This window comes from Augochlora pura, chromosome 3 (assembly GCF_028453695.1).
Source record: "Augochlora pura isolate Apur16 chromosome 3, APUR_v2.2.1, whole genome shotgun sequence".
NCBI classification, from domain to species: domain Eukaryota; kingdom Metazoa; phylum Arthropoda; class Insecta; order Hymenoptera; family Halictidae; genus Augochlora; species Augochlora pura.
Genome location: NC_135774.1, coordinates 11,958,786 through 12,236,509, shown reverse-complemented (window position 1 = coordinate 12,236,509; position 277,724 = coordinate 11,958,786). Strand labels below are relative to the sequence as shown.

General features: G+C 43.3%; 4 protein-coding genes across 4 annotated transcripts in view; all 4 read left to right on the top strand.

Moving 5' to 3' along the window:
- The window catches only part of LOC144467944 (uncharacterized), a 33,963-nt gene extending 10,336 nt beyond the window's left edge, over window positions 1–23,627 (top strand). Inside the window, exons 3-5 of the mRNA XM_078176971.1 lie at window positions 1,816–2,471; window positions 3,419–3,695; window positions 22,043–23,627. Coding sequence (XP_078033097.1) covers window positions 1,816–2,471; window positions 3,419–3,695; window positions 22,043–22,299 — 1,190 coding nt within the window. The 3' untranslated portion in view covers window positions 22,300–23,627. The remainder of the gene's footprint in view (window positions 1–1,815; window positions 2,472–3,418; window positions 3,696–22,042) is intronic.
- A 10,598-nt stretch (window positions 23,628–34,225) lies between these two features.
- Window positions 34,226–36,613, top strand: LOC144478780 (ATPase WRNIP1). Its single transcript, XM_078197027.1, has 4 exons — window positions 34,226–34,694; window positions 34,752–35,565; window positions 35,654–35,881; window positions 36,080–36,613. The coding sequence occupies exons 1-4, from the start codon at window positions 34,314–34,316 to the stop codon at window positions 36,175–36,177; spliced, it is 1,521 nt and encodes a 506-aa protein (XP_078053153.1). The 5' UTR covers window positions 34,226–34,313; the 3' UTR covers window positions 36,178–36,613.
- A 342-nt stretch (window positions 36,614–36,955) lies between these two features.
- Window positions 36,956–59,294, top strand: Slmo (PRELI domain containing slowmo). Its single transcript, XM_078197028.1, has 5 exons — window positions 36,956–37,140; window positions 37,287–37,452; window positions 42,006–42,092; window positions 56,849–57,022; window positions 57,955–59,294. Exons 1-5 carry the CDS (start codon window positions 37,109–37,111, stop codon window positions 58,189–58,191), a joined length of 696 nt encoding a protein of 231 aa, XP_078053154.1. The 5' UTR covers window positions 36,956–37,108; the 3' UTR covers window positions 58,192–59,294.
- Window positions 59,295–80,982: 21,688 nt separating this feature from the next.
- Mdy (diacylglycerol O-acyltransferase) lies at window positions 80,983–275,798 on the top strand. Its single transcript, XM_078197577.1, has 12 exons — window positions 80,983–81,751; window positions 106,008–106,136; window positions 120,185–120,279; window positions 147,568–147,620; window positions 160,271–160,379; window positions 203,526–203,681; window positions 221,097–221,277; window positions 225,489–225,597; window positions 246,109–246,153; window positions 264,328–264,506; window positions 272,732–272,882; window positions 273,897–275,798. The coding sequence occupies exons 1-12, from the start codon at window positions 81,633–81,635 to the stop codon at window positions 274,071–274,073; spliced, it is 1,503 nt and encodes a 500-aa protein (XP_078053703.1). The 5' UTR covers window positions 80,983–81,632; the 3' UTR covers window positions 274,074–275,798.
- Window positions 275,799–277,724: the final 1,926 nt, after the last annotated feature.

The following is a 277,724-nucleotide window of genomic DNA, read 5'->3' as shown; positions in this document are numbered from 1 at the left end:
CCGGAAAACTATCTTCGTGGAGGCTCGTCCGAAATTCGGGCGTCGTAAATCACGGCCGGAGAGATCGTGCGCGATTATTAGAAATACCGTTCGCCGATTCGTCGATACTAAACCGTCGGGCCTGCTCGATTACGCGTTCGTCAATAAAACGCCCCGACGACCGATTATCGGGACCGTTGATCGATGAGTATCGAGACCGCGACTATTGTTCTGATTTAAATTGTTCGCTCGGTTTATCTGCGCTCTTCGAGTGGAGTGGCGGCGCGCTTATTTATGGTTGCGTGAGTTAACACTTCTTCTTGTCCGTCGCGCGATGATCGATCTCGCTTCCGTCTCGAAATCTTCGAGAGCTCTTCCCCGTTCGATTCTGCCGGCTCCTTTTTTTTTTCTTCGCGCGGCGCTCCGAACGGGGGCAAATTGAAGGTAGTGTCTCGGAAAAAAAAAAAAACGAACCTACAGGCTTCGATTTTTCATCGCGATGGCTCGTTAACCCCGTACACCCTTCCGTCAGATCAGTCAGAAAAAAGGAAGCGAGTACGTGACTCAAATCTCATTCGGCCTGGCTCTTCCGCCGGTGGAAACCTAATTTACCTTATCCTGCATCCTTCCTACGGTGTCTCCGGGCTTCACGTGTCCTCTATACGTGACTTGTCAACCTTCCTCCTCCTCGCCTCCCGCACTCTTTCTTTATCCGCTCGAAAAATCGTCGCATCAATCTTCGTTCCGGCTTTGCTCTTTAATCCCCGCGCAACTCAGATTTTGATAATTCACTTCCAAAAACACTGCAGCAATCAAATAATCCTTGGTACTGCGCATGAGAAAAACAAGAGAACTGCGTTTGCAACGGTGAACCGATATGTTGACGCATCTCTCGCGAGTTCACACTGTATTGTTCTGTGTTATTTTATACATTTGAAGCCGCGGCTAAAATTTGTGTCAGAAAAACACTTAATAAGTTCTCGAGAAAACTTTTAACATATCTAGCAAACAATAATTCCAAAAAAAGATAAATGCAAAGTTAAAGATACTGAAAAGTTAAAATTGATCTTATTTCTTCGATTTCTTTTAAGTGGATTTTGCAACTCGAATATTTTACAACGCCACTCGGTTTCTAAATCTGATTTAACATAATCTAATATTTAATCTAATCTTATGAGATCCAATACGTTAATGATTTTTGCTGTTGTTAAATATCATATCTTAACAATAAATTTCACAAACCTAGAACTTGCTGTATCTTCCTAAAAATTATTTAATATAACATTTATTATCGGTGCTGTCGAGAACATAGAATATTTTTCTGCATTGTTCTTTAAAACATCGACAGAGATTTGCGCTAACTAAAAATATAACACGTCTCCCAGAGAAGTATTTTAAGGAGAAGTTCATTTGTCAAATACCGTATTAAATGAGAAGATAAAAATATTTCTAGTCTACTTACTATTTCAGAAATCTATTTTCCTCAGCCCTGCCTACGTGTTTCGAAAAATTGCATCAACTTGCAACAAAAACTTGCATCAACTTAAAATTTAATATATTTCTCTGAGAAGTGTTTATAGAGTTGTTTCATTGCAACCACATGCTGCTATTAAGAACATAGAGTCCCATATGTCCAAAGCATTTCTAATCAATTCATACCAGCCTAGAACTTACTGTGGTTCACTAGGGACTATTTAAGAACCCCATTAATCTCGTTGCAATCAAGAACATAAAACATCTCCCCATATCATTTCAAACCTCGACAAAATTCTGCATCATCCTAGATCGTAATATCCATCACAGATATATTTAAGAAAACCATTTGTCTGATTGCAGAGCGACTGTCGTTCGGAGTGGGTCGCCTGGTGGGTTCCCCGGCAACCAGGAGTCCGTCACCGTCGCACTCGCCTTGTCCGGACTCGCCACCGTCGGACCGACGGGACGGCGAGGTGGACGTTGACGTCGAGGATGAGGAGGTCGACGTGGACGTCGAGGAGGTCGGCGACGAGGAGGACCGCGACCTAGCATCCAGCCCTCCGCGTTCGTCGACGACGCCGTCGCCGACGAGCGTGGCGACTTCGCCGGCCTCGAACCCGCCGAAGAAGTCCGGCGACACGTTCAGCGTTTCGGCTCTCCTGAGGCCGGACCCGCCGTCTGCCCACCTGCAGAACGCCTCTCCCCATCGTGACACCGCGTCGATCGGCGCACACCCACCCCCGCCCGGCTCCTCGATCCTTTACCCGCCCCTTCATCTCCAAGGCGGCCTCCTGCCGCCCCATCCTCATCATCCCCTAACGTACCTGCATCCTCAGCTGCTGCCTCATCATCTGTTACCTCCGCACTTGCACCCTCTGCTACGCGGCGTTCATCCGGGTCACCCTGGCCTTCACTCGACCCACACCGGCCACGGGCTGCATCATACCCATCCGCTCGGCGATGTCTACAGCTGCGTCAAGTGCGACAAGATGTTCAGCACGCCCCATGGCCTCGAGGTACCCGTTTGTCACGGTTATTCCTACAAAGTGGTTCTTTAACCCTCGTTCTTTCCCCGTTTTCTCGACTTAACCCTTTGAGGATCGGCGACGATCTATTGACGACATCGGAGCCACGTATCAGGTTTCAGTCGCTGCAAGCACATGATTTGGTCACGTGTCTGATGACAGATCAGGTTCGTTGGCTAGTTCCGAGAGGAAAATCGTCTTGACTCTTCAAGAGATCCTTGTCTGGAAAGAGATAATTTGTTCTTTAGCGTCGAATTGACGCAACGACGAATAATCGGTGTTATTAACGGCTGAAAAGATACGTGTCTTTCGAAACAGTACTGTGATTTTTAAGCTTATTATCTGTAATAGTATAATACATATGAAAATACGGAAGAAGTTGACAATTCACTTACGGAATTCAGTGAATGTGATTTCGATAAGAAGGTGATTAATCATCGTAGAAAGGTTATGTCTAAATAGGATTATTAGCGTTATTGCTAACTAATTAAATGACGGTCATACCTATATCTAAACCTAGATAATACCTATATCTATATCTAAATCATCCTGGAATTTGAACTATACAAAATCAATCACACACCTAGTGTACCATGCCACCTCTAAGCTAAGAAATGAAGAACGCATCCTCTTATGATCACGAATAAAAAAGAAATAGATTAAGAAATAATAATAATAAATTTATTTGATCAACAAGAAATTCCCTGCGCTACAAATAGTATATAGAAAAATAAAGAAAAGAGGAAAAAAAAAGATACAATAGAAAATCAGGTAGGGATGATCAAGATATTTTAATAACATAAAAACGAAGAAAATGAAAGAGCTAACAAAGTTGGGTTAACAAAATAGATGTTAGAATTAAGAATATATCTGATATTCCCTGATTCTGAACAGATTAGACTGAATAAAAATTAATTGTTTTCCACGTCTCGTTCCAGGTGCACGCAAGGAGATCCCACAACGGCAAGAGACCGTTCGCCTGCGAGCTCTGCAATAAAACCTTCGGCCACGAAATCAGCCTTACGCAACACAGAGCCGTGCATTCCGCGGAGAAGGTATTCGAGTGCAAGCAATGCGGCAAGGGGTTCAAGCGGTCCAGCACGCTGACCACTCATCTGCTGATACACTCGGACACCAGACCGTACCCGTGTCAGTTCTGCGGGAAGAGATTCCATCAGAAGAGCGACATGAAGAAGCACACGTACATCCACACCGGTGAGTAACGTTCAACAAAGAAACACGTCGGAAAACAAGAAATACTATGCACCTTTGATTAAAACAAAGTCGGCAAGATATAAATAAGAGTAGAAATATTTCTCTGATGCCAAGAGCAAGGATTATTATAAAGGAAATGTTATTTTTCTAAATTTAACTCTTTGCGGTCGAGTGGCGACTCTAAGGGGCTGCTAAAAATGATAATGCTACGTTTAGAAATAATTTTTATGAAATTTACTTATATTTAGAAAATTGTTAAGAACTGTTAATTGTTGCACGAGTCACAAAATTTAATTTTGTAATGTATAAAATGCTCTAGAGTATATAAAATGGAAACTCTAAGTCTGAACAAATATTTTTGATTTACGGTTAAAATGGCTTCGACTGCAAAGGGTTAATATCCTAGAATCGTTACTTTTTGTCCAATAAGAATATTTGGCAAATTGAATTATCAAAATGTCTGTTCTTTTTATGACATTAGAATAAAAGTTATTTCAATGCGTGTAGCATTTATCTATAATACTGAAATCACTGAGATATTTTCTCTTAGATACAAATCTTTGCCTATTTTGTTGCATCGTCTGTAACAATTACTCAGTCGCATTAGTTCTTCTATACAAGAAATTATTTAATTGGAGCTGAAGTGGTCAAGCGTTTAAAGAGAGTTGTTGATTTCTTGGACGACAATGAGGACCGGAATAATGCGTAAATCGATACGTGGAAATATGAACAAACGTAAAACTCGGCGAACTTCGTCAGCAATTCGAGATCCTTCCCATTTATCCGCGGGGATGCCGTGGATCAATTAGCAGAGCAACTTCCTACGATAAATAATGCAGTTAACCGTCTGGACGGAGTCTTGCCGTTGATCCAGTCGGATCCAGTGGCACATGTGGCCAGTGCATTTTAGGGGTGGCGAGCCCCTCATTGCGAGCTTCACTCGGTAATAATCGTAATGTCTTTCGGGGTGGTCAAACGCTTCGTCCTCTTCTTTCGCTCGACTATCTCGTTCTCGCTTCGAACGAAATGACAGAGTGGAGGCCCAATCTTCGAATGGAATTTATCTATGACGAAAATTGTTCGTGGGAAACGTGGTCAGGTCCCCTCCGCCCCCCCCCCCCCCCAAAATAAATATCTCGCTTATGGATTTCTATGTTCTGCTGGAGTACAGTGTCTCGAGTTACCTCAACTGCTTTCATGGGAATTATTCGTACGATCGTGGGAAGCTTTGTCAGTGGATTGTGAATGTTACACATTTATCAATCATTTTCTTAGAAATAATAATCTCGGAAGAAGTCACGCGATATTAGTGAAAATAATTGATTGAACTATGAACGAAATTGCAGTCGCTTTCGTGGCGCCTTTGTAAGGAACTCTCATTTATTGATCTTCGATCTTAAAAGATTATTATAATATGGAGAATTTTTTTTACCCTAATCATGGGGTAACTTTCGATAATACATGTTCACGACAGAATAGATTAGACGCGATTTAAAACAATTGGAGTATTATGAGAAATGAAATTGAAATTATTGAAGAAAAAAGAATTTGTCTGATTTCGATTTTGAAATTGTAATTTTGCATAAAGATTGGTAACAACGAAATTCGCAGCCAAGTATCAGCGATCGAAGAGTTTAATAAGAGAGAACCGAGAGGTTTGCGTAAACGTTCCCCTGTTTGCGTTGGACGTTTACGGGAGCTGTCCGAGGCAGCATCCCTTAGGTGGCCGTGGCTGAATGGGCGACGCTGTTGGGACGCTTGACACTTAGGTGTCTCCAAGCTGATGGAGCAGGTTCCTTCTCCCGTGGAAACGAGAGGAACACCCGAAGGAGGTTGCCGCGTACCGTTCCTAGTCAGGGGTCTGGGTTTTGTATCGTCTCCATGGCAACCCTCCCAATGTCTTATCAAATTATCACCTTGTCCTCCCCCATGCTCCTCCTCGTCCTGCTCCTCTCTACGACTGCCATTCGCCACCCCTTCGGTTTCACCCTCCTTTCTCCTTTCGGCGAAACAACCGAAGAAGCAGCCGGCGAAAGAGGATACAAAGCGATGGTCACTTCCGTAGGCTTCTAACAACCTATGGGACCCCCCCTGGCTCGCAGCCGTCCTCGATCCTCTGTCCACCTTCACGCACCCACCCGCCCGAGGGTCGCCACGGAACATTTAATTCATTATTCAGGGGGATGAAAAATTCAGGAAGTCCCGGCGGCCGATGCCGTACGCCGTACGATGCTGCCTGGGAACGAGGACGGCTATACCTTCCTCCGACTACCTTTATCTTTTTGATTTCCCTGGGAGGTCTCTCGGAACCTGCGCGAAAAGCTCAGTTTCCCCTGTCAATTAATTTCCTCGGATCAATTGATTCGGCATCGAGGCAAACGCGAACTTCAGTGTTCGATATTAGTTGGAACATCGAACTCGGCAGTGGTCTCGGTACTTTGCATCGATCCCAAAGGGTCGGAAATTATTTTCGTCGCAGCGACGAGCGATAGCTACCCCAGAGACGAATTCCCAACCGATTGGCAACCGGCAAGAGAAACTCGGAATCGTCACGTCCATTTGTCGGAGCACTCGGCGAACTGGGAAGAGTAATATTTTCTCGGGTCGGCGGTCGGATCAGAAACAGATAAGTCGAATGTTTTCTCATCGGGCGACAGCGGGTCGGGGCTTGGGGGGTGGTGGTGGCCTGGAGAGGACCACTTGTCGGACCGTCGACAAAAGTTCATCCGGAACGTCACCGCGGCTCGTCAACCCCTTGCAACGAGCCGAAAGCGTGCACTTGACTCGTCGCACCCCCGAAAGGCGCACCTAACTGCGAAGGTAACGCGAAGTAACGCCTCGTCCCCTCGCAGCTATTCCGGCTGCCGGCTCGCGCACGAACAATATTTGCAGAGCTCTTATTCCCGCACTTCCCAACCCCGTAAGCGCCGCTTCAACCCCCCTTCGCCGCCCCCCTTTCGCGACCCCTGACCGCGCCGCCCCTCGTGTGCACCAGCAACCACCTAGCTACCTACCTAATAATGATTTTACGTTACGCCATGCCGGTCCCCGGGGAATCCGACGGTGCCGCACCCTTATTGCACATGGCCCGTCCTCACGACGAAGGGAACAACGGACGGGGGAGGGGGGGGGGGGGGACTGAAAAGAGAGGACTGATTATCATTAGCAGCCCAGTCCCAGAACACCCTCGTTTTACTGCTTGGCGCACGTACGCACGCCAACTCCGTGCTCGGGGATTTACTCTCGTCGGAGAGGCAGGGGGTGCGCCCGATCGGCCACGATTTTAATTGAACTAGTTGACTGTGAGACAGGTTTCGGGGGGGTTCCGCGACCTGCTGGGAACGTAGGACTTTTTAGTTTCGAGGGGGAAGCAGGTTATCGATACCCTGAAATTGTTACGAAGCTTGCTGACTTGGTTCCAGCATTTTTCTGTGCTTTAATTGAGAATTAATTTTGTTAGTGTCTGACGACGCGAATTAAAGCTTATGGTATTAAAGTTGCTGCTATAATATAATTTTTCCATTCTATGACTTTAAAGTTCATACAATTATAAAAGTGGTAGATAATATCATCTGCATGCTAAATTATTACAAGATTCGTAACATAATTTACACACAGTCAACTGTATATTTAATCCATTGAGACACGAATTAAGTGAGATTAGATGTGACCACAAAAACTATGCTATTTTCGTCTTACTACTTCTGCAACATAATGAAAAATTCTTCTACAAAATGAACCTAATAGCATCCCATTGTATTCGGTGGTATGAAAATACAATATCCTCGACATCTTCGTCGAACGATTGGAATAGGCTACAGTAAATATTCCGTAAGGAAGGGCAGATGTTGGCCAAAGTTTGGCGAACACCGTCCGAATCGTGGCGGCGTCAGGATTTGTGATTAAAGGGAAATGTTATCGATCAAAACCCGACGTCTTTCTGTGCCTCGTGTATCAGCGGGCTGCAAGCTGCACACGCCCTTAAACACACACGCGTCCTCCAACGCGAGCGGACGCACAACATCGGCCACCGTGTTTTCACGATAAACACAACCTGTCCACTGTCGGTGGCGAAGTAACCATCGATGGGGTAGAAGACCGTGAGGGGGGGTTCTCGTCTGTATACTTTCCGATCTCATCACGTAGAGACGAGCCCATATAGGCTGGATGTTTACGTAGCCGTAGATGCTGCGCGGTGGTTCGCTCTGCAACGAGATGGCTCGCCTTTTTAGTGGTTCAATCACGCTCGTCGTAAATCGTCATCGATTTGCCCGTACGCGATTTCTTGGGGCGTTCGTACCACGTTCCGGGGTTTTATTCCGATCGAACGGACGAACCTGCGCGATTCGACGCCGGGTAAACGCTAGAGAACATCCGCCATCCTATTTCGGAATTCTTGCGCACAACCAGGTGATCGCCGTGTCATAGTTTCTAGTTCTATATATGGTCTTTTATAAAATAGATCTTTATTCACGAATATGATCAAAATCCTGGTGACCACTTGCGACTGTATCTATCTTTATGCAAGTATATATTGTTATAAATTATATTAGAGTCGTAAACATATTCTAAAGATTAAGTTATTGCTGAATTCTTTCCACAAATTTTTGTGTACTCGTATCTAGGAGATCAAAAATACTTTAGATACATACAATCTGTAGTTTAGTTTTATCTTGTAGACTCTAGCAGAGTGTATGTAAGACAAACATGGATAGAAGCTGTTGTGTATTGAGGGAAAGTCATTCTTTTTAAACATTATGATATGCTGAGTATTTTAAGGTCAGAAATACTATAAATGCATACAACCCACGCTTTATTGAATTCGATAGGGAGTATGAAACAATTTTTGAACTGAAGTGAACGCACTTTAATAATTCTTTCATACCGATTATTAGAAGGTCATACATGTTATAAATGCATAAAATTCACAATTTAATTATATCTGATTTTTCAATAATTTTTCCAAGCTGAGATATAGAAGATCAAAGATGCAACATGTGTGTTATAGGTAAATAGAATATAAATAAAAAAAAATCATAAATAGCACTTTAATCTTTGACAATCGATTATCTGTATAAAATCAGAATTTGAGACACGCGCGCCATTATTTGTAATGTACTCTGAAAAATCGGTGTACAAATTACAAAGCGACCGATAGACGGACATCGGTGTAAAATAATCAAAATCAAGATCTCACGTTCGATCTCGGGGGATCATGGATGTTTGACAACTGTTCCCCGAGAAGATAGACCGTTCGCCAGTTTGCGGTTCGAGAGGGACAACGCGGGACAGCTCTATAAACACGAAAGAGATACGGTACGCGCACCGGCGGCGTATTATGAATTTAGCGGTGGCTCTAATGCAGGGATACCTGGCCGAACGTCTCCCTCAAACTCACCTCGAGGGTGCGGTTATCGTATACCCGGCGAGATACAACCGTGCAACCTATACAGCCACCTTTGTGGCCGCGTTCGCTGCCTGTGGACTCTATCTGCGTCTGTGGCCTACCACCCCTCCCCCCCCCCCCCGTGCCTCTCCCCGAGCGGTTCACTCCCTCCTTTTGTATGTAGACGAGACAGGGCTATTAGAGGTTTCCGGCTGACTTGGCGCCCCGAGCATCGGGGGCGCCGCAACATCCCTCTAAGCTGTTTAAACTTCGCGACATGCTCGCAGGACCAACCCCCCCACCTCGGCTTTCCCTCCGTTGCGTCCCATCTTTCGTCCCGCTCGCGTCTTCACGGCTCGTTAGCGACGCCCACGCAGACCTCCCGATGGCGAAATAATAGTTCACGGGCAGACACTCGTGGCCTAGAGCTTCTTCCGTGGCGGATCTGTTTTGGACCGAGATGTCCATGGGTATTTCAATGTGTCGTTATCTGGGAGCTATGCTGTCGAGCAATTTTTGTGATAGAGATGTTTTTATTATTCAAAGAAGGCGGATGATTCGAATTTATTAGTAGATTTCTTATTTTACGTGTTTATGGGGAAATGAGTTGGGCAAGTACGAATCAGCAGAAGCATTTAATGAATTTAAAAATACTGGCTCTTTTTAAATTATTGGAACGATTAAAATATATTTAAGATAAGTCTACGTTACTGTGTCTTGCATTATAATTAGTGCAGAGGATTTTTTATTTGGAGATTGATTTGAATAGTCTATTTGTTGGACAGAGTTACATATAGCAGTTAGGTACGATATAGATTCATGGGCTGTAGAGATATGATAAGTACTTTCAAAATAGATAATTTCCAATATCATAAAATCTGTATCAATCTTTCGTCAGTATTTAAATAGTCCAATTATTTCTAACGTTGTAGCATCTTTTCCATAAAATGTTATTTAGATGATACTTTAGCGGTACTATAATCTATCAAGTATGAATATTATATTATTCTTAAACTCTCATCAAAATTCAATAATCCAAAATTTCGACTTAAAAGCCAGAATAAAATTTTCTTCTCTTGCCTCCAATATTTAGCTGGTAAATAATACAAATAAATATAAACTTTCCCTTTTTTTTATAAGAAATTATTACAAAGGACTTCTAATTATTTTAAGTGTGAAAATGACACTGCAAAGAGTTCAATACAGTCGTGAAAAATAAAACAAAGTTAAAATCACTATCAGATTGTAATAACATATATAACATCGTACTTCCTAATTTTTATTAAAAAAATATTATATATATTTTGCTCGAATCTCCCCAATTTTTATTAAAATAGATCTTGCTCGAATCTCCCCAATTTCGGTAAAAGAAATATGTAGATCCTGATCCGCAGAATCAGTAGTGGATCCAGTGGTACAGGAAAAATTGCAGCTACCACGTCTCCGGCATTTTTCTGCTTCGCCTCCAATTTCCATTGCTCTTTAAATTCCATGGCGGTAAAGAAAAATGATTATTCAGGCAAATTTGATACTCGGGGCACCGCGGCGAAGAAAGAAAATAGTCAAATTGAATTGACAAGAGCAGAGAGAGAGCGAGAGCGAGAGCAAGAGAGAAAGAGAGAGAGAGAGAGAGAGAGAGAGAGAGAGAGAGAGAGAGAGAGTTCGACGAGGCGATCCATCAGCGTGGGCTGGGATCCCGTAGTCGGATGCAAACGCGAACCGCCCCCGGAGATGTAAATAGGGTGGATATCCTCCTTGTTCGTTAGACTATGCGGCGTTATATTTAATGTCACGCCGGTGTGCGGCATAAGCAACCGATACGGCATTAAACATGCAAATTCGCCGGTATAACGTTTCGCCGGTAGCACAAGGCATCATATCCATATAGCGGCGAGCGGCGCATAGTGTTCATAGTGAAGCGGCATGATTAAATTTCCAGGGATATCGACATGCCAGAAGCACGTCAACCCCTTCCATTCGTCCGCCGCCACCCCCCTTCCGCCCCCCCCTTCTACACCGCCATATCTCGCCACTCATCCCCCTATATATCCTCCTTTTTCGCTTCTCCACCTATCCGCGTAACCACCATGCCTCCAGCCCACGCCTCGCCGCGGGTCGGGGGATGAAATTAACTGCAGCCAGAACGCGAGAGCTCCGGTTGCATCGGCACATTCGTTGTTCACCGTTGCAAACCCGCCGACAAAAAGAACCCTCGTCGCCGCGCGAAATCTTTTTGCTCGGTTTTAATTAGCAAGCTTTATTAGAAATGTTCCGCGAGACTATCCGAAAAAGATTTCGGCGTGGAAGACGGCTGGTCTTCTCTCGGATCCGTGAAGCAATTCTTGGGAGCAAACCTCGTTTTACGAATGCGACTCGACGGTGATTAACGTCTTGCTGCTCTCCAGAGACGAGCAGAGTGCGTTTTAAATTGCAGCAATTGAATCAATATATTTGGTATTCGTTTCTCTGAATTGGTAAACGAAGGTCAGTTCTCGGGTATTGGAGAGAATTTTATAATTAAATTAGTACGGGTTTGTGTGAGTGTTAATTATCGCTGAAGAGATAATTACAGACAAGGACGTTTTTATATCATTTTGATTCAACAAGTTCGGCATTCGTTTTCAGTCAATTAGTAAATTAGGAAAGCATACGTATTAAATAATCACCAGAATAAATCTGTAAAGGATTATAGAAAGTGATAATATTCTCCTTGAACATAATAAATTCTTTAAAACAGAAACTGGAGTTAATTTCTGATCATTCGTTTAAATAATCAGCAGCATTTAATCGAACTTCGATGCAAATGATTTCTGCCACGAATACGTTTTAATGTTCGATTCTAGCAATTAAAACATCAATTGTAATTATTCGCTATACCGTGTGACTTCTTTATGTTACGCTTAATCCGGTTGTTTTTCTAACAATCATCGAATGGAAATGTACGAATTGAATATTAGCTTAAAGTCTTAGGTGTCTTGATTTCCGTTATCTCGACCGTTTGGCGATTTCTCGCCGTGGGCCGGGACCGTAGTCGTATCTATTTTATCTGATGTTAGACGTCGATCCGATTTAACCGAGCGCAATTTCAGAGCCGGTCTTCGTAATTCGTATCGATAAGGGGCTCGTTATTAATGGCTTCTATCGGGGCAATCTCAATAGGCGGATAAGACAAAGTCTCGTCTGAGTCACAATTGTCAATTAAGGTGCGCGCACACGGACGCGCGGGACAACCGTGGCCCGGAGGGCCCTTCGCGCGGACAGAGAAGATCGGATTTGTCACGATTCCTAATGTTGATCGACGCCGTAATAATTTAATAGCCATACATCCGCCGTGATCGTCCGGGAGAGGATTATTGCTGCGGATCCCTGCGGTATACCGAGAGCACTAAGGAGCTAACAGACTTAGCTCGAGTATCGTGTTTCTTCCCATATCCTCGTGTTCTCCAGATATCGCCCTTCTTGCCTCAACTTTCTCTCTATCTCCTATTTCTCTCTCTTCATATTTCTTTCTCTCTCTCTCTCTCTCTCTCTTTCTCTCCTCTCTCGACTATACGAAGTTATAAATGCATCCGCGTCGTTGCATCATTTCCACGATCACAGACCGTGTGTCCTGCAACGTGGATCGAGAACTCTTCAGATACTCGCAGCTTAGATTGGATTTTCTACTCGGATTAAGCGAAAGATTACTCGATTTTCACTACTTAGATAGAGTCGATATTGCTCCGGGGAAATCATAAACCATGACTACGCGCTATCTTCATTTTTCTTTCTTAAAGACCGTAAGTGACCACGGATTTTTCTCTGGCTCGTTTAATCGATATTGCTCCCATTTAGTCATGTTATCTCGCCGCACTAAATCCTACTATGACGATTCAATTGATTGCTATTTTATCGATCTAGCGTAATAATTGTTGAAGCACTTCGGATTGAAACAGGTGCCGTTTCGTGGCGACAGACTTCAGCATCAGCCTCTTCTAACGATTCAAAGACGTGTGAATTATCAGCTACCGGCATCTATTCTTCTCGCGATGCGATCTCTCAAAAATAGCACCGAACGCGTGCTTAATTGCTAACCTCTGCAAGTGCAGCTTTATCGATCAACCTAGAATTGCTCATTGTAGCAGAATCACCGAAGTAGACGCGATCGTTTGCGTCTGTTCCAAGTGCATGCTGGTAGTTACACAGCTCGGTATTGTGCTATCACCCTAACGCAAACCATGTACGAATTTTCAGTTGTCAATAGAAATTTCGCTCGCGTTGTGGTCTTTACAAAATTACATCAAAACCTGCGCTGATTCAATCTAGCTCAAAAGATATAATTTGATTCACTAATTCTTATTAAAATTCATTATGTCTGTCATAGATGCGTTTAGTTAAGTTGTTAGAAATTATATAAGCATCTTCAATCACCGAAACAAATTTTTCCTTCACTGCGATTTTAAAAAATAATCAAAGTCGATATTAAAAGATGATCAAACTCGATCTTACAAAATGATTAAACTCGATCTAAAGAAATGATCAAAGTCGATATTAAAAAATGATCAAACTCAATCTTAGAAAATGATCAAACTCGATCTTAAAAAAACGATGAAACTCGATCTAAAAAAAGACCAAAACAATTCTGCGTAAATTATCGATAAAAAATTCGTCAATTCGCGCGAGCGTTCGGTATCCGTCAGAAACAATTTCCGAATATTTTCGACGGAATATTTTTTATCCCCGGAAACAGCGCCCCCGATTTTTCCGTGTTTACCAGGCGTTCCGTCGTCAGGCCGGAATATCAGTACCGAGCAAAACATTTCCAGTTGCCAGCGTCGACCGCCGCAAATTCCCAGGGCTGTGCTCTCGTCGTCGCCGGCCCCGGGATATCCGGCCAAGCCATCGTCGGTCCACCCTTCCTAACGGTATCGGCGTGGAAACGATGTAACCGTGTCGTTACGCGGCTGCATGTAAAACGCTTACACGGCACGGTTGTAGTTGTGTGTCGACAACGCGTCCCCCGTGTTGGCCTTTTAGCCGTCACCAGGACCACTTCACGCCCGATGGAGGCCGGGTACGCAAGCGAACCGTACTCGTGTACCCGTGAAATAGTAAATACAACCGCGTTGTTGGACCGGACGGACCCGCGGGACCGGTAACAGCAGTTCACTGGCAACGCTTCTGCTCGTCGGTACCGGGGAAACGACAAGGAATCGAAAGTGTTTTTCCGACGGTGAGGCTTTTGATCGACCTGTCACCGCGAAGTCCGTCCAGATTTTTCTGGCTCTAAAGAAACATCTTGCAAGAATTATCGCGCGATCGTTTCATCTTTTGGTAATCGACGATAAACTATTTTAATTAATTTCAAAACTACCGGTCAAGCTAAATTATTCTACATATTTCTGGCTTCAAAGAAACTCCTCGAAAAAATTATCGCGCAATCGTTTCATCTTTTGGTAATCGACGATAAATTATTTTGATTGATAATGGAATTACCGTTCGAGCTAAATTATTTTACACTTTTCTGACTCCAAAAAAACCCCTCGAAAGAATTATCGTGCAATCGTTTCATCTTTTGATCAACGATAAATTACTACAATTGATAGTAGAACTACTGATCGAGCTAATTTATTCTATATTTTCTAGTGTAAAAATATAAGTGAAATAGATTTTTTAAAAACACCCTAAATACACGTCTAATTACACCAAGAATTCACATGGCATTATAAAAACTACATCATTCAAACGTAGATTTTTCGACGGTCTTAAATCAAATGTAAAACGATAGCACATTAAAGATAATTGGATCCTTTAAATAACGTTCGATGGCAGATCGCATTCGTTATCTCCTAGGAGTAAACATCATCATAAAAGTGTCAAACTCGTTGAATCTGTAACGATTTAATCGCAGGAATTAACCGATTAAATTTCTGAATTTAGATATACGCTTTTCAAATAATTCAAAATTAATACAGCCTAGTCATTCTCGTAACGCAGATTTAACGAGAAGATACTAATTTAATTCGATATAAAATGGTGGAAGATGTCATCGATTACGACGAAGATGGTTTGTGCCCAAGATTTATATTTTCGTTATTCCCAAATGGGGCACATTTTGATTAAATCGATAGCTTTTATTTACTCACTTAAAAATCCGATATTTCATATGCACCAACCTAATAATTTGCAATGTTTCTAAGCGTGTAAGCTTCTTGGTCTAAGCTGCTTGGTTAAGCAGCCGGGGAAAATGGTGACGGTTCGGTGGCCCGGGATCGATCACGATTTTCAGGGACGGGAGCCGCGCGGAATTTGGAGGAAAAGAACGGCGGAAGGGATTTCGACTGAAAGTGCCTGGATTCCTGTTTCTGTTTCATGTGACAGAACCGGGGGGCTCGCCGGGAAAGATCCGCTTGACATCGGCGCGGCGGCCGGGTTACGCTTACGCGAAGCTTTGCAGACGCGCAAGAAAATCCATGCCGTCCCCCTACCCCTCCCCACCCACCCGATATGAAATACGAGACACGGTTCTCTCCTTCGATTTCCTCTTTTCTCCGGGTCTCTCGCGAGGATTTCAGTTAGAGGATAGGGACGCCCCCAGAGGGTCGGAACGTGGTCGATGAAGACGAGAGGAAATCAATGCCTCGGCCAGAGTCCGGCTCCTCACCTTCCCCTCCCTCCTCTCTCTCTCTCTCTCTCTCTCTCTCTTTCTCTCGGCCACTCCTCCGCAAATATCAGAACGCTGCATGGTAATTCCTTTTTACGGAAATATCTTGTAGAATATATTGCACCCTTAACCCTTTGCGAAATAGTTCATTTCTTCGACGGCTGCGTCGATTAGCATTTATTTGCCTCGAATTAATAGAAGGAAAGAGAATTTATATTTATTGTATGCTAAAATTTAATTAAACGTTTAAATATTGTTAATAGAGAATTTGATTTTGATTTGAAAGATGCGAATAGTATAGGCATTAACTGGATCATGTTTGAAATTAGAATGAGTCGGATATGACATTATAGGGGTTTATAGGAGGTTATAGGGGGTGCGTGATTTTCATGCATACTAAAATATATAAATATTAACTTCCTATGTTAATAATTTTAACTGCTTTGAAATAATCTGTCTATTAATTGTCTACAACTAATTCTTTGGAAAATTCAATCATGATAATCCAGTAATATTTTAATCGCAATAACTGCTTTTTCTCTGACATTGTAAAACTCTGTCACTCTTAACAAATTTTCTATAAAAATTTGAGAAATTAGAACCAGTAATTTCAGATTTTTGTTAGGAAATTAAATGAAGATGCTTTCGTTAGAAATCAATAAATCAAACTTGATTGGCAACGATCCGCTATACATGGTAATCCTTTAACAAACATCCTAGAAAAATTAGGGAAGTCAATGCTCGTCAATGCTAACTATTCCCAGGTGTTATTTTGTGATTATTAAATGCGAGTATTGCCGTAATAAATTGCGAAGTCAAAGATGAAAATGACGAGACAGTGCCATTTTTCACAATGAAATAGACGCTCCATTGTTTTCCACTTGCGATTCGTCTCCCGGCCCCTCGCGCTGGTTAATCATGGAGGAGCCTCCTTTCAACCCCCCAATAACATTCCCATAACCATCGACGAGCCGGGAGAGAAGAAAAGTGGCGTTCCAGCTCGATCGACATGGAGACGGCGGCGGGTCCATCCCGACGGCGGAAGTGATCAAACTACCGTCTTGGTTTTCCGCTCTCGAGACTCGTCGTCTTCCAACCGGAGGAGGGTTGAAGGATCACGGGGGATGATGTTTGCAGTGGGCAAGGGGCGAGGCACGCGAAGAAGGGAGGGAATTAGCGGAGAGAGAGAGAGAGAGAGAGGGAGGGAAAAAGAGAGATAGAGAGAGACAGGAGGCCCTCGCAAGATTTCCGGGAGTTTAATATAGTTTTAGGGGCGTCGGCCGACAGCGCAGGGGTGTAATGGCGCCTTAAACCTCAGGGGCGCTCATCCGGGGGCTCCGTGGCTCGTTCGTTTGTTCGTTTGCGTTCGGCGGTGGCCCGTTGAAAAATTGAGAGCACGGAATCTGTACTGCAGCCGGTTAAATCTTTGACCAGATCTCCTCTCGCTTTGGAACCACGTAGTTGCACGAACGACGCCGGTCGTCTTCGTGTTACGTGCAACCCCCCTTCGCGGACCCGACGCGCCCGCGCGCGCCCTCCGTGGAATGCGCCGGTGTGCATCTCGCAGACGAGCGATGCTCGGGGAGCCACGGTGGCTGGGTTCCGCCGGGGAGATAAAGACGGAAAGGGCAACCTCGGTGCGAGAGCTCCAACGGTTCTTGATTTTTATGAGAACGTAAATTCCCGGAGACGTCCCGACCATCCCCCGCGCGCGCCGCTCCCTTTTTCCATCGCGGGTACTCGCGATACGAAATTTCTTCCGTTCGATGTCCTTACACGAACCGAAATTCGCTTCGCTGATTATTTAAAGGATCCCGACCGGGTCCTGCAGCCTTTAAAATGGCGCGCGCTGGATTCGACGAGGGATCGAAGTTTAGGCTACGAGAACGGTTGTGCGATCCTAGGGCTAATACTTTGATACGGTGTGCGAGGTACGGAAACGATAACGTTGATTCATCGAGATATGCTGAAGGTAGAGATTTCAAGCTTTAAAATGAGCTGGGAGATGTTGGTTTACGATTTTTTTAAAGGAAGTTATAGTATTTTTAATTTGCGCGAGTTTAGGGTTGATCGGAATATTCTACTGCCGAGGGCGTACTTTTGATTCAATGTGTTGTGTAGCGGTGAAAAAAAATCGTAGCTCGACTTTTTTGATATCGTTGGAAAGTGTAAAATTTGTACTTTTAAACAAGTGGAATATCATTGGTAAAAAAAAAGTCGGACTCTTGAGATTTTTTTGAATATGGAAAATAATAAATGAACGATCACTTTCACTCAACACGTCGTCACAATCGATACAAAAATTCTGATACTAATTCACTTAGACGATTAAAAAGTAGAATCTTCCCCCCTTAAAAAGAGCTAAGATACATTGCTCTACGATTTTTTCCGACGAAGTTACAATACTTTGAATTGCTTCAATATTCGCACAGTGCAAAAGTCCGCCATTAGTCAGATATTCCACAGCTGGAGACAGACGTGCATTAAAACTGCCATAACTTGGAAACAAAAAATCGTAGGACATCGTTTTTGGACTCGTTAGAAAGAGGAGACTATTCTCTTGAAAGCTGCGTTATTTTTGTTTCTGGCAAAAATGTTTCGACTGTCTGAGAAGCATTTGAATTTTGTAATGTATCGCCAAGTAATATTGAACGTTTAATCATCGTTCCTGCAATTTCCAAATAAATTGTTGAGCACCGCTCATTCGAAGATCATGCTCGCATCCCCGATTTCGCATTCATAAAATCGTCTGGCATAAACGTAGAGATTTTTTGAGGAGAACCGATCCCGATCGAAAGCAACCTCGGTCGTGGAAGTTTTTGATTTTACGGCCGCGTAAATTTCAAACAGCTCCCGCCCGCGCGTTCTCGGAGCACCTCACCCCTCCCCCCTCCCCCGGTCTCATTTCTCCGCGGATTTTCCAGGTTCTCGCTTAAGCGCCGCGAAAATTCTATTCATTCTGCCGTTTCATCCGGGGCACAGAGAACTCCGGTGGAATTTCATCGAGCGGCGGCCCCGGCGAATTCCAGCCGTGCGCGCCCTTGGCGACTCACCCTTAACCCTGAATCCTCCCTTGAATCTCGATTTGAAATGTTCCGAAATCGTTGCGGTTGTTCGCCGTCCGAAATTCAAATTGCTCGATGCCGTTTCCCGGCTCCGCCGGTTGGTTTCCGGCCGGGATGGAATTCGGCTTCTTTCACCGACCCTCTTGTCCTCCTTTTGCTCCCCCCCCCCCCTCCCTCTCCCCCGTAACTTCCGGCGAAATTTCACCCTTGGAAAAATATCGGTATCCCTGTGAGCCCAATTCGTTGGAAAATGTACTCGCGCTCGCGGAAATAATTCAAGCTTGTATCAGGATGAATTTTCGTTGTTAATAATCTTTTGTGTTGTGCTGTATGTGCTTTGGAATATCTTCGTTTATTATAAAATATTATGAGAATGGAGGTGTAAGTTTATTGAGGTCGTTTGGGGTTTTTAAAGTAATTAGTTAAGTACTAGTAATGGAATTACTTTAATATAAATGTTTGAATTAATACTGAGGTTAAATGGATGAAATGATTGAGAGTAATAGTGCTCGTTTATATATTGAATTGTTGCTAAATAAGTGAGAAGTATTTCTCTTATCGATATAATACCTGATTTCTGACAATTGTTGTATTGTGTGAATTGTTCTACTCGAAACTTATCATTTCTGTACCAGTTGATCTTTCAGCCATGTGTCCTCATATATTTTGATTTTTCCTAAAATTATAAGGAATAGACTATTGACTTAACACAAAACCTACAATGCTAATCAAAACGATCAGTTTCACATATTTTCTCCTAAAATTTTTTAAACAGTAAAGTCTCTCCAATAAGTAATGAATTACAAAAGAAATTCAGTCTTACCTTTCACACAAAGCAACGCACATTAATCACATTTATGTGTCCGTAGCTTTAACACGAAGAATCGCGTACGAGCATGAGTCGTGTATAACAGCACCGGTAACGGATCGGAAAAAAATCAAAACGGCGAGCAGTTTATCCGAAAAGAAATCAAGATAACGATCGGGTATAATCGCAAAGGCGATCGCCGGGTAGTATCGGCGGGCGAGATTGAAGGCTCGGCTAACGAGTTGTTTATGGATCCACCCACCGCCTCGCGGTGATCTCGTGCCGGTGAGGTCTGGCACCGGGGGCATGTGTATAGGTTTGCCGGTGTCTGGGTGAAACTCTCGGACAAACGTAGCGAGCGGCCAGGGGAGTCCATTAACGGGCCTCCGTAGCCTTCCGCTAACATAGTTCGCATTGCTCGAGCTCCGGCGCGGCGCGCGGCTCGTCGGCCCCCGTCGTTCCACCCTAATCGGGGGCTCCATCTCGCTCGTTCACGAAATTCTTCCTCGGGCTGCCTTTTTTGTCTCGCTTTTTCCCGTCGGCTATCCGATTGACTGTCTCGGCCGCTCCACCCCTGGAAAATCATTTCTCTCCGGCGTCCCCCCCGCCCGCGGCACCGTCGTTCACCATTGGAGCGATCCTCCCACCCCCGCGGAGAACAGTCTTTCTCTTTCTTTCACGGTCGACCGCCGGGTTATCCCACCGGTAGCCATGGCAACACGGGGGTTGGAGCCGCCCCCGTCCGCCAATCAGAACCCGCGGCCACCGCCGGAGAAACGAACGGCTGCACCCCACCGTTCCCCAGCCGCCTCTCTGTCCGCCTCACACCATTGCCCGACCACCCCATCCGGCTGCACACTCGCCACCCTCGCCACCCTCGCCACCCCCCCTCCTCCCGCGCGATCTCTTCTCTCTGCCTCGCCGCCGGGGAGGCTGAGATTCTCGCTTGGGAGGAAATCTTGACCGGGCGTGCCCCGCATCCCTGATACCACCCCCCGCTCTAGCAAACCCTCTCTGCACCAACACCGCGCCCTGAGAACGGCATCTCCGAGGATCGAGTGCTCTGTAACATTCGCGCGACCTTCCATCGCCGGATAGCGCACCGGCGGATGCGCCCGAATTAACGCTCCTGACCGCTAGAATGCCGAGCCTGAGGCGAGAGAATGGCTCGCCTGTCGGTGGAGAGATTTCGATCGGGCCCCGTACGCCGGCCTCGCGGAAACTTTATTTATGGGTTGGCGGATGCCTCTACCGGCGATCGGGTTCAATGATTTTTATTGCGATTCGAGGGGGCAGCGAGATCATTTGCTGCTACGTAAGGGATGTCTTCGGCTGTTGTGTTCTTTTTATTGTTCCTTGGGCCGGTTAATTGTTAATCGGTTACGTGGTGGATTGTTGAGGTGTGTAATTGTGGAGATGGAAGGATTGTAGAGAGGAGGTTTTAATTTTTAAAGCTTTTGTTACTGGATTGTTTAGAAATATTTTTTGGCACATTTTAAAATTTGTGAAGTTGAAGAATTTTTGTGGACGACTATTTTCATTTAGCGGAGGGATGCGAACGATAAACAAATTTTATAGGAATATAATTTTAATGAGGTTTGAAATCGCAGTTTTCGCTCTTTAAAATCAGCTACAAAACATTATTCTACGATTTTTTTTACATTATTACAGTATTTTGAGTTTCGATAATGTCTTAAAGTGTGGCCGCCCGGTATTGGATATTCTACTGTCGATGGCACAATTTTAATTCGAAGTGCTGTAAAATGAGTAAAAAAATCGTAATACGAACTTTTTGGGCTCGTTGGAAAGATAATATTTTTAGTTAAAAGAGGAGATTTTACCCTTTAAAATATATTGCTCTACGATTTTTTTCAACAAAGTTATAGTATTTTGAATTTCGTCAAATATTTAAAGGTGAACTGGTCCTACCGAAATCTGATGTGCTATTGACGATGATACACCTTTGACTGAAAGTGCTATAGAATGGTCGAAAAAAATCGTAGTACTAATTTTTTAGGCTCGTTAGAAAGAGGAGACATTACCCTTCAAGACCACTATAATTTCATTCCTGAACAAAATTTTTTGGACCGCTCCAGGTATATGTGAATTTTCACAGTGCGCGTAACCCTTAAAAGCGTTTAGAATTCGAATAGTTTAATTCTATAATTAATCGCTAATAAAGTGAATGAAGCTTCTTTTAACATCATCAATATGTCAATGTCAACTTATTAAGTCACTCATAAATATCCACAGTTTATCAATCAACATTTCAATCCCGACAAATTATATTGCACGCAAGCCCTTTTCAACCTCAACAAAACTTCTAAATTGTTTGTTTAAAGATTGCTTCATCCGCATGGCTTCCAATTACCTAGGAGGAATCACAAAATTATCGCAATTTTATCTGTAACAAATCTGACGATCCCTTCAAAATTTCTGTTTCAGGTGAAAAGCCGCACAAGTGCCAGGTCTGCGGAAAAGCGTTCTCCCAGAGCAGTAACCTGATCACGCACTCGAGAAAGCACACCGGCTTCAAACCGTTCGCCTGCGAGCTCTGCGGCCGTGCATTCCAGCGCAAGGTGGACCTTAGAAGGCATCGCGAGACCCAGCACGCGGATTTGAACGCGTCTCAGCGGCCGCCGATCGGCACGATCCCGGCGCAGAACTCGTTGCCGAACGGCACTCCGACGATGATGCAGTGAACGATCCGCTAGCGATCCTTCCCGACAAACTGTGAACGTCTCCACCGAGAGAGAACCTCGTAACAAGATCGTCGTAACGCCGGCGACCTCTCGGACTAGTGCACGAACTTCTGTATTTATTATTTAACGACTCTCGTTTCGAGCGCAACTGAACATTCCGACTCGTCTCCTTTCCAGAATGGTTCACCGGTAAGAAACGGTTGTGCGCGATTGTTATAGGAACTGTACATTCCACGGGGAAGTTTTTTGTGGGGAGCGCGATGTGTCGACGAGCCACTCGCGCGGATCCTGCTCGTCGACGATCGTTCCCGCGTTTACGCGTAAATTTTGATTGACAGGTTTCAACCCCATCGAGTTTCCTTTGCGTCGGCGCCTCGTTCTTTTTCGCGTGGCCGTTCGCGAACGAGCGGAGAACGATCGAGGTGCAATTCTCCGCGCGTATACTGATTTGAATACTCAAGCAGGCGGAATCGTTGGTTAGGCGACGAAGCAAGGACGGTTAACGGAACGTTCACGATCGAAGTGACTCCTTTATTTCGTGGCGCTGCTCTCCGTGTCGGATCGTTGATTAAATATCGATAATCACTGTACTTCTCTTATTAAGTAGACGATTTACGCAGGAACACGTCGGCGACGATCGACCGCGCGCGCCCCCGTCTCCAAATTGTACTTAATCGATCCGCTAATCGGCGCGTTTGGTTTTTATCGCGGTGGTCTCGGGAGGAAATTTCGTTCGGTGTGAATACATTTCGCGCGGTGGCGCCCGTTCGATCGTCGCCGGGGCACGTGTTCACGCGCAAGGAAGTACGAGGAACCGTACTGTATTTTGCATATCTCGCGCACCTATCGTTCAGGAAAGGGCATCCACTCTCACCCCAAAGTTGCAACTGTGACCAAAAAATGAAACCTTGTAAATAAATAGCACATAGACTGTATCTCGCCTAGCCCTAAGCGTATAAATATATACATAAAATATAAATACGAGTATAAATAATTCAACTGGAAATAAAAGTCAAGTCGAGGCTATAAATATTATAAATAGAGACGATTACACGCGTTAGAGGATCGATTTGTTCTAACGAGGGTGCCGAAGAGAAATATCCACCCCCGTAAGTCTCGCCAAGTAATTGTATTCTTCCTCTCTTTCTCGCTATTTCGAATGTTTTTATTGTTGTACCATTTACCTATCATTATTGTAATTATTGTAATTAGAGACTCGCTATTAATATTATTGTCATTATTATTATTAATTATTATTATTAATAAATGCTGTTACCATTTGTAACTCCCTCTCTCTCTCTCTTTCTCTCTCTCTCTCTCTCTCTCTCTCTCTCACTCTTATTCTCTATCTGTCTCAATGATGCACGATCGAAGAATAACCCTTTCTTTCGAGCAGCCGGATCAATTCGACGGAGATTATATATAATCGTTATTTGAATAAAACAGAATTTATTTCAATCCTCTAACCCCGAGTCTTCAATCACGACGCCTCCGAATTTCCTCGCGACGTCCTCTTTCAATATTCGAACCATTTTTTCTTTACTTAAAGTCTTAAAATCATGTCAATTGTTTTTCATCGTTGGTATACGATATGTTATTTTTCAGGCGGTACTAACATCCTAATTTTCTTCTTCAGAATTTTTCATTTAACGTCTTAAAATATTATAACCTTCAATTCTTCATCAGCGTGTAGTATTTTGTTTTTCAGCGAGTGCAACATCCCCAATATTTCTCATGTCTTCTTTGTGGAATATCTACATCGTTAAACCTAACCTAAACCGTACAAACCTAACGTCTTTGCCAGCTATCAATTGAAAGCCTAATCTTCGATTCTAAATTCCACAAAATTCGTTAAATAATAATAATTATTAATAAGTAATTCGGTGTGCGAAGACATCGCTTTCGACTTTGGACGCTTCTCCACTCCGCCGTCTTCAAAGGTAAATTATACATATTATTAAAGGTAAAAATTACTAGTCTGTGAATATTTATGCAAAATAAGAACTATCATGATTTTTCTTGTCAAATAGAAATCGAATGAACATATATTCCTCCTTTTAACTCTATAAATACAGTGCAACTAATGCTGCAATATTTTTAAATTCTTCCGTCTTTATCATTCTATTTTCCTCTATTTTTGCTATAAATCCATAAAATCGGCAGCCTAATTGTCATTATCAATCGCGTCAGTGTCCTCTCAATTATCGCCGGCAACGAATCACCGGTCATCTCCGGTACACGCGATTAATCATCGACGAGGAATCTGGTAGCATCGGATCACGGCCATCCCGGACCGGTCCGGGTCCTATCGTTGTAATTCAGGGTTAAACTGCCGTGCCAATTAAGCGGACTACCCTTAACGGCGAACCCCTTAACGGTCCAATATGTTTTCCGGCGAGTTTCGTTCGTCTGCGCCCGCCCCTCCGGCCACCTCCGCGCGCGCCCACCCTCTCGGTTAGTCCGTGCAGTTCTCATTATTTCGGCGAGAGCCGGGTATGGCAGGGTCTCGACGTGAGATTTCCCGGCGTGCCTCGCTCCAAGGACCTCGCGAGAACGTCCTCGACGGAGGACAACCGTGGCGGGGGGTAGGGGGGGGGGGGGGGGGGGTGACGGCGACGGAGGAAAAACGACGGAGAGACGAGAGAAAGACGAACGGCCGCGTGGTTGGACGAGGACGCAGGAACAGAGAGAGCGTTACGGCACTGACTGCACGACACCATGACGCAGCCACGGGGGCAGATTGGACAGTTATTGCATTCTGGGTAAGATTAATTGATATGGGGAGTCGCGGGGGTGGCGGGCACGCTGCCGCTTAAATCGTGTCTCAGGAATGGGGATGAGAGAGCGGTGATTAACCGATTGCACCCGTGAACCGAGTGGAACCGAATCCCGTTCTCTCTCTCCCCCCCCCCCCCCCTTCCCCCTTGGCCGATCCACTGCCGGATGCCACCCTCTCTAACAGCCATTGAGTAATAGAGAGCGTCTCATTATTAAATAGCGACGAGCCTGCGCCGTTCGGCGCGGCCCCGTTTATTTGTTCGGATAATGACGTGATTATCGCTCGGCGCGTATCAACGCCAGATTTATCGGGGCCTGTTCGTTTTACGCGGACAGGTACGCCCGGAATCTTCGCCGAGACGTCGTTCGCTCTGTTTACGACACGCGGAGACCTGTACATGTACGTTTATTAACGGTGCAACGAAGTCTGATGAATTTTTTGGCTCGGTGGTTGGTTACTTTTTGGAAGTGGTTCGTATGTCAACTCCTTTGAATTACAAGATTGTATGCTGACCAGTGAAGGAACGAAAAATTCAAATTGAAAAATGTGTTCTTGTAGGTCGAGGATGTATGTATATGACTGTGTATATGAATAAACCTAGTCCCTCATTTTAATAAAATCATTCGAATGTAAATTAAATAATTTCTGTCAAAAAGGACGTAGAAATTAATTGATTTAGCTGCTGCGCGAGGGATAGCCTTTCGAATATAATTATCCAGCAAATAGAGGAACAAATGCGACTTTCAAAATTTTTTTTTGTAGCGCAAAGTTATATGTAGATTTTACAACAAAGATAATTTTTATATGTGCGATAGTTTCTTGGAAAAAAATTCGTAAAGTATGGTTTCTTACTAGTTCACGAAAACTACCCCTTCGAAGTATCCTATAAGACTGTACACTGTTGATTAATTAAAGCAGCAAGAGCGATTTAAAAAAATATTTTCTAATAGCTCAAAAATGTATCTGAAATTTCCAAGATAGATCATTTTCATATAGTCCACAGTTTTCAAGAAAAAAATTCGGAAAGGTCGCTTCATTTAATAACTGTTGCTTAGGTATTAGCCTGTCGAATTATCGCACAAGACTGTACTCTGTCTAGTAATTCCACCGACAATAGCAACATTAAAAAATATAATCTTGTAGCTCAAAGTTGTGCCTGTATACCCCAAAATAGTTCATTCTCAAATAGTCGATGGTTCTCCAGGAAAAAATTCACAAATTCCTCTCATTTTCGTACCTACAACCTGGCGTTGACTTTCGTGTCTTATATTAACTGTATATACTCTCCGATAATAAAGTCAGCAAATGCAATTTTAAAAAATCAATTCTTGTAGCTCAAGAACGTATCTTTGCATCCGGGTAAAGTTATTTTTTTATATATAATCAACAGTCACCTAGAAAAAATTCCTAAAGACGAATTACTTCAGCCGCTGCAAGAAATTCCATCTCGTCGAACAGAATTTGATGAAATGCGTGGCAAGAAATCGCGGGATCGTCGCAGCGAAAGAAGACGAGAAGAATTTCGGTGGCGAAACGGCGACTCGCTCCGCCGGCGACCGAAATTCGGGTTCGAGCCGGGCCGTCGGTTCGGCGGCGGGTCGACAATAAAAATATCGTCACCCGCGGTCACGCGTATCGATTCCCCGTCCCGCGTTCGCGAGCGGGGGGGGGGGGGGGGGGGCGGCGGATCCGTCGCAGCCGTCGGTTCCGCGCGATAGTACATCACTCAGGGATGTCAGGCGCGAGGCGGGTTACGACGTTCTCGGTTTCCACCAATTTGGTGACACTGAGCCGCGGCGTAGGCAACCGGTCTCCTCAATTTATTGCGAAATAACACGGGGGACGAGGCTGTAAATAATATGGAGAACCGGTGGCATGGGGGCGCGGGGTGTGTGCGCGCTCGCGCGGTCCTCGGACCGAGATACGCGGGAATAAAAGGATCGAGATGCGAAGGATACACGGGGGTGGCTGGTCGGTTCGGGGCAAGCAAAGGAGGGAAGAGGCTGATTCCCGGCATGCAGAGGATGACTGGAGGTGCCATATTTCAAAGTGGGGCGTCCTCCGAGGAGCCGTGAATACCTTAATAGTCATAAGGTGTATCCGCATACGGTTTGCCGCACACACTCCACTCGTCCTCTCGCTCTGCCTCGCGCGTCCCCCCTCCCCTACCCCCCGGCCCGCGACTCTCGACCCTCCGGTTTCACCGTATCCGAACGTTCCACGGTCGTCTCCGCCGCGGAACGACACGGCCCTGGACAGCCGTTTTCCGGTTGGGATATGACGAGGACCACGAACCTCGCCCGGAGACCCGGAGACGCGTTATGCCCCCGGAAATTGTGACGCTGGGAACGCTCGAAATTGGCACCGCTACCGGAGAGAGAAAGAGAGAGAGAGATGCAACGGGAATTGCTCGCCGGGTTACTTCCTCGGAATTGCACGCGGCTGTGCGGCCCCGCGACCGTTCGATGCAGATCGTCGGAGACCGGAGTCGCAGACACCCTCCCCCCCCCCCCCCTCCCCACCCTGCTCGCGTACCCGCGTCCCGTCCCGCCCCCTCCCCGTCGAAATTGAGGGACCTCGGAATCCTTCCTCCGAGGATTACAGCTTCCGCTTCCTGAGCTTCCGGCGTCCGACCTCGTTGCGGATTACGAGCCGCGGGGGGCGGGGAAGACGGTCGGTCGGTTCTAATCAATGTACCCGAATACCTTTGGAATTAGACGACACGGTGAGATTACGGATTTTATTGCCGCTCGAATCCGCGTTCTTATAATCGACTTGTTTCGTTCATAACATTGCTCTCTACGAAAATTTGCTCGATTTTTGTTACACAAGGGCTAATCTGTGATCTTGATGGTATTTTTATACGCTACATTTAAATATGCAATAGTGTTTTTTCTGTGAGGTAAGGTGATTGAGTTACTCATAGTTTAGTGTTCAGTGATTATTATAGTTCTATGTAGAGTTGGTAAGGAAAATATTCGGACACCTTTTAAAATGTAATAACTTTTTAGAACTCGACTGAACGACCTGAATTTCTTCTTTTATGATTGAGGTACCAGTCTACTACACTATAAACTCGAATACCGTTTTTAAATATAACTTACAGAGATAAGAGGCTCTCGTACCGAGGCTCGGATGAAATAGTTAAAAAACGAGAGTATAGCAAAATTTTAAGAAAGTATTATAGTTATGGTGTAAGAGATTGGTCCTTCTGTTAATGAAAAAAGATTCGAATTGTTTGGTGTCCAGTTCTTAAATGTAAAAGTGTCCCAATATTTTCATTACTGACTGTGCTCACGAGGTGTGAAACATTTTACCTAAACTGATTTTACTTCTTGATTTTATGGAATATACCATTTGAGTGTCCAACAGTAATCAGCCAATACTTTTCTATTAATTCCAGAGATGATTATATTGACAGTATTTTTCTATCAACAGCTATAATAAAAGAAAGGTCATATCTTTGGTTCGCCATCCCCTGTAGCCAGTAAAATTAGTTTAAATGCAATTTTACCGCAAAAGCAAAGGTATGAAAGTTTAAATTGCGGCGAAATTTACCATAGAATGATTTATTTTTCACAAAATTACAAGGGTTCGAATACCGGAGATATTTCGAAAATTGTGTAAAAATACTTTTCGAAGCCAGCGCGTTCGCCAGGTGACTTAGAACGGTGAAATTGTTTCGCGAGCTACACAGGGGCGTTTTGCAAGATTACTATCGAATCGATCCCCATTTTTGGGGACGCGCGCGTAAACAGAGCGGGATGAATAAACCGACACCGTTGGGGCTCCGCGAAATCCCATTTTTCGCGAGAGCGTATAATCCCGTTTGCTCGCGCGTGGATTTTCCCGTCAGCCAGGTGGTTACACCCGCGGCGCGGGGATTAAAAAACGTCAATTCGCAATTATCGTCGACGTAACGTAGCCGACGTGGCCCCGGGCCCGGTTAATGGAATTTTTTAGAAGGAGATTACACGCGCCCGCTTTACTCAATTCCGCCGCGTTGTCGCGCGCGCGCGCGGCTCGCGTGTTAATTCCGCGCGCTCGCCGCCACGGACCCACCGGGCATCGCGGTCTCTTCCTTCGGACGGCGCTGCCCCGCCGAATTACCCTTCACCTTGATTGACACTATCAGAAAGCTTTCGAAATTCTACGAGCATCGGCACGTTTCCGCGGCGAAACTTCTGCATAAAAGTTTCAAGTCCGGATCGCGCGAGTTCGCCCGGTGTTTTACGAGTCTCGAACGTCGGTCTCCTTTTTCCCGGGGACACCGCGGGGAGCATCGAGGCTCCGCGACAGACTGTCAAGTGCAGCGCCATTTGTCAGTAGGCTTTTCTAATAACGACGGGAGTTCGAACAAATAGCTCGGGCGCGAGCCCGAGGAGAATAAAACAAATGGCGCGGCCGCTCACGGAAGAAGAAAGTGGCGTGTCGCACGTTCCGGCGCGATCAATCAGGCGTCTTCGGCTTGACTGACTCAATAGAGTGCGGGATCGATTGAATTCTTAGCAGGCCTGGCGCGAATTTAAACATCGCATGCGACGACTTTATAGCGCGATCAAATTGCGACGATAAATAAAATTCGACCGATCGCGCAGTCATCCGACGCGAAACTGTTTCGTTTCCCGTTTTCCTTTCGCAGTGGTGGCACATAACGTTTGACTTGGTTAAAAATTACTCGTTAATTTATGCCACTAATATTTAGTCTGCGAGTTTTATTCGTGACAAAATTTGGTAGCTACAAATTCAAAGAGAAGAAAGAGAAATAGAATAGAACAGTATGGATACATTTCATTATAAAAAAATTTAGTGACAGCTGTATCTTGCAACCGATGTATATGACTTTTATTTTGCATAAAATACCGCAGTTGAAAATTAACAGTGCACGTATTTTACTTCTTTAGAATATATTTATAGAGTTAAAGTATACCCATAGTACAACAAGTATTATAGGTCAACTTTATTGTTGCAGAAAATGCAATTGCAAATGCTACAGCGACGTTATTTACTAAAAAAAAACTAATGACTATAGAAACTGTACACTCTACTCTCCAAAACGAGTCAAACATCATAGCGATACGATCATTTCCAACAAAGTTACAGCCTTTCAAAGTTCGTCAAATTTCCTTTAATTTTTCACCCCCAAATGGCGGACGCTAGATTCGATCATAAAATGGTGCAAAAAAATCGTAGTGCAACCTATCTAAGCCCTTCAGAAAGAAGAAACTTCGCTTTTTAAGATCGCGTTGGCTTGGTTCGCTAAAAAATTTCACTACGCTTCCTACAAGACTGCAAAGTCGAATTGTTTGTGAGCAACGCGAGCCCTGTCACAGTTCGAAGACGTCGCGTAATTCAGCCGGCGGAAATTTCATCGGACGTGGAATTGTTCCGCAATTAGCGGCGATGGCGTCCGGTCACGAGACGGTTAATTGCGTTCGCGGGAATCCTTCGACGACACAGGGAACGTCCGGCGAAAAGTCGTAAATTCGGGGGAGGGCAACGGAGTCGCGTGTGCGCGCGGATTAATCACGCGCCGGCCCGGCTAAACCGTATTGACGTGGAACAGCGGCGAGAGCATCGGAACAGCAGAAGGACTCGCCTATCCGGATCATCAATGATGCAGCTGAAGGAGATACACGGGCGCCACCGGGCAGGCCGCCGTGCGCGTCCTCGTGGGGTCGATTTCGTCCTGGCGGACGGGACATCGTCGATCGAATAATCACTTTTCAAAAAGGCAACCTCCTCCGGCCGGAGCCGTTCGTTGCCAATCGTCGACGGCGCCGCCGCGATCATTTATTCAAGATCGGTAATGAATCGAGCTCCCGCGGGGACGTCGTCATCGCCCACGTATCCCGGCTACGTTAGACCTGTTTCTCGGTTGTTTCAGCGGGAATTTAACCGCCCTGCGCTGTGCCAATGGCCGGCCCTACGCTTCCTCGAACTCCTTTGTACCTGCGCGAAATACTTCTCCTCGAACTTTTCAATGCGATTTTGCTCGAGGAGGCTCAAACATGGATCGAAAACGTAACCTGTATCAGATTCCGTCCTTTATAATCTCGAGGCAATTATAGAGAACCGAAGACCTATAATTGGTATTTATTTATTTATTAATATTTTAAACCTTTAATGGTTTGTTCATCAAATAAAGATTTGTTACATTATATACGTTTGATATTTCTTACTGCTGGTTTTTATATTTTTATGGAATATACTTTGAGTAAATTATACATATATCGTAAATAAATGAGACACAAAAGAGTTTAACTATAGTATTATTATATAATAATAATAATTTAATAATTATTATATATTATGTAACTATAGTATATTATTGTAACTGAGACACAAAAGAGTGACGCTATTATAGGAAGTTAATAATTTCATTATATTATATAGAAGTTATTAACCTCCACTGTGGCACTGAAAAATGACCTACATTTTCTTCGATAAAGTGAAATTAACAATTTATTCATTATATTGCAAGTGACATATCGAGTTCTAGTAAAGAAAAAGGTATTTTAGAGTTTCCAAACTATATTCTCAACTTTTCGGGATCCAGTTCTATTGCTAGTTTTTGAGTGACAGTTTATCGAAAATTGTGTGACATACGTGCTCCACACAGGAAGTGTGACAGCGGAAGATTAAAATAATTCTAAACAAAAATCGAAGCACAACATTTTTATTTTCACCAACTCTATTAAAAGTAAAATATCTAAAGAAACTATTATTTTTCGATTAATTGTCTACTGATCTTGTTTTGTTACACCCCAGTTAGAGGAAGGAGTTAGATTCTCAAATCTGAATATTTTACTTCGAAAGCTGCAATCATGTAATCGACCATAAGAAACAAGGATACAGTATTGCTCATTTTTCCAATTTTCTAATATTTGATGCATAACCTATCTTCTTCAAGAAAATATTCTTAATACTTCGAAAATCCTTGTTAAGGGTTGGCTACCTTCCCCTCGCGGTTGAAAAGGGTTACAACAACGTTCCTCGGTTAACCGAGTTCGGATTATGGTTAGGATCGCCGCATTTTGGAACGCATCTCGTCGGCGGTCGTTCCATCGAAAATCAATATCTATTTTTTCCACGACTGTACGGAAGGCGGCCGTTTTGAGGTTGTTCGAGGACCGTTCAGCGAATCAGCCATCGGGTGCATAATTTCGCGGACGTATCGACGCCTACCTGGACCACGTAGCAGCCGTAACTCAGTTTCGGAATGGATCGCCTCCCAGGAATACTTTATGCGTGCTACACGTCATTCCAGGCAATGGAAGTGACTGGATCTTGGCTGGTTGGCCGGGCGGAGGCAGGAGGACAAGGATCTTAGGTATTCTACGCGCGGTGCGGGACGACTGCATCGGGTTTAACACGACGTCGAACCTCGAACGGCAAGGGGGGGGTAGGTGGATCGGTTGGGGAGCGAAGCAACACCCCTTCCTCGGCACGGAACTGCAAGCACCGGGTCTGCGGGTAATCATATAAGGATGCCAAGGGCCGTGGAAGGCGGCCGGGTATCAACTTTTGATCCTTCGATATCGCGGGCAACGGGCTCCGATCCCTGGAACGACGTCGCGTCGGTATTCAAACGGCTCTAACTCGATATAAGCGACGCTCCCCAAGGCATCCTTCCACGACGACGAGGAGGACGACCCGGAGGACACCTATACACCCCCGGCATCCACGTCCCGCCAGCTACTCTCACCCCCGAAATAAGAGTATCCTCTTGCTCGACTAGCGAATTCAATTTGCATCCTGGCTTCTATTTACCGCCCTGCCCGCCGCCCCTTACAAAGTGATCTCTGGATCTTCCGCGATGGCGGCGGTCGATCCTGATGCGACTGCTGATGGGACTTGTTGAGCGGCCACTGAAAACGACGCTCTGAATTATTATGCACCGCCACCAGGAGCCGATGCGCTGCGGCTGCTTCTAATGGATTGCGATGGCGAATCGCGGAGAGGGCTCGTTTCTTAGTGCACCGGTGGCGATTTTTAAATTCTTATTAATCGGGGGCGTGGACTGGTTGATACTGATCATTAGGATGCAGGGTAATACTCGGTTAGATTGATGCTATTTAATTGGTAAGCATTATATAGCTCTATGGTATCGTGAGAGAGCGATTATTGTGCTTGGACTGTGATAGGGATCTAAAATTGAAGTATTGAAAGATTCTCGTAAATAAATATTTTATATTTTTCTTTACAAATTTTATCTTAATCTCATGTCTTTTACAAATTGTTAAAAATTAATGTAATATCATTGTCATAGAATCTGTGCAATATATAAAATAGTCTGTTCATTTATTAAAATGACTATTTTTAGTTTTAATATACATTCCGCACATTTATACTTAACATTCTGTTAATTAAACGGAAGACTGATTATCCACAATTCATCATGATAAAACTGGTCGAAGCAAACATAATCAAATAACTCAGCATGATTAATTAAGTGGACATTGAATGCTATAAAGCAAAGTACTGATAAAATTGAAGCATAGGAAGTTATTTTTTCGTAACTTTTTAATTTGTATACTTATTGTTGTGGAATCGTTAAAATAATAGTTGTAATATGTTGCTCCAATTATAGTTACTACTTAGAAAGAATTTATTTTTAAATAAATTTATTTTTCAATCTGATTATATCTACCTATGGTAAAATCAGAATTACTCTTTCTGATTTATGGCTATATTGTCCAATTTTCATGAAAGTTATGTTAAATCGAGCTTAAATAACTATACCCGAGTTGAAAAACGAATTTACTTTAGGATTAGAAAACTGCCATCTTTTTCTATTAGAAAAATATGAAGCACTAGACCGCGTTGGATATGTAACTATAATAAATTGATTGCAATATTCATTTCATAAATATGAATAATATAAGAATTTTTATAATATAAGAATCCTTACTATTAGCAGAAATAAAGTGTACAATGCATTTTACGCAATCGAGTATAGTTGTGGAGGTTGATTCGGAATAACTCTTTGACAGCCGCTGGTGCCATCTGTGGCAGAATGCTGAAAGTTGTTGAATGAGTACAAGTTTTAGGATTCTTACCAAGGATGACGCTACCTATCTTGATTGGTGGCGCCCTTCGTAGCACATTTTTGAACTAGTTTCACTTGGCTACTAGGGTGGGGGTGTGAATTTCGGCGCATAAAAGTGAGACGTCTGTTTGATTACACGTGTGATATTATTTAAAATTACTAGTTTGTTAGAGATAATAGAAAATGCTGTGTCCAGTATGCAGGAAAGAGTTCCCTACTGAAGAAATGGGAAGTCATATTGATTTATGTTTGTCTGCAATCGATGTACCACCGGAAAAATCATTTCAAAGTCCAAAGAGGCCTTTGTCTTTCGACGAAACGGTAGATACAAATTTATCAAAAAAATATAAAAAAGAACCCGTAACAAAGACACTAAATAAGAACCAACAAAGAGCAACTACAAGCAACGATCATGTCCCACTTGCCGAAAAGATGAGACCCAAATGTTTGGATGATTATATTGGTCAAGAACAAGTTATTGGTCCTGACACGATTCTACAGAAATTGGTGACAAACGGACACATTCCAAGTATGATATTTTGGGGTCCACCGGGTTGTGGAAAGGTAACATACGCATTGATAATTAATTTGTCATGATATTTACCTTTTCCAACTTTTTAGTCGTCCTTGGCCAATGTTATAACACATTTGAGCAAAGAAATATGCGGTGATAAGCTGAACATTGTAAAGCTTTGTGCCACATCTTGTGGAATTAATAGCGTTAAAGAAGCTGTTAATAAAGCTAAGTATGCATCAAAATTGAGCAAACAAACTGTTATATTTATGGATGAAATACACCGTTTCAATAAACTCCAGCAAGATGTATTTTTGCCTCATGTAGAGGCAGGAACATTTACATTGGTTGGCACTACTATTGAAAATCCATCTTATAGTTTAAATTCTGCCTTGTTAAGTAGATGTCGTGTATTTCCTTTGAATAAATTAACAGTTTCCAACATCGTGGAAATCCTTAATAAAGCAGTTTCATTCATAAATGGAGAAATAAATGATCCTCAAAATAAGAATCAAAGTAATTCAAGAAATAAATACTCTCATTCGAGCTCAGATTTTGTTATTAACAAAACAGTGATTGAGTGGCTAGCAGAAGTATGCGATGGAGATGCACGTGTTGCATTAAATGGCCTGGACTTGGCAGTTAAAACTAAAGTATCACATTCTTCTCAAGGTTCATCGATAACTTTAGATGACATTAAAGAAAGTCTCAAGCAAGTACATACGCTATCAGAAAGACAAAATAATAATGTTCATCATTTGTATTCTGCACTGCATAAATCAATAACAAATGGCAAAGAGAGTGCAGCTTTATATTGGCTAGCAAGAATTATGGCGATCAAAGAAGATCCTGTAGATATGGCCAGGAGGCTGGTCAGGATATCAAGCGAAGACATTGGTTTAGCAGATCCTGATGCTTTAGGTATGTGTGACATATTATGTGCATTTAGTCTTTTACCAAATCTGTAATGGAATTCTATTAATTGCGAAAAAAAATTCTTTTTTTACAGGAATAGCAGTCCATACTATGTATGGGTGTGAAATGATTGGGATGCCTGAATGTGATCTACTTCTAGGACAATGTGTAGTTTATTTAGCAAGAGCAGAAAAATCGAAACTTATTTACAATGCATTAAACCATGCCAAAGATGTTATTATGAACCATAAAGGTCCACAGCCTGCTGTACCATTATTCATCAGAGATAGATCAGGGCAAAGAAAACTCCAAGCTATCTTTGGTAAGTTAATCTATACAATCCGATTTTTTTACTAATTTACTTTTTATTTTTTTATAATAATTTTTCCGACTTTTTAAAAATATTTTTCTTATGAGGTATAAGAAGTGCAAATATTTATTAATATTTCAATCCATTGTTTGGTATATTTCTAGAATGACATTTATTAATCAAATAAATCGTCATCCATCTTTCTTTCAGGACGCCGAGAGTCAAATTTAATTAGAAAAGAGGAAAATGTTAAGACACATTTGCCATTTGGTCTTCAGAATGTAAATTTTTTTCTAAACGACTTCTAAACATAGGTATATGTTTTAGGTACACCTAAAATAATTATAACATCGAATTTGTAGATTAATTATGATTAAGAATACTAATTAATAGTATTAATAATGTTAAGAATACTAATTAATAGTATTAATAATGTTAAGAATACTAATAATAATTAACCTTTATAGACTATAAGGATAATTGCATGGCAAGAGAGTTCGTTATGTAAATGTATCATTTTCACATTTTTCAAACTCCATAGTGATTTACGATATACATTTCCCTACGTTATTTAGTTATAAACATTAATTTTTGTAATCTGTAAGGGTAGTACTGCCGGTAGTACTATGAAAAGTATTTATATTTTGAAACCAAAAAAGAAAATCATAGATTTGTAGTGATATTTTTGATAAAATATTATACTATATTTAATGAAAGTACAAATAAAGTTTCCATAAAATTTAATGTTTTTTAAGCTTTTAATTTAACTGCAGATTAAGTCTTTAATATAGGATATACATAATTCTTTCTTAACATTAAGAGAACTTCAGTTGCATTGAACCATGCAACACTTTAGAAATATATTACCCGACACAATAATCAAATTGTTGAAGAACTATAATGTAGCACGCATTATTTAGAAACAAATTAATTACGTTCACACAGTAAACTAAATTCGAACAGCAAGTGTGCTGACATTTCCGACCAATTCGTGGCGCTGTGGTCGGACATTTTCGTAAACCAATCGCGTCATCCTACAGGCGTACCAACTTTCATTCATTGAATATTTGTTGAAAGGATAAAGTTCATTGGATCTCTCTTCTACGGTTCTTTAAAACTTAGGTTCCGTAGGCAGTAGACGGACTTTGCTGTGCTGGAGTTGTGTGATTCTTTCATGTCCTACATTTGTAAATTTTTAGTGGTGTCTTTGTGTCAAACAAAAAGAGAAATCCTACAAATATGAAGATTTGGACGTCGTATCACACTTTTGAGTGAGTGCAATGTGAAGAGGTTTATTCGTACTAATCATTCAAGGCTAAGATTTGCAAATATTTTGCAATATTTCGTTTATTGTGAAATTGTTGCAAATGTAGTTTCACAGTGTTTCCGGAGTAATAAATTATATTTAAATTTCCAGGCATCCTTGGGAAACGGTGGTGAAAGCTGCCTGTAGAAAGTATCCAAATCCAGTAAATCCGTGTGTTTTGGGCACGGATGTTATTGACAGACATGTCAAAGGGGGTGTCCTGTACTCGCACAGGCTCGTTACCAGCGAATGGCGATTTCCAGCTTGGATTTCACCGGTAAGTTCCCGAAAATCACCCTCAATTATTTACTCCACACAGTATCAAACATAACCTCTCTAAACGAAGTTCATAACTAAGAATACCATTTAACACTCATTCAGCATAATTCATTTAGTAAAATCAGATCGAAACCATACGATTACGCAAAACTACACATTCCGCAATAACTGTCATTCATTTATAAAAATATTTTCTTTCAGAGCAGTATAAGGCACTGGTCATGTGTTAGTATAATTACAAATTTAACCCAGTTATTTATAATACATATTGCTCTGGCTAGATAATGCCATGTGCATTGTTCTTGAGCATATTTTGTCTATATATAACTGTTTAAATTGGATTATCGAGATATCTGATTATCTATGACATTCTTGCATGTAGTCAGTATTTTCCCAATACTCTTGCATTGTAATGTTATCTATTATAAGTATTTTCTCATAATTAACAAAGGATCTGTTTAGAGAGTACTAATACAAAGTACCCACTACAGTGTTCAACTCGCAGTGGCTCCAAAAGGAAAACTCAGCATTATCTACCCATGAATCAGTCGCTCTTTGCCCAGAAGTGGGGGAACTTACGCAAAATTGAGGAACGATTGCGTGGGAAAAATTTAATTATTTCAGTCTCCCAAATTTTCCAGCAAATTCGCCGTAGTGCAAAAAACTACCGCACGAGCGCTGCTGTGAATATAAGGTCGCTAACACACTCGATTCCAATGGTCGATCATAGCGGAGCCTGATATTATTAACCTTGCGAAGGCTGTAGCCATGGCTTATCGATTGCAGCACGCGCTCTCGTGGATAGGTCACAAAGTTGTTCATTCACAATCTACCTTATCGAGGTGACCTTTTCGACCCCGTCCGAACCGTGACCTTGGGAAAACTTTTTCCACACGTTTATCGATCGTAATTTCCATAGATATACTTTTTCTATTTTTGTGCTGGCATCTAGAGCAATCTTATTTTTATTTTTAATTCAATTATCTTCATTTACGTGGAAGTTCGAATAAGGTTTAGAAAAAGATTCCTCAATATTCAGTCGAGATATCACGTGCAGTTACGTGCGGTGGGCACGTGGAAGAATATTGGCGATCTGCCTTTATTTGCAACTCAGGAAGTCGTGTTCAAACTTACGCAATACGTGTTTCACTTTTGGGCACTTGCACGTCATACATCGCCGCTGATTTATTGCGTTTGCATATGATCACAAAGTATGATTCTGTGTAATTTTAAACTCGTGCATTCATTCGATTTTTTCAAACGTGATCCTTTCTTTTCGTTAGAATTTAGCTTAGCATTTTGCTGCCAGTTTTTGCTAACTGGAAATATCATTTATATTTTAGTCCCACCTGTGGTAGAAATACTTCTGTCGTCGCCAGTATTTTTTCATTAACTATAGATACGACACGTGTCGTTAATGAAAACGATTTATAATATATTGATAGATCTATGATCGATCGAGTGGTTTTACCAGAAACATACATCGGTTACCCAGAGATAATACCATGTTTCTCGTGGTGAAGGTTTCCCTCGTACCGCGCTCGTAATCCCGGAGTAGTATATACCTGTCTATGACCAGACCATATGTTAGTTAATCTTTAATCCCCGTCCAGTGGGATAACTTACGTAACTCGCACGGCCGGCTCATTCGACCTCGAAGGAATGGTTTCACTTACCTTAATACCTGTACTTAATTTATGAAACCGCAAACTATGAGCACCCGGGGAATAATTTATTCGGATCCATTAGGGGATGTAAAGAATCCCGTGCTGATGAAACGATCGCCCGTTACAAGACTGAACAACGCTATATAAAAAAAAAAAACACTGTCCGCGCTAAATAAAAAAATCGGCGCGGCGCGGTGACGTCATCGAACATCCCCCTAAGCCCCGAATAAAATAAACACGAGGGGTATTAACTCCGGCCGGCTAATACCTGTCGACCTAGTTGTCCAACCCCCGTACGGATACAATTTTAACGAGCGCAGTTGAAAAAGCTGCGAGACCGCAAAAAGACAAAGTTCCATAGAACTGCAGAATGGCCGAAGGTGGTTTTATATCGAGCCCCGAAACAGCGCCTCCCCTGTATTTTCCCCGGAATCGTGCAGTTAAAACGAGCGTTGCGTTGCGGTGGTCGGACGCAATCCGAGTCCCAAACGCGAGCTCGCTTGTTTCATAACTCTCGCGTAGGGTCGAAGTTCGCTATCAAAGGGTGGACGGGGGATAGCATCGGGTGGCCGTTGTAATCAATCAGGCGGGACAATGGGCGAACAACTTTCGTTTTAAGCGAGCGACGCCGACCGAACCCTCCCTCGGTCGGTATATTTACCCGAAAGTTGGACCCATCGTAAGAAATCAATCCACATATACACACGGGCTTTGCATCCCTTTCTTTGCCGGGGCGCCGTTCCGCGCCGCGCCGCGCCGGTTCACAGACAAAACAGTTCCCTGCCCGTTTGACCGAGCAATCTATACAAACACCGGCACTGGCGCACCAGGAAATTCGAAACTTTCGACATCGACGAGCAAGAAGAAGACGGGGGAGGGGTTGGGTCGAGGCGTTCTCGAGGCTGGGAATTACAAAACAACGACACCGACAGTATCAACTTTCATAATGAGCGAGACCCCCCCGCTACCCTCGGTGTTACGCTCTTTGGCAATCATCCAGCTAGACGGCTGCGTTTTGGAATACACACCGGGGCTCTCTTAGAGCCTCCACAACCCACCCCTCGCCACCCCCCTTCCCCCACTACGGCTCCTTCCGAATCCAATGCCAGTGGGCGGAGGATACCCCGGCTTCGAATCCTTTTTGGCTCGGCGAATTGCTTCCTTTCGCAGGATTTTCTATAAGCTCGGCCATTTCGCAAAGCCGTTCCCGTTGTGCCGGCTCGCTCGCTCGAATGCCTCGAATCACAGTCCCGTATATAACGAATGCACAGCAAACTGGAACGCCGGGGCGGGGGTGAGATCGGCTCCGCGTTTAGGCACTCTTGAAATTACTTGACGGGAAGGGAAAGTGCGGAGGCTCGTCTCGATTTGAGTTAGTTCCTCCGTTCTCCCTTTTTTTCTCTCTCCCTCGCCGAACCACCCTTTCCACCGGCTGCTAACTGCTTTCTCGCAGCTGCTGCTGCTGCTGCTACGACCAACATTTCGGAGCAATTGCCGGGCTCGCTGGCATTTGGGAATCCCGGTCTCGCACTTTGACGAGCTTCCGACGAAAGTGACCGCGCGTTTGTCGCACTTCTGTTAATCGCCTGTTTTGTTAGCGATTTCGTCGTGGATGGGTGTCTTCGGGCGACGACCTCCCGTTTTTAGTAGAATTGTTAATTTCGACCAAGTTGAGTGTGTAGGATTTGTCTGATAAATGTACGGAAATTATTTTTTATATACATTCTTTGAGTTATGAAACAATGTAGCTTTGTAACTTTTGGTTAGGTAATTACTGTCGACCTTTTTTATTTATAGACGCATAATGGGGTTTGTTATAACTAGCCGCCAGTATAATCATTGTTCGTCACTACGGATTTTCTTGTCATACAGTAAACACGTGTCTTATTCGTTCTTCATAATGAAGTCTTCTATTGAAAAGTATTTCACAGTGTTTTTTAATAACTCAATTTCCAGTAGATCACTTTGGTTGCAATTCGATTATTAAAAACGCGAATCTTCTTATGAAAACAGTGTTCCAGATTTCAGATAAACGTAACGCGATATTCAACCCGATACGAAAGGTTCACTACCCTTCGCAGCACAATCAAAATTACAATGTCCGCTGCTGTGCTATTGTCGTTGCAGCTTCAATCATTATTTACTGCTTTCAGTAATTATTCAGTCACTGCAAACGCAATTCCGTGGAAGCCTATTTGTTTAACGTAATTTACAGGGCCGTTCGTGCACGCGAATATACCACGCTGTTGCGAAGATTGTATCGAGTTGAAAGCAAATTAAAAACTTGATTTGATACGCCGGCAGTTCTCTTAAACTTCCCGGAGGAAACTTTTCCCGGGCGGTTTCTTAAAAGGCAGGAGATAGTTTTTAAGAAATCCAGCGTAGCACGGGGTTCGCGGCACCGTCGAGGCACGCTCGAAACGTTAATAAAAACGGACCGATGTTTACTTTAAATTTGCTGTACAATCCATTTCGTCACGTTCCGTAAATGTTTATTTTTTCGTTGCCGGCGTCGGAAAAATTAATGGCTGGATCGGCGGCGCGAGGTGTTTAATTCATTACTTGCGAAACACATGTGCGTCGTCCGGTTATTGTGGCGATTCGCGCGGCCCCCCCCCCCACCCGCTAATTGAGGCATTATTAATCACAGGAATATCAATTATTGGGAAACGCAGATGCGGCGACACTTCGGCCGGGGTTAATTATTCCCGTCGATTCATTAATTCTTAAAAAACGAAAGGCCGCGTGCCCGCGACCTTGTTAATTGCGTTGTCGCGTTTTGTCGTTTCACACGGAGCGTGTACGGCAGGAGAACAGTTTAGTTTTTAAGAACGGTTTACTTGTAATTTATAACTCGCTCTTAAAAGATTCTTCGTTGTTTCAGTTGTTCGGGCATCGAGGACCGTGCTACGCCAGCGAATGGAGCGAGGTGAACCCGCAGGCCAGAGAGATGGTGGTCAGAACAGTAAACGTGAGTACGGCCGACGATTTAAGAAGCGCAACGGCGGTGTTTGATGGCCCGTAAACATTTTATACACTCCCGTTATTATTAAAACGTTGGGAACGGTTAATTATTCTCTAGGCGATTTTTCAGCGGGCCCGTCCCATTTGCTCGCCGATATTTTTTAATCGATCGGCACCGATAAATTCAATTATCCCTTCGTTTGTTCGGCCACGGTAACAAGTTGACCAGAAGTAGTCCCGGGTATCGATTCACACTTAATTCGCAGCCTCGGACCAAATATTACGTATGACGTTTAATCAGCCGAATGCGCCGCGCGCCATCGAGCGCCGCGCTTATTTCATTACATTCGCACTTTATTGCACACATATTACCGGACAAAGTACTTCGACCGCACTCGCAATTTATCTTCCTGCTACGTGATAAATTGAAGACCGATACTCGCCGTGCAAATGCTGCTTTGCGCCGGATCGTTGAATCGCCCGCTGAACCGTTCGCACGGTGCAAACGAAAGAAGATAATTTCCCTGCGATCCATAGGGTGTCCCTCTTTTCAACGAACCTTTTCGATCGCCTCCAAAATTCGTCGCGCGGATATCGAAGTTTGCAGGAGACTATTTCGATCGAGGGAATATTTATCGAGTTTGTTAAATCAAAGACTACCGTTTCATTCGCAGCGACCTAATGCAAGCGAGCAATTTAAATAACCGCTTCAAGCGTAGCTCGGTTTCAAATTTAAACGTGGAGCTTCAGCCGGACCGCGACAGGCTTAAAAAATCCCGCATATGAAACGAAAACAGAGGAGCGTGTTGACGCATGTCTCGCGCACCTGTGCAATGAAACGCGGCGACGGAAGGATTTCGCCTTCCCACGTTTGCATTAGCAATTCATTTGCCGGGTGAAAATAAATTTGATGAGCGAAGGTTGGCACGCACGGCACACGTGTACACGTGTAATCGAACAATCAATATACACCGTATCCCAATCGAATCGAGATCAGCAAGGGTAATTGGAAAACCGGCCGATGCAATTTCACCTGTGGAATTACTCGCGACCCTTTCGACCGATGTTTGTACTTTCCGCGACTGACGATAGTATGGACAAGTAGCTATCCATAGGGCGCATTTTATATTCCTTCTGTCAGAAAGTTACAGCCGGTAGGGCGTTTTAGCTTTTCGAGCAGATACATTTGCTCGCGTTTAAAAAATCCGATGACTTCCATTGTGTTTAGTATGAAGACATGAAAGAAATTGAGATTTTTGGTTTAAGTTGAAAGCAATTTCGGTATAGCATTACTATAAATATAGTTATATGGATTTAATATAGATTTTCAATAGATTAATATTTAGATAAGTTTCTTGAAAACTGAAATTTTGTTTGAAACTCTTAAAACATTTATCTCTTCGAAGCACATATATTTCTACTAAAAGTTATATGCTGTACATATTATAAAGTAATTTCGAAGATCACAACTTATTGCGAGCTAAACATATATAACGTTAAAATACGGTTTAAAAATCCTAGGTCATTGGGGGATGTTTTTTGAAAACTTTATCTACAGAATAAAACAAAGTTCAATTTCAAGTCGGTTATTATGCTACGTACAAGTATTATAATATTTCTGAAACTTCGCTAGAACCAGACATATTTTGACCATCAATTTCCATAAATCATGTCATTTAAATTTCCAAATTCGACTAAAGTAAAAAGGCTGGTAACAGAGCACAGTAATTGGCTCTTCTACCCTGGTGCAAACGCATTTCCGAATCAATACGAATCAGTGGCTTTTTCGATTTTCACCCCCGGTTCGTTGCACCGTGCGCCGTCGCGGGGTTGCGGGGGTAGTAACATCCATCGCATCGAACCGCATCTGGAAAGTTGGATATGATAGGTTATTGATGCGCGCATTACCGAGGGTTGCATAGCTTCGTGGTCTCCTCGGAGGGATGCGCCCGGAGGCTCTCGGGAAGACAGGTCGGAGAACGGCCGCAGGAAAGGGAGAAGAGCGCCGGCCGTGGCTCCTTGTAAGCGTCAAAGATCGTTCTCTCGCTATCGGGCCCGATCCTCGGCCAAAGGGGAACCGAGATGCTCGATGCATTACCGGTATGATGAACGATCCGCAAGTGGCTGCCTGGAAAAAACCTTGGCCCCTCCGCCCCGAGCCTCCTACGCTTCGTCGATCGTTTTTACTTATCGAGTCGAGACGTGCCGAATGCCCGCGCTATCCGGCGCGTCGATTCTGCTTTTACCCGCGGTGAGTCGCCAGAAACAGGACGCCGAAATCTCTGCTTCAATCTTTGCTTTCCCAAGGTCATTTATACGATCAACCCTCGCATCGGTCGCTCGGGGGCTCGATATTTTAGCACTGCCACGTATTCTGCTTTTCTTTGATTGATGAATAACTCGAAGTTAGGAATGTAATAAACATTTAATATTGTTGAAAATTAAGGGTTGAACGAGAATGTTATAATTTTCAATTAATATTGATCTAATAGTTATTTTTAACCTTAAACTTTCTTGTTCTAACACGGCAAAAATGAATTAAATGCAAACATATTAAAATGCTTTTAGGATCTCAAATAATTCTTAAATCATTTTACTGATGAATAGTATAAATTGTAATGTTTATAAAAGTTTGCAGTTAAATTTAAGCCATGTAAAAAATTACTCAGAGAATTCACAGAATTTAGAAGATTAACTACAGAAAAACTAACTCAACGTTTTCACGATGTCTTCTTCATACGCATACGAAATTTAGCGCCTCTAGCAGATGCTCCGTTTCCTCTGTTCACCGTGCAGCTGCGATGGAGTCATTCGAAATATTCGCGAGCGCCGGGTTAATTTTTTGGAAACGCTCGCTGCGTGATTATTTACGAAGAGCGCGCGGGACTTCGGGAAACGTAAAATTCCGCGGGCAGCGTTGTCGCGAACATTTTTATTTTCGCCAGGTAAACAGTCGCAGTTCCCAGTCCCTGAGAACACCGGTTGCCCATTTATCAGCTGTTTTATGTGTAAGTTCGCTGTTTGCCTCCATGCATCAAGCAGCGAGCGTTTACGCCGGCTGCACGGTGTGGGTGCAGCCGAACGAGATACAGCACGAATTCCGAAATACGTGCTCATTCCTGGAATAGCGTGTTTGATTGCATCGCATTGTATGCTATTTTTCCGGGCGTTCCCGCGCCCATCTCTAATGCCGGGGTGTCCCTTTGAACGGTATTATTGTTCGTCGATTACGAAAAGTCGTGAGCGCGGATCGCAATAATTCGCGGTGCTGCGCGACCTAATTAGCGGTGTGAAGCTACTGCGAAGACATTAATCCTCTTAGCGCGAACCAAAGGAGACGCGTGTACCGAAGCAAAGTGTATCAAACCTGTTTCAAGCTGTTTGGGCAACTTGTGGAAAGATATTGCAACAATCATGTGAAACTCGATAATTAGAAAATTCAGAAAAGGAGAAGTAATAAAGCTGCAATTATTGAAGAAATTTTTCAAAGATTAGCCAGCAGTGGTACATGTCGTTTGACGCTGGAAGAGTTAATACTGTTGTAAAAAACAACAGTAACCATGGGGACTCGCGTATGCTAGCGTGACGTACGCGTATAAAACCTAAAACTGTAGGCAAATACAGTGCTACCTCGTTTTTTATGTGTTTGTAATCCGTTCCAGCCGTATTACACACAAAACTCGTACACCAGACAACATTTTCCGCGCCCAAGCAGCACGTATACCAAGTTGGACATACTCCAAAGCAGACGTATTACGATGCAACCCGGTATAATATGAGACGAACAGTTTTAATAGAAACCAAGTTGCGTTCTTCTGGTTAATCCTCGTAGCCTAGGGATGCGATGGAGTGCAGTGGGGAAGGCCAACGAGTTCCGACAAAGACACCTCGGGCGAGAAACGCGACGAACTGCCAGAGGAGACACCTAATTGATAGATCGGTTAGAGAAAATAAAAATCGGGGGTAGGAAAGAGCAGACCGGCAGAGGGATTCTTATTAGACCGGCAGCTCGTTCATCGTTGGTCGGTGACGGAAGCCGCCGTCGTCGCTGAACATCCTCGACGGCCTCTTTCCTGTTGTCGTCTTTCCAATTAAGGTCAGACGGCGGCGGGAAACGCCGCGCGATATTTCCCCGCTGATCGCGCCACGGTTGCGTAATCTACGGGGACGCGTTTCCGCGTTTCCAGCACGCCGTGGGCTGGAGATGAGCTTCAACTAAAATTGAACAATTCCCGGTGGGACCTAGACGCTTTCTCCTGCCTATAGCTGTCTGTTTGGCGAGGACGCTGGAGGGGCGCGCGCGCGGAGAGGATGCCGATGCGGCGCGTTCCTCTGCCGCCTCTCCTACGCCTCCATTTCGAATGTATGTACGCACGCCGCGCGAGGCCACGCACGCGGACAAACGAATACAGGGGAACAACGTAGCAGAGAACCGTGCCCGTGGCCAATGTATTCTGCATAAGCCCGACGGAGTCGGGACCAGGTTATAACCCATCCCCGTTGAATCCCAAGAGGGAGATATCTTTTAGCAATTTACCTCCCCCCCGACTACCCCGGAACAACCCTCGTATACCAGGCCGTGTTGCATACGTTACGCGGGATGCATACGTATCGTGCCGCTGTTGGAACGTAATGCGGTATCGTATCGTTGAACCTAAACGCATCCGGCGTGTATGCATCGGCTGCAAGTTGAACGTAATGGGGTTGCAGTCCTGCCGGCCGGACCTACCTGTCCATTAGCCACTCGAAGCTTTGTAAAAATCCTTCCCTTTGTCTCGCACGGAAATGCTTTCACGTTGCTTCGACTCGGATATGTTTGATAGAAGTCCAAAAAATAAGAGATACGTGTTCTTTTATATTTAGAAGAACAACCTCTAGATGCTTATTGTCGTTCTTGCTTTCATTCACTCTTATCACGTGGTAAACTACCCTTATCGTTTAAAGGATCTGATCTTTAATAAACCTCAGATTTAATGCTAACAAATAATTGCGCGATAAAAATTAGCGAACCGTGTCTCGAAAGACTATATAAATCCAGTACTCATTTAAAGTATTGGAATACCGAGAGCGGAACAGATGTTCCTAAAAAATAAGCCGTCTGGAGTTTGGCATCGTTGCCCAGGACTTTTGCGAAAATCACGTTGGAGAATCGTGATCGGTTAATCTAAAACAATGCCGGCGCCAGCTCGCGGGGAATCGAGTTTCAGCGGATACACGTGCTGCCAGAAAAACGATGAAACGTTCTCCCTGCGCGGCGATACGTCCATGCCGGGGGATGGATATTATCGGATTATCAAACGGACATATTGCAACGTTGCCACACACGTGACGCCCGATCGCGTTAAGTTAATCGCGTTATTATTTAAAACTTGCTGTAACCCGCGCCTGCCACCCCCCTCAATTCGATGATTTGTAGTCGAGTGTTCCGCGATCGATACACCGGTCGGTCCATTAGGATTTATGCCGCGCTGATGTCGCCGGAAAAAAAATCGCGCCTACGGATTCGAGGATAGATGGTTTTAGGAAGCGGCGGGGATTTTAGTTATCCTCGCGGTGAGCTATGCGTTCACCCTTCTGTCTGCGAATCGGGTGTTTCAATTGACCAGTTAGTCGGCTCTGACCAGTACACTTGCCGTGAAAAAATGACGCTATTTTGTGCTTAAGAATTTTCTGTTTAGATTGCAATTTTAGTGAAAACTGATTTGTCCTCAATTAATAGTTTCGAAATGAAATTAAAACAATTTTATGTTTCATATATATTGGATTGACTGTCAATAAGTAACTATCCTCACCGACAAGTTACAGGGTTCAAATTTTGATCAACAATCAAACAGAACAAAAGTCATTGAAAAATATCTAAGTCTAGACGTTTTTTACATTTGTTACTTCCAAGTGCTCCGTTTCTTTATGGGTTATTATTCGCTTTAGTATTGAACTTGCCCAATAAAAGTTTGATGGAATTACGAGCCGTTAAGTTCCGATTCACGGTACACGCAATTACGACTCGGAAATTAACTACGTCGCCGAGTAGGTTAAGGGACAGATCGGGCCATATTGCCACGGTAAAACCGAAAGTTCCACACTTCATCAGCCTCGGAACTTTTTTATTTCCTTTCTAATTTTATTCTCTCCGCTGCTGTTTCGATAGTTTCCTCGGAGACCGGGGACCCATAGGATCGAAAGTCAACGAGCTCGTTCCCCACACGGGTAGAATAAACATTTCCGACGGAAACAAAAGGACGTTCAATTTCCCAGCTCCCTGCAGACCATCGTGATTTTTTTCTTCGTCCTACTATTCTTGGCTCTTGAAAGCAACTGCATGGAGAACACTTACGCAATTACAGCAACACCTACGATTGTCAGAACCGAAGTTCTTCGTTGTCTGAACACCGAGGGTGGTAAGTGGTTTCAATCTACCAGCGAATTCTAACTCTTTAACTTCGGTTTCTTCGTTGCTGGACTCTGAACAAACCTGTTCTTTTACCCAAACGTGTTCTACTTAATTCCTCGGTGCTTCTGCAGTATCGTTTCCATCGGACCCCGAGTGTTTGTTCTCTCTTATCCGAACGTTCATTTTCTGATTAATTCTCTTGCCGTTCTTCTAACGCCGATGCTCGGCTTAATTCCTTATTAGATCGCGAGTAATTGTTCTCTTGACCCGACGGTTCGAATTCTCTCGATTAAATTCTTAATTCCGTGGAGTGTCTTTTTGATTGAAGTCCAACGTCGGGCGTCGGTGTTCAGCCGATAATTTGAGTAGGAAACGGCGGCGAATGATTAACCTCGACACCGGGTTTTTTTTTGGCTAGAAAACCGTCGCCGTAAGGGGGAACACGTCAGGCGGTCTCTTTGCAAATGAAAAGTCCCCGGCGTTTGATGCACAGTTTTCCGAAATCGTTTGAAACTGGACGCCGATAGATCAATCAAGGCCGGTGGCTAGGTGGAAACGGGTGCCGGTTCGGGCTGGCCGCAATACGTTGCCGCGCACGAAGCAAACCGGAACGATATTTTAGCCCCGCGACGACCCGTGTATTCCCTCTAACAATCCCTCCTTCGTCCTGGCACGAATTTCCGTGCGTGCAGGCGCGAAAACCCGAGACACACGGGAGAGATAGAAGGATGGTTGGCGGCTGGGTCGGGGACGGGGAGGTGGGGGTGTAGGGGGTCGGCCGAGAGGGTGGAGACGCGGACAGGGGAGAACGGTGGGTGCCATCGGACGAGAATTAATAACGGACGCGTGTATCGGTGATGTATCCTGGCCGTGTTCAGGGACTCCCCGTGGACTTTGCTGATGGAGAACTCGAGAGGGTTGCGTTTGGGTGGCGCGGCGCACCGGGGCCGGCTGACTGGATGTGCCGGCGACTGAATTATTGTACGGCAGGCCCGGTAAATCATAAAAACAACAAATTGCGCGTGGCTGAACGCGCACAACGAGAGATCCGCGGCGCGTGTACAGCACCGCGTATTCCGCGCGGCCATTTTTCTACAGGCTGTCGCACCGTCTGCGAAAATGTACGAATGCTGACCACATATCAAGGTGCTTAGGAGAACATTAAACACCTTTGCGAATTTACCTCTGGTTTGCAAAGTTGTTAATTACAATGTTGGATTAATTTTTTAACCTCTGTCTTCGTTATTTGGTACATTTTCTATCGATGTATGAATGAGTCAGAATCATAATGGCGCAAGTAACATTATCCTCACTGTGGAAAACATGAAGCATCACCATTTATTAACATTTATATTATTTACCTGACTAATATTCTAAAGATACTGTATTTTATTTATGTACGTGGATTTATCATTTATTTATAAATCATATGTTTGGAGTCCATAATTTTGTTCTCAGAAAAATACTGAAATTCGACGATGAAGTTCGATGAAAGGAGATAGGAATTATCCAGACAATTAATAAAACTAATTTTTTAGCTAATTTTCGTCTTGTAGTTCCAACTAGTATCTACTGATATCGCGACTCGGATAAACAACACGCTTTACCACGAAGAATCGTAGTTTGGCCAGTTTTCGGTCGTTTTTGCACGCTGTGCGGCGGTCGCCCGTCAGCTAGCGCCAGTTATTTTCGAGCCGATTGAAATATGGAGTCACGGGACGTCCGTCGGCTTAATGAAAAATGGTAACTTCCGACCGGCCGGAGGGTCCGGCTCCCGTGGACGTCCGCGAGCTTCGCCTTTTGAACCTCTTGATCCGCGCGAATCCTCGACCCGGTTGTCGCGCGCGACGCCCCATCGAGAGCGTGATCCAACCGGCTCTGGCCGAGAGAAGTTTCGTTGAATGGATATTAATGATCGCGGGTCAGCGACACGGAAGTAGATCCGGTTTTTGGGCGGACCGCGGATCCTGGCCGAGAGAGCTCTCTAGAGTTCTCTCTAGAGCTCTCTCAAACGCGTTGTTCTCCCTAAAGGCGCGTGTCTATCTGACACGGTTCCCACCGATTTCAACGAAATTTAGCAGGCTGATACATCTGTATCTACAATAAGCGTAGCCATAATTTTAATTACATGTAGCAGTTAATTATGAGAAAATTAGCTGTATAGTTTGTAGAAATTGCTGCACGGTTCAATTGTCCAACAGGAGGTCGTTATAGCAACAAACGTTGCAAGATTTTGACAGACAGATTGTGCTATCTTTACGACTTAACTTGTAGCAAGAAGAATGGACTAACATTTTTTAGCTTACTTTATACTTTGACGCATTTGACATGTTTAATGATACAGGCTTCTGACTATTTTAACACTAGATTTACCAAAGACAGCAGTTTTATATTAGCTTATAAAAGTAACAATAAGACATTAGATTTTGATGTATAACGAGGGTTATTTAGTACCTGAATAATCGTGGATTAAAAAATCAACGTTAGAAAATAAGCTAGCGTTAAAAATAGTCTTTCGCCACGTTCGAGAGCAGCTGCCTGACAATGGCCCTACCTCGTTCCCAGAGCAACTCGAGACCGCAGAGTAACCGTCGAAAGTTTCACTCTCAGATGGACGTGCGCCTTTATATTTCATATGGCCGTCGAGGATATCGACTGGGGCTTACGCGGGCTCTCTGTTTGCCCAGAAGTGTACACAGACGTGGAAACAAGTAATTGAATCGAACGCGCAAGGAAACCGCGCGTATCCATTCAGTCGGTAGCAGATGACTGGGGAGCAGGGCCGCCGCCAACCCCCTGGCCCCCATCCGCCCCCCCTCCCCCCGTTTACACGATCTAATACGGATTTGTCAGCACACGATTCCCAATCTCCCCGAAATCCGCTGAAATCGCCGATTACCCCGGGCTCGGCGAGAGAAAGCCCAAGGACCGAACTCTATCGAGGTCGATCCAGCTTCCGACGTTACGTCGTGGTAGATTTCGGGCTTCCGGCCGCGGCGCCCTCCTCTCCAGGCGTCGAATCCCTACGACTGAATCGACTGCATACCCGCCACCCGAACAATGCCGCTTCTCCCTCCGTCGACCTCACCCACCGATAGCCCCCGGATCCCGAGATCGGTAAAGTCCTCTCAATTATGCGGCGATGCTAATTACTCGCGAGTGCACACTGAAGAAGGCTCTTTAGCCTCGCACAATGACCCTTCACGGGGCGCGGTCTACCCTTCCGTTTCTCTCTGCCCCCCCCCCCCCCCCTCCCCCTGCCGTCTTCTTGCCCTCTGCGCCCATCCTCCCCGTCCGCCCTTCTCCATCCTCGTTATATTGCCGAAGGATGAAACGGAATCACGAGAATTCTTGATTGGAGAACGCCGCGCTCGGTGTTTGCGCGATAGTTTACCTTCCTTTCCTAACAATGCCATTAGTGCCTTCGGCCAGACCGGCGGGTTCTTTCGATGCTCCAAATTCTCCGCGGTAATGCAGTAATCCACCCTGCATTCCGATTTTTCGGGGAAATCCGCCCCACCACCCCCTGCCGGTGATCCAAGTGGAACGATCAGACGCCCGTTTGAGAAATGTGTAACTGGTATTGCTATCGGGAGATGTTAATCCCGATCTATCGAATTCATTTGGTTCCTCGCATTTTATTTTATTAAGAGGCGAATATTTGTTACGCAGTCAAACAAATATTGATGCAAAATAAGTATAGGAATATTATTTTATTAAAAATAATAAAAGTGTAAAAGAATTTTTATAGACGTAAAATAGTGATAATAAGCAGATTGATAAGCTTGTATACGCTTGTGGTCTAACTACGTTGATATTAATTCCAGTGCATTTAACATATGTAGTGAAAATGTCGATTGCAGTAACTATCACGAAGCAGAAAAATCCGCGCAAAATATGTCGACCGTGTGCAAGCCGGCCAATCGTCCGGCGACTCAGATGTCCTAAACATGAAATCAATTTCATAAAATCCCGGCGATCAACCCGAGTCCTCCACGTTTTACAGCGCGGTTCAGATTGTCGTTAACAACTCTCCGGCTAACAGCGCTACTAAACGTGACCGCGTCGCAATGCCGGGGCAAATGAAAAGCAAACGCCGTGCTTGCTGCGGAGACCGAGGGATTGGCAAACATCGGTTCCGACGCGCGGCTGACGAGAAAAATTTCAATTAACCGATGCGCTAGGCTCGGGCCCGGGTTGGCGGCAGGATCGACGATGTACACTTTTCGTACTCGTCGGTTTGGCCCTCGTAAAAAAAAAAACGAGACGAGAAGAAAGCGAAAATTAATTACTTCGTCGTTGACGCCAGGACCCGGGGATGCCACGGGATCGATCGTTCTCCTGATAGGATTAAATCGCGTGCCGGCCGTTTACCTTTTTCGCGTTCCCTTTTACCCGTGTCGCGCTGATACCGACGCATCGCTCTTGTTTCTTCCGAGCCTGTTGCAAGACGACAAAGATGATTACGTCGCCCCGAAACAATCGTACGACGAGATCTCCTCCGTACGACGAGCCACGTCGGATGTTTTCCGCGGGATACGGATTTATCTCGACGCTGAACCGAGTCTCTCGGAAACTAGACTACTCCTCGCTGAGGGAAAATCGCTTTTGGAACAGTCCTGGCCACAAATGGTGACGTACAAGCGAGTCCCATAAATAACTCTGCCTTTACTGTTTAGAAAAATGTTCGTCGAAATCAAGTGATGCGAGTCTATTTTTACCAAATTTGAATAAAATGGAGTAAAGTATAAATAGTCATATCAAACGACAAAAGTATTCGTACCTTACTATAACTGAAATATTTGTTTTATTTTTATTATCGTTTCATTTAACTATTAATCATAGGGGAGGAATTTAAATAGTAATCGCATTATTGTACAATAATATAAATTTTATTAAATGCTATTAGAAACGCTGTACAATTAAAGTGGATTGAAAAACAAAATTGTTGTTTTGTGACTTTGTAGCTTATATTTTGTCAAAAAATTGCATATCACTGTAATTTTATTTGATACATTTTTCCAATCGAAATTCAGTTCAACGTTCTTAATTATCGAAACGATATAAGGGAACATAAAAGTGGAACACCTGTTTCGTCGTTTCAAAAGTGACATCGCGTTCGTGAATTTCACTTAGAATATGAGACGACACATGATACCGAACGAGCCGGTGACTGGGTTTATCGGAATTTGCGAGACGATTTCGTCCAATTATTCTTCGGCAGTCACGTACCGAGCAATTTGTAAATTGAAGAGCGAATCTAGGGACACGCTTTGACTCTAGTAATTGCGGAATCGCGACGAGCGAGCCGTCTGCCGTTAGCCGTCTGCATTGAAAAACTCGACCTTATCGCGTTCGCCGTGACTCGTTACGGAAGCTACAATGAGAACCTTTCGTCTTGCCAATTATAGTCCAGTCGGTGTCGGCCTCCTCTTCTCTCTCTCTTTCTCTCTCTCTCTTTCTCTCTCTCCCTTCGCCCTTTCATCTGTTTTCTGTACATCCTAGTGCCCACCGATCCAGTGTCCCGGGACGCTTAAATGATAAGGGCCCCCGGTCGCCGCGCAAAGTGCTAATTACTTCCACTGGAAAGAACGCCGCTTACCCGCCCCATAGTTTTCACGGCGAAATTACTTCTAACTTCGCACCGGGATGGGCGTAAATCGTGGACGACTCGCGTAAAACTGTCCCGCTCCCTTAAATAAGTCACAGTCATCTGCGGGGTGGCGCTATACTACATTAAAGAAGGATGGGAAAAATACGCAGAGAGCGGGACAGGGAGAGAGTAAGAGAGAGAGAGAGAGAGGGGGGGAGAGAGAGAACACGCGTAATACCATTGAAGCGCTTTCAAACGAATGAAACGGGGATGAAACAAACAGAAGTTCTTGTAACCTGATGGATGCAGCGGTGCCGTCAATACCCGCAGAACAAAGAACTGCATTCGGCCGCGTTGCACGGAGTCGTAGCGATCGTATCCAGCGAATTAAAACCATTTTCCCTAATCCGCGGTCTGCGTAATTGACGAAACACGTGATGTAGAATGTTTGCCCGATTCCGCTGTCCGAAATTATACATCGCGATTAAAAAATTATTGTAAAAGCGGTATTACCACTTCCTAACAGCCAATACCTCTCGCGTCGTTAGCAGATACATTAGCGGTAACGAATGATTAAAGAAGAACATCAGGGTGTTAAATAGACATTTAAAAGTTCACTGCGTTACCTGAAACCTCAATCTATCGAAGTTTTCTTTCACTTGGAATAAAATCTATGATAATCATATACTCCGTGGAGTGCGTTGGAAAAAAGCTACTTTCACCGCATAAAAGTATAAAAATTGAGTTCGGGCCATAAGGTATCGCTTTCCGGGTTATCGTGCGCCGTCCGAATTGAAGCGTTAATTTTTCAAGCGGTCACGATTTCATCGGGTAACTCGCAAGATTTCGGGATTCGAGGGTGGCGGCGGGGAAGTGGAAGAGAGCGGTGGTGGGCGGGCTTTTCGTCGGTCGCGGTGTAACACAGTCGACTTCACTGATTGCCAATATGGCGGAGAGGACCGCCGCGTCCCTATATCTCGGCCAGGGTTGATCCACAATGCGCCCCGGGCGTTAATTCCCCCGTGAAACGTATTGCACCCCCGCGATTCAATTGTTCCAGCTCCGCGGACACAGCGCGCTTCACGCTGCGCCGCGACAAGACCGACGATTCGCACGCGCGCGCGCGCACACAGCTCATAATGATGCAATTTTCGGAGTGGCGAGCTCGCGTCATCGTCATTATCCGGATACAGCCCGCCCCTCGCTTCATCAGCATCGGTAGAACCGAACTTGAGACGGCGCGATTGTTGCGACCCACTCGTCGCCCTTTGAGTTTTTCTCGCTCGTTTTCTCTCTCTCTCTCTCTCTCTCTCTCTTCCTCTCTCTATCTCTCTTTCCCCCGTCTTTGTCCGCGCTCGTTTCTTTTGCACCGCGCGTCGCTCTAATTATCTCCTTTGTCACTTCACACTCGGGGATCGCGCGTCGCTCGCGAAACAGCTAATTTACTTAGTTTTTAATTATCGCTTTTTATTCGCGTTACCGAGACACCCTGTGTTTAATTGTATCGCCCTGTTTGCTCCGGCACGCGTGGTTCGGCTTTATGCTGCTCATAGAAACGCGGAAACGAGAGCGTAAAGCTTTAGGTTTGCCTATCGTCCGTACATGTTTCCGTTTTTTGGAAGCTGCAATTTTTTACAGCACGTCGAATGCAAATATAGCGACAGCATGTTTATAGATGCTACGGAGATGAGACGGTCTCAGTTAGACGACCGTTTTGAATTGAAATATAGTATCCAGACGCTTTTATTGGCAAATAAAACATTGTCGAGAGAAACGTAGACAGTAAAATACGTATACGGAACTGTCGAGTCATATAATAGTCGAACCAGGTGAATAGAACGACCGTGGTAATACTGTTTTCAAAGCTATTCTGATTTTACACAAAATCGTTGATAGGAACTTGAAATATTTCTGTAACAATTAGATTTGTAAAACTAAACGTGTGATCGGTCATATCATATAAAATTAGATTTTTTCAGTGGTTTTTGAGTATCTATAGACTCAATTATTTGAAAACAATGATTAGACTGTGGATTTGATGCAGTTTTTACCGAAGTAGCTATGTCAAAGAACTGTAAAAGCACTCAAAGAATTTATGAAAATTTTTACATTATTCTCATCTTACTAAAACAATTGGAAAAGAAAGGACATTTCTATCTAACCTATGTTTCTTAGAATTAACTTCTACAAGAGTCTCAATTCCACTATGATCTATAATTGTAAATGTATACGCCCTAAACTATATCAGTAGATATCAGGGAATCGAGACAGCCATAGTCAGACGACTCGTCCAGTCTCAATATTATGAAACAAAAGAGCGCGTTTGTCTCGCGTCGGGTATAAGTTTTGATCACACAAGAATTCCGACGAGAAAATAGCTGCGCGTTCTCACGGAAGCGGAAGCGGAACTTTTTTTTACTAGTAGCAAAACGGCTGCTTTTATTTCTCAATCGATGGCTGAGGTAACGAGGCTCGACAATGCTAGAGAAGCGGTCGGGCAAGCAGCGATTTAGTTCTGTCACGAGGACCACTGCGAGTCCCCGCCGCCGAGCTTATTTCGTTGCATCGATTATTCAAGGCTCTACGTCACTTTCGTGGAAACGTTTTATCTCGATAATGGCAGCTAACCATCTATCCGAAGGTTGCTAACCCCGCGTGTTGCACAACACGGTCGATACGGGGAACACGTAACTGAAATAAGAGACCGTCGGCATCCAATGACGAGAATCGTTGCAAATTCACTTCTAACAGGGGTTCCCATTATCTTGCATGATTGCAGGTGAGCCTGGGCAAGCATGTCTCCGTTGGAGAGGAAGTCCGGTATAAACCGGACCCAGAGGATCCCGGGAAAACATTGTTGACGCAGCAGGCCGTCATCTCCATCTCCGGTGTGCCACTGATCGACCAGCTGGAGAGGCTACTCACTATGACCATCGAGCAGAACGCCAAGAAGGTCAGTGACATCATTATCAGACTGCTGAGTTTATTACAATTTACGTTTATTAATATTATGTATTGAAATCATTAACCCTTTGTCATTTGTTCGGTTTGACTGAGTAGTAATCTATTAAGAATTAATATTATTCTGCTCTTTTATGTTTTGGCCTTATGTTTATGCTCTATTGGTTTCCTGGCAATATTTAACTGGGCGGGAGATGCCATTGCATAAAATTTATCGCATAAAATGCGCAAAGTTGTTTAAAATTTGTTGGCGAAGCGTTCACTTTAGAATGTCAGGACTAATTTGTTTTTTAAAGCTTGACTGGATTAGGATTTGTGTGACTGTTGTGTAATTGAGGAGGTATAAATGTTGCAGTTCCAGACACTAATTCGATAACTAGGTCTGCGATGCAGTAGGATTCATTCGATTCTCACTGTCCAACATTGATTGAAAAGATAAAATATATATTCTATACATATTCTATTTGTCCGTGAAATATTAAACAGCAGCGTTACTTGTTCGAATACAGCACGAAACTTGAAGCTTAAATATTCCATAAAATCTGTCGGGACACATACTTTTTGCATCAAATTTTTTTCACCGATGAATAAATAAATAAATCGATCAACCGAAACCAATTCAATTGTGAAAACACAAATGAATGGATTGGAACTCGTGCGATTCTGATGTCGAAAAAATGTCCGAGGTGTGAATGGAGGCATGAAGCGTGGAACGTCAGTTTCATCGGGTCGCCGTCGCTTATACATATATTTTATGAAACACTTGCCGTTAAGGGACCGGGATGATCGATCACGGAGGATTTGGTTCCCGGAGCCGAGGAGTTTCATAAAAGCTAGCGAATTACCGTGAAGTCGCGCGGCATCCACAGGTGCCGGGTAAAGTTCGCGAGAGTAACAAAGTGTTTCTGCGCAATTGGCTTTCAGGGGCGGCAGGCGATGGAATGGGTGATCGAGAAGATCCAGTCGGACGTGAAAGACATCGCGTCCTCTGCCGTGAAGTCGACGGACGATCTGCTGAACCAGACCCGCCGGCAGATCGACGACATCACGAGCATTACGAAACGAGGGATGGACGATTTGCAGAACGCCGCCAAGAAGTCCTTGGACGACCTGCAGAACCTGACGGTGCCACCACCGACGCAGCCTATACCGAAATTATAGCTAATGTTTCACGTTAGCTTCGATCTCTTTAACTAAACGCCGCGTAGTACCCTTAGACGGAACGATTGGACCTCTCGGACCGAAGATTCTCTAAACAGAAGCGAGAGCGATCGAGTAACGCGCTTGCAACATCCACATTGTACTAGCCATTCACACGTTACTCCATGAAACATTCCCATTGGAATCGGTTGCGTAGGGTGCAAACCATTTGGTCATTCGTACAAATGTACGGCGCATCTCCGAATATTCGGGGAACAGTCAAATGCGCGATGTCGTTGAGATAACGAGCGGACTAGCGAAAGTACAAATGCGCGCGTACGCTGTCGTCGGAAAGACCGAAGAACAAAAACGAAATACTCGAAGAATAGAATATGGAGAGTGGCCGATCGTTCCGCGGGCGCTGCTTTAGCGAAAGAGATGCGTAGCTGCGAATGAACAACAATTTAACTCGATTTAGCCGATTTTCGAAGATACCGCGTTTACCTGGTGGATGGGCAAACGTTTTGACAAGAGAACCGCGAATCTGCGCCAGTACAGTATTTGTATGATGATTTCTGTAGGTTACCCTCGTCTGCTAGATTCAACAGCCCGGGTTCTCGGGCTCCCGCACTCTATTCCGCACTATTATATATATAACCGAACGCGACATACGTACCGAAAGTAATCTAAAGCGTCTTTCGATTGCACGATGTTCGATGTTCACTCTGCTCCCTTGCCCATATTATTTGAAGCTTACGCTCCCCGACTCTGTGTCTGATCCAGAAGCCTCGGGTTACCAGGCTTGACCCGTTCAGGATAGGTCGACACGCATTAACGTTGCATACCTCGATCATTCTTACGCGCGGCTTCCTAGCTATAGTCAAACTATCCTTAGCGAATTAATTGCGGCATTCTCTCTGAAGGAAAATCGAAAATTTTAGAAAAATATGGACAATATTATTATCATTATTGTTAACTGTCTCGTAATGTACGTTCAGCGCACCTTTTGTAACGTCGATTAGCATATCCAAGTCTAGCCCCGGCTTAGATCGCCTACGTTCGCACCCGCGGAAGCTGTAAATAAATGCAAAGTCACAGGATCAAATATAGGTAAAAGTCTGATATGTTCGCGTACCTGTTCCTTTGTTCCTGTCGTCGTGTTTAGAGGGTGGTGTCATCCTTTAACCCTTTGCGCGCAGTCAAGGTTATTACTCGAATTCTTTTTAAAACGCAAAAACTTTATCAAAGTTGTATAAAATGACTCGCATTTTGTTGAAATGTTAGGAGGGCCAGTTTGCTAGACAAGATGAATATTGAACTTTTCGCAAGTGTGCTAATTAGTTGCAATAAGAAGAAATGATTGCTTTGTCGCAAAATAACGGTCGTGAGAAATTTCTCTGTGCATTTATAGTCTTGGAAATATAAGAATTTTACATTTTTGTATGCACGATGACTAAAAGGTACAAAGAAAGTATCACTGTACATATGTAATGTATTTAATAAAGTAATACAGCGGAACTTCGATTATCTGGGCTAAATAGAGTGTCATAGAACAATTACTTAGATAAAGTGCCAGATGTCATCTGTATTGATTTGTAGAATAAATTGTTTTGTATAGAATTTGCCTTTGATTGAACCGATTGAAGGTGAAATGTATTTAAACAACAGATGATTCTGATATCGGAGAACCGGCTAATCAAGGTTCTACTGTATCAGTGATAGTAACAGTGGTATAATTTTAGCGACCACATCAGTAATATTAATACGATATTTAATTATTCATATATTCTTTTCCAAGAGCAGATTGTCGTGCATGCGGTGAATTGTTTAGCTTTGACAGCATACACACTAGATAATGCTTTTACAGAGAGCTCTCTCCGCAAAGGGTTAAATGCGATGACGAATTACCTGGAACAGCTCTCGAATCGAGAGACACCAGCCTCCTCGTCAAGTATTCTCTCTAACGCGTGTCCGTGATTCCTAATTTTCTGAATTTCCATACACTCTAAACTCCGCTCGCAAGAACCAGCAGCGGCTGGCGACGATTCCGGACGCGTTTAAAACCGGTCCGGAGCCGGACGCTCGCGCGGGACAAGAAAATCCACGGCAGGAAACGTAAGCCCCAGGTGGCCGGCCGATACTCGTATCATTTGAAATCGTTGCGCCGCGAAATATCCCGCCGGCTCCTCCCAGTGATCCGGCAATTCCCATAGGAGGAGGAGGATATTCGCGCGAGTCAGCGAGTGGTTCCGCGCGTCGAGTAGAGTAGCCGACGCTCGTAGGATAGGGGCGCGTTGGTATCGATTCGGCTATGGAGAACCGGTCTCAACATTCCGGCCGAGCAATTTCGAAGCGGAGCGGAATTTCGACCGGGTCATTATTGTTCTCGGCGGTCCAGAGACAATTTCCATCGGTTTACTCAAATCTGGCTGGTCGACACTCTCGAGGTAAGTAGAAAGAGACAATAGAGCGGCGCGGGACAGAGGGTTGGTCGCTTCGGGGTCGACCAAGTCGGCCCTGGGTAGAGAGGGGGGGAACTGACGAAATTTGACATCCGGCTCGGCCAGTGGTATGTAAGAGATAATTGATGACGTTACGGTTCATCGCTTGCTACTCGGTTACCGGACACGGGCAAATATTGACAGCTTCCGATCACAGAGCGGCCGGGGTATCCTTTGTAGGTAGCTCACGCGCGCCGACCTCGATGTCTGCTCGGTTTTCCTGTCGAATCGGTGCGCTTAGTCCCCCTGCACGTTAGTAAATCAACGTTCACCGGTTGGACGTGCATGTCGAGCAAGTTTCGTAAATTAAAGTGGCCTCGTTGGTCCCGATAAAGCCCCCGCCCGGCCCGTCCCGAGCCCGCTATTGGCCGCACGTGACGTGCAGCTACCGCTTTGAGGACAAAGCGCCCAGTTTTCCCCGCCGCGCGACACTTTTATTGCTCGGACCAGCCCCGCATCTTCACAAGGGACGAATTATCGAAGAAACTTGGGGGAAGGGACTCTGTCGCTCCCGCGGCAGCTTCGAGGACTTTCAACCTCAAGCCCGAATGCTGGCTGCACAGATGACCAAGCTTCGGCTTAAGCATAGTTTCGAGGGGACATCGATATTCCCACTGCATTGTTCATCTTTAATTGTCCGTGCGGTTCTCACTTCGGTATTTCGAAGATGCCTTCAAAGACGAGACCACTCCTGCAAATCGGTTCGTAACAAGCTTCGCAAAATTCGATTCGGTAGCTTCCCTACCTTGCGGCCGGACGCCCGACCGTTTGCGGTCGCACAAAGGAACGACCGCCATTGGTCTGTTAATTTTACTCGTTCCAGTTACTGCTGCGGTCCGGCACTATCGATAATTAATTTAAGCCTCTTCGAAGTCTTCGTCTTGCGGTTCTACCGACATTTGTCGACTTATTTTTTGATCCGCGTCCAGATGTTCTTCCGTTCAAGGTACACCGTGTTTCATCTTTCAAGTTGCACTTTATCTTGCCGACGTTTAAATGGAACGAGGAACTGCAAAATGAATCCTTAAGCATCGTTAATCATGCCGACTTAAAGTATTCTGAACCGTGTTACAACTACAAATAAATTGTTATCTAAATTTCGCTTGAACAGCAATATTTTCCGCGACGAAAAAATTCAATATAAAGATCGGAGGGATTAATGCCGACCTCCAATGAATATTTTCCATCCATTAATTTGCCAACTACGTAGCGATGCTAATCAGCGGCGGCTATTAGGAAATTATAGCGCAAGCGTTCAATTAACTAATTCGTAATTCTCTCAGCCGTAGATTGCCTGCCTATCGTCTAAATCGAGCACGCTGTGAAATAGCTCTTCGACATTTGAGTCTGACCGATCGAAATTGGTCGAGAACCCGTTCTCGTCGAAAGAGATACGATTTTCAAGGCCGTATCCCGCCTACTCGATTTTCCATCCCCTTGGCTCCAGTTTCGTAAGAAAAGGAGAGTTTCAAAGGCCCGGGCGCAACCGTCGAAGAGGCTCATGGTTTACACATCGCGGCGGTATTCTCTCTCGTCAAGACCGTAAAAGCTCTCGGGACGATCGACTCTAAAAGTCGGCGACACGGTCAAGTAGATTCTTCTCGGTCTTCCGGTTCTCAATTCACGACCTCGTGAAAGACCACCCTCCAACGCTCGTGGCTACTGTCTTGTGTCTCTCCGCCCCACCGGACTCCTCCTTTCGGGCTGGAACCCGGGTTTCGTCCTTCGAATTCAGGAGAGGATCGCAAACTCCGCTCGCGGATATCTAAATGTTTTGTTCGGGGCAATAAATTCAGCCGCTTAGCTTTTTCCGGCCTCCCCCGGACGACTCGAGCGTCTGCTTGGAAATCTAAGTGGCCCTTCCCGCGCGGAGTACGTTCCCCGGTCCTCGAATTTTTCCGAGTTTCCAGCTCACCGGAAACTAAATTAATTGTTCGAATAAACGAAATGTGTTTTGCCTACCGTGCGCCGGCGAAAATATTTTTTGCTTAATTAATGCAACCCGGCCGCTGATTTACCTCGTTGAAACCGCCACGGAAATCACGGGTGCTATTGTGCCGAACATTGTTCGACATCTTTTGTTTTTCTCGCGGCCCCCCTTCAAACTTCATTTATTTCGCATGAACACAATTTCCCGATAATTCGTAAACCTGGCTGTACTAATTAAAAACGTTAAGTTGGCGCATACCCGTTTACATGCATTTTTCAATACTTCGGATAGTTCGTTGGTAGTGCTTTTCTCGTAGCTCAGGATCGTCGTAGGCGAGGACTTTCCGTATTATATAGAAAAATAGCGATTGCCCAACCCTTTTAGATTAAAATGTATACAGTAGATCTATTAGATACACGCCTACACGTAACAATTGTTCCGAAACCAATGGAAGTTATTTGTTTGCGTTGTAAATATGTGTTTTATTTCAATGTATTGTGAATATACGATTTATTTCAATATTATGCTGTTTGAACACTGCACTACCTGATATAACAAAAAATGTGGTTTGCCGTACGTACTCACATAATTTTACTATTCTACAATATTCAAGTAATACGCAAAGATAACGCAGAGATTATTTTGGAACGCGACGAAACAATTTTTAGCGGAGTTTCCTCTCCAGTGCAAATGGCTGATTAATCTTCGGTCTTATCTAAGGATAAAGATGATTGTTCCTTTAGGTTGAAATAAGAGACTAGGTTGGGTAAATGAATAAAGTTTGAAACCTCGTTCCCGGATTAAGCCGGCCGGTTGATGAATGCGCGTGGCGTATTAGGCGAAAGTAGAGTATATAAGCTTGGGGGCGGGTGCGTAAAGACGTGGAACGGCGCACCTCAAGGCGTTATAAAAGAAAGACGGGATATAGAAGGTTATGCACTTTCGCCGGGGCGAAAGGTGCTCACGGCTGAGTTGATCATACAGAATTAGATCGTGTCAACGTCGTATCACGGAAAGTTTACGGCGTCGGAACAGTGAACGTGCGCGCGGGGTATACGTGCTGTAACGCAGCTACGTAGGTAATAACGGTGGATGTTGAGCTGTTTGGGGCGACGTGGCGCATACGCTTCGCCTATTAGCATACAATTATCTTTATGCTTCTTTTATGATTCATATTTAGTGCCAGTTTCGCCCGGTTTTCGCTTCGTCGGCCGGCAAGCAGCTTCAAGTTCGCAACTTTTACGATCGCACTTGTTTCTAAACTTAACGTTCGCCCTGTTCGCCCCTTATCATCGTTTTGCCCCCGCCCGGGCCTCTGGCCACGTATTCCCGCTAAACGTGCTTTTGCAAATACCCCTGGCACGGCTCGGAGCGTCGCCGAAAATTTGCTGTCGTACGTGCTGGAAATCACCAATACCGGGAACCCCCTCCCCTCCACCGATGCCGCCTTCCGTCGGTCTTCTTTTTCCGCGACGGCGCGACATCTGGGAATCGCTGGCTCGGATGATTGATCCTTTATTGGCCGTAAATGCTGCTTGGCGAGTCAATATTGCTGCTATCGCTCGGCCAGGTGCGGTTCCCGCGCCGCGTACACGTTAATGCGACGGAATAATGCGTCTTCGGCCAATCCGTCGCGTCGCTTGCCAGCCGAAAACGTGACCCTGCTTTTAGTGGCCCTCGTCTTCGACCATATTTATTGCACGTGAACTTCGGTGCTCGATATTTTCATAAAGCCGTTTCATAGTTTGATATTACAGTGAAATCTTTTTCAATTGTGTTCAATTGTAAATCGCATGTTTATAAAAGGTAGCGCGTAAGTAGCGTTTTAGACTGTGGATTTTATGCTGCTTCGAGAAAAATAACTGGCTCAAAAGCGAAATGGTAAAGCATGAGGGGTTTAGAATATTTTTAATATTTCGAAGGATTTATTAAAATGATAAAAAGAGGAAACGTTTATATTTCTTATAATAAACTTGGACAGTTTTTACTTTGCATAAAAATCTAGTACCTTGTTCGTATAGCATCCACATGTAGGATACAGTAATTGATATTGATATATACATATATTACCGAATAATGTTACCAAAGCACAGTTACTACTAATTATAATGATTTCGCACAAAACATGATAGGTTTAATATGAAATAAAGTTACTATAATATAAACTTCACATCTCACATTTAAATGTAACACATTCGATATATATGTAAATCTACTAAAAAATATAAGAAAGTCATTAATTTCATTTTTATTGCATTTCTCCGTGTATCGCGTAGCAATATAGTGTTGTAAGCATCAATAAAGATTTTATCCAATTGTGTTGCTAAATAATTATTTTTTAAATTAAACACCAACGATATAAATCTACCAGGTATTTAATCTATCAGCCGAATAAATTGTCGAGCAGCGTTCAGCCTTTATTTTTATAGACGGTGAAACGTGCTCGCAGACCAGGAGAAGCCATGTGCTCCGCCACGCGGGGGGTCGAATAAAGTTCGTGTTTGAGTTCGTCGAGTAAATAAAATAATTAAGGAACCGGTCGGGAACTTTCTGTTTGACAGCGGAGCAAACGAAAGAGACAAGTTGCCGCCGGTTGTCCGGCGTAACAATGAGTTGCGTGGCCGGCTGCGTATCGCCGAAAAATCAAACGGGCGCGGGTCGATATCGTGGCCGAGTATCGTACCCGTGTGCTGTACCATTTTGTACGGTCTATGGGCAGGATCGCGGGCACCAATGACCGGCCATTCCTACCGGCTACGACTGACCATTAATTTAATTAATGCAGATCCATTTGCAGCTGCACGCGAGCCGCCCATTCGCGGCCTTTATTTCGCGCCCCGTGCTGACTTTATTTTTTGATGGAACGCGAGCTCCTCGCGGCCCTTGTCAATTTTTCTTTATTCCGATGATTTGCCTTGCTTGAATCCGAACAGTGCTCGCTTTATCGTCGCGTCGCATTAGGTTCGCGACGCGTCGACAAATCCAACGAGAATGTACGGCTTGCTGGCTGGCAAAGAGGATTCCAAGTGAAGAGACTTTCAACGGGAACTATCGATAGTTTTTTATTCGTGGAACGTGTTCGAGTTTTTAAAATTTGACAATTTTTTTGTGCGACTTTTCGTACGATCGTTTGTAGTTACGTATGAAATATAATAAGATGCCTAATGTTAGGACGGAATTAATACAGAATTTGCCAAGTAAATGTCGTCTGGAATAGTAGTTGCATGTGGATATTACGTATATAATATATATTATATCCGAAATGCTATATTCATATACTAACTATTATTTTAAATAAAGTTTACTTGTCAAATTTTGTATTACGCAAGTATTAAAATAAAATAGTATATAAAAATATTTATAGTCTACATGCCATTTTAAAAATCTATTTTGCTCAATTTTGCAATATGTTGCGAAAGGTCTTTGAGGGAATTCGATCGTATTAAAAATATTTTTAAAATGGTAAGTGTATGATTATTTGCATAAATACTATCGTATAGAGTATATACCATCATATAGATTTTAGTTACATATCATTACAGATTGAAGAAATCTCCCAAAAATTCTTAAACATTTAACATCCCTTGCCATAATGCTGAGCCAAAAATGACGATACGAAAAGAATCTCGTACTGGTAACAATTTTGCATAAAATCCGGAATCTAATAATGTCCAACCGCGTAGCAGAGATGCCACGGCAATCGTAAGAAACGTCTAGCCGCGTGATAAATGCAACACGAAAGCATTCGGTAGTTGAAAGACCCTTTATATTCTCCCCGCGAATAACTTCCATATAGTTTTCTGTAGCGCTGGTGGCGACGGCGGTCGTGTGTTTTACGCCGGCCGCGATTCGCATTAATTAACATTTCTGTTTGAGTTGCCGCGCTAATTGCGAAAGTTCTCGTAAATTTGTGGAATCTTGCGGCTTCGGGCTTATCAAAACTCCAGGAAAATTAATTGAATGTGATTCGCGCGCGCGCGCGCTCTCGGAGAAATGACCGAAGAAAATTCATCCGCTAATTACTGTTTGCCGAGGGCAACGGGAGCACAAGTCCTACACCCCCATAACAGCTGCGCCTCTGTTTGTGTATCGCGTGTCGCGCGGGCGGCGAAAAATGAAACCGGTTTTACGATGGAATCGTTTACCGGTTGGGATCGCGCCGCAAATCAGCCCGGGTAGGATACGTTTCGCAAGTTTGATTTTGCTAGTTTTAGACCGCATCCGGCCGAATGGCTAATAACGGACGTGCTCTGACTACTAATCGGCTTTACGGAGATTCCCCGGGCGAGGCGCAGGAACACCGCATATGGGTTAAACACCGGGGGAGAGAACGGTCAAAGGGTAAGATTAGATGCTTGCGACGGACTTCTGCCGGAGTTCTGCATAATGGATGTCCTTCGATAGTTCGTCGATTTATAATAACGTTCATCCTCATCGGATATGCATCTACATGAATCGGCAAGGTCCCGGCCGGGGTCCTCCGTTCCGCTGCACCGTCTGATAACCATCATTTTTACGAGCCTCATCGCGTAACCTCGAAACGTTCATGCAAATACCGGCTGTTATCAGCTGATTTATAGAAATTGAAATCAAACAGATGCCCCATTTGTCGTTCCGTTTCGATTTCTGTCGCGTTGGGGTTATTCAAACTATCAGCAACCACGATTCGTTTAAATAATATACTGGGACCTCGGTTAGCCCCATATTTTACACTAGAATTTTCTATAATTGTAATAACGTCAGGCTATTATAATATAGGGGGCATTTTACGATGAAAATTGAATAACCTTAGTTCCATGATCGTGGTGCTCAGATGAAGGAGAATGCGGATATTAGAGTTTCGTGTAATCAAGAGATAACTGTTGATTGAGAGAATAGTAGACGGAAATCTGAAAGCGGCACTAATGCCGTAAGTGACTTTTCGAAAATTTGATCAATCGCGAGAGTAACAAAAGGCAAGTGGGACAAGTGATTAGGTTCCTTGATTTCGCAAGTCAAGCAGCTTGAACCGGGCAAATTAAGTGGCATGGACTAAGACGGACGAGGGAGCAACGAATGGGATTATAAAATCGAACGGAACCAGCATCTGGTGCCGGGGTCTCCTCTCTCCTTCCCTCCCCCCCCCCCCCCCCCCCACTTCTTTGTTCCTTTTTTAATTAGTTCGCGAAGGTACCGAGTTCCGCCGAGAATTCATTTACACGTAATCCGGGGAGCGGCAGATTGTATCTGTAATTGCTTCGCGGCGTCGCGTCGCATCCCGTCGGTCCCTCGAACCGATGCACGTGAAGTTTGTTTTAATATTAATTTCTTATCGTTGATCTTGCCCGGGCGGCGCTATTCCCCGAGTATCGCGCTGGTCTCACCTTCCACGCCGTGCAAACATACTCCGTTGAACTAGTTGGTTGAATATCTTGCGATCTCTACGAAGCAGGAAGGTGTAAGTACCGTGTTAGTCTTTGGGGTTACGTCGCTGCTCGCAGAGCTAACTAATAGCCTCTTAGCCTCGGCTTAGGGAGGATCATGCTACAGACAGCCGCACCCTCCTTTGCTCGGGGACTCGAACCAAACCCTCCCTTAGCCCTTGCTGCGATCCTTAAGCCACGCGAGGCTTGCGTACACCGAACCTTTGCCCCCAAACGATAGATTAACGATCATGATCGATCGATCGCTAATTTAAAACCGCTAAATTGTTTGCTTTCGACTCTACTGCTCGTAGATCGCTTCGACGATGGAATCCAAGTTGATTAATTCTATTATTAAGTCTCTGCACTCGAAACCTTTCGAACTCTATAATTTATAATGTTTTTCTTTTATATGAATTATGTATTTTATACGTGTTTAAGAGATTTTTAAATATTAACATATCGGACATTTTAAAAATTATATTGGATCGTGCTATAATAATTACAAGATTAATACTTTGACTGTCGCAGCTACAATTTCATTAATTTCATACAGTTATATTTAATTATATTAAAATTGTATAGTTATGTGTATTTTGTCGTTTTCCTATTTTTAAGGTGTTATTAGGCTTAGACCAATTCAATACATAAGTACAGAAATGAATTTTCACATTCGAGATGAAAAAGGTAGAAGCAAATTGTGAATCTTTATGCAAAGTTTCATTTTCATTAATCGTCTTATCAAGATTTCAAGACGGCAGCAATTCGTTGAGAATGAGTAACGCAATACATGTTAATAAGCAGGTTTTCCTGCGTTTCTCTAACTTGATCCACTCTTATGTCAATCGTAGATCTTAACACCAAAATTTACATTCGCTTTCATTATACCTGCTCTCTCTTTCTCTTTCTCTCTCCCTCTCTCTCTCCACTATTGAATCGCCTGCGTGCATATTCGTGTTAGATAATCATTGTGAATCTTAATTAGAATTCTCGAGCTTGCTCACATGCTGAATGCTAATTCTTTGTAGTATTTGCAAGTGAAGAGGAAATTAGGAACATGGTAGTACAAAAAACTTATCGCTAGATTTACCGTGCATGTTAAATTTATAGGCAGCTGCCATGGTGAACGTTATCTTTTCACTGTGCACTTCTGCAATATAGTTTTTTTGATTCAGTAACACTTAATTAAATGAGTATTCGATTATATAACTTTCCAGCGAACGTATAAGAAGATAAAACATTTTAAAGGAGAGCTTTAAGAAAATCCTTAAAATAAGGATGATTCTTGACAATTTTTTCATAACATAAAACATTGACGAAACTCTTCGTCATTTTCTACGAATATTCTTTGACATTTAAAGTTACGATATATTTTTTAAATTCGTAATTATTTTCGTATTTCTTTAAAACGATCTACGATTGCATAAAAGCAACAGCAACGTAATAATAATATTAAACAGATCGTTCCAAGCTATAAATTTCACCACAGCGACAAAAGAATATCTCCCAGTAAAACTGTTCTCGGGCGGAGCTCCGAGGGATTTGCAATCCGAAGGGCAACTTTCCTGAATCATTTTAGACACAAGCACCTTTCCAAACACCTGAATCGTCGCCGAGAGCCATTACTCCAGGAATCACAGCGGAAAGTGCGGTTTGCAGACTAAACAGAAAGTTACAGATAATTCTGTTAGCAGAGCCGACGTAAGATGCCCGGGAAGGGCCGCGCAAATATTTATCACGACACACGGCATTCCACGGAAGAGTTATTTTCCAATGAGCGAGGTACCAAGGAGCCGGCTGGAAAAATTGGGACCCCGTAGCCTCTTCGTTCCGGCGGATTAAAGTATCAGGGACTTGATTAAACCCGTCCGTGGTCTCATTTTCATTCTCGTAAACAAATAGATTGAACGCAATAAATTCCCGGCGCAACTGCGCCGAGGATTTTCATTCGGTGGTTCGTTTATTTTTGGTCTAGCTCGCGGCGCAAATGAAGCTGCAGGTAGGGAAGAGAACCTGGGAAAATTTACATCCGCCATGGCCGCCGTCGCGAGACAAACCGGCGGAAGAGTTTCCCCTTGATTCGAGCCAGCTTCGCCCCCGCATATGATAAAGGTACCAATCTGCGATGGTACTTATTAGCGCGAACTTTTTTCTGTTAATATTGAAACGCGTTGGAATGAATTTTTTTGTCCCGTACAAATTTATATAATTTAAGAATATCGTCTAGCCGTGGAAATACCGGTTTAATCTTCGTATATTAATGTTTGAAACAGCAATCTTCTAAATACCAGAGAAAAGAAAGACAAGAACTGTAAAAATAAGGAAAGAATTGGAAGAATTTGAAGCTAGAGAAGTTGGTGTGATTAAAGCATTGAAAAACTCACTGGAATTAAATAATGAAGAGATAGCATCAAATACAAGGAAAAAGAATAAAGAAATATAAATGTCATTTATTTGGTTGACGAGATTTCTCTTATCTTGGGTTACAGTTTCCGAGTTGACTCCTTGCTTTCATATTTCAAAACGCATTCTATACAAAAGCAACCACTCGAGCAACGTGTTCTCAAAATAAGTCAAGAGAAACAGTGGAAACAAAATGGGACCGAAGCAAATGCAACTAGCCACCTTTATCCGACGCATACTTCTGCGGCATAAGCGGTCTCCGAGCGTCGCGTCGTCGGCTCGATCGGTGGATTTGCTGTAACCGCTCGCTCTGTATGCGCTCGCGTATTTTGTCAAATCCCCCGCGGATAGCAGGGGACCCCGTTTCCTTTCGTTCGGCTCGGATATCTGGTCGAGATCGGGCTCCGAAACTCGGGCGGTCGCGATATCCCCGGCAAATAGATCGAAAACTCATAAATACGGAAGGCCAGCCCGGTGATCCATTTAGCCGATATAGTCGTCGCCCGTTCATGCACACACAATTATGTAAACCGGCGCGGCGGGCGCCCGGCATGTTAGATCGCCGTTGGTACATGCGCGCTGGTAAAAAATGCAAAAACTTCGCCAACGAGTTGATGTATACGCGTGGCGTGAGCGGCCTTCCGCGGGCGGGCTCCCCGCGGCCGCTTCCGTGAAAAACCGCTCGCGGAATCCCGATTGGGCGTGACTCTCGGTCTAATTTATTTAGCCGGCCGAAGAAGGGACAAGCGGCTCGAGGGCCCGATGCCATTGTATCGGCAGGTTTTCAGCCCTTTGATATATCGCCGAACCGCGGACGCGTTCGATTTTACGTCGCGATCCCCGGGAAATTCATTCACCAAGACACGATATATCCTCGTCGTTTTGTCTGCAGTTGCGCCGGATTATCTTGGCAACGGAAGTACTTCATTCTCCCGTGAATTTAACGTCGGTATGCTCCATTCTCTACCCCTGGAATAGTTCGATTCTTGCAAGTGATTCTCCCGGCGTTAGATGTACCATTATTCGTACTTGATTCATCTTTAGGTAGGTTTAAAGTTCACATGTTCATTCCACTGTATTATAAGGGCAACTGTGCATGTTCGTTTTTACAAGAATTTAGAATCGGTTATTTTGTGCTTAAAGAATATTTCAATTTCTGTGCTTAATATGCATGACATTAGACGTTTACTATTTTATATTTTATAATTATTCAAACTAGGAAGCTTTATAATTAAAGCTGTAATAATCTTAAAATCATATTTAATTATTCTTTCTTTCAAATAAAAATTAAGTCATATAAATTTTATTTAATTTAGTAGTGGAGGTTTAATTATCTGTATTGGCTAATATTTTATACACCATCTTGGAATAAACTGGTAATTTATCTAGAATTAGATTAAAATATTTCTTTGCATTTCACTTCTGGCTTCGTCGTAAATAGCTTACTAATATTTATGCAACACACAAATTCTTCAAGTTAGTCGTAAAAAACATGTATTACATAAAAATATCTTCCTTTTTCGAATAATTCAAACAAATCAAAAATAATGTAACAACATCGTGATAAATACATAAAATCCGTAATTTAATCACATAACCTTGATACACGAACGATTTCCCTAAAAATCCTAGCGCCACTTAAGCGTTAAAATATTTCCCCCTCGTTCATCAACAAAAGTAATCAACCTCCCGGATGAAATTAAACTGCTGAGAGGTCAGAGTTCGTGGAAGCGATAATTGAGCATGATCACGATCAAGATTCGACGTCCGGCCGGTACGCAGCAGTCTATTATAAATATGGTGGATTATTTATCGGTACGGCTAATAGAATCTCCGCTAATTACTTCAGCTAATTAGACGCTTAAAACTCTTGTGAGCCATGAATAATGTGAGCCGAACCAGAGGAGCTCGGATGAATTAAGGTCGCGTCGTATTTTTATTTCCTTCCGGCTGTCGAGTTCGCCGGGAATTTTTCGTATGAAAGAAGGATGCCCCGCGCGCGCGCGCTCGCTCGCTCGCTAGCTCGCCGGTTGACACGATTATTTACCATTCCGCGTAGGGCAATTGCGATGCATCAAGTTGCAAGTTTCGGTATTGAGAGCATTTCGATGGGGTTGGCGAGGGGTACGGGCGGGGGGGTCGAGCCGGGGGAAGCGCGGCGCTCGCGAGACGGTATCTGAATACAAAGTGCGAATCTCGCATACAGTCGGTCACTGAATCCGCTCAAGGGAGGTTTACAGGACAAGAAGGCAATAATCCAAGAATGGGAATGGTCCGACCAATATTGCGAAAGTTTCCAAGCCTGTTCCTGGTCCGTTAAAGTTCAGCCGACCCTCCTTTCCCGCGACGGCTGACATATGAATGGAAGGGAAGACGGAATGGCACTCGATACGCGATAGAGCCCGGACTTATTTCGACGTTGACCGATTCTTAGCACGTTCCAGCCACACGACCCCTGCACGGGCCACCGATCCGATTAAAGAAAAGGTTAATAAGCCACGTAATCGCGAAACTTCGTGAAGAACTGGAACCGATCATTGCGGGGTGGCCAATTGTCTTCGCTTTGTTTCCTGACACAATTAACTTCATATTTATCGAATGGAGCACACGATATCCTTCTTCATTAAAGAATAAACAAAATAAAAGGACAATAAAATTAAAATTAAAATAAAGTTCAATATTAATTGTTTGAGAATTTTGCGTTTATGAGAGAAATTAACAGATCAAATAAAAAGCTGTGAGAACGTAAAAAGAATTTAAAGATGTTGTCTAATTATTTAAACTTGCTACATTTATTATAAAAGGAAACATATTTTTATCTTACTTGTATTTCTTATAATTGCCTTTGACAATGTATTTTTTGCATAAAGATCCGCAGCTTAGTTATTAGCATCGCGTATGCGACGCTCAAGATCCCGTACTTCACGTGAATGTGATGAAATTAATTTTGGTCATAACGGTATGCAAAGTCGTAGTACAATAATCCGGCACTCTGTTCCTTCCATTTGCTAAATTGTTTTAATATCTCTCGAAAAATGTGCGCCGTACCTAATGAAATGTTTTAATCACGAAGATGAACAGGGAAATGCGAACACTCGCCGAATTATGTTTGTCGTGGCGGAAATGCATAAATTATTGCCAACGTTACCAATTTAAATGAAAACGTGACGTGGTAAGGATGGTAGACCAATTAATTTCTTGAAAAAGGGGATCTCAAAAAATCATTTTATAAGGAAATTTTTCATTAGAGTAATACCTTTGTCAATAAGGTTATGCATTATTATTATTATGATCTTTTCATTTAAAAGAGGTATGTCATGACCTACCACATCAATATCGAATTAATTTACAGAGTTCTAAAGCTAATCTTTTTCCAAACATTTTTCTAACGATTCCAAAAATATACTCGCGATTTCGTTCGTAATCAAAGGCTTAGATTTCGTTGAACGAACGAGTGAAGCACCATCGCAGAAATCTGTACATCGCTGGAGCCGATAATCAGTGGGGGTGGATTTCCTTCGGAAATTTACGAAACGTGTTTCCACGGTGTTTCCAGATTTAAGCGATTTCAGATTGGCAACGTACGCGGCGCACCGCAGCGCACGGCCAACCCTCCAATCGCCAGGTTATAACGATAATTCAGCGGGCAAAGGCGCTTTCACTTGAAATTTATCCCCGTTGATCGGAGTTCAAGCGCTATCATTCGATCATTACGGATCGGTGTGTATACCGAGCCAGATTATATCGTCGCCATTCGGCCCGCCCTTTTCTACTATTACTCCTTCCAGCCTGGTCACGCGTGTCGCGTTTAATCGCATGCGATCGTCGCCCGTGTGAGAGCGATTGTAAATGGCCGCGAACGTGTGTTTTTAGAATCGATCCGTTCGACCAGCCTACGACCAGCATTAATGAAACAATTACTCAGAAGTCGTCACAAAGCTTCTTAGAAATTTCTAGAATTCCTAGAACTATTCCATAGAAATAGTAATGGTCGTTGTGCACTTATGGCAAAATTTCATAGCGGCCATTGAAGCCAGTAGAAAGATGAAATGAATTATTAAGTTTACTGTATTATATTTTATTTGTTAATGTTATTATATATATAACTTTACACTCTATGAAATTAGTAAAAATGTGATTTAATTATTTACTATAGCTGCTAATTGATTTCGTGATTTTTTATATTTTTCTTGTGGTCTGTTTTATACCTTTAAAAATTCAGAGCTATGTGCACTTATCTTTAGATACTTGGATTTCTGTCGCTTTACTTTATTATGTCATATTACATGTACACTATTTCTTACAATATTTTTTTTAATTTTTCCTCCCTTATTTGCACTCTGTTTGATTGGTATTGCATTTTGGTATTCTAAAACGAAGGGTTCATCCCAGAATAAATACTATTGACTTCCGATTTCATTTCTCTTATTTGCAATCAACGTAGCCAGTTTCTATATTGTAGAAAATAATTTTTATACCTAAGAAAAATAATATTTATACTCGAAAGAAAGGAATACCATTCATACATACAAGAACACTGAAAAGAACAGTTTGCTCTTAAAATCTCCACGATGATTCCGCCTCGTCATTACGCATCAAGGGGTTAATAGCACTCTGCGAGCAAGTGCTCTCCACCATTCTCGCACATAAATATTTCCTATTTCACGGTATCGCGTCCGCAGAAACGCTCACAAAAGACGCATCGCCGCCCCCGGAGCACCGCCGTCTGTTCATCGCCATTGAAACCGTGTCGCGCGATATAAAACCGCGTGTGCGCCGCGCGTTCCCATCGTATAATCGACTGTCCGCGGTTTCGAGGAAGCTGCGCGCGCTTTGGATCGCTGTCGCACGGTTCAGCTCGCTCGTTTTCGCACGATGCCGCAAGCTCGTCGACGGCACCTCCTGCCGCGCGCCCTGTTCGCGCGATTGTCAGCATTGCCGTTTTTATTACGGTCACCCTCGTGACAGGATTTTTTAAAAAGGGACGTATCAGACGGCCGTGCGAAGTGGTCAGTAAACGGGAGACAAAGGGGGCCGTGGCTCCGAATCCAGGAAGCTCGTAGTCGGTTCCGCAGATGTCCGCGGAGATCCCGGAGACGTGTAACTACATACGTAGGTGGTAGAGTAACCGTGCTCGCCACGGTGCTCAGTAATATCCGTGGTTGGCCGTAAAGGGAGTTCGTAAACGGCTGGCACGGCTTTTCTCCGCCTGTATTTTCCAGCAGCCGGCCTGCACCGGTTCGAACGACCGTCTGAAAACGTGCGCCGGCCTTCCCGCGACCAAGTCGCACAGTGCAAAACGACGCGAAACAGAGAATGAATATAGACCGCCTATAGCGCGCCGGGTTCGCCCTACGTGCCAAGGTTTCGCTCGGGAAGCTGTTCCGCGCCCGCACTCAAACGCCGGTTAAATTCGCCGAGACCGGATCGGCAAACATACGGTCGCGCTTAGACCCCTACCACGGCTACGGATTATGGTTGATGGTGTAACCCGGTCGTTCGCGCGGAATGGGGGATACTTCGGCGTATAGGGTTCGGCGCATCGGATCCAAAGCTCCAGCTTTTGATACGCCGGTTTATTTTGTCTACTTCGACGCTCCAAGCCACTCCAGTTTACTGGGAGCCTCTTCCATGTCGCGTGGATGCCGCGAGATTCACGGCCTCGACGGCAAGTGCCGGGCTGCTTCGTTTTCATGCGTCATTTTGCGGGATCAGGGAGATATCCCTTTTCGAGGGATGGATGATTTTCTGGACAATAGCGTCCTGGTTTTTTTTTTCGCGAGCAGCGGTTGCTTGTCGAACGGTGATTGGATCACCGAGGGTGTACTGTTTTCGATATTCGTTAGTCACGAACAGGAAAACATTTTTCTTAAGGGTTGGAAGGTTTTCTGTACAGCACAGATAAGTTAAGGTTTTTTGAACCATTTTACCTGAGTTTATATCAAATTTAAAAAAGAAGGATTTTGTAGATCACGATGACTTATAAAAATACTGAAAGCTTCATTGATTTCGTAGATCGAAATTTTATCGTATTAATGTCCTATTTTACTTACAAAAATTGTCTCAGATAATTGTAGGAAATATATTTTATATAATTATATATAATTGTATGAAAATCCTGAAATTTTTCATTGTCTTTTTAATTTCCTGTTTGAGCTAATTTTAATAACGCGATAAATTATTCTGCTATCCACATTGGATTACATTAAAAAATGCTTGTTGATCAAGTTCTTAATCCTGAGAAATAACAATACGCACCGCCTCGTATATTTTGATTCGATTGCTTCGTCAGCTCCACGCTGCGAACGAACGTTATATTTGGTAACGCAAACTCTCATTTCGATTTCGCGGAACAATTGCGAAACATCCGAAGAACATCTTCGCTCCGCGCTGAAACGAAATACTATCTGCCCATTGTTTACACGACAGTTGATCTCGCGAGCAATTCCAATTTCATCACCAGCGAAACAATCTCGCGAAACGGAGTCGTAACAGTAGATGGTTGTTCGAAGTTCCGCTGCCGATCTGGCCCCCGCCGTCTTATTTCCGTAAGCTGCATTCATTACTTTGATCAAAGGGTTATAAATCATTCGAGCAAAGACGAGGAAATTTAATACAATACGGCACAATATCGAATGAATAAGAAACGCTGAGCAAACTCTTTCCAAGTATCATCCTTCATCACGGCCGTGGAACACGGACGGAAGCACCGAAGGCTCGTAAACTTCGCGAGACAATGCCTCGACTAGGAAAGTTCCACGTTGCCATTGCGTTCAGCGCGATAAATTATTCATCGGCCGGGGCGAGTGTTAATTAGGGCAACCGGTTTTCTGCATTTCGAGGGAACCGAAGCCGGTCGGGGACGGTTCGCGGCGTCGGCAGTCAGCCCTTGCGAACCGGAAACGCGGCTTCGATCCGCGGCCATACGGAAACGATGTATTGTCGGCGGAGATGATTCGTAACGAGTTCGAGAATGTTTCTTCGCGGCGCGGCGGGCTCGACGGGAAGTCTGCGGAAGATGAGACATGGTGCATCGTTATCTCGGAGTTTAAAGAGGCCCCCGGATTTAGTGCGCGTTTCCCGGTTACGTCTTTGCGGGGATTCCGGTCGGGGCGCAGTCGTCTTAATTAGCTTTTCTTCGCGTGCGTCACCACCGCCTACTCGTCGTCTTTCTTCGTGGCACGAATATATATTCGAGGGTCCCGAAGAGTCGCGTAATTGACACGCGAAATTGTCTCACGTGTTTGGGCTCCGGTTTATTTACTTCGAAACTTTCGAGCGTTTCCCGGGGAGTTTCCGGTTTCGACGGTGCACCGAATCGAAGTTCCCCGAGTCAGCAAACTCGCAGAGCAAAGCTCGCGACATCTGAAGTCTTAATGGATATTTCGGCGGAATAATTACCGCGAGAGGTGGAGAAGCACGGCGAAATGATACTCGAATGCCCTCCTTGTACTACGCGTCCGACGAAAATATGTTATCTTCGTTGTTACCTACGAGGCGAACAGACGACAACCGTGCACCATTTATGCATTACGTTTTCATTCGCTGCGATGGAACCCTGGATCCCATCGTACGAGCCGAATTTTGTTTCTTGTCTTCGTTGATTTACCTGGCTGAAATTAACGCTTTAAAGCATTTAATAATAATTAGTAATTGAATTACTTTTACTTACATTGTGTTCATATTATAAATCATTTATTTGCTGTATATACATACACGTGTTGTAGACCGTTTAGTGTACCAAAAATATTGAAAACTGTACATTATACTAAATTTATGAAATACCAGATGAAATCATCATAGGATCGTAATAGTTGTAGATCGTTTAAATTCTGGAAGGGAACGGAGAAAGATCATCGACCAGCATGAATTGTGTACTGTAATGAAGATTCTATTAAAACAATTGAATTAACTACAGTTTTACGAAATCTCTCTTTCAGCAAAGAATGATATAAATAAATAAAAACTAGATAAAATAATAAAATAAGTAAAAAGAATTTTGAGTATAATTGAAAAGATACACGCAACTTCTTCAGTGACGTTTAATCAATAGACAGTGATATACACGATCGAATTAATAAACTTATCAGAATATCTTTAAGTTCATTAATTATATTTTCAATACGTCGGCGAGTCTCTTTTCAAGAGCCAGCAGAAAATCCGTTCGGCGGAAGCGTTTATCTTGGTATGACTGGTTGTTTCTCGAGCAGCGATAACTCGGAGCCTTGTATCCGACAGGTTTTCTAACGCCGCGACGTGCCGCAGATAAAGAATATCACGTTTTTTATCTGCTCGGCGATCCGTCGATCAGCCGTTTAACGAGGAGAAAATGATTCGGGCCGGGGAGAGTCATTGGTTTCCTTACTCGCTCGTGAAACCCGCTCCCGGGGGAATTACATTTTATTAGAGGCCGGCCAACGGAAGTACCATCAAATTGTAACTACCACTGTAAAATACGAAGTTCCAGACCGTAAAGCCGGATTACGATACGCGGTAATTATCCATTTTCATTGCGGACTGTGTCCGTTTTTATCCGTACGGCCCTAAAAATGAACGGGGAGCGGCACAGGCCGCCGCGTCGTGCAGCGCCGAGATTTTCGGTTCAGATTATAAGCGATCGTGCTCGTAAGTTCGTGTCTTAAAACCTGCGAGAGCACGGCTCCGTTTTACAATAAAAAAAAGAAGAGAAAGAGAGAGGAGAGAGAGAGAGAGACGATGCTGCAGCGCTGCCGTCAGCGAATGTTCCTAGTTAGAGTTACAGCCTCGAGGCGGTTAAATTACAGGCTGCTCACAGACCGATCCAACGGGTGTGTAAAAATTAACGGCTCGTGACTGATCGCAATTATTCATGAACACCTCATTCGGATCAAGGATTAGGTAAATGAGATCCGGGACCAACATAGTCACGCGTGTCTGGAGTGGCGACCGTCACCGTTTCTACTTCATTTCGCATTCCCTTTATGGAAGCACCTAGTCGCGTCACTTTACAGAATCGGCGTTCCTGTAATTACCCACCATGTTTTGCATTCATCTTTATATACCTACATTTATTTTAATACCCGTTTGTGCATTTATTTCTGCATCCATGTTTCCATTCATTTTTTAAATACATTTTTATATTCACTTTTTATACTCACTTTCTATACTCACTTTTTATACTAACTTTTTATACTCACTTTCTATACTCACTTTTTATACTAACTTTTTATACTCACTTTTATATGAAATTTTGAATTCATTTTTGTACCTTTATTTTAATATTCATTCTCGTATTCGTTTCTAATTATAAGGGAGAAATATTCTTTTATATTCTATATTCAGAACGACCGTCTCTTTAAATGACGATTATAATGTGCAGCACAGTTGCAAACTGTGCTCTAATATTTGTCCTGCGATTGTTTGTATTATAGTTTCACTTTTGCTGAATCAATGTATTCATCTATTTTCTCCGTGTTTGTTCGGTCATGACTATGCCCGATGTACGCGATGGTGTTTGTTTTATCGATTGACGTAATGCGTTCTGTTTACTAGGATTGTTTCGTCTACCACACTTTCTGTGCCATCTGTAATTGGTTGCTGGATGTTTACACTCGGTCTGACAATAATTAATCTAGTTTCATACGATGCTTGATCTCGCACAACGACAGGCATCGAAATTCGTGAGCCACGTGTACGATTCAAGAGCTAATCTGACGCGTCTGATCATGAAATATCTTTTCCCCTTCCACTCGATCCTCGCATAGAAACCCTACGATTATTTAAAATCATTTTTCCCCATAGAAAATCACTAGGTAATACTTGTTCAGATGTAGTAGAATTTTAACACTCGACTATTCCATTCGCAACGTTAATTTCGTAAAAACATTTTCTGGAGCAATTGGCTATCAACCAGAAATCCGTACAGTGTACATTGACCGCGAATTACTTGTAGATGGCTATCAGTTATGAATAATCGGAATACAATAATCTATCCAAGAAATCAAAATTAAATCAACAGGTATCTCTTATTAATGATTGCCGTCACGGAACTGCGAAACAATGGAACTATGTGAACTCCTCGCACTTCGATTTCTTTCACAACTGCGTTGATTAGCACTTCTTTGTTTTTAACACTGAACTGTCTAACGCCTTTTGCTTTATAAAAATAATAGGACTGAATTTAGTTAAACTATTCGCTATATTTTTTTATACTATGTACTTGTACAAATCTTCCTGACATTTCCTTGCCATTTTAAAATGTGAAATCGATTATATTCACCGGTAATATTAATCATCCTCTCCCACAAAAGAACGAAATTTTCTTCGATAACAAAAGAGTCACCTATTTCGATGTAGAATAAATGAATGATATTTAAATTGGATCTAAACGCTCCCGAAACCGAGCCAAACGATTTTAAATTTCCTGAGAACACAAAAGCACTGTTCAACTGAACAACGAACTAATTATTGGGAGAAAAAAAATACATTGTCACCACCCGGGACAAAGGCGTAGCGTGGCATCGGAGATAACCCCTCTCTGCCACGCTCGCCGTGCGTGCAAGAATACAGTGATCGACGCACAAGGGTCACCCGTAGATCTCTACCGAGCACATTGGATCGAGGCCGTGACTCGAGTTCTAATTCCGACTGTCACCATTTTTAAATCCGGCGTTACGCAACAGGCGGAAAGGAGAAAGCTCGAAAAACGTCGGCGAGAGCGCGCCCTCTGCGCCGAAAATCCGCGCGCGGCTCGCCCGCCCGTAGTCGGTATTCCGCGATGCAAAAACGTGCCGCGGTTCGAAACGATGTTGTTATCTGGAAGAAACCCGAAGATAAACACTGCGTGACTGACTGGTTGCGAGCGCCGATGAAGCCGGTAGTAGGACCGCGTCCGTTCGATCGTAAACACGGTCGCGTGTTATCGGAACGTGGCAGATAGGGATCGCGCCACAGTAGACGCGCGGCTGGTCCGATTCTGTCTGGCTGAATCTACTTCGTGCGATCGATCCGTGGATCTTCATCGCGTACGTGGAGCGACAGTGAAAGTGCGAATCCGGTTTCGCTCGTCTCCTTTCTCTCTCTCTCTCCTTTTGCTTGACGAGCAGGAAGGCGTCGAGTGCCGGCTGGCTGAGCAACGCGTACCACGAGTGTGTGCGTCTGTATGTGGATCGGATCCGTGTGTGACCGTGTGCTGGTAGTACTGTGGACAGTGTGCGCGGTGTTCGTCGATCCTCGCCGAGGTGCAACATGACGGCGGACCACGAGACGGAGACCAAGGTGAGGCTGAGGAGGACCAAGAGCGTCACCAGGGCCGAGGAGATCCAGAAAGCGGAGATGCTGGTGCGCAGATCGCAGCCAGACAAAGCGTGAGTATTCCTGGGCTGGCTCTCCCGGTCATGGACTCGCTCGCAGCTTTCGATAAAGGCGTGTTGCTCCCGTCGCGCTCGTTCGAGCCCGGTTTCGTGGCTACTCGGTCCCGGCTCGAGTCCCACGTCGCCGAGATTCGGTCCTCCGGCGGATCCGACGGACACGGAATCGCGGACACACGAAATTTTCAGGTCCCAGCAGACACGCCGTGGCCGTCCGGCGACTTCACTGTGAACACGCATGCGCCGTTCTGGTGGATCGAACGTAAAACCATGGTCGGGATTCCCCTTCTCGGTGGCACGGTGCATTTCTCGTCTCGTTCCAGCCGACGATCCGCCGCGTCGCGCCGTTCTGTCGCGTGTCATAATCGATGTGGAGGTCAGCCGGCGGGAGCGCTCGTGTTTCCCATAGCTCGTTTCACAAGACCCGGTCCCGAGGCCTTCGACTTTATCCCGAACTAACGAACCGACCATGCAGACGATCCGTCCCCGGTGTGGACAACGCGCCGCCGACACACCTGACCGACTGACTTAATTGGCCGCCAACGAAGATACCGCTCTCGGCGTGATCCACTCCATCCCTTTGTCCTGCGCTTCCGGTCGAATTTTTCGGCGATTTGGTTCCGAGATATTGTCGCGTCTCGATCATCGATTGCCTCGCGAATTTAGCCCGCGATGCGTGGCCAAGGATCGATCCATAGAACAGTTACCGCTTGGTTTACATTATTCAGGAGTGCTTGAGCTCTAGGCGCGGAACAGGAAGCAGACGTAGAAAAACACCTTGGCAAGGTGGATCATAATCTGTCGGATCGATTCAGCGGGCAAAACAAAATACCTGCTTAAAATATCCGGTCTAATAATCATTCGAGAATGTGTGTAATATTAAATTTTTTAATGGTCATCCTGGAATTATAAATTGTGTAATATTTAGTACAATGCATTTTGCTATAATATATTGTCTAATATATATTCTGCTATAATATATTGTCTAATATATATTCTGCAATAATAAATTGTCTAATATATATTCTACAATAATCATAATTTATCTAATTTATATTTTACAACGATAAAATCTTTGCGTTTCACGGTGAAACAAATTTTCATTATTCCATGGTATTAAACTCAACGTTGAGATAATATGTTTCAACTATAAAAAAGCAAGAGTTTAAACATTCATTTAACATACTTTACTGGCTCACAGTGATTGATTTACGTACAGCGTCTTCATGGAATAAATAACCTCTGTATTCGAAAGTTTTGAGATAGTTCTACGTTCCATTTTCGGATTTTAGAAAGTTACATCGAGGACAGTGAAATCCATGACTATTAGATAGCGGGATTAAATCGAGAGGAAATAAAATAGTCAAGACCTGAAGATTGTGCACTAATTTTAACATTATTAAAATTATTCAAGAGGAAGAGAAAATAACGCTGCATTCATCTCGTCTCGCATAAAGATTCCTAGTCTATTAATCGTCAGAACATTTCTTGCCTCATTATTATGAAGTCGTTATAATAATCATCACGTTATAACCTTATATTCATGGTTAATCAGATGACATTTTGCCCAACTCCGATCTACGGCAATGAATATAAACGACGTACACACTACACGAGTACAATGCAAATCAGGAAAAAACAGTGCGTCGTCGTTTCTCTCGCCGCGTAAATCAACTCTGCGAGCTGCGCTCTATTATGTAACAACCTGTACATTGTCGAACTCCGTTCCGCGGGATTCGTCAACGCAGAAAGAGCTCCGGTCAGCGCAATCATCGTGGCGAAAGAAATTCCACGGAACCGCGAAGGCCGACCGCGGATAACGCGTGTCAGAGTGTTGCGGCAAGAAGCGAAGTCCGTCGAAAATTCTGCGAAGCTCGTGACGCAACGAAAACGCGAAATCGTTCCCCTCCGGGGAGAGTTTGCTCATCGCAAAGAGGTGTAATCCGGGCGCGATTCGCAAACGCGTTCCTCGATAAACCGGCCGGATCGGTTATGCGGAAACGACTAATATTTACGCTGACGTCGACTATGCCAGTGTCTACAAGCCGTGGGCCGCGAGTGAATGGAGCAAAGTTCATTCACGGGAATGGACACTGGCGTAGCTGGGGAATTGAATGCGGCCGCGGGTGCCGACCGCGTGGCGGAAACGAAAACTTTCTTAACGAGCTGTTCGTCGTTTCGAGAAACGCGGCTACGGCAGATCGGCGCAGAACAGTACGTCAAGAAAACACGGACGGAGATAATTCGTTCCCAGCGATGGCATAATTATCGAGTTTCATTCTACGCTCTACCATTGCACTCTCTTCCTCTCTCTCTCTCTCTTTCTCTCTGCCTCTGTCTTTCTCTTTCTCTTCAACGTCTACGGCAATAGTTCCGCTCCTTTACAGTAAAGTCACGGGGAAACTTATAGCGAGCACGAGGTTCACGGTGACACAGCCGCGTTCCCGTTTCCTGCTCAAAAACAATGGGAATGTCTGGCCGGAGTTACAGACAAAGTTTTATTCAACGTGACGAAGACGAACTGTTTCTGTTGCACGATCAATAAGATCCCGCTCGACTGTACATAAACGACTCGGCTACGCTGAATTATGCCCGCTATTTATCATATTTCGTTGCTCCCCTACCGCCGAGAGCCACCGTTTCACGCTGGAATGTTTCACGCAATTAATATTCCCAACAAATTCTTCCCGGCGCGGAGCGCTGCCGCTGTTGTGGACAAACATTGAGAAATTGTTGTTCGATTTTAAACTATTGGGTAAACTGTGGGAAAAGTAACTTCGTTTGCTTGCAAACGGAGCCCGTTTGTTGTATTTTTAGCCGATTTCGTTCTTTATTGTTACGAGCTTATTTATATTTAATAATTAAATATTATTCATATTTAATTTATGATTAACTATATTCGAAGATTTATTACATATAATATAATTTAAATTGATATTGATATGAATAATTATAAGAAAAAGTTATAACGAGTAATATAAATTTAAGTATTTAAAGCAAAGGAAGACTATGATATCATCGTTTAGGTTCCATTTGAGGATGCTTTTAATAGAGAATATGATTCGTTCTAGAGAAATCTGGGACATTCAAGTAATGTATGATTGATACTGATGAGCACGTCACATAAAGTGCATTCAAGAGGAGATTGTGCAGTTATCAGGAAGTCTTGGAAAACTCTTGAGTGTCCTTTCAGGTTTAATAAACGTTTGCTTTATATTGAAGTAGATTTTTTAACAGAGAATTTTGGCAAAGTTCTAATAAAGGCAACGACGTTCTCCAATATTCAAATTACGTTCTCCAATTCTGGGATCTCAATAGTGTTGCTAGTTTTTGAGTGACAGTTTGAAAATTGTATGGTATACGTGCTTCGTATAAAAAACGTGACAACAGGGGGTTGAAAAATACTAGTAGAAATTTGTCTGAAATTCAATCATGAGACAGAAAATACAACGATTAATAGAAATTTTTAATCAGTAATTTTATAATTCATCGCCGTTTGGACATTTATGAGAGTAGAAAGATTGTTGCCCAAACTTTCTCAAATCGACCGAATCAGTCTTATTCCAAACTCCAATTCGTTGGAAAAATTGTCCTGGTTAACTTGGTCGCTCGCGATATTATTCGGCAAGAGGGGTGTGGGAGCACGGTGGTAATATATCTTCATGAAGTTTTAGGGTCAGGCTTGAAAGCAGCGCCGGTCTAACGCGCACCGAATCTTAGCTTTCCACGCCGTCGTTTCATTACCGTCTGTGTTCCTAAAAAAAAGTCTTGATATTGATAGTCACAATGGCTGTCCAGGCCATTAGTTTGGAGTGATCGCGGCGGGGTGGACAGCTATTAAGACTGATGGCGCGGGGATCTCTTACATCTCTCATCGGCCTAAACATCTTTCCTCCCCTCCCTGCCAATTTCCCATCGTTCCGTCGACGATGAATTCGCGATAACAATTCGTTGAATTTCCGTAGCAGGTCCGTACGTGAAAAACCGATCGAAATCCTCGCGCACTAATACAAAAACTCCGATGATTTTTCTACGGTTCGACGGGAGGCTTCCCTTTATTATTCTATCCGCCGACTTTTGTAGAATGTTTCGGAGCCGAGCGCGCGCGGACAGTTACAAAAACACCGGAATTCGAAAATAGAGGGGAAAAAAGTTTGCCAGCCAGGGGCTGTGTCGTGGTATTTTGCAAACTGCCACGTGGAATTTCACCGGACGGATCAAACATGAAGATTTGAAAGGGTACGATGCCAAAAACTGGCCGGGCAAAAAAGCTGCTGCAATTCTTAAAAACTCTTTGTGGAGGAAATAATAAACCGGCGTTTCATGTGAACCGTTGGGAAATCCGTTTTCGTAGCTCGGATTTGCATCGGCGGTGCATTTTTTTTTTCGAGAGAGAAATCTGGGCCACGGCCGGCAGAGGGAAGAGGGGCGAGTAAAAAAAAACAACAAATAAAAGAATCGAACGCGAAGCGACAGCAGGGGTTCGCGGTCTCAAAAATAAACCGGTGCGGACCGGTGTTTGGGGTCTCTCGGTTGGGGTCCATTAGTCGGCGGGAACACCGCGATTCGAAGTGAGTCGCGTGCATCGGAGATTATGAGAGATTTAGGGCCGTTCCGATGTAAAGTTACAGACTGTTAATAATCCTGAAATAGTGCTCGGGGTTTTCTTTGCACAGGAGATTGTACGTACACAGAGCTCTATCATGCTTCGGCGATAACGTTGTTGGTTTATGCGCCGTCTCGTTTCAAGATATATTTGCACGTTATTAGATTAGAGACTGCCGACATACATATAAATAGCGGTATATCAGGCTTGTCTGAGGTCGATGAAATTCCCCGTATACCGAAGCATTAGCGCGTTCTCTCGCTAGGGCGTTCCGCGGGTTTCATAATTAATCGAAGTATTCGTATCGCAAATCACGAGGCGGCCCACCCTGGTTCAAAATGAGAGTCTGACCGCCAACATGTTTTCATTTTCTCTGCTGTTGAATAAGAGTACCTTCGAACAATTTCTTCAGAGAATTGTAAACATGATTAACTTACATGGTTACATTAAATCGTTCTACATTACAGTATAATAAGTTGTACGTGATCCCCGTTATATTTTCAATACTATTAGATTTATTTGATAAATTTGTTAACTTCGGTTTGAGGGGTTATAATTTTTTAATAATCCAAAATTACTAGTATTAATACGAATTAATTTAATAGCTGATCGATTTTCACGTTGTAGTAACATTATGGCGTAATTATTTAAAGAGAATGTAAAAAAAGGTGTGCATCTCCGATTTACAATAAAAAAAATCGAGAAAACTGCAGACGTTCCACAAAAAATTCGAACGGATATAACCCAACGTAATATAATTTATTTTCCATAACCCATCTGCGTTCAAGTTGAAATATAATTTTGAGCAGCTCGTTGTAAAACAAAAAAAAAATACTGTAGCGACGTGTCGAAATTCAATGACAAAAACCGGGAGAAAAAGAGGAACGATTTATCTGTGGACGGCGCTCGACATTGGATGTCAATGACGTTTCTCTGTAATTGATACGTGAGACCGACTCGAAACACTTTTATCTGTGACATTTGCGAGGCCTGTTGAGCATAAGCATCGGATGGAAAATTTAAATCGCTTTGCTAAATAGCGGTCGGAATTGTTGACGTAGAGAGGCCCGGGTGTACGCGGGACGCATAAAACCGTTTGACATCAAATGTTAAGCTCGGCGCGGGACGGGCTTCGGAAAATAGATTGTATTAATTAACCGATCAAACGCTCAAAAACCACACTCGGACCGGCCGCGCGCGGCTCTCTCGTACCCGGGCGCTTTGAGCAACGGGAAACGACGCACAACGCTCTCTACGCGTATTCCCTTTGTGACAATTACAGAATAATTCCCCTCGACGGCAAAACACGTAACTTTGTAATTAACGACCGGTCCCGCCGCTGTTGCGTAATCCCGACGTTTTCCTTTCGGTCGATCGATTATATCGAGTGCCAATACGAGCCGAAGCGTTACAGAGTTCTTACGTAACGCGGCGGGCGCGAAGTTCAAGGTTGATCGCATCAATTACGCGATTAAAGGAGCAGTTAAAACGAACGTTAACGAACGCGGCCGTAATCCGTTCGACAACCTCCGATGTTTTTCTTGTGTCGTGCCTTTGTCTTGTCGACGGGTAATCGAATTTGATTTTATGGCCTGTTGAACGCCTGCTTAACGCCTGCTTAACGCGCTATCTCATTTTTCATTGCAAATGTTTGATTTATGTTCGTCGTCTCTCCAATATCACGACGAATGATTATTTCATTTTTGCTCTCGTAAAATTTGTAATAGAGTAATTGGCCGTCTAAGCGATTTTAATTAAGGTAAATCAGCATGTGAAATCGTCTGCGGTCACATACATAATCCATTTATTAGATAATAGTGTTTTCAAGTTCGTGTAATCATGACTCGCCGTTTCAACCTACGGAAAACATCGATTAAGGCCTCTGTCGGTGTAAGCAGAATAGGAATTAATTAAACCAACATGTAAAATTGTCTGCGATCACATACGTAATCCATTTAGTAGATAATAGTGATTTCAACTTCGTCTGGCCATGACTCACCGTTTCCGCTTACAGAAAATATGGAATTGAGACCTCTGTTGGTATAAGTAGAATAGGAAATCCAGTACACAAACATGTTGCTATACATTCTTTACTTACTTTTACCGAAAGGATTTATAGTCTCATATTTTATTACACAAATAAATGAATAAATTAGAAGAAGTGTCTTCCTCAAATTTTTTTGCGAAGAATTAATTAAACAGCGGGATCTCGCATGAAGTAAAAATGGCCAGATGGAATCGCGAATGTACATTTGGTCCATTTTCATTGTACCATTCTACTTTTCTTGGTGCGGGAAGCTCGCGGACACAGAAAATCGCTGACGAGTAGCGGCTCGGCTCGCTCGCTCGCAAGCTGTCTCGCGTGTCTTTAATTAAAATGTTAATTCGAGCGACGGCGCAGGAACGGTGATGGAGCTGCGGTAGATCGGCACGATACCAAGGGATCCATCGGGGCAAACACTTTCCTCGGGGCCCGCGCGATGAAGTATCATAAATTCATGACCAGTTTCGAGTGTATCCGATTCGAAAAGCGCGCGCGTTCTCTCCAATCAGAATCGCTAATCAAAGAATCCGACCTTCGCGGAGCCAACGGCGGAAACGCTAATTCGCGTTAATATTTCTCCGGTAAACAAAAAAGCTAGAGGCTGCCGAGGGGAGATCCGGGGGGAGAGGGATGTGCAGGAGTATTTTTTTCCAGGACCGCCGGACTCTGCGAGCCCCCATTTGTCCGGATTTATGAAGTTTCGCCGGTTCCCGGCTTTAATATCTATTCTCGGCGAAAAAAATTTAATCAAGTCCACGGACTAATCAAGCACGCGATCAAAAATGAATACCATGGGAAACAGTGGCGGATCTGTTGCGCGGGAAAGGAACCGCCGCGGTAGTTTTTTTTTTGCGCGCGCGAGAACGGAATGGTTTTTAAAACCGGACCGAAGAGCATTGTACACACAGACTGGAATATGCAGAAAGAAGGGCGTAGACCTGGCCTCTGCAGACTTTGCTCGGTAGAAGTGTGCGCCCTTCGTTAATACCTTTCGAAAAAATTCATTTCGAGCAAGTGAAGCTGCGAAAATATTTTTGAAAGCTATTTTTAATGTTCGTGCGTTCTGCCGGTGTGCCGAGAGCACTTTGACTTCGTTTGAAGTTTCGCTAAATATTTTAATTTCACTTGGGATAGCACGAATAAAAATATCTGCCGCTAAGAATTATTAATCTCTGCTATGCGGGGTTCCTGGACTATTCATTCGAAGAGCAGCGTGGCGAAGCTCTTAGCGGAATACGGGGATTTCCTTCCGATTTCAATATCTTTAAATCGCAGCAGAGAAACGCACGTTTCCATATGGATCCTTTGGTTCACCCGCATCACCGTAATCACGCGAGTTGTTTGTACGCGAAGACCAATTAGTCAAACCAATTAGTCAAACCAATTAGACGAGTCAGAGAAAAATGTAGACTTTTCTAAAGATCCGCGGGCAATTACCAACAGCTTACACGGATCCACGGGGGCAAAGATAAAAAAGTAATAATTATTACAAGTTCGGGTCCGTTCGTCCGAGCAAACGCTAATTAGCGTCCTGACGAGGAACTGTCCGGGATGCCGGCTGATGCCAGGAGCGCCGGCTCTTTTTTTCTCTCCTGCCGCTCCACGGATATATCCTCCCAACAAGCTGTGTTTTATTAGCGAGAGGTTGCCCGAGGTAAAAAAAACAGCGAAATCTTCGTCCCCCTTTGACATGCCATAATGACCTGCAAACAAGAGTCTCTTTTTTTCCGCCTCCGCACTCGCTCTTGCCAGCGCACTCCTCAGAGGAGGGAACACCTTTTCTACCTTCGGTTGTTTCTTCTCCCCCATCTTCGCGCCCCTCCGCTTTCTTGCCGCTGCCGCTCCACCCCCGCGGATCGTCCATTATGCCGTGGAATCAGAGATGGCACCACTCCCGCGTCTCTTAAACAAACGAACCCCTACTGTATTTACTCGTTCCGTGTTTGCCGGATACTTCTTGTTTTCGCCAACTTTGCAATTAGGCGAGCGCAAGCATACTAGGTTCGTTGGACGCGGTGAATATCGGATGATCCACCCCTTTGGGTACCGGGGGAATTCGCGCGGAAAGCTATGTCTGGCTCGTGCGGATCTTTCACTTCCGGATTGATTTTAAAGTTCTCGTTTGTACGATCCTTCGATTCGAGGCCCTTCCCCCCCCCCCCCCCCCCCGTATTTGTTCCCAAATTCAATCTAATTCCTGACGATCCCAGAAGGGATAGATCCATCGGCGGAACAACCGTCGACGAATATCTGACGTTCACTTCGGGAAACGTGCGTGTATATTACGCACACGATAAGTTACCCTTCACACTAAAACCATGAAACGACCGGTTCATGATTTTTCTTTTACGATTTTTGGTATTAAAAAGACTGTTTCGAGGAGAAATTTTCGTAATGGAGTTTGAATAAATCTTGTTAAGGTTGATTTTTAAATAGTATTAGTTTATAGGCTCGTAGTTTTGGTATTCAAATATTATTAACAGATATAGAAATATCATAGATACAGATGCGAAATTGATTCAATTTTCTATAGGATAACAGTCGTCAAAAATATAAATCTCTCGAGACTCGAACTGTTCCGGACTCCAATCATTTTTCTGATTTTCCTCGAGACAAAGCACGGTTTAAATCCCCAGGAAATTATAAAGTATAACCGCGGAGCATATTTGCCGCGCGTAAAATCCGTGTCACAACACCGCAGAGTTCCGGTGATCCATGCGAGAGATAATATCGTGCCGCGACTGCTCTCCGCAGTGAAACAATTTCAGTTCGGAGGATTCTAGTCGACGGAATTTCACGTGGTGCGGTCTGCGAACGAGTCGGGGCTCTGCCCGACCCAGCGAAACGGATTAATACTGATAAATAAAGTTCTCCGTGCTAATCAGCCCCGATAGATGATAATTAACGTTTCGCCGTTTCCACGATACTGGAACGGCATGCGACCGTTGCGCAGAGGCGAGTCATTCAGCTGGCGCGACGTCGAACCGGCTGGACAACAATAATGTCTCTGGCAATATTTCTCTTTGCTCAGTTTTTTTTCCGTGGGTATATATCGATCCCGGGGCCTCGGTATTATTCTCTCTGTTCTAGCTACCTATCAGTCCAGTCTCGCGATCTATCTCTCGCACGCGGATCTATATTGTGCCAATATTCCAACAGCCACCGGGTCCGGTTCTCGTCTGGCGACGGGGTTGATATTCGAATCGCTAATAAGTTCGGACGGTGTTTTATGCGGGCGCTCGTGGCCTACTGGGTGTCCAAGAAACGCGGGACTGTCGAAACATTCGGACATCTGTAACAGATAAAACCGGGAAGTTGGTAGTTGGAATTATTTAACTTCTCGTAGTTTTCCAACTATTTTAAGTTGCAATTTCTCCAGCATAATTATTCCTATTAATATTTGAAAATTAATAATTCCTTTCACAGTACTTCAACAAGAATTTTTCTCTCAAAAAATCCACGACGAAAGTGCTGTTCACTCTTTCAGAAACGAGGCGTTATTTAACAAAATATTAAAGGCCGTTTATTTAATATCTTCGTTTCTCCCGGCCCAGTATTTTGCATCATTCTGTACAGAAGAGGCGCGGGACTGGAGGATCATCTCGTGGACGACGTCCTTCAGCGTCCTCCCACTGCGAATGCAAATAATCGTCCAGCCTCGTCCAGCGTTACGGTATTGAACGACGCGCGAATACCCCGCAAGACTCTACTTCTGAGTTTTAATATGCGGTCCAACTGGCCACTCACCCACCTCGTTGTTATTAAGAGATGCTGTCTACTCTGCATCTCAGTTTTAATTAAATTTAGAGTCTTTCTGTCATTGAAGGATGGGGACCTTTAACTGACTTTGGCGCAGCTGAGTACTCAAAGCTGCTTGCCCTTTCATATTTTAATTTCTTCTTGATACCTGTCGTAGTTCGTTCTAGCTTGTTAGTAGTTGTTCGTACTTGTTCATACATGTTTATACTTGTTTATATTTGTATATAATTGTTCATACATGTTCATAGTAGTTCATAAATCTTCCTGTTAGTGATACTTGCTTGTACTTATTCATAGATGATCGTACTTGTTCATACCTATTTCTGGTTGCTTTATACTTGTTCCTAATTGGTCATACTTGTTTTTAGTTGGTCATATTTTCTCATACATTGTTCATAGATGGTCATACTTGTTCACACTTATTTAGTTCACACTTGTTACCATATACATCCATACTCGTCCATCCTTGTTCACATTCGTTTACATTTCCCTAGGTTTCTTTACGCTTATTCATACTTGTTTATACAAGTCCATACTTCGTCATGCAACTTCATACTAGTTTATACTACCCAGACTTGTTCATACTTGTCCATACTTGCTTATATATTTCTATACTATTTTCCATACATGTTCGTACTTGTTCATACATTTCTATCTAAACACAATTACGATGGTGTGATATCCTGTCGACGACCGTATAAAATGTGATTAAGGCCTAGGGCAAACAGGGCGAGAGAAATTCAGCGCTGGTAAAACCGGAGTAATCATAATAAATCAGCGGGTAAAAAAGCGCGAGATACAGAAAATTTGTCTTTACATTCGCCATTCGCGAAGCTCACGCAATCACGAGCTCTTAAGCATTTTCCTCTTTTAGCCGCGGCGAGGGAAAAAGCGGCTAATAAAGTTTCTAGACCGACGCCTCGTCATTAGAGACCGTCCGGGGCTATATCTATATTTTTTTCAGGCCGGGTACGGATGTTGCGGAACGCGTGTCAGCCACCGTTCCTCCTTTTTCCCCGGCGTTGTCCTTCATCCCTACCTGGCGGTATTCTCTGTCCTGAGGATTTTTTGCGTTCCGTAGCCGTAGTAGTTCAGCAAAAACTTTTTAATCTTCGTCACGCGGTGTCGGACAGCTCTCTCTCTCTCTCTCTCTCTCTTTCTCTCTTCCTCGCTCTCTCTGTCTGTCTCTTCCTCCCTCTTTCTCTTTCTCCCTGTCTCTGTCGCCTCTCCTTCTCTGGCACTCTCTCGCAGCGTTTTCGGCTGACGCGCCTTCGAAACGAATGAGGATTAACGGTATTGTGCTGTCAATCCTGCCGGCGTTTTCTGGCTCTCCCTTGTTTCCTCCCTTTTCATCCGGCCGGAGCGAGAGGACCGGGGCTCTTTTTCTTCGCGAAGATTGCGGGCGTCGGTGTCGAATCTCGCGCGCGCGCGAAATCAGCCGGAAGAACAATGGAAAGCGATTACAGCGGGCGGCCGGGGATCGGCGGCGCTGGCGGAGGCGGGGGGCGGGGGAAGAGCGTTCGGATTGGGCACGAAGACGACTGTGGTTTTTGAGGGGAGCACGACGGCGGTGTTGCTCGGCGCCCCGTCCACATCCTCGGCCTGCGGTCGATTTCGGGGGGACCCCCCGGAGTCGTTCGCTCGCAGAATATACTCTCTCGTCCGAATCGATTATGGGTCGGCGAAACAATGTACCACGGATTATTGTAATGGGAATGAAAATGGGCCTGCGCCGTTTACCCCGACGCTGCGGTACACCCCGTGCACCCTTCGATGCAACGTTTCCAGACATTGTTCCATTTAGCTCGGGTTTATCCTACGACCCACTCAACTATTCAGCCACCGGTGGTTCGTTGATCTTCCGGAAGCGGTTTTTGATGGCAGCCCGGTTTATTTATCGGCAGCACCATTGTCTGCGCCTAGGCAGTGATGGAATCCAATTAGCGCCGCATCGGTATTATTTTAGGCACGCATTGAATGTAGGTAACATCGCTCGCCCTTCGATTCGCGGCGAAATTTCACGCTGAACCAATCGCACCGAAATAATCGGCTCGAAAACGTCTACTTCGAGGTGGTTGAATCATGAGCACTGTTTTAGATCCTCGATTCGTTGCTCAATGCCGCATTACGAGGATTTATAAATTATTAGCGATCCGGGTAGATTATATAGCCTGATATACAATTTAATTTGTCGTAAATATCGTAGCTAGTTCTCCGTTGCGTCGCTCATCTGCCAGGGAAATTATATCCATTTCCTCCCCAAAATAGGCGAGCAGCGCGAACCGGAAGCGTTCGAATGATTTAATAAAACCCGAGCAAACGGACGTCGTTCGGCATTGGCTGTCGTCGGGGAACATCTCTCGCGCGCAACGATCTTTCTTCCGGGCGCGCGGCGGTGGTGCCGTGGGAGTGCCTCGTCTCTTTAATTATTCATTGACCTCGTCGCTGTAAAACAAAAAAGAAAACAGGTCGGGAGCGCAGTTCACTTGGACGAGGTACACGGTCCCGTAAGTGTGGAAAAAATCAAATTACAAGGAGCACGGCGGCCGTTTGCTCCCGCGCCGTTCCCGAGGCGACCTCGCCTCCCTTGTCCCGGGATTTCTATTTTCGTGAGGACTCGACGAGGCGAGGCTCACAACAGGTGAACGAGTATCTCTTGATGAACACCACCCGGCGAGGATCGTGTGCGGAGAGCGCGACCGTCGAAAGTTAGGGACCCGAGTCGCTGAAAGACGAGGAGGGGGACAATAAACTAGGCAGGCAGACAAGCGGAGGGAACAGACGGACGGGACAGGGAGCGAGAAAGACGGTGCGACGCGGAGGTCGGTAATCGATTCCGGGGAGCTACGCCGTTTCGCGAACAAGCAAATCAAGAAGGAGAGGAAGAAAAGACCGTGCAGACGAAGGAGATAGGGGGAGTGAAGGCCAGGTGAACGAAAACCAGGCTCGCAAGAAGACCTGTTTAAAGCGCCATTTAATTTTCCTTCATGAATCATTTAGGGTATTCTTCTGCCCTCCGTTGCTCGCTCCTGCCACTCCTCATTCTCTTCCGTTCGTTCCCGATCCGTAGCTCCCGGGGAGCCAAGTTTCCCTCCTCATTACACGGCTAATATATGTATATCCGTCTATCGTTTAAATATTCAGGAGGGTTCCGGTGTCAGGGAGATCCGCGAAGCAGATACGCAACGTCTCGTGAACCGCCAACCTCTTTCTGCCATTCTATTCTTCTTTTTTATCGCGCCGCGACCCTTCTCCTCGCGATACTCCTCCTTCTTGCGTGTACAGGATGTCGTGAAAGTAGGGGTTGTCAAAGTACACGCGAGCATACTAATCTGCCGCCGCTTCTTCGCTTCGCTAGCCTTTCGTTAGCGATTAAGTCCTCTGGCTCGGTTTCAGTGGGTCACTGACTATAGTGATTTAAGGACTGCCTGGTATCATTACCGCTGAACTGTAAATTCTTATGCTCTGATCACTATGGATCAATGATCTAAAGCGATCGTCACTGGTCTGTGAACTTTTGTGTAGAAGTAGAATGTTCTATTATTGACCGATATAGATCAGTTGTTTAGTAGTGACAGAGATTTATTAATTATTTACAATGGTCATCGCTGGATCGGATTATTATATAAGAGAGAAATGATCTACTTCGGAATTCCGTTAACCGATAACCTAGAATAAAAAAGACTGTGACTGTTGTGGACTGGTAACCTAGTAATCATCTAGAGTTACCATCACTGGACTTTAAATTTGTTTCTAAAAAACACTGAGGTAATAACAGTTGTCGATTTTATAATCTACTAATGTTTAGTAACAGCATCGCTCTTCGATTCATTACCTCGCGTGCAAAATTGAAAGTTGCAAATTTTCTAAAGCCCTTTCCTTGAATTCCCGAAAGCTCTAATTTTGTCTCTGCGCCCACGTGTCTCACAGATATTAAAAATAGCAGAACCACTAGAGCCCCTACCGAAAAATCCTCATTCGCTACTCCACTTTCGAGACTCCCTCGACTTCCACTCCCATCCAAAGACAAAAGATTCGTCACCCTAAACTACCGCCATATTTCCAAAGTCGGACCCCGCCGCCCTTAGATTTTCGACAGCGTGCGCACGCATGTTCCACTTACTGGAAAACTGCAGATCTGCTGGAGCTCCCGTGTCAGCTCTATTTGCTCCTCCATTTCCGAGACTCCCTCGACGCGGAGACAACGAGACCGCCGCGAATTAATCCGGAAACAAAAGATTCGCCGCCCTTATCTGTCGCCATCGTTCCAAAGCCGATGATCGTCGCTTTTATCGGGTCACCGGCGGACTAAACGACAGTTAAGCCAGGCGACGTATTGTATCGTGTCGGCGTCGAGGAAGGGGTCGTTCCGCCGAGTCATTCGCTACGGAATTCGCGGCGACGCGGCGACGATCTCCTGGCATCCTTTCAATCTCCGCTCGTATAATGGAGACGACAATGTTGACGAGGCATTATATATTTTTCATGGGGGCCCGTCGGTTTAGATAATGGACGTTGGACCGTGTCCCTTATCGCCGACCGAATTACCAACTGTAATGTGGACAGAGCGATCTCGGGCTGGGCTAACACGTACTGCAGGCCGTATCACGCAATACACCCCTTTAATTTACTATACTTGTTTCCTCCGCTCCTTGGAGTAGTTCTCGTTGATTTACTATAATTATACTGTTGGCTATCCGCGCATGTTTCTTATGAGTCCAACGGACGCGACGGAGACGGCGTTGTATAGATAGCATTTTGAATTTATTAGCACCGCGAAGGAATATCTTAATCAGGCTGACTTATTTCTGCTTGTTAGACTTTTCTTGAATCTTTGATATTTTCCTTTGTGTTTCCCTTTTTTATTTAAGCGCGTCAAAGTCTTGGTAGTATATTTAGATATGTTTTATGAACGTGGGGAAATGTTCTTCCATGCAGAAGAACACAAGAATGTATGCATGCACGTATGCATATTAAACAATACCAGTAAGACTCTAGCACGAAACACAGATTTTAAGCATATAAATTATTGCGCGTGGCTCAGGTTCTTAACTGTAAAGCTTCTTAATATTACTCTCTCTCTTTCCTCTCTCTCTCTCTTTTTCACTCACTCTCCTTCTCTATTGCATCCTCTCGACACTCAACCAACTTCCTGCGAACTCACGAGCGCGCATTCACTCATCAGTCATGACAACTTCGCAATACAAAACTGTCTACAAATTACATTATATTCAACAACTTTGCTAACGAAGGCTATCGTTGGGACAGCAACATATTGTGCTGAAATAAAACGAGATTTTATTATACAATTTAGATTGTCCGCGTTCATTTGACTGCAGATATTTAAACTACAATGAAGGAAAATATTGATTTTGTTGGAAGGAATATTTTTTAACACATTATAGCAAGCATTTAAAATCTCTTAAATAAATCAAAATCCATAGTTTTACTATAATTTATGAGAGTACTTCTTTAACCTATTATCTACTGTGATGACATAACTTTTAAAATGAATTGGTAATGAATGAATAAATTGTTTAATGACACTACGTATTAGAATACTAATAACATGTTACCAGTAACATTGTCTAATAACTTTGTCTGGCATTGTTGTATGGAAATAGATTGTTTTACTATAGCAGAGTAATTCTACTATCAGATTAAAAAATCCAGGCGGCTGCTACAATTTTGCGTTAAAATATCGAGGTAACTGTATTAGTCAGAATGCAACGATACGTGATTTCGCTCGCGATTTTTCCTTCGCGATTGCCATTCGAAGCGTCGCTTATGATTCACGCTTTCGCTCGCGCGAATATCTGGACATCGAACGGCGTCGGTGTCGGCGTTTATTATCACTGTCTTGTTAGCAGGAAATTATGGTCGGCCTTGCAGACTTTATGGCATCGCGGAGTACGTGCACGCGTTAACTAGATTCTCGCGGGCGCGCGTATTTTTTTTTTTCTCCCCTCCTGTTGCACCGGCCGCGGGTCGCGGACGGTCTCTCGTGCATTGAAATTCATGACGCGTCAAGTATGGATTGAAATGCGTGGAAAACGCACGCATTATTCACTGCGCAATAAAACGTTGGCCGCGTAACCCCCGCCGAATATTAATTACGCAGATAGAAGTACAATTACTCACGGGGAGGCGGGCCGCGGGCCGCGCTGCCCCGGCAGCACGTCGGGCTCTGTTATCAGTATCGATAATATTAACGAGCGTGTAATTAACTAACGATGCCGTTCGTGGGTCACGAGTTTTTCGAATTAGACTTTAACGACTCGGGGACAGAATAACGAAGCATTTTAATAGCCCCCGCATTAACGCCCGCGGGTTTACTGCCGGCGCGAATAACTCCGGCAAAAATGCGGAGGCGCCGATTTACGATTCCTCGATTCGACCGTTACGCGCGATCGCCTCGCCGCAAATTATGCGGCGCGTAAGTCGCGGGCGCGCGAAATTATCGTCCGTTATTCGCAGCTTTGTTTCTCGCGAAATTGTTCCGACGGTTCGTTTACATTCGAGGGTTGCGGATCGATTCCATCGGTCCATATCGAGGGCAGTCCTCCCTGTCCGCGAAAGGATTTTTATCGGCGCGTGCTTTTCGATGGTTCGAAATTTTTTCCGCGGGTTCGCGTGCCGCGTGGGTGCGTCGCGGCCTCGAAAACGAAAAAGTGTATTCGCTAGTTAATATAGTAATAGCTCTCTTGTCTAGCGGGACGGTTTACATTACCTGCGGGAGCTTTTAAATTATTGGCTGCCATTTCCAGCGACAAAGCAATTACAGTAATTGGAATTTTCATTATTTTAAGTAATTTAATTATTGATAATCTCTTACGTTGCTGTCGGGTACCCGCTGCTACACAAGTTAACATTATGTCGCCCTAATAGCCGGCACATATTTAATCAAACAAAGTGCAAGTGCGCCGATGAAAGCAAACGAGAGAGCGTGTTCGGGAAATCGGCGGCGCGCTGCGTTGTCCGAATCGACGACGGGACCGAAAACAATTCGCGGCGCAAGGAATTCGACTAGCGTTTCAACCCACGGTTTAACCTGCTATTTTTAACCGCGCGGTCACAGTATCGACGAATTATTATTTGCGAGGTGCCGCCTCGGTTAATTATACGGTGGCCCGTGGCGGTGCGCGCGCGCGCGCGCGCGATCAAAATTCTATGGCTAGCGGCACGAACGGCAGTCGCGCCGCCGTAAAAAAACGTAACCGGACCGAATCGTATTACACTCGGATAATTATGCCAAAACATTGCATTCGCCGGGCGTGTTTCATTCCGTTTCGCGTCACCGGAAAAAAACCCCCCCGGTCCCCGTTGTTTATTTCGTTTCACGCGGTCGGCGCGAACCGATTATTCCCATCCCTTCGAGCGTTGTTCCGCGCGGGGTTATGGGAACGCCGGGGCCGGAATGGCCGATTTTTTCCCGTCGCGTCGACTTCCCCTGTCCGGACGATAGCAGGCTAACGTGAAAAACAACGATCGTCGGCCACATTTTCAAATTAGCGGCCACAATAACGCCGACAACACCCAACGGCAGCTTTTACGCCCTTCTATTTACATGTTCGGAGGCGGCTGGACGCCGCGGATAGCCAAGCGGGAAAATAAGTAGTATGGGGCACCGTCCACCGGCCGCGAGCCGACGCCATTTGCAGTTTGTCGCGGGAATAGTTTCGGATCGGACCGAAATGAATTTCAACCTCCAACGCGGCGTTTGTTTTCTTTCGAGGGACGTCCGTCCGACTATCTCTTCCGGATTATAGCAAATTTTTCCAATTGTACCTGAGTTTGTAAACAAAAATGGACCATTGGGAAGAGGTGACGTGATTATTCGAGCCTCGCGGATTGGTTTTATAATTGACGTTTGTCGATAACTATAAAAAGGAGTCGCGAGGCAGTAATTGTGTCTCTTCTTCTCTAATTGTATATTTTTGTCTACAAGCTTAGGGACAATTAAAGAGAATTTACTGTATATTGAATGAAATCATGAAGACTTAATCAAGATGAAGGTCATCTTGTCAGAGCCAATGCAAAAATAAATACGTTTACGCGGAAGCTATAATTATTATACATTCATGAAACAACACTTTTATTGTTTTAGATGTAACGACGATTAGAAATACTTTAAACTATTGAAACAGCCATCGAACAATTTTTCGATAACACTATACAACCTCCTAAAGTACTTTATCCCATAAATTGAATCTGAATTGCTATTCGTTTCAATTAAATATTATCCTCGTTAATACAGAAATGTCATTAATTTCTAGGTCGAAATTGTACCTATTCAATTCACTATAACATCGTAAGAACAAAATTGGAGAACAGTCGGACCGTACTCGTTTTAAAGAGAGAAACTTCCGTTTTCATTGCCCGGAGTTTTTTTCCGCGGTTGGTTTTGCATTAATAAATGGGCTGAGAAGCGAAGATGATATTTTTCTTGAAAATTTGATGTGGTCCGTGCAATCTCCTCCTGCTGTACCTTGAGCTATTCTAATGCCGGCGGCACTATTTTCACTTAAAGCGTAATAAAACGGCAATAAAAAAATTGTATACCAAATTTTATGGGCTCGTTTTGCAGGGGATAACTTCAATCTTGAAGTCCATGGGGATCAACGACCTTAAAAAAAATTTTTTTGAATCTTGACAAAGATGGTCGTACCTATATAGTCGTACACACATAAAACCACCCTTTTTATGTCCCCTTTGGCTTATTACTGGATCTTTATGGGAAATAAAAATTAGTAGTAACAATTGCACGTATTTGGAGTTAAATAAAAATGTTTTCGTCTTGCTAATAGTTCTAATAGTTTAATAATAATGCTACAATGTTCTCAAGTTCTCGCGATGATTTCGCTATTGCGAATTTCTTTTATCAATGTTGCATAAAATCCGCAGATTACTTATTAGTTTTGAATTGTTTTTGGAAAAACCAAGTTAACAAAGTGAAAGTGCAGTCTTTATCCTTCAAAATAAGCTGAGATAGATCATCGAACAATTTTATTCAACAATATTATAGCACTTTGAACATCAACAATATTTTCCTCAATAATTCTCCAATTTAAAAATTCGAAAAATTCTATCTCTGTTCTCGTTTATAAAACATTTTAGCAAATACCTGGAGGGTAAAATTAACATGTACCATATCAAGAACTTCGAATATAAGTCATATTTTCAACTGAAGAGCGTACCGTCGGAAGTTTCCATTTCGTTCTATAACGAACGCTGGTCGCAATAAAGCCGCCGCTAGTTATACGCTCTAGAGCTCCACTCTAGATTCCCAGAAGGTGTCGCGATTGATCCAACCCCCTAACCCGCTATTCGAAAGTTAATGGATCCAGCCCCGCCATCCGGCAGACGCGCGGCGGCAGCGATTGAAGTAGATCCACCGCGGGGAATGACTTTCGCCGAGGAAGCACTATTGCATTCGCGGAATTTGCGTCTGACTGACACTATTCCCGCACACGGTATCTCCCGTTATCGACGTTACGAGCAAAAATGTTCGCCGACTCGGTTTACGACATCAATAATCGAGCAGCTCATGACGCTCGCTCGACTTTCGCGCTTCGAACGTCCTTGATCCGGCATCTTTTTCCCGCTTGTAACACGGTCGACAACCGGCCAGCGCGTTCACGCAAGAACCGGTCATCCCTAGCAGCCGAACTTCGAAAACTCGGACCCAGTTTCTAACCTCGGGACTCGCGGAAATCTTCGAGGTCAACGTAGCGACGCGAACGATTCACGGCGTTTCGCCGCCGCGAATTTCTTCGGCCAAGAATTCGGCGACACTTTAATTGCCGTCGAATCCGCGGCACGAAGCCGGAACTTCGAAGCGACGGATCGCCCGGCAATTTCCAGCGGAAATTGTTTGAAAGCGAGCCGCGCGCTCTGCTCCAAAATCCCGAAGACACGGGCGTAACATAAAAACGACTCGGAATTGAATTGAAAAATGGTTGAAAAATGTATGGAGGTTAGTTAACCAGAAATGGAACTCGTGGTACACGATGAACTGGAACAATGCGGAATAAAAATACAAACTGAAAATACTTTTTCCCTACATTTTCAAGTTATATACTCTCTGCTCTAATTTAGTTACAATTATGCTCACCTTTGCAGTAACAAAGTTAAGTTAGGATTTATTTCCGCGCGAAGCTGCGGGAGAATCTGCCGCGATTTGTTCGCCACGGGACGAGTTTATTAAAAGCAATCGCGTGTGACGTAAAGGCAATCTGGCGGATGAATATTTATGGCGAGAAATTCAGTTACAGGCGCGACCGTAACGGGAAACATCCAGCGCGCCGGATATCTCTCCGAGACGTTCTGAAGATTTTTAAACGAATCTCGGGCATCGCGACCGGATCTCCTTTCCCCCGCCGGTTACACGGTTATGCGGTGTGGTATAAGGCCGTTGCAACATGTACCGCCGCCAATAATCGCAACTCGGCCCCGAGTCGGTTTAACGGGCTACTACCATGAATAGTTCAGCTGTAAACTGCAGCTGCAGTACGGCGTCGATGGAATCAGGGGCTAGAGTTACAGACTGGCGTCGCCGTAAAGCGCCTAGAAAATGAGGATTCAAGGAATGTGCCCGCCGGGAACTGATTGAATACAGGGTGAACGCACCCTCGAAGCTGGCCAGCTCGCCTGGTTCTGTTCGAACACGGGTAAACGGTTCTTGGTACTGCGCCGGGTAATAACCACCGTAATCGAGTCCTTCTAGCTTGGCCGGGCTGCAGCTGTAATCAGGGCTAGTTCAGGTTTTAAATACGTGCTATCGTTAGCGGGATTAGCTCCTTCTTATCCGCGGAGTTTTATCCCGTTTTGCTACAGAACTTGCCGCGATTTGAATTCACAATGTAATCGTCCCGAGATTGGATTTATTAAAACTTCGCGCGATTACTGGGTTAATTAGGCTATGGATTTCGCCCGTTTATGGAAGAGCTATGCTATTTTCCATTTATTGAAAATAGCGATTATATACATTTTATAGAATTTCTGAATATTATTAGGTTACTTTCGATTTATTCGAAATATTAAGGGATGAAATGTATTTCCGTTTGATTCTTGTTTTTTTACAATTGACGTAGACAGTTTTTAAATTATATAAGGATGTATAGGTTGAATCAGGTTGTATACTTGAATAAAAAAGTTTATCAAGAAATTCGTCGTAGGAATACTTATATAATTTCAATTAATATAAATTGAAGAATTAGCAACATGAAGTAATATCAAATAAGTAATAGAAATAAGGTGTAAATTTGCTCGGTTACTAAATATAAATAAATATATCGATTCTATTACTGTTTCTCCGTAATTTAGACAAGTTTGATGATATTACTGAATCCTATATCAAGAACATAAGAAATTAAAAGGTTCTGATCCAATTATGAAAAGTACCGATCCATTTAAACAAGCCACTCTCCTCAATACAACAACGTTGCTTATAAATATAAGTAAAACCATTTTCGAAACTGATTTATAAATGTAACTAGAAATAAGTAAGGGCACAGTAACCGGGGGTTGGTACACTTATCCTACACTTATCCCAGTTATCAAGCCGTGTTAGTGGCCCATTACCAGCGGCCTCGGCACCATCAGGAACATTCGTCCGTACACAGCCGCTCGAAAGATCGTTGGCGCGTTTATTGCCCGGGCATTCTGTATAAGTTGAACGGGACACATCGGACACCCAGTACACCAGCCACTCATGCATATGGAATTCCTCGGCGACACGTCTGCATCCTGCCACGCAGCCGGGGCGAGAGCCAGTATCAGAAGTGTGAGATAGCTCTTCCGGCTCTCGGGCCGTGGCGGGTTGCGGCGGGCCGAGAGCCGACGCGCGCGCGGGAGGGTAGGGGGGGGGGGCGGCGGTCCTCCGGCTTTATCGCGACTCTATTAATTACCGCGATCTGCCATAAATTCGTAGTAATAGTTAGGATTTACTCGAGACAGCGGGGAGGTTAAACGATCACATTAAACGCACCTAGTTGCAGGACAGACCGCCATAAGGGAGTTCTGTCAGGTAATTACGGGGGACAAACGGCGCGATATTTTACCGAAAGGCTTCCCGTAGCTCTTTAATCTCCAGCCGGTGGATCCTTCTACGGGCTGTGCCCGGTGCGTTCGAACACGATGCAACGATCGCAATTTCGATGGTAACCGGACGATTGTTCCGGCCCGACTCCTTTGAGACACCGAAGACTTAGGAGGATCGGGCGGACGACGACGCTCAACCTGTCTTACAGCCCCGGATCTCTTCTCGGCGGACGCTCGAGATGCGACGGCTTCCCTTAAGACAGCGGCTTAGAAGCCGTAGGATTCCCGATCGGCCCGCCGATGCAAAAACCATAAATTGATGGTCGACGAGCCGGCCTGTCGTCGGATATTATCTGTCCGTCGATCGGCGACTGTCGTCGACTATCGCCGAACCAATAGGGACACGCGGACACAGTTTGCGTCGGGAGTCTCGGGGTGCCGCCGCCTGCCGTCGAGTCCGCTTTGTTTCGCCTCCCTAAATTCTCACACTCAGGCGAGCACGTCTTATCCGGAGAAGGAACAAGGGCCTCCTTGAACGCTTTATGCTTCGAGACAAAACGCTTTTGAAAAGTTTACACGATGGTCCTTGTCAGCTCTCGTCGCGCTCCCAGTCACGAAGGGATGATACCCGGTAGTCCGTGGAAGCCGATTACTCAGGTTCACCCGGTGTATTATCTGCGTGAGAGATACCTAAGACGAGAGGGTTTTGTATTCGCCGCCGCCACCACCCCCTCCCCCCCACTCGCCGCGATCTCTCGTCTACGTCATTCAAATTTCACGGGACGCAGTGCGCGCTCGGTATTGTAACGTTGTCCACTTGATAGCTGCGCGAGTCCAAACGCTGCTCTTAATTTTTGCGATTTATTTGATGTTTTCGTAACACTCTATCAGTGCGACGAATCAGTCAGAATCGGCATGATTTGGGCGAAGAGAAGCGAGAGATTTTGCTGAGTTTGTTTAGGCTGCGACTCATCACCTCAGTACACCGACAATGGCTGATTTATTGCAAGACGTAAAGGAATGTCGACTTATTTTAATTGCTTTTTAATAATCGGATTTTTCTCTATTTGTATACACTTAAGACAGAGGAAATATTTATATGAATATACTTAAAATTTATTGATTATTTTATAAAATATTTTATACTGTCAGTAGAAAGTTTTTAGGGTACCACCATCGAATTTCTACTAAAAACTAACTGTAATAAAATTTCCTCTCACTCGTTCACTATACCAACACAATGTCATCTCTTCAAGAAAAAATATTGAATGTATGTAACCTAATAAAACACAAATCTGTCGAAAAATTTTAATACAGAAAGAAATTTTGTTCTGGCTGAAATATGACGCGGCTTCGGTTTTCATCCAACCACTAAACCTTTAGTCATCCCACGGTTAACGCGCTCGATGCTGTCGCTATTTCAAGTGGAATGTGTTGTGTACAAGACTCCTCTTAGGGTGGGGCAAAATAGGCGAAAAAGAGGCGGGGACCGGCTGGCGAATGACGCGGGCGGTACGGGGCGGAATAAGGAGAGCTCGAACAAATGTTTTCAATATGTTGCATAAATCGCGTGTTTCATCGTAAATTGAAATGGAAATGCATATAACCGTACGATATGGAAGCGGCTTTATTGTTCCATTCTTATTCCGGTGACGTTTCTATGGCGCCTCCTCTTCCTTTATATCGCGGAGAGACAGAGAGAGAGAGAGAGAGAGAGAGAGAGAGAGGACGGCGACGGCGGCCGGCATCGATCCGTCCGCGGAGAATCTCTTTTTAACTCGGACCTTCCTTTCTCCTTACAGATGTCATCGTCCTAGAGATAGTCTGTTCTCGTGGAGCTCGGGCTTTGACAACTTCACCGGGTTCGTCAACTGGGGCTTCCTGTTGCTGGGCATCGGCGGAATCCGATTGCTGCTCGAAAACTTCATAAAGTGAGTATATATACCGAGGGATCTTGATAAAACCACTCGCCGCGCCGCATCAAACGCCCGCGATATGTGATCGATTTCCTCCGAGTCCGAGGATCTCTCCCGCACGGCGATACAAAAATCCGTGGAACTCGCTGAAACCCGAGAGTTGCTTTTTGCGGCGATCGTTGACCAGAGAACGCAACTCTGTGTCTTTTCTTGCAATTAGCAATCGTTGCTCGTCTTCAACGAGGAAATATTTCATATTTAGCATTGAGAGTAATTCGTTTTTGTACAATCTATATCATCGCGCAGATTATAATTTTTATCGTTTAGGCTGGTGATAGATAAATTAAATCGGGAATTAGGGAAATATGATAAAGTGATTTTGGAATCGATTTGAGTCAGAGGTGATAAAAATTGATGGGCTTAGAAACAGGCTTGCGAGGACTTACAATTAGAAACAGGACTTGAAAATGACACTTAGAAATAGAAGTTAGGAGGAAGAGTTAGAAACGGGGTTTAAGATCAACGCTTAGAAATACATACTAGGAAGAAAAATTTAAAGCAGGACTCACGAACATATCTTAGTAATAAAGTCTGCATTATAAGTCTATAGCCTTCGTAAAATATAACAATAGTGATATTTCTTATCTAATCACACAGCTTGCCGTCTAACCTGCAATCCCCATACATCACACCTCTATCTACTCATCAAAGAACGATCATTAGCAGAGCTCGCGAATCGCCTAGGCACGGAACATCCGCGACAATAGTGAATTTGGAAAAGAACTGGAAGGTGCGCGACAGCGCAGTAACGATTCACCTGGCGCGTTGTCACCGCGATTTATCAGACGTTGTCGTCGGCTGACACTGATGCCTCTATCAATCGCCGGGAATGTTAGCAGATCGCTCGTCGGCGTTCGCTGGCATTTTTTCACCGGGCGATAGGGGTTAGACCTCTCGATCATGCGACTCGTCAAGGGTGGAAGGAGCCCGGGCAGGGAAGCAGGAAAGGAACGGCTGGCCGTGCTCCGGGCTCCAAATAATGCGAGCGAGGGGAGAGCGGTAGGAAGGACAGCTTCATCAAGCTGTCATAGGGCATAGTCGGCGGAGGAAAGGGTATCGCAGCGTGAAAGAGAAACGAGAAAGAATCCCGGGGAAATGGTAACTTTGATGAAGAACGGGGGTGGCGGAGAGGAGGGTGGGTGGGGGGGGGGGGGGGGAGGACGGAGGCGAGAGAGCGCGTTCGAACGACAAACGAATTTCATTTAATTAGCGAATCGACTGGCCGGCGCGGCTCGGCTCGGCTCGGCGGAACTTTTCCTGCTGATTCGGACGGATCGTTTTTCGCAAGACAGGAGGGATTTTTCCGCGGGAAATTCGCGCGGCGCCCGCCGGGAAACAAAGAGAGGAATAATCAGATCGATAGTGAAAAATGAGATTCCGCTGTCGCGCGGGACACAATGCGCGCGCGGAATACCACGACCGGGGGGCCTCTATTGATGACCAGTTCTCAATGGGATACACGCATAGTCCGGCGCTAAACAGCGTCGAAATCATCGTGACGGTCTAATCTCCACTGATAAGTACATCATTATCAGCGGGCATCGCGATACGGTTTATACCTTTGTGCGGATTATAAAGCTTATTGTCAGAGATACAACCATAGATCCATTAATAATCCCAGCTCGGTACAATTCATGTTTGCTAATGTGTCGATATCAATGGCCGCCGCCGCCGCCGCCGCTCTGTCTAAAGTCCGGCGTGTATATTTGACGGCTCCGAGTTTCCATTAATTATTTCGCCGGGTCAGCCGGCGATCGAATTCCGTCGCGGACGTTGCGTCGAGATATATTTTAACAACCGTCGCCCTTTGACGCGACGTATAATGCACGCCGATGAAAGAAGTACACTGATTTTAAAGACGAGTCATTAAATAGAATATAAAATGAAATCGAGTAATTTTTAGTAGTAGTTCATTCAATTATTTATTAACGAGTACAAACTCCTTGCGGTATAGGTTTAAAAGATCATGCGCAGAAATTTATGTACACAGCAGGAAAATTAAAGGAAAGATATTTTAGTTAAATAGATTGGTCCCTCGAGCAACCAATAAAAGATCCTAGCCAATTAGTTCCCTTTTAAAAAAATATATCGCGGTTTAGATGGTGCACGACGCCTAAGACCGTCGTTGCACGCGCCCTCCGTGGCAATATTTCACCGGCGTGGATGTTTGAAAACAAGAGTACAAGGGATAATGAAATAATGGAAAGTGATGGAGCACGTGTTTGAATAGTGTGCAGGAAGAAAGACAGCCGGACGGGGGGGAAGAATTATAGCGGCGGAGATTCGGAAGAATAGGGAACGGTAGTTCGATATTTAGTTTGATTCAGCGAGTCCGGCGAACGGAATGTACACGGCCAAAAAATTAATGAATTTATGGGCACGGGAGCCGGCGCTGCGCAGCTCCGATTAAAATGAAAATGAACAGCCCATCCGATCTTCCTCGTCGGGGCGGAAAGATCTCGCCACGCGCTTGGGCGACAACTGCCGCTCCCCTCCCCCCCCTCCCCCTTCCATCTACCCCCGACCCCGTGCTCCTCGAATCGGGGTACAAGCCCCGGCCCCATGAATAATTTCAACGAGATTTTTATCGCCGTTGTAAACTCCCGCGCCTCGCGTCCGACGGCTCCTAGGGGCGCGTAACAGAAATTTATCACGCTCGTTAAGCGTGGAAAAACTTTCGAAGGAAAGTTCCGCGACGTAATTGCTCGGGGGGTAGTCTCGAAGCGCTTCTGAAACAAACGCGGCTTGCGGGTCACTCGAACCGTCGTCGAACAGACCGAGGGGAAAGCCGATTCCATGCGTGACCGGCACCCGGAATGGCCCCCAAGTATTATTCCACGGTCTTCCGAACTTCCGCCAAGAGTTCCCCCCCCCCCCCCCCCCTGCCCCCTCCCCGCGCCGGAGAGTCTTACTTTCCGGTTATTATTTCGGGAAGCGGCCCGGCATCCCGCGCGCGCGCGCGCCGTCTTGAAAGGCGCCCGCTCGATTGCGCCGGATCGCGTCTTATCAGAGCGGAACGAGAGACAGACAATGTGTCCAGAATGGAAACAGACAACTCGCTTAATCTGTCAGCGACTCGGGTTCACCCGAAAGCGCCGCGAGACTCTCATGAAATAATACTGTACAGTCGGCGTGACGTGACAAGCGCCTCCTGTTTTCACGAGCCCCGCAACTTCTGCCGCTGTCTGACTATGGTTTCTGCTTCCACTTGCTCGAGGCAGTCGATGAATAAGTTACGACCGCGGTAATAAAGTATCGCTGCCGTGCCCGCATCGGGTACTGCATGCAAATGGAATGTTTTAGGGAGCTGCGATCAATCGTCTGCGAAAAGCAATGCATTCCTTCGACGTTATGCATTTGTAATTCGCCGGCGCATTTGTAAAACTTCGAACCTTATCTTTTCTAACGACCTTTTAGAGAAATATTGCGCTTCCATTTAAATTCGAAGTTTTATTAATACATCTGTGTGTTCTCTTTGTAGTGTCGCTGTCGATTGTTTGTTAGAGTTTCAATATCTCATCCCAACATTATCTAATTATCTCCACAATTTTAAATCGTATGTAGCTAAATAAAATAAAAGAATAATCGCTTCAAATGCAAGATAGGGTGCAATAAATAAAATGACAAACAAAACGGATCGGTTGATCTTTTCATGCTACGCGTACGCTAAGAATTTCGCCATTGACATCTATTAACAAAAATAGCTCGCATTATTTCCCACATTAAAATATCAACATAACGAACAAATTAAAGCAATCCATCTCTAACATATTTCAACGATAATTGCAAACTATCTCTTGAAACGAGGCATAAGCAAACAGGTGTCGTTCAGCGACGGTCTCGCAGCGATTTATCTCGACAGAGCGAAACGAAGAATTACAGTGGTAGAACACCGGAAAGAAATTGGAATCGGGTCGGTTAATGGAAATACGAATGGGCCGCAGGACAAATACGGCGACATGAATTGTAATTTGAAGATCGCCGAGCCGTAGCATAATTCGGGGCGGTCGGGTTGGTACGGAATCTCGGCGTATAACGACGCGCACGGATCGTGGTTCGGGTCCGCGACGGAGGAAGAAACGAATCACTGGGAACAGGAGGAACCAGGGAACGCGATTGGGACGACGATCGAGATTAATCGACGTGGAGAAACGTCGGGCGCGGTGGGCGCGGTGGGCGCGGGGGCTTGAAAGAGACACGCCGGCAAGAAAGTGGGAGGATGGTTCTCTCCCGGCGAAGTGAAAAAAGTAGGAAGAGAGCTCAATTAATCGGACTCTCGGCGAAAGACTCTAGCTCCATCGATAAAAGTCCGTGGAAAGGTTTGGAGACAGAGAAAAAGAGAGGGAAACGGGAGAGATTGACAGAGAGAAAAAGAGAGCGAAAGATAGAGAGAGAAAGAAAGAGAGAGAGAGAGAGAGAGAGAAGGAGTTAGAGAGAGCGAGAAAGAGAAAGGAAGCGGTATATCGAAGTTTCCACTCACCCCTGCTCCCTCCCGGTCCCCACCCCCTCCTTTTTTCGCGGCGTCGTTGGTGGAAACTTTTTGAAAGGTTCACGATCTGGTCATAATTTATGCACTTAAACTAGAACTGTACGAAGCTTCGTGCAATTCTTAATGTGCCGAGTTTACCGAGGGTGGAGATCGTCGGCGGGGGGTTGGGCGACCGGCTCGCAGACGGTATTCGAGAAACCGAGGCGAGGAATCAAAGACGCTGCGGGTACCAATAAATTGAAAGTATTAAAGTATACTTGAAACGGGGAGCCGCGGAATTTCTTGCAGATCCGCTTAAAAACTTTTATAAATCACGGATTAAATTGGAGTAACGATTCCGGGCCCGGCCCTACGAAGACCACCGATGTTCCTAAGAACGTTTTTTTCCGTTCTGTTTGCTTCGATTCCGCCGGGCGCATCTGCTTCGCTTCTTGGCCCGATATACAATGGCGGCGCGCGAGCAAATTATGTGCCACGACCAGCGATCTTTTTATTGAAGGAAGTTGGTCAAATTTCAAGGTCAACCATCCTTAGCGTTGATAGGATATCTCGAAGAACGCGTAAGTTTCGCCATTCTCATCTTCAATTAACGTATCTGCGGTTTTTAAACATATTATCACACGATTTTTGTACGTTTCTTCTTGTTAAATACGACAGTCATATTTTCTGAAAACGTAACATAATATTGATATAATTTATAATATAACTTTTAAGACGTCCCTGCGTAAATAAAACTCGTCCACGATTATCGCGTCAACGAAGCAAGAGTAAATCAAAGTTTCATTTCATACACTTTCCGTCGCTTCGACAATAGCCAGTTATTTATTCAATCCACGATGCATCCATTGTAACATGTAAGAGCATTGCAAATACTGCGTTTAAAAATCGATGGAACTGTAACATCATTTCGACGCGAACTTTGGAGCTATTGTTCCATCGAGACTCTTTATCCCCGCGACGAATAGAATGCGATGAAAACAAAAGACAATTCAGCTCGATATGCAAGCAACTCTTTTCAATAAATCTTGATCGATTCAAAGATGTCGAATTTTGTCGCGTCGCTGTTGGCATATAATTTCTCGTTTTGCCGACAGATAAAAAAAAAAGAAGCACGTTGTCATGGCGTCCGGCATCGAATACCCTTGAAACGCAACGAAACGAAAGGTATCGGTTAGCGATACAGTTCCGGTATTTCGCAGATCCTTCGCCGGAAGCTTCATATTCCCGGGAACGATTACAGCGTCCGGCTTTCGAAATTCCGAGCGATTCGATATCGGGTGGGGAGTGGCGGGCACGTCGCGTCGCGGGAAGGGGGGGACGGGCCGAATCCATCGTGTCACGTTCATCTCCGCCCGTTCTATTTTGCCCCGTGATTTTCGCAAGGATTCACGTCATGCCGAGAAATAAAACTCGTCCACCGTTCATCCGGATTACATCAGCTATAGTCGAGGCGAATCCTCGGAACTGCGCCGTTGCTCGGTATTACCGCTCGAAAAATGGCATTAACGTTTTCCGCATCGCGATAGTTTCGTCAGACAGACCGTACAGACATGCCGACAGCGCGCTGCCATCGCGTACCCTTCGGTGCTGGCGTGTCTCGCGCACGAACATGCGATCGAGTCCACCGGAACATGCTCAGAATCCTCCGAGCTCAATTATTCGAGTCCGACGATCCTGCCCGATCGTTCTCTCTTATTATTTGTTTATACCGTAGATAAATTTCTCGTCCGGTTGACGGTCCCATTCTCTTCGAGTTAATCAAGGCTGAGCACTTTGCTGGAACCCGGTTGGATTTGTTAATTGATATCAAAAAGATCTAGCATTGATACAGGTTGACATCTTTCAAATAGTCAGCGAATTGGTTTTATTTATGGCAGAAATAAGTAACAGTATTTACGCAATTGATTAAAGACGTAATCAGCAATATATGTATAGATTCGCAGCATGTGCTGTGTTAAACTCTTCTGAACTCTTTATAGGTTTGCGCTTCACCTGCACAGTTTTGTTATAAATATAGAAAATCCACAAAGCAATGATTCCATGATAAATTTGGTAAAAATTCCTGTATACAGAAGATCGGTAAAATAAGTAATCGGCAAAATAATCGGCAAAATATTGTTAAAAATAGTTTCGCACAAAATATATTTGAAGATAAATACACGCAAAATATCTTTAAAAACAGATACACACAAAATAACAGTAAAAATAGGTACCTGAAATATATTAGTAAAAATAAGGGCACACAAAATCTAGGTAAAAACGGGGTAGAAAACCGGCGAAAATGGTGCTAACGAAACATTTCACCGGAGAAGATAAGAAGCGCAACAAATGGTGTTAGCGAGCGTGCGAAGGTGTCGGCTCATCCAAGATAAAAACAGCAGGTCGATGGAGAGCGGCGCTGATTCCGAAACTAGCCTGATTTACCGAGCCGGTACGGGGACCATTTAATTTCGTCGTCCATTTCGCGGGAAGGCAGACCGTTTCCTTCTCGATTTGGTTACCGGGGAACCGAAATCCGATTTGAAGCCGCGCGGGAGCCGTTCGTAAAAACCGTCGGCTCGTTTCCATTAGCGAGTGCGGTAAGGTGGGGGGGGGCTTCGCTCATGGTGGCGAAAGGGTAGGGGCGAGGAGGGGGCGCCCAGTCGATTATATTACGAGTCGTCGCGGGCGTGCTTTTGAATCTAATTGAGGATACCGTTGTCGGGTGTTTACGGTGAGTTGCGTGCACATTCCGCGAGCACTTTGATCCGATTAACGATACCGCGGAAAGTGATTTAGACTGACAGATTGCGCACGCCGGACCTTTGTGCCGTTAATCGGATTACGGCAATTACAGTATGAACTTGAAATTCCATTAGATAATCGCGCCCGGGCACCCGGACAAAATTCAGGTCAACGGATTACACCCCTGAAACGCGCGACTTTAAATCGTATTAATGATGCCGGTGACCGCTCGTCGTCCACGTATCACAGGTCACCGGTCATCCCGCCTTTGTGCGGGCCGCGCGTTTTAAAGCTCGTGTGCTCGATCGTTACGCCTTCGCGGCGGAGAAAGGCGCGCCGGGGGTTGGGTGGGTGGGGGGGGGGGGGAGGACGACGAACCTCCGAGAAGAAAAAAAGCGTTTTCACGCGCAGGGAAAACTAATGTGCGCGCGGCTCATTTATAGCGGCCGGCCGTTCGAGCCGTCGAATCACCGAGGCGTGTGCCGCACTCTCAAACGATCGCCGCGACAATGGCGGACGCGTTCGGCCGCGACTGCCTGGAACGAGATAAACGTTATCGTCGTCATTTATTAATATTTAACGGGGATCCTTCCGCGGCCGCGTTTTTACGCCGGAACCTTCCACATTGGCGTCATAACTCTTTCAATCTGGAGTTTTCAAGGCGTCCCTCCTCCCTCCGCCCGTCTCGCCACAGTGCTATGGTTCCCTCGTCAGCGACGGGGGAGGACGCGACACCCCTCTATCCATCTCCGTTCACCTTCCCCCGGAATTGGGGATTTTATCGTGACGCTGTATTAACGAACTTCTGAGCGGAGAACGCCGCGCGGATTTAACGGGCGCGGCCGGATCAAAGCGGCCATTCTCGCCGGCGAAAGAAATTTAATATCGTTCCCGCTCGCGCCTTGAACCGATGAGTTCCGATGGCCACGATAACCTCTCTTCCCTCGATTCCACCGCCAACCGCCCGCCCGGCCTCTGATCGCGCCGTTTCGGCTTATCTGAAATAAACAGCCGCGAGTCAACGTGTCTTTTGATAGATCCAATAAACTGTCGCTCTGGTGCTCGCCGGCCCTAAAATACGGGGACCGACGATTGGAAGTTTTGTTTACAAACCTATTCTTGGGTTCACGGCGCGCGGCTCGCCGGGAACTGGATCAACCTGCAGGCGAACTTTTTGATTGGATCCGTTCGGGCGACTTAGAGTCAGAGATAGGACCTCGATCCGCTTCTGCGGTGCGCCGGCTAGAACCTTTCACGATGGACCGTCGCGTCCCGTCGATTTCGTCGACGCCGGCCAGATCAAATTTTGTCGATGGCCGGCTTTGTCGCTGCGCGAATTTATATCGCAGCGCAGAAACCGTTAAAACATTATGCTCTGAATTTTTGTTGTTGATGGTTTATATATGCAGATAACTTGTGAGATATTCACTATTCCAGTCGGTATTAGTATTGTTATTGGTTATTTCAGAGATCTTACGTAATTAATCCTTATGGGGTGTCAGATATTCAGGCTTAATGTATAATGTCACGTCAGAGGTGACTTACAACTGTTAAAAGTTATGGTTATGTTAAAAGTTAAAACGTTTACGTCATCTTGTAAAAAAATTGAAATTATTTGGTCAAATTTCGATATATCAGCATGTTCACTGAAAGTTTCATGGATCCATAAAGGGTTAACTTTTTTCACACTAACTGCCATAGTAATTGACTCCACTGTCCCCTATATTTTCTATCATTATTTTATTAAATTGCTCAAATAGTTTTACTAGCGAAATCTCCAAAAGTTTGCAAACGGGTCACAGTAATTGATCTCTTTAATTACAGATCCATTTGCAAAATAGAAATATACGTTGGATCCATATTTTATCAGCTGCATTTCTAGGTCCATCTTAATCGTCGTGGCATTTAGATCTGTTTTGCCACTTGGATTAGCTGGATATTGGTGGCTTCAATTAGTAAAATAGAGTAGTTCGGATCCATTTTAATATTTTAGTATACGACTTGATCTATTCTACTGGTCCCGAATTTAGTCTCTCAAAGCAGTATAGTTTGAGGTTGGTCGTTAACCTTAGTACTTATAGAATGCTTAAATTTTTGTGTAATTTTTATATAATATAATTTTTGTGCAATTGATATATAGTCTGTTGTATATGTATAGTATGCAAATATATGGAATTCTAATGATATTATTAGACATATTTCTCCTGGTGTGGGAGGTGATCCTTCGAACACCTTGATATTAATCGATACTTTATTTACAATGATATTCAAGCTCAAACGATCTTCCGGTCGATCACAAGCATAAACTAATATATTAACAATTTACCGACCGGTCATTTGGTCGTGAAAATTGAGCTCAATTTTAAATTTTCGTTTCCATTTTAATTGTATTTGTTTTATCAATTGCGAATAAAATCTAATCTCTAAAAAAATTGTACAATAATATTGATGCTCACAGTAGTACAGTCTAACACATTTATATCGATTATCATAACAACCGATTCACAGGCTACCGATCGGCGGTAAAAGTCAATTTATAGGCTATTGACCGGTAAAGTGTTAACAACAAATATTTGTTAATTTTCGAACCGACCAGGGATTCCATAAAATTCTAATAGTCGAGAGACCAATAGCTCCATCTCGAACGCATCGCGTCTAAAAATCGAGCAAGTGTTAGAAAAGCAGCGGAACGATATTTTTATTGGCAGCCTTGTAAACGGTAGCCTTTAGTTTTCGTTTGTGCACGGTTGCATCCGCGTTTCACAGTTCTGAAAGCGACTGCTGCAGCTGATCTTCTGTCGAGGCGTTGAACGGGTCCGGTTTTTTCCTTCATCTGTTGCAGGAAGTGAAGATTGGTTCCTTTCAAGGCGATTTTCACTTTTGAGAAGAGGAAATACACCTTCTCATTCAACCAGATTCGGCTGCGCGGTAATTTTTCCCTTTTACGAGAACTGAAAAACTTGGCTGAAGGGAAACCGTTCTCGCTAGCCGGCGAAAAAATGGCGGATCCGTTGAACGCATTGACAGAAGATTGGCTGCCGGTGCGCTGCTTTGAGCGGCGGGCTTGAGAGCTAAACGATATACATTCGGGAAAAAAAGAGCGCAGCGGAAATGGTAGTGTTTAAAAGAAAATTAGAGTGCGCGATTACTTTGCCTTGCCCGAGGCGATCCCCGGGAAAGTTTTCGTTAACTAGTCAGCTGTTTTTGACGAGTAGGCTAAAATTACCTGACATTAGGACCCCGCTTAATATGAAACCCTAGCTTAATTCGTAGCCAAGCTTTCTACCGTAATAACTCGCATATTTCGTTGTTTCGTCCGCTTGTTGGCATCCAATGAAACAGGCAGAAAAATAAATTTACTCGTGAAGCAAAACTATGTTTCATATTAGCAACTCGCTCTCTCCCTCATTACGAAAAAGCAGAATGTTTTCCCCTGCATTTACAAATAGATTCTAAAAGAATACATATTTCAATTTCTAAATTAAATTGTGATTCAGAAAATAAGTGAGCCGCAAGAAAAAGCGTTGGCTTTTATCATGACGAGTATACTCGTCAGATACAGCTAACAGGTTAAGAAGAGATATATACTGCATCAAATTATGTATTATAAATCACGGTATCTTACACACTTTCCAAAAAGATTAAAACAGCTAACTGGCTGAAAGGAAAAGAAAGAGGCGCTGGTGGACGGTATAATACATCACCCGAAATATTAATTAACGTCGCGGGAGAATTCATCCTTCGAGCCCTTCTCGTCCACGAATTCTCCTTCGAAATTGCGGGGCCGGGTTCCCGCGAGAAAAGTGTTAGAAAATTCGGCGAAGTGTCGTAACTCTCTCGGCGGAGCGCCCACGTGTACTTTGGCGTCATTGTATCGCGTCGAATTAATCCTTCTGCAGTGGACCGGGTAGCCGGCATCGACTATGAACCGTTGACACACAGCGTGGTTAGCTTCGCGAAGAATGACTTCATTCGGTTACACCGGGGACCGGGCCGGTATTGTACAGGATGTCAAGCTCGAGATTTAACGCCATTGTTACGCGGTCTTTATTGTGCGGCTCAAACGTTTCGGCGGCCGAATTCGGTAATTCATCGTCGCGCCGCGGCCGTTATTTCTCGCGTGCGCGCGCGCAAGTAGAGACCAGATTTCTTGCGGATCGAAATCGCGTCGATCGGCCTGCGGATCGCTTCAGGCGAAACGTCAAAAGGAATTAGCATGCGTTAACCGACGGGTCCCCGGACGGTGACGAATCGATTTTCAAAGTGTTTAACAATTCAATCGGCGAAACTGCGCGAAAGATATATGCGCGCAGCAGCGGCGGCGGCGGCGGCGACCGGTGATTTACCGATCGGTAATACAAGGGGATTGCTGTTCTCTTTCGAATCACTTTTTGGCTGGCAACCGCATGGAGAGCACAGTAGCTATCAATTATAAACGTTTGATTTTTCCGGCTCGCTCTTCAATTATCGTGGACTGCGTCAACGTGACTGATTGCGTTTGTGTCGCAACGGGAGGAAAAAACAGCGGCGGAGAGACAAAGAGAGGTAGAGAGATGGGGGCAGGGCGGAAGAGTTAACTGGTCAGGTGAGCGAGGGGTGGAAGAAAAAGGGGGTGGAACGAGCCGACGCGACGATTGCGTCCCAATAAATATCCTTCGCCCGTGTCGAACCGCGCCCACTTCAAATACTTTAATTACTTCACCTATAAGCCTCGTTTATCATCGTTAGTCGACGCGTTCGACTCGAAGCCATTAGTGTCGGTTACCCGACCCTCCCTTTTTTTCCTTCGCTCCGCCGATGTAGTTCGTTTGTCTTCGGTGGACGCCGGCGCTCGTGTGCAACAAACGTGCCTGATGGCTTCGATTGATACGATGGCGCGCGATAAATCCGTCCACACAGAACCAATCAAAATCTGTCGGGCTGTACAGACCCGAAGAGAGTTCCTCTTTGTCTTCTTCGCGGACCCCTCTGCTCGCTGTGCGCTACACTCTGGGTCAGAGATACGGTAGCCATTCGAGGAGTATTACTACCCTGCTACACTCGATTTCGAGCACCTATAAACTTCTGTTTGCTGGCTTCGTCGTCCTCGGTTATCTACTTCGAGCACCGCGCATTCAAACGGCCCGGTACTGGATTCTTTCCAGGAGCAACACGATCTTCGTTCCACCGGGTCCGCTGATTAATCTGAACCTTTTGCTAGGGTCAATATTCATTTTGTGGAATTATAAGTCGTTCGACTACGTTGATACTGGGATTACCGGACCGGTCAGATTGATTCTGAATTTTTCTGTTATAATTACTGCTGTTGTAAAGATGTATTTTTTAAGAAATTTGTTACAAGGTTTCTTTATTCAAATTTAATTAACAAAAAATTAAACTTAATTTTGCTTCGTTAAGAAACGATATACGTTGGTCACTGTTTAGTGGGCTTATTAATACATTAGATAATTTTTTTCATAATTAATCCTTAAACATATTTAAAGATGGAAGTTTTCACTTTATAACACGCCCTTAATCTTTGCTGTACGATTTTTTCCAATCATATTAATGAACCTTCAATGAGAGCCCTACTGCTTGCTTTATAAGGAACACGTCAGATTTACACGTATAAACTGGTCCCCCGTTAATATTATATAAAGCGACCTAAAAAAAAACGCCCATCAAGTGCAGATACGTGATTGTAAAGAGAAACGTTCAATCTTCGAAATCGTTGCAATTTTAATGCGGACAAAAATTTCCCGACGCTTCTAAAAGGGTTTTCACTCGTACCATTTTTACCTGAATTCCTGACGATGTATTCTACACCGCTACAAAATTTGACGTTGCATTTTTCATTTCAAAGCTTGGTAAAACGATAAAAAAAGAACGTATATCAAGTTTTGATACGTTCTTGTATAGCCGAAGCTTCTATCTTTAAATCCGCGTAGAATCATCCCTTAAAAAAATTCCCCAAAATTTCGGCAGAGATTTTAATTTGCAGTTATTTTCTGCGGTATCAATAGCATCTACTTTTTTAAAATTCCAGCACAAATAAAACTTGCTGTTACTATAATTATCGAACGGCGTCGACAGATTAGCGGTCACGAAAATAGAACCTCGCGGTTGGCCAAGCGTCCTCCGTGAACAGCGCGGATGAAAGAGCTCGTTGGACGGCGGCCTGCGGAACAGACATTGAGCCCCCGAGTTAAAATCGCGAAGCGTCCGCCGCGATCGACTTACCAAGAACTTCAAAAGGATGCATGAGCGACCGTCCAAACTGAGGATATTGTTTATTCATGTGTCCGCAAAATAACCGTGTATAGGGATCGCGTCCAGAGAAATTCGTCTCCGTCCATCGACCTCGTTTGCATATCAGATAGACGGGGGTGGCGCGAGGCACGGCCGGGGCGACGTTTATTATTTGCCCGTGGAACAAAGGGATCAAAGGGGCCCCTCCCCCGGGACTTTTTATTTGGGCTCCTCTTTGCTTCTTCGTTCGTTGTGCTTTTTTCTAGGGCTCCGGGCGAAGAGTATCGCGTCGAAGACAGACGGTAATAACGACGCCTTTGCTCTTCGACCCGTGTTGCAGCGTAGCCACTCGCTTAACGTGACTTCGGCGATAAAGCCTCGCTGGGACGGGGCACGTGGGGACAAGCGAGGGGGGCCAGGGGGGGGGGGGGGGGGGGCGGGGGGAGGCTGTTGGCGGGGAGCAGAGAGCGGTGTATACTGGTGCGATAATAACGGGGTGGAGTGTCCTTTTTCTTTCAAAGTGTTTACAAGCATCTTTTTTTTTTCCTTCGTTTTGCCGCAGGTACGGGATAAGGGTGGATCCCTTGCAATGGTTTCTCCTCCTCAGCGGCAAGTACGAAGACGACCGGGAACAGCCGTCGATCCTGCTCATCATCTGTAAGTTGCTCTATCGATCTTTCGCTCTCTAACGATACCGCCGCGCAGCGGACTCTTTATCTGGATTTGTGTCTCCGCGAACGGGCAATTACTGGAGCAGATGAATATCATTTTCTGCTCTCGCCCCTTGTCCGACGATTTCGTTGACGGGCGTCTTTGTGTTCCAAGCGAAGTTCCGTAAAAGAAAATGTATATTTATTGTATATCGGAATAGCTATTTGGGCTGTGTTTCTTGTGATTAATACAGCTTTATCCACAGCGCACTGGGTTATTAATGCATTTAGGAAAAAACGCCAAAGGAAGATAAATTGCTTGCAGAGCACTGTATCTACAAGATCTTATATTTCTAAGAACGACACTGTGCAATTAACAATTCCATTATTTTTTTTAGAAATTCGTTTATTCATAAAATAATTGGGGTACCATAGAAAGAAGATTATATTTTGAAAAAAATATCTTTATCGAACAAATAGCAGTAGTAAAAATTAATAGGATGGGGTGAGAACATAAAACACTTTTAATTTCTTGCGTTAAAAAAAATTTGTCGAAGACGAATTGCGACGCAAAATATATCTATAACGCAAGGAGCTATTATCTTGTATATCTAGCTAGTTCCATTACTTATTATCTATTTCTACTATATTATATATTACTTATTATCTATTTATTTATCGCAGTATACAATACGTTATTTAAGCGCGAGAGATTAATAGCGTCGGATCCCCTAAAACGTACAAGCGACAATTCCGCCTAGATCTATAATTCGCGCGGCCGCGCGCGTCCGTGTGCCCGTCGAAATATCCCCGGAAAAATGTGCGTTCCACATCGGGGGATTGCCCGCCGCAATTTTATTCCGGAAAAGTACGTGGCGCGCCGCGAGCGTGTTAACGCGGACCTCTGTCTCCTTCTTGATCATTTAGCGACACTTTTCCGCGGGCCCCGCGGAATGGAAAAATATAACGCGTCGCAAAAAGCTAATACGCGCGAAGAACGAAGGTGAGCGAAAAGTTACTAATTTAAATGTAAAAGTAATTAGCGGCGTGACGGCCGCGCTTTCGCAATAACCAGAGCCCGGAGTGGTCGACCCTCCCCTCCGCTCGCCGTCCCCGCCGTCGCTGTTACGTGTGAAATTTCAAAGATACTCATAATTTTCCAAGGCGTGTTCAACGCGCGGGTCGCGTCTATTGTAACGCGCAAGTTCAAAGACACCGCGGGCTCGTAGATAACCGGGCACGGCCTGACCCAGGTACGTCCGGCTGAATTTAAATTTATCACTGAGCGCGCGAACCCTCTAAAGCGTCGTTTAAGCTCGACTTTAAAGGCTCGAAATTTAGCACGCCGGGAGTTGCGCGCCGCGTAAATTTCAACGGTCTATCTATCCTTTCGGCTAGACGCGAACTACTCCCCGAGCATTGTCCTTTTACTGGCTGCGCCATGCATTCGGTTATCCGCGGTTTCATCTGGGATCGCGACACCGTGTCCACGGCGTTTCCGCGCCGCGTTTCGCCCTTGTTCCTTGCCTTATCTTATTGGCACCGGATTAAATTATTGTTTCGAACCGTGTCGGCCGCGAGAATTGTTTAGCGAACGAGTTTCTCATTGATTCGTTCGGCGTGGAGATGCAATTTCAAGCTAGTAAATCCCAGTGTTCGACAGAACACCGATATTCGCAATTATCTTGTGATCAATTAGCAAATATCCTGAAAATTTGTCTATATTCTGTATCGTCTGTACACGATATGTTCCTTACACATGGGTGATGTTAATATTAATAGTATACCTTGCGAGTAATTATATTATAGGATCCAATAGAGAGGCAGGGGTTTTTTCTTCATATTGTGGACATTGCCATAAAGACAATAAAATTAATTTGCTACTCGTTACTATTTAAAGCCATAACATGTAATGCACTTATGAAACAAATTAGTAGATTAGACGAAAAATAAAAATAATAAAAGGAATTGAAAGCACTGTTAAATAAATTCAGACTTCCTAAAATATTTATAGAAAGAGATCAATGTCTATATAATTGATTTGCATAAAAATTCACAGTCTATACATAAAACAATATTTAAGAAATCTACCACTTTAGATTAGCTTTCTTAGAACGTGCATTAAAGATGTTTCAACAATTCACAACGATTCTTAGACTGCGTTTAATAAAACCTTTTAAGGAACGAAACGAATACTTAAGGAAGCTAACGCAAGATTATGGGGTAACAAACAAATCCCGCGAGAATCGTGAATTCTTATTAGCGGTACAAACAGGAATCGCGTTTCCTGCAGACGCTCTATTAATTATTTCCGCGAGGTCTCGCGGAGACCATGAAATATTTGTCGCAAAGTAACCAGCTACAGTCATCTAACCGTGGCAACTGAACCGACAAAGTTTCCGGCCGTAATTTATTAGCACCCGGTAGATCGTCATTAATTTGCACAACAATCGAGCACGGAATTCAGCTACCGTCGGTCGAGTCACTCGATTAGGGGTGAAATGGCTCCAAACACACCGTAAAACGGGGTAGATGATAATAGTGAGAAGGGGGGCGAGAGCGAGAGACGGAGGTAGAGAGAAAGAGAGAGAGAGAGAGAGAGAGAGAGAGAGAGAGAAAGAAAGAGAGATAGAGAGAAAGGGTGAGAAAGAAAAAGAGACGGAAGGAAAGAGAGATAGAGAGAAAGGGTGAGAAAGAAAGAGAGAGGGAGATAAAGAGTGTCTCTTCGAAACTATCGCCTAGCGACACAAGTAGCAGGGTGACCCAGTGGAAAGCGTCCTCGGCAAGTTGCGCGTCGAGATTCCCGATACTCGTCAAGTCTCCCAGCTAATTATCCCAGCGATTAGGTACCGAAATTAATTTCCCCCCGCGCAACTTTCTCCCTCTGTGCGTTTACAAAGAACCTCTGCTCACGATCCTGTGGCTCGATGCCTCAGCACACTCTCTGAACGCCGTTTAAAATCTCGTTGCGCAGCTGCGACAGATTGCGTGCGTGTGTGGTGCGAATACAGGTTGCAACAAAAGATGGTAATAGCAATTCAATGTATTATCAAACATCTTTTACAGAAGCAAGAACAGAAGTAGATTAATTATATATTTCTTCCATGTGAGTTTGATTTGACCAGGTCGCACAGTGATGATTAATTTATTTTTTTTATTGTTATATTTGTTATCTTTTATATTTTTATCCGACTTTTATTAAGTAAGATATTAGCTTGTAATTGTAAGGATGCTGTGATTATGACAGAGGTCTACGTCAGATTGGATAAATTGTTCTACATTTCAGTCGCGTTTCGGTAGCAGCAGAATTGAAATGAAATCTCGCACATAATTCCATTTTCTTGAAGTAAATTATAGAGCACGATTTAGTTACTTTGGTAATTCGTTTAGTTATTTAATAACAGACTGTATTCGGAGATAGTCGAAGTCCGGACATTTCGTCTCGATATTTCCGTCTTTTACGATTTTTGTTCCTTTTTCGTAGAACCAATTAGCAGAACGGCGTTTAATAATTCATACTTAATATACATTGCACGGTGCATATTAAAATTCCATCTGCAATCTCGATTGTCATTTTTAAACAGTCTCTCGGATAAGAAAATCGTCGTTAGCTTAGCAGATTTAAAACAGCAGCGTTAATATTGACCGTTCGTTTTCCGGAAGAGTCGAAGCAGCAAATTTTCCGGCGAAATCAGAGACCATCGCTTTTGTTGCAGCCTGTGCAGGCTCTCACAGGTAGGAAGCCGCGCACTGGTTGCGAAGTGGCGAGGCTAGACGGGGCGTCGAGGAAGGGGTTGGGGTGTCGGGGGTGGGCAGGTTGCATTATTTACACATGAGGGAAGGTAATGCTCATAGGGAAGTACGGTTAATAGCTCTCATATTTTAGAATCTTCGCCGTGGCAGCCCTTCTTTCCTTACTGCACGGCCTTAACTTTTACCGCCCTCCGCTCCGGACCCGGCCGCCCTTTTTCCGCCCTAGCCGGTCGGAGCGAATGCACCCTGCGAGAGCCCTGCGAGCCCTGCAGCCTCGGAGCCGTGGTGCCGACGCGCGCGACTCGTGGCCGTGGCTCTCGCGTAATAATTTTCATGGCGGCTGCTACGGCCCGGCCGCCGAGATTGCTTTTTAAACGGCTCTCCTGCAGGATCTCACAAGGCTTTCGCGACTCGCTGTTCCGCGATTAGGGGATTAATTATTTCGCGGAGGCCATGAAGCGGGGAATCAGCCCGTTTAACGGCTGACCTCGCGATTTATTCGACCCCGGGCCGCTGATTAGCCTAACACGTCTCGCCCGCTTTTCTTCCGACATATTATTTTTCGACATTTTAATTAATCCGCCGACGAGAGGTAACTCGGCGAGCGCCGACCATCGACGGGCTTGTCATTCTCACCGTGCTCGCTGGTCCCGATTTAACGTGCCGAAAATCTGTTTCGTTGATTCGACATAATCACGCGGCATCCGCGGCCGCACCCAGGTATATCTATTTTTCACGCGGACCCGGCGAAACGTTAATTGCACTTTTTCGCAACCGCTGCGGCCGCCGATGCAATTTCGCTGTACACGGCGCACACGAATTGATGCCGTGAGAGTCTCATCGAGTTAGGGATGCGTTATGACACCATTGTTCAAGCTTCATCCCCGCGGTTCGACCGCTCCGTTGCACCGAGGACCCCGTCTACACATTTACGGTTGCCGCCGCCGCCGCGGGATTTTTGCCTCGTCTTTGAAATCAGAAATTAGCCTCCGCGACGACCTCGTTAGCCGCGTCTTTCCACGTTACACCTTGGGGGAACAATCGGGGTTTTTTTTCAATGTACGGCGGTCATTGTTTGCTCGAGAACTCTCCGGGAGAAATATTATTCCTTTATCATTTATCGCATGTTCGAAGCCGCAGAAACACTCGGGAAAATGTGAAGCTTGTTGTAACTTCTCAGTTTGCCGTTGCGATTGTTGTTGCATCTCTTTGTTACCTGGTCGCTGATGCGAGCTAAAAATAGTCCTGATATTAAATAGCAATTCTTTTGATGGTTCTCCTTTGTTGATTGTTCCACTGCAGACTTTCATGCAAAATAAAATGTCGGTTTACTGTGGAAGATACGCGATGTGTATTTCTATTTTTCATCATTTAATCATTGGGTTTATTGAAAGGTTGTATTATTTTTATTATAATGTACATTTCAGTAAGAAAAGTTTACCAGAAAATGTTTTATGTCTGTACAAACAATTTTATTATTTTATTAACTGTGAAGGAAAAATCAATAATCAGTTCTTTAACGTTAGAGAATAAAATGTAATGTAATAGAATTTGTAAATTTCTTAAATATTTATATTGCGTTAAATTCATTATTTTTCTCACAAAACATATAATTTTATCAGTAAAAAATTGTTTAATTCTCGGACAACAGATCATGTCAACAGCTTTATTTCTCATTTTCTGAGCTTTATTCACAAATTTTTAGAAAATATTTTTGAAGTTTTATTTTATAGATCAGATCTTAATATTCCTAGTGAAAGTAATTTATTTAATTTAATTTCCATAAATTCAACAATTAGCTGACGTTTAAAAGTGCAAAAGGTTAAAATGACAACAGCAATCGTTGGTTTAACACTGACTTTCTAACGGTACTAACGAACAAGGATTTGCAGTATAACGCAAAAATATCACTATCCGCTGTCCTTAATTTGACAGCGGCAACTTCGGCCGTGCGAAACTTTCGCATTCCGACGAAACCGCGTAACTTCTTGGCGAAAAAGCCAAAAGGGAAACAAACAGACTTTCACCCTTGCCTTTCTCCGGTCGGGAAACGCTGCTCTCTCTCTCTCTCTCTCTCTCTCTCCTCGGCCACCTATACCAAAGCGGGGTGGTCCGTTCGGTGGTTTTCGCGGAAGTTTCGCCGCGGCAAGAGCCCCCCCCCCCCCTCCCCTCCCGCGGAACTTAAAGTAAACTGTAACTCAATGCCGACGGTTTTGCAGTGACGCGGCGACGAGTCAAGAGCAAATGAGAAACCGTGCAACAAGCTGTCTGCTTATGAACTGCGCGGGTGACACCTCTGTCGAGGGATATGAAAACGCTCGTAAAACGTGCCCGGTTGTATTCGCCCGCGATTGTGTTATGTCAGCGGAATAGCGAACCTGTGACTCCGCCGGATAATTTGATTTTATCGTTTCCGCGAATTGTTCTCGATGCCGACGGAATTCCGTTCACCTTTGGAAATTAACTCCCTCTCTCTCTCTCTCTCTCTCTCTCTTCGTGTCCCGGATTATTTCGCCAATAAAATATGCAAACGTTTGTACGAAATACTGCGCTTCTATGCGTTAAATATAATTAGAGAATAGTTCGGCAGCGTTAACTTGTTGTTAGCGTTTAGGTATGTGATTATACGGACGGAAGTCTCGGCGAAAATTATAATATGTAATAAACTTTTTTAGAATAGGAAATGGTAGTAATTGATTGTAGTGATAATTGGGTAAATTTTTTAGGAAACATTGAGCTTTTTCGCATTTAAATAAGGTGTTAGAGAATTAATGCACTCTATCAATATCTTGCTATTAATTCCCAGTAAAATTAAAATTGTAGTCTTTGTTAAATACAATTAAATACAAATTAAACAATTTAACGTGAGCACAAATAATAGTATTTATCTGTTATTGTATTCCAATTTATATAAAAATTTAAAAAATTACTCTGGGCACTAATTATTTCGGTACCAGTTATTAGTCCACTTTGTTAATTCACAAGTGAACATATAGTGATGCACAGTGCATAATGAAGTGTTCCGAATCCTGTTAGGATTGTTGATAATGTCCTCCGTGTATCGAAAAATTCGTTCAGAGGATAAAGTATCCGGCGCGAAAGAATAACGAGGGGTAGGCCCGCGTATCGTAATTCGAACGAGGCCGGAAGACACGGTAAACGAACAAAAGACAAATTGATGTTTAAAATCAATAATTCTCGACAGTGTTCGGACCCATTCGGCGGCTGCACGGTTAACCTAGATTCGCGACGGAGCGAGCGGGGCGTTATCGAGTGCAGTCGGCGCTTGGTGAGCGCGCGCGCGCGAAATCCAAGTAATTATCACCGATATCGGACCACTTCGAGCAGATTTTTACGGTGGCAGGGGGAAAATTAATGCCGCCGATGCTCCCGCGGCACCGAATACGGGTCATTGAAATTTATTTTCGTCGCTCGCCGGCGCTGGTAACCGCGGGTGGCTCTATTACCCCGGCGAAAGTTACGGCCATTCAACGGAAATTTCGATCCCTTTTTTTCTAAATCGGACTCGAAGTTGGACTCTTCGCCTCCCAGCGATGCGCGAACCCGATCCGACCCGGTGGATTGTTTTCGATCGAATCGCGAGTTAATCGCAACTCGCGAGGATCCGCCATTCCGCGGCGAGCCGATGGGAAAAATTTGAAAACCGTAAAATGCTGGGGGAAGAAAAAAACAAAAAAAAAAAGAAAGGGTATAAGAGAAACGAGAAGAGACCGGGCTGTCTGGCATTATCCCGCGTCGACCGATGATGCCAACTTTTTCCCTGACGGTGCTCGTAATTGATGCGGATATTAAAATTTTTCGAGCCTCGCGCGAAGTGGTCGGAACAAAAGGTCATAATGAAGCCTTGATGAAAAGGGACAGCGAAAAAACCGCAAGGCCAATATTGGCGGACCGAACTCCGGCCGTTTCTGCAGCTGATTTTACTTCCCGTCTGGCGATGAATGGGCTCAACGGTGGGCGGTCAGCGTATTTCACACGTACGGACCGTTGAAAAATATGGGACCTCTCGATTCTACTTGGAAAAGTTTATAGAATTACCGCTGCCGGTCGTTTCGGGGTCCAATACATTTAATGAAGCGTGCTGCAATTTTCTGAATTGTCCTGGCAGTGGTCAGCTTGCAGAAATGACAATTTCCAATAGTATATAGAATAATTTTATTCTCAATTTTTTCGTAATTATTAGCAAATTAATTTTTATTTGCTTCCAGTTCATGCAGGATATCTTTAGTTGCAATTCTATTTTATATAGTTAATATGAAAAGTTTTTATTTGACTTTCAGGCCACAGGGTTAATGTAAAATAGATTTAGGTATAATGCTAGGTCATACAGTTAATATGAAAATTGTTATTTTATTTGTGATTTATGCAATTGATTTAGAAGAGGTTTAGATATGATTCAAAGTTTATATAATTAGTGGAAGATAGTTTTATTTGTCTTGTGATTTATTCAATCGATGCAGGACAGTTTGACGTATAATTCTAGTTCCTAAAAATAGTATGAAACATTTTTATTTGACTCGTGGTTTATGAAATCAATACAGAGCAGTATTAGGTATAATTCTAATTCATACCGTTAATGTAAAAAATTATTAATTGACTTGTGATTTATGTAATCGATGCTGAAAAGTATTAGATATAATTCTATTTTGTCCAGTTAATATAAACAATTTTTATTTGACTTGTGGCACATACATTTGATGCAGAACATTTTAAATAATATTCATCGACCAAGAACATGATTATTTTGTGTCAGGTTCAGACAATTAAAGAGGAATACTTCGAAAAAAGTAAATAAGTCATCAAATAGATGAAGTATCATCTCGGAATCCTTTGTGCAACAACTTCGAAGGAGCGAGGGTTAAAATATTTAGCGGTCGACGCACGGTGGCGTTAATTTCTTTGGCCGACGAAAGGGGCGACGCACGAAATTAAAACTCATTTAAATTTAAAGGGTTCCGACCCTTTTTTGGCAACGCTGCACAGCCTCTCCCCAGCACTTTCGCCGAAGGTTCAGCCCCTGGGGCGGCTTTTCACGTGACTGGAGAGCACGGGAGCGGGGTGGTGGTGGAAGGCACGGCGAATCCACGTATGAATTACTTAATCCACCGCGTATGCGTGAGGCGAGCTATAATAATCGAATTAAATGCGAGATTGCGCCGGCGGAAAGCCTTTCACGCATCCGCCATCTGCGGGGGGAGGGGAGGGGGGGCGGTTTAATGTCTATCGCGCGCAATGCGTCCAGCTAAATGCCACGCTTATCAGGAACACTTGTTAATTTCGTGTCGCTTGGTCAGCTATCCGATTGCGTCGGACGCAAGCGATCGCCATGTTTTCGGCTGGAAGCGCCGGAGAATAAAGGCGGGATTTCCTATTAGCGTCGAACGCACGCATCCGACGTACACGCGTGTCAGACGCATTTATACCATTGAAACAGAAAGTACCGCTTTTGTTTTCCTATAAGCGGGACTTACAAATAATGCTCCACGTTCGTCGCATGCGTCTGACGATCGTCGTATGCGTCTGACGATCGTCTGCTTCGAAAGCTGTGTGGTCGCAAAGTTATTCCAGTTATATTCAACGTTCGCGTACAAAAATATCTAAAGAATTGTTAGCGGTAAAAGTGAAGATAAAATTTAATTATTCTCTTCAAAAAGCCTGCTTATTCGAATAATATCTAAAATAATAGAACAATTCGTCATCCGATCTGTAACCGTTTGGCCAGAGGGAGGCTAGATGAAACGATTTCCTCGAAACCATGCTCCCGAATCGCGTTTTAAAAGCACCGTAAACTGATTTTTTTATGTGCACTAAACGTGAATATTTTTAACAGAGTTTGAAATCCTGTTACAATGCCTTTCGTTTGCAAATTTTTCGTTTATTCTTCTCTCTCTCTCTCTCTCCCTAGTTGATACATTTACGTGCCTCGCTCGTCGAAATATCACTGTAGCACGAATTTGCTTTGATTTAAAAATATTGTATATTAGTTCGATGTTTCAACGCGTCGATTTCGTCGAGAGGTGCTCGTATTTTGTTCTAGAAAAGTAAAACTAGGAGCAGAGAATTCGGAACGAACGCAACCATAAACTGGATACAGGGGTTGCCAAAATAATTTCCACAGTGCTCGGGGATGTTAGGTAACGTGTGTATTCGTTCTTATATCAGGTTTCAGTTTATGTAGAGCTGTATCCAATGTTGAAAATATTCTCTGGAACGACTAATTAGTAGAATACGAATTTTATGTGTTTATGACAGAGACGACTGCGCGAAGTGCAGAAATATGAGGGTTATTGTTCCATTATTTTTTTTAATTTATTAGAATTATCAAGAGAGAAAAGACATTTGCATGTAACTTATTTTTGTTACAATTAGCAAAGGTAATTTTTATTTTGCTAAAAAATCCATAGTATACTAATTGCAACGATGAATGCGAAGTTTGCTTTGTCGAACACCTTTCACGACTGTTTGATATTCGACAGGAGATTAAATAGTTCGCGATTGTTACGACTTGGTAGCTAAGTGAGAGGATCTTGCACGAAAAGTGTGGCGGAAGAATTGGAAGTAGCTGAAGAAGAAAAGAGATAGAGATAGAGTTATATATAGAGAGAGAAGGATAGCCGCGTGTAATGTAATGATTACATTGCGCTCAATTTCCATAATTCTAGGTAAAGGAGAAGTCGGCCCGTAGTTTCTGCCGCACGAGAGCCCATCGAAAGTTTCATGTCTGCGGGTGCGTTGCGTGTCTTCAAAGCTCGATCGTTTCTATGGTGTTAGCATGCGTTTAATAGCGCCGGTAAAGCACGACTCTGTATTACACGTACGTCTTTGCTTGTAGCTATGCTGCAAAGGGAAGCCTTAATTAGTACTCATAATTATTCGTAATTAGCACTCGCCGGGGCCCCGCGGTTTACGGGTGCTCGTGAAGCTCTTCCGGTTGACGGTGACGCCGTCACCCGCAATGAAAAAACGAAAGCGGCGGGAACCGAGAGAGAGAGAGAGAGAGAGAGAGAGAGCGAGAGAGAAAGAGAGAGAGGGAGGATTTCTCCCTTTTCTGTCTCTGTTTCTTTCTTTTTTATTTCTCTATCATTCTTCCTTTCTCTTCCTTTCTTTCTCTTTTTATTTCTTCTCTGCTCTCTTTTTCTCTCCTTCGTTCTCTTTGTCTCTTCTTGGTTCTCTTTGTCTCTTCTTGGTTTTCTTTCTCTTTTTCTGTTCATCTCTTTCTCTCTCACCTTTTTCGTTCTCTTTCTCTTTTTCTGTTCATCTCTTTCTCTCTCACCTTTTTCGTTCTCTTTTTCTTTTTCTCTTCATCTTCTTCTTTCTCCCTTTTTTCGTTCTCTTTCTCATTTTCTCTTTATCTATTTTTCTCTCCCTTTTTACGTTCGCTTTCTCATTTTCTCTTCATTTCTTTTTCTCTCTCCCTTTTTTCGTTCTCTTTCTCTTTTCTCTTCATCTCTTACTCTCTCTCTCTCCTTTTTCACTCTCTCTCTCCTTTTTCCTCTCGCTCTCTTCTTTCATTCTCTCTCTGGTTCTCCCGCGACTCATAACCCCAGTCCCGTGAAACACTCACAGTTACTCGCGGAAGTATTTGGGCATGGACTGAAACTTCAAGGCGCCTTCGCGGCTTCAGGATCTCCTGTGAAGCGACAGGGGTTCATAATTTCCACACCGCTGACTCCCACCCACAATTGACAGAGCTCGCTTTACACTGCCGGCACTGAGACTCGCCACTTCGCGGCGCGCAGATTCACATTTTTCGAAATGAATTTAACACTCAGTCTACCGCCGCCTCTTAAAGACGGATTCCAGACTTTCTCTTTTGCAATTATTAACCCTTTGAAAATTGACGTCGGTATACGGAGAGTATGTTAACACTTTGTCGAAAGGAATAACTTTTTAAATATTGATCCAAATTACTCTTTTGTTTAAATATTAGACCGTTTTCTAGAGAATGATTATGCGAAAAAATTGTTTCGATTGCCGATTGGTTGGAATTGTAGAAAAATTTTTAAATCGTGTTTGAAATGACTTATGTAAATTCTGAAAATTCCATTGAGAGTTCCATTGAAAATTCCATTGACGGCGTCGTTGGGTTAAGATTTAAAGTTCTTAAAGGATGCAGTGTTTTATGAATTCTTTAGTGGTAGTAATTTTACTACGTATTGATCAATTATATTATTTAACTCGTCCAATCGATTTTCCATGAATGAAGCTGGCTTGAAAATTGTCTTCATCGAATTATCCCACATATTAAAGCTTATAAATAGACTGCGGAGTTTATGCATTTCTGGAGAAATAGTAAAAATTTAGATTTCTAAATAATAAAAACAGATTTGAAATAGTAAAAATATAGTAATGTCGTAAAAGACACAGTAATATAAATGAATTATTATTAATCCATTAAGACTATTAAAGAAGAGAAGAACACCATATTTATGTTTTATTTTCTTCATCTGATGCAAACAATTTTTATTTTGCAGAAAAATCCACAGTCTACTTATAAAACACTACAAGAAATGATGCACAAATTCAACGTACACTTCAACGAACTATACACAACGAAATGCTCGGTTCCCCGCGAGAAAATGTTTGCAGCGGAGTGCAGCAGATTACATTCGCCGGAACACAATTATTTTATTCTGGAGTTGACGATTGAAACTCGCGGCAGAAGTTTTAATTATTCCTTCATTAGCCGCGTTTCCGTCAAACGGAACCGCGCGCGAATACCTCCCAGCATATTGTCTCTGTTTTCGGGTTGCGACGCCGGTGGCTTCGTTACTTGGTATTTTCTTGAAAAACATTCGCTATTCGGTTGAATTATTAAAACTGCGCTAGCGCACAGCAGTTGATTTATGGTGGCAGCCAACGATATAGTGTGATGTATGAACCGTGTACTGTTTTTAACACATTGTCTGCTTGTCGTGCAGGACTGGCGTTGCTCCGTTGTTCAATTTTTAAAATTAATTTCGAGCGAATGAACGATGAAGCGACCGTTCTGTTTCGTTTAATAAATTGTTTCGACGAAGATGAGATTTTTAAGAAGCGATGATTAACACGTTTGCTACCTGCGACCCAAATGCGTGACACATTTTTCTGCGCGTGTTATTTAAAAAGAAATTCATTTCGCCAATAAACTCGCGCGAACATTGCGCACTTCGTCGTTTAAGGTTCCTTTCCGCGTTGCATTTATTTAAATAAGCGAACTGATAGGACCCTTGCGAATTAAAATTATTACGTAATATTCTTAGTATTATTAAGACTATTCTTAAATATATTAGTATAATTCATTTATTACAGCAGATATTTTATGAACAGTAAAATTACCAATCATATTATTCTGCGACGTTTTTCTTATTATTCCATACTTATGTCAGCTGCATATTTTATATGTCAATGGTAAATTCAACTCGTGATATTCGTTTATAAATATCATTATGCAACGATGTCCTATTGTTAGTTAAAACAGACTCGACGGATTTAATACGGAAATCTTCGTTCTTTGACGATTTTCCACGAGTTATTTCATTATCGAGTAAAATAATTAAAGTGGCAGAGATTGGGACACTGACGCTGATTGGGACGTATATATCCCATCCTCTCCGGCCGAGTAGAATGCATTTATGAACGATCCCGTACCACACGGAGATCTCTATTCTCTCCTCGCTCGTAATAGTATTTCGTTTCTTCAGAACCCGCGCCGGCCCTTTTTCCACTCTATTCTTCTTCATATATCCTTGATCCCGAACTGAGCTAGCTCCATTCGAACGAAAGGCTCTCGCGAGCTTCACGCGACTTTAACGCCCCACGATTCCCGGCCCTCGGGCTCGCGGACCGCGCCCGGAGAGATTTATACCTTGCAATTTAGTATCTCTCGGCTCCGATATCGGCCCCTGATGGCGACGATCACATCCACGGAGACGTCCTCTCTCTCTCTCTCTCTCTCTCTCTCTCTCTCTGTCCCCCTCTCCTTCTCTTTATCCGTTTCTCTCGCCGTAGAATCGGATCGATGCGGCGAGCACACCGAAATCATCGGACGATTGAAACGAGAATTTCAAAATTCGCTGCCCCTTGTAAATTTTCCGCGGCTGCCGCGGCTTCCCCCCCCCCCCTGACCCGAATAAATCGCGCGAGCGCCCGGCACCGAATTGAAATAGTTGCCAATGTGACTGCGATATGATTCATATTCCCGTGAGTTGTAATTATTCAAACACACGCGATGTTATTAACGATATCGTCGAAAATTGTAATTTACGAATTGCGAAACGCTGCGAACGAGTGCTCGCCAGGGAGGGGGCGGGGGGGGGGGGGGGGGGGGGGGACGAGGCGAAAATTCCTTGGGCGATCGCGTCAGAAACCGGAAACCCCTCTGGTAATTTTCTGTGAGAGGCTCGTAATTAATTCATGCAGTCAAGGGGTATTAATATTCCATGGAGATATTAGCTGCTCTTAAAAATTTATATCGCCATCGGTAAATCAAATTAATTGTTGCGGTGGTCTATTCTCTTTCTCGGCCTTCGGATTTCGTTATTTCTGCGAGGTGGAGAGTTCGGTGGTTGTAAAAATGTTGTTATTATTTGCTCGAGTGTATTTTATAATTTTTGAACTTGCCATGGAAAAATTTTTATTTTCGAAGGAAATTGCTGCAGATTTTTAAAATGCATTCTGTAGCATATTACTATTTTTTTTAAAGTTAGAATGTTTTGGAATTAATTGCGATGCTATTGGTGTGTAGAGAAGTATTTAATATGATTTTTTAATTGTATTTGAGGTGTTTTAGACTGGTTAGAAAATTGCAGCAGACATATGTAATGCATTATACACCTCAACATTATTTCTTCGATAACTTGACAGCTTCAAAATTTATTAAAACATTATTGGTCTGTACCAAAGTGTTTAACACAATATTTAAACCACATTTGAAGCATGTTATCCATGCAACAAAATTGCCAGAAAATACCTTCGTTAAAAATGCATTCTACCCCGTTCTACACAATTCCTCCGTCAGCTACAATTAAAAAATTTCGAAATTAATAAAAATGCTATCCCATCAGACAATCGCCGTGATTTCGAGCCTCCATTTCAGCGAGTAGATCGCCTCCAAACATTTCGGATGCATCGAGCGCCGCGCCGTTATTTAACCATAATTAATAGTTTCTTGAAAATGGAAAAGAAAGTTGCGGGGCACGGGGTTAATTTCCCGGGACAGATAACGCCGCCACAATTACCGTATTCCAGCAATCGTAAACACATCTGGCCGGATAAGATCTTGATGAAGTAGACGTTCGTATAATTAGGAAAAGAAAATTCAAAGGTAAATCCGCGGGATCAAGGGGTTATGAGAGATTCTACTTTCCGGATCATGAAATCCGCGGCGGGGCCGAAAGCTGGCCGGAAGGACGCTATCGCTGGTCCGGCGTAGGGGGGGGGCGGTACGAGGATTCTGTTGCTTCCCGGCATGCCGCGGCAAACTGGCTTTTTTTCATTAAAGTTTTATTCAAGACGCGGAGGAATGTTGCCAACTCGATGTCTGAATATAATTAAAATTCACCTGCTCGGATTTGATCTTATCCCTCGGAGATTTTCTTCTTTGCCCTCGTTCTCGACAGCTGTGTACTCGGTCGCGATCTCTGAAGGCGGTTTTTCACCGGAGAGAGAAAGGGATAGGACAGAGGGATAGAGAGATACAGGAGAGAGAGAGAGAAGTAGAGACAAAGACACAGAGATATATAGAGAGAAAAGAGGGGTAAGCGAGAGAGAGAGAGAGAGAGAGAGAGAGAGAGAGAGAGAGAAAGCAGAGAGTGCTGCGTCCGTAACCGAGCGTCGCGGCGGCGGTTGTCGTCGTTGCCCCCCCCCCCCCCTCCCCGCCCCCGACGCGAACGTTCCACGGCTGGAGACACTCGAGAAGATAGAAGAGACTTACCAAGGAAAAAGTAAAAGTCTTAATTAGCGGCTGAGATCCGAGAGGTGCTCAAGAGTGGAGGTCGATTACCCTCGAGGCTCTGGATACCACTGCTCATCTCTCCTCTCTCTCTCTCTCTCTCTCGCTCTCGCCAGCGAGGGAAAAAATCTCGACGCGCCCGCGTAGACCTCTTCCCGATGAATTCCCTGAAAAATTTGATCTCGTTAATATGACGGTCGGCTCGTTAGGGAGCAAACCGCCGTGACTCATTAGGAGGTTCGCGCCGGAACGCCGTGAACGGCCGCGAGCTTCATTTGGTCCTTCGTTTCGGTGATAACGGCGATACTTCTTCGTGTCCGTTCGCACTTGCCCCGACGATCTATGCAAATGATCCGGCAAACTTCGAGCCTTAATGGAGGTCAGTCGCTGGTCACGGTACGCCCATTTTTTTCCTTAATTAACGCGTTTCGTGCCGAGCTGTATTCAGTCGGCTCATCATTTATCTAGTTAATCGACGCTTTAATAATTAATATATTATGTTTATCTGTTAATTACTGTCAATATAACTATGAAGAAAACTTATTATGGATCAATTCTATTGGTAGAAATTATTTCTTGGATTTTAAATTGTCATAAAATATTTTTTTAAAATTTGCGTTCGTCTTTGAAATTAATTTTCAATCCTTGCATTTAATATAATATTTGAAAATTTTTAACACAAACAAAACGATTGAATCGATGTTTTATATTATAATATTATTTATATCACTTCATTACTGCAAACTCATGATTAAATAACGAAACAAGTGTCTATATAGTTCGTATTTCCTGCAATGAACGAAGATAATATTTATTTTCCACGCATCGCACGCGGATAATTATTTGTACACCGATCTAATATTAACAATAAAACTAAATGATGGGACTCGTTATGCACGCGCAAACGTGACGGGCGAATATTTATCCGATCGCCAGAGTAGAATAAATAATACCGGTCGTCGCGTCGCCCATCTAGGACGCCAATATCCGCGAAAATGTGAAAATGAAACAATAACGGCGCCGAAATTAATTCGTAATGGCACAATTTACAAATTGGTATAATGTCGCTTTATTCTGCCCGCGCCGGGCACACATGCATATTACATCGTTATTATCAATTTAATTATTCCGATGCTTTGAGGTGTATAATACTTTTGTCATTACATATTACTAGACTGCGGACGTTCAAACATTTATGCGGGACACGGTCGCGTCGGGGCCACGATAGAATGTAAACTGCAATTAAACTAAAATCAATTTTTGTTTATACCGAACGCCCCGCGATTTGCATGGGGAACACGTTGGCGCTGCCAAGTCCCATAAACCGAATAAATATTTTGCCGGCGGCGCTTGATCGCGGCGAAAGTATATAGCGGCATCGCGTTTCGAAAAATGAAAGAACGGCGCGCAGGTATACCTGGGGAGCGTTACAAACATAAAATGTTGACGTATCCCATTGTGCTGCCAATAAAAAACAGTAAACCATTCCGCGCTGCCATTTCTCGACGCGTTTACCGTTTACGAGAGCGGCGCGCCGTGAACGCCCGTGTATATGGTATATTAAAGCAAAATATGCGTGTGACAATGAAAAGTTTAGCGGCGGATCGTATGTTGCATAAACATTCCGCGTCCGCGAATACCTTCTCGCCCGGCACCTTTCGTCTCGTCGCGTATAAATCTGCAAATATTAATAAATCATTCCGCGGTCACCTTCACGCGCGTACTATTCCGGCCGCGGCGCATCGATTCTAATTCGAGAGCCGTTGTTTCCCCGCTAACGCGGGCTGGAAAGGTGACCGGCGGAGAGCAACGCGCGTGCGACAGTCTAAGAAAAAACATATCGCGCCATCGGCGCGATCGAGTAGAGTGCAAAACAGAGCCGCGGCCGGGAATGCAAATCATTAGATAAAAGCATAATGGCTGGATCGGCCGGCAAACCAATGAATCCATATTGAACAGAGCGAAGCCCGGTGACGCGAAATGCAAATGGAACGTTGTTTGCATGGTAACTGGAGGTGTATTTTTTTTTTCACGCCATTAGCCGGCATGAAAAAAGCCGTCGCCGCGGCCGCGTTCTCATAACAGGACTCAGGTGCGCGCCGTCAAACATGTTTGCGTATTTATTGGAACTGGTAATTAAGTGCTCGTTTCGCGTCGGCCGGAAATAATCGCGCCCAGTCGGATCATCGGTTCCCGACGAATAATTTTATTTCGTTACCATGCAAATTCCGGGTGTTTACCAACAAACGCGATTATTCATTAAAACATATTCATCCGCGCGTGCTCCGCGGAGCCGCTGCCGGCGGATTTTTGGCGCGGCGGGCACCGCCTGGAAATTTGATTTTATCGCGGCGGCAACAACGCGACAATAAAACCGTGCTTGCGAGAGAGAGAGAGAGAGAGGGAGAGGGGGGGGGGGGGAGAAGGGTGCCGGCAAATTGCAGGCGTAAACGACCGGGTTCGACGATATCGTAACCAATTCCGTGTTAACATCGCTGTTAATCGGACCGGGCTGTCTGTCGACGACGCGCGAAGGGTCTAACGTGGATGATAAACAGATTGCAGAAATGTTTATTGATCGACACGTATGCGACGATCGTTGTCGATGGACTGCGGATTTTATGCATTCATGGCAGACACGAGTCGCTGGAATATAACACTGTGAAGATATAGCAAGATTTTACCGTTACATTGCTTGCAGCTTATCAGTGGTTTTAAATAAAATGACTCGTTTTTATTTAATTTCTGCTTTTTACAATCGTCTTGTAAACTTTTTTATTTTGCATAAAAATTTACAGTTTAATTATTAGATATATTGAGAAGATAAAAATATGATAATATTGATCACTATAGAATTAGAGAACAGTGGAAATATCGGACACAATAGATACACAAACGGTGACAATATTGCATACAATATAATTATAAAATAATGTAAAATATCAGACACGATAAAAACGCAGAATATTGAGAACATCAGAAGAATATTAAAAACTTGATTATACCACGTAAAATTAATTTGAAAAATTCGAGGGAAAAATAATGGCGCATGCAGTTCTTATGCTTTGCATATTATGAAATATAATACATGAAATCTAATATAAATATAAACTAGTTAAAAATATATTTTCTGTCAAAAAGCAAGATTCTTAAATATCTAGATTTTGAAACGACCAACCTTTTCCACATTAAAAATAAACGCCTCATATGAGAAATCCGTCAAATTTTAAGAAAAATAGACAATTTTCCGAAAAAGCTTTCAGAATTCCGTGCACCGTCGCCGGAAAGGGGCTTCATCCTTTTCTGTGGACATATTCCTATCTAAAGCTGACTGGAAAACGTACGCGAACACGTAGCGTAAGTGGGCTCAACTATGTTGCGTGTTGCATTACAACTGGCGACTGCGCAAGCAAAGCAGCCTTGCAAGAATGAGCCTGTGCAGCAGCCTTAAGTGGGCTCAGCTGTGCCCCGTCTTGCATTACAACGTACGACTGTGCGAATAAACCAGTCCGGAAAAACGAGCGCGCACGGCGTGGGACGGGACGCGCCAGGACGCGCCAGGACGCGCGCGACGGTCTAAGCAAATTTTAGCTTAAGGAAAAGCGCAGTTTAAACGAGGCAGCGAACGATCAAAGAAAAACCGTGCTCGGGTCTGATGGCGTGGAACGGGAACGCGCGGAGCGTTACGCAAATATTCGAGGACCGGGGCTGGTCGATCTTCTATAGGCGCTCTACTCTTGCCATTCCTTTTTATCTATGGCGCCGGCCGTCAAAGGATATTTTCTACATTTAATTCATTTACCGGAGCGAGCCTCGATAACACGTTCGCCCGTCCACCGTGCCGCCGCCCCCCTTTGCCACCGTCGACCCTCTTTCCGCCTCGTCGTCCGCTCCCGCCTTTTATTCAATCCCGCGACGAAGACGGCACTTCGTTCGCGTGAAAAAACGCTCGTATTTCCACGGCGAAAGGGGTCCCATTAATATCTATTAGTGCTAGGCGTCAGACGGATTTTTATTCTTTCCTCTTTCTTTGCCGTTCAAAGCGCGCCAGACGTCGCTTCGAAGATCGCGGACGGGGGGTCGCGTTACGCGGAAACCGACTCCGTTCCCCCTCGTGGAACGCGCCGGGATTAGGAGACGCACGCTGAATTATGAGCAATCATTCGTTTTCATTAAGCCGCAGGGATTGAAATAGCGATGCGTCAATGCCATCCGGCCCAGGCCGATACGTTTAACTGAGTTATCGATACATCCCGGGGGCCTGCGAGATCCCCGCCGAAGATCCGACGTTTAACCCGAAAGGAAACGACTGATCGATTGTTTACTGCGAATGGATTACAATCGACCGTGTAATGGATTGTTGTTTATGGCGGGAAGGATTTTATGGTGTCTCTGAATAGGCTTTCGTGGTACCAGTTGCGTTGATCTGAGGATCGAAACGTGTATTTCTTTTATTTTTGGTGGTCGAAGTAGAACGGAACGATATATGCTCAGACGCGTAGTGATACAGTTGTTGACTGGGGAAGTGAAATAGGTCGGTATTGAGGTAGACGCGACAGCTTGACTATTTGGTTAGCTCAGATGGAATACTGGATTTTGGACTAAATCAAGTAGAACGAGACTGTGTACGGTCAGACCAAGTGGTGAATTTGAAGATTCTATGTTTTATGAATCAGAATAGCAGTATTTTATCATATTAACAGATCGCCAGTGCTATCACGTTATTTTTGACAACATGACAACAATCTTTTTTTAATAATGTCTGAGATACTCTAATTTAGCATAGGTCACATGTGACCCACCCGATTGTCAAATAGAATAGAATACTTTATGGTCAGATCAAATAGAATAAAATATACTTTATTCAGAGTACATAGATGACTGTAGCAGTATCAACAAAATTATCATACCACGTTCTAGGATCATTTTTAAATTATCAAAGTTTATATTTAAAAAATTGTTAAAAATGTAACTTTTGTCAAAGACTCGATTGCATAAAATGCACTTAGTCATATAAAATGTAAATGCTATAAGACGAAAATTATTTTACTTTTACCCTGAAAATGGCTCCGATTCCAAAGGGTAAAAGATGGCGGAATTCTTCTCATTCTTCCATGATAATATACGACGATCATTTGTAAAGCGCCGTTGACTCGATAACCAACATTGTCGAAAAAAGAAGGATCGGCATTTCCGTAGCCGTTTTCGTGAACAAGAGGAAGCAGAAAAGCCCGGTCTTTTTTTCCAGCGGCACCTGACATGTACCGGAAGCATCTAATGGAAGCACGGCCGGGCATTCGGCGGAAGCGCGGCTCTAGAGAACACAGCAGCCCCGGCTCTAGAGAACACTGTAACTCTGCCGGGATTATTTAGGGAGAAAGGCCGGCCGGCCGGGACGACGCGACGCGGAGTTATTTATCGCGTGAATCGATGACAGAGTAATGGTCGGATTTTTTGCCGGCCGGTCTCCGTTAATCGCGACGCGTTTGCTTCGTCGATCAAGTTCTATTTGTCTTTCGTCGTGCGCGGAGCGAGAGGAGGGCGGCGTACGTGCGTGTAATTCAGCGCGATGAAAGCGCGGCCGTACCGAATCGTGCTCGACGCGCGGTGTGCCTGGGAAAACGCTGGCAAAAAAGCGTGGGCCCCGGTGAAACGCGTACGGGATTCAAAGGGCTCGGTAATTAGTCGACGTGAACACGCGTGGCCCCATGATGAAACAATCGCGGGCGGCCGTCTCCCCGTCGCTCCGCGTTCCCTGATCGTTGAATGAACCGCGCTCTCGAATTTCTTTTTTTTACTTGAACCGTCTGGTTACGCGGGCCGCTGCCGAAAAAATTCGCCTGTGGCCGGGTCCGATGATGGTGCCTTGGTACGCCGGGTGACGTCGAAATCACATTGCGCGGGAACAGCGTGCCCGACAACGAAAGAATACGCATTGTGGCGCCATTCGATCGCCGAATCTATTCCTCGTTCACGGGGCGCTCGGCTCTCTCTCTCTCTCTCTCTCGGCGCGGCCATTTTTTAGCGCTCGCCGTTCACGAACTTTGTTTTCGCGGCCATCGGGGATTTGGGAGTCAATGTAATCGTAGCTATAATAAATATAGCTGCGCGGCCGGTGTAACGCCCGACGCGGCCCCCGGCTCCCTGACGAATGCGGGAAATGGAAATAAAAATTCTCCCCACGTTTTCGAATCGTTTAGCCTGCAACTGTTGCTTTACGAATTCATGAACGGGGTATTTCGATTTCGCAGCATTATGCGAGGTTTTATTAAGCGAAGGAATAATTTTAGTATAATGATATTTATTAATATATGTAAGCTAAGACGAACCCTTTGTTACGAAATGTTTAAAATGATTTAGAAGCACTAGGAAGCAATCAAAAAGGGAATATAAATTACGTAGTAATAAAGGGAAAAATATAATTGTAGTAATAATAATATAATAATGATAAAAATAATAGAAGGAAATACCTCGTATTTTATAATAATAGAATAAAATAATAGGACAAAGATTGCCTGTCAACCACCTTACATCTCATTTACTGCACTGATCTCTCAAACATGCTAACGCAGTTGAATTCGAAATTCGAAAATTACACAGTGGCTCGCAATGTCCGATTCTGTACTGCAATCATGCCATTAAAATATTGTTGGTCCGGGGGCAAACGTAACACCGTTCCGAAAGTTGGAAATATAGTAATACCCATTTTCTTACCGAATATCGAGCGAATTATATTTTACATGCAATTTTCGATTGAATTTCCATAATCCAGCGAGCCGAGCGTTAATTTCCCCGGGATCGCGCATTAATTTATTATTGATCTAGCAAAGCGGCGGGCACACCAATATCGTGTTCTAAGTAACGGGGGCTTCCCCGTTGAATTATACATTTCTGTCGCGCGCCGTAAAATTCGAGAAAAATGGAGTCTTCGGCCGGCATCGAATATTTTGCAGATAATATGGAGCGCCCGTTCCGTTCAGCTCGTCCCAGCGAAATAAAACGAATAAGTTTATTGGCGGAGAACTATTTCGATCACTATGCAGATGACTAATCGGAAGTTGACGGAAGTTTAACCGGAATATTACTCGTCTCTCTCTCTCTCCCTCTCTCTAGTTCTCTTTACTTCCCCTCTTCTCCTACTCTCTTTCTCTCTCTCTCTCTCTCTCTCTCTCTCTCTGTCTTTCTCTCTCGTTCTCACTTCCCTCCCCCCTTCTCCCACCCTCCGCGAGCCCCGCCGGTTATATGCTCTTTCAATTTTCAAACGTCACTTCTTTGACGTTTCCTGCTAGTTCTAGCGTGAATTCGATCGCGGATGATATTACGCTGACGTCGGCCCGCGCATAAAACGGCAGAAAGTTTCCCCGTGCTGCCGGGGTATTCGCCGTTTCCCACTGAAAAGCTTCTAATTGTTGCTAATTTCTTCTTAATTGCCTACTTTACATTTTCTGGCGACGCGGAGAATTACACGGCGAAGAATGCTTCCGCTGCGAAGATTGGCTAAAGTTAATTCGAGGCGCGGGAGCGTCGCGGCTGCCTCCCCCCCTTTTTTTTTGGTAACTTTCTTGTTCAATGGCCGGCTCCGGCTCCCTGTGTGTTGGTGATCAATCTCCGATGTACAGGCGCCACCGGGAAAGTCTAATTGCGTTTAATATATCTGCTCGGTTTCAGGGACGCGAAAAATCGTTGCGCTCTATTTCAATGCGTCCCTCGGGGGGAACGTTTCCTAAAAGATTCCGTCCTCGTTTCTTTCTCTTTATATATTGGTATTCCGTTCTTATAAGAAATTATCTCTGTCTTTTATAAGTGAAATTTCTATTACAGATCTACTCTAATTCCTGTTATAAATCTACTGTAATTCTTATTAAAAATCTATTCCAATTTAGCTTCATTTAAATGCAATCATAATTAAATTTTATATTAACATACAATTGTATTCCTAATTTCAAGATTTATTACAATTTAAATTCCTTTTAAAAATTTATTGTAATTTATACCCCATTAAAAATCTATCGCAATTTAAAGTGCTATTAACAATTTTCTAGAATTTACGCTTATATTGAATATATTATACTTTAGATATATACATGAAAATCCACTGTAATTAATAATGCATTATTCACATTCATTTGTATATAATTGCATGAATATTTATACATCGATGTGGGAAATATAACCGGTGCGCATAGTAGTCATTGTTATTTAATATTTAGAGATGTAATAGCAGATTGATTTCTTGCATTTATGGTATAATTGAGCTGCTCCGAATATTAACCCCTTAACTGAAACCATGACTAATAATACAGTTGATTAAAGCACGAAACATCCACGAAAAACCACCATAATGGCGCGTCGTCCCTAAGTCTTGCCAACTAAATTAAAAGTAATAAAATCCATTCAGCTCTGCAAGACGAAGTTATTTTTACGGCAGGTCGAAGTTCGACATTTACGTTGCCGAAAAAACGAACGGCACTTTTAATAGTCCGTGGACACGGATCGATGTTCGAAAAATGTTGCATTCTAAGCGATCGCGTTTATACCGCCAGCGTAACGAGCAGGTTTTATTTTTGAACTTTGCCGGATCTCCCCAGTTCTTCTGGCCACCCGTTTCCACGAAGATTCCGCGGCGCCCAATTTCGCGAGTTTGCCTATCGCGCGGTTGCATCTCTTAAACTTATTTAAGTTTCGCCATATTTTATCTGGGGGGCGGACGAACGATACTTCGGAGAATACGGGGAGACGAACCGCTTGAAATGAAATCGTACGTCTCTATACCTGGCCGCTATCATGCCGGCTGCCGGTCGTTCACCGTCGGGTCCCGCGTAATCTGCCGAAGTGTCCTGGCTCCGTCGATCCCGCGGAACTGTTTAAAGAACGACAAAGGAACGAGCGACGAATAAAATTCTTATTTATAGATGTTCCGATTCGGATTCGCATCCGCGCGACTTTCGAACCGAATTCAACGTCCTTCGTGTTCTCGGCAAATTCTCGTTTAGAAAAATCGATAACGTGACCCTCGATCTTCGATTTCCAATCAGACGATGCTTTCTACCGTTCGAATTCTTTTACCGGTAGAATTTTGCACCGAATCTTGACTTCAATTTGCAACTGATATATCATCGTTCCAGAATGTCACGCGTAAACTTTCGTAAAAGTGTTAATTACAATGTCGGCTAACGAAGCACGGTGCATTTTAGTGGATATAAAATGTGCCGTGTAACTGCGGACAGGGAAGGCACCGTGAGGAACATTTTTATAAAAGTTTAATTGCGGTGGACATGCACCTGGTAACGAGAGTCTGCGTATTTGTAATTGACAAAAGAGTAGTTTGAATTCGCCGCCTACCGAAAGACAGAAATATAAATGAAATCCTGTTCAGGCCGCGGGGCGTTCACACGTATTAGCGCCGTCTAGTTAATATTCCGGAGTCGCGTCTGTCTGACCATACGCGATCTATATCTACTGGCATGATATCCGGCGCGCTCTACATCAGTACTCCCAGCTCGTCGTCCCTAACCAGACAGTCCCGACGCCGAGTGTATCCTTGCAGAATTCCTCAGGAATCTTTGACACCTCTGTTTTAACGATTCACCGTTAAGCTCTGAAAGTTCCCACGAGTATCTCTCGCGCATCCTGCGCGAGCCATCTAATACGCTCTCCGCTAGAGCGCGGAGCTGTGTTACAATAGCACCGTAAATATCGCGGCATATTAAAGTAGCTATTAATCAGTTCCGCGGAATGTAATAACGTTATAGAGTCTGCAATAAATTAATTTCAGTTGCCTGGCGCCGTGGATGCGTAATAAATTTTGGAAACAGGAGCGAGTACACTATTAAAATTCGTTTAACAACAATTATTCTGGTTATCCTTAATGCTCAGATTATTTTTCCAATAGCCACTGTTTTCACAGCAAAGCGATTAAAAATGGAAACTTTAGTTAGAAAATAAAAAATGGGCTGCGTTCTTTTTATTCAATTCTGATACTACGGCATCATTGGTTACATATTTTTCTTGCGAGTTCATCAGAAATCGAGAAGCACGATGATCAAATAATTAATTTATCTTCGAATACTTTAAGATACAATAGGTCTTCTCTTTTTCTTGATTGTAAATTCTTGTCGTGACATTTTTCAGACTTGGTGTTTATATGGATGAAAGAAAAGTTAAGAAATAATTTAGCTTCGTAATTAATTTGCTACAATTTAGCTTTAGTGCTTGATTACTGCGTTCAGATTTCTATTAGCAGACCCAGGTATTTATGTGAAACTATTTCATGGCGACACCGCATAAAACCGCGGAAATCATAAAACTCGAGGTAGGATACGCGCGTGCGAGATCGATCGTTTTATTTTTTCCCGTAGATCGCCGAAGACGAGGCAGGGAGCCCGTTATCGCTTCCTCGAAACCGGTTTCCCCGCGCGTTAACTCTGCAGGTACACGAGGTCCAATCGAACTTCCGTTTTGTAGCGAGCGCTATTTTGGCTGATTTATCGGCGAGTTGCTTTCGTCGCCGGTACCACGATATCGGTTTTTCCCTCGTCCCTCTTCCCCCCTTTTTTCCTCCCCGTTATCCCTCTCGACCATTCGGGGCGAAGGCCCTCGATCACCGGCCAGCGTTTATCCTCAGCGGGCAGCCTTGGTGGCGGGCGGCTCTCTCGCCGTGCCCCAACCCCTTTCCCTTCTCTTTCGATTTGCCCCGGGAACATGACGACGCGTGACAGACCCTCGTCACTTCCTACCCAGCCAGGAGCACCGTGAGACAGGGTTCAAGTTAGATCCAAGTCGGGTCCAGGTTAAGATGACGGCCACAAAGAACTCGGGAGCTCGGGGCCTCGGCTCCGTCGAGCTAATTGCTAGTCAATTACGAACCTTCACTATGCTCGTCATCTTCCCTTTGAAAGAAGGGTCAATAGCATGGAAATCTTGTAAGTCGAACCCTGTTCCGCTGTACAATGATCCTAGCTGAGTGGCTAAAGAAGTCCTGATTGAGTCCCAGCTGAAATTAAGAGAAGAGGGTCTAAAATCAAGTTATGTTTAAATGAAGACCAAGTTTAAGTCAAAAGAATAAATGAAATATGAATTAGGTGTAAAGAAAGTCCAAGTTAAATTTAAATCAAGTTCAAGTTAGATTTGAGTCAAGTATATATCTAAGATCAAGTTATAGTGAAGTGAATACCAAGTGAAGTTTAAGTCAAGCACAAACTATATTTAAATGAAGTCTAAGGAAATATAAACTAGATTTAGGAAAAATCCAAGTTAGATTTAAATTAAGTTTAACTAAGTTCAGGCTAGATTTAGGTCAAGTTCAGTCAAGTGCAGTCAAGTTCAGTCAAGTTCAAGTTGAATCCAGATTCGAATTAAATCCAGCTTGCGTTCCGTTTCATTCCATCGACCAAAATGTATGTCAATGTATGTCACCTCGGAGACGTTACACCACCAAGGTGACAGGCCCTTTGAAACCTTCTGATTTCAAAAAATCGAGGGCACAAGCCGCGTGCAAGGCACAATAGGTACAACGCTCCGTGGAAAATTCAAACCCGCCGCACGGCAGAATATCAGTGAATTACTTGTTTCGGGTTTTCTCTGTTCCAGATTCCACGGTGCCGGTGGGCCTTTGTCTGCTGATCGAAAAAGGGCTGTCGGTGGTGAGTAATCCTTTCAATAACGGCTCTCGCGCTCCGATATCACGTTCAAACGGAACGTTATTAGCGAAGGTGACAGCGCGGCTGAGCGTTGCTCGCCTCGACGCGGCTCGGCTTCGGCTTCGGCCTCGGCCTCGGTGCGGCTCGGGCTCGGCTCGTCGTCGACGACGGATATTAAAAAACTTCCTTGCGTCACGGTCGTTATGTTTGGATGTGTATACATTTTTTATTCGTGCTGGTCGGACGGCGCGTGACACAGGGACGCGCAAAAAGTAAATCAACCAAAGCAGAGCCGGCGCGCAAAAAGGCACCCCGTTCTCTGCGTCCCGTTGGAAGTGTTAAGGGAAACCGGAGGGAAGTTGGAAAAATATTTTTCACTCTCTTCCGTGGCCGACGATTTTGTTGCTGTTGTTTGTTTGCCGTTGTTGTTGTTGTTCGCCCCCACACCGTTGTTCCTTGCAAGAACACCGCTGCGTAAACTAAACTAATAATAATATCCGGAGCATATGGCGGCGGTGCTGGCGGAAACTTTACACGACCACGGGCAAAAATGGTAAACGAGGGATGGGCAACGGGGCTGCGAAAACCGGCGGAAGGGAAAGCGCCCCGTTGGATTTTCCGAGTGCGACAAGCTGCGAGCTTTTTCCACCGAAACGGATGCAACTTTTACATCGTGTATCGCTCAGCTGTCGATTATACGTCACCACTCGAACCGATCTAGGAACGAAACACGCTATCGCGCCGTTTCCGGTCCGGTCTGGTCCTCCCCGAATATACTTTCGTTGATCTGTATTACGGTGTGCACAGTGCTCGCGTCGTTCCTGTTCCAGTCACGGTACGGTCACGGTCATTTTACCAAAGCGAGACGGAACTTATACGACTTGAACAGTGCATAAAGATTGACGTTTTAACGTCAGCAATTTAAAGAAAGCCTATGCAATATAAAATTGTATAATATCGTCTATTACTTTACATTAGATATCTAATTATTATTGCGAAATTATTTTGACTAAATATGAAAATATATAAGAATTCGTTTACTTCAAATAATGTTCCTTCGGACTCACATATGGTCTGCGCGGATATTTAAAACAATGTGACAGTAATACGCACGCTAAAATAAATATATATAAATATATGAACAGTGAAGTATTACAAATAGAATTAAATTATAACATCTGCCGGCTTATAATTAAAATACAGAACTGACTAGATGCAATGATAAATAAGGCAATATAAAGGAAACAACCAGATAGAAATATATCTAAAATAGCCAGTTAAATATCGTGTAATGCCTTAGCAATTGAAAGCACATGAACAAAAATATAAATATACATTGTTTTAAATAAATAAATGAACGACATGCAGAGATCTCATACATAGATAAAGATGGGTACAGTTTGTACAATTATTGCTATGTGTTACTAAGAATAAATTCATGAAAAAGTATCATTGTACTTTATTCCATAATTTTACAAATAACATTGATCCAAAGCTTTCTGGACACCCTGTATTACGTTTGATCAGACCAAAAGCGACGCGGCACGGCAACGCGAACCCGATAGGATCCTACCGGTCCGGTTACGGCGGGGCCAGCGTGTTTCGATCCCTAACGAGAAACGTTCACGCGTCGGTTCTTCTTTATTTCGACCGCCATGGAAAAAACAATCGCGGGTTGCTCGAACGGTTCCGATGGAACCAGACGAGCGATAATTGTCGCGATGGAATTCCACCGCGGCAGAAATTCAATATCAGACTTCCCCGTCGGTTCCGGCTGCCGCGGAGCGTTCCCTCGAACCGTAACACCGTGAAAATGAACCGGCAAGCAGAATCAGCACGCGTGCCCTGTCACGTTCTCCCAGGATTAGATTTTCCGTGCTGTGTTGCCGTGGCGCATTATTGCACTTCCCGGCAGGAAATACTGGTTTCTGAAGTCTCTTTCAGCGTATTAACCGTCGTTACATTCCTAATGTAATAGCTAGTAGTCGTCGTCGTCGTCTCTCGTCGCGCGGCGCGTTTGAATTCCGAACCGGAGACGGGCTCGTTACGGGAGACGAAAACTCGAACGATGTTTCTGAACGGGTCGCGCGTCAACAGCCGTGTTCCACCATTTTCTCGTTAACCGTGCATTGTAAACCGAAATGGCTTCCGGTTGGCCCCCGGGAGGAAGAGCGACGCGTATAATTAATAAAGTCAATTATAATGATTACAACAATTATACAAGCACCGCGAATAAATTTGCTAATGATATTAATCCGCCGGTATCGGCAATTGGCGTTGCCGATTTCGGTGTAGACGAATCGCGAAACGGTTTCATTCCATTTGCAGAATAAATACGGAAACGGCGCGTTTACGAAAAACGAGTTCGCCCGTTTGCCCACGTGAAAGCGTTAATGTTCCCCATTTGTAGATGCCGCGCGCGCGTGCGGATTCTTGTTTTAATTTGAGATTGCCAATACCCGGTGGATTGCGGATTATCGAACGGAAAATCGAACGGTACAGCGAAATCAAATAACACTCTGTCACCGATATTAACCTCTTAACTGTGAACGAATATGCGACACGAAGTGGTAATTCTACGTGTTTCCTGACGAACGTGTGCTCTCCCGCGGTTTCAATTTTAGTCTGGAACCGTAGTCTTTGTCACGCGTTTCCGACTAATTCGAGACGAGAGATTCACGGGCGTGTTAATACCAGGTATGCTGTTAAAAATTGGCGCGCACGGCTAAAAGGTTGAAATAACGGTAGCGTCCGCGGGAGAACCGACGGGTGAATCGTTAGTCGTCGGGGCCGAGCAGAAGGAATGAAATTTTGCAGACCACACCTTAGCGCCTGCAGCGTATAAAAATATCAATTTACAGGAACGTGCGAGGTTTACAAAGCCGGGGTAATTAGTCAATTCGGGTCACGTAGAGATAGGTAGGTAGCTGCGGGAAGACCGTCGGTGTATTTCAACGCGGCGACAACGCCGGCCATATCGGCCACGGACATTATCTGACCCGATAATGATGGGTTTAACGTCGAATCTAGCGTTCTTCGCTTATCGCGACGCCATAAAGATGGTCTAGCCGGCCCGATGAAACGCGCGCGCGGCAGGGTTTGATGATCGACGTAGCGTGACGATCGCGTCGCAAAGCCCCGGCTCGTTTCTACGTCGACGCGAATTAGCGACGCTCTGGCTAACGTCTATATATGTTATATCGTCTATCCCCCCCGGCAGCGACGCAAATACACGTCTGCCGTGCGGTATCGTGTCAGCGTAAACATTGCCCGCGCTGACTCCGTACCGCGGGGACCCGCCGGCGCGCATCGATCAGCACCGCAACGATCTCTCTGTGACTTTGCGTTCCCGATTCTATGGAAAATAGACCGGGAGCCACCTTTTACCCGCGATTGTACTCGCAGTCGAACTGGCAACTGTACGAATCGAGATTCTGGAAAAATCATAGCAATTTCTGATTATATCCCCGCGTTTGTATTTAGGGTAGTGAGATCGGTTGATATGAGGTAGCCAGTTACTGTGTCTTTTGTTTATTTTCAAGCATAATTAACTTTGTATTTATGCCATGAAATGAATTAAATATTTTTATTTAAAGCTTGAGAAGATAATGTTAATTGTTTTTATAAGACCATCTATTGTACTTATATTGATACTACTGTGCAGAGTAGCTGGACCTATTTTTCAGTGGATGCGTTGATTACTGTGGTGCATACGTAATCTCAAATGATCTCTATTTTATTTTTAAAGACAAACAATGTAAATATAAAACTCTATTAAACTTTTCACCTTTAATATGAACTTTTAAATTACTATTTGTTTTTATATTACACTTTTTATTGTGGAAAATAAGATTTATCAAATTATGTCGAATATCCAATTTTTATTGTGCACAGACATTGAGGCTCAGAATTTAGGGTAGAAATATAGTAACTGTTATACAGTAAATTTTTTTTTGTAAATTATCTACTCATGGTGACTGGCTCTAGAACTTTTTTCTTCTTCCTCCTAATATTAAAAAATGCTTCGTTGTTGAATAATTTATATCGGCAAAAGAAACTTTAAATAGAATTATTAATTAAATAAAACTTTAAATATATTTATACTATAAATATTTAAAAATTGCGTTTCATAGCAAAAACTCCTGGTAACATGGCACAGTAATCGGCACCTCTACTTTATACGTCGATCAATGCCCTATCTACGATTTCTCTTTGCAATTTTGTGGTCATGATTCTGTGGCACACTGACCTACCCACCTTTTCCCCTGTTTGTTAACTCGGGTTATTGATCCAGTACTTGCAGAAGCTGTAGTTGCTCCGTGCCACACAATTTGGTGACCATTGAATTCGGTGTTCAATAGCTGTGACGTTTATTGACGGAGATTCAACCCTTAACTGGTACGAAACGCTTGACATGGCTGGCTAGAAATATTTTACACGATAACAGCAGTTTAATTTTCCATATTTTTGGTGTTTTATTCACTAGCTGGGAATGAAGTTCAATGGCTCATTTATTTATACTTAAATTAATATATATAATTGCGCTATTTGGGCGGGAGTAATCGTTATGATAGTATATTAATTATTTTTGTGGAGATTATTGTATTAGTTAAAGATTAATAGTTTGCTCGGTAATAACGTTTATAAAGTTATTATGTTGTATTTCCTGTACTGTAATACATTTCCGTCGGATTATTCTTATTTTAGGTTAGGCTAAAAACGAGAATTTTCTTTCCTTAACACGAATATATTAAAAGAATGTTGCCATTTGCTATTTAAATATTGCAGCGCATTGAATAATTTAGAAAATAAAGAAAGATTACATTTCCATAGCTCGACTGTTTAGAAATTTTGTAATCAAGCTCTACCATAATCTAAAATAAATGGCATAATTTTCACTCGCTGCATATCGCTATTAATGACTACTACGATTTAAGGATTCGTTATAAAAAGAAATAAGATAACTTTAACCTGCCTCTTCAATAATTCAACAAATTACAGATCAAACATTTCGGTAATGAATCGTCAACGAGAGAATTACACGATCCTTAAATAAGAAAAATCGCGAGTTATTCGAGGATTGTCGACCCCGTGTCTACAAGCGGGAATTGTTTCGCGGGTTGACAAGCGCCCGATCCAGTAAATAACGCCACGTTAAAAGTCTCCGGATGCCGTCGAATTTGTGTTTTACACGAGGGCGGCGGTTTAATTAAATTTCCCCGTATAAAATCGACGGCGGGGGGGGGGGGGGGGGGTAGGGCCGGGGGAGGGGGAGAGCCGGGTCCTCTGCTCGTCCCCGCGATATATTTTAACGTGTAATTAGTATGTCGTTGCAGAGTCAGCGGTCGAAATTACATTCTTCTGGCAGCCAATTTGCCTGGCCCTGGCTGCAAACAGGCCAGACCGCGGCCTGGTGAACTTGATAATTACCATAGCCTGATTAATCGTCGCGCGCGGGAATCCCTCCCCGCGCGCGCCACCCCTAATCGTGTAATAATTCGGCTAATCACGATCGCATAATAACAACGTTCTATGAATAATCCCGGGGACAGGAATAATCATCGGTGTATGAATAATACATCGTAAATTAATCCTGAAAACTAACACGAGTGAGATTCACGCTGGTCGCCGTACATCTCGTATCAATTTCCAGGGATCGCCTATAACGCGACCGTATCACTATGAAATATGAGATCGCGGGGGTATAGCGAGCGCCGCGTTCATAGGTCGGACGGATAGGGTACCGCCGCCGCGCGAACCGTACCGGGGGGGAGGGGGAGAAGAAAATGGACGAGGGCCGGAAAAAAGCCGTAAACGAAAAGAGATTGAAGCGTCCTATTAATTAAAATGCAAATGGCCGCATTTTATTAACGTCGAGAGTGGCGGCGGACGCGTCCTAAGTAATGTCACGGTTTTACGGTCGAGTGTTAGCACGGCTTTTACCCTTCCCTGATTACCCCGATAGATCCATTTGTCTCGATTAACGTGTCCTGTTAATTCGATCAGTCGGAATTCCATTTCCTCTCGATACCTTTCCGTCCTGCGCCGCCGCGCCCCCCCCCTCCTCGCCGATCAAAGCGCCTCGGGACGGAGTTATTATGCTTTCCTCGTTCCGGCGATCCCTTCGACGCTCGGGGGATGATCGACTCGGGGCCCCGGGATTCACTCTCTGCGACCGCTTCGACGGATCCGTCTTGATTCGTGGACAGAAGCAGCTTGGATTGCTGACAGCTAATGAACGACGAAAGTGCGTGAATCTTGGACACGTTCAGGGTCGCGTATGTAGCTTTCGCGTAGCCATAGTTTTTAAACCGTAGAATCTATTTTACATTCGAAATTGTGATCAATTTTAATTTGTCTGCGAATTGGAGATATTTGACTTGGTCATTCATGTTTAATTAAATAGAACTTGTCGAGCTCTAGAGTTTTTATTTTATTTTATTAGAAGAGGGCCATTTTGAAATATTTTACAGTGTTTATAGTATTCTACATCGTTTCTATATATATTAACCCTTTGCTCTTCCAATCTAGATTTCGTTTCTTTCTCGATTTTTTTACGCTTTTATATACAGAATTAAACACATACTAGTGCCACACTTGAACTGTTAGCAATTTATTAAATAAAAACGTATTCAGTCACGTAAAAATTGTTTGAAACTAAAGTACGATAAATTTTATTGCTGTCTCAGAGTCCCCATTCGAGTACAAAGAATTAATACTTTTTACGATGATTGAAACATTTTTATTCACTTGTTCGTATTTATTGAGACTAACGTAAGAAGACAAATGCTATTAGCACAAATACTTTAATTTCCATAGATTTTGATAGTTGGAATTTAATTTTAATAATTGACTTATAAATCTCCAGAGTCGACAGAAGTAACAGGAGAATATTGCCAGAAATTGACTAACAAGAATTGTACCACCACAACACAGTGAACACCATAAGAAAGAACGAAAAAAGTCGTGAGGGAACATTTACCTAGTGTTCCTTGTAAGCTCCGGTAAATTGGGAAGGGCAGTTTAGCAGCGGCATAATTGATGATCAGCGGAGCGGAACGTGTTAGCAGCTGTTTAGAAGCCACGGGGACGTCGCAGGGCGGGCATGAAACGTGGCTTGGGAAGAGACGAGGATCCAGGAAGCTGAAGACAAGATTAGGGTATATAGGGCGGTGGTGGTGGGTCAGTGATCAATTTTGCTAGGGCCTACGGACATAATGATGCGGTCTTGGCTACGGCGTTACGTGCCCGGGCAGGTGAGCCGGTCGGCTCTCGCCTGAATGTTTCAGTTGTGCAATTTGCTGGACCACGCTTGAAATTCATGGTATTCTTTTGTCCCCCCGTAATTGGGTCAAGCGCTTCGTAAATATTTGCTCCGGTGTACCCGGCCGACGTCGGTTTAGTTGCGGACTGGACGAACGTCCTTTCATCCCCCGTCACGCCGGGGTCGGCTGGTCGATCGGCCGTTCGCCCCGTGGAATTCGAAAGATCCACAATCCAAGGGGTTGCGATCAGGCGAGCTCTCCATGTGACGTCGATTACAGCTTAATGAAACGTGTATAACGAGATCGAAACACCGGCGTAAAATGAATGGCCCCCGTGCATTCGGTATCGTTTCGGTTCCACTTGCTGTTCACCAGAGGATCGCGGCCGCGCTGCCGCGTCCAGACAGTCGGTGATTTTCCGTCCACGCGGTCGGCAGACTGGACACGGGAGAGTTTCGGTTTTCGCGTATGGTCGATGACGTCTCGTCGCTGTTCCCATGGCCCTTTGTACGAAAGGTTCGTAACGAATGTCTGAATTTTCGGATCGCCTCGGCGGACAATTTTTTTTTGGAATTCGAAGAGCTGCCATTTGGGTGGAAAAAATCGCAGGGTGATGCTCCTGGTCTCATTTTAATCGGGAAAGCTTACATTTTCAATACGTTAGCTTTATTTAGATTCAGCATTACCCAGTAGTTAATAATCGAATTTCGTCTGACAATGTCTGGTTGAGTGTTCAAACCAGCGAAGTGCAACTTTGTTGATCTCTGGGAAGTGCAATAAATTTTTTTCGGAAATGAAACTTCTACAGTTTGTTAGAAAAAGGTTTTCTCTTTTCAATAAGCTAAGAAACATCGTTCTACGATTTTTTAGTACCGTTTTACGATTCTTTGTGCCAAGAGCGCGCCGCAGCGGTACCATTTCAATTCCCCGGAGGCTCGAAAATTGAAAAGAAAAGGAACGGCATTGGACGATCTTTAAGCGGCTGCAACTTTGTTGAAAATGCACATTTCACATTTTTTTATGCACTCATTTTAAAGAGCGAAATATGCGCTTTAAGAATATTATAGGCATTCTAATTTACTATAACATTACCGATAACAGTAATGTATTTTATAACGACATTCGATTTCCACCAAAAATCCAACTACGAAGATCTCTGAATTGCACAGAGAATTCTTTTAAACAACGAAACCATGTCGACTTTGTAGCGTGAAGTTTCCCCTTTCTAACGAGCCCAAACGCATCACTCTGCGATTTTTTGGTGTCATTTTGTGAACCTCTGTGCCGCGGCAGTTTAATTTAAAACTTCTGGGAATGGAAAATCGAGGTAAAAATTAACCGAACTCTGACGAATTTCAGCGGGCTGGAACATTGTTGCAAATTATTGTATCGCAATGATTTTGGGCTTGTTTCATATGATGAAGTCTCTAATTTGTACACGTGTTGGTTATTTTAGTTTAGAATCGCTGCTAAGGTTTTTAAATCGATAAGAACAAAACAGTATCTTGCGTGATTAGGCTGTATCAAAAAATATCATAATTATAATATTATTATCATTATGTATTAATATATAATAATATTATAATATTAGAACCGTTATGAATTAATATATAATAATATGAGAATATTAGAATAGCTATGAATTAATATATATTATAATATTATAATATTAGAATCATTATGATTTATTATATAACGATATTATAATATAAAAATCACAATAAATTAATATACAATAATATCACAATGTTATAATCAATATAAATTAATATATAATAAATTAAAGCCTCGGCTAATTGGAAGATCAATCATTTTAATAAACTGTTAAATAGTTGTAGTCCGCATAATTAAAACGGGAACCGTTTCGATATTACAGACAGACGTGTGCGCCCTGTATCGTTAAGTAAACTGGGTGTCGGTTTGCATTAATATTGAATTGATTGGCAATTACATTGCAGCCCAGGGTCCCCTTATATAGAAATTGCGGGTCACAGGCTCGCGCAAATGGGAACGTTCAAATGAAGCGAGTGCACGTTCGTTGCAACGTAACTTTGGGATTAATGCAACCGGTCACACGGGCGCGGCGTCTGTCGAATTGTACGACGTTATACGTCAGTAACGAGCTCTATACGGTACAATGGACACACACCGTAGTTCCACGGAACGTTGTTGCAGCTTATGGGCCAATATGAATTCAGTCGCAGAGAGTGCACTTTAACTATGGGCCGTATATTAGCTATGGACGTGTTTACATGCCCATCGCATGATCTACCGTGAGCACTGGCCAGACATGTGTACATGGATTTTGAATTAGATACCGAGTGCTACTTTAACTAGATAAAATGCATAAATTTCCGTGCCCTGCTTTACATGAAAATAGGCTGCGATAATATTATGCGACGCGCCAGAATTTTCACCGGTATACTTCATTAATTAATCATCAAACACATTCGCGTTCCGGATCGCGCAATATTTTGTTAATCGATTTGTTGAACATTTATTTGTTGTTCCGAGAAGAATTCTGCCAGTTTTAATGTTATTTTTAATGTCGGAACCAGCGGTTTTAAATTAACGGGCACCTGTATTTTTATACGTTTTCCAATTTTATCAGCGAGAATTTATTACAAACTGATAATTATAATATTAATTAGAGAGCTGTGATTATTATACTCTTTTTTATACGACTGTCAATATTGGGAAAAAGCCGACTGTTTTATATAATTATTTAAAAAATATTTTAGAAGAAGTTATACAGAATTCTAAGTAACAAAATGGATTAAAAATTGGTAATGATTACAAGAAATATTAAAGAAGTCATTTTGAACACCTTTCATGGAATTCCACTGTTCCATATGAATGGGCCAGGTACCGCACGTTCGCGATACCATCCTAATTTCCCGAAAGAACAATAACGCGGCCTGCGTCTTGCGGATCTCCGTGTATTATGAAGAGTAAATATTGATATTAACGAAACAATATTATACCTGACGGTACGTGGAGCGATAATATTGACGTTTAGTAAACTTGTCTCGAAATCTCTCAAGTGCGGGAGGGCGGTTCTCGCGGCGACGGTGTAGCAACCGGCGCCGCATTAACCGATAAACTGCCTCGCTTCTTTCCGTACTTCGCGCATCAATTCCGGCCGCTGCTCTCCGCGTAATGAAACGAACACCATGGAAACATAAAAGCGTCCTCGCGATCCAGATTTCGTCGGCGGGACGGCGCGAGGACAACGCCGGCGAGACCGCGTCCATCGAAAGCCAAGTTCGTCGGCGGTTGACACAGATGCGACCGGGCGTCGCAACCCTTTGCTCGATCCTCGACGCGCAATTTCCCAGCTTCCTCGTCCGCTTTGAGAATTTCGTGGCCGCGTAAATACTGAATGTGTAATGAACAGCTGGCCCCTCTCCGTCTCGCCCGCACCCTTACCCCCGCCGTTCTTTCCACTGTTCAACATTCCGACCGCGGACAAACGTTAAACAAAGCAAGCGCTTAGAGCGCGCGGCCGCTCCTCGCCGGAAAATATAACGCGGCGGCCGCCGCGGTCCGTGCCGCGGCATATTTTATATCAAATGAAAATGTTTCTACGGGTTTGTTTCCTCGTCGTATCGCGTGTTACCATCGCTGCGGATCGCGGCGGGACACGCGACGCTTTAACCGAACCCGCTGAACGCCGCGTTTAAATAATTAACGTCGCGCCCTCGCGTATTATATTTTTTTATCGAATTTCGCGCCGGACACGCCGGTATCGCGCCGCGTCGTCCGTTTTTATCCCCGCGGCCGGCTGTGATTCATAATGATAAAATAATGCACACGCGGTCTGTTCGTAGCGTCCCCCGGAACGATACCATCGGCGGCGGACGGCGTTTATGCGCGCGGGGTGGCGAAATAGGTCGGAAATGAAATCTGTTTATGCGAGACGTTGAAGAATACGCGACGCGTCTTGCCGCTGTTGCGTTGCCCGTGCGAATACGGGGTCGAATAATGTTCTAAGCTCGGACTGGCGTTTCTTTCCTGCAACCCTTTTCTTTACCTGGAGAATGTTTGTTAAACTCTGCGGGTGAAGGATTACATTCGGTCGCGTTTTTCTTTAGGAATTCATCGGTAAATTGTGTAAAATATCAGTGTTAGCAAATATTCTAAAGATTTTAAAATTAACCCTTTGCACTCGACTGGCGACTCTGCGGCGCCGTTAAAGTTATTGTAACATGTTCCAAAATAATTTTCGTCGATATCGTTAGAGCTTAGATTAAAAAATGGTCAAAAGTGTAACTGTTATATGAATCACAGGACTCAATTTCATATGCATAAAATGAATTTTGTTATATAAAATGGAAATACTAAAAGCCAGAAAAATTATTTCTGCATTTGCAATTAAAGTGGCTTCGAGTGCTAAGTATATTGTTTTATAATGATGACAAAATGTAATTTATTTCAGCTTCCCACGATTTATATTATAATATTATATATGCTTGAGTATGGAAAATCTAACAATGTCCCAAAGAGAGATATTTCTAATATCGAAAATTTCAGAAGAAAATATCAGAAACCAATCAGACTGTATTTAATATTCCTATTGTTTTATTTCAATTTCATGTTTGCAATTATTATTTAAGCAGTCGTAGGTTCCAAACCTCGTTAACTAATACAATGTTGCTGTCACTTTCAATTGACTCTAATTGACCGTAAAGTATCAGCTACCAGTTCCACGACGCTCTGTTTAATCCGCAGCCGTTTAACGATGTTTGAAGTAGTTTGAACGACCGCTGGTAATTAATACAACGCCTGCAAAATTGCGAACAATTAGTCGCTTCGCACGAATACCAGCTTCCCTATTGCCTGCCCCCTACCTCCCCCGCGAAGCTAACTATAACCGAAGCAAAAGCCGATCGTCGGCGCTGTTAAGCGTGGTGCTAGATAAATCATCTGTTAATTCGTCCGTGGCCCTAGCCGGGCGGGCGCTCCGCGATATTTAAATAACGAACCGCGGCAACAAGAACGCTCCGTTTTGTATTGAATTTCGCAACAGACGCAAGCCGGATACACGGGGCCTTCGCATGGATAATAAACGAGTTTCGGTAGTTCCACCGGCTGGATTTCAGCCTTCGTGTTTTGAGAAGCTCTCCGGGTTCTCCGGTCGCCCCCTCTCTCTCACCCTCCACCCCGCCCCCGCCTCCCTTCTCGCATTCGAATCGCGGCGAGGAAACGGGGGAGAGGGGTGGTGGCGCGTCGCGGGAAAGGGGGGGGGTTGAAAAGCGCGGAGCGTTCCGCTCTCTTCCCCCTCTCTTTCCCCTCTCTTTCTCTGCCCCGTTCCGCGTTCCCAAGCCGCCGGTCTCTCGGCAAGCAACTTCCGCTCGTAACTTGTACCTCTCTATTTTGTGCCCGCAGGATATCATAGCTCACGGGCCAGGAATGGTGTTCCACGTCGTAAACCTCATCGTGATGGTACTGATGCCGATGGTGGTCATCCACGTGAAGGATTCCGGATTCAGCCTGAGTAAGCGCCATTTTACGTATCATTTCATCCCCCGCGGTTCCCGCGCGCGTAGGGGAGGGGGGGGGGCGCGCGCGCGATACAGCCACACCAAGGCTGAGCGAACCATCCCCGAATGAAATATCGGGAATGGCAAACAATGCCCGGGTAATGTCTCTCCTATGGTGCAAGCCGTGTGCGGGCTTGCACTTCGGACCGTGAACCGCCACCGCGACCCCCTCCCCGGCGCACAGTCTTCTAACCGAGATCAGTCGCGACCGATCGTTCCGCCGATGAGATACTTCCGTTCGCGGTGGCCGCCTCCCGCGATCTCGGTTTTGTGGCGCGAGAGGAAATTTCGAATTCGATTTGCCGCAATGCTCCCGGTAAGAGGCATTTCTTATGGCCCGGTTTTCAAGGAGAGCCCGCACCAACGGTGGTCGCGCCAACCATCCCGGTGGTTTCACGATGGTTTGTAGTACGTTGTTACGCTCGAAACGCCTGATTTTATCGTGATTCATGAATTCTTTATTTCGGCGGAGCTTTTATCAAGCTGCTCTTAGAAATGCTTCTATATTGGTGTTTTAAAGATCGATAGGTATAGATTGAGGATACTTATAATTATTGCTTATTATTATACTAGAATACGTGTTGAATTTAATTATATATTTGTTTATTATTTAATATATGAGATACTTTTGGTAAATATTAGAATAACGCTTGTTCAAAATTAGGATAAATATTTTATTAGAATAAAATTAGAATAAATGTTTATATTGGAATAAAGCAGCTGTTTTATAGTTACCATAGTTGCCTCTATAGTTGCCATATTATTTTTAAAATCAATTCCTGCATTAGTTACATCGATTTTTAATAAATTAATTTCATAAACGTTATATGAAAATAATTATAGTACATAAAATAAAATAATATAGTTTGTGGAAGCAATATCTCGATCAGCGAGTTAGAATAGCTTCGAGCGCTTATTATTAATATTAGAAACATTAAATAGATTAGAATAATTTTAACCGGATTTACTTTTCTAGATATATCTTAATGAAATCTAGTTTTGAGTTAGGGAATAAAATAGGGTCACAATACGGAGATGTGGGTAAGCAGCGTATACAGTTAGGCACAATTTGCGTGGACGGTAACGTGTTAAAGCATCATCGATCTTAATTACCGCGGCGAGGGATATAAAAGACATTTGCGCAAACTTTCTGCGAAAGTTTTCTACGTGAGACCTCTTTGGGAAGACACGGGATCAGAAGGACATTAGGCGACACTGAAAGATGCGGAGGGTCCTGGCAGATTCCTCAGGATCCCCTGGACGCCTTATAATATTCTGTGGGTGTCGATTATCTTGCGCGCTTTGTTACTGGTTCTATTGTGCTGAAAATATAGAATCGAAAATATAGAGTCAAATATGAATCGAAAATATCGATTTAGAAGTATAGAAGCCAAAATGTAGAATTAAAAGTACAGAATTAAAAATGTAGAATTAATAGTATAAATTTGAAAAAGTGTAAAATAAAAAATATAGAGACAATAATATGGAATTAATAATATAGAATCAGAATTATAGAATTCAAAATATAAAGCTAATAATATAGAACCAAAAAATATAAAATCCAAAATATAGAATTAAAAATGTAGAAACAATTATATGGAACTAAAAATATATAATTAGAAACGTAGAATTAGAAATATAGAATCAGAAATATAAAATAAAAAATATATAATTAGAAATATTGAATAAAAAAAATCCAATAAAAAATATATAATTAGAAATATAGAATCAAGAAAATAAAATAAAAAATATAGGATCAAAAATATTAAATAAGAAATGTAAAATAGAATGCTATGGCAATGAAATGATAAATACAGAGTCAAAAGTACAAGACAGCATGGCGATGTAACGTTGCCTATAAGACGGTTTTACAAGAACAGTTTAATTCCCACGGAGTGCTTTTGCTAGGTCCTTTCTTGCCTATTGTTTTTGGTCTGCAACGTGGAAATAGCAGGACACACGGATCGCTGGAGATGTTTTAATTCGAAATCCTTTAATTAGGAAGACGCCGTCCTCGGGATCCTCGGATGTGCTTACTCTTTAATTGCTTTTCTCCGATCGTACCCGGCGCGGCTCGTGCTCTCTCTCTCTTTCTCTCTCTCCCTCCCCCTCTCCCTCCTCTCTCTCTCTCTCTCTCTGCGCCGATCCCGAAAGACGCTTCAATAAAATCACTCTTAATTGGGATTCGCGAGCCGCTTCCGATGAACTAAATCCGCGAGAAACTTTTTTCCGTTCTCGCACAGTTTAATTGGTTGTTTGGGCCGCTCCAGCTACAGGTGGAGTGCGCGTATTTTATCAATTGGAACGTAAACAGGCGACAATGTATTTTTATCTTGCATTTTCATCCTTTCCTCGATTCTCCTACGGGAAACTCCGGGCAGGAAATGTCGAAGCCAAGTGCCTCGTGAAAGGTGCACCGCAACGATAGTATTGAACAATAATTATAAAAATTGTGGAATGCTTTTATTAGAAGTAATCGAATCAATTGCGTGATTGGAGAAACTATTATACTAAAAACTGTATGGGTGTAAATAAATTGTATAACGACAATTTTATTAGTCAATAAGAACAATTTTATTCCTTGGTACGTTTAGTATTCATATTCTGAAGGATGCATTAAATCGTAACTATGAATTTTTATTGTTTAATACCAAAAATGCAGAGAACTAAAGATATTGCAATTGACATTCTCGAAAATGTTGAATATATTTTGATATATAATTTTAAACAGCCAAAGTGTTGAAAAGATAAATGAAATAAATTATAAAGTTATTATATATTAACTTAGTTCTATAATCTTTAAATCTAATATTAATTGAATCTAATTTAATCTATAATCTAACTCTAATTATCTTAGCAATGAATTCACGTGTTAATAGACAGTAATGCTGCTGCTCTCTCACAATGGGACACATTTAACTTACATCAATATGATTCTCACCCACTTATGGGAACGTAATTTCCCCTACTTTGAATTCTATTATTTAAATGACGTTGATCCATAATTTTCTAGTAAACAGTGTGTACCATGGAGTTGGAAAATCTGATAGCGACTAAACACGTGTCCGGAACGAATGAATCATAAAACGGTCACATCCGGCTTGCATCGCTATGCATTTATGGGGCAAAGCGACGATTGAAAGATAACGATTAAATTAAAAAAAAAAAAAAAGAAAGAAGAAAAAGAACATCCATCCTAAGCCTTTGTTGCCTATCGATCTGCAAGCTAGAAACACAATGGAGGTGCACCGCTCGCGGATCGGCCGATGAATCATGCAGCCGCGCACGCTATGCCGATGCACGCCGGCCGTGCTAGCATCGAATCTCGCGGGTCACCGTGCATGTTGCATTTAAATAGAATTTTTGATAGGGCGCTACACCAATCGGCAGCCGGCAACGGGAATTAAACCAGCGTCGCGTGACAGCCGCGCGGAGAAACGACTAATCAAAATCACCTGAAAATTGATAATTTTCGCTAATGAGTGTGAATCAGCGGTATCTCGTTAATCAACGAGTATTGGCAATTCGGCCGGACAAACAGCGGCGTACACGCGCCGGAAATGCTGCGGCAAACACCGCGAACGTGGGCCGGGATGCCTGATCCTCCGACGGCGCGGCGGGCGGGTTAATTAAAAAATTGAATAAGCTAGCATTAGTTCGCCGCTCTTGATGGCGTTCCTTGGCGGACAGAATTAAATAAACGGCGTCGTGCCAGGCTTCCGATAATTAAACAGCTCGGTGGTCACTAACCTCTATGGTGGACACGGGGTTGACGCTCGAAATTCACGGGGTGAAATAGATTCGCGTCAGTTTTGCAACGGAAGCTGCTGCGCGAAATGTTTTCTTAACTTTTCGGTCCTGTGTTTAATTGTTCTCAAGATTAAATGAAGGATTTCTCTGGTCCTATGCGAGTTTTATTATCCGCTGCAGATGAAGATATTGGGTGAGAAAACGTGCGCGAATTCTTGATTTGTTTGTTCATAGGATTGTATTAATCAATTGGGATAATAGCTAGGAACTGTAGTTTTATGAAATTTGCAAAATTACGTCGTCCATGTTACTTGATGAAGTAAAAGTGACTCGAACTCAAAAATAACCAATCAAAACGTCTGAATATGCGTTAAAAACCTGTCCAGGTGTGCAGAACGTTCTTTTAATCATCCTTTAAACATAATTTTAATTATAAATATATCTTCATGAAATTCTTAAATTAAATTACATTCCATGTGAAATTAAATCTTGTTTCAACTGATAGATAGACCTCTGGCATCTTTGAATTCGTTTAAAAAATTGAACAATGCTTTATTTCAAATAATATACTCTATCCCATAGCATTTCTTATTTATTTGTCGACGCGATTGTAATATAAACTTAACACCTTTGACAAGATGCTCTCAAATATCCCGAATTAAATAGCACCGTGCGCGAAACTAAACGTTGACCGTCTTTGAACGGGTGAACACAGCATCCACTTTCTCCAGCCGGCAGAATTCGCGTAGAAATTCCGGCAGTATGGCATCTCGTTTCAGACAAGATATTCTATCCGAAGCGTCCGAAACGTTCCAAAATCGTGCAAGAACGCGACGCGTAGGAATGCGGGGATCCCGGTGGATCGATCGACAACGTGTCAACATATTCAGGCCCGATACACATCCGCGACCCGGTTTCTCGCAATCGGATCGTGTCCGTCTTGTCGTCCGTCGTCGGACAAATCACCGTACTTCGCGGATACGTCAACGGAGAGAGGAGGGGACCGTCCGGGTCGCCCGAGTTAGACGACGACGATTCGTACGCCAACTAGTCCGTATATCCGGCCGCGTGTACGCCTCTTAAAAGTTCTGAAGTCCCGCGCGAGTATGCCTGCAGCCTAAAAGTAGTCCGCGAAGTGGCTGCCCCGCGAGTGCAAAGGCACGCCCTCCTTTCCTTCTTTTCTTCGCTTTTCCCCTCGCTCTTTCTTCGCTTTACTCCTCGCTCTTTCTTCGCTCTTCCCCACGCTCTTTCTTCGCTTTTCCCCTCGCTCACCCCGTAGCCTCTCCAGCCATCCCGCGCCGCGTTCTGTTCCGAGCGAGATCCTCGACGCTGCAACACAGGGAACGTCGACTCGCGTGTACGCGAAAGTGCGCACTCGAAAGCGTAGCCACTTCGCCGTGCTTTCTCTCTTCCACCTTCCTCATTTTTTTTTTCTCTTGCCCCACAAGTCGGACCGCGTCGGAGATACCGCGCCCCGTCGAGATTGCTATGCGTTGACGCGGAACATCCCCTCTAATTATCGACCAGCTGTTTTATTGGCGCTCCCTTTGAGCCGCGCGGAATTAAAAACGCCGATGTCTGCCACTTGCGACCGCGGCCGCCGCTCCGCGCCTTCAAGACGGTGTAAGAATGAAACCCCGGCGCACGTTTCTTCGAATCTATGCCGAGTCGCGTGAACTTTTACTCGCGGAGTCGCGCGAGCTCTGGAGTAGCGGGGAACCAGTTAGCGCGGGGTAGCCAATTACTGTGCCTGTTCTTTATTTTCAAGCGTAATTGACTTCGTAGCTATCGCATAGGACGTGGTGGTTCTGTTTTATCGAAATTCAAGCAAGCATTTGTTTGTTAAAATTAAATACGTAAAAGGTGGTGGTTCTTGAATTGCGAGAAATATTGTTGCAATTTTTGGTTTTTGAATTTACGAAATTTTAATTCTTGTGGAAAAGTTTGAGAAGATGCTGAAGGACTGAAGATCAATTTTCAGTGAAAGAAATCGTTCTAGCTAGGATATCAAAATGTTAATTGTATTTTATCAAAGCAGTAATATAAAGCAGTGATGTAAACATATATCTGAAATTAGTTTTATCAGTTTAATATGGTTATATAATTTAATATTTTATATCATTTAATTGGGTAATATTTCATATCACTTAATTGAATAATATTTTTTATGGAATATGCAAGTTACAACAGTATGTTAAGCATTAAGTTTTTATTGTGTATAGTTGTTGAGACCCAGTGTTGAAGAAGGGCGCATAGTAATTGCAGCACGAATTCAGGAACTGATTTTTATGGATCATAAGCACAGTGTCACTAACTCCAAAACTATTTCTTCTTTCTCGTAATTTTCAAAGGAGATTTAATACTTATGTAATGGGAAATTTTCTATCGTCGAAAGAAACTTTGAAAGTTGATTTAAAGTTCTTAAGAAATGTCATTTAAATTGCTAAAGTTGTTCTCTACTCTAATCGGGGACAAAGTGTTCGACAAAATCATTTTCGACTGGCTGTGAAAAGTTCTGTAAAAATCTAGTCAAATAATATGAACAGTAATAAAATGATAATAAAATAGTAAAATAGTAAAATAATTATAAAATGGTATAATAGTAAAAAAATTATAAAATGGTATAATAGTAAAAGAATTATGAAATAGTATAATAGTAAGAAAATAAGAAAATAGTTTAATAGTAAAATAATAACAAAAATAATGTAAACAAAATTCTATAAAATCTCTAGCAATGAAATTGAGTAACTTAGAATTAAATTGAGTACAATTTGACGTCACTAGTTCCAAGTGTCTCTACCGAACTGTAGGATCACTATCAGTGTATCAGGTTGCCTTTTAAACGAACCAATTTGTTTCACTTTTACAACATCGCATTCCATTCGAGAACAATTTCCTTTTCCGCAGTGATGCTCATTCGTTCGAACGACACGATCGTCGCCACGAGAGTAGAATTTTCGCCAAACGTTTCTAACATCTAACGAACCGCAATGAACGCGTCGACCGTATCGTATCTCGCCACCCGGTAGAAACGTGACATCGAGCTATCGACGCGGCGCTCTCACTTTCGCCCTCGCCTCGTCTCCCGCGTTCCTCTCGTCTTTGTTTCTTTCGTTTTCCCCCGCGGCATTCGCATAGCCCCGGCAGCCGCAAACGCAATAAAAGGCGTCGAGTGTTTACTCGTGCCGTTAAGTGGCACTCGGTATCATATTGTCGCAGGACAAGCATTCTCGTTTTCGGGACGCGATTGGAAACGCGCGGCCGCGTCAGAGCGCCAGTCTGTGGAATTTTTGCCGGATTTTCTTCACCGGCGTTGAACGATTGCGGGAAAACTGAAAAATCGCGAACAAAAAAAACGCGGGCGAAGATGATGCGCGACGCGACGAAATAAAAACGAATACGCTTTTCCATCGTATTTAATTAGACTAACTAGCGCGCCGTGCACACGCCATCTTGACGCACAGTGTTCCATCATGGATTTTGTAACAAATTACAATAATAGCTCGTAAACGATTAATTTTCGATTTTGGTGCTTCAATGCTTTTTTGTCTGCCACGAAAATTTCACAAAATTAATGCATTTTATTGAACCTAATTGAAATTGAATTAATACCTTGATATACATATATTTCAACAAAAATTGGCCAGTAATCGTAAAAAGACAAATCGCAGTAAAAAATTAATTTCGAATAAAATCGAGGAAATTAAATAGATTTTAAAATGATCTTTAATTTGTTTAGAAATAGTACACATAGTTTCCTGCATAAAATATAGTTACATATACTCTGACGGTTCTACGTTACTGTATCCAACATATAAAACACATATTCCGCTAATGTATTGCGATTGAATTCTTCCATTAATTTCAAGTTTTAATTTCAACAATAAATTGATACGTTAAAAACTAAATTCCGCTAATAATTTCTAGGTTTAGCACTTCGAAGGTTTAGCACGTCGAACTTTTGTTCCATGGTTCGCACAGCGCGCGACGGCGCGGCGCTTTGAATGTTTCATTATCGGCCCGTGGAAAAGCGATCTTCGCGCGGATGATCGCGCTCGTCCGGCGCGTATCGGCTCCCGTGTTTTTAATGCGACAGCGGCAGGCACGCGACTTAATTGTGATGAATTGTTGCGGCTGGTATTGGGGCGGAGGGCGGTGCCCGAGGGATTGAATGTTAACGAATTCCGATGCCGGGCCCGTTGCGCGGCGTTTCCTCGCCGAGAAATCAATGAATTTCGTAGCAGGATAAACAGAGTATTACTGGATATTACAAGTCCATTGTTCGCGATTCAACAGAGGCCGGGCCGCCTCTGTTTTACAGTGCGGCTCGGGATCGACGCGATTGTTAAAAACGTAACGCCGCGTTTAGTTTCATCGGCTCGTTCGGTTGTCCAATTCCGCGATAGTTCTCGCGAACGGGCACAGTTTACGATTGATCGTTCGATCCGGCCGAGACAATGCCGGCCCGCGTACGCGATCATGTCAAATTTAATTGGCGAACGGCGCGAAGCGACGAGCGCGGATCATCGCGAAGACGGCGCGATTCTTCCCGGGGAATTGTTTCTACCGAAAGAGCATAAATAAGCCGCCGGGTTTTACGACGGAGGTGTCGCGGTTTAAACTTTGAAGTAGCCATTCCCGACCGTAGACCTCCCCGTTATATTCACTTCCTGAGAAGATGCAATTTCTTTAATGCATTTTCTTGCCAGCGCCGCGCGGCGCTCGTCCCGCGGACCTTAAAACCGGAATCCAAAGTTTTTCTATGTGTAACTTATACATCGTTTTGCCTCGGAGGCCTCGGAGAACATTATTCTCTCTAAACGTTCGTTTAGACATTGTTAGATAACAGTTTAATTCGAATTATTTTAATCGATACAGGCAATCGTCGCGCGAAGATCAACGCTGAAGAGATCAATCACCCGAAGCGACTTATACATTTTAAGAACAAGACCGAATATCCTTCCGACATTTTGATAACGAAGCGTGCCACGATCAAGCACGGTACTCGATCGTTTTCCACAAAAGGCTCTCCACAGTTCCAGCAATTCCGAACAAGGAACGCGAAGCCGCTAGTTACGTCGCTCCGACCGGTGTGAAACACAAAGGTGGCGTGTGCGTGTTCATTACGGCAAGGCGAAATAAAAAATGGGGGGGAGCGAACAATGCGGCCTAAATGGTTCCATTTGCGGGGAAATTTTTCCGAAATACTTGCCGTGGCTGCCGACAGCGCCCGGCGATATTCCGGCGCGTTGATTAAAACGAAACTGCCCTGGTCCGCGTCTATCACATCGGCGCGCGGCGAAATCTACGCGCCTAGAAAGTTTCATTAAAATCAGCGCGTAGAATCTACAACGGCGGGCGCGTTAGTTCCGCCGGAAACCGCGACATTACGTTCTCCCCGACCCAATAAAATAATAGAAACACCGGGGGAACGGTGAAATAGTGGCTCGCGTAGCCGCGACGTGGCTCTCTTCCATTTCTTCATTCCCCGCTCCACAAATTTACAAGGTTTTCCCTCGGTTGTTTGCATAGATTAAGCCGAGCCGGCTCGTCGCGCCCTCCCCACCCGCGAGATTGTTTTCCAGAGCAAGCGGAAGGACTGGCTTCCTCTCAATTTCCCTATCGCTGCGAAGTGCACCCTATCTTATTCATACCCAATATCCATCCCTAACCCATCCACCCGCCCTCTCGCGCCTGGTACATTCCTCAAACATATGAAAAGCACGAGGCCGGCGCGGCGACGTCGGAAAACGCGTCGGATAACAAGGAAGAGAGACCGCGACGTTTTATTCCCGGCACGATCCTGAAATATGTCGCGGGAAAAGGGCCTAGGGATGGCGGCGACGGCGGCGGCAGCGGCTCCTTTTTCCGTTGTCTTTGCTTGGAACGGTGCGCGGTGTTAACGTGACACACGTTAGGAGGGGGACGATGATTAAATTTTCCAGGCAGACGCGCCAGCCAACGATACGGGATGACACCCTTGATTCGGGGAAGTGGCTGCTTCCGGCACGTTTGGATCTCATTGTTTTCACCGTAGTTGTTATTAGGTTGCCGTGCGCGCGAGCCTGCCTCTTGCCTCGCCTCGCCTCGCCTCGCCTCGCCTCGCACCAGACTTTTGATCACCGGCCCCTGTCTACGCCTCTGCGGAATTACCTCGCAGCCTGCTCCAGACTCTTTGCACTTAGACCGAACTGTCCGCGAACTTAACACTGCCGCCGGTTGTCTGATAACCCTTTCGGTGGTGAATAAAATCGAAGAAAGTAGGGTAGGAGAAATATCTTTTTCTATTGCTTTTCTCACTTCTTGTTACTAGTCTTATTAAACTCATTAAACATAGGCTCTGAACCGCGTTTGAAGGAACAAGAATTTTTGTACTACGTGTTAATAATAATTTTAAACATCCTAATTTTAGGGATAGGCCCCGCCCTCTGCAAATTTGGCTTTTAATAACCGCAGCATCCTTCCATTTCCTAGAGTTACAATAATTTTGAAACAGCCTGTAGAACCCTTTCAGAGCTCAATACAATCAGAAAATAGAGTAGAATTTTTTTATATTATTTCTCTGACTTGTTATTATTAGACTATAAATTTTATGCATCTAAGAAACATTTAATAATATTGTAATACTATTTGTATAATATTAACATTGTTAAATATAGAAACGCATTGTTATTCGACTTCTGTTTCTCATTGTTGAGGAAGAAACATTTTATTTTGCATAGAGATAGGTTTTTTACTTATTATTAAACAGCGGATCTTTATGCTTAATGATTGTACTATTATTATGCAAATTAAAAAGTGTCTGCATTCCTTTTAAGCAGCTATAGTTAGTTAGAAATGTCCTTCTCCCGTTAATAATCTTATTAAGTTTGGAATAATTTGTCGACATTCTAGAATTCTTGTAATTTTTCTACTTGTATACTGGTTTTTCTCATAGATGCATAAATTCCGTAATTTTCTTATTACACTCGGATTATACGAATGCAATTCGGATGATATTATTTGTATCTACATTGTATCCGGATTACGCGAATATCATCCGGATGATATTACTTGTACCTGCATCGTATTATGAATAGCATATAAATGCCGTACAGATCGTATTACTTCTATTTACGTTGTATATTCCTTATTTTAAATTATATAAAGATCGTCCTGCATAAAAATCAAAAAACACAGACTAAATAACGTTGCTTTCGCTTTTTCCACGAATGGAGTAGGGTAGCGGAACACGGTTCTGTTATTTCATTTTTCAATTAAATTCTGTCATTCTTTATTTCGTTTATTTCTCAATTAAATTTTGTTATCCTTTCGTTTCGTTCATTTTCCGACTAAATTTTGTTACCCTTTATTTCGTTTAGTTCTCAATTCAATTTTACGACCCCTTTTATTTTTCAATTAAACTCTATTATGCTTTTATTTCGTTTATTCTTCAATAAAAAATGTTATCTATTTAAAGGTACAGCAATTGAGCATCACTCTTTTAGTCGTCTTTTAGTCTCTAAATCCCCAAACATGCTGAAAGAATTAAAATCAAAATTCAATGATTTGGAATACTTTAAAGAAGTCGATCAAATGCTACGGGTAATCTCACTCACGCTTCAACGAAGTATTCGAATTCCTGAATTGTAACTTCGAGCGAAACGGTTATTTTAATCGCGAAGTCTTCAATCTTTGAAACGGACTCGGTGTCGAATTCGACTCCGTTCAGGAATGTAGTAATAGGTTCTCTGAACTTGTTCAGATCTAACGCAGATCCAACATACGTTCAAAGTGTAACAGGTTTAGCTACATCTACTTTGATCTACGTATGAACTCGGTTCGGTGTACACTGAGTAGCACAGATATAATTCGCTACTAAATTGCATCGGCTGAATCCTAACCCAGACTTCACGCGTGCAACAAATATACAATCTCGTGTAAAATAGTAAAAAAATAGCGGACTGGGAATTTTATCTGTTGTAAAAATTTACAGTGAGCTAACATCACTGATAAATTAAAATGATATAAAAATATCGATAAATTAGTTTTAGTCGATTAGAATTATTAACCATTTGCGGTAGTATTATAGCGATACATAGGTGCCATGCTGACAGGAATTAATATACATTGAACAAATTGTGAATATTAAGATTAAGTAGAAAAGACGATTTCATTAATTCATTTTAAAGTTTAGATATATGTAACATAATAGTAAGTTTCAATTTTATGTAAAGATTAAAGCAAATAAATAAACAGCTTTTGTGGCTGAGAGTAGTCATACGGTCCCAAAGGGTAAATGAGAATTCGATATTTCTAGTTAGCTGTTTTCAGAATCTGTCGCAGACAATTTTTATTTCACACGAAGATCCCCAACAATTAAGCACAAACATTTACCGCTCCACCAGCCAGCATTCTTATCGCAGCAGAACTCCATTCATCAAGATAATACCGCCCTCCGAAATTCGTACTGAAACCGAACGCGCCCTTATTTCGACAAGTTTGCACACTTACCGCAATCGTTTCCTAAATTAACCCTTTGCACTCCGCTGTCCCCTCTCAGGGGACATCGAAATTCTAGCATACCACTCAGCTGTCCCCTCTCAGGGGACATTCAAGTTTATTAGTGATTACGGGGAATTGAGTTATTTCAGCGCAACTTTTTGAGACATGCATGTTTGTCTGAAGTTTCCTTTTGAAATGGCACAAGAAATCAAAATTATATATTGTAAAATTACTAAGTATAAACAAAAACTGTAAGCGGGTTTTGTGTCAGACGAGAACGTGAGAGGCGTGCTCACGACGGTCCGAGCACTTGTCAACGCCACTTGAAAAGAGCGATAAGGAGAGTTTGTAGGAGAAAGGTCGGCATGCGAATATAGCACGCACTGTGTAGTGAGAGTTATAAATAAATATATATATATATATATAAATATATATTATAAATAAACAAGTCTAAATCTGGAGGAAAAGATTTTCAAAGCTGAGCTCAGTCTGAAACTTCGAGCAGTACACATAGAACTAAAGAGTGAGAAAATCGGAGAAGTGATTCTTTCCTTAGTGGATAAACAAACAAAACAAACAAATAATGAAACGCCAATGACACACCACAAGTTTGTCAAAAAATTAATTGACCAATTGTGGGGCGATTTTCGCGTATCCAGAACGCGTCCATCCACATCTTCTGCGGACAATAGATTAGACAACAAATAATATAATATTGTTTATGTATAATATTGTTAATATTGTTAATAATATTGTTCTAACAGGAAAACATCTGGTGGCAGGCGTCAAATAAATTATTATTGTCAAACATGCACTAATGAGCCTACAATGCATATTGGGGAGTGTTTCAAAATTTATCATACTGTACAAAATTATAAACAATAATATATTGATTTTTTTTCCAAATTTACATTCCTCAATCTCAACCAATTCATATAAGACCAATATCATTATAATACGTTACTTAGTTCCAAAATTATAATAAATAATACGGGGGTTTGTAAATGTTTGTTTCTGCCGTAAAGTGCCGCTGAGTAGCTGGTAGCCAATGTCCAAAATCGTTCGGAGTGCAAAGGGTTAAAATCCGGCCGAGCGTACACGGGAAACGTTTCTCCGAGGCCGTATCACAGTAAACCAACGCCGTCCAATAATTCCTCCACTTTGCCGGTGTGTTCGGTAATGCAAGTCGGTTGCAGAAACTGATTTACAAAACTCTCCGACCGGAGTAAAAGCGTTCAGCCCGCGCGGGACGAGAGCGGGTCGGGCAACGGTAACGGTGTAAAAATTCCCTCATTTCCATTGAAATGATTTCTACCACGGGGGAAAACAGGTATGGTAATCACGCGAGAAATAACAATTGCCCCCATAGTCTTTCAAGAGATCTCCACGTTTCAGTTCGCGGGCCCGGGTATCGTGCCCGCTTATCATCGCCGTTCCAATTCGACTGTTCGGCGAGCGTTTTTCGTTTCCCTCCTTCGCGGTCCCGTTCGTTCTTGCCGCGCTCTCGCGTTTTTATTTCGCGTTCCGTCGCCCGTCGATGCTTCCGCCTGCTCCCTCCGCGCCCCGTGGAATCAGCATTACGGGGTTCGCGTAATTATTCGACGTGTCGCGGTAACTCTTCGGCCCCCCCGGGGCAACAATCGCGCCACTTGAAATTACACGGCTGCCGCCGGTTGTTTGCGAATTCTTGCCGCGGCGAGTTTCGCGCGACCCGCTGTCACCGGTGAACGAGCGCCACTCGAACGATGTGTACGGCCGCGTTCTAATAATTCTCTACCTACGCCCTTTCAATTTCGCCCACCCCTCCCCGACCCATAAATTCGCCCCGAAGTATGCACTTCGCACGCAACCGCTTCGATATGCCGCCACCGTCGCTGACATAAAGTTGTAACGACCACCCCCTTTCCCTCCCTCCCGCTCCCGGCCGGGGACCCGCCCGTCGCAAAATCCCGACACTGCCAGATGGAAATACGTTAGATTGTTGCGCATCGATTGTCGGATTTATGCATCTCTCGCTGCGCACTTTCCGTTGAAACTGAATTATTAATACGGGCCGAATCAAAAATCGATGTGTTGCCGCGACGCGGTGCTTCGTTCGCGGATAAATCGCGAATCGCGGCTTAAATTATTGTTGTTTGTCCCTGTGGCGCGGCGAGAGTGAAATGTTTCTAGAAACAATTGGGAATATCAATAGACTGGGTTCGAGACATTTCTTTTGTTGCTGTATAGTGGTGGGAGTTATTATTTCGTATGCAATTAAATTCCAACTGATACATGGTCTCTTATGCGGTATGGAAAATTTGTACTTTGAAAAATATTGCCACGAGTCTCCATAAAATGGCATGAATTTTGAAGGAAACGGTGCTGATTTTTTCTGTTTTAAAATTAATTTCTGTAATTAAAATCTTGCCTGTGGTCTAGCTTATGTAACTTCACAAAAAAAGATGATACAGCGTACAACCCAAAATCATTTTAAAGTACGAAGCCTCTGCTTTAACACCTTATAACTGTCTTCTCCAAAAGCTTTCCTAAATTAACAGAATTATTAAAACTACACAGCGAGCAAAATTGAAGAAAAGAGCAGCGTTCGTAGCTCATCTCGAAGCTCTCTCGGTGTACATTATCAATCGACAAAAGGCGAAGTTCTGTTCGACCGAGTCACCCCATTGAAATATGAATCCTTTTTTAACCGGCCGGATAAGTTGATGAAGGGAAAAGTGGGTTAGCCAGGCGGCCGGGAACCGTCGGAAGTATTTCGGACGACGTGTAGCTGGATGGCCGGAATCGGGAGAATTGGAATTAAAAATGCATGACGCGTTGAACAGGTCGGGAACGCGATGAAATTTAAATGGAATCCCACGATCTTCGGGGGGTTCAAACGAGGTTCCGGTTGGTGGCCCGGTTTTCCAACGGAGGTCGCGTAAGCGTCAATAACCCGTGGCCGTGACACCCGGTTCCGGGTAGATTCCCGAGTCCTAAGCGGTTCGCCCGGTCCCGGGCCGCGCGCGATAGGTGTTCCCCTCGTTTGCTCAACTGGATCCAAGTGGATTACGGGCATGATAACCAAGTAGTTATTCCGGGTGTTCCATCCTCTCGAGGGAGCGGAAACGGGGGCTCAGCGAATTAGTCGGCGGTCCATGATTTGTTATTCAAAATTCACGGGAAAGGCGGGGCCCGTCTGGCCGCACGTCCGGCTTCGTTCGAACGTAATTTCCGGTCGGAACCGGGGCGCGCGGGGCTGCCAGGCCCTGGTGCCTGGCCTAACTTTCGCGCTGCGTCGATGCTCTGTAACGTTCATAATTCAGCCCTGGCAAATACTCGCGCGAGAGCCGGGATTAGAAGCTGTCGGCCGGATCGCGTACATCACGAGCCGCGTGCGCAAATAATTCCATGGTAAACAATCGGGCAGGCCGCAATCACGCTCTTAATAATTGTTTCGATAGGGAGAAGTGCGCGGACGGAGCGCCTGATTGCGACGTCAAACGCAACGTCACTTTATTTTTTGGGGAATTTAATGGACGGAGTACAGAGTAAATTTAGGTATTGTGTTTAAGACATTTGTTAGTTGTAACAGTGATTTGACTTATCTCCGTAATTATTATTTATTTATTGTTTCTTTCAGTAAGAAACTATTCTTTAATTTGCTGATCAAAATACCTTTGTAACTGGCAGTAAAATGTTATAATTTGACAAGAAACTATTCTTTAATATGTTGATCAAAATACCTTTGTAACTGACAGTAAAATGTCATAATTTGATAACTGTTAAATTTCATAATTTTAATACATATGCTGATGATGAAAATTGTGAACGGAGTCCAATATTCTAGCGTGGCAGGCAAGTTAAATAGTAATTGGCTAACGTGTCTGATCATAGCCTGACGTTTCTACTTCCAGCAATCTCTAAAGCGTTACAAACTTACTTTGTACTTATCTGATTTTTAAGAAAAACTGTCAACTATGAAAAACAAACTTAATGGCATTTAATTTTCGCTCATACTTGCTAACTAATCTTAAATTTATATAAATTTTACTACATATTATCAACATAAAATTGTTAAGAAAAATATAGACTTTAGTAGACCTGTATAAATTAAGTAACCTTCCCTCGCTAGAATTATGAAGAAAGATCATAATTAAGTTATTAAAATAAATAGGCAGAACATTCATTTTCTGCACTGTCAGTTATATATTGAAAAGTGTCTGATCAAGAAATTTGATAATATAAAAATGATCTCATCACCACACGAACACCATTATTTGAGATCGCTGTATTTTTCGTAAATTTTGTAATCTAATTACGCTTCAGGTCATTCAAGGCTTATAATTCTCGATAATAATTACTCTTTGAAATTCTACTACAATATTACCCCTTTTCATTGCAGCTATCCTCTATTTTTCTCGAGGAATGATTTCGCCCTCTAAAACACGTTACAGACGAACGTGTACGCGAAGTTTCATAATTTTCCGAATTTCCAGGTTCCCAACTTCTCCTGAAGTTAATCTTTACTGTTCAAAGTCCGACGTAAATCTGTACGGTTCGATGGTCTGCAGGAAGTTCTTGTGTTTGCTCGCACCGAAAAGATGATTAAAAATCCTTGATAGAAACGAAAATAGAAGTTGCAGAAAGATTGTACCGTGTATATTAAAGTGCTCATGATTCTTAAACAAAGTAAAGACGATCGACTAAGAAACTATAGTAAGAGATTAAAGAAAAAGCAAGGAATTGCATATTGAAATCCAATAATTTAACTTGGTGGTCGATGTTGAGTTATGTCAAGATTATGTTCAGTTCCTCCACCTTGAAAAAAGGAAAATGATGTTATTAAGTTGAGAAACATTGGGTTACGTTGGATTAACGCGATATTACGTTGGATCATATTGAACTATATCAAAGTTACATTAGGTCATATTAGGTCATGTTTGCAGAGGGTCTTGATCTCCATACTATAGTTAAGACATTCGCTTAAGAAACTATAGTAAGATAATCGCCTAAGAAACTACAATAAGACGATCGCTTAAGAAACTATCGCCTAAGATGCTATAGTAATACGATCGCCTAAGAAACCGCAGTAAGACGATTACTTAAGAAACTGTAGTAAGGCGAACGCTTAAGAAACTATAGTAATACAACCATCTATGAAACTATAGTAATACAATCGTCTAAGAAACTATACTTAAGACGATATCGACGACCGGAAAGAGTATCCAGATGTCGTCGCAGACAGCCCGCGAGCGTCGTCGACGGTAAGTTTTCCGTGAGAGGGCAGTTATTTTCGGAAAATTATGCAAAGCTCTCCAGCCTTGTTCGGTATTTACTGACAAATCCCGGCCCTCCTAGCCGGACGTACAAACACCCTGATTGCCTTTTAGGTTCCACGATGCGCTAAGCCCTGAACCTCTCCGCCGACCGAGGCAGCAGCCACTCGTACGGATCCTAAATCTGATCTGCCACTCCTTTGTTCCGACCTACCCTATTCGTTCCCGCCTAAATCAACAGAGTGCCCTCCGCCCCCCACGGGCACCGAAGCGGCGCGTTCTCTCCTCTTAGGTTCTCGCTCGGCCTTCTGTAGACACAGCCGACACCGGGTGTCTGGACGTGTGATTTGTAATTCCTGAAGGAACTCATCCCGTGTGCCCGTCGGTCGAACGACTCGCGCTGCATAATTTGTAATTCCAAAGAATACCAGGAATACGAAGTGGCCGATAGGAGAACGCTGACTGGGAACCAACGGGGGGGAAAACGGGGCCGGGGGGGACTTAAAGGAAAACCGTACGAAGAAAGAGGGAAGAGCTGCCGAAGAGCCAAGGAGAGAGCCTGCTTTGCCGGTGCCGTCGAGGGGGGGGAGGAGAGGGTGTGGGTTCGATGAATTCAAGCTCTCACACCATCGAGCAGTCGGGGCTTATAAGAGGGGTACGCAGCCAATTTCGTTGACTCGAAACGAGCACGGGGCTCGACGTAGCGTGAAACGGTGCCGGCCGGAAGAGACGCGGATCGACGAACCTACACGATGCGACGCGCGCGCGAGCAAAGGCGATAAAGTTTTGCCCGAGAGAGAATATTAACCTGCTCGAACGGGGATGACGAGCTACACGCCTTATTTTCCCTTGCTTTTATCGTCGGCCTTTATTAGTTCTTCGAAAAAATTCTTACGTCGAATTTCGTCCTGTCCTGACGATCTTTTAGTATTATAGTTATTCCACGAGGTAATTGCATAAATTGTGACCACGAACTTGTATCTCATATAAAGAAAATTAGTTTCGCGAATATGTAAAAAGTACTCTTTATTCTATTATTTTAATTCGAATCGATTCTTTTATACGTGAATTCTTGTATTGATAAATTCTTGTTCGACTAAAATTTTATTCGAATGAATTCTTATTCAAATAAAATCTTATTCGAATAAAATTTTATTTCGACAACTTTCTATGTAGATATATATTTATTCGATAGCGGCGAATAAAATTTCCAATAAATTTGTATCGACAAAAATTTCTATTTCAATGAATATTGAATACTGTCGAATAAAAATTTTATTCGCCGGCTTTTATCTCTTATCTGCTATGTTATTTATCCGTTATCCGTCACCCGAATAAAATTTCGGCCAACTCTGTTTCAACGTAACTGTTACAGTACAAACTAGCCGTACAAATTCACGTGTTTCTCGAAAATGAATTACCAGAGAGAGGGCAGGAGAGCGCTCCAGAAGAAAAATAACATCTCCACGGATATTATTCGGCCGCGTCTCTGCTCCCGGTTTTATTTTCGGCCGTAAAGCCCCCGCGGATCGGCGACCGCGGCAACGTCCGGATGTGCGTACGGCCGTGGGGCCGTTTCCGCGGGCCGTAACGACGATTCCTGGTCGCAAGAATTCCATGCATAGCGTAGCCATTCGGTTGAAGGGAAAACGACTGGATCCTTGCCAGGCGCCGTTAGGCTAACTAGCTCGTGGCAGCCGAATGCACAAAGGAGGACCGGCCCGACGTTTACGCCGGATAATCCGCGCGAAATTAGGATGGTAAATTGGTTTCCGCGCGAGTAATGAGAACGAAGTCACGGGGCGCCGAGCGTCGCTGGTGGGACGTCGCGGTTAACGTGTCGGAAGCGGCTGACTTGATACCGGATGCCCGGCTTTGTGGATACGCGGAGGCTCGAGAGTTTCCCCGGGAAGATGCAACAACGATACGCGCTGTCCTGCAATGGCGGAGGACAACGAGCCCCCGCTGAAGTATTAACGGCGCCGCGTCGAGACGCCGCGCGACGATGACGGTCCTCGTCCGACGCGCTTGTTCCCGGCTAACGGAAACAATAGGATCTGCTCAGGAAGAACCGTTTGCGAAAATTTCAAGGCTCGTAAATTTTCCGGAAGCTTAGAAAAAGATGGGTGATAAATAATGATTTACCATACTCTTAGATGGAACCATCGATTCAAACGAAATGAAATAGATAAATCAGTCGTTGAAGATAGTCATGAGGATATTCGATATTGATAGTGAATAATGAGTTTAATTTAATGTGTTATCACAATGACGAGGTGTCGCACATTTAGCCGAATTAATCCTACTTAGTTGACTATTTCATTCGAATATAAAGAGTGTAAAATTATCCGAATGATACACAGATTGTTCCTTTGTTCAAGTAGTCCTTTAATAGTTTATTTATAAAAATGCACCCATAGAAGAATTATTTAATTATCTATCAATAATCAGCTGACCCAAAACTAACAAACTTCCATAAACTATGAAAAAACCACATTATATTTTATTATAGTTATTTAAATTCAATCAAATTTTTATTCGAATAAAAATAGGTAACTTTTATCAAGCAACTTCTACAAAAAGAGAAATAAATGACAAATATCGGTCAGACATTTAGCAACAAATTTTACACATCGAAATTCTCCAAATATAGTGAAATTCAGATCGCACACGCGTTTGTTTACGATTTCTAAAATTGCAACAGCATTTGCATGAAGTTGAAGTTTGTAACCCCCCGCAGCCTGGCGCGTTTCATAAAATTCAGGATAAAGTTGCGTACTAGATTTGACTTCATGCAGGATCAAATTTTCTTGCCGGCAAATCGAGTTTGCATATTCTTTGACAGATACATATTTTAATGCATATGCTGCTGATGGTACGTGTACTTTGAAAATTGTGCACGGAGTCCAATATTCCAGCGTGGCAGACAAGTTAAATAGGAATCGGCTAACGTGTCTGATCATAACCTGCCGTTTCTACTTCCACGGAATCTTGGGAAGCGTTACGAACTTCCCAGACGATTATCTTGGAAACGTAGCGTCTCAAAAACGTACACAATCTTGCAATTTGAATGCATTTGTGAGTGGAGAGAATAGTTTGTACAATTTATACAAATATGTTAAATGCAGGTATGGTGCGATTTTTTAAAATACTTGCTTCGTTACTCAACTTGAAATCTCTTGTAAAATATCAAGAGTCATGATCTGACTTTTAAAAATTTATTCTGGGTCAAGGGTTGACTAAAAGTTTTTCTTACATAGTTGACAAATTAGTTCGTTTATCTATTCTTAAAACATTAATTCCTTCGATTGAATTATACAAAAATTATGGCAACACAAAATTAATAGAAACGACTAAAAATTTCTTTCACATGACTAACAAACTCTTTTTTTTTTCTAAAATTTTACAAGTCTCTTTGTCCCATTATAAAAGAAATATTAATGAAAAAGACACCTTTTCTTCACCATCTAACAAACAAATTCTTTCCTCGCGTTCCTCCATTCAACTTCAAAAAAGTTATTCCGTTCCAAAGAATAGCCTAATGTAGACTGAAAATGTGCTCGATTGAATATAAAGTTCGCTATCGTTTTGGAACAGGAGGCCATCAAAATCTCGGTGGAAGTTACAGGTTGCAGCGTGGGTAACCGCGTAGAACGGCTACTAAAATTGTGAACTGAATCAACATTAACATCAACGCGATAGAATCTTTGTTGCCGGAAAGACCCGGCGGCGGACATGCCCGGTCGGTGGTCTAAGTCTAGCTGCAGAATGTCAGAGTTGAGCACCTCGAAACTCGGGCACACACAGCCGGAATCTCCGCAGAATGCTTTCTTCCCACAAACGTTCGGGCTACTCGCATAGAGATGACAGTGCAAGTGTCTCGCAGGAGGACATCCTGAATTTCCAAAGGGATTCGGCTAGCCAAGAACGCGGCGCTGAAACTGCATTGCCCGGGGATTGTCGTCCACGGATCCGGGATCGAGGTTAAACCATGGGGAGATCTACAAAGCGAGCCGCACGCTAATGTGGTCACGTTTAAGGTCGCGCCGAATCCACGTCGCCCTTTGATCGCCCTTTTCCAGGCCGATTTAATCCGATCCATTTTTAACTGCTGCCTGGCAGCAGAGAACTGTCGGACGAAAAAAACGATATCGATGATAAATGATGCAAAGTTGCCTAATATGAGGACTTAATCCGAGACAATATTTTGTTGAGTATATTAACTTTTATCTATTGTTATTTTGTCTAGTTATTAGTTTCTAGAGGAGTCTATTCTCGTGGGCAATCATATTTGGAAAAAACATAGTGGAAAATTTCAGAAAAGAGTGTGAAAATATTAGAAATGTCTAGGAAATGGTAAAAGTATAATTATTTTTATTAATACCTAAATTATTTAATTAAATTATTAATTATTATATATATACACTTTACAGCAAAATTAAAATATCATTATTTCTTGTACCAAAAAAGTCTATCTTCGAACAGCTGTAACTTCGTGAAAAACTATCATAAAATTAGGAAATTTATTAAAAATGAAAGCTTGAAACTTCTATTTTACGACGTCATATATTCTAATATTTAATATCACGCAACTCCATGACTGTAATCTGTAAATCTCCGTGACAATAAATCTGGGGGCATATTCGTGACACCGAAAACATGCAAAGTTTAACGCCATCTACGAACATGGAAAAATTTTTCCCGAGCATGCCCTTTACAGCATCGTAAACTTCGTACTTTTCCCTTCAATTCGAGGGCCGAATTAAGATGCCACCATTTTCTCTCGCAAAGTTACAGCAGTTTAAGAATAAACGCGCCACCGCTATAATACACACTTCTATCGTTTCCTTTATTTTAAAAATACAGAATTTTTGTTCCACTTTTAAGAAAAGTATTCTTCATAAAAAATTACGATCTTACGGTTTCATATTAAGTACCTCCACCCTGTCAGAGAAATCCGACGAGTTATTCCGGGTCGCGGTGGCAAAAACACTGGCAAACAGCTCGTCGCAAGGCTTCGCAAGCCGTTCGGACTTTCGAGTATGAAATTTTAGCCGGAACTTCGACAGCTTCGAAAAAGTGCCCGAAGATTTACTTTGGAGCCCTTTAGCCGTGATACCCCGAACAAGTTCGGGGCGCTTGAAATTTAATTCGGATCCGATCGGACGGCTCAAAGTACACGGATGGAGATCGCGGAATCACGCGGGCCCCTCCTCCCCTCCCCCCACCGAGTATCTGTTACAGAAATCAAAAGCGGGAGGGAGGCGTTTAAAAGTTTCGGATTCGATGAAAACTGAGAATTCTTTAGGAGAACCGCCGCCGTGGAGGCAGTTGGATAGGGGGGAGCAACTGAAGAGAAGATACTCCGCGAAAGAAGTAAGCGCGCCGATCAAACTCTTTCCGATTAATAAAAGCTTCCTCCGGCGGAGAGCACTCGAAACGTTACGACCCCACGGTTGATCTTGCGATTCGTTGCCGGTACGGTACGTTTGCACGTAGTCTGCCGGCCAAGAAACTGCCGGGGAACTGCCCTTCTTTAAGGAAGAAGCCGACTATTTGATTTTATACATGTCTTTACGGGGTATTCTACATTCTTGTCTGCAACCGCCGGCGCGATAGCTCGTAGAACTCGTAAGTTCCTTTGAATAAAAGCTCAATTTCCAAGAAGTTCTCGTAACACTGATTATTGTCTCATACACATTTATCTTCTGCATTATTACATTTTCATTATCGAATATATTCTTAATTATTTATTTAACATACAATGTTTGGAACATCGCGTTAACCAGAGTTCTTTTGCATTTAATTAACTCTTATTTATCTGTCTCTTACTTAACTTTATTGGCATAATCAATCCTTCAATCGTGGGCAACATAAAATTCGTATTCTAAATGTTTTTTAAAATATTCCACCGGTTTTAAAAAATATAAATAAGAATATTTTTTTTATTTAGATTTCTTTTATTGTTTTCTGTTAACTGCTGCGATGTTAACAATAATTCTTATATTTCGCTGTAAGTGGATCGGTGTATTACGTGCGCGAGACTAGATAATTTTGCGAAATTTTTGGGACCAGAGAAACACCTGTAATTAAAATTCTTCTCTTCCGAGATTCCAGTGAATTCATCCTCTGAAAGTTCTGCAGAGTTAAACTAAATTCTACGAACATAGTAATTCTATTAAACGCCAGGACGAGTCGAAGCATATGTCTATGACTGGGCTTTGTGTGCGGTTTAGATAAACTTAATATTAGTGTTTCTGTGAATTAAACCGGGTCGGAGTTAGTATAAAATTTAATCGTGTGAAACTTTCCTGTGATTATAGTTCGAATAATAAGCATAAACGAATTAGTTCGACTGGTCTGATGCTGACGAGTGTCTAGGATATTTTATCTGAAGCAGGCCACTTATCTATTTTAATTCTTTATGTAACTTGTGATTTATTAATAGACTGTGGATTTTAAGAATTTATTGCAAAAATTAATGGATCGAATACAGAACAGTGTATTATAGTTACAGAATTGAAATACGCTATTGAATTGTTTTAATTATCAAAAAGTATTCGAAGGAAGTCGCAAATGTCTATGTAAGCTATGTATCTTGCAAATGACATAGACAGTTAATAAAAATCCATAAAAATCCACGGTCAATATTCCTTTCAGAATTATTCACAATTTTCTGGTACATATTTCTCGAGCCTTTCTTAGGAAAAATACTCCGTATTTTTATCGACACTGTCAGCAATAATGAACGGACGACACTATTAATATAAACGAACGAATGACCCTAATAAAATAATTGAATGAACGTCGCTCTTCGAATGAGCGACTGAGTCTGTGAGCAAGAATAAAAAAATGACCCTGTCATATAGAATGACTGCGAAATGACCGAACAACTGCATGACCCCGTCCAAATGCATGAACGAATGACCCCGTCAAAGTTAATGACCAAAACGACCCTATCGATACAAATAAACCAATGCCTCTCTTAAAACAAATAAACGAATTCCCGTTAAAAACAAATGAACGAATGCCTCTCTCGAAAAAAAAATTAAACGAATGCCCCTTTAAAAAAAAATAACCGAGTACCCTTCTCTAAAATGAATGAATGCTTTTCAAAGTAAATGAACGAATATGCCTTTTAAACTAAATGAACGAATACGCCTTTTAAAATAAATGATCGACCGGCCCGTTTAAAATAAACGAACGACTATGCCTCCTGAAATAAATGACCGACCCTTTTAAAATGACTGACCGGTCCCTGTCAAAATGAACGAGCGAATGTCTCGGTGATATCGAACGAATTACTGTCACCTATCAAAACGAATGAATGAACGCGGACGTCGCCGTCGAAACGATTGGATAGATTCCCGTGCAAACGGGCATCGATTTCGCGTCTGAAACGGCGAATCACCCGGCCGATCGCTGGTGCCGCGGCTCGGCGTTTAAATAAGTCGACGCAAGAACAGCAACAGCCGTCGAAGTCCGAGAAGCGGAAAAATCCGTGGGGAGAAGTCGCGGCCAGAAAGTTGCGGAGCGAAGTTGCTCGACTTCTCCTCGTCTGGCTCGCGGAACAGCCGTCGCAAGAGAAGCCCCGCGGATCCGCGTGAAAAGGAAAATCCCGCGCGGACGACTCCGGTGCCCTATCGACATCGGCCCCGTCGAAAAAAAACGGAACGACTTTCCTACGGTCGCACGTACACGCGCGTGAACGGTTCCGCACACGGGTGCCGCATAGTCGTGCGTGAAACGAATGCACGCAGCCTGCCAAGATCCGGCTTCACGCACGGTAACTCCGCGAGGTGATTACAAGCCGGTGCCAACTGGATACCGTGCCAGGATCAGAAATGTCCTGGGGGGAGAGCCTCGTGGAAACCGCTTCCAACCCCGTGGAAATCGAAGGAACGGGCGAAGGAATTGTCAGGACATAAGTAGGGAATTACGCGTGCCAGGTGAATTACGGCGATCGATCCAGAAACACGTATATTCCCCGCGAACGCTTCCGAATACGCGCCGCAAAGTCGTTCCGCGGATTTACCGATCCTTGAAGACCCTCGGAAAATACAGATTGATTTTCCTTACCGCGTGATACAGTGCCGAGGGGGAACACGCCGATTCCTTGCGCGGATTCGTGTTATTCGGGTTTCACTGCTCGCTGTTTTGTTTTAACCCATTCACTGCCATGATCCCCATTTAACGACTTTGGAAGTTCATTGTATTACATTTATATTTCTATATTGCATTTATATTTTTATATCATATTTATATTTTCATATCATATTTATATTTTTATATCATATTTATATTTTTATATCATATTTATATTTCTATTTTATATTTATCATATTATTATATTTATTTCTATTGTAGTAACTATGTGTTACATACTTAGTTTTCGTTTTTATAAAAAGATTTTGCTTTTATTCATGTAACCTTGAATTTTCCAAAAATATTAACAAAATACAATTTGACTATAACTATATTGTTACACTACTCTTGATCAAAAATTAAAAAGAAATTTGATAATTAATGGGGCCAAGTGGAGGACCTGGTTTAACATGCTCTGATATTAATGATCATGAAGAATTATTCTCTCAACGATTGTAAGTTAAATATTTTTAACAATTCAGGGGATCGTTACTGGACATTTAGACATTACAAAGAAATTTTTATACCAACAATAAAGTCCCCTAATATTAATACAATTGTCCATCTATTTTCTTATAGAAGACCTTCCGTCCTCTACATTATATTTTGTCATCAATAAACTAACAAAATTACGAGAAGAATATAAACTCGAATAAATACGATGATTTTAATGAAAAAGTTATTGTAGGACGACAATATTCTACTGTTCCGCGTGAAAGGTGAGACAAGTCCACACTCGAGACTCCAACATGTAGTTTCGCAGCGTGACGCGAGACCTTTCGACCCACATATGAAAACAAGAGTAAATATCTCAGTTCGTCAGTCACCTCGTCGACACTCGTCAAACGAGCCCTACTTTACCGCCGGGAATCGGGGACAGCGGGCGGCGAAGCTCGGTGGCCTCAGAATCTGGTAAAAGACATAATTGAAATGATCATGGAAATATCGACAAAAGGCATCTCGAAATCAGCCATTTATTTTCCATCGGGACAACAAAGGAGCTCGGTGTCAGTGCTCCAGTTTTCGGATTCGCTTGCAGAGGGAGGCTCGGCCCCGGCTCTGTCGCGATAGCGGGGCCAACAATAAGGACAGTAATCTTCAATTTTCAGCTGCTATAGAGGCGCGCTTTTATAAGTTGCATTTTCTCGTTTCGCACGGAGAGAGAAAGAGAGAAAGAGAGAGAGAGAGAGAGAGAGAGAGAGAGAGTGCGGGCCCTGGGTATCGGTGATTGCCGTGATCGATAACGCGGAATTGGCGGAGGCTGGATGCGGCCATTGTCGCGTGGTATTCGGCGTTCCGTCGCGGCGAGAGACGCCGTCCGTCGCCGCGTCGGTGACTCTGACGCGGGCGGCCGCATCGCCGCTGCGATGCGGTGTCGTTTCACGGAATAATTATCCGTCCGCCGGTAACCGGCAACTTCCGACTCGATATTTCGGCGCGTAACGGTCGCCGAGGCAAAAGCGTAACTAGTTCCGCGTTTCTCGGGGAAAACGCGCCGCGCCGCGCCGCGTCGACACAGCAGATCTTCCGTGCGAATTAATTCGGCTGGCAGCCGGTCGGTTCTACGCGCGGAATTAAATTCTCCCGAAAATAGTGTGGAAGTTTGTTAATTACGAACCGCGTTGCCACGGCGGAAACTGCCGCGGCGGCGACACGGTCGCACACCGACGGGTCGCCGAAAAATCGGTGACACCGAATCACACTCGACACGTTAATGGAAAGAGCAACGGTGACACGGCGCGGGCCCGGCCCGAAAACGCTCAACGGCGGCGCAACGCGGAAGAAAAATTGTTCGCCGCGCGGCGTTGTCTTTCCCTGTCGGCCCGAATAAATACCCGTGGAATTCCAGCGAAGTGTTCGCGGTCCGCGCTCGCGACGCCCCCGTCTCGCCCGTCTTTCAGCCGTGAAACGCCTTTGACATTTTTATTCCGGGCATTACGGATTTTTATGAAATCGTAATTTCGTCGGTTTATTCGATTCAGACGCGAACACGGCCCGGACGGATTTCCCCCCCGTTCGCCGGGCGCGCGCCGCGACTTGAAAGGAGAATTTCTAGCCCCGATGAATGCCCCCCTCTCCCCTCCCCTCCCCCCCCGGGACCATGTAGATAAAAAGCTTCGCCGGAATGTGTCTGTTTACGGCGTAATACATTCGTCGCGACTTTGTACGTTTGTAATCAAATTGCTCCGCGTAGAAATAATTGCGCGGCATTGTGAATTTTTAATTAATTTATTTAATGGAATAATGCCCCTTTATGATCGCGGACAAAGGCCGCTTTGTGTTAATGAAAACGAATGTCGCGCGATAACAATGAAATAGGAAATTACAAGGGGGGGAAAATGAGGAACGCAAATTCGCGACATCTGTGAATTTCCGGGAAACGAAGGAGCTTCCGCGTAAACAGAATGCGTATATATTCTTTTTGTTTCAACGATAGAAAACGTCGTGGTCGATAAATAGGAACAGTTGTTCGTTATTATTTATAGAATTTTCACGTTTTCTATGCAATTTAAGATACGGTTTGCCACATTTCCTGTGCAATTTGAAACACAGTTCGTCACATCTTCTATTCAATGTAGAACATAATTAGACACATTCTCTTGTATTCATTACTTCAAATAAAAAATTATTATTGGATGCATTTTATTTTATGTTATTTTAGGTAACTGTAGCATAACGAGTACTTTCAATTTAAAAGAGTACAGAGAATGGAAGAATTAAAAAATGCCACTGTATTATTTATGATCTAATAAGATTACTTAAAATAAGAAAGCTTTCTATTTAATTTTCATTTCTTGCACTTCGTATAGACAATTTTCGTTCTATATAAAAATCCGTAGCCTCATTATCATAAACAAAAATCATCAGAACCATTCAATATACTATAGAGTTGACGCAAATCATCTGCAAAGAAATGATTATATTATTATTAGAAAAATATATAAATACATCGTTAAAAATCTTGTAACACGCACGATCAGATTAGAAATAATTCAATTCGTCAAACGATGTACGAAGGAAATCGATTTGTTAAATGCGCGATGCCGAAACAAGCGTCGCGACGCTGCTGCAACTTTGGTCAGGAAAAAGTTTAGCCGAACGCGTCGCGGCGGCCGCGGCGGAATATCGATGTTCTATTTATTCGTTAATATCATTCAATTACGGCTTCCTCCCGATCAGTTGCTCGTCCACGTTCCGCCCCGGCGGGTTCATCAGAATTCAGCGGATACGTATCGCGGAAATTTTAACGACGATAACGACGAGCCGCCACACCGCCGCGTCGCCCGACTTAGGAATTCCGACGGTGTAGTGGTGGGCGAATACGTGGAATTGGAAATGCAGTCGCCGTTTCTGATTACGATCGCATCGAGAATATACCGCCGCGATGCGTACGCACGCGGTTCTTTTCAGAATCCGTTTCCGCGTTGCTTTTTTCCCCCCCTTCCTCCCCCTCCTCCCTCTCCCTCTTCATCTTTCCCGTTTTCCGCCGGTCCGTTTTCCCATATTCCTTTTACTTTTTATTTTTATGGAACATGCTCGATTTATACGTCGGCCCGTCGCTCAGGTGCTTCGGCCACATGCTGCACCCTCCCGTTCCCACCGCGTTCTGCCTACCACTCCCCCCTCCCCTCCGTTTGTCGAGCCGAACGCGACGTGCACGCGAGGCGGAACAAGATTGTAGCCCGTGTTCGACGTAGACGCGTTACACCGTTCCGCGAAATCGCAGTTAGTTCTAATGTTTTCGATGAAACGATTAATTTACGGCCCGGCCGTGTCGACGACACTGTTAGGGAACGCTCGAGCTGTGAAACTCGCGCACCGCTCGATACTACGGTATCACCTCTTTCATTGTCCCCGTCGTACTTCGGAGTTGCCTGTTCTTAATTCTGTGGAAAGCCTGTGCTTCGAACTAGTCTTTGAAAATTTTGACTTGATAATATTTTCTGTGGTGTATTGCCTCGTTACTAGTCCATTACAGTTCTCCCTTGGTCCGTGATTATTTTCACCCTTTTTTAATTATATGAAAATCCTGCGCTTCAAATGATTTTGTACATAAATGATAAAATGTGCTGTATTGTCTTCTTATTTGTTCATGGATCTTCTTTCTTTCTTTACGATTATTTTTTCGATTTTATATATTTTTTAATTGAAGTGGAATTCTGTACTTTAGGGTCACTTCATTTAATTAGTATTAATTTAACAATTGTTTCTGTGCTCTATTGCTTCTTAATTATATGAAAATCCTGTGCTTCAAATAATTTTACAGATAAATGATAAATGTGCTGCAATGCCTCCTTACTTGTCCGTAAATCTTCCTAGCTCTGCGATTATTATTTGTTAATTTTATTTATTTTTAATTGCAGTGGAATTCTCTGCTTCGAGGTTCGCTTTAATTAATTCGTATTAATAATTATTTCTGTACAGTACAGCTTTGTTACTAGTCCATGATTCTTCTTCCTTAATTAATGATTATTTTCATCCTTTTTAATCATCTAAAATCCTTGTTTCAAACGAACTATTAATCTCTCGGTGTTAATAAATATTTCCATGTTGCATTGTCTCTTCACTTAGCTATAAATGCTCATCCTCAGTTAATGATTATTTTCACTTCATCACCAAATATTTTCTATTCACAAACAAAACGTTGCTCCTTAACGTAACAATACCTAGTTAATGACTTTGTAATATTATCCATCAGTGAAGTAGGTAATTTACATTCTTCTGTAGCATAAGCGTGTTCTTTATGCAACAATGCCGAGAATTGGAGTCTTTATTTAATCCGCGATAGCTGTCTTTGTGATTAAGGACAGTGGAGTGTCACTTCGTCGGTCGTTGGAGATCCCGCTTCTCGTTTCGTCAACGACAGTTACAGAAGCGACTTTTATCAATTGTGCTGAACTCGTCTGACACATTTGACGAACGGGTGGTGGGAGGGGAGCGACGGCACAACGTGATTTGTCGGACGACGTTCCCGGGAAGAGGGATAGCCCCGATACGGGCGTATATATCACGCGATACAATATTTAGAGTATGAAATTGAGCCCGAAATTTGTATTTTAATTAATTGCTCTCGGATGTATTTCCGTATCAGCGCAGCAGCCCGTGTCCAGGCCGGACTTTCGAAAACGGATGAGCTTTTATGTTTAATGGAAAAAATCGGCCGTAAATCCGACTGTCCGGATTATGGCGCATGGAAATAATTAAAAAACACCGAAGGAATTTATATACGTCATTTGCTCTCGCCGTGGTTAAGTACCGGGGTCTCCGCCTATTATAATATTGAAACGCCGCGGCACGTGATATGACATCGAGCTTGTGTCCGACCCGGGTGACAGACAGTATACTACTGACAGACAAATTGCTACATCGCAGTGCTTTTAAATCTGTCTTGAATATTCATTAACCGATGGCCTGTCACCTCGTGTCACGGCCCTCTCCCGCTGTCGCAATTAATATTTGTTTAAAAATATTCGGACGGGAGCCGAAGACGCGGAAAATATTGTAGACATTTCGAAATTCATTGCCGGGATTTCTGCGCGCGTGTATACACCGATGGATTCTTTAAATTCCTGGTTGGACCGGTGCCATGTTACTTCGAAAGCCGGGGAACTTCGTCGAAATGCAAAACTGAGCGTGTACTTTCTAAACTGTTCGTGTAGAATATTTCTTTTTCCGAGGTTCGTCCTCTTGCGAAACTTTCGAAGCTTCGCCCCTCCATTTTATCCGAGCGGAAATAAAATCTTTACAGTCCCTCGACCTTTGTACAATTTCGTTACCGCTTCTATAATTTTTATGGACTTCCCTTAAAGCTGGTTTGCATTATTTCGACTCTAAAAGCCGCTACTTTAGAAAAGTCGTCTTCAATTGAACCGTCCGTCCTCAAACGCTTTAAAGTGGCGGTCCCACGAGACTTTGAAGAAAGCGTCGTTAATATACGTTTATGTGATTATTTAACAATTTATGTGTTAGCCTCGACTCGCCAAGTTTGCAATTTTCTACATGAATTTAATTTAAGCAGTCGCTTATGATTTTATTCTATAAGTCATCGCGAATGAGAAGATCAAATAAAATTAAATAGAATATGGTATAAAATATACTATAAAGTATGCTATAAAATATACTAAATATGCAATGTCTACTGCAACAATAACTGCTTCATTACGCTCGCAATGGTTGAAATCACATTTTCTTCGTTATAAGTAACAAGGAGTGTTATTATTTGATAGCTTATAATTTACAAAATAATTAAATTAATAAGTCTATTGACAAAATTTAATGTCAAGATAATTACGTGTTAATTTGAATTAACCTCAAAATTTATTTCCATCGTCTCAACATTCTGATACCAAACATAACTAAAAGCATTCCCAAACGTAACATACGCCACAATAATTCTAACCAACTAAATCAACAGTCCGATTAAAAAACGAAACTCGCTAAAACCATTCACAATCGCAGCAAACAATTTGTTTCGCATTCACCCGAATTCCGTCGCATAAATCGCGGCAGTCCATTCATCGGCCGTACCATTAGACAACCGTGTCTACCACTGGAACTATTGGAGATTAAATTGAGCATCTTGATCGTCAAATTCCCGCAGCATGTTCCACACCATGACGGATCACCGTGAAGTTACATCCGGCCCTGCCACGTCGAACAGTCATCATCATCATCGACGACCTGCTCTAATATCCTCCGCACCATATCCGTCGAATGGTAATTTAATAAAGGAGTCTGCTTGGGATATGATGCCGCGATCCCTTGAAGGAAGCCGCGCGACACGCGGGCGGCCTCTCTTATGTTTGTATAGGAGCCCATAAAAGATGAAGAAACTAAGTCGAGGGGTATGGGACCGTCTCAAAAGAGAGGACGTTCGCGACGACACGTTTCCTGTACGGGAGAGAGCGGAAGGGAGAGTCTCGAGTCTCTTCCGTCGAAGGCGGCACGCGGAAATGGATCCTGATCAAAATGCATCAGTCTGCTTTTTCTGGTATCAGCTCGATCGCGACGAGGACGGAGATACGGGGCAAGAGGTGAAGGAGAGAGACAGAGATGGACATAGAGAGAGAAAGAGAGAAAGAGTGAGAGAAAGAGGAAGGGGAAAAGGAAAAAAGAAAGAAAAAGACAGAGAAAGAGGAAAAGAGAGGGGAAAAAGAGAAAGAGGAAAAGAGAGGGAAAAAAGAGAGAGAGAGAGAGACGGAAGGAAGAAGAGGGAAGGGGTAAGAAGGATCGCGCGGAATCGTCGCGGCACCAGACTAGGACGAGGTGAAAGGGCGACGGTGGGAATCGGCGGCGGTTGGAAATGGGATGGCGTAGATCGAGAGTTGCGGATCTCGAAGTGTACCGTGCGCGACAATGGGGTCCGAGGTGAAAACTGGCAATTCCTCAGCCCGGCCGAAGAAAATGGGGAAACTATTTTCCCCGGTGGAACTTCCGCCATTGTTGCAAGCCCCTGGCACAATGCGGCCCCGGTCGTTCCATCGCGAACGTGCCGTCGAAATCAGCGGAATAATTCTATACGTTAACGCGCGTTTTGTTTCGTTCGCGCCGCGCCCCGCCCAACCTACCCCCCCCCTTTTTTTATTGCCGCCCATCCACCGTCCGCCGACAATGAAATACGACGGTGTGTCTTCGAAAATTTTCGGCAAAAATTGTTTGCCACCGGGGCAATATATCTTCCGACGGGTTTATCTACCGCGGACACCTGAATCGGGGCCGGGTAATAAAATCATTGACACGTATTCTGGCGTGCCGAAAGACCACGTTTGCATATAAATAGTCTTACCCCTCTGTCTTCGGGGTCGCGCTTTTTTGGAAACAGTTGTGCGACTGTGGATGAGAGGCACAGGCGAACTACTCCCCGCCTGACATTTCTACAGTACTGTATTTACCCAGAAGGCGCAATTTCATCGAGGCGAAATCTGGTCGATGCACGGCGGAGGAAGTGTCTTCGGATTTAGCCGGCCATATTTTGTTTTGTCGACTTTGCCGTGGATTTAACTGAATTGTTAGCTGGCGTAAGATGGGCTGAATATTATGACAGGGGTTTTAATCTATTTTAATTATTTTTATTTCGTTTGATATTGTTTCTAGTCGTTTATGAGGAAGGTAGAATACTGTAAATAATTTTGTATACGTTGATTAAAAGAAATCAGTTTGATCGTTTAAATCTGGCAAACACTCAATTGTACGACGTTTGTTTTATCGTATCCAAAATTATTTTATTTTACAATCATGTTTTCATGAGGATTTGGTAATGAAATAACGCAGTTAATTAATTACAATTTCGCAAGAAAGTGTGGAGGCTAAAAAGTTTTGTAATAATTTTGTAAATGGTTAACAGTGGCGTTTACTTATACTATTTCACTCTAGATTGGCCGTTCTTGTGTGCTTGGATTTCTTGATATTTTGTTTAAATTCGATACATTTATAAAACATAATAAATTATGTATATATGTTTCATCTCGTCTTTGCAACTTACAAATAAACCATGCACGTATCAGACTATTACCCAAAAATCCTGCAACAGATCCCGCGTTTAAAACGAAAACAGCAGCGAAAATAAGTAAATTTGTCTTTATAAAGCATGAGTGCGGTTTGCGCGATTTCTAATTGGACCAAGCGCAACTGATTCGCTTTTCCCGTTGATTAGGTTCGCTCGCGTCAAACGAGCAGTTATTCGGCATTATTAAACTCGAATTATAACATCGCGGGAATCCATGCTGCTCAAACGCGTAATTCCGCGCCCGCGAATCTAATAATTCACGGTCCAAGGGAAACTCTCCGGCCGAAAGTTAGGTATTAATCGAACGACGGAGTGAACAAAAAAAAAAAGGAAACGTCGGCGCCGAAATAATTCCGTGCAACGACACCGTCAACGGATAAACTAGTTTCGAAGGTGTCGGGGTGGTCCGTTCGCGAGCCTGCCCCGGCTCACGTTTAATTTGCACCCGGCCGCTAATCAACTTTCTCCTGCGCGGCATCAACGCCAACATACATTTCGTTCCGGCCGCTCGCGGCCAGCCGAGCCTTCATAAAATATATACCAAGCGACGCTTTAACGATCCCCGTTTTTTAAATTATTCGACGGGGGAGGGGGAGGGGGGATTATAATTAATGCAGGGAATTCGGTCTGGGTGCAGTTTGCCAACCCGCAGATGATGCCCGCGATAATGGTGGAAGCGAGGAAGCTTGTAACAAGTATCACCGGGGTACCCCCCCCCCCCCCCCCCGATCTTATCGTTCATTAATGACCGACGGTGTAAAACAGCCCGGCACAGGAAGGGCCAACCGAGGTACACACGAATCCGTGTAAACACGGACCCTTTAGAATCGCGTTTATTCAACCCCTCGACGATCCGGGATGATAACTATCGTTAATGTTTAACTTTTATGCGATACTTCGAGATTTTACTGGCCGACGCTGAAATTCGCCGCTGGCCTGATATCGATCTACTCTGCTACAGCAGTCATACTTGCTAAAAGTCGTATACAAAGTGTACCAAAATTATAGTAACCCCGGGAAATGAGGGGATCTTGAGGTTATTCGGAGTAATTTTTTCCTTAGCGAAAATGCGATCCGTGGCTTTGTTTCCGAGTTATTAATGAAAAGTAATAGCCAATAAGAGACGGTGGCGCGAATTTTCAAAGTGCTGCGACGGAAGAAGGGGACAATGCTCAGTCTCTGAGTTTCTTTAAAATTAATGGACAAGGAGAGTTTTTATTAATTTGAAAAATCAGGATGTGCAATTTTGCCACCCGATGTATAATAGTAGTCTTGAAATTTGAATATTTTGTGAATTTATAGTCTACTTAATGTTTAAAAAACCAATCAGAACAGATATTTGTATTATTGTATTGTTATATTATTTTATACTGTAGATATTTATGCAGAATAGAAATTGTACGGATTAATTGCAAGATTTAGAATCTATCTCCGATTTTTTGTTAATGAGTTACAATTATTATTATCACATTAAATACGTTTTATGTCTTATAATTTATCTATTTTTCTCATAAATGCAGCGAATATACAGTAGCTATGTAAGAAAATGAATTCATAGCATAATAATAATATTATTAGCAATAATATTTATTAATTAAAGTACGCTCAAGACTTCCCAGAATATTTAAGTCTAACCACCGTCCACGCATAGCACTGGCAATAAACATCAACAACGTCTACTCCTAACTACCTTAGCTATCGTACTCCATCGAATTGCTGCGGAAACAATTCAAATCGCAGTGATTTCTCGCGCAAAACCCTTAAGTAGATATGTTCAATCACAGTCGGACACGTCTAAATTTGCTTGGTAGTTAAGCCATCAAAGACGATTCCCCATGCAACAGCTCCGCATTAAACACCGGCCCCTGCCCTCCAACCCTCACCGACGAAGCATCCTTGACCAAGATCCGTCCATCAGATTCCATTAAAAAGCGATCAAGGCAAATAGGCATGAATTTTCCGGGCGGTCGGACCCCGACAAGATTAATCCCTTTCATCGTGAGGGATCAACCCGGCGAAACGAGGCCGGTTGTAAATCGGACCGCGGATTAACATTCCCGTTCCGGCTTATCTGGATCACGGATCAATCAGATGTTAATGCGGACCGGGGAGAGGAATTCCGAAAGAAACTGGGAAAGAACATGCCGCCGCCGATCGCGTGAAAGTTATCTCGAGACGGCGGAAGTACATCTGCGTCCCTGTTTGTCGCTCGGTACCGCCACCGAGATTATCGCTCGCACGAGAGTTCGCGCGAGTATGCCCCGTGTGCATAATGTATGCGCGCGCGGTATAGCTGCCGCGGGGGCACAGATAATTACCGAATGCCGTGACGCGTGTAGGCGAGAGCCCATAGCTCGCCACGGTGCACGGTGGAAATGAATCTATCCTGGCGAGAGGACCCCGCCACAATAGCGTCCCGCAACCCGGCCAGCCGAGTATCTTAAGTGTGTCCGTCTTATCTGATCGCGGCGGGATCATGGGAATCGTTTCAGATCGGAATCTGGGTAAATACGGTGCTGGGGACTTGGCCGGCTATGCCAATGAAGACGCGGAGCTACTGTGATCATTCTTCGGTGATCCTCGGCCTTCTTAATCACCGCGATCCACTTCGTTCGTTCTAAATGAGACCGGGGATCTCGACGCTATTTTTCCGAGTTCTTAGAGTAGGAACAAATTGAAATTGGAGAAAATTTGTGCACGGTTTTGTTGACAGAATTTTTATTCATGTGTCGTATTTGATAATTGGTGCGTGACAGCTGCGAGTATATATGAATTAATATAAATGCATTTATTTCATTTTATACTGTTTTTTCAAATATTCATATTATATTTAGCAATTATTATATTATATGATTTCTATTGCACTAGCGAAGCTGCAATTGCAATGGATAAAATAATTGCATCTCTATTCTTTCACTTCTTGAATTTCCGGTCCCTTTTCTTTCGGTTTGCAACACCGTTATGTGAATATACCGTGGTAGAAATGACCCCCCAAGGAAAATACATTGTTTCGAGAATAATTCAGGGAATTCGATTTCAGAAATCTACCTGATACGCAGCAGAGAGTGGAAATACAATTTTTCTGTCTCGTCTAGCCGCTGCACGATATTTCTCTTTATAATGGAACGCTTCCTGAATACATTGAAGATTTTATTATACGTCTCTTGTAATGTTTACTTATCTCTCCAACTTGAACTACTATATCGAGGCACCGGATTTATTTATGCGATTCTAAATAAATAGACATTTTACGATTTTAAGGCAAGAATTCGTTTAACCCAGTAACAATTTATTCACACGTAGTCATGAACAATACAGACTTCCTCTTCCTGCGATTTTACGGAACCACTGAATAATCCCCAGCACATTGACGCATGTCTAATATCGAAGATCTATTCCCGCGGTGTACAATTACCCGTACAAGTGGAATAATCGACCACCGATCAGACGGTGCACGCCGAGCAACCAAAATCAATATCGGCGCGAGCGGACCGTCAAAGAGGCAGTATAATTGAAACTTTTAAAAAGCCCGCGCGACACGAAGAATCACAGCCGGCTGGATCACGAAGATTCATTACCTCGTCGCGGCAATTAAAATTCTATTCCGCTGAAAGTTTCGCCGCCGCGGCACGAGCCGCTCCGATAATATTTCTCTTCGAAACTCTTTTCCTTACGCCGGCCTCTCGGTAGATAATTGAAAAAGTACTACGGAACTGTTATGTTCCCATTCCGTTTAAAAACCTGGCACCGATACACACCGGCCGATTCCAGGGAAAAATACGTTTCTTTCCCCGACGGCCGCTATTGTTCCTCAATACGAAACTGTCGCATTACGGGCTCTCCCGCCGTTGGAACGATATCATTGCAACGACGACTTCCGTTACCATAACGTTCTCCATGTCGTTCCGGGGACCGTGTCGTACATTCAGCCGGATCATTTTACAATTTACGTTTCGTTCGGCGCTCTAACGAATTCAACATTTTCCATCCGCCGCGCGGCTACAGTCCCGTTCGACGACGAGAGTACGCCGCGCCGTGCCGCGCGGCGAGTTATGCCGCGGCACCGCGCCACGCATTTTCCTAATTAATTAAACATTTGCTCGTCGGCCGATGTTGCCGCGCGAGTCCCGATCTTATTTCGTCCGAGCGTTTACCGACGCTATTTACAAGCGAATTAAAGAGTACCCCCCCTCCGGGATGAATATTTATTCGCGAACGTCGCTCGAAATTATTAACCGGTTCCGCGCAAGTTTGACGTTTTGGACCAGGCACGCTGCTTAGGGTTAACGCAATTCGACTAATCGTTTCGTGACGGTGAACGGATACATTTCCGTGCTGCCGACGACGGGTTTCGGTTTTGCCCGGCCGGTAATTACGGCTCGGATAATTATTATAACGGGAATGAAGAAAACGCTTGACAGGATGGTAATTAGTAGCTATTCTATGCGGTTGTGATAAAAGATTAGAGTGATATGAGAGTGTGGAAAAATTAAGATGATTGAGAAACAAGTGCTTACGATTTGTTAAAATTATTACTGGTAGAAATTATTTCTGGAATAATTATTACAACAGAAATAAATGAAACGCTCGACAAGATGGAAATTAATAGCGATTCGATGCGGCTGTGATCAAAGATTAGGATGATATTGGACTGTGAAAAAAATTAAGACGATTGAGAAGCATGTGCTTAGGATTTATTAATATTATTACACAGAGAAATTATTCGTGGAATAATTGTTACAACAGAAATGAAAGAAACACTTTACAGGATGGTAATTAAGAGCAATTCTATGCGTTTATGACAAAAAATTCTTAGTGGAATATCTGACTATGGAAAACTTAAGACGATCGAAGAATAGCGATCAAGTGCCTACGATTTGTTAAAATTATTACAGACAGAAATTACTTATAATCATTACAATAAAAATGAAGAAAATATCTGACCGTGTGGCATTTAATAGCAATTTCATGCATCTGTGACAAAGATTCATATCTGTTCTGACTGCATTTCGCATGACATTTTATTTTTCTTAAATCTAGAATATGCTGAAAGCATAAAACAATAGACTTGAAGGAAAGTGATTGAAATGCTGACTGAAACACCTTTTAGTTCGACATACCTCGAATCGTGTTTAACTTAGAGCAAAATCCGCAGCGTGTATTCATCAGAAATACAATCAAAAGTCTCTCAGCGAAATTATTAAAACGCTGACGGTAACATAACCTAATTTCACCTGTTTTGCAGCAAATTCTATTCCGTACATAATTTATTCTGCGCCACTGGTAGTAGAAAATGGTCGAATAACTCGGAAACATGGTTAATTTCACACATATCAAACACGAATATGCACCAGAAGGTATATGCCACAAAGTATATGCACCAGAAAATGATCGAAGGTCAACACAATTATCGAAATGCTGACTGAAAACATCCCCTAATCCCACGCGTTCCTCACGAGTTTAAGCAAACTTTGGGGTAGCGGCGTGGAAAGCCATAGAAAATTCCGTAGAATCGATCGTGGACTATGAAAATATTTGGACAGCCGAAAATTGGCTATCCAAAATTGGGTAAAATCTTTGTTTCGTCGGCGCGGTCCGCGCGGCGCACCCGGAATCTCGGCAGGCGTGGCTTCGGCCGGCCGGTGGCGGACGCGCGATTTAATTAAGATACGAGAAATCCGGGGGCAGAAAGAAGTCGGCCGTACCCGATGGAAATATCGGGAAATATGGGTGTTATGCGGAGCGCGGGTGGGCTCGTCACCTCGGTCTGGTCGGGCGCCGTTAGCCGTCGGCCGTAACCAGCGGCGCATAATAATAACCGGCATTCTTAAGATCGCGATGCAAATACCGCGGAGATAATTAAACAGGCTCCGATGAAACGCCGGGCCCGGTCCGTAAAAGAAAACGTGTTGCCGCGCGGAACACGCTCGGTCAGCGGGAATAACGTAGCCGGCGGAGCTCTTTGAACCCTTAATCATTACGAACCGCCGCGGCGTGTCCGTGAACGAAAGAAAAAAAAAGAAAAAAAATCGAGAAGAATTAATTCCCCTCGGCGCGGGACGAGCGCGGCGGCGGTTGCTCGCTCGCGCGAATGCTTAGTATCGTGTTTTATAAACCCTTTAATTGCCGGGTTCGGACGCGTACACAGCGCGTCGGGTAGCAACACCGGCCCCGTTTTCATTTACGCGGACGTATCCGCTGTCACGTTCCCGGAGGCGTGTGAAATTGCGATGATTAAAATGTGCTCGCACGCGGCGTGGCATCAGCATGCCGCGCGTCTCCCGTCTCGCCTCCTCGGCTCGTCGTTTCTTTCGGTGTTTTTCATTTACCCGGAAGGAATACGGGGATAACGAACACACCCGAGAGACCCGCGGAATTTGTTTAATTGAACCCGCGAGAAATACGGTCGCCGCGGCGCGACCGACCGGCCCGCCGCGCCGTTCTCCGCCGATTTTTCGGCCCCGCGATCGTAACTTTTAACGAGGGCCACCGCGTTAGGGGTTTTACTGATATGGAGGATATAGGGCTGCCCGGCTTTTTACTGCCCTCCTGGACGATGCCGGGTTTTATTGTCGTGCGTGAGGAAATTATTTCTTTCGTGTTATTGCCTCGAAAATATGTTCGCGGATTTTACGGCGGCGACGTCGGGCTTGGATTTTTCGCTTCTTCGCCGGGGCGACTCTCTCTCTCTCTCTCTCTGCCTTCCGCGGAAAAACACCGTTCTTGATAGCGACAGCAATTACATGGTAACTGCATTTGCATTTATAATACCGGCGGATACGCTTGTAAACCTGCTCCGCGGCCAGACGTGTTTATAAACTGTTCGCGCGGATCAAGAGCCGGCTGTTCGCCGGGAAACGCTCGACAGAAAAATATTTTATAAGCGCTTTATCTGTCAACGATGATTTTATCAGATTTGGAAGATTTTACGTTGTGGATAGAAAGGTTTCAAAGAAATATCCGATGGGGATATAACAAATTTCATCATGTACCAAAAAGTCATCCTTTGTATTTTCTTTGAAATGGTCAGACAAAAGAAGATTTTCAAGATTCTTTGTGAAATATAATAATTAAAAATCCTACACTAAGAGATAACTTTTTAACGCACTGTGAAGGCGCCAATTGCATAAATCAAAATGACCAGTTATTTTTATTTCAAAATTGTTGAAATTATGAGATATATTTTGCAGGAACTGATTAAATAAATTTCTCACTCCAAGCGCACGTAATAAAAATAATTCAGTCTTGAACTTTCCACGGTGCGCCACTTGTCAGATATCTGTAGTACTCGGTGAACTCTACCTGCCGTATTAAAATCAGAACCACCTAGCCGGAACTCTGAAAAACAACGAGATCGCAACGTCTGTTACAAAGCACACAGGAATACATATCATTTGCCACAGTAACTTGCCGCGCAGCAATTTTCCAATTTCTTAAACTTCGAACTTCCGCGCGGCGTACTGCGAAACGGCAGACAGTAAAATAGAAAGTTAGACATTTCGCGGTTCCGCGGGCCGGTGCCCGCGGTTCCCATCGAGATTGAAATCCCCCATTGATTAATCCGTTGGCGAACATCGTATCCCGGTGTATTCTTCGTACACACAGATTTGCAAGAGCCGCAGTCGTACATCATCGTCGCGTCTGGCCGCGAAACACGCTTCCCTTGTTCACCGGCGTTGAATAGAATCCAGCTGGGGAAACTTCGGTACGCATTGTATACGCGATGGCTATTATCAGGATAGATGTTCGAGACACCTGATCAGTAGCCTTGAGAAATGTTGCGAGCCGGGCAACTACGGGGGGGATACACGTACACTTGTCTTGCTAACTAGATGAACTTCGGTAGTTAGAAAACTGTAATGTACACGAATACACGCCGTGAACGGATTAATCCGAGTTTAACGAGGCTTAACTAGCCTGCGCGGCATTACCGAAACGAAATTTACGAAGTTTAAGTGATTGGTTAGTGATATATCCAGTTATGGTTTCAATTCCAAACATATAGTTAGCCCCCGGGAAAGTTCGTGGCTTTCAGTCATTTGGGATCTTGCGGGCCAGCGTCGGTCATTTACGGTCGCCGGTGGCCTGGACCGGAAAGCGGAAAACTCAGAGTTTGACGTCGCGATTAATCTCCGTACTTTCTTCCGTCCCATAAATTCCCCGAAAAAATTCCGAACGGTCGCGGAAGCGAATTTCTCGCGGATATTATCTTAGCGAAATACTTCGCCGGTGCCGCGGCGTTAAGAAGCTGACGACGAAAGTTGCGGCCGGTGTTAAGTACGCGTGCTCGCAAATAGGTACCATGACAGGCCTGATAGTTAACGTTTAAGCGATGCAGTAAACACTTTTACTGCTGCCATTCCGGCCAAGACCTAATACAATTAACCGAGAACTCCAGTTTACAGCCTTTTCGGGTCCAATCTGATAAGCTGTTCCGCGAAAAATTTCGAATCTACGGGGATGGTGCTTGGAAACGAAATTACAAAATCAATGCGAGGATATTAACAGCGCATTGTAATTTACTGATACGAAGAAATAGACTTTTATAGAAAATAGAGATTGATAGAAAATAAATTAAAAATTGAAGGAGTTGTTCCGAGCAGGTACGGCGGTTGGAATTGTATCGAAGGGGGGTGCGTCCCGCCTAATGACGTGTAGATAAGATCGTGGGATGAGGAAAGGGTGGGCCTAGGGCGCCCAGGTACCCATTAGGCGGAGATCAAGGCGACATTCTCGTTACCTACGTCGTTATCAGCCATTCGTGATCAAAACAGATACACTTTGACGAGAGATTATCGCGAGCTCTGTAGGTTCGCGACAGGTAGGAAGCAGACGTTAGTCTCGAAGGACAAGCTGCCACAATAGTTTGTGCTTGGCGTTACATACACGCACGCATCAAACCTCCCGGCCCCCATACCCCATATACCCCACGTAGAATTAATTCCCGGTTGTTGCAGTCGGCGCGATGTTCGTGTGCATGCTGTACGCGGTCCTGTTCCTGAAGCTCTGGTCGTACGTGCAAGTGAACATGTGGTGCCGGCTGAGCAGTCGAAGAAAGGCAACGAGCCAGGGCAGAATGCGACGCCAGTCTCTGTCGTACAACAATTTGCAGTGTAAGTAGACAACGCTTCTACGTTAATACTCTCTCTCTCCAGACGCCGCGCGTCGTCCTATTCCGGCGATGTCCTCGGCCATGTTTGCCGCGCGCTCGCGCAAACACACGCTGTCGGCCATGTGCATTTGGACAATCTGGATTTGCGCCACTATTTACTTCCTATTGTGATTACGGGGCGAATTGTTACGCGATCGTTTCTCGGGGAATACAGCAGTCTGCTCCTCGGTTCTCTGGCCAATCGCATGACTCGTGTTAATATTAATTGGCTTCGGAGCTGCGCGAAAAGACGATGCTGTTTAGGGTAGTTTTATTTTATATGTTCAACGAATCGGTTTGATTTTACTTGCGACGATTGATTATAGATGTTAATGTAAAAATTGATAGAAGGAAAGGAAGTAGCTTCGGAAGTTCTATATACAGATCGGTTGGCAATTTAGAATATTAAAGGCTGTGATTATATTTGGAAATTGAAATTGGTTGAAGCTTTAGTAGATAATTAAAGTCTGCAACATTTAGATAGTTTGAACCCATATTTAGAAGCAGTAATTACTCTATGTTTACTCTAGTTTAAAGTTTAAAGTTTACTCTATGATTTATATAGACATATAGATAGATAGAAAACTCTACTAGTTGTATCTAGTATAGATAGATAAATAGATGAACTACTGTATAATTTATATAGCTACATAGCCAATTCATAAAATTATGGCACCAACATTTACAAAGATTGGCGCGCAATATATAAACTAAAAGTTCCATCGCAATTGAAACACAAAGAATGTCCACCAATTCATAACATCAAAGTTCGCGCCAGCATTTCGAAATCAAAATTATTTAATAATTTCTGCAATCGTTCTTGACACCGCCATCTACAAATGATTGAAAATTCATAAAACGAGGTTCGCGCATTCGGAAACAGAGATCGGGTGACAACGTACAAAACAAAAGTTCGCTCCGCAAGCTTGCACAGCATTTGATTCCGCGCGAGCCAGTAATTTGAATAATGCGTCGTGGACTGTGGCCGCCGCGGACCAAAACGACGAATATTGTTTCATCGAAAGGATTCGGTCGACAGCATTTTTTTTTTCTATTTAACGGAAACAGCGTAAATGTCGGAATACTTACAGAGCACGGGTCGGTTCGCTCCGGTTCCGTTTCGATCGCGTCAATTTATCGCGACCGAGCGCGCGTTATTTTCGAAACGAGTGTAACAGCCGCGCGAATATTTTCGATCTACACGCATTAAGCATTCCCTTTACATCGTTTCGTGCTTGAACGCATCGTCCTCTAATTTCACGCGAGCCCGGAAAAACGCACGGAAACGGCACCGCCAGTTTACCGACCGCCGCTCGCCGGCGACACACACGAACGCGATTTTTATGAATATCGTCGGCGAGCGGGCACACGGACCGTTTCCGCGGTGAAAGAATATATAAAACGCCGGTGGGGCCGCAGGGTGGGAAAGGATTCGCCGGGGCTTTCGCGGGGGATAGGAGATCAAACCGTAGGCTTCCGGGGGAAGATTTGGCACCATTTACCGTTCGCTGCAACGAAAGACCGCTAAAATTATTAACCGATTTTTAATAGCCGTCTCGCTTCGCGAACATATTTTGCCACGCCGTTGAAAGCGTGTCCCCGTTGTTCCACGTTTATTTGTAAATGGAAATTAAATTAAACTTTCCGGGCGAATCTTGAATTTTATATTTTTATTACAGTCCGAACGAGCTCTTGAAACGCTCCCATATTTGCCCGTATAAATTTTTCATATTTTTTTTTCTATTTGCTGCAATCAACTTTATGAATCATTTCGTGTTTACCCCGCGACCAAGTTTCTGCACATTTCCATGTTTACTTTTTAAATATCCCTCTATTTATCCCAATGAACGTTTTAACTCTATTTGTATTTACCCGAACGAATTTTTTAAATATCCCCGCGTTCACTCCACTGAACTTTTTAAATATTTCCATATTTAGTCCGATGAACATTTCAAATTTGTCCACGTTCGTGCCGTGCCGAGTGTTTGATATATTTTAAATTCGCTAGACGAAGAACGGAATAATAGAATTTGGGGAGTTTCGGGTGCCTAATCCGCGGCGCATTGGAATGCGGGGAACGAGCGATATCGATGCACTCGGCTGGAACGCGAGGCTAATTCTGCCCACTCGTCGTTACGTGAATAATTGATAAGGAGCAGGGACAACTTCCATCAATCTGAAAGTTCGCGGACGTTCGCGTGTCTGCATAATTGATCCAACATAAAACCAAGTTTCTGCACTTGTCTTCCGCCGAACTCCCGATCCCCTAATTTAATAAGACCGTGTCCGATCTATATAGTCGATCGCGGATCGACCGTACGACTCTCGGAAGCGGGTCCGAGAAAACTCCCGTATGAACCATATATTTTTCATCGATTCTCGGTCGTCGGTTATACCGAGGTTGTCACCAATTAATCCGTGGGGCGAGCGGCGGAACGAAACCGCTGTTCGGCAACGATTCCTCGAGGTCGGGCTCGATTTATCGAAACGCGGAGGCGTTTAATAAATTTATTCCGCCGGACGTGAAGGCGGACCGTAAATATTCGTCACGCGTCCCGGACTCTGACACGAATATACCCGCCCTTAGCGCGCACGTGCATGCATGCATCTCGGAGACTAAAATCCACTTGTCTCGGACCGAGATAGTGATGGGATTTAAAATGGCTGAAATCGTTTCGGAATGGGAGCCTCCCGGATTTAATGTCTGCTGCGAATTTGTACAGCGATGTACAAAAAAATGGTGTTCCACAATTTTTCTGATTCCAGAAAAGCACGGAATAAATGTCTCTGGCATCGCAGAGATTAAACGATCACGAGAGCCTCGATTAATGCAAAGTATTTCGAGAATGTAAAAAGAGTGATGATATTTAGAAGAATTTTAGATATTTGGACAATTTTGGACACTTGTAATTGTCAAAGGAGTTTTGCAACGTTTGAAAAATTTAAAAAGAGTAAGGCCCTTTGCTTTCGTATATCTATTTTTACCCACAGAAGCTGTTCATTTATTTTTTGTTATTTTTACCTAGACATATAATTCAAATATATTATTGTGTTACACGTACGTAACCTTTAAAAAAGAATTAATATTTTTTTCGTATTTAATCTTGCATATTATATAATACTATTTGTTCAACGAAAATTAATCCTTCGCACTCGAAGCTATTTTATATATTACAATAGTTTCACCACGTAACAATTTTTTAAGTCTAAAATTTGTATAAAAATTATCTTGAGACGTGATAAAACAATTTTAGCCTCGTAGTCATCACTTGATTGCAAAGGGTTAATCCCAACCATCATGACACTTACATACAAACTTAATACGACCGCAAAGGGTTAAAAATTCTAGACGCTGAAATCCTATGTTGCTTAAAAACTCTAAATGACAATGTATAAAAATTGAAGGACAATATTAGAACAATTACAAAAACGTATAAAATATAAAAAAAGCTATAAAATTTCCCGAACTTTTCAGATCTTTAAAAATTGCCCGACGTCACGAAAGCTTAAAAACTCCAAAAAAGGTAAAGAATTTAGGGAATCTTAAGAGTTTAAAAAGTTTTCAGAAAATCGGTGGCAGCATAGGAAAGCTCTATCTCACAGAGTCTTAGAGGTCTTAAAAGTCCGGGGTTTGGTTGTAAAACGACTGAGAGAAAGCCACGCGTCGAGTTGGGTAACAAAATTCACGCTATTCGAATCCAATCTGCATAGAGTATCGGGGCCTTCATTCGTTCTAATTATGTAGAAGATAATCGTGCGGTTCGATCAGTAGTTCAAGGTTTTGTTCGCTCCTGAAAGTGCGCATACACTGTCGGCGGGTGACCGCAACGCGTGAACACACCGCCCCCGCCCCTCCTCCCGCCCTCCCTCCTCCACTCCACGCGTGAACACGTAGCCACGGTGGAAGAGACGAATAATTTCCACCCAATTTAAACTCCCGATCAGCCCTCGCCTCTGTTTCCGGGTATTGGATACTCGCCTGCTGGTATATCGATTATTCAGACCCGGCCGAAGTCAAATTATACCGGCGACCTTTTCTCCGATAAACTCACCGCGTTGAATATTAACCCCTTTCTCTACCCATTTCTCGCCCTATCTTCCGCCGTTCCCCCTTCGGGGTCTCTCGAGGTACGAGAAGTACGAGGACCGTATGTATCATTTTGACGCGTTATGGCCCTCTACCCGTGCCGTGGAAATCTGTTGCGACGCCTATCGTTCCTTCGAGTCGCTTTTAAAGGGGCCTCGAGAGGTGTCGAAAGCGCTCCGAGAAAAATCATGCCGCGCAATCGGACGAGTCGAACAATTCCTCGCGGTTCTATGATGTACTGGCAATCATCTAATGTTACCATAATTTATCGCATTTTTTAATATACCCCCGGGTATTTTTTGTAAGCCCGGGGGAACATTAATTGATAAATAATTTATCGCAGTTTTTAATTTGTTTTGTACGAACGATTTTGACAAGTTTTAAATTGACTATAAAATTAATTCAGACAATATTTGTTTCTCAACCCCTTAACATACTCTAACAAGTCAGACTCGTGGAGATTTATAGTAATAAGCTCTTAGGTATGAATGTTCTTCCGTTCCTTTAAGTCGAAATTTTGTCACCAGTATTTATACATTCAAGTAGATGTAATTAATAGACAAATATAAATTTTCTTTTTTCGTCTCAAAAATTATTGCAATTGAAAATGTTCTAATCATTGTATCTGTAAAGAAAATGGTACGGCAAGGAGCATAATAATTAATTAATATTTGTTACCTGTATGCTTCCATATAATTTCATTGCTGGATTCTATAAGAAAGTAATACAGTGAATTATGTATGAAATGTCACAAATTTGACTACCTATTAAAGTGAAAGGGGTTAAGCAATAATTAAAAATATCGCTATATATCCAAGTACCATAAAAAAACGCAAAACCTTCGAATAACAAAGGATAATACTACCATTTTACCATTCTAATAAATTCCATAAATTGCGGCAAAGCATGGAAAATATAATTATTAAAGACGCTATAATATCTCCTATTTCTATAATGCAAAAAACTGAGAAGGAAATTGACCGATTAAAAAGATATCCGCGTGGCGGCGAATATACGGCCCCGTTCTGTATTCTAAATAGTTTGTTCTCCCGGGTTGAAATTTTTCTAAGTGGATTGTGGCGGTATCTTAATATTTCTAGCGTTCCTCTTGTTCCGCTTTAATTCCCGGCCGGAGAGAACGGCCGGGTAGCCGGCGATGTATCTTGGTGTCCGCGGCGTTCCTCTTATTCTACTTTAATTCCCGGGCGCTGGCAAACCAGACACACAGAATCCTAAGCGCTCGATGACAGTGTACAGACTGCGCGCGGCCTCCGCCAGGGTACACAACCAGCCAAACACCGGCCCGCCACGGTGGCTGCTTGCAAATTCGGTTCGAGTCCATTTCGTCGTATCAGAGGAGCCCTCGTTTCCTGAGTTCTTGTTCACGGTCGGGGCTCGTTAATCAATGCCAAGATAATGCGGGGAGGAAGACATAATGGGGTATGCATGCGAATGGTGCATCGCGGGGCTGATACCTTTCCCGGAAGTCCCCGGGAACAGATGTTGAGGGATGGTCGAACCCGGTAAGTATCGCGAGGCGGGATAATGTAGTCATTCAAACGTTCGGGAGACTCCTGTTCCCCGTTGACCGAGACGAGGCTTGGTTTCAACTCTTGAATAACACGAACACCGACACGATGCCCGGCACAAGAGATCGGCCCGCTAATATCAAGCCCGCCCGAATAATTAACAATTTACTGTCGTCCCGAATCTGTCACTGCGCGACCGAGATAGGCGATCGCAGTGGGACACTTCATATTCAGCGACGCGTCCCCTACTTTTGTTCTTGCATCTATCATTTCATTATCTATCGGCAAATAATAAGTTTGTAATTTTTTTTATCGTTGCATTTCAATTTAATAACATGATTGTATAAAAACGTTCATCAAAGATTATCGACACCTTTCTAAACAAAGTAAGTTTTAATTTATTAATTAACCATCTTATTCATTTTCGTTGATAACTAGTTCACTTAATGATAAATGAAAAAACTTTGCAAATATTACAACTTGTTGTACCAAGAAAAGAATAGAGAAATAATATTATTTCTACTTCGTTTTGTTATTTTAGGTAACTGCAATTTTAACAAAACGGTTCGTTCGTCTAGCAAACTAATTAGTTTAACTGTTCTTTAAAAAAAGCCCAAATCGATAGCGTCAGAGGTAAATTAAAACCAAAAATGCAACGAAGCTCACCGTAAATAAAATTGTCCATCCCCGAGAGCCGCTGTCCGTAAAAAAGAAATCGAACGAAAATCTACCGCGGCTTATCTCGAAGCTTGAGGGCCGAACTTTTAAACTCGGTAGCTTTATTTTTGGAAGCCCGGTTCTTGTTGTAGAACGGAGTTCAAAACTAATGATCCTTTTTTCTTTCGCGCGAGTTTGAACGGCGCCGCGGAAACTTTAAATCTGCATGAAAATCCGCGAAGACAGTAAGAACTAAGTGGAAACTGACGTCGGTATTATATATCGGACGATTGCGAACGCTATAAATAAATAAATAGATAGGTGGAAGAATGTTAAAATAGCTTTTAATCTATCGCGGATTATTTCTGTTTATCAGGGCTCGATGAAATTCCATCGGGATTGCGAAATACGAGGCAAGATTTTCGGACGAGCCCATTATAATCGCAGATGGCCTGTTCGCGTCGACTGCCGGGCTTGCATTATCAGGATAGTAATCGATCGGATCGGTAGGTCGTTTGATTGATGAGAATAGCTTTCCTAATTCCGTGAGCCGAAATAATCCGGACCGGCCGCGATCCGGCGTGTAATTTTCGGTCGCCGAAAAAGAAATGAACAGCAACGTGTTATTGCATCCCCGTAACGACAACGCCGACTTCTCCGCGGAAATTAGTCACGCATAGCACTCCATTCTACGAAACATTCGGTCGTTTCGTGTTCGGCGTATCGATCGTCCACGGGTAAATCGAGTTCAAACTCCGGCCGCGTTACCTTCAATAAGCAATTTCCTTTAATGTCTCTCTTAGCAAATAGAGAAAGTCCTTTCGGTACGGGGCCAGTCACGAACGATCCCGGCCGATACCACGAAAATGAACGCCGGATGAAAATAATGCCGCGTGTCGACTTGGAAACGCCGGGTATATACGTTCCCCGACCGGAAATCTCGATTGGAGATCTCTCTAGAGGAAATCTCCGGTTGAGAGCAAATCCCGAAGTAGCTGTCGCTCCTATTTTCGAGAGCAGAACTTATAAGTGTCCGCGCTCGGGACGCGAACTTAACTGCTGCTGCTGCTGCTCTAACATTCGACGCGAGGTTTATTCAAAACGCGCCCGGCCCCGTCTTCTCTGCGTCGCCGTGCCGTACCGCTCGGATAAATCGCTGAACTTCGCTGTCGAATGGACACTCGTCGGCCAACTATTCTTCCGGGACTTGGTCATTGTTTCGGGAATGTTTCGTGAAGGATGTTCTCGAGAGAGTCGCCAGAGTGTCTTAGTGTTCTTTTGTCTTAAATGTCTGCGCTCGAAGACGGTAAAGATAATTAGCAATTATAAGACTGCGGAGCTGCAAAATTAAAATTGCGTGCGTCGGTTTTGTTATGCCACGGTAATTATTAAATTATTAAAGTTATTTAAATTATTGAATGTAGACTGAAATTATTGAATTGCTCCAACAGTTTAGTTTTTGTCATAAATACATCAAATCCACAGTATATTGATTACACTGTTAAAAAACTATATATCATTTTTAAATACAGTTGACAAAATATTTTCCTAATATTATTATTAAATAGCAGTTTTATTTCTTAAAATTTCTTTTCCTTCTCACAATTTCTAATTATCATATTTCGCAACATTTTTATAATTTTCTGACACTTTATCAAATTACATCAAACAGATTTTGCATTCTTCACTGAATTACAAAATATTTGTTCTTTATCCTTCAATATTTCCTTCTTTATCCTTCATAATTTATCCTATCATTTCTTTCCAAAGAAACTATCACTCCTTCATCATATAATTAACCATAATCGCACGAAAACCGATTATTTATTAAACTATTTAATTGATTCCGGATTATCGAAAATCCGCGATCATCGATCCCATTTAACCGCATCGGTCGCAGCAACCCTTTAAAATAATTCTGAGGCGAAGACGCGACCTAAGACTGAAACGGGCCAACTATTATTCGGCAGACGTGCCTCGCGGTTATGGTTTCGCGTGCCGCGCTGCCATTCGGTAGCCCGAGATCCCGGCGAACGTCTTACACCGTTCCTGGAGGAAATATTTTTTAGTCGTATGCGCCGAGGGATGATCGTGCTTGATGTTTTGGAAATTGTTGCCCTAACAGCGGTGAATAATTCAGGAGGCGCCGCGGATTTTAATGAAAAATATGGAAAGCGTCCAGGGGGGGTGTCTCTGTAATTTCGGCGTTGTCAACACGACTGTAACGTTTTCAACAATGGCCGTGCTCTCCACTCTTAAAATTTATCGTCGCGATTTGAAATGTGTCACGGAATAAAGCTGAAGGAAAATATAGAATATTATACATTATATTTCTATCATTACACAATTTTATCATACATTACTATTACATTATAATTGTTATATATTTTGTATCATATTCTACGAAACATCTCCCTTTTCATTTATAAAATATGCAACACGCGTCGTATTTAATTTCTCCGTAAAACTCGATATCATATAGTCGCTTTATAAACAACATATTTTAGCGAATATTTGTCACGAATTCGGACATTAATAACAAGCTAATTGCGCGTTGCAAGATGAGTGACGTCCATGCGTCGCGTCTAAATATAAAAATATTATAAATAAAGAGGAAAATGATTTGCTACGTGTGAGAGAAAAATCGTAAATATCGATAAAATTATTTCCGATTCTCTCCGCTCGTATTATCCGAAAAACGGATGTCTTTTTCGAAAAATCGCCCAATAATCGGCGAGAGCACTCTGTGAAATTTGTTCCAGGACGTTGCCGACGCGACACGCTCGGCTCGTCCGTCTCGCCGCTTCGCTGACGTTTCTCAAAATCCCCATCATTTACGGTTTCAAATATTAGTACGATGTTAAACGCGGTGTCATATATCATGGCCGCGGGAGGAGAGAGAGAGAGAGAGAGCAAGATAGAGAGCGGGCGGGTAGAGAGTCTAATGCCACTGTCGGACGAATTTCCCTCTAATTTATTACTCCGTTGACGTCCAACCTTTCATACTCCAAGTTCGCGGAAGCACCTACGCGTCGGAAATCTTCTTACGTGCCGGTATCACGAGCTCCGCAGCCTCGGCAAAGACCGGGAACCCGACAAGTTCGCACCCCACCACGAGGGAAGCGCCGAGATGGATGCGACCGGGATCAAGAGGGTAGGCTGTCTCTCTCGCCGCACCTGCAATTTCTATTTTTTCATCTGACAGATCTCGGATATATTCCTCCGCGTTAGGCTTCGTTCTTATTTATCCGAAAGGCGATGCTCGCGATTTATATTATTCACGAAGGTGGCGACTTTATTTTATAAATTATTTAGGAGACGTACGCTGGATTTTTCAAATGAAATAGGAACTACTTGTTTGGTCATTTATGTTAATTTTGGCACTTTAAAAATTAAATCCATTCGAGATCTATTGTTCAGTCTTCGAAATATTTTTTAAATGCTGAAGAATTTTCTTTAATTCTTTAATCGACTTAAAATGTATTTGGAGGGGTAATTTGAGATTACGAAATAAGAAAATGTCATATTTGGAAAATAGAATAAATTATTGAGGAGGTTAATTGAGTTTTTGTTTGAAAATTCTGCTATCAATATCAACGAGTGCGATGGAACATTATTATAGTGCCTAATTCAAGAATTTAGTATTCCTTATATTATATGTTTTATCTTTTCTATTGATATTAACATTTACTATATAAAAGTCCCATAGAACAATCAAAGTGTTTGGTACACCCCAACAACTCGAAACATCTGTCAAGTCTAAACTATTTATAACTTTTTGTCCCAAAAATTACTAAATATTCTTCAGACATCAAAAATAAGGCCGACCATCATTTTCCTTAAAATTCTAACTTTCACCTATTAAACGAACTTCGTCAAACTATCACACATCCCAAGGGTACCATAAAAATATTAACATTCCTTTTCGTATCGTCAGATTCTTATTTTCGCACGCGGTTAATCCTCGACAAATTGTATGGAATATTCAGTGGACGTATTTCCGCGAGCTAATCTCTGTTCTTGTTTATTTATGAGTTTCTTTGCACCTGTCCGCTCTTGAAATGGATTAAACCCCCTCGCGCCATACTTTCCAGCTTGTAACGCATATTCGCAGGTTTATTCGTGATATAAACCATGCACATACGACAGATTCCCGAAAAGGCGAGCGAAAAAAAAACGAGTAGCACGAGAGAGCGAGCTCGAAAGACAAAGCGAGCTCGAAAGACAAAGCGAGCGCTAATTGATAGATAAAGGACGGGCTGCGGAGAGACGCATTTGCCGGAGGGAGCCGAACGAGGTCGATGGGAACAGGGAGCTGGAGAGAGATCTAATTCCGGGGGTGGCTGGGATGAGCGTCGAGTAAGAAAGGCGTTTCCAATCAACACTGGTTTCAATAATTGTTTAAATCAATTGATAGGAGGATCGCGTACGCGGGCTCGGACAGAAAGTGTTCTGCAAACGACGCGACCAGGATTGGAAACGTCCTGTACCCCGACAGCCGGTGCGTCGGCTAATGAATCACGGTCGTTTCGTGGATCCCGATGAAAACACCTTCAGTTTATCGGGCAAATAAATTGCTAGAATTAGATCTCCATGTCGTCGGGAAATTGTGGCCGACTGGTATCGAGACAGTTCGGGTCTGTTAGGCTCGGCTCCGCCACTGTTCCAGGAAATTTACGAGTCCGCCGGATTGCCTTGTCGAAGATTGCAGCCAATCCTATCGCCCTGCAAAGCTTCGTCTCTTGTACAGCTCAAGCTTAATTTGTGAGATTTCTCGTTCGGCTAGCGCGCGATCCCTCCCTCCTTCTCGCCTTTGCCCTCTATTCTTCGACGAACCACCCCGGTTTGAACCAGCCGCCTCCGCCCTCCGGCCCCCCTTCCTCCTCCTCCCTCCCCCGGCACGCCCGTCCACGCGCCGTTTCACCTCGTATCGTCTTTTCTCCCGGTGCCGGGGACTCGTTACAATATATATGAACCCTCCGCGTGCCACCACTGGCCCCTGGCACAAAGGCGAAATTACGTCGATCCCCCAGACACCCCGGGCGAAGATTGAAAAAAATAGAAATTACTTGCTCCGTGAGCGGAACACCCGCCCAGCCACCCTCTCCGTCCGTCCCTTCGCCTCACCTTCGCCGCCCAGGCTCGGCCGCATCCATCTCGAAACTACCCTCCGACACGGGTGCCAACTTCTCTGGAATCCGCCCTTTGACGGCGCCGCTTATCCTTTCTTTATGCCCATCGCTTTTCAAAGGTTTGACTTACGCCTCCACCTCCGCGCCGCTTTTTTCTTCGTTTTTTATTAATAGCTGCCTGGGTCTCGTAATGGCGATACTAGTAATTTTATCGGCGAGTTACAGTCTGTTTATTGCGTTTTTTTAGGTTATATGTCTTAGCCGATGAGTAGTCGTAAATTCTCGACTGAAAGTTACTTTTACGTCCTGTGGGATGTAAGCTTAACAAAATACTGTATTTATATATTTCTGTATATTTTAAATAAGAGAAAATAGAAATATTTGATATTAGATTTACGGAATCCGTCAAAATTGTTAATGTACTATTATTCAGATTTTAAAGATACATTTATGGCTTACTTATTTAATATATATGTTACTTCTATTATATATTAGAATAACGCTCGTTTGAAATTAAAAAAAATTATTACTTTCATAAACTAATATAAAACGGCTGCTTTTAGTACTCTGTCAATCTAGTATAAATATGATATTTTGTTAAATTTCTGTTTATATAACAGTGACAATGTGAAAGTTATTTTTAAGTCTATAATTATCCACGACCCTGCATTTATGAAAGGAATAAAAATATTATTATATTAAAAAATAGACAGAATGAAGAAATATAAAAAATATTTTATTCAAATTAAGTAAAATGGGTGATTAATAAGATATATACATTGTCGAACTTCGAACTGTTTACTACGATTTAACATGATTTTGTGAACCCACTGTATATTCGAGAAAGAGTTTATATAAAACGTACCATAGAGAATCGAGCGTTTTGAAAACGAAATAAATCTTCCCGAGACTCCACTATTTGCGATGTCATCAATTCTTTAAAAATATCTTGCTGCAAAAATACTTCATATACTCGCGATTCATCCACCTGTTCCTGTATAATCCACAGCTGCCAATTAACTTCACCGACGAATATCAGCGTTTCAATTAGACCCTTCCCGACTACTGAAGACGTAGAACGTTTTAAAATAAAGCCGAGCACTCTGAGATTTATAATAAATTGTTGACATTGGTAGCGCGGTATACTCTCGCATGAAAACGTAGCGGTCGTCCAATTAGCAAGCTTCTGTCGCCGTAGAAAAATGTAAATGGGCGATCGAACCGAGCGACGAAATTCATTTCACCTCTTCCCTCAACCAATCTATACGTCTTTGTTTTCGTCAAAGAATTACGATTTCATTACCATATTTTCGCGCGGCTCGACTCTGCTGTCAGCGTCGCCTGCGACTCCATTCTTACGTCACCGGGGCGAAGGTAAAATTGCAAACAGAGCAAAGCAATAGCAGCTGCGGATTGAAACTTCGCAAAACTCCGTCTCTCGCTGTTAACGGTTCACCGTTGTCGACTAATTTTCCTACGGGCGACGCGTCGCGCTGTATTGTAAGAACGAACTCACTTTCAACTAATTATTCGAACGATAATTACATTCGGCGACGAACAACTTCTCGATACGGCGCGCGTCGATGCGTCCCCCACCGAGCGAATTATTTAATTGCTCGGGATTACTATTAATTCGTGGATTTTCCGGGATCTATTAGCACGGCGAATAACTCGGCGAAACAATTCCGTTAATACAGGGCGCACGCATCGCAACTATTCACTTGTCTGCTTACGCCGCGGAGTTCGGAAACCGAAAGATAGTTCGGCAAACCGCACTCGCGATGGACTGACGATACTTCTCGACGCACGGACAGAGGCGGGATCAAACATTTTTGTTAGATAAAAATCGCATGTTATTGTCGAACATTTTAGCTTTTTTGTTAGTAATACAGAATAAATATTAAAATTCAGTTTTTAAAACGTTTATGTATAAAAATTTAATTTTCGGATAGAATTGATGGGCACAGATGTTTGAATATTAATTTAATAATTTGTAATTAAGTTATAAGTAATTATAACCCACTTGTGGGTCACGCGTTTTCAGAGAATTAGTCGTTAAAAAAATAAGTTGATTTTATTTTTTCTCAACGTTACATATAAAAATTGAGTATTATAAACATTAACATTCAATATTTTAAATTAATAACAATTATTTATTTATATCTATGATAAGGTAGATAATTTTACTTACCTTTACACTTGATGCAAGAAATATGCGCTCAAAAAAACACTATGTCAAAACTGTTCCAATTTCGCATGTAGCGCGTTAGAAGCCTCGAATTGTTATGATTTCGCAATAAGCGTGTTCAAACTGGCAACGATATTGCCCCGCCCCACGACGCGCAACGCGATAAGACAGTCCCGCCTCACGCGGAGAAACGTAGATTTTCGTCCCGGCGTGAACGCGTTAAGATAAATTTAATAATAATTTAAGTATGTGCCCACTATACTTATTCCAATAAGCAATGATTTAAACTGAGAAAACAATAGCACTGTGTGATAATAGTTTTACAGTTCAGTCTTTTTGAAGACTTCAAAACTTTTTGAAGTTTTTTTTTCTGTTATTAAATGGTTTGGTAACTACCATATTATTTCTACTTAAAGAAATGGATAAAATATAAGAGAGCACACTGCAGAATTTTTAATAAATGTTATTGAACAACGTCACAGCTATTGTGATAGTTGATGGAGAGTCGATTACGATACTCGATGCGTTAAAAATAATTAAAAAATGAAAAGAGATTATAAATTGCGAATCGAACATCCAATTGGTTCTCCGTATAGTTTCTTCTTCGTTTTGAGGGTATTTATGGAACGGGAGTTTTGACCGGGGTTGGTTATGGCGCGGCCGACGAAACGAGCATTCCGAAGGAAGTGCTCAGGATTTTAGCGATCGGCGCGGGCTCGCCGTCAGTTATTCGGTAGCGGGACCGATTCTCCCGGTCTATGCATCTAATCCGTCGCCCGTAGAGCGAGCAGGTAACTGATAGAATCCCCTCATTTATCCAAATCCGACGGATAATCCAATCTGGAATTCAAATAAGCTCCGCTGCGCCGGCTGTTACCGGAGCGACCCGGGGAAACAGAGGCCGATCCGTTCCCGAGTCATCGCGGAACGCTGAGAACCGGAGGTCCGCCGAAACAGTTTGCGACCGGCAGAAATCGACGTCTCGCGAGCACTCCGGAGGAGGGGGCGGGGGGCGGGCACCCGAGAGAGCCGGGAGAGTCGTCGAGACGACGGACGTTCGAACGACGCCTGGCGACGTTCCATGCCCCTCGTAATAAGCGCCGAAGAATTCGTTCAAATTAAATTCCTGCTTCCTCTTTTTCGTTTGTCAGCCGGCGCGTCCCTTCGACTCTCTTTCCGCCGTACCCTTTACCCCCCCTCCGACCTTTCGCCGATCTCCTCTTTCGAGCCTCGCCGCTTCATTTGTACAGGGTGTTCGATTACAAGTGCTGAATATTTCAAGGCTGGTTCTACAATGTAGATTCGGTTCACCGTTTTAGGATGGGGCGGGGTTTTGCCGGTGAATACGGGCCTTGAACTAGATCGCTGGAGGACAAATATATCCAAACTCTGGGGATCACGGCTTGAGATAGAATTGCAATGTGTGAAATGTTGTAAAGAGAATTGTATTTTTTAATTTCAGTAAAGTGATATTTCCATTTTTAAATGCCATGACTCTGATTCCTGAAGTTATTTTTGTGTGAGCAACATTAATCCAATTAACGACACGTGAACAACTAAAATTCGTATAATATGGGGTGAAAAATTGGCTATATTTGAGCTGCCGTAATTTTGTAAAAAAAAGTCGGACGACAATGTATCAAGGTCCATTTGAAAATGTGAAATCTCTATTTTTAACCCCATACCTCTGATTTTCAAAGATATTTTTGTGTTAACAAAATTAATCCAATTAATGACGCATGAACAAGTGAAATTCAAGGTTCGTATAATATAGGGTGAAAAATTGCCTATATTTGAGCTGCTGTAATTCTATAAAAAATAATCTGATAATATCGTACCTAGGCTCATTTGAAAGCACAATACTTAAACTTTAAAAAACTGTAACTATTTTCCTCTAAAGAATTTTCAAATCGCTAGAATTAATATAATTGATGAATCATTGGTTATACCACGATTATACCCTCAGAACCTTGTACAAAATATCCTCAAATTCCTCATAATTTAAAATATCCACAAATTTCTTAGTAACTCTGAAAAACCATTAAATTTTATCTCATCCTAAAGAGCGAATCCTTTACTACCCACACCACTATATCGATTCTCACCTCCCCCCGCTACAAACATTTTTCTGTATTTCTATTTTAATGAGGATTTGCATCCTATACAACGCGGAGCACTCTGTGTATGCATTATTGATAATTCCATCGCTCAGTCGTCTTTTTTCGTCGATACCCAATACCCGAGCACGGAATTTCTTGTACTCCCCTAGTTGCACTTTAGCCGGAAGATGACGAGGTGGCGCGAGAAACCGCGAGATCGCGAGGATTCCACGCGTTTCCGGTAATGGGACGCGGACGCGTCCAGGAATTTTTTAATATGCGGTATTTGATCGGGCCGCGTTCATTGGCACGCGAACTCTCGTCGAACCGGGTGTATTGAACTGACACGTCCAACAGGTGAAAAATAGATTGTTGTTCTTATTTTAGTCACGGCTCAGGGTGCGCGGGCAGTCTGGAATGGCCGTGAGCGAATTCATAAATCGCTTGAAAAACATTCGCTTCCAGGATCGAATTCAGCGAAGACGACTTCTGATAATCTCCGAAGAACATTAATCTACGAATTCCAATAGCCATTTACTTCGTGATTATTATCCATTTATTGAACATCCTAAAATGGATCTTTGTAAAGTAATAGCTTCCAAAGTGGAGCTTAAATTCAGTAAAATCAAATCTGTATCAATACTTCGCAAACGGAGGGTCCTTAATAGATAAAACATGATCGACAGCGAAAGTCTATTTACGAGCCACTCTCGCCCCCCTTTTGCACTATCCTTAACAAATTAAAATCGACAAGCACCCCGGCGATTTTGGTACGACGTTTATATTATAAATAAAACTATATCATAAGTGTGTAATATTAACCCCTTGCCGTACTATTTTGTTCATAGTTACAAAGATGAAAACTTTTTTTACATTAATAATTTCTTAGAAGGAACAAGAAAAATATTTATTACGTTTGTCTACATTTAATTAAATACCGATGATAAGAGGACAGAATTTTATTCCGGCTTAAAAGAACGGAATAACATTTATACTTAACAAGATATTAATAGAAATCGCTATGACGAGTCAGACTCGTCAAAATACGGCAATGGGTTATTTTCATGGTGTATCAACAATTTAGGAAATAGGACACACAATTCCAATATCCTCGAGCGAGTCAGCTGGTACGGGACACTCGAGCACAGCCCCTCCGTGTATTTATGGCGACCCCTAAACAGGGGTGCGCCGAACACGCAGGGCCAATACGAGTGGCTGCGGACGACGTTCGAAAGACGGCGCAGCTCCGGAAGCAATAATTTTTATCACCACAGAGCAATCTGAAGTTCTATCGCGCGAGGGATCGAACTTTAAATACTTGCCATCGTTTCCCTCCCCTCTGCAGCCTCTCCCCACCCCTCCCAACCCCCGGAAAGATGAAACTGTGTCGCTCCACGTCCCCGGAGACGTTAAGGAGCGACTCTCGAGCGAAGTAACTTCTCGGGTACCTTTTCATCAAACTCCGTCTCGGCTTTCGCTTTTTTGATTTTTGTTTCCTTTCTGCCGGCTCACCGCCGGCCTCACTCCCCTCCCCCGACCTCCCCCACGGGCGAGACGATCGAGAGGGTGCTCGGGGGGCGGCAACATTTTCTTGACATTCCTGTTGCATGCCAGTCGCGTGTGATTCATCGGTGTAATTTGCTTTTTCCTTGGCTCTAATGCGGATACGATTCCTCTCGTTGCAGCATCCACCATGAAACAAAACGGCACCGAGGTCGATGACTCCAAGCACGACGTCGACGGTGTTACCACCGCCCTGGTGCAATATCCGGACAACTTGAATCTCCGCGATCTTTACTACTACATTCTGGCGCCCACCTTGTGCTACGAGCTGAACTTTCCGAGGACGCAACGGATTCGGAAAAGGTAACGTTCGGTGACACCATGGAAATACTGTTGTATGATTAGGTCAACGGTTTATCGATGGATTAGGTTAACATGTTGAGCGTCGCGTTACTGAAATATGGATGACACTAATTTCTGAACAATCTTGAACATTTTTATTGCAGTATAATATATTATATTATATTATTTATAATAATATAATTTGTGATATATTAAGTTATTTGAAATATATTTGAACAAATTGAATTTGGCAAGAATGTTTTAGAAACGAAAGAGTTCTAATGGCATGACCGTATGGTAAATATGAACTTTCTAGTTTCGCTATAATTAATTAAATTGCTTAATAATTACAGCCGTCTATAATAACCAATATAGTTAATACGACGCTGAACCTTTAAGTAAGAAAGTAAATTATTTGAAACAAGTATGACTGATCGATAAAGTGTTAATAAAGAATTAATTATATAATTCTACGCGAGCCTGTAATAATTGTTAATTAAGCAAAAGAAATAATATACAATTGCAGGATAAAATAGTTTAAAATGGAAGACAAAAGTAGACTGCATTTTATAATAAAAAGTAACTGCATCAGTTGCACTATGCAGCGGCCAAATATAACTATGTTTGTTCTTCTGAAGTGGTTAGACGAAAATAATACACTGTTGTTTATAAATCGAGCTGGTATTGTTTTTAGGTAAAACATAAGAGACTAATTAAAACTTCGTGCTATGTCTGACGAATTCTGTTTCGTTCTACTAACGAGAGAAATAATAGAGATCGAGGGAAACTTTGTAACATTTCTGACCAATATTGTTTTATTCCACCAACGAGGTATAATAATAGGTCTTGGAGGAGACTTTATATTATGTCTGACCAATGAAGTTATATACTACTGGGTAGGTAAAATAACACGGTTCGATACAGACTTCATAGCGTTTTTAGACAATGTTAGCATATTTAACTAGCTAAGTAAAATTGTACAGTGATTAATTAAGACTTCATAGTGTGCCTGATCTATGTTAGTTAATTCTAATTATTATTACGTATTCTTAGCGGAAGAAAAAGTATAGTGCTACTTTATAAACATTTATTCCACTGTACACTTTATAAAATCAGTATCTCTTTTTACATACATTAATAAGTTATACTTTGCCGTTTTCAAACAGTTGCAATTTTGTTAAAAGCTATTATAAAATTACGAATTTTTCCCTAATTAAAGCTTGAAATCTCTACTTTGCAATGGCATATTCCAATTTTTAATACCATACATCCCCATGACGAAATTATACATTACATAACCATATCCGAAATCTGAGAGTACATTCGTAACACCGAAAAATCACAACTTTTCAATTCCACTATGGACTCGCACAAATTTTTCTCCAACATGCCGTTCAGAACATCGTAAAACTCGGACCTTCCCCTTTAATTCGAGGGCCGAATTAAGTCGCTACGATTTTTTCTCGCTAACTCGCAGCACTTTAAATGATAAATGTACCATCGCATTAAAGCCGCCCAAGGTACACCGCGAGGAGGTTGCTTGGTCAGACGTGTGGCTCTTGTGATGCATGATATTAAAAATTAAAATATGGTATCGCGAAGCAGATTTTTTTAAGCCGTTTAAAGCTCGACGATCTTTCGGCCGAAAATTAGCGATGCTTTAAAGCTTGCTGTCGATGCTATAAAGCTTACCGGTAGATTTTAGTGCACGGTAAAAATCTCCAATTATTCGATGAAATTAAGAAAAGAGATAAGTACAATAGAAAATAGAAATTTGCTTTACATAGACGTGATAAAAATGTATTTTACAGTTCAGTGTATAGAACGTAGTCGTTCGAGCGGACGATTTCTGCGTGCACGTACGTATCGAAGCACTTCGGCGAAGATCTTTTCTTTTTCGCTCGGTTTTCGGTCGCACGCAGCTCGGTTCGAAGGAAAACGGGGGAAGTATGGGAAAGTTGGCGAGCCGGAGTGTTCGCGAAATTAGATTTAAGTGGGCTATTGTTGGGAAAATAGAGGAGGGTACGTTTGGACGGACTCCGCCGGCGAACGGGTCGCGGCGCGGAGGGCACACGTTGATGTATTCCTTTTCGTGCTTCCGGCTGGTACTTCCGATTGTATCCGGAATACCAGAGATTTTCATGGAACACTTTCCTCCGTCTACGCGGACGTAGTTTCGCGATGCACGGCACCGTCCCGGGTTTGTCGGAAAGTGCATCGTGTCTGTCTCTGGCCGACGTACCTTGCCACCGGCAGTTGTTCGCTTCGAAAATCCCCGGGAACAAATTGCGCTGGAAAGGAAAACGTCATATCCCGGCTCTCCATCCCCACCTAGCTACGTGTTTACGGATTTCTCGTCGCGACGAAGCTTTTCCGAAAAATAATCGCGCGGCCGCGATTTTTCAGCCGGCCGCATTAACGGTGATGCATCGGTGTCTCCATTCCCTGGAATTACAGGACGAAGAATTCCCTTTTTTTGATTTATGCCCGCGCGTCGCGAACTTCGGTATTGCTTCTTTATTATCGCGGCAACAATGCGCGCGGCGAGTTGATTTTCTGCGACGCAGTTTCGTGAAATATGACTTCGGAGTTTCGAGGTCTACTTTGACCCGCGCGCCGCCCATTTTTCTTCGCGGCGTTTTATTAAATGCGGCCTAGCATGTTTTTCGCGGTACGCGGAAATAATTTGACGAAGAACGGTCGCTTTTCGAGTTACGATGTCCAACGAGAGAAAAAGAGAAAGAGAGAGAAAGAGAGAGAAAGAGAGAGAGAGAGAGAGAGAGAGTTCATATCAACTTTCCGCGACATGCTTCGCTTTGTTTCCCTCCGCGGGCAATGGGAGCTTGTTCGAGGCCATTAGCATTTTTAATGTAAGAGCCCGAACTCCGTGGAAGTGGCTTGATGCTAGCGATGGAAAAGAGTAGTCTTTGCGAGAGGCATTTAATTAGGTCCAATTAAGGAGATTAGACTCTGTTTGTTTTCATTTACCTCCATCAACTTTCGACGAACTTCATCGCCGGTACAGGTGGGAGGGGGGCGGGTTTCGAAACCGGTCGAGCCCGCGCCTTTAATTTAGTATGCAACTGCAGACTTCGGGGGTCGTGAATTCTCGTCCGCGGCCGCATAGCCGAACACGTGGATTTTCCAAGTAGATTTTATATGCAGCATTTTTTAAATGGAACGGCCTGGTTCAATTCGCTTCGAAGTACGCACGCTGCGCCGGCAAAATTTTATTAACAGAATGTAATATGTCGGAGAGTGTGCTCTGCACTCGGCGAACCTACGCGCGGCGACCCCGACGTGATACACAATTTTGCATCTAGATATATTAGTCCGCGAATTGCAATTCGTGCGCGACGCGCTGCGTTACAAAGATGAAAATAATTAATCTGAGAAAATCGGTAAGTCGCGAAAATTCGAACGAAAGACGGTCATGCTTTGGTATTGTTGAACACGAAGCGTTGCGTGTAAATGTTGCTCACTCCTGGCGTCGAGTATCAAATAAACACCGATTATCATTGTTATCAATACCGCAGGTGTGTAATATCATCATCAATTCGGATTTACGCATCTAAATCTCCCGATAGCTGTTACAACAATGGTTTCATCGCGTAGTTATTGTTTTCTAAATTCGCGTAATTTGACATCGATCGGTTGTACGAACAATTCTGTGCATGCGCCGAATTGTTAATTTTGATGAATACGTTGCAAAATGTCTCTTAGCAATTTTGTTTAAAGTGCAGGAATTATTTCCTAAGGAGATTTCTGCGGTTTTATAATTAGACTAAAATTGTTTCGTTTAATTCTAGCTATTATTAAACATTACTGTTAATCCATTGTTCGATAATATTGTGTCAGGCCTGTTATGATGATTTGAAGCACGGTCTATTAAATATGAACAACTAAATGTGACTAAATCCATTAAATATGAATTTGCTTTATCTGAATCAAAATAAAATACCACGCTTCTATAATTAATGTGTATACATATATTTAGGTTATCCCAAAATAAATATAAAATTTATTGTTTGCATTGTGCTCGAAAAAAATATATAATTTATTCGAAATCTAGACACTGTAAAATGAAAGGAAAATACGTTTCACCTCGGCACTAATTGAATTAAGAAAATAAATTTAAAAGAGACGCGATTTAAAAATTTAAGAAGAACCGCGTTCACCGGCGTCTTAATAACAGCGCCAGACTGACAGCAATTTTTGTTACCTTTCCGCAGATTCTTGATTAAACGCATCCTGGAGGTGGTGGTCGGCTGCCAAGTGGTCCTGTCGTTGTTCCAGCAGTGGATGGTGCCGTCCGTGAAGAACTCCCTGGTCCCGTTCAGCGTAAGTGTTTCATTTACCCGTGCACCACGAGCACACCGTATGAAATCCCGCCACGGAAATTTCATTACGCCTCATGAACCGACCGCCTCCGTACATCATCGAAAACAATTTTCCACTTTCCTATACGGGGAGGCCGGGCGAGAGCCACGGCATCGTGGCCGGCGCTCGTGCATCATCCGTTTATCCCTTTCACTCGAGCCGGTGGGGAAATAAATAATAACCGATCGGAGGCCCGGGTCGATATATCGATAGATCGCGCGGACGTTATTAAAGGCGGCTAATTATTTATGGTGTTGCTCGTAAATAAGTCGGAGCCTGGCGAACGAAAATGGCTTCTAAGATAGAGAGAGAGAGAGAGAGAGAGAGAGAGAGAGAGAGAGAAGCAGAGAGAGAGAGAGCGAGAGCTCGGCGTACAGAAGTGTAATTTGGTTTCGGCAAATAGGTACGATCAATCTTTCTCCTAATTCCCCGACTCGGGGCCACGATACGCAGGAATATATGGCCGGGCAGGGGCCACCCTGTCTCGGACAGGATCTCCACCCCCGTTCGACTCCGGCGCCCTCTTCCCGCCGCAACACCCACCACCATCTAATGATGTGTGGCCACGCACGACACACAATAATAGCCCTGACGAGCCATTACTTTTTATCTCGCAACCTGTTAAGCGACCCATCCACCACCCTCGCCTCTTCCTCCGCCGCCCCCCCCCCTCTTTTTCTGACGGGCCCCCGATCATTTGTTAGAGACCGTGGCGCAGCGGAAGGTGTTCGCTTCTGTGTCGCGCCGTATCGTGGACGCCGCGCGGTATAATCAGCGGCGGACAGTAAATATTCGGGATAAGCCGGGACAATTTGGACGGGACGCAACTTCCGAGAACGCCGCCGAGGTGATCGCATCTGTTGCTGGCCGGGGCCGCGGCTCTGAATAACGCTGCTCGAGCGTGAACGATAAAAATGAATGTCCAATGGAGGGTGACAGACGAATATGTGGGAAACGAGGGACGGGGAGATACTCGCGGAATCCACGAACGTATGACTACGGGTACGGAGTTATCTGGGAACCGGGCTGACTCTCTGGAAGAACGCTGCCACGGACTCGTGATTTTTAGGCGACTTTGTTCCTTTATTTGTATCTTTTGCTAGGGTTTGTTGTAATTGGGTTAGATCATTTTGCATCTTTGTATTAGGTTATAGATGATGATAGATGCTTTTGTTCTTGTTTAGTAGGTGAGTTAGTTGTAGTCATTTTTATAGATGCTTTCGTGGCGTTTGTAACATGTGTCGGCAACCCTCATTCTTGCCTATCCCTTTATCGTATCATTTTCTTTATAGTATTTTCTCATAGTTATAATGATTAGTAGTTTTTGGGTCGTAATAATTTTTCAAAAGAAGAGAGGCAATCTATATTTATTGTCTGCCTTGGTTTAATGAGAAACGTCTTGGTTTAATGAGATGAATTTGAACAATATGAAATAAATAGAAATAGAAATTATTATCAAACCAATCTAAAATCCAACTTTAATCCCATAAACCAGCTTTATTAAGTCATTCAAACAGCAAACATTGAATTTCGAACAAGACTGCCGCGTTTTGATAACGACGATTGTATCGAGTATCCGCGAGAAGCGCCACGAAGTATATTTTCGCGCGCGGATTGTCGTCGCGTAGACAACGGGGCTCGAGATCGCGGGGGCTCGCAATTAAGCTCGTTTATCCGCGTCGATGGAGCGATCTACTTGTTGCCGAGTTATCCCGACGTCGGATCGAAACGTCGAATTACTTCCAGCGAGCGAGTCGTATGGAAGCGGCGGCCGGGGGGTTTTCGCGAAGTTCGGCTGTCCTTCCACGGACCGCACTAATTTAGACGAGGTTCTAATGTCGCGAAATTGTTTTCCATCAGCGACGGAGCACGAAAGGGCGAGAGAGCATCGCGATAAAGACAACGGTGATCCCGTGCACGTAATGAGTCGACGGCAATTCCGTGTGCACGCAGCAGAAATTGCCGTTGCGCGACCGGCAATTGCGGTCGAAGACAACACGAACCGCCCCGAGAAACGAACCTGCTGACGTTTCTGTTGCTCCCTCCGTCTTTTATTTCGTCTTTTACCCTTCCTCTATTATTTTCTCTCTAATTCGCCCTCTCTATCTCTCCCTCTCTCTCTATCTCTTTCTTTTTCCTTTCCTCTTTCCGTCGTATTTCCTCTCTTTTTTCTAGGCAGCCAGTTTTCGTTTCAATCCGTTCCCATCGCGAAGCGGAAATTTTTTCGATACGGATCACGTTGCCCCGGCGATGATCCAACGTTTACTCGCTTTAATCCGGCGATACTAATTGAAAAAATTCCAGCGTGGCTTTAGGTTGTCCATTAACGAGCGGAACAGTTCCGCCGTCGACCAGCAGCACCGCTGGCAGAAATTTCCCGGCCGTGTTCGCTCCGTAGATTTAAATGGATCCTTTTACGCGGACAGTTTTAACCACGGTTGATCCGCGCCGGACGTCCGCGGTTTACCACCCATATCCATAGATCGTCCTGTAATGCAGTTCGGTATCCGTGTTCGGTCAGCGCGCGAACAGCTTCGGAATTTCGTGGGGGGGGGGGGGGGGGGGGGCGGCCGATTTTGAATCGGTGGTTTAACTCCCGGCCACTCTCGATTTCAGCCAAGAATAATCCATTACTTCGATTGTCTTGATCCGGCCGCAGAGGGGGAACGGGACGCGACTTTGGTCAGGCGATATCGAATTCTGCAAATTGCTCGTGGTGAACCGCATGGTCCACTTTCGAATTATTTTTGGAACACTAGGAGCTATTTCTTTCATTGTAGATAAATGTTTCAGTATTTTTTAGAAGGTCGAATTATTAGGTTATTTTCTTTTACTGTACACGAGCGAATGTTTTAATAACTATTAGTTATTAAATTAAATTGAAGTATTAAATTATTTTTGAAGACCTGTTTTGATGATTTTATTTCTGTGCTCGTAGAGAAAGCTTCTGACAATCTTTTTTGGAACATCAGAAGGAGTTTGACAATTCTCTTTTATTAGTATTTAATAAATATTTTAACTTTGTTATTCGAGACACTTCTAGCTATTTCATCATTTTCTTGGATTATTTATAAGCAAATTATTAAAATATTAATATCAATAGCGTATTTATTTTTATTAGATATGTCCAAACAATTGATACTAGAATTGTCAAGCTTTAAACGTGATTAATATATATTATTTCATTATAATATCAAGACTGAATTTCTTTAAACTTCATATAATTTACAGTATTAATTTTTACATTAAATATTACAGTATACAGTTCAATAAGGAAGTATAATTAAAATTGTCTTCTAGAAACATTTTTATAATATCAAAAACTGTGTGATCAAAAATCAGAAAACAGTCATTTCAACTAGTGTTAGAGACAATAATGCAGCGTACGTGTTCGAAAGCATCAGAAACACAATTCTTTCGGTAATCAGCAAAATTGCATTTGCTTCTCGTAACGAATAGTGGTCGCTATTTTACAACGAAAACGAAACGAACAAGCGAACCGAGCGAGCACCGTCAATGGGCAATTTGACGCAGTCAGACAAATCGCCGGACACATTAGCGCGAAAGGAATACGTTCGGGTGATAGATCGTTCCCTCTCGTTTCCCCATTCTCATATCAATATTTTCTCGGAGTCGGTTTCCGAGAATCGAGCGGAATCTCGAGCCGAACGATCCTACGGCGGCAATTTGTCCGCGGTTGAAAATCGTGAACGGTGGTGTCTGTCTTCGGGCGGCCGCGAAATCCCTTCCAGTCCCGTGAACCCCACCACTTACGTCGATCTCCCGTCGATTCGACGCTATGGAAACGCTTAATAATCGGCCCGACAAGCGACCTACCACACGGATGAGAGAGAGAGAGAGAGAGGGTAGCACAGGGATCGCTCGAACGCAGCGCGACGGAACAAGGAAATTTGATGGAGAAGGGTTGGCGCCGGGAGAAGGAACGAACTATCTAATCGGATGCGCAAGTTCTGTCTCCGGTGCGGGGTCGGGCTTGTTGTTACCAAGTTCCACGACCAAGTGTCCGGTTCGGAATGTTTAGGGTTACGCTTCCATTTAGGGCCCCGTGCACCGTGGGGAAGGGAAACATTACCAGGGACCGAAATCAAAGCCCATTCGGAGCGCTGCTGGAGCAGTTGTGGTTCGAACTCGTATTATCTCGAGACAATATTCCTGCTACGCTGACGGCGTTTCTGATGAAAATTGTTTTAAACTTCACTTTCTCGTTGGTAATTCATTCAGCAATTTATTACTTCATTCATACATTCAGTAATTTATTAATTCATTCAACCATTCATTCATTTATTGATTCATTCATTATTTCATTCATTAGTTAATTTATTGATTCATTCATTATTTAATTCATTAGTTCATTCATTAAATAATACATTAGATCATCCATTGGATCGTTCCTTATTTTATTAATTATTTTATTCACTAGTTTATTCAGTAAGTGATTCATTAGATCATTCATTATATTATTCATTAGCTTATTCATTAGTTCATTCATCAAGTCGAAAGTTTTATCACAGACGATAGAAAATATTTATAAAACGAACAGTTCTCATTTTATTCGTCTAGAAATATTGGCAGTATATTGTCTGATTATTTACGTCCTTTTTTACTTGGCGTTACAATACTTATTTCATCAGTATATCTTCTTTTACGGTAGACAGATAACATGTAATTACCGACCGATAATATATCAGGTTGAACTAACAGCCCCTCACGAAAAATAAATTCCATTAACCCATTAACGTATAATACAATATCAGTAACCCTTATCCTATTTCTTCCAACAGATAAAAGATACGTTCGTTTCCACTGAACATTAGTAAAACCCGTTCCCATTACAGCGGATGGAAAACACGCACGTATTAATTTAAACTGTCTGTCTTCCCCTGAAGAATTTATTTCTCCAGAAATGTACGAGCCACGTCTGACCAAACGGCGTCTGTGTCTACTTACGCCAAGCGAAACTTGTCCCATTTCTTTCCAACTAAAACATACATTGCGAACTCTGTACTGTACGATATTTTTCGACAAAATTACCGGACAATTTTTAGAAAGTAAAAAATAAATAAATGAACTAGAATAGAGCGCAATACCGGAAGCGCGCCGCTTTCACCGAAATAAAGTGGCAAAGGCTCGCGCGACCTCCACCGCACAGGATTACGGTCTTAATCCCGGCTCGCAGGTCTCTAAATCCCTCGATCGCGGTCCAAACAGTGAATCACTGGACCCAGCGGGTTGACGAGGCGTCGCCCGATGATTATTGTGCCCGTCGGTACTCGTTTCGTATCCGGCGAGCTCACCGAATCGGCGACATCGCTCGAACGTAAAGTAATTACCGTGCAAGGTGGCGCGCGGGAGTTAATTCCGGGGTGGCGGGCTCTTTCTCTATCCATTTCCACGTCGTCCGCCTCGTCATTTTCTCTATCTTCGATCGGCCGTTCTCGCTCCCCTTTTTTTTCACGTTTTCTCGCCGTGTGCAGTCCTCCGTCCCTCTCTCTCTCTCTCCCTCTCTCTCCTTCCCCACGCTCCCCGGGCCACGCCTTTCTGACGGACAAATTGGATTCGATAATTGCGAATCACGACGGGCGGAGGCGACAGTCACGTCGCCGATCGGCCTGCCGGCCAGCCGGGCTTGGCTGACTGCAGGTAAAATGTCTCCGTCTTTCGATCCAGTGCGCGATAGTCTATCACTGTCGCGAGAAGCCGAACGCGGGGCCGTCGACGGCCAAGAAATCGATTCCGAGGATATTGCTTTCATCCGCCGCGATTTCATCGCGCGGCTCCGCGGGAATTGATAACCGTGCCGCCGCGCCGTTCCGCTGCTTGTCGCATTCTAATTACATTGTTCCCTTCCCTCGGCGTCCGATCTCTCTCCCCCTCTCTCTTTTTCTCTCTCTCCCGCCCTCTATCTTTCTCCCTCGCTTTCTTTCTCACTCTCGTTCCCCCTTCTTACAATTAGTTTTATTCCGAGCCCTCTGTCGGACGGACACACCCCCTCGAGCGCTTTTGCATAAGCTAGCCACTCCGGTTACCCTTGGATAGTGTTTCTTCGTTAGAAGCGCCGCGACAGGAGCACAAAGAACACTCCGCGCGGCTCATCTCTTCTTCCTTTCTTTCTGCGTGAACAGTGTAATTTAAACAGTTTTTTACGTTTGAAGCCTGATAGCCGGCGACGACGCCTCCGGGCCCTTCTTCAGCTTTCCGAGGGTCACTTCGGCGAGGGATGTTTGTACCCGGAACTCGCCCTTATTCACTGATTTCGCCGGTTATGTCCTTTCCTGATTCCGCCTTCGTTAATTATTGTTTGAAGCATTCCTTTCAGAAGATTACAACCGTGCCGTCCCTGCTTACTGCCGTTTTAACTTCTTTGTCATTAACGAGTCTTTAGCTTAATGGTTGGATATACTTTAGGAAGTTCGGGTTGTTTTCCACTTTATTCTGTGACGTTGAACTCAATAAGGTGTTTGGATAGGTAATTAACCCCTTGCAATATGATTCCTTTCATCCTGTGTTAATCAGCATTTATTCATTTCGAATACTTTCTTTAATAGGACTAGACAATTCCTATTTCTTGTATTGTCTTTATTTACGTTCGTTTCTGTACTTTGGTAATAGAAGAATTATATTTGGTTTCGATTTGAAATAATTAGTAATATGCATGAAATCTTTATTACAAGTCTGACTCGTTATTATAGTGCAAGGGGTTAATAACCTTTGACGTTAGTGTCATATTTTCCAGCGTCTTGCTTTTATTTAATTTATTATTTTATTTTAATGTTACTCATTTCGAAATTTATAATCTGCCAAAAGTATACAGCAGTCGTTCATTTACTTATCCTATTTTTAATCAGTGCTAATAATCCGTTTATTAAAAACAATGATTTAACCATGTCAATTATTCTGAACTAATAAACTTCGGACTCGTCAGAATCTACTTACCGACCAATTAGGTGTCGAAAAATCCTGTCCTCAACAAACTTTCGGCACAACGAGAATATTTGCAGTGTCCTCACGCGTTTGCCGCTGCCCAACAAAAATTATGTTTGACCGACGGGTAAATATTAAGTGCACTTCAGTAATTAGCAAACTACTCAATGCAGTCCGGTAGCGTACACTGGGCGGATGGAGCTGTGTTCCCGTGTACCATCGACCGAAACTTTGGAATCAGTCTCCGCGAATGGAGACGTGCTAGTCAAGTCAACAAACTTGATCATGTTGCAATTTGGACGAGTCGCATGCGTGTCCTCCGACGCGTTAAAAAATTATTAAGAAAGCATGTTAAACATGGACTGTTGTTAACACTCTCGAGTTTGTTATATCTGTATGAGAATTTTAAATTTAATCAGCCGAGTAATCCGCCAGCGAATTAAAGCAAAGATTTCAAGACGGAAGGATTAAATTCTACAAATTGTTGCATTCATTTCCATAACGCAAGGGCTGAATATTTCAGTAATTTCGTAAGTTCTCTGTCCGATGCAATTTTCCTAAATACCGCGAACAAATTCGAAACTCGAAATTAGCTCATTCACGTGTATTACAGTGCGCGTTCTCAATGAACGTTGCAACGACACCGATTATAATTCGCACGTGTCGCGCGGGTAGGTGAAACGGTCGAAGACAAAATTAAAAATGCCTTTGCGTCAGTCGAGGAGCGAACTGAGACTCGTCACAAAGCGCCGCGTTTCATAATGCAAGCGGCAAACATTCGAACTGTCGCGCAACAGTGGAGATCGTAACGACAGTGTAAAAATTATGCCCGTCAACGTGGCAGGTTTTAATGAACGTCCCGCTGGAGCTTTCCATCTAATTGTACAAAGAAATCGTTCCCTTATTATCGAACTTCCGGCCGGCGTACATTTTTAATTTCCACGGGTCACCGCTTTCCAATTAACAATGCAAATTTGCCTCTCGGCTCCCATTGACGTCGGATCGAGATTACAAAACAGTATCGGGAACTAACTCGAACTTATGCCGTAGTACCGGTGGCATCGACGCCGACTCGTTATCATTAATTAACCAGGGAACAGACGGCCAACGTTTTTTTTTATTTAACAACGACGAGTGTCAACGACTCCCATTCTTTGATATTTTCTTTCATATTTTCTTCGATATTTTCTTCGATATTTTCTTCGACAATTTCTTCGACAATTTCTTCGGCATTTTCTTCGGCATTTTCTTCGACGATTTCTTGCCCCATTCATTATTCCCGATCAGCGCGACCATACGCGCGATAATGCGCCCGCTGCATCCATGATTCACCACTTAATCAGTCTTGATCGCTACTTTATTTCCCACGTGGCTCTTCTACGCTTCCGCTCTTACTTTGCCTCTCCGCGTCTCGCTTCCGCCGCGGAATTTTTTTCTCCCCGCGTCTTCGTCTCGCCACTTGTTTATTAATTAATTCTCCGCCGGCCGGGTGTTAACGAGGCCCCCCGACCCCCCGTCTTCGGGTTAGACGTCGTCACCGAGCCTCTGTCGCCGTGCAATCGACCGATCGAAAGGCGTCGACAGGTATCGCGCGTCGCCGTGTCGGCTTATCGATCCCCGGCGTCAACTTTTCAAAGGCTTTACGAGTACAGCGCGCCGCGCGTAAAATAGTCGGACGCTTTGCGCGCACGGTCCACGGTCAATCGAATATTGGATCGTCGCGAGGAGAATGCGCGACCTTTTTGTTTCACGCTGTTTGGACACCGCGGCTTAATCTGTTAATCACTTGCCACGAAAAAATATTTTCACCGCGGGGCGCTGACGTAAAGAGTTGACCGATCGATGTGAATTGAAAGTGGGATGATACACTGTGGATTCTTGGGCAAAGTAAAAATTTTGACGAAAGACAGGTAAATCTAAATATGTTTTATCTGTTAAGAAATTTAGTAAATTAAAAGTAACAATTAATTTATAATAATTAATAATAATAAAATGTTCCCGTTCTTTCATATTTACTCTATCTATTTTTTTCATAAACGTCGATCAATGACAAACACGGTTTTTCTTTACAATATAATTAACAATATCCACCATAATGGTATACTAAACGATAAACGAAATAATAACGAATATTGTAAAATAACAATAAACCAAACAAAAATAATTTTATCGAGGTTTTATTCATCGATATATGTCCGTAGACGATATTGTTAATGTAATATGAGAGCGCACAAAGATTCAGATAAACGACGCTAATTTCGAAGTGACAAGCTTAATTAACAGGACACTGTTTCCAAAAGTTTCATTAAAACAGTTCCGACGATAAGAGAATATGGAGCGTACGTAAAATAAATAAATATATTTTGTTCGTTCCATTGTTTTCACGTCTCGTTAGCTGCGGAAATGGAATTAATTATGTGGACTGAAAGTTTCGAATAAATTATGAAATATAATACCATTAGTCCCTCAGGGTGGTTTCGATTTGAGAAATGAAATAATCTGGCCGGGTGCGTAGTCACAATTCCGATCGGCGCATTGTAATTACCTCGCTACGTTTTTCAATCTTCGAATCATTTCAATCTTCGATACATTTACCATGACTGCGATACGAATTCGAATAATACAATACGTATGTTCCACAATATTTTTTCAAATTTTTGTAACGTTTTGCAGAACTGTGATTTTACTGGATTGTTTATATGAAGTATTAGATTATAAAATTATAATATAATTGATAAAAATTCTTTGGATCATAGAATTTAATATCGACTATTTAATTTACAGAATTTATTATCGACAACTCAATGTGTTCCAGTATTTCCAAAAATATTTTCACAAATTCTTAAAACGTTTTACAGAACTGTGGTTTTACTATAGATTGTTTATAGGAAGTATTAGATTAAAAGATTATAACATAATTGCCAAAAATTCTTTCGATCATAAAATTTAATATCTATAAGGATCCGATCTAATAATTATAATACGCCTTCTGTAAAAAAAGTTTTTAGTAACAACAAACATAATGCAGAATTTTAACTCGGCAGATTCTTCATTAAAAATTCTTTGCGAAAAATAGCGTAACATAAAGATGGTTCAGGTTAATAAATTACCTGATCCAAAAGGATTGAAATTTCTATAAAATTTCCTTTTTAAATCGGTATCTTGAATGAAAAGACCAGCGAAGACGAGCTAGGTGTATACAGTGAATGCACCCGAAGCGTTTTCAATTCCATCGCAGGGGATGGAGTCGGGGTCGTGGTGGCACCCGGTATGCAGGCCGACGCGGTAGCACGGTTAACCGAGTCGAGAGAACGGCGATACTAATTCAGATTATAGATCGTCGAAAATTTGCTCCCGCCGCCGGTGAAATGCAAATGGGCGGCGGCACGTTTCGCCTATCTTTCACGGCGTTCCAGCACACGGATGACTTCACACTGTAGGGCAATCGACCGATCGAAAGGTGACGCCGGGGGTTGCATCGAGCGTCGGGCTTATCGGCTCGACGACGTGCTACTCCTTAAAGGGATGAACGTTTAAAGGATTTTCAAGGGTGTTAAGGGGGGGAAGGGAGGGAGGGAGAGGTGGCGGAGGGCGGGGGGTTGGCAGAAGGCTGCGCGATGGGGAGGAGGGGGGAGAGGTGTGATCGAGTCTCTGCAACTTGGCTGCTCGCACCTTCGAGGCCGTTGACGGCGAAACGGATGAAATATCGCATCGATTTCCCATCGTGAATGCTCGTAAACCCTCTCCTATTTTCCCTGTCTGTCATTTTCGCTTCTACCGCCGTTCCCTTTTTTTTTTCTTCTTCTTTCGCCTCGCGACGGCATTGTATAGAATCTCCTCCGGAGACAGGGGAACGCATGGGTCAACGAGCACTCGGTTACCGGCTGAGGAAACATTGTCCGACTCTACTTCGCGCTGCGCCGGAACGTTTTTGTTAGCACGCCATCGGGGAAAAGTTTGGCAATAGCCGGGGCTCGGGGCTCGATGAAAGACCAACGTCTCTACGTTGAATATTTTCTCGGCACTTTTTTCCCCGGCGGATCTTCCGGCGGTTTCGGGCGCGGATGGACTGCGGGGATTTAGGCGGGCTGTGGAGCCTTCTGACGAGGAAGTTATTTAAGGAAATGCCTGCGATGTCGACATTCTGACTATAATCTGTTCCATATTCTAGAAAGTTCTGAATCGTTTGCTATAGTGTACTAGCTCGGTCGATTTAGCGAACGTTTAGGTGAATAATTTTGTAGATGCGATGATAAATAGAAGGCGGGTCTTTGGGCAGAGTAAAGATTGTCTTCGTTAATTATTGACACATTATTAGATGGATATGTCGCATGGTCCAAAATGTTAGTATATTTTGCTAACATACGTATAAAGCTTGAAATATTTTGTATGATGACGTATTTAATCATTCATCGATTCTCTCTCATTAAGTTTCTTATTAGGTTTGAAAATTGTTCCTTTAAGTCGAAATCAAATTCTATTCCCTTTACACCAATATTTAAACATCCAAGTAAATGTTAACTATAAATAACAATAAATATAAATTTCCCTTTTCTTCTAAGAATTTATTGTGAACGAAAAAGTCCTGATAATTGTAATTGTAAAGAAAATAATATAGCAAGTGGTTGAAACATTCCAAGTCAATAATGATCCCTGAATAATCGTCGAAAATCTACGGTCTTTAAAAATTCCTGAGGTGGACTTATTATAGATTTAGTAATGTAAATAATTATTTTAGAGAAAATGAAAGATTAATATTGAAAATGATAAATAATATAATATTTATTATATACCATATTTTATATTTTCTTTCACAATTACAATAAGATGAATGCAATATGCTTCTTTTTACTGTTTCATATTGCATCAAACCATTTTTATAATAATTTTATAATAACTCGACTACTAATAAACATTCTATTAGATGTCCAATTGACCGTGGACACGACCTCTCCCAAAGCTGGAAAATACCAGCGTGGAAAAGGGGACAGATAAACCAACTCCGTGAGCAGAAGCGTCTGCGGGTCGAGAGACAAAAAGCGAACCGTGTTATTACACGAAATCTCTGAAACCGGGCATTTTGCTTTGGAAGCTTTTGCGGCCAGTGCATCTTCCTTTCAATCGGAGTGGTTCTCGGTGGCGATGTCGTCGGAATGGAATGTTCAGTGTGTCGGATGTTCGTCCCGGCTTTATCCGGGAGCAATAGGGCAGCTCGATCGAAAATACGACAGGTGAAAATATTTCAACCCTTTTCCCCCGACTGGAAAGTCAATACTTCTGGCCGGCTGACAGGGCGCCGGGAATATTATGATAGAACGTCCGCGGGGAAAAAGGGCGCTCCTTGATAATTTTCCTCGAGGACACGCGGGACGGCGAGAGGGGGGAGGGAGGAGGGGGGGGGGAGAGAGGCGAGTGGGAAATGTGTCTTAGCTTGTCACTTCGATGCGACACGCCGGAAATTGGTCTTCTGTTTATTCGGTCGTTAACATGAATATTCTTCGCCGTGGAAAATGGACAGAGCGGCCGTTCGATTACGTGGCCGGCTCTCTTTCGTCGACAGATCTTTGATTACCGCAGATGAGGGTGGCTCCGCGGATTTTCGATCCACGGGATTGCCTTCGTTTTTCTACCGCGGTGTTTCAATTTTATCGACGGACACGAGGAAACGGTGTTCGACGACATTGTATTTTCTGCGCTAATGACCATGGCGCGCTAAGGGTGTCAGATAAAGTTAGCGTTGGCTGGTACTTCCTGCGAAATGATTAACCAGTTAGCTATTTTTGACGACAGACGTTGTCAGTCAAACATAGGTCAGCCGTTTCCTGAGGAATAATTAACCAATCAGCTATTTTGTGGCCTCGTAATACAAAATGTTGTCATTTCTTAGTGTACTCGTGACAAACAGCTAACTGGTCAGAAAGCATATATACTTTAGTATCCTTTATTGATCCATACGTTTAGCGACAGTGTTCTATTTGAACAAGATATGAAAACCATCGAACGTATACGGTAAAATTATAGTATCTCGCTCACTCTTCCAAGAAATTGATCGATGGCCGAAAATTGGACAGTTTTGGGTAACAGAAATTTTCTATGAATTTTTATTAGCAATGGGATGCCAACATCGAGGTAGAAATAAAACGAAATTTCATGAACCATGTAACAATACAACATTGTTGCAGATCAGAGGTGGGCAAGAATTATTCGAACAAGCAATCATTCGAATAAATATGTAGTTAAAATTATGTATAAATTAATCAATTAAGAAGTAATGAATTATTCGAATAAAATACTCGAATAAAAAGAGTTCATTCGCATAATTATCTTAAATAACTACTTACTCTCGACAATACGAACTTGAAGAATGTCCTTCCGTGGCCACACATTCTCAGCCAAAAAAACTCAACTTCGCGGACCTTTGAAGAGCACGAAAAAACATTTGTTCAGCAAGTCAAACTAGATTGTCCTCAAAGCGTGAAGTCTGCTCTTTCCAACGAGTCGAAAAACATTGATCTACTACAGCCAGAAATAGTTGGTGCTTGTGCCCGATATGTGGACGATCTGTCAGTAGTGGCAGCGGAGAATTTGTCAGGCAAACGCACGTAAATGTTTCAGCATTCCCGGGGGAGGCTTGTCATCGAGGTCATCGGGAGATAAAAACGTCGACAGACGGTAGTCAACGTTCACGGTGCGAAACGATAGTCTGGAACCGGCGGCTTTGTATCACCAATTTACAAAATTACGAAGAATAGTAACGTTGCAAAGAAGATTAACGTAGTAATCAAAGTGTCCATTAACAGGTCTATAATCAGCGGAAGCATTACCATCGACCTCGCATCGTTTAATTTCCTAGGAAAAATGTCTACGAAGCGTTAACTCGGCTCCCGGGGCAATTGATATATCGTTGAACCGTTTTCCCTTCGCTAAGCGAGTGCAGTGAGCCCATAAACTCCGAGAGCTGTTTCTAAAACGAGCCTGCGCGCCCCGGCCGCTATTACTCCTGTTTACACAGCGACGGGCATTCAATTATGTCGGCCAGGGTACCGGGGTTCTTCAAAAATTGAATCGACCGCGTTGCCGGCCCCGGCCACAAACAGCCAAACATTCGCGCACGGCCCACGCTGGAACAAATACCGGGACCCGTGCGCGATTGTTACGCCCGTTTAATAAATGATAAGGACGACGAGAATTGATTCGACGAAAAATAAGGGGGTGGTCCGGGTCCCCGTCGTCAGATGTGTCCGTCTGCGACCCTCCGCCGAAATTACCGGTAATTTTTCCTGTCGCGGTTGACGGAGATGAAGGGAAGATATAACACGGGTTCGGGCCACCCTTCCCGCACGGTCTCTCGCCTCCCATTGTTAGCCCCGCTTGGAATTCAATTCGAGTCCACTGAGTCCCAAGTATCTCGAGGATGCCGAGGCGCGCGACAAGAAGGTGTTCGCAGATGCAGAGCCGTAAATCTCCGGCCGCTAATTGAAACGACGTCGAAAGAAGGAAACGATTGCGCGACAGGCTCCGGCCGTTTTTCATGTCTCTTCGAAACTCTTCCCCGCTCCTGGTCGCTTAAGGATTATGGTAGGGCGAGTTCTGCGGGTCCAAGGCCGCTGTACCTTCCAAGTTTCTTGTCTCTTCGCGCGATGATACCGTATAATCGCCATGGAATCGCTCGCGGATCTAAAGCGCGACTTAACTACGAGAACAAGCACAAAATGTTATTAAATGCAAAATTCTAAAAATTTTAGAAATATAAAAATGGAGAAAATTCTTAAATAATTTTTGGAGCTACAGATTGCGTGATACACTTTGATAGTTATATTTTCTTAGAAAAGAAAGAGAATTTATATTTATTTAACGACTGCATAAATATTGTATTTTATCGCAACCGACGTCCGTAGCATTCGAACCCAACAAGTTATTACCAGAGGTCTCCATCACTTCGAGTCGTCGAACTGCGTCCGGGGTTAATTTAGCGGACCGGCACAAACGAAACTGTTGCTTTCGGTCCGCCGAATGAATTTATACGATAACACGGCGATCAAAGAGCGCAATCTACGGCGGACAATTTACTTTAATTGCGCGGCAATAATATTGTGATCGGAACGGACGAGACGGCCGTTCCCCTGGCGAGATGGATCCAGAAAAATGTTATTCATGGGACGCGAGCGCGCGCGCGCAAAACGTACTCCGGAATACAAGATTCGAATGGGAAACGTTTGTGCACTTGCCGTTCCCTCGAATCGCGGGAGACGTCGCCGGGGTCGCATCGGCTGAATGACAAAGTGGAGGGCCGCGCCTTATCGGCTGAATGGCAAAGTAGAGTCAAAGGATACGCGACGGATGCGCGAGCGGCCTTGAGCGGCCGTCCACGACCAGGGGATCCCGGTTGATATTCCCGCGGATTCGTCCGACTGACAGTATCCGGTTTCAGCGGCATAGACAACGGTGTCGACGGTTCGAGTTACCGTCCCTCGAACTCGAGTGGCCGCGTTTTCGCCCCGAGACGGCTTATTATAACCCTTTGTGAAGCCCCTCAAGGCACCGGCGAAGGTTTCTGGCCTTTGATCCGGCCGGACGATCGATCATTGTGCAACGTCTCACGTCCGCGAGCCGTAGAGACGAAAGAAAAGGAAAGACCAAGAATGATCTCGGCGCGGCGTGTCACCTACGTGAGCTGTTTTAAACGCAGCCCTCCGGGACTCCGTGTCCTGTACTACTATTTTTATTGGGTCATTCCCTTGTCCCGGGATCCCACTACCTTAATATTGACCGCATTCGCGCGCGATTCATCAACGAGATCGTAATGCCGGCCGCGGACCTGGAAAATATTTAGCGGAGCGGCATTTACGAGGGAACAGCAATTTGGATTCTTTCCGGGACGTTTTGCTGGAATGTAGCATTCCAAATACTCTAGGATTTATAAGAATATAATTCAAGTCGCAAAATTTAATATTTAGTAATATTTTAATAGTTAGGAGAAAATTGCAACTATCAATGCTTGACATATATTGTAATTACCATAATTAATTCATTCATGTACTTCTTCACTCATTTCAAGCTATATCTTCTCTAAATGTTCTTCCACACGATATTTACTACTAATTAATATTTATAATAAGTTCTCAATTCTTAATAAAATAATTACAGACGAAAATGTCTTGTAAAAATTTTATGGTTTGATTTGTAATGACTGATAGTCTGATAGAGATTTGTTTCTTGACTTAATCATTTTAATAATTTAATAAAGATGACTCTGATGTCATACCAGACTTAAATATTGCTTCCTTATTTCAGTGATAAATACAACATTAGCGATTTTTAACAGTATTTTACACTGAGAGGAAAAAGCGTATATTGATTGCTTTGCGAGGTTATGTTCAAAAGTAGCATGATTCCAGCCAAAGCGATACGTATTAAATGCAAAATTGCTCCTTCACTTAATCATATTAATAAATAAATAATAACACGGCGTTATTGAAAACCGATTCCGGCGTTTCATCCGTCATAAATATCGCCTTTTAATTTTAATAATGAACGCGCAACGACTCGAGGGGAAAGGACATCCATCGAAGCAGTATTTCCCTCCACGGGCAAAACAAAAATTGATTTCTCTTATAACATTTTGTTAAAGCGCGTCCCGGAAATATGTTCACCGAATCGGGGCGGTTCGATTTAAATGAATGTCGAAGCTCCGCGATCGTTCCCGACAACAAAATACAAAACTCGCCGCCGATCGGAAATTACCAGTCTGAGAACTCTGGCGAGAATTTCCCGATTTTCCAGCGGAAACCATCCGTTGCGGACTCGGATACGTGTGTTAATTAAAGCCGCGATTGTCGTGAAAATTACGGGAAATTATGAAATCCCTAGAAATCCGGGGGTGGGGGAAAAAAAAATATACACCGACGCGCAAAAGTTAACGAGGATCCGTCGGTCTGTAATTTAAAAGCCGCAACGCGTGAAAAAAGTTGCAATCGGACACGAATTTTCTCCCCCCGCGAAAATCGAAGGGCAAAATTTCCCGATGTAACCGTTCGGAATACAAAGCGCGCCGCGGTTCGAATCTATTCCGTATCCGTGTACGTAGACCCGATAATTTTCCGTGACTGATGCCCGCCGGAGCCTCGCTCTCTCTCTCTCTCTCTCTCTCTCTCTCTCTCTCTCTCCCTCCCTCCCTCTCCCTCTCTCTCTCGCTCTCTCTCTATATATATTTTTTTTAATTGTGAATAATTAAACGCGCCGCGGGATCCGCAATTACAGCCGGTTGATGCGCGTTCGTTATAAACTGAGAATATGATATTCCAATTTGCGGTTTGGTCCGGTGGACGGAATTCGCGGACACACCGTTACGAGATGTTTTACGGATCGCTTTAACGGTTTAATGCGACCGTCCGCGTCCCGGGGAATAAAAGTTTCACGAATAAGGGTAATTGGCGTCGGCGAGCTGCGTGGACGCCGCGTGATTTTGTCGCTGGGAACAGTATTAACGAGCCGTCCCGCACGTATGTTTATTTCAATCTCTCTGTGAACTCGCGGACGAACGAGAGCCTCGCCGGCAAAGTCTATCGTTAAACGAACATCTCCGGCTCGGCGGCGGACAACCCCAATTTAACTATACATGAACACCGCCGAACGTGTTTCCACAATATGTCTTTCGACGACGGTGAAACACGATTAATATTCAAGACTCATACATTTTCTATTTCCAGACACCGTTACGTGATTTATTTCTGATAAGGATTTGCGGCAAATCGGCCGGGGTTCGAAATAAACGAATTTTATTGTATGACAAGTGAACATTTGGGACAGATAATTGATATATTTGGAACGACATGCGTCTTCACTTTGCGTGATCTTCATATCTGACTATTCGGGGCACTCTTTAATTAACAGAGAAATTTCTATCTTTAAACACGTTAAAAAGTTAGTATGACCTCGAATAGTTTTTAAAATATTTTTTGGTACGACGTACTAAAATTTCTTATTGCAGGGTATTAGTGTCTATGGCAAATAATAATTGTTTCTATTGATTTTAAGAAGTAGGAACTATATAGCAAGGCATTTTTTTTTAAATTATTTTAATGGATTAAAAATAGTGCATTAGGATTTACGAATTCTTTAGATTTTTTCCTATTTTAAATTACTTAACCCCTTCCCGTACTTTAGCGAGTCAGACTCGCGATGAAGATTTTTGCCCAAACATGAATATCGCGAGTCACACTCGCGAACAGTTACTTGGGCCAAACATAAACATCGCGAGTCAGACTCGCGAACAGATACTTGGGCCAAACATAAACATCGCGAATCTGACTCGCGATGTTTATGTAAAAATATTGCGGGCATCTACATTTCGGATCGTATTGCGACCTGTTTACAAACATCAGTCTGGTCTGTTTAGCGCGCGTTGATGCGGACCAGCGCGGGCCCGAGTTTCGTCGAGCTAAATGGCACGGGAAGGGGTTAATTTAATCATAAATATATATAATATATAGTATAGATATTGGGTTGCAACGTGTGTAATTTCGTCATACTGTACATTATTCACACTGCGAGAATTACTTTTTTATATTCACAAAATATTCATAATTTCTTCCTTTCGAAAACAATAATTATTATTACTGTTATATATTTTCTAGTATTTATGAGTTAAAATCATTTGTTACAGAAATAAAGAAAATACATTAAATTCGTAGTAAGCTGAACAATAAGATAAGTTTAAGCTAAAATATGTCAAGGTAGAACATGTAAAATCGAAGATACATAAAAATACTATTATATACAATTATATTTATCAAATATAGTTCCTTATAGACTCAGGATTTTGTTCGATAAAAATGACACGATTAAAATTGTAAATATTTACATATTAAAATTATTCAAGTAACAAAAACATTTTTATCTGTTCTTCATTTCTTCCAATCATCTTAAATAATTTTTATCTTGTATAAAATATTCCCATTCTGGTTGTTAATCCTTTCAAGTAAGAGAAACATCGACGCAATACAAAATATGCAAATTACAGAGAAATTTTTCATGCATCTCTCTAGTATTATTTACTCGTCGCCTAGTTCCTAACTAAAGCATGGCGCAGTAATTCCATCGCGACGGGTTAGCGCAAAATTTTGCGGCGTATTAAATGTACGGTCGGCGGGTCGGATGATTGCAATTTGTTAATTTTCGAAGGGTCCCGGTAACGGCGGTCGCCGAAGATCGAAAATGCGGTCGCTGTGTGCGCGCACGTGTCTGGTTATGCGCGCGGAAATGGCGTGTTGAAATCGACAGGAGGCTCTTTAGGTATTTATTTGTAAGCCCGGGTATATACGCAGCGCGGGTTCCCGGTGTTGTGCCATTCGGAGAGACCTCGACAACCGCCACTTAAGCGGAACGCCGGAGGGTTGGCTGCCTTCCCCTGTATTCAATTAGTACACCGCACGAAATATCAATGCCATTGCTGGAAAGCTCCTTCGACGTTCTCGAGCATGGGGGAATAAGAGGATACTTTCCGGGAACCACAGTTATTCCAATTGAAGCATGCGCCGCCATTCGAATTGCTGTTAATCTCTCAGTCTTTAGCGACTACGGTGCTCCGTCAAAGAATCATTCTCTTCTTAACTCCACATTATTGCGTCCACACTCGCCGCGTTTGATCCACCGTCACCATACGATTCTTATTTAATTATTCCATTAAATTCCATTTGCAGCCAATAGTTTATGCATGCGAAAATAACGAAATTAGATTGCACGCGCACTGTCATGCAGTTTATATCATCGTAAGTTCACTTATTAATAATACGATCCATCTATTATATTTTATATTCAATGATACCGCCGCACCTTATATGGACGACGGTATTATTCGTTCAGATTTGTAAATTAATTATTACGTTGATCTATTTCGTCGTTACGTTTTGATTAGGATCCGTAGTAGATAAAATCATTTCGCAAACAATTGATATCGCAGCAGCTGAAATCCCGATGCGATAAAACACTCGAATTTTATGAAATTGCTCGGCATTGTTGTCAGTAAAACTGTTAAACGAGTTAACCGATGGCTCCGTTTATGAAAGGAAAGTTCCCCCCGCTTACTTTTTCTATTTAATCCGCGAACGGCGATCGAAAGAACACGCGCGCGGGCACGATTTTCCACCGGGCGTCAAAACATACTCGAACTCCGGCGAATTGCACTCACGACACGAGTCCACGAGAGAAGTTAGCTGTTAATTATCTGCATTTTTTAATTACAGCCCCCTCCCCCTCCCCACCGTTGTTCGACGTAATCACTGCGTGAAAATTTCCGCGCGAACTGGCGAATTCACGCTACATATTCCGCGGGCTCGCGTCCAATTAGAAACTTTCGTTTTGCACCCCTGTTTTATCGAACCTGCTCCCCCCACCACCTCCCCCCTCCCCCCTGCCCGCGATCGTCCAACTTCCCATTCCGGCTGTATTTACCCGTTCGCGTGCCTCTCTTCCTCCCCTCCCTTCTCCTGATCCACGCTGATTAATAATCGATTCTCGTTTATTTTTCAGAACATGGACATCGCGAAGGCTTCGGAGCGCATGCTGAAGCTCGCCGTGAGTATAATATAGCCTCGTCGAAAAGAAACGAATGAGACAACAAAGTGAGCGTACTAACAAGCTCAGAGTGATCGAAGTCTGTCAGCGTAAAAAGACGAGGGGGACTCAATCTACAGCGCGATACAAATTGATGGGGCCGTAGTCGCTGCGAGAGCTAATTCGTGCATTATCGAGAAGCAATTATCAGATTCGTGAACAGTGTCGGATGTAGAGATATTGTTCGGAGGGTTCGTTGCATGTTGATTCGATCCTCTGCACTGTATAGATTTTAAAATGTTACTTAAATACCTCTGAATTTTTTGAAATGATTATTCCATTATAATAGTTCCATTATTTTATTTCTAGTTTTATGGAAAGTTCGATCTGTTATAAAATTTATGTGGTTCATAATATGAATACAATGCAAGTTACAAATTAATTACTAACACAATGCAAACTATAGAATTAATATAGAAAGTAGATACATATTTCTTCAGTTATAGTTCTTCATTTTAGTCAGTATTGAAATTATTAATTATTAATGCAGTGATACTTAAGTATCATATCGCCATTTGAGATTTCATATTTAAGCACAGTAATCAGCCATGTGGACACTTTAAATTCATTATTAATTCCAGTGCGCTTAGCAAATAAAATTACTAGACTCGTCCATAATTGTCTAGAAGCTCGGATAAGATCTAGAAACCTCAAACAGTTTAGATAAATAAGGCAGATCTTGAATGGACCGCAGGAAACGCAGACTCCTAATTGCTAGAACTGAAGAACAGGAATAAGACAAGGCCACGAGGAGGTGAAACGAACCTCGAGCGATCTAGAAAATAATTACTCTACCTCTGGAGACAGCAAAGAATCTCTCTCGCCAGAACCAAAAGATTGCCTTGGCATGACCAAAAGATAGATAACTTTGACATAACCAAAAGATAGATAACTTTGGCATAACCAAAAGATACCGTATCAGCAAAGGAGATCCGAAAGACGGTGAACACGCGTACCCGAAAGTGACGTTTAATTCGCTGTGAAGACTTACGGCGATGCTCCAAGACCCCAGAGAGTCTCGTTCAACACTCACGACCCAAGAGAGACTAACCGAGGCCCTTAAAACGCACTAAAGACCTCCGAGTGTCTCTTGACTGACCCTTGGAAGACAGATTTCTGGTGTCTTGGGTCCACGACCAGAGTCCTCGAAACGGCGATAATTAATAATATATTTCATCGTAATTATTAACCTCCGATGGTCCGAAGGAACTAGCAACAATCGATCTTTGAATATATAAATTGATGTTGCTATGGTTTTATAATATACTATGCTATACGTAGGTATAAACTGTACCTAAATTCAAGAAATTGAAGCTACTCTTATATTAAATACTTTAATTCATAAATGTCTGTCTTCAAGAAATTCTGATTTTTCGGAACAATAAACTGTAGTATGGAATTTTTCAGACTGTCTCCATTTACATACTGTTTAGCCCACAAAAACTACGCATACGTCGTACAAAACAATTGCGAAATTAAATGTAGTAAAATATAAAATTTTATAAAATATAGATCTTTCGCCAAGCGACTTTCGCTATTTTAAATATTTAGGATAATTTTTATGGGCTAAATAGTATATAGTGTTCATACAGGATAAATAGTACATAGTATTCATATGCACCAACCTAATAAAATGCACTTTATCGCATAAGATAGAAATACTATAAGCCAGAAGATTTATTTCAGATTTCCAGTGGCAGTGGCTTAGAGCGCAAAGGGTTAATATAGTCTCTAACGTTCGAGAGGTAGTGGGGAAGTTACGAAAATACGGTAAAATGCGAGCGCGTGGTTACGGTTGTGACTAGTCTCAATTTGGAATCGTACAATTCAGAGCTGTACAACATACTTCGCGCGGTGGGTAATGGAACAGCCACGCGCCCAGGGCGAACCTACTGGCAACGTCTTATCGGAGAGCTGACGTCAGAGAAGAAAAACTCAAGTGTTTACGTTTTTCATGCTGGGGTTCATTCTATTTCTCTTAATCCCGACATTATTTATGACAGGTCGCTGTCACTTTCCTCAGCCGAACAACGTATAATGGCAACACTGTCCTAAAACTGCACAAAATCTGCCCGAGCTTTTACGGGCTAAATAGTATATAAATGAAGACACTCTGAAATATTCCATATCAGAGTTTATTAATTCTAAAGATCAGAATTTGTTTAAGGCAGGCATTTCTGTATTGATATCTTGTTAAAAAGGGTGTTGTAAAGCAAACGGGACATATTTTGATTAAATGAACAGCTTTTAAAAAAAGATATACAATTTTATATATTTACGTAAACATCCGACATTTCATATGCACCAACCTAATACTTTATTGGGCTATATAGATGGTTAAGAGTTTGCAGGTGTAATTTGTATAAAATGTCATGATCTTTACAAAGACGACAAATAAATCTATTTATATATTTTTTGAAGCTTCTAATCTAGACTACTAAATCTGAAAACTATGCATTACCTTAAGAATTCTAGATAGAAATACGAATGCTAATTTTTATACATTTTTAGACAAAACCAGCAATGTCTTTGGTAAGTTTCAAAGTCGCTTAACACAGACAATAATTAAATTTGCCATCAAACTGTTAAGTACCCACATGAACCAATTTTAAACTTCTTTACCCAAGTTCGAAATACTGTTCCTCTGCGGCATTGCTTCCGGTTTCCTGTATCGTTGGAACATCGGCTCTCCACAGGTCGTTCGTCAGAAAGAATTGCACGCGGAGGCCCGCGGCTTCGAGCGGCTCGCTTATTGATAGGAGCAGCGTCGTTACAGTGTAACTCCGTTACAAGCCGCGCCGTTTCCGACGGCGGTATAACTCAAACGGCGACGTCACCGACGACCGGCTCCGCGCACACCCGGCGAAAGTTGAATCATGAATTCATAGATTCCGCGAAACTTTCGGACCGGCGTGGCATTCAAATGCCCGGCTGTTGTCGCGCGCGCGTTCCGCGACGCAGAAACTAAAGCGTTCACCGCGGACGGATTTACAGCTCTGCTCCTCCACCCTGTATTGCCTCCGCGCTCATTGAAAACGCGTTTACACGTCGACTACGCCGTGAACGTCGAAGATCGAGCATCGACGCCAGGCGGGGGAGGAACACCGTCGCGAAATAATACCCCGCGGCTTCTTGTCCGCGGGAGTAGCAGCGAGTTTCGACGGCTCTCTTGTTCTCAAGTGGAAAGAAGACATAGTTCGTGTCTGCTTTAGCATCGCTCATGCGGCCGAGGGTGCTCCAAACGTTCTATTAACTTTCCACTCGGTATTTTTCCTGGGAAAACGTCGAGGGGCCGCGCTGCTCTTTTGCGCGAACGTTCTTGACACGTTCCTCAAGCTTTGCAATAACTCGCGATTACGTTCGATGAAATCTTCGATGTGTGTTATTCGCCTTGACGAGGAGAGGTCGTACTTGTGGAGTCGACGATTTCAGCGATACTTCTTGCGGCGATTCTGTAGACGCAATAAGCAGACGCGTGTCCAGTTTTGATTATGGATACGTTTAACAATGCTTATTTTTGATAGAAATATTTGCTAGGAAATTTTTATATGGCTGATGTTAAGTGACTGATGTATACTTAATTGTAATATAGTTAGAATCATGATATATGTTTTGAGAAGTCGTCCAAGATGAGGCTCTTTGCGTCAATAACATTGTCATTATCTTGACATAGATATTTGATATAAATAAAATCTTTATTATTTTGCATACCATCTAAGTCATCTAATTTTAAATTAGCTAAAATCGTGATATATGTTTTGAGAATTCATCTATGATGAGCTTCGTTGCTTCGATTACCTTGACAAAACTTTAACAGAGTTATTTGGCATAAAATGCTGATATATTTTTCATACCATCTCTTTCGTCATGATCAAAAATGGTTGATGTATATCTAATATTGATACAGCTAAAGTCGTGTGATATATGTTCCGAGAAGTCGTCCATGCTTCGTTGCTTCGATGTCTCAGTCTACTGAACTATCTATTATTCAGAATGTGCAATCATTCTTGACACGATCCCACTAAACCTTCGCTGCGTAACATTGAAGTTAACTCGCGACGACATCAAACGGAATCTATTAACAGTAAACCTACCGAGCAGTGAAATTGACTTGGTGTACATTACCTTATAAAAATGGAAAGATACAATTTATTTCGTCCCTGTACAGTTTTTATTAGAATAACTACACCGATGATGTAATTTATACAATCATTTCCCAAAAAGTATCTTTATAATTCTTGCAATTGTTGGATTAGTGTTAACCCATTACAGTTGAGCAAAGGGTGAAAAATTGCTACACTATTTTCTAACGAATTTTTCGTGATTAAATTTATCTGTATTCGATAAATTGTTAAATAATAGAAGTTTTCTATAAGCTGAAACAGTCTTTATTTTAAACTAAGTGCAAAGAGTTAAATGTCTATAATATTGAAATAAACCTTGAAATAACTTGAAATTACATGAATCAATTATGCAAAATATTAATTATTTTAATGCTCAGGTACCCTAAATTTAATCTGAGATTTGCAAAGTGAACCGAAGTGAAAAATATGAGTTTTTAACATGAAAAATTGTTACAACCCTTTCAAGCCACCACCTGCAGATTTGAATTCAAAATAATACATTTTAATGAATTTAAAATCGAATCAAATATATAAAGTACGATTCGACAACGTTAAATCAACGAACAACAAAATCGAATTACAAAACTCGTGGTGTAAACAGCAGCCGCGTTAACATCGCGACGCGAGTTTTCTGAAAACACGATCCTGACTCGCCAGCAAAATTTCCAGCGACCGTGTCCCACCTGTTTATCAGCACGTCGGTTTCCGTAGGATTCAGCGTTTTCGCGGGCTACCTTCGAGCCACGTTCTAATTACTACTTTCGATGCTGCGGCTCGTTCCGCGATATCAGGAGGATCGCTGTGTAGCACGGTTGCCTTGTAAACAGTACGCGACAAAGCCCAGTCGCCGAAACGGTCGTGTAACCGCGCGCGCGGCCTTAGTGCTGCGCGATCAAGTCTGAGATCTGGATCCCCTCGATTATCGTTTCCGCCCGGCGAAGGGTCCCCCGCTTCGCTTGTTAACATCGTTACGTGGATTTTATCGGATTTCAAGCCCGGTATAACCGCGCGCCGTACCCATAAACGACGACGTAAACACCGAAAACATGGCGTGGTAATTTGACACGTAACATTTGCGGCCGCCATTAAACCTCCGATACTCGGCCGCCAATGCTTTCGATGCGTTAATTAAAATTTTCAGTTGGCGCGTTTACAGCGTGCGCGCATTAAATCCGCGCCCGGGGTTTCGGCAAAGGGTGTAGGAGAGGGCGCGCGGACAAAGGGTGAGTGGGTGTGTGCTCGTCAAAGGGCGGGTGTGTCCATCAGCAAGAAAAATCGGGAAATTCGTGTAGCCGCGCGGCGAGCCGCTAACGCGCGACAATGTTTGCGTATTAAAAAATCGGCACGGGCGACGAGAAGGCGCGGTAATGGAAAGGTAATCAGAAGAATGGCTCGCCGGATCTGCACGCAACGTTCCCTGCGACCGCGAACATCCCCGCCGATGTTAATGCGAAAGCCACATTCGCGGCGAGAACAAGTGTCGCGCAAACAAACAAGCCCGATAATGAACGGAAGACTTTTAATTTGCTGCGGAGGCAGATACTCGGATTATTTGCCGGGTCCCTCGCCGAGCTGGCTAAAATATAATCGGAATATTCGTGGTTGGTTAATATCGTTCTGAAACGAAGCCGCCACTTCTGCGAGCGTTTGTCTTTCGGCGCAGACGTTCCAATTTATACACGTGGATCAATCGTCGACTTTTTAGGAACAATGTAATTAGATTACGGGAACAGGTATTTATGTGACAAGAATGAAACGAGGATGAAACGTATCCGAGCATTCGACGTGTCTATGTACGGAATGAATTCGGCATATCCGCGAAGGTTCGATAAAGCTTGATCGACCGAAATATTTTTGACGCAGGCGTAAGTGGGTTATGCGGATCGGAAAAGGTCATAGAAATTTTAGCATCGGGGGCACAACCGCGGTGTGCTATAGTCGTCGCAATATAATTAGTAGGCTGCGCGTTTCGGGCACTCCTAGCGCGGTTTTCTAAAATTCAATGTACCCTGTAATTTTAATAAGCCTTCTCGTTGTATTCGCAAACCGATAGTGCCTCTAATGGAACATACGGATTTCGTAGCGAGCTGGAGCACAAGAACGTGCGAGTGCATTCTTAGATCCATGCGGATTGTTAAACCTTAATGATGCTAATGCTGCAACTTCTGATATAATTTTACTAAACTTTTGTGTCTCTGGATACTTTTATAAGAATGTGCAGGAATCTTCGCGATTTAGATAGTGAATAATACTTGAATAATTTAGGTGACATATTTGTGAACGTATTCTCAATTAACAATTTATATTACTGTTTCGTGAATCATTGAATAGCAAGAATATCGATTTAAATTTATATTTGTCTTCAGTCTCTGGAATTTCATGCAGAACAGTTTTTTTTTAACAAGCATTGAACTGCAGATTGTTTGCATTTATTGTAGAATTTAGTGGATGCAATTCAAAATAGCAGAAATAATTGAAAAATACCGACATGGAATTATCAAACACCATTTGTTTTATATTTCAAAATTGAGCAAGAAGGTCTGAGTGTATTTTAAAATATGAAAATTATAATAGAAATATTGAAAGATTTGAGAATGTCGAGAAAAATGTCTATCATTTATTCCTTAACATTTAAACCACTAAACTAATTAAAATGACTGTTTCCTAATTCTTTTATAATTTTTGATATTATAAAAATATCTCCTCGAAAACCCATCAAATAAAGTTCCATGTTGTAGATACAACACTATAATAATTAAAGTATACTATAATAATTATTTTCCCAGTCGAAATAAATTTAATTTTATCATTCTTATCAAGCAGCATACATTAGTCCTGCTCAGGGCACATTAGTTCCAGTATTAAAATTAATAGTCTCATCAAACCATACTATTTTCAAAACGTATGTAACAATTTCATTTATTTTATCATTTTTATCAAACAACATACATCAGTCGCATTTATCCCTCCGCAATTTCAGTATTAAAACTAATAATCTCTCTAAAATATATTATTTTTAAAACACATATAACATTAACTTTTAAAAGTAACGAGCAACATCTCAGAAAATCATTCTCGTTCACAAAAATGTTTGAAAAGGTGTGTCAAAAGTAGCATATCTCGCTTATTCGAAGAACAATAGATTCGTTCTTTGCGATACGCGGCCGCGGCGCGTATCGCGGCGTCGGAGGTCAGTAATTAATGACGCGATGGGTCCAATTAACCGTCGGCCGGTAAAAATTTGTTAACGAAGCTCAGCGGAGCGTGGCCTTTTGGCTGGCGCGGTGTTTTAATCGGGAAAACCGGTGGCGAGAGAGCCGGGCCTCGGGTAGCGGCGGTATTATTATACACGCTCCAGGAGGACGATTCGCGGCAGTCGCTTTCGGGATGGAAGTCATATAATTGAATTCGGTTCACCGAGTCCGGTTCACTGATCGAAACACTACGGCTGGCTAGTTCCGATCCGAACTAACGAGAGAATAATGACCACGAATAACGACGCCCGAGTGAAATCGGCCTCGATGGACGCTGGTCTCTCTGCCGACTTGAATACAGGTTCGACCTAGGGCTTACGAACACACTGCCAGAACCGATCACGGCTGTCTCGCGAAGCTCCAGCAATTTCTCATTGGACACTGTTAGCTGGGCCGATGTACAACTCGTTATTGCCGGCGGTACCCGTGCTCTCGAGGTGTTCGAGGAAATTGCTGGTTTGCGCGGGATTTCGAGACACTAGCTTTCGCGATAACGACTCCCGCGTTGTAGATGATTAGCATAATGATAGTAGTGTTTGCAGGAAAATAAGTTACGCGAAGAGTGGGGTAAGCGACGCATGCGCGGGAGGAGCTCTGTACTGCGACGCATGGTGGTCTAGCTTGAACACTTTAGCGATATATAAAAAAAGGTCTACATTTTCGACTAATTATTCGATAATTAAAATCTTATTGTATCTTGAAAAAGAAGTATTTTCTCGCTTTTCAAACGGAGAACCTTCGTCCCCAAAAATCCATAACAACTAAGTAAGAAAATTAAGTCACCGCAGACCATCGTCCACCGAAACTCTACAAATCGCTGCGCCCGACGATACTCTCGAGCACGTAGCGAATCCCGACGGCGAACGGCACGCAGAAAAACAACGAAATTCCCGACTTCTTGGTAAATCCGAGGGAAGGCATAACAGAGCGAGAGCGTTATACCGGCGGAGAGGCGAGGTCGGCGATCCGGGGTCAGGAAATCCGAGCGGCTCCTCGAGGCTAGATCGCCGCGGCGAGAGCTCCTCTTCCAATCTCATAAGTCACGCGACGAGAAGAATTGCTCATTCTCGGGACGTGCTCCCTTTGTGCCCTTCTGTTTCCCGGTCTCTACGACGTCGGGAGGGAAAAATAATTGTTTGTCGATCGAGGGGAAAAATCGTCGACCGAAAGAGCCCGAAGACGATGAGGAGAACGCGGAGGGTGTGGGAGGAGGGTGATACTGCTGCTACGGATGCTGGCCCGAGGTCCTCCGTGGGACCCTCGCGAAGGGTCCACGGACTTTATTTTCGTTTACACCGCAAATAACTGCAAGGGTGGTCGCGTCGGGCAATCCCCGTGACTGTCCTCGGTTAATTGCGGTTCTTATATAGGAAACGGTGAACTTCGAAGACAGAGGGGGGAGGGTGGCTGCCGTTCGAAGAAAGGGGGTCGAAGGGTGGCCCGAGGTGGGGCGAAGACGGCGGGGACGGTGAAAAGCCGGGGAACTGCAATGTAGGACGAGACTTTAATCTCGTCGTAATGGGGAAACGCAATTTTCCTGCAGTCCGCTGCCAACGAGGTCGTTTCCTTGGATCGATCTGCTTTATACGAGCGCGAGTCCCTTCGCTTCGTCCACTCGTCTCTCGTTTCGGAATCTCTTTGACGCGCGCGCTCGCGGCGCCGTCGACGAAAAAGAACCGGGCAGGTGGGAGACGCCAAGCCGAGCACCGCGGAGAAACAGGTACTCCTTTGCTCTTTTAGAGCCTCTTCCTGCGTGCCTCTTCCTACCGCCGAATGGCTCGCGGAAGTTGTTCACGCGTCTCCTGTTTCCGAAGGTTGCCGACTAATAACGGGGGACACGATCGGGATATTTATTAGTCGATGCTAGGCGATAACGATTCGATGGCTTCATAATCTTGATTTATCGTGCTTTGATTTTTATTGGTCGCTCGAGGACGACGTGCAGTGTGCTCACGCGGGTTATATTATGATATAATGATACTAGAGCTTGTCGCATTATTCTACGTTTATGTATTTAATTATTTTTAATTTGAAGTTAACATATCCTTAGAGACGACACAAATGTGCTGTTTACCACTAATATTTAAATATTGAGATAAGGGTTGTGATATAGTAAATATGAATTTTCTGAGATAGGAATTTATTAGTAACATACAAAGTCTAGTCAATGTAGCTGTGAAATAAATAGTACCTACCAGAAGTGGCACAAAATATCCTGTCTACTAGGGTTGTAGGGTTGTAAGCTACTAATAAGGGTTGCTATGTAATAAATTTGAATTTTTTATCTAATATAGGAATTTATTAGTATCAACTAAAGGCTAGTCAACGTATCTGTGAAATAAATCGCAATGCAAAGGTTTAATTCGAGTATTAATTTCGAGAAACAAAAATTCCTCACTTCTTGAAGCAAATTACACTACCAACTTATTTAATTCAGTTAAAGTTTCGCCATACTTGACTCGCAAAATCTCCTAACATAAGAAACATATGTACTACTTAAATAAGACGCAATAATTAATAAGTAGCACGCATCCCACGGCGGATTATAATCAACTTAGTAACTGACGCGAGACTTAATAAGTAACGCACGCCTTAATAACTAACGCAATATCTTAATAACTAACGCAATACCTTAATAACTAACGCAATACTGTAATAAATAACGCAACGCTTTAATAACTAACCCATCACCACGTCACAGCCGTTAGCTCCATGTAATTGTTGATTTCGAATTACATATTCACTGAAGTAACCTGGCACCCGTGCTGCTGGTAATATCTTCAGACGAAAACGTAAAGAGACTGTCGAAGACAAGGTCTGCTAACGAGTCAACCGGTCGGCTAACGAGTCTACTAACAATTCTGGGTCACGTAATCCCCGAATATCCTTTCGCATCTACGGGCGAAGTGTCGGTCACTGAAAAACGAAGCGGAGAAGAATCAAGCAACGAGATCAGTCCCTCCATAGGTAGGAGGCAAAAGGATTTTGGCTTAGACCGTGAAAATCCCTGTGTACCATCGAGGCTTAAGACTGCCGGTATCCAGATTTTTCTTGGCAACATCGGTGCCGCCGATCTCTCGCACTGTCCCCATCGAACGCACGGCCCTGCAGTAATGTGTGCTTCATGCATATATACCGAGTGGCATCGATCGATTTCTATCAATAATGCAGGCATATTGGATTCAGGAATACGAAGACGCGGCCGGTTCGCGGAGGAACGGGGTGCGGAGGGAGGGAAGGGGGGAGGGGGGGGGGGCATTGAATTTCCGATATGTACTTACCGATAGCTGAATGTAATATGGACACGGGATCCGTGCTATCGTTACCGGATCGTGTAAAAAGCCCGGGCACGGGACCGGCGCGCGACTGATTCGCGTAAGTTCGTCTATCCGGCTGCCATTATATTATGTTGCTAATCGATATTTTCCATTTTCTATTCTCGATCGTTTCGCCCCCTTCCTTTGTCATACCCTTTCGCTCTTTGTCTATGTCCTTCTGTCGTCTTCCTTTCCTTCTCTCTTTCTTTATAAGTCTCTCTGTCTTTCACTCTTTCTTTATAAGTCTCTCTGTTTCTCTTTCTGTATGTCTTTCTCTGTCTTCCCTTTCCTTTTTCCTCTTTCTGTACGTCTCTCTATCTTCTCTCACTCTCTTCCTCTCTTTTTCTGTGTCTTTCTCTGGCTTCTCTTTCTTCTTTCTTTTTCACTAGGTCTTTCTCTGTCTTTCGGTCTCCCTCTCTCTTTCTGTCTTTCATTATGTCTTTCTCTCTTTTTCTCTTTCTCTACGATTTTCTTCCTCTCATTCTCTATGTCTTTTTCTGTCTTCTCTTTCCTTTTGTCTCTTCCTCTAGGTCTTTCCCCTTTTCTCAATGTCTCTCTCTGTCTTTCAGTCTCCCTCTCTGTTTCTCTCTTTCTCTGTCTTTCAATCTCCTTCTCCGTTTTTATCTTTCTCTGCGTCTCTCTCTCTCTTTTCTCTTTCTCTAAGAGTCTCTCTTTCTCTACGTCTTTCTCGCTTTCTCGCTTCCTGCCTCTATCTTTCTATGCTTGCCCACATACACTCTCTATCTCTCTTCCTATCTTTCACTTTTTCCCTTCTCTCTCTCTCTCTCTCTCTCTCTCTCTCTCTCTCTCTCTTTCTACCACTCTTCACAGCTTTTTCCTTATTCCCTTTCCCGTTTCTTTTTTCCCGTTCTCTCCTGCGCCTCGGAGCCTCGCGGGAGAACGTCGCCCGTAGTATTTACTGCAGCGAAGTCTGTGCGCTACCCCTGTGTAATCTAGGAAGTAGCTGTTATCGTATGAACAGTGGGATGTAAGAATAACAATCAGGGAACGGGAGAAAAATTGAGGGGGGCGGTTCAGGGGGGCGAGCTTTATATACTGCGACCAGCAGGGACGACCGGATGGGATATTGCGGGAGAAGCTTGAACATCGTCATTGCTTTTAGATGGGGAATCTCGATACCGGGGTTAAAACCCATTCACGACGGTGAGTCGCGCTGGCATACGCAATTTGTCTGCCGTGTTTTGGCGATACACCGGCCGGAAAACCACGGTCCGCCGTGATCGAAAGAAAATTGACGGGAGTTTCGATTCGCCGCCGCCCTCGACTCAGACACGGCGGGAAAGTTTTTTTATTGTTATCGTCGGGAACGAGTCGGAACCGTTCTGCAAAAGTTTGACGCGGTTTATTAAAACGCACGGAATAAAATTCAGAGCCCCCCCCCCCCCACACTTCTCCTCCACCACCGCCATCGCGATAGCCAGGCCGCTTTTCACTCTCGCTCGATTCTTCATTCTGCGTCGAAAATACGCGCTATACAGATTTGGCGACAGCTGCCCATTTATTCTAGTTTTTTAATCCTGTCGTTTTTAATTTTGTTAGATCGGGCTTGTTGGTTTTGGAATATCGCGACAGATGGGGTTGATGCAGAAAATTCGTTCGCGTCCATGAGAGGCGGGTGAGAAAGTGTGAATAATTATGATCGAGACGTTGGGGGGCGATGCGCTGGCAATTATATATAAACTAGACTTTTCTTTCGGATTTGATGTTGCACGTAGATAACAAACCTCGTAAAAGATATTAAACTATTTTCAGAGATATTAGATATTAATATTATATTATATTTAATTCAGTATTACAGTGTAATAATTATTACTATCAATTATTTGTCATAGCTATTTAATATTATATTAATAATTCAACGTTATATTTACATGGTATTTAAATAATGCAAATCATTACTGATCGAGATAATCACCATTATAGAATCCCCAAATACGTTTCACATGTAATCAGCACTATTTAAAGCGAACCATATGCAAAACGATTCATTGTATTCATAATTAAAGATTATGCTTGACACAATAATTCATTGTAAGTCATTATTATCCGAATATATTTGTGTGTTTTTACTACGGAGACAGTTTTCCAATAATTCGTTTAACGATGTTTCGTTATGGATGATACGAAAAATTTAATATCCTATGTAACAGTTCATATAGATAAGTTCTTTATCGATATTAACCTGACGTAAAGTCGAAACTACTGCATGAGGATTTTGCGTATTTGTTGCCGAATTTAGGTATGGTTTTTAACTCGCTCGAAGTATGATTAACCATTTTATATTTGAAGTCACTTCAACCAAACAATTTTAATTCGATATTCGAAATATATTTTCTGGCATATGATAAAAGAATTAAAAAAAGATATTTCATTGGACAATAACCTACTCTTTTTAATATTCGAAAGAAAGATATTTAGTCTAGTTTAAAAAATATTTATTGCATTCTGAAAGGTATTTGAATAATTTCTTCCAAGAGCTACACGAGAAAATTTGATAATCTCTAAACTATGTTAGAACTTTAGCATCACTTTATAGTCGCCATACAGGTGCAAAGGGTTAAAAACTCTATTTACATCATACGATCAACCTAGAAATTCCGCCTTGATAACAAAGACCGTTGAAACTCTGTTCGGCTAATAAGAAGCAAGGAGGGGTGTGAACCGAGCCGAGAGAGATTCAAATTCCCCTCTTTATCTTTCGCTTTACGGTGTCACACATCAGCCGAGCAAGATTCATCCGCCGAGCCGGTACCGGCGGCAGTCGACGGAGGGGGATATGAAAGGCGTCTCTCGTTCTGAGGTAGCCTCTGGCCAAGAAAAGGGAGAGGCGGGGTTCAAAGTTTATGCCGGGCGGTTTTTCCTTTGTGGTATCATCGGCGTGTCTCAAACGGTTTCGCCCATGGTTTCATCCCTCTCCTGGCCGGCCGATTCGCTTCTATGTCGGCCGGGCTACATACCGGGGCTAAACGAAATTAAAACGTCGAGGTAAGTTTTTGCGGGCCACGCGGATCGGCGGCGGGTGCGCCATGGTCTGACGAAAAGGGGTGGGCCGGGACCGAGACCGCGGGGGGGGGGGAAGGGGTGGAGGAGTTCCAGCTCTCGGCGAAGGGTGTCCTCTCGCCTCCCCGCCGCCGTTCTTCCATAAAAGTGCCGCGAATGCCTGCCGGCACGAGAGACTTGACCTTTGTGCCTGGCAACATTATTAAGTCCTTTGGGGCGGGCAAAGGGCTCCTCCCGGCAGCCACCGCGACGCTACCGGGGAATTAGAGAAGACATTCGAAAACGAAATAACTTCAAAATTCTTCCTTGGCTAACCGGCCGGTGGCCAACTCCGCGACAACTGCAAGAATCCGTCTGATCTCGCCGCCGCGATCGCCTTTCGACGTTTCTAACTTGCCTGTCTTCAGCCATTCCTCTTCCTCTCTATCTCTCTTTCTCTATCTCTATCTTTCTCTCTATCTCCCTCTCTCTCTCTATATATATATATATACAGGATGTCCCGGAAATCGTACTACAACCGAGCAGGGGGTGATTCGATATCGAAAAAGAAGAATATATTTCGGTATAATTAGGAGGACATTTTCAACAATTATTGTAGCATTGTAATAGTAAGTAGTAAAAAAGAATAAAAAATGAGTAATCAGAAGACACACTTTGTATTGTTTCAACCGCACAGTTAGCACTGTTTGTAAAAATTGTCCCGGACAGAGATAAGCAGAGCAGTGAAATGCACGACAAGCAAATTGTATTAAATCGTTTACAAGTTGAACGAACTTTGAAGTCGATTATCACGAAAGCGGAGCTCCCGATGAAAAAATGTTATACCAAAATATTTTCTTCCTTTTTGATGTAGAATCACCCCCGGCCCGGTTGTACTCCGATTTCCGGGACACCCTGTATATCTCCGTCTATCTTTCTATTTCTCTCTCTCCCTCTCCATCTCTCTTCCTCTTACCCCGTCCCTCCCATCTCGTCTTTCCGCTCCTTGTTAGTGTCGCACAATCGGAACCCGTTATTCTCTCGCAATTTTCGGTGGAGCTTCCCTCTAAAACAAGACACAATCGAGGAATTGTTGGCTCCGGTCTCGACGCCGCGCGTAAATAATACGCGATTCCGTTTCTTCGGCGCTCGGCGATTCCCTTTGCCACCGCACACGGCTTTTGTGCGACGACGTCAGTCGAGCACGCGCCTTTTGCGCTTCGCGTGTTTGTATTATGATATTGATTTTGCGCTTGTGTTATGATACATTACGCGGACGAGTTATCCCTTCCAGTTCTTCGAACTAATTACACCCTGTGAATTCCGTTTGCGGCATTATCGGTTTACGGGGGGGTATCGCGGGCGAGCAAAACGACTTTACGTGGAAATTAGGCTTGCGCGTTTAATTGCGACAACGTCGTGTGTCGGGATTTTTGGTCCGTCTGTTGTTCGCGTTTGGTGGCTTGGAATTTGTTTAGCGTTAGCGTTGTATTTACGGTTGGTTTGCTTCGTCGATTCAATTATTAGTTTTATTCAAGTTATTAGAATTTTGTGAATAATTATCACATAATAAATAATAATTTTAATAATAATTTTTATCAAATAATAATTGCCTTCGTTTTAAAGCTTGAAGATTTTATATTTATGGTGTATAGTTTAATTTTTTATGTGAAATGACGACTATCCTTTTGTAAAAAATGTTATAAATTCATTCGTCTGTAAAAGTGTTAAAAAATTTTTCTCGCGACTGAAACTATAGCAGATTTGAAGATCTACATCTCCTCTTTGCAATGACTCCTCAAAATCTTATCTGCGATTTTTTCTCGTCGATTTACGAAATAAAAACGGGGAACCTCGTTTGTCGTATTTTTGCATAATGTATAATCAATGTAGAAAATACGTCGATATCTAAACTGTTATAATTCCGTAAAAAAGAGCTACAGTATAATAAATCTGTAGTCACTTTGAAGCTTGAAGTCTTTACTTTCACAATTCACCGATCGGTTCTTCCTTCCATGCTCTTGCAACTCACAGCAAACGGAAAACTGAAGACATAGATTTGCTGGAATATATCATAAATTGGAACGTCCCCAGAACCATTGAAACATTTTTTCCACGAGTAAATCGACAATGGATTGGAAGGTCGAAGCTTCTCCTTTACAATGACCTCTCAAAACTTGGTACACGACGCTTTTTGGTCGTTTTACGGAACAGAAACGGTGGACAAGTTCCTCTAGAGCCCTCGCGTACCTTGCGTTATTGTATAGCAGGCAGTATACCTTCAATTCGAAGCTCGATAGAGCGACTAAAAAAAAATCGTACATCAAAGTTCAAGAGGTCATTTTAAACGGGAGACTTCGACCTTTAAATCTATATTAGGATCGATCGTGAACGAAATTTTTCAGTGTATTTACAAACGTTTGAATCCGTGACATTTTCCAGAAAAATCGTGTCTCTAGTTTCCCACCTGTTACGTTATACAAAAACACGTGACAGGAAAATCAACGATGCACGACGCAAGTAGAAGCTCCGAGCTTTAAAATAAGCGCACGTTCGTTCTCATACGACACGCTGTTACGAAATTATAACAGTTCAAATATCGACAATTTGACGAAAATCGGAAATGCTATGTACGAATAATTTTTGCACCGACTCTAGACAGTATATTATTTATATTTTAATAAAACCTCTTAAAAAGGTCGTGCGTCAATTTTGCTTGCGTAATTGTAAAGGGGGAAGGTTCGGTCTTGAAATAAAAAAATTTTGCACGATTTTAAAAAGCCGTTCCAATTCGCAGCTCTTTTGTCCCCACTTGCGCTCCATTTAGGTAGAAGAATGATGGAAGCGTTGTAATGCTTTCAGGCTGTGTTTAGTTTATCGCAAAAAAGTTCAGCGGAGCCTTTTAAAATCATTGACCTGGTTTTAATTCCATAAATTCGCAGACACCGCACCGTTCTATGGATCTTTCACAAATTACCGGGGGAAGGGCCTTTGTTTAGCGCGAAGAGCACGCAGACGTGGAAATTCTTTGTGACGTACAATGTACTTCCCATTTCCGCTGCAGGACGAGTAAGAGCTCGTTTTACTTTGCAATTTACGTCATCGCGGGACATCGATACGTTCCTGTTTCGCGTCCGCCTCTGCTGAAGTGTACGATGACACACGGAACAACGGGAGTCTATTTCATTATTACTCCATCATTCCCAGCATTTCGTTCCCATTTTATACATTATACAATACGAGAGGGCTTTGATGTTCCTGCTGGCACCTTCCATCCTCCATCATATTTCCTTTCTTCCTGCCGCTCCTTCCATCGTCCCCTTCTCCCTCCTCTTTTCTCTCTTTCTCATCCACTTCCTCTTTCTCTCTCTTCTCTCTCCCTTTCGCTACTCCAGGGGCGTCTCTCACTCCTCCAGCGGTATGCTAACAGAGGTTAAGAATTATGCGAAATTGCGCGGCTGCCTCGGGGCGAACCGGCAATGGAACAGCGAGAGAGACGCGAATTCGCGTCGGTTTAACGAGCCCCCCTCCTCTTCCGAATGAAGGATGCGAGACAAAAAGAAGGTAAAATATTAATACCCATAGCCGTGAGGGTTGCGCCGCGCGGCGTGCGTTGTGCCGGCGCGTGATCCAATGTGGATCGGCGACGGCCGCCCGCTAAAAAACCGTCCGCGGAAGGGTAATAAGAACGAAAGAGAAAAGTTCATTAAGGGAGGCACGACGGTGTTATACACGCCTAACCGTGAAAGAAACGATCCCGACGTCCTGCGAAATTAGATTGGTATCTATGATCTCGCTCCGAATACCGGGAAAGTTAAATGGTCGGACTTTGACAGGCCATTCTGCCGCGAAAAAATTGGAAAGAATGATCCAATTAACGGGGCTTCTGCTTTCGTTTTTAATGGGTAGCCCGGGAACACCGCGGGCGGCCACCGCGATTTTGGGAACATTAGCTCCGCGGGATATTCCCGGGCTCGGTTCGATCCGGAGCCTTTGAACACGTGGGAAATCCTTGACGAACCTGCCGGACGAAAATAATTCGTCGAGACGCGGAATCGACAGGACTCGGATTCCGACGACTTCGTACAATTTCTGGGAAATGTTTCAGGGAACGTTTCTTTGCATATAGATTCGTGGGGGGAAGGAGAGTTTTAAAATAAGATCCACGGCGGCCGAAACATTTGTTATCGGGGAGGAAGGCGAGTTACAGTTCAACGACGTAATTGAATAAAACAATTCCTTTCTTCCGCTCGTGAATAATATGTAGATTTCTCTATATTTGAAGAGGCTCGGATCAAAAGTGCCTGCATTTTAATACCGATTGCCAATCCGACGTTCCTGCAGCGACTGTCGAGCTCTCTCGGGCGCGACATTATTTTTAATTGATTAACATGATTGAATTGCTCCTTCAACATCGCGATTTTCACCGGCCTGTTACAGATACCGAACCATCTGGTATGGCTGTGCTTCTTCTACTTGACATTCCATTCGTTCTTTAATCTGCTCGGCGAGCTGCTGCATTTCGCCGATCGAAATTTCTACTGCGACTGGTGGAACGCGAATAACATCGACACTTTCTGGAGGACGTGGAACATGCCGGTGCACCGATGGGCCGTGCGGTAAGCTTGATCATTATTATCACCATTAATAACCGCCTTTATTAATCGTGTCCACCGTGCTACGTAAACTAATAAACGGACCCGGAACGCCGGCCATTCGTTTTCCTCCTGTTTGCTCGCGGACTCGCTTACATTCTGATAAAATCAGCCCTTGTTTCCATTTATTTTATTCGGGTCGCGATGGATCGTGGCTACAGTTACAATTATTTGCTTTGTAAAGAACTGACACTTTTGTTAGTAATTTGATAATCTCTAAAAGTTGGTAAATTCAGGATCACAGATTAGTTCTCGTTTTAGAAATATAAATTGATTTCTTAACTGAAAAGTTCGACAAGCCCTTTAAAACTTTTAGGAAAAAATAAATGGGTCTTTATATTTTTTTCGTGCTTGAAGATATTATATAACATTGATCTTGTTCCTGATTAATATATATTTTGCATAGTTTACCGTGTATGAATTATTCATGAACTTCCAATCTTTCGATCTAACCTTATTCTAATATTATACCCATTAAAACTTATCCGTCGTAATAAATATAATCTAAAGCCCATTTAAAAGTGTTAACTACAAAATAATAAATTTACTCCTTCCTGCCAAATTTAAACAAAATTTGTTTCCCCACAAAATATAGAAAAATTATATAAATGAATTTATCTAAGTAATATTCTATTTTATTAGAAGAATTATTTTAGCAAGATAAGCGCAAATCACGTCGCCAGTAATCGAGATCATATTTTACAATTCCGACCGTAATTTACGATATTTCACGGGAACCATCCTGTATAAATCAGCCACGGCTGACAGCCACCGAAATGCAATCCACCGAAGATCGGCCTTATTCAACTACCGATCGATCGATGACCCCGGAAAAAAAAACCGTCGAAGAAATCCGCCGATCTTAATTACGTGCTTCTCGCATTTGCATCGGCAAATTATTTCGACGTTCCGTACTGTCCCCGGCAGCCGGGTATTTCGGTGCCGTCGATCACCGTCGCCGGCGAAAACCGAACGCGGCTCGCTGGGCGCGGAATTCGAAATCGGAATAAATACGGCGGGGTGCTCGGTGGAGGATCGGTTCGCGGCCGCGCCGGGGAATTAATTAAAAGCGGTGTCGAGGGCCGGCTGTTCATAAACGCGTCCGCGGATTAATTTCCCGAAATAAACGGCGGAACAGAAGATCTTCGTCGACCCGTGCCGCGGGGCGCGGTTCCGTTCCGCTGCGGAATAGTTTTCAAACACGGGCCGGCCGGTCCGACACCCTTTCCAGTTACGCGGACATTAAAAGTAGTACTTAGAGTGGCGGCGGTCCTATGTATACATGTACAGGGTGTCCGAACGTAAATGCTCCAGCAAGCGTCACGCAACAAGAAAGTTTGATAGGAGAGAGACAGGTGGTTTTATTCGAGGCTTGTTTATTTGTTCGTTTTATATGTGTCTTCCGAGTTACAAAGTTCAAGCATTTTTAAATTAATATATCTTTAATTGAATATATCATTTTTAAATGAATATATCGTTTTTAAATGAATATAATTTTTGTGCATATTTAATTGGTAGAGGTTATTTTTAATCAAGATAATACCACGTTAAAACCTGCTTCTATGCATTTGCGTCTATGACACTGTATATTTAGTGCTTTAAAAACTGTAACAACAAAAGTACAATACAAATTACTACCTTAATACTTAAAATACCGATCATTTCCTAAACGACTTCTAATAGCTTTAAAGAAGATTTAGACTGCAACTGTACTAACTAAATAAATAAAAAATAATACTCATCCATTTAAAAGGGTTTGAGTCGCAAACGAAATAATTGCCTAAGAATAACATAAAACCGTGGAAGTTTCCCCTGTTTAGCTTTTCTGTACCTTCAACCGTTTGGAAGACGTTTGCTTGGACATTCATGGACGGACACCCTGTATATGTATAGTTCTAAATATATATGCAGAGCGAGCGAGAGAGAGAGGGAGAGAGCGAGAGACAAGGGACGGAGGGGATAGAAGCTAAAACAATTAGCCGCGCAGCAGTTTCCACAGGGTTAAAAGGGGTGGCGGTCGAGGGGCGGGCAGGCGACGGGGAGGGCCTCTGATTCACGGAAATTTCTCTTCCTTTTCGGAGGGCAGACAGGAGCCGGGTTCTCGCGAAAAATGTAATTAAATCTCCTTAAAGCGGGGCACACTCGTTAACGAAGTTTAGCCGCTTAGGCGGAAAGAAGCTCGATCAAAAGTACGACCTCGCGGCTGGGTACCAACTTCCACCTTTTCCACCGTGCCTCCCCAACCTCCCTCCCCCCTCCTACTACCACGGTTTTCTTCCCAAGGCCTTCTTTTTTTATCTCGTTCTTTTTCCACATTTCACCGCACTTCCTTCCTGTCTTCATTCCTTCATTGAAGCCGGATCCCCAGCGCCCATTCAACGCGAACCGAGCGAGACCCCGTGTACTCTCTCGCGCTCCCGCACTTCAATCCGCGATCCGAACGTCTGAGAATGACTTACGAATTTGTTTGAAAGGGAAACAGTGGCGCGGAGTGACGGGAATGTTCCAGGCGTTGAACCGGCTGTCTGGTAGGATTTCTACGGGGATCAACGGTGTACAGATTTTTTGACAAATTTCCGCATGGAGTGCTCCTTTCCCGGCGTATTTTAAAGCCGAGCACCGGGGCCTTTAATGTTCTTTGACTTTTGTCCCGACAGATGTCTTTGAGAGCTCTTAACTCCTTCGCGTTTTATTCTCCGCTAACCAAATTGACTGCGATTCTCCGGCTTTAATTACTTCCTTGGTGGTAGAGGACTATTTTTATTTTCTATTTGTTGGAGGTCCACTATTAGCGGTTGGAGACATCTTAGTTAATTATTTAATAGATAAATCTGTTATTAATTTAGTAGAAAGATCAATATCGATTTTAATTCCCAGATTTTGGCAGTAGAGAAATTCCTCCAATTCTCATATGTCTCTTATTTTCTTAGTTTAATTTGTCTCTTCCTATCAAATAGATACAATAGTATCCGATTGACATTATAGAAAGCATAATGATAGTATAATAATATAGAAAGTGAAGAGTTAATAGTGGTTAACATTACAAACCGCCTCGTTGAAAAACGAAAACCAAAGATGATATTAAATAACTCTAAGACTAATTATATATAATCATTTTTAACTATTCAGTAGACAGCGAATCATTGTGCACAATAAAAATAACACTTGCGATCAAGCATTCGTCAGCTATAAACATTTTCCTTACTTCAAAAATTCTGGCATCTTGAAAATAATGCAACGACGCTCTTAAATTCTCTTAATTTGTCTACTGTTTTAAATTCGACCTGCTATTTATTTCAAAGCGTAGAGAAATGTGTTAGACAAGAATAACGAATAAGGATTGAAGGGAATTAGTAATATTTATGTTAAATAGATTTTGTATGAAGTTTCCATCACGTGTCTTATTATACGTGGATCCACTGTCTATGTGTTATTAATTATTTCTGTACTGTAGTTTTACAAGTGACGCTATTATTTTTAGTAAATGATCCGGCCAACTAACTCATTAATAAGTTCATCTATCCTTTCGCTAGCCTAATAGATACTGTCAGGTGACGTTAATATTCACGAAACAATTGAATTCCCCGACATGAGAGACTGTACGCATTAATCATTGTTTCTCGTCCTGATTATGATCGTTTTGTACACTTTACCAGGCTTTGTACAATTTGGTTCGTTTAAAGCTAAAGCAGATTCTACATTTTCGTAACTCGAAATTAAAAGCCATTCGATCTGTCATTGATCTATCGTAACTTCATAATGTCCTATAGTAACTTCTTTGATCCTAGTTTGACGCTGTCCTCGATATAGTATCCTAATCGCAAATGAAAGGACATTATTCATCAAAACTCTAAATAGCTTCCAACGTGTTATAAACTTGCTAGAAAGGAATATTATTTTTATTAAGGAACCGTGAGAAACAATTTTTAATATGCCAAGTAAATTATGCTTAATGATGTATTAAAATGTTCTGCAACCTTTCGACATTTAATGAGATTTCGAGTTCTTCTGCTTTCGAGATTTAATCAATTTTACGTGACAAAATTACTTTCCGAATAATCTCATACTCCGATTAACGATTCCTTGCCGATAATAGGATTTCTTTAATGTTTAAACATCGACAAGAAGGAAAAGTGGTATTTTATTCCACGGGGGAGATTCTAGAGAGATTCTGCTTTAACATTCTCTCTCTTTTTATCGAAACATGCGCCTTTTTTCTTGTAAAAATTCAGTGTTCATATTTATCTTGTTTTTTGAATTCTTTATGTTCATTTTACATTTATTAATATTATTCGAGTACGTTTCAGCTTCGAAATAAAATATGATGAAAACATCATTATAATTAATGAACCCTAATGACAATTATTGCAATTAGACTGCGGATTTTATGCATTCGAGACTAAACAAAAAGAATGAGAAGATAAAAAGAAATTAAGAATATTAATTTATTAATTTGCACTCATTGAAATTATTAAAAAATTGAAAAAAATTATGCTTCGCTCCAGTGTCTAGAAAATCGTTCGGATCATTTTTATTTTGCATAAAAATCCGCAGTCTGGTTACGTCTACCAGATACTATAAAAAGAAAGAATTTAGATTATTATCATGCAAAGAAGAAGATCTCCTATTAATAATTAAAATCAACGATAGACTTAAAACTGTAATAGCTTCATAAAATACGTGGTACTGCGCAGGAATTATTAATAATTTCTGAAAAAGCTTTTAAAAATGTATTGTAGCAGAAGGAGCAAATATTTAAATATCCATATATATTTTCCAGATTATTGATTAGCACATTTTTTCCTTATTAATACTAAATACCGAGGAAAATAATTCAGAAACTGGTTGCAAGAATAAAAATGATAAAATTTATTTTGAAATATCAAGATCACGATTACGTGTTTCTATAAATAAATAGATTTTTATCATTTATGTGCCTGCTATGCTTGCTTTAATAGAATTCAAAATTACGTGAGTTGACGTTACCAACGACCAGGAATAGACTTTATAATGACGTGAATTCACGCCAGCAGTCACGAATGTGATAATATATTTATTAGACTGGAAAACTACGTAGAAAATTATATTATATATAGCGTCCTCATATCTGAAACAGTTAAATACACAATAACAGTCAGAATTTTCTCCGCGCCTTGTACATCAAGGGATTAAGGCGTCGCCATCAAAAATTGCATTCGTTGCCAGTAAAATCGCAATATTACAGCAAGTATATCAACTTTCTAAAGCGGAGGCAATCGCCGTAAAGCGAAGCGTCCCGGGCAAAAGGATTCAAATGAAATTCCAAGTCGGCGACCAATATTCTTCGGTCCAGCTGGAAAGAATCTCGCGGGCGAAGACGCCGGAGAAGCTTGTTGCGGGGCGCGTTTTTTGCCGGCATGCGTCATTCCTGTCGCCCGTTACATTGGATTATGCATACCAGCTCAATAGAATCGGCGAACTTTCGTCGAACTTCGCGGGCCGCGGAGCTTTTCCGGCAGGTGCGCGTGCCGCTAACAACCCCGCGGCCGACGAGCCCGCGTTTTTCCGCGATACGAACTTTTCAAATCCCCCCACACCCCTCCTCCCCCGAAAAAAAAGAAAGCGCAGAGCACGGGGGAGGGGAAAGTTGTTATTGCGCCATTGGCGACGGCGTGTTCCGGCGTAGGCGGGGAGTTAGTGTTGTGGTAGGAGTGTCGGATCGAAGGGTTCTCGCGAGACCGATACCGTAAGAGCCATAATTCACCGTCAGCCGACAAGAAATATCGGTCCGGCGAGCGCGGAGGAACGCGTCAAAACAGGGGAAGAAGGATTCCCGATTAGGTTCGCGTTTCGGCCGTGTTCGAATCGCTCTGTCTGCCTCCCGCGGACCAACGGGGCGGTGTGGGAGGAAGGAGGAGGAGGAGGAGGAGGGACGCTCTCATCAACTCGCAATTAACTAGATTCCGAATAATTAACCTGGCAAAAACAGTAATCGGCTTTGCCGCGGGCAACGACGTCCTCCTCGCGTCTACAATTTCACCGGCGCTCCCCGTTCGACCCGCCTCCGCTACCGGTCGCACCTGCGCTCCTCCTGCTCTCTCTCTCTCTCTCTCTCTAGGCCTGCTCCGTCTCCTCTTTTTTTTCTCCGCCGCCGTCTCGCCCGAGATATGCAGCCTGCAATTGCAAGCTGCAACTGGCACGCAGCCATGCGACCGCGCGCCGCCTACGATGAGCGGGTTGAGGTGAAAATGGAAAAGCTGCACAGACGGCGGAGACGACGATGACGGGGGACACAGACGACGCGGGCGACGGAAGCGACGGGGGTGGCTGCGCGCGCGGAGAGGGGTTGTCGACGAAGACGACGTCTTTTCAGGATTGTAATGGGAAAAGCCGATACGCATCGTGGTGCCCGCACTTAAAGCTGTTTATTCCCCGCGGCACTTATAATGCCTCTATAACTGGAAGATATTCCGACGCGTCTATTCCGCGCGAGCCCCGGGATCCGCGGGAACGCCGGGAGTGAAAACAGAAAGGATCTATTTCGCGGCCGATCTCTATGGGACCCTCCCTATCAGACGATCCGCCGAACAATCGCCCTCTCCCCCGTTTACGGAACGCGAGCATCTCGTTACAGTTTACCTTCGCGATTCGCGCTTGTCTGATCGATCCTACGCCCGCGAGGATCCAGTTTTACCTGTCCTGTAATCTCCCGGCTCGGTCGGACCTCTAATTACCCATCCTTCGAGATCCTTTTTCCGATCGACGTCCTTGAGACGCGTCGAGTGGGAGAGCGACGGCTACAAAAGTGATCTTCGCGAATTTTTTTGCCGGAGAACAATTCAGGATATCGAATCGGAGTTTAGTCGGCTATGTAGATATGTTCTTGAATCATATAAAAAGATTTCTTAAACGTATCGGATCCTGAAAATAACTAACGTATATAATAATCTTTATTATAATAAGTCCTAGTGTTCAGACACTTTCGTTTTATTTGACGATTTATTAAATGAATTATGCATAAAAGCGTCGACTGATCATGGTTACACCAATTTGATATAAATTATTATATCAATATATACTAAATATATACTAAATATATACCTCAGATGTAGCACGGGGGTGGTTATTTTTATGATTAACCACGTTTATTCAAACAGTGCGCGGTCGCAGTTTTTATATAAATTTTATTAGAATGATTAATATGCAGCTTCCTATCAATGTTCAGGCGAAGGGTGAATTAAGCTCTGTTTACAACAGTTTGATCACGTTTGAGTAGATTCAGCTTGCCTTAATCCAGTTTGAATCTGAGTTAAATCCACGAAATTTGATTTACACTGAATTACAAATGTACGAAAGTTGTCCCTACGCTTCCTGACCGATTTCAAATTAAATAGAAAGTTTCGCGCGCCGACAGTGGACACAAAAAGAGATCCCCCGGCTTTTACGTTGCATTCGCTCGTTCATTGAACAGTGAATATAATTGTATCAAGAAATTATAACTATACATTTCTAACTTGTGCAACCGTAGTAAGAATTTCTACAAAAGATATCCAAATTCGGAAACCTCAATTTTCAGCTGTCCAATTTTATTTAAATGGATATAGCTTCCACGAAATAAAGGAAATAAATTCAGGAAATTCGGACTACAGAGAATTGCAATTGTATAAAAATTATTTTTAATTAAGCAGCAAGTCCGGCGCGTTGACGAAGCATGCGAAGACGTCTCCGAAGAATTTCCTACCATTTCGGTTCTTTACGCCAGTTTTTTTCACTCGCCGCCGTTTCCTTTTCTTTTTTTCTTCGTACGCGAAGCCGCTCTGATAACCAGCCGGCTAACGATCTCTCTTTCTGGCTCTCGCTTTCCCGCGGCCGTTCCCGTTGCGAGCCGACAACCCATAGTGTCGCTATTCCGGGAAACTTCCACGGCTATTGCTTTAATTTTTCGAGGCGATTCTACCGCTGCTGATCCTTAAACGCGCCGCCATTCTTATCTGTACCTTAGCCCCCCGGACTCGGCTGGGATCATGTGCTCCTTTGTGGTACAACGCTGTAATGGGTCTCTGCATGGGTAATAGTCCCACGGATATCCTTACAAAACCGCGTTCCCGGATAACGAGATCCCCCCCGGGACTCTTTATTTGCGCCGTGTTTTCTGCGCGCGCGCGTCTCTGCGAATGATTTTTTAATTAGTCCGAATTGCTTGGTTACAGACATCTTTACATCCCGATCATCGAGATGGGCTATGGGAGGACAACGGCATCGGTGACGGTATTCTTCATCAGCGCGTTCTTCCATGAGTATCTGGTCAGCGTGCCGCTCAAAACGTTCAAGACGTGGGCCTTCATGGGCATGATGGGACAGGTGAACGAATTTTCTTGCAGATTTTTTAAAACCAAGTCGAATTTTATATATATATATTATTTCATTCGTGTGATTCCTGAGCAATTTGATCCAAGCTGTGAAATCTGTTTAAGTCATTCGATATCCGAGCAATATAATTTAAGTAGTGAAATCTATTACGATGAAATGGTATCTGAACAATTTTATTCATATAGTAAAATCTATAACATTCATATGGTATCTGTACAATTTTATTGATATGGTAAAATCTATAACATTCATATGGCATTTCAACAATTTCATTCAGCTAGTAAAATCTATTTCAATCATATATACAATTTTATTCGACTAGTACAATATAGTTTCAATAACGTGATATCTGTACAATTTTATGAACGAACTAAAACAGATTTCAATTATATTATACCAGAACAATTTTCTTAAAGGGGTGAAATTTATTTCACTCGTACAAAATATATGTAAAAATATTTAAAGGAAAAAATATTTGATAAATTGAACAGGGGACAAATTGCAGAAGGAATACTGCACTTGCTGTCCGACCACGACAGTGTCTCTCTCTACTTGTTCCCCATCGAGCAACCCGATCCACGAAATTCGCGTACAATCGTCGAAACTTTAAACCGATAGCATCATCGAGAATTTTGTTTATCCCGTATACTATTAATCACGACGATCAGTTTTAATTAGCCGATCGATAACGGGCAGCGATCCATAAATAGAATAACGGTAGACAGAGGCGACTAAACAATTAACGCAACCAATATTAACACTTCCAGCCACTTCAAATATTCATTATATTATTTGACAAGTGAGGGGCTCCAATAATTCCCGGCTTGATAATCTACTTCATGACATAATTGGGCGCCGTGCTTCTCTAATCGTTGCGTCGCCGTGGAACCCGGTTGCCGGGCAATTAGAGAGACACCGCCGTACGGAAGAATCCAACGATATGAATAATTAATCTAACGGCCGGGCGTCGTCACGTGGAAACTTTTTCGAACCCGATTTTTCCAGATACCGTTATCCATTCTGAGCAAGAAGGTGGAGCAGCAGTGGGGCGCCAGATGCGGCAATATCGTGGTGTGGGCGAGTCTCATTATCGGACAGCCACTTTGCATAATGATGTATTACCACGATTACGTGATAACTCACTTCGGCGAGATACTGGTCGAGGATTATTCGGTGGTGTAGGCTGCTACTGGACACGATTAAGCGGGAAGCGATCGGAGAGCGGGAGAGAGAGAAGAAAGAGAGAATGAGGGAGAAGGAGAGAACGAGGGAGAGGTAGAGAACAAGAGAGAGAGAAAGAGAGAGAGAGAGAGAGAAAGAGAAAACTAGAGAGAGAGAGAGAGAGAGAGAGAGAGAGAGAGAGTGATAGAGAAGGAGAGAACGAGAGAGAACGAAAGTTCTCGCCGACGTCGAAAACGGGCCACTTGTTCGTCGACGATCTATCATGCAACGCGGTTCCGTTCAACGAATTATCCTGTTCCGCAAAGTCGACGCAACTCGTCCGAAATTTCGTTCCGAGGGGAAGCGGACATCGCGCGCAAGTGCCTTAAGTATTAAGCCATTCAACGAACGCCGGCGAAGTGTCGGCGCCGGGAACGGTCCGCGGCTCTTTTGTTAAGCGGGTGATGGTTCCACACGGTGATTAAATATTCGCGGGTTAGCTTGTAAGACTCGGCCGCGGCGACAAGGCGGGTTCGCCGCCGTTCCTTCTTTTCTACGCGATTTACTCGGCTCCGCAACTCAACCTTTTCATACTTTCATAGAGATTATATTATACTTTAAGTCGCGCGCCGCGCCACGCCGGGACGTTAGGGTCCGAACGGGGGCTGGCTCGTATCGGCGCCAACGGGATCCAGGGACGAGTGCGAACCGGGAGTGTGCGCGATCGAGGTGTTAAAGCGGGGAAGAGTTGTTGCGCTAATCCGAGGCAGACTGCGCGCTCGCGATACGCGCGCGCCGGCTGTTCCGGGCTGTCGCGAGGCGCATTAAGGAATTTTATAATTCGAGAGCAGGCCGTGAGCCCGATCGCCGGCCCTCGTAAATCGTCGGGCTTCGCCCGGACACACGGATATTGTGCGTGCGATAAGACAATAATTCACTGTCTTCCTTTTTTTCCCCCCTCCCCCACGACCCACTCTACCACCGCCCACGGCTTCAGAGACGGAGATTCGGAATATTAGCTGTAATAAATTTGTCCGTGAACACGGAGTCCGCAACGTTCCGCCTGTTCGGTAAATATTTTAGCCACGCTCCGCACGCGTCTAGAAACCGCTTCGCCGTTTACGACGGGCCGATCGTCGGCGCTGAAGATTTAACGAACCGCCGCTGCCGCTGCTGTTGCTGCTTCCATGGTAGCTGCCGCCGAGGCTGCTGGTTTATCTTTCTTCGCGGACAGCTACCATTTTCGCGGACTTCTTCAGCCTGCCCAATGCCACAATGTACCGCGCGCAACAGCGCGCCAGTTGTCGAATAAATGAGATGTTTGTTACCAGCCTCGTTAAACTTCTTTTCTACCCTGACAGATACATCTGCGTTCGCCTACGGGGATGAAACCGGAGAGGTATTCTCGAGTGCTGACGCAGCCGACTTTCTTTTTCAGGCTACCACCATGACGGGGTTGACTACGACCGGGACAACATACAAAATAAGTCTGATGTTTGTTGATAAACGGACGGATTTTCGAGCGAACCTGTCCGCGTTGCTTTCGGACACGCATTTATTTCGCGGTTGCAAATGACGCGACAGTGTTCCCAAGCTCTTTGATATTTTTAATATTTTTCAATCGAGCCGCTCGGCTGCCACGAACAATCAGAACCGTGAAATACAATTGAAATGACAAATCGCTAGTGGAATGAACCACGAATGGCCTCGAATCGACCCATATTTTCAAATATCAATCAGGGAACATTACGATAGCCATGAACAGATATTGTTGAAGATGCTTCGAGAATTCAGATTATATTGGCTCTCTGACAAAGAGAGAGAGTTATCACTCGATGTTAACTAGAGGGTTAGGAGTAAATTCTGAGGTAAGAAAATTCCGCACGGATTCGAATTCTCGGCGAATTCTGTGATAGCGGAGCAGGGTATATTAGCGGTGGGATTGAACGGCGAATTGAATTCTTCTTGCGTTTCGAGGACCGCTTCGAAGAGGTGTTCCCCGGGTCTGAGGAGGGTCGACACGCACGGCGCGGCCCGCCGTCACGCATCTGGAAGGTATATAACAGTGCGTACGCGTCGGCCTGACGTAGACGTATGTCGTGCTGTCGTTGGCGGGGTCCCGGCATCATTAATTTATCCATCGCCGGGGTTGCTCGAGGGCAAACGGTTCGTGACATTCAGACTCATCCGACAGCGGGGAAGGAAAGCTCAAGGGTCACGGCTCGAGGAAAAAAACGGAAGACATAGCCCTCTCTGTCCTTCTTCATCTTCCTCTCTCTTATTCTCTCAACCTCTGTCTTTCTCTGTCAATCTCTCTCTCCCTCTCTCTTTCGCTCTCTTTCTGGCAGCGTCTTGAACAGGTCTCGTTCCCTGTTTTAAACACGGGTCAAGGGACGGGCTCCGTTCCTCGTCATTCTTTTCCCCTGTATCTCCGTCCATCCGTCCGTCCGTCCGTTCGTCGTCTCGTTTTTATTTCGTTCCGGTACGGGAGCCAAAAGAAATTTCAGAGAGAGAGAGAGAGGAGCCAGTATCGTTTAAAAAGATGACGCGGCTGTTACGAGACACCGGAGTGCTCCACTGACCCTCTTGACCCCCTTTCTCTGAGCGAGCACCAGTTCCGCGAGACTTTCACGGAAGGTGTTCCGGTGACAGATCTCTCGGAAGCTTCTGAAACCAGCCCTCGTCGTTTCCGGTGGCTCATTTTCTGAAATATACTTTGTCGGAGTGCGACCTCTTCCTCCCTCCTATCCACCCTTCGCCCGATGCCCCGTTTAGGGGAGACTGCTAATCATGCCGCAGATATCCGCGCTGCACTTCACGATAATTGTCCACGGCTGCTGAAATCGTATCCCCGCGCACCAGGCGGGTGTACATTTTCTAATTTTTACGAGTGGCCTGTGGATCCTTGTGCCGATTCTCGCGTTTTCGTTTTCTGAAAGTTGAAGGTTCGTTTCACGTGGGTGTTAAACGGGTATTCTAGTTTGAAACGCGATTTTTTAATATTGCTTTCATTTGCGAAGGATGCAAATTTTTGTATCGGTGTTTTTTTTATGTATTTATTACACTTTAAACAATATTTGTTAATAATGACGGGAAATAGTCGACATTGGTGATAGTATAGAGTCTTGTAAGAACAAGGCATTAAAAAGAAGATCTTACGGTCACCATGATTCCATGATAAAAAGAATAAGAAAGATTATTAACTGAGATATTTTTGACTGCAATATACTTTAATAGAATCATTTTCGAAAACATGTACTTTCAAAAAATGAAATTTAAAAAAATCACGTTTTAGAGATTTTAAACTAGAATACTTCTTTAAGTTAGTATAGTTTGGATACCTCAATATGAACAAAATTTTCTGCCAGCGATCAATTAGTATTGTTGATCTTGTTACAACGCTATTTAATATTCTAATGTGTACAGAGTAAAATATTTATGGCGTTACTGTGATTGTTAATAAATTATTATTATAATGGATAATTGATTACTTCATTACAGGAAAACTTGCAATAGCCAAACACAATATTGTTTTCCATACAAACGATTCAAAGTAGAATTATTCACGCAACTAATAACTTCAGTTTTGCCAGTGGAATATCATGCAAACAAACTTTAATAAAAATTGAACTATTACATGCAAAATTAGAGGTTTCAAACGAGTCTAAGGAG

Excerpts from the sequence above, each read along its gene's own strand:
- LOC144478780 (XM_078197027.1), top strand. The coding sequence starts at position 34,314 with ATGCTGTGTCCAGTATGCAGGAAAGAGTTCCCTACTGAAGAAATGGGA. Across the intron at positions 34,695-34,751 it reads GTCCACCGGGTTGTGGAAAG|TCGTCCTTGGCCAATGTTAT; the intron begins GTAACATACGCA and ends CCAACTTTTTAG. Across the intron at positions 35,566-35,653 it reads AGCAGATCCTGATGCTTTAG|GAATAGCAGTCCATACTATG; the intron begins GTATGTGTGACA and ends CTTTTTTTACAG.
- Slmo (XM_078197028.1), top strand. The coding sequence starts at position 37,109 with ATGAAGATTTGGACGTCGTATCACACTTTTGA. Across the intron at positions 37,141-37,286 it reads ACGTCGTATCACACTTTTGA|GCATCCTTGGGAAACGGTGG; the intron begins GTGAGTGCAATG and ends TTAAATTTCCAG. Across the intron at positions 57,023-57,954 it reads TCGAGCAGAACGCCAAGAAG|GGGCGGCAGGCGATGGAATG; the intron begins GTCAGTGACATC and ends ATTGGCTTTCAG.
- Mdy (XM_078197577.1), top strand. The coding sequence starts at position 81,633 with ATGACGGCGGACCACGAGACGGAGACCAAGGTGAGGCTGAGGAGGACC. Across the intron at positions 120,280-147,567 it reads GTCGATCCTGCTCATCATCT|ATTCCACGGTGCCGGTGGGC; the intron begins GTAAGTTGCTCT and ends TCTCTGTTCCAG. Across the intron at positions 221,278-225,488 it reads ACGCAACGGATTCGGAAAAG|ATTCTTGATTAAACGCATCC; the intron begins GTAACGTTCGGT and ends ACCTTTCCGCAG.